Source organism: Mixophyes fleayi, chromosome 1 (assembly GCF_038048845.1).
Source record: "Mixophyes fleayi isolate aMixFle1 chromosome 1, aMixFle1.hap1, whole genome shotgun sequence".
Classification (NCBI taxonomy): domain Eukaryota; kingdom Metazoa; phylum Chordata; class Amphibia; order Anura; family Limnodynastidae; genus Mixophyes; species Mixophyes fleayi.
This window is the reverse complement of record NC_134402.1, coordinates 62,893,345-63,181,702: the sequence shown is the minus strand read 5'-3', so window position 1 is coordinate 63,181,702 and position 288,358 is coordinate 62,893,345. Positions and strand designations below refer to the sequence as shown.

The 288,358-nt window shown below is 40.9% G+C and overlaps 1 protein-coding gene and 1 long non-coding RNA gene across 11 annotated transcripts; one reads left to right on the top strand and one right to left on the bottom strand.

Annotated features, from left to right (window-relative positions):
* Positions 1 to 62,575: 62,575 nt before the first annotated feature.
* Positions 62,576 to 283,952, top strand: FRYL (FRY like transcription coactivator). Of its 10 annotated transcripts, XM_075195453.1 has the most exons (65): positions 62,576 to 62,796; positions 90,114 to 90,182; positions 101,232 to 101,359; positions 154,504 to 154,703; positions 190,616 to 190,669; positions 196,657 to 196,796; positions 197,626 to 197,722; positions 198,132 to 198,211; positions 201,692 to 201,772; positions 201,969 to 202,137; positions 202,635 to 202,727; positions 204,173 to 204,271; positions 205,095 to 205,196; positions 207,075 to 207,119; positions 208,678 to 208,781; positions 210,058 to 210,166; positions 212,291 to 212,377; positions 212,941 to 213,112; positions 214,130 to 214,262; positions 214,981 to 215,088; positions 215,645 to 215,882; positions 217,518 to 217,703; positions 218,040 to 218,126; positions 218,861 to 219,129; positions 219,350 to 219,545; positions 221,699 to 221,823; positions 222,355 to 222,412; positions 225,332 to 225,423; positions 226,491 to 226,663; positions 226,969 to 227,129; positions 229,446 to 229,556; positions 232,377 to 232,531; positions 232,629 to 232,728; positions 234,159 to 234,327; positions 235,233 to 235,492; positions 236,300 to 236,440; positions 237,367 to 237,535; positions 238,014 to 238,098; positions 239,116 to 239,228; positions 240,949 to 241,099; positions 241,263 to 241,366; positions 243,656 to 243,841; positions 244,785 to 244,986; positions 250,509 to 250,630; positions 251,543 to 251,730; positions 252,854 to 252,948; positions 253,127 to 253,734; positions 256,212 to 256,309; positions 257,271 to 257,441; positions 260,658 to 260,798; positions 262,018 to 262,212; positions 262,775 to 262,936; positions 264,916 to 264,990; positions 265,186 to 265,362; positions 267,029 to 267,229; positions 267,638 to 267,808; positions 272,135 to 272,388; positions 273,284 to 273,491; positions 273,605 to 273,754; positions 274,207 to 274,305; positions 277,147 to 277,215; positions 278,364 to 278,381; positions 279,560 to 279,670; positions 280,653 to 280,849; positions 281,840 to 283,952. In XM_075195453.1, exons 4-65 carry the CDS (start codon positions 154,584 to 154,586, stop codon positions 282,096 to 282,098), a joined length of 9,093 nt encoding a protein of 3,030 aa, XP_075051554.1. In that variant the 5' UTR covers positions 62,576 to 62,796; positions 90,114 to 90,182; positions 101,232 to 101,359; positions 154,504 to 154,583; the 3' UTR covers positions 282,099 to 283,952. The 10 variants fall into 10 exon arrangements, with proteins under 10 accessions (XP_075051554.1, XP_075051563.1, XP_075051570.1 ...); XM_075195462.1 differs by lacking the exon at positions 90,114 to 90,182; XM_075195469.1 differs by lacking the exon at positions 101,232 to 101,359.
* Positions 228,795 to 231,670, bottom strand: LOC142138649 (uncharacterized). The gene is made up of 3 exons (XR_012688076.1): positions 231,356 to 231,670; positions 229,421 to 229,535; positions 228,795 to 229,055 (listed from the first exon to the last, which is right to left on the bottom strand). It is a non-coding gene; the product is annotated as an uncharacterized LOC142138649 (long non-coding RNA).
* Positions 283,953 to 288,358: the final 4,406 nt, after the last annotated feature.

The window sequence follows — 288,358 nt, the reverse complement described above, 5'->3', positions numbered from 1 at the left end:
GCAAGTGTCAATGGTCTTTTGAAAGTAGCCAGGCCCAGAGACAGATAAACTCGGAGTAGTTCATGTATGCAGAGGAGTTAGACTTAGCCAGGCAGAGTTTAGAGGTGAGAGATTCTCTGAGGCGCCCAAACATATATCTTAGTGATAGATAATTTACTTCGGGGGAAAAGTCCATGTCATTTTGGGAATCTAATCTGATTTAATTGAAAGTGAAATCCCTAAGGTGGGGGGGTGGGGGTGAAGAGCCAACAAGAAATGGTTTAAAAATCCCTTGTATCAGTAGTACAGTGTTCATTTCTTTGAGGAGGTCTATCACGACTTGAATGTGCCATTCTTCTCAATTTGTACTTCTCACACGCCAATTCCTGAACTTTTGAGTAGGGATTCTGGTTTTTATTTCCTATTTTATTTTCTGAAACTCATTTGTGCAACATATTGTATGTCTTTGTTATTAATTTTTTTAAATAAGCCTTGGAAACATTTCTCAGATTAAATAAATTTAATCTAGTGTGTTCTCCGTGATTCTTTGTGAATTTACGAAGCACAGGGAGGCTCATGCTACATATGTATGTGATTTAAGTGTGAAACATTAATAAGTGGTTCTGGTGAACTTGAGGACACAATAATAATTCCTTTGTCGTGGCAGAAAAGGTGTATTCATTGCTAAGTGACAAAGGTGACGCTAGTCACGGCCAGCTGTTCAGATTGCTGTATCTGGGACAGTCTGGGCGTTCGTGACACTGTCGTTTACAGTTATTGAAATTCTTGTTATTTTAAAATAATCACACCAGTGACGTGCAAAAATCATTAACATGCATATGAAATATCAGTAGTTTTTACTTTGTGCCTTATTTTGCTATCCATTTACTATTTTGGTGTCAGCTGCCAACCGATCATGCGCACAAAATTAAGAGTCATTTTTGCCTGGAACTGCCAAACTCGACTCTAGCCAACCAGCAGACATTTTAAGGTACCATTAGAACTAAATCATGTGCATAGCAGGCATTAATTTAGCCCTTATGGCTTATTAATATTCTAATTGTGACGGTCAATCTTGGTGGATTACTTTGTTTATACTTATTTTACTCTTTGATAATTTAAATACGGTCATTTTAAAAATAAAATTAAATTTAAAAGATGAACAAAAGGATTTGTTCTGTAAAACTTGGATTCAGTCCTCACCCCTGCTCTAACCAAGGGAGCCAAATGCATTTTTAGACATGATGCTAAGCATGATGGGATGCACATTAATTAACTCAGTCATTACATCTGTGTATAGGAACCTGCTTTCAATATCCTTTGGATCTTCTGTTTATTCATTAATTTACTCTTTATATTTCGCTAGTTCCCCTTATTGTGACGATACTTACATCTTAAAATATATCTATATTTAGCCACTTTTTACACTGAGTTTCTAAAACAAGTCTTTTTTGCTTTAAGAATTCCTAATGTGATTTTTATCCCAAATGAAACATCTCCTTTCTGGACGGATGACTTTATTATATGGGACGTGGTTTATCTCTTACGGCCATGCCATATGCTGCAATCCAGCCATCTGATTAATTCTTACTGGCAGAAATGACTGAACATGGCAGCACTGAATTTATTACATTTAGGTTGGCTTTACTTCTTAGGCTTTAAAGTGTATCAGCCTTGTATAAGAGGAACTTACCAAGTTGCTTTGTGGAAAGTATCATCTAAAGTCTTTATAAAAGTAAATAATAATGTAACTCCCTGTCACCGTGTATGTGGTCCTGGGCTGCATAGGTGGGTAATGCACTTCCTCACTAGCACTTTACTGTGCCCTGACTAACTCTCTGTCAGGAATATAAATGACCAGACTGACCCTGCACATGTAGGTTTTCAGCATTGGCTCTTTAAATTATTGGGATTAGGTAACTTGTGTGGTAACTTGGGGTCCAGTACAAACAGATGTCGCAATGATTTGTGCGCTCTATAAAAATAAACTTTGTTTCCACTCTTCACTCTAGCACGATACTGGAGTTGCAAACACTAAAATTAATTTGTGCATCTCCTTTCTCACTCCAGCACAGTTAATCACCCCTTCTCTGTGGGGGCCTTATCGCTCGCGTTGTAACCCATGCTTGCTGTCCTCTCGACCTTGTCAGGCGCCGTACCGCTGCTTCTTCGGGACGGCCGCCTGCACTTTCTCCTTGGTTGCCTGCCAACCAGATGTGCAACTTCCGGATGGCCGCCACGGCCATCTGCGCATGCGCGTCCTGTTGCTGAGGTACAGCGCTGCCGCCCCCTGCACACCCATTGGCTCCTCAGCCTTTACAAGGAGCTTCCTGTTTGCACCCCAGTGCCAGAGTATCAGGTCCATTTACCTGCCTCCAGTGTTCCAGTTTCTTGTACCCTTGCTTGTATTGACTCTTCTGCCTGCCAGTGACCCTTTGACCTGGACCGTTTGACTACCCCTTTGGATCTCCCTATTGTACCGCGCTTCCTGAATGTTACCGACCCTGCTTGTCTCACCATCCCTCTGAATTCTCCTTGTGTACCTCTACTGCCAGCAACGTTACCAACCCGGCTGTCTGACCACTCTTCTCTTGCCTCGCTATCCGACTTGTGGAAGGACTGCGACCTGCGTGTCTCATGCGGCGGAGTCCATACCTCCTTGCGGGGGTCCCTGGTGAATACCAGGGGCGCGTTAGATTCCGCACCTTCCTCCGAATAGTGCCAACAATAGCAGGTACGCAACACTTAATTGTGTCAGACCTATCCTGAGATTCTCACACTCAATAGTGTTCTCTTGGCTTATAACACCCTCACTGGTGTCCCAACACTGCTCCCCTCTCCATAGGGTCTCAGCTATATCCTCACTCAAGAGATGCTTCTTTAATGCAGGTACTCTGCTACATGCAGTGATCCCCCTCTTTCTTGAGATTCTCTCTAAATGGGACTATTCCCTTATTCAGTAAGCCCCTAAAAACTAAAATAAACACCCATACAAAAATAAGAGACCAAATGCAAAGTGACCATAAGGGTCTTGCATTTAGTGTTAACACAGTCTAAACTGAATACTATGTAGACAGAGAGGAGCCAGCATAGATCACAAGTAGGGGCTCAATCAAAGCACAATATAATTGAGATACATACAAAGGTATGTGCCATTACATGTCCCTCCCAACTATCCCAAACGGCCACCCACACACATCTTTTCTACATAATAAACATCTTAATCTAAAATATAGAGGGATAAAATCAAAAAAGGAAGCTAGGCACCCAGAAGAATAAGTTGTTATTTCAATCCCACACACTAATCGCATATGGGTAAGCAAACCACATGTACCGCCGAATGGAGGAAATCTCGTTCCTTGGCAACTTCCTTCATTTCAAGCTCATCTTACAATTCTCCCCTCTCCTTCGCCTAACAATTACCATATTTCCCCATGTATAAGACGCACCTTTTTTCAAAAAAATTGTGGTCTAAAAACTGGGTGCGTCTTATACAGTGGCAGCAGGGGCAGGAGGGAAAGCGGTACAGGGGCAGGGGTGATTGCAGGTCCGTTTGGCAGAGACAGGCAGGGAGAGTGTGCTGGCCAGCTGCACTGAAACACAATCAGAGCAGCCGGCCAGCACACTCTCCCTGCCTGTCTCTGCCAAACGGACCTGCACATAGTGTGCAGCCGCCGGCAGCAAGCCCCCTACACATACATTTTTTTTTCTAATCTCGGGCTCCAAAATTAAGGTGCGTCTTATACATGGGAGCGTCTTGTACATGGGGAAATACGGTATTCTTCAAGTCTCTCTTCTCTTCACAGTACCCCAATCCCTGTCACCTTTTTGCCACTTTCAACACACTCATTTGCCCCCCCCCCTTACTGCTACTTTTTACCTTCAAAACCGAGGCTATCAGACACATCTCCTTTTTCCACCACTCTTCTGTCACCCCTACCAGGTCACCCTCCTTACCCTCCAGCTACCACCTCTTTTACTCCTTCCGTCCCACTACAGATGATGAAGTCCATTCTCTTATATTATCTTCTCCATCCTCAACCTGCCCCTATCTACTGGTGTAGAAATTAAGGATAGGATTCATTTACAAAAACATGGCTGGCAACGGTGCTGCTTCTGATTTAAAAAGACCAGTACAGATAATTATAAAAGTAGACAACTAGTTGAAATACTTACCTGTTTAGAATGATTCTCACCAGAAAAAGAAAGTTACAATGCATGGGAAGCTCAGAGGGAAGGAAATTTGACAATGACACTAGCAGTTTGAATAAGGTCTTTGGGGGCTAAATTTAAAGCGACATTGTGATTAAAGGCAAAACTTGTCTTTAATCACATTCCCACTTTAAATTTATCCCGCAATGTGAAATCCCACTTCAATACATTTACCCCCAGATGTTCCATAGAGGAATTTCTTCTTCTCCAAATTTTAATCGATTTCACATAGAAGTTTCAATTCTTTATTCACTATAATTTTAATACTTCGCTTGGGAGGATATAACACTTTAACACATTATTAGGATTGTTATTTTAGAACTTATAAATAAATCAAAAAATATTTTAACAATGACAGAAATCAGAATATGAAATTCTTATATCCCAATACTGGTAATAAATAGGTATAATACGCTTCCAACACTAGAACCCTTTTTTCATTTTGTATCATATATCATAATTATTCTAGGAGAGCACCCCTATTGATATTTAAATTTGTGTTATATGACCAGTAAAAAGTAAATTATACAAAGATAATTCTGGTGCGGATAATTCTTTATATGAATGTAACACATAACAATAACCAAGCACAGTGGAAGCTGGGAGGGCGGAACATTACATGTCTCACCGATCATGCCCAAGCTGCTGGTGGTATGTTAGTGCTGAAGTTCTTCTGAGCGTGCTCTACATGACTGAAGAGTTTTGAGAGAAGAGTACTGGGCATGCTCAGCCTGATAGAGTCAGATTCTTTTAGTGACCTGGATCCTGACAGGTATGTTCTTGAGGGTATGTTTGCCCACATATTACAGATATGGTATCAGACAATAAAAGCTTTAGGTTAATCGTCTCCTAGGGGCAGATTCATTTAGCCATGAGGTGACGCTGTGTGGTTCTGAAACAGTCCGCAGAGATACATAGCGTCAGAGTTTATACTAAAATCTCTGCTCATTTTCACATATCCCATAGAGATGTGAGGGAAAATGAGCGGAGATTTCTGTACTGAGGCGAGATCTGGCAACATCTCGCGGCTAATTGAATCTACCGCCTATTCTGCCCTTTGGTGTCCTGATAGAGACACTATGTTTAGATTAAGAGTAGGCAGTGTTCCTTCAGCACATTTAGTTGTATAGTGGGGGGGTCTCATGGTTCTTGTTTTCTGCTGGTGCTACAGTAGCCCCTTTTCCCATACTATACGGTCCTCATACCTTCCTTCCTGTTCTGTCTCAAGTTGGGGTTGTCTATATAGCCTATCTTAACTATGATCCAAAGCAGTGGTCAGAGTGGGGGTGCACACGGTGGTATGCCATACTGCCACTTCTCCTACTTTGATTGTAAAACTACAAAATTTCATTCACTTACATTCCCATTACATTTTTCATACGGCCACTTCATTAGTTTCCACTTTGACCACTGGCCCCAACTTATAGTCAGTTAGGACAGAGACATGTCACTGATTTACTGGGACAGGAGGTCATAAGAAATCCAACAAGGTCACTACAATGCTCCTCACTGGACAACTTGCTGAGCTTTGTTCTGGGTCAAAGCTCCCATGAAGCAACTGTTCTTGGATCTCAAGTCATTGCCTAAGAGAACCATGGCCTCCACCAAGAAGACTATTTCCACAGCCATAGTGCATGTGTGCAAAGATTTTTTTGTGATGTATTTCTGGTCTCTTCAAGCTCTGTCTGCATGTCAGGCCCAGAGCAGATGGCTTTTTTTCTTGCCACCACACGGTTAACAATGGGGAGGAGAGTTCCAGAGTCCCAAAATCCACTGACATGCCTTCCATCCAAGAGAACAACTGCCTGTCTAATTGCTGTTACTCCAGGGTACTCAGAGACATGACCTGAACTCTGTAGGCACTGTGCGAGGTAGGAGATGGGACCAAATTGGACTCTCATCTAACTTACACATAATGAATTGGGTGGGGCTATTTGGGCTCTCAGCAAGATGTCATTGACCCCACGTTTTACCCTTCTAGTATTGAGCAAATGTTAGAGTAGGGTCCAAGAGAGCAACAGTGAAAGAGTGGACACAGCAGTATAAACAGGCTTGTCCCCCCATTTTACTACTGATCTATCAGGCCCTGTATGTGGCTCCCTCCTGGACCTCTCAATGGAAGCCACAGAGAATTAAAAATAAATAATTAATTTCAGTTTATTTTTATCAGCACAGCATGCCTGGTGTACTGATTTCTAAGGCAGCAAGCCTACAGCATATTGTGTGACACTGAAACAGGAAGTAATATGTATATTGGCATGTTTCCTGAGACAGGTGTCTCCTGTCATATTTGAATTTATGGCCCTTCTAATACATTTACTAGCTGCCATAAGCTGTCTGACTCCATCAATTCCTACCATTATACACATCTTCCTTCCATCCCTCTTCTTCCTAACTTAAAGATTCAGGTGCCCCCAGCACCATACCATCAACATGGGCATCTCCAACACAACACCACCCAAGATGAAGATCTACAGGACAACAAGGGATCACCCACAGAGCTCCACGACAACAATCTATTAAGTACTTGGAGTGTGCATGCAAATGTGATTTTCTGCGGAATTGCAACTTGTATTAATATTAAAAGTATACTCCCAGGCCCACTACCTGGTACAGAGGTAGCAGAAATGACAAGCCAAGGAATGTCGCTGAAAGTGTACCCTCTCCATCCTGTTATCACATTACAGCAATATTGTTTGTTTCTGTACTGCTCCGCAAGTACTCTTTGTTCTTCACATTATTATTATTATCCTCTATTTATAGGGCACCACAAGGAGTCTGCATTGAAATACAGACAGCATATGATGAAACAGAAAATAGGATTACAGGACAAAACAATAAACACACTGTAGCTAAAATCTCAACACATCTATGAACAGACAGCGCAAAGGTTTGAGTGAATCCCAGAACACTTAGAAACTAGAAAAGGGAAAGAGGAGAGGTGGGGAATGAACTAGAGCAGGCTGGATCTGGACCAGGAGAGTGGGCGCAACTAACAGGATCAGAGCCAATGATAGCAGTGCGAAGACAAGGGAGATGTGCAGACCAAGCTCAGGAGCCTAATGGTGAGGTGCAAAATAAAGGCGGGATGCCGGTGGCAAAGGTAACAAGAGGAGAATGACATGAGGTAAGAGAGCCTACTCGCAGGAGCTTACAATCTAAAGGGAGGGGGCAAACAAACAGGAGACACAGTGTCGACTCAGTGTAAGGGAACTAGAAATCTGAAGGGAGGGAAAACCAAACAGTGGTTTATACAAGGAGCAGAGGATGAATGAAGGTGAGGAATACCCATCTTCCCATTTCCTCTGGTTAGTAAACCTTTTGTTGGTTAGCTACTATCGTCTTCAGCTGCTTCTGTTGCCTCTTCCCCAGTCCATGGAGGTCCTGCACATGCTTATCTGCAAAAGGAACTCCAGATGGGTATGGGAAGATGGGATTACCACCGGGTGGATCAGAGGAGACAGGATAGGCCAGTGTTCTTGGTGATAAAGTGCAGCTCTTCACATGCAACATTGTCCTGAAGATGCCTTAATTCATATTGGAAACTAAGTACATCAGTCCATGCTTCAAAGGGAAGATAAAATTGGTAGCATACAGGCTATGGTTACCATCTGCCAGTTGATCATTGACTCCCGCAGTAGATGATCTGCTCAACAAATTCTTCAGGCTGCATCCTACCAAGCTTGGGGAGTGTGGAGCCCATATCTCTACACAAAGCTTTATAAGAACTAACAAAAAACAAACATAAATCAGGATTTTTACACTAATACAATTAAAGAAAATATCTCGGTAAAAGTCGAAAAGAGCAAAAGATTAAAAATGGATGCAATGTTAGATTTACTATTCCATCTAATCAGACATAGCTTATTTGCTTGAAGTATCTAAAGCAGTTGCCATAAAAGTTGTGCTATTCATTTTTTCATTGATAAGGTTCTTTGTAGTATTTGATTCACTCAAAGGAATTATAATAATCACATTGACTTCAGAGGATTAGTATCTCAACATAAACATGAATGATAAGAATAAAGCACACAGGCTAAAATGAAGGGAACAGAAAATCTCAGAGGTGAAATACATGTCATACTGTAATGTTTGTATGTCGTGATACTATTTTCTACTGATATACACCGAGAGTGTATGCAGCCAGTTTTAAGAAAATGTATGACTGGTACTACTAATGCCGCTGCACAAGGGCCCAGAGACTAAAACATTATTGCAACATTATTTTTATTTAATTGTGCACAATTGGATGGCCGAATTTTCTTTGAGCTCTCCCAACATTTTAAAAAGCCTCCTTTAACCTCCCTTCTCTCTCCTCTTGGACAAACTAACTGGGGCTGTGTTGATGATATCTAAAACATTAAGGATTTAAAAAAAACATTAAAACAAAATAGTAACTCAATTATATCAAACCAATAAAATTGTTGCCTTTAAAACTGATCTTATAATTAATTCACAAAGGTTGTAAATTAGCATAAATTGAATTTGTAAGTAGTTGTTTTTGTATTTAAATCGTTATCTAAATAAGTTAAATTCCAGTCAACAAAATGAAATAACCAGTAATTCCAGGCCACACACACAATGAAATAAATTCTACTTACGGGCGTTACCATCCTAAATACATAGCCCCCCACCATAGAGTGCAGGCGGTATCATACAGAGTCGTGTTGCTGACTGGTGGAGTGCTGACATGCGGGGGCACAGTAAGTGGTGGCATAATATCATACTTGCCCACTCCGAATTCCAGATAGGACCCACGCAGACTCCCAGGACAGTAGGCCAACCTCCTTCCTCCTGTTCACTCACTAGCGAGGTGGGTAGGATAGGAACCTCAATGACACGATTTATGGTGAATCGAGACAATTTGTCCCCAGCAAACCCCCCACCCCGCAGCAAAATGCTTTCATGTCATTACAATGGGGGGCGGGGCCAAAATGATGCGATTCACCCCTGACCCATTCTGCCCTCCCACTTAGCCCCCACCCATAACATAATTATGGGCAGTGTTGTACATTTGTTAGTTTGGGGATTTGTAAGGAATTATCCATTGAAGCCAATGGGGAGAGCATTACAGTAGAGGGATCATCAGATTCCTCACCACAGCTTACCTGCTCTCTCCTCCGGTCACTATCGCAAGTATGTCTATGCTCATGCATGACCTATGGTTGCCATAATGACCGGAGAGAGCGGGAGGTTTAAGGCAAGTGAAATCACCACCGGCACAGCCTCCTATCGGCGGTGCTGTCCCAGGGTGATTTTTATTAAATGGGGACGAAAAATCATCTGTCATTGTTGCGATGACAGTTGATAATTAATGGGGCAAAACCCCCTTGATTAATAAATATACCCCCATGAGTGGTACCATGGGCCACTTACTTGTCAAGTTGCCAGACCTCCAGTGTCTGCCTCAAGCTGGTCGCCCACAAACAAAGTCGATCTAACATTAACCTGGTCCTCAGATGCCCGTCTGCACAATTATCTGTCAACCGCATTAAAAATCCGTAAGTGGCTGAATCTCGTCCAACTTGGCCACCCACGTGTGCCGGCAACTCTGAATGTGATCCTTAGTAGCAGGATCAGCTCTGCTTTATCTGCAGAAGTACCAAGCGCTGTTCTTAGTTTTGAATAAGAGCTACTTTTATTTGCCACCTATTGTCCATTGCAGCAGTACATCCTGGTGCTTTATGCAAGAAACTCCAACACTTACCTAGCCTATTGTTTATTGTATTTGCTCATCAACTGAGGAAAAAAGGAATCAATATTCTATGAATGTTGTCACTAACAATACTCTATTTTTGTTACCACTATAATAACCCCGGCAATGATGATGCTATTTACTTAGAATTTTCCAAAATTTGAATACATTTTATGTTTAACAAATTTAAATGAGATAAAATATTTTACTGTAGATTCCATAGTTCACAATCACCTCTTTTTAGCAATATTTTTTAAATCTCATAATATTTACATAACGTAAACATATTGAGCCATGCTGCCACTAGGTGGCATGATTGTCTGTATTGAAACTTTTTCTAGTCTCAGCTGCTCATGAGCATGCACGCAGATATAGGGCCGTAAATGCTGATACATATCTTATTTTGCTTATAATTGCACTGCGCATGACAAAAAAAGGACTATACACCAGTGAATACAAATACATATAATTAATTTTTTCGAAGGCAAACATGATTATCCGATAGGCTGACTAGGCTTCAGCCTAGGGCACAAATCTTTTGGATATGCAAGATATTTCATGGTGCAAAATTGTGACAGTTGCCTACTCTCCCGGAATGTCCAGGAGACTCCCGTATTTCTGGGAGACCTCCCGGGAGAGCAGGGCAACCTCCCAGTTGTCGCCCCCGCAATAGATAAGTGGTGGGGTCTAATTATGCAAATATCGCGCCATCTTAGCCCCGCCAAAATGATGCTATTTGTCAAGCTCCGTCCCCGCACGCCCACCTCCCCCGGGATCCCCTTGAAGCCAGCGAGGAAAAGTTGGCAAGTATGGACTATAGTATGGTTTTAATATTTTATGTATAATAGTAAAGACTGAAGACATACTCAGGTGGGCAATTAAGAATAAGCAAGTAGGAGAGACAAAGATGGCAAAAAGCGCAGGTGCACCAATGTTGACAGCATCATGTGTCACAGTAAATTAACTCTTTCATGCAGTGACTAAGATAGTCTCAAGTATTTAACGAGTTGGCAGTTCTATTATTGCACAAAAATATTCAGCAAATGCAAAACATTTCCATTTCTACAATGTTACTTGTTCTTACTGCATGAGAAACAGTACCACCCACTTTGAGATGGATAATTACAGCTCCACGTCTGCTGAGACTGACATTGCAAAACTGGTGTTATGTAAGTCAATATAAAACCACCTTCATATTGTATGAATAGGAAGCAGTGCTTTCATTTTTTCTAGTTTATTGCTACATAGGTATATTCATATCATATCTCATATAATTCCTTATTCATTAATGCAACCCACCAATGCACTATAACCATGCTTTAGTCTAATGCAAACAAAATTTAAACCAACCATACAAATGGTGTAAATGTAAAACTAATAGCTTGTTTTGCATATTCCAAAATAGATCCACTCTTTATTTTAATTTTATCTAATAAAAATAAGATTTCATATAGTCTTGAATTATTGGATTTCTACAAAAATACCCCACCTACATGGCTAAAATAAGAAGCATATGATTCTAACATTAGTGCTTGTTTTACTTTCAAGTTAGCAGTGAATAAAATAGGAATTTTTATGTCCATCATGTTAAAAAAATAATTACAAGACCTTAATATAAATCAAATGTAAGATATATAGATAGGACAAATAGGGGAAAGATATACAGTATGGGATTCATGCTGAGTTGGGTGTTTGTCGGTTAGTTTAGCATAAAATATGCAAATTTGTACTGTGCATGCTCACAAAAAAAAGAATACTTCTTCATCCAAATGCAGATTTGCTGACATCTGACACTTGCGCATGCTTACACAAGGAGAGGTGAAACAGGGGAGAGAAGGGAGGTCTGATAATAGTAAGGGCATGCCCATGTATTTGTGAACTGAGGAAGACTGCACAGAGCCACAGATATATGACTTGCAGGTGACTGATGACTGGTCAATACACACTGATGCTGATGAGCACCAGCACTACCTAGTGGCTTCTGATTGGCTGATTGGAAAGTCACCTCTGAAGCTGATTGCGCTTTCATCATTGATCGTGCCTGTATTACATGATTTTGTTGGTGTATTTTAGAATTATTTTTTGCTACTTTCAGTTGAATACGAGAAGAAAGATTTTACCTGTGGCATTGTAGAGGTTTTTTTATTTAAATAAAACCTAATAATGAATACGTTTTTCTCTATTACAAGAATTTAGGTGTATCTAAGGTACGTTTGACATAAACCTGGCGCATATGCAAGTGGTGGAGGGCTGAACGTGTCTTGAGAGCCACCGAAACATGTCAACATTTTGCTAAAGCTATACCCTGATCCTGATAGTCTACAAACTTTTAGGGGCGTATTCAATTGTTTGCCGTGACCGCCGAAAAACGAGCGCTCGAAAAATATTACCGTTTATACGGTAATATTGCGCGTAACGTATAAACGGTAATAGTTTTAACGCGCTCGTTTTTCGGCGGTCACGGCAAACAATTGAATACGCCCCTTAGTGTCAAAAAATCTTGACTGTCCTACCCATAATGGGACTGCTGGGAGGTATGACATCACTTTATTTTTAATAACTTCTCCAAAGAATTGAAAATAAGTATTTTACTATATTTTGTCAGAGATTTTGTTTTTAACAGTCAATTAACCTATTTTGTTTATCTTGATCAGGTTATGTCTTAGGGCAGTGACTTTAAAGACCAGGAAGACAGACTAGGTGTAGCTGCCAAGTTCAAATTCCTCTTTGACAAACTGCATGAAAAGAATGTGTCCACTCAAAGAGGTGAAGGTTGTTCAAAGGAAAAAAAATGCCATGTAGTGACAAGGCTTATTTAGCCTCTGGGTGATTGAGGTTTGTACAGAATGCCAGAGAAGGTCTGTGGTCTCCCAATGGTGATGTGACACCACTGGTTAATGTTGGAGCCAAGCCTAATTGGAGCATTTTATAATAATTCCCATTAAATCTGTCTGGTCCCAGGGATTCGTTAAGTGGTAATGATCTTATCATCAGAGAAGCATCCTGTTCCGTTATGTCTGCATTAAGAAATTCTCTTTGTTTGGGATTAAGTTTCAGGAGATTAGCGTCAGATAATAGGCATTGTCTGCAGGGGCCGTGTATAAATTCTTAGAGTATCAAAGTAGGATTCAATCTCTAATTGTGATATTGTTGTTATTATTATTATTATTATTGATATTATTATTATTATTATTATTATTATTAATAATATAATCCCTTTTTTGTTGTTGTTGTCTGACCACAAAGGTTAGTAATCTCCCTGCCTTGCCACTCCATCAGTCGTAGAAAAAGTCAACTTTTTTTTGTCCTTTCTGGAGGAGGAAGGTTTCCTTAATCTGTTTACATTTTGTATAGGTTTCTGTTAATGCTCCCAGTATGAATGCAGCGGGAAATATTTGTAGTTACTGCAAGCAGAGTGTCTTTATTTTGAACACAGGTCACACAGGTAATATCAAAATACAGTCAATGTTAAAATAGGTATCACAAATTCATAGGCACAGCAGGTAATGCTGATGAGATGTATTGCAGAACTCAGAAGCAGGCAGGCAGGGGTTAATGCTGAATAGTCTGGCACTAGTCTGATGGAGAGGGCAGCTCACAGTAGCATGTAGTGAGCAACGAGAATGTTTGGCAGAATCTGATCACGATACAAAGGCATATTGGATGCAGCCCAGGTATAAATTAGGATCAGAGTCCTAACCTTAAACAGCAGCAGCTCTGGTAGCATAGAGGTACTTCAGGCCAGATACAAATTAGGATCAGGACTCTGATCCTAATTTGTACAGTGTCTCGATTTGCGACATGTGAGCAACCAAGGTAGGAATCAAGATTTGTAAATTTCTCTTTCAAGTTCCAATTTTTTTTGCTAAATAATATATAATATGTCCACGCATCACTGCTTTTGATGCCTCCCAAAATAATACAGGAGTGTCCCAGTGTTCGATGTTATCTTCTACATACTCCAGCCAATGGTGTCTAAGGTATGCTTTAAAATCCTCATTGTGATAAAGGTAAGAAGGGAAACACCTTGAGCAGTGTTTGTGAGCGGGAGATCCTTTATGAAGTTCCATGTAGAGGAGAGCGTGATCAGAAATTATGATGTTATCTATATGGGTTTAAAATATTCTAGTAAATAGGTTTGATTTAGTGAGAATATAATCTATACTGCAGACGGAATGGTGGACACCAGAATAAAATTTGTAATCTTTACTTGCCAATATTAGAAGCATATAAATCTAGTAGTGTGAATTTCTCACCAAAAATTGTTATGTTGAGTAAAATGTATCTTCCCCCAGGGAAAGTCACTACGCAGTTATAACATACTGTATATTAGAGCTTAGTTGCATAGCCACTATTCTCTTTTTTGTGTAAAGGATGCAAAGATGCATTACTGTATCCAATGGGATTTAATTGTGTCATGTTAATTTTCCAGCCATTGCATTCCTTGTAATAGAACTATGTCCTGCTGAAATTTCATAAAATGGGACAGGACCCACTTTCTTTTAAAGGCACTGTTCAGACCAGTCACATTCCAAGATTCCCTGAATGAAAATCCTACTCTGTCTCAGCCAATGGGGTAGGTACAGATCATCAGAAAGAGCTGGTCTGAGATAGGATGGTCCTGAAATCCATTATTGTTTACAAAAATGGAAGGGGAAGACGGGAGGGGGAGGGAAAGAGGAAAGGGAAGAAAAAAGGAACAAACATGTGAAGAGTAATAACATTAGGTGCATGAACAACTGTAGATCAGATGAATAAATGATTGTGCCATTTAGGACAAATACGCACATATCTCAGACCCCAATGGGACAAGTGGTAAGTTATAATTAGACAATGAAAGACAGTAATATGTCAGGGGCTCTCACATCCAGTTTGGGATGATGATTTAAGAGATGGGGGTACCTTCTAGAGTATATTGAAGTGTAGTTTGGCCGCCTGAGGGTCATCAAAAAGAAGTATGGTTCTATCCAGTTTGACTGTTAGGCTAAGAATGTTATCTTTGTCTCGGTGGTCCAACAATTTCACTACTACAGATCTAGGGGTTTTAGGGTCCCCATAAGCGAATGTCTTTCTGGGCCCACATTATGTGTTTGTTCAATATGCCCCATTCCTGACGATGTAGGGACCTTCAGTGCATTAAGTCAACACTCAGCAAATCGATGAGGTCCGATCTCAGGAATGCCAATGAAGCTGAGATTATTTCTTCTGTGACGATTTTCAAGGTCGTTAAGTTTGTACCTTAGATTATGATTGGTCTGTTTTTGTCCATGCAATGATGCTTGCATAGAAATGATGACATCTTCGACTTCAATAAACTCTCCAGTTCTGTTATACGTTATGAAACTACAAATGGGCAATCAGCGACTTTATAGAAACATGTATACCATCCATTTTTTTCCTCAATAAGTAGCATGATGATTCTTTGTAGCCTCAGTAGCACTAGGTAGAGCAGTATTATATTGTGTCATGATTAATGGTGAGTCCTCTGAGGAGTCAGAGTGCAAGTCAGAGGAGCCTTTGTAAGGATGAGGCTTGGGAATGTTATGTTTTTGTTTCCCAAGATATTTGTCCATAGTATGTAGTTCAGGAAAGCCAGAAATGAGTCATCATCTGTTCATAAAATGTTATAATTACATGTTAATGATAAGGAATGTCTTTGGGGCATATGCAGCCACTAACAACTTGGTAGGAGATATTGGAGCACAGTGAACCTTCACTATAATCAGTGCGAGAATCCCTTTTGAGGTAATGTAGTATAAGCAATTGTAATGGTGTGAGCCAGGGAGCACAACAATGTTCTGCGCCACCCTGCAGTCAACAGACAAGAAACGGTAAGGTGTTTAGACAATAATAAAGGGTAATAGGTGTCGATATGCACAAAATCTCAGTGTGGGAACCTGACACACATCTCAAAGTGTTGCAAAGTTAATGAAACTGGTGCGAGCAGTGGGTAAATTGCATGCATGTATGCACAAATGGTTAACATAGTTGTTGAAGTGGTGGCACCAGGAAGGTTTTATCGGCGACCTTATGCAGGTGACGGATTCTCAGGTGTGTACCAATAAGGCTGTACAAAACTTCTATGGAGAGGAGACAGTAAAATGTCCAAGGGGTAAATGTATGAACCTCCGGATTCTTCAACTCCGGCGAGTTCAGCGTCTTCAGCGCTTAAATTTAAAGTGGTGCTGCCTTGTAAAGGGAAGTCTCCCTTTACAAGGCAGCACCATGATGAGCCAGCCAGGAAGCTCATTCATGATGAGCCAGCCAGGAAGCCTTGTCCCAAGGCATCAGCGTATGTGTAGCCTTGCAATGCCCTTGTGAGTGTCACAGGTCTCTCTCCAGTAAAGTAGATAGGGAAGGTGGGCATGAGATATCGGGTGCAGTACTGAGCCAGAAAGCCACTGTGTCATGGAGCCGTAGCCAATTCATGCTTTTCTGTCAGACAGTTATGTGCACTTCAAGTATGAGGACCTGACTCCCGGGGAATAAAGTGGCTCCAGTACAGCATAGATAACCCTAAGCTGTGCCAGACAATATTACCCACCAGGCATAGACAATGGTGAAACTGTGGTGCAGCAAGTGGCCAATGTATAAGGACAGATGCAGCAGTGAAAGGAGGAGCTGTTGTAAGATGTGGCCATTCTTGATGCCCCGTCCACTGAAAGTTCTCATACATTAATTTTAATAGCTATGATTCTACCCAGTCAATAAATAATCAAATTTTTTCAAGTATTTAGGTCTTTTAAGAGTCTAGCTAGAAGCAGGGGAGTGACGAGGGAAGCAGGAGTGACGAGGACCCCTTTATTTTGTTGCTGACATTTAAGGTTGAACACTGTAGAGACAAGTAACATGCCTCTGATTTAGTAAAGTTCATTTTATAGACATACAATTTACTATACACCTCTATAACTTTATATAAGTTAGGGAGTGTATTTAGGGGGGTTGGGTACGCTTCAACGATGACGAGAAATCCGACACAGTGAAGACCTCCAAAAAAAAACGATTTCAGGAAAAAATTACTGCAATATACACAGACTTGCCTGAAAACCGACTCTGCACATATCCGATGGCAGCAGAAGGCTGAAAGGACCTCCTTACGAATGGACAGGTCTCCAGCAGTAGTGTGTGACGTCAGTGCAACCTGAATGAATTTTAATTTAAAGCGGCAATGTCGGGACAAACAGTTTAAACAGTTAATCTGGGGGGTCCCGACATTTCTATTGTCTCTTGCCTGGTGTCCTGGGATGAGTCCCACCTGGTTATATAGGACTAATACAACATAAAGTTGGATGTCAATCTTCAAGAGGGAAATAACCCTGTAACTTGCACAGTTGTTCTTTCTTTCCTCTCTTTATGAATAACAACCATGCAGGCTTTGAGCATAGGTTTTGAAAAATGTTTGCCCTGTAGAGCTTCAATAAATAAATTTCAAGCACTTATCAAGCGTTGGAAAAGTCTGTTTCCACATGGGTGCTAAGCAAATGCTAGAGATGGTCAATGAGGCGCTATCTAAGGAAGGGCCGATTGGTTCGGGAAGACATATTATGTGTTGGAAATATGGTGCGTACGCAACGGCGTATTGCGACAAATGGGTCAAGATGACCAAGGATTGTGTGAGACCTTTTCCCAAGGTTGGTAATTTCGATTCAGAGGTGTTAAGTAATGTTAGAGATAAAATATGTTTGATCAAATCAATGAAAAAGAGAATTAAACACAATGACTGCGTAAAACTGTGGCAACAGGAAGGGCAAGGCAGCACGTGCATATCGTAAGGAAGGAAGCATTGCGAGGCGAGGAGAATGGAATGGAATGCATGCGCGCCCCCACCTCCATATGTGGTTGGGGGGGAAAGTACAGTCGATTTAAAAAATGTTAACAATAAACCAAGTTATTTATGTCCTGTATTAAGCCATTTTAACTGTAATGTTTCTGAAGAAGATGGTGAACCCACCGTTATTTCAGCCATTGCCCATGCTATTAACATGCAAGAGGTACCACGTAGATAAGGAAAGGGAGTGGTCCCACCAGCAGGGGCAGCGGCTGAAATTGGTGAGAGTAGCAGAGGAAGTGACAAGAAGGTAGCTTTTTCAGGTTTAATGGATGGCCTCAAGGAAAATTTGAAAATCAGGGTGCAAACTTCATTAACTAACTGGAAAGGGATCACAGTAGATGCTCTCAGGGAGTCAGCTAGAGAATATGATAGAAATATAAATAAATAGAGAGTGGCACAAAGTGATAGGTTAATGATGGTAAATGTCCAAGCACTAGATGGAATGCACACACGACCACAGTATAATAACACTTGTTATAAGGAAAGGAAACAACAAGAGTTGAGGAAGTGTTTTAGATGCACTAAAACAGGACACCTAGCAAAGGACTGTAAAGAAAGAACAAGAGCGGAAGCAAGGAGATGTGGGCCAGCTAATGGGGAATCGCATAGATAACCACAAAGAAGGCGCACACAAGTCTCAGAGGTTTCTCAACAGTTGCCTGCACACATCATAGCAGCAAATGCTTTGCGGAGAACAACAGCCAACACTAGGTTTCAGGTCATACCTGCAATTCTACAACCAGGTAGGTTAAATGTTAATCTGTGTTGAGTGTGACTGTTCAGACTTAAAAGATGAGTAATTTAAATGTATATTTTCTTTTTGTTGTTTGTTTTTGTAGTCTTGTGTTTACTTTCCTGGTCGATGATAAGGATTGAGAGTAAAGAAATGAAAATGTTTTTTTTTCTTTGTTATTTGATACTAACTTTGTGTTGTTCTTCTCTTCTGTAGATAAGGACAGACAAAGAAAATGATATATTTAATAATTAAGGAGATTGCAGGAGAAGTACAAAGTTTTCTCTTGAAAGACAAATTAACTATGGGTCATTGTAACACTCTTTCTTCTAATTGCAGTGGCTCATGATAATTTATTTGGCTGAGATTTATTATTTAAAATGAAGTATGTATATACCTTGCCTCTAATGTTGTTTTATGTATTCCAGGAACACACATGGGAGATACAGAGTATGTGTCACAAAGGATTAATTTTGCACTTCTCCATTATAGTCACGAGTCTATCGCAAGGTATATAGTTATTGTGATCAGAAGATACCGGGCTCCTTACGAGCTAACGATGGACGACACTGAATTGGATGGGTGATGTAACTCCCTATTAAATTTAATAAGAATGGGGGAGGGGTCATAGATTAGTTAAGTGTCACGGGGATTAGTAAAATAGTAGAGCCATTTTCCCATAGTGCCCAATCCAGCTGTCATTTTACTGTAAATCTCTTTCTCTGCTTTTCTGCTTTTCTATTGTTCTGCAAGTCACTTCAGTATTATTCTTCTTCTTGTCTTATCTTCCATTCTTTACATTTCTATCTGTCAGTATCTCATTCTCTTCTAAACAAAGAGATACAAAATACGTAGACACTGTCCCAAAGGGTTGTAGGCAACCTCAATATTTTAGGACACAAGTTTGGCGTGATTGTTTTCAAATTTTTTTCAACCAAATAAGGGGTGTTCATTCATTTGTTGGTAACAAGACATGAGGTTGCAAGAGGATGGATCACAGCCATGCCAGACAAAGGTCCAATATTTGAGATATTGTCTCACCCATGGGGCTAGGACGTTTTTGACATCGGACAAAATTAGGTGTACACACACTACACTGACATAGTCACGAAAGAAGCTAAGGGATTATTTTTATGTTTATAGAAGCTGCTGATTTTAAGCAGGAGTGTTGGTGTGGAAATATGATTCATTTTATAGATTGCATGTGGTATCTGCCCTCCTAAGTTCTGCCTAAACTACATATGTCTCCTGAACAAAGCGTACAAATTGTGCCTTTAGAAGCACAAATGGTGGAAGGAGACTTGCTGAAGATGAATTAGGTAGACATACAGATATGCATTTCTGTGTAGAACATTTGAGTAAGATTTGACCCTGCCCATGAGTGCTTACATTCTACAGGGAGGGGTGGTGAGAGACAGTAGGACCAACTGGAAGCAAATGAAGATGACAGGCGAAGGAAGATTAGGTGATGGATAAGATCAGGTTGTGGTATAGTAGGAGAACTTGAAAAGGTAAGTTTCGTGTGAGCATGTGAAGGATTGAAGGTTGGGGGAGAGTCAAGTGAGGCCGGGTAGGGAGTCCCAAAGATTGGTGGAGTAGGTATTGAGAGGTGAATTAAGGCAGAGGTGTCAGAGGCAGAGCGGAGTGGCCGGGTGAATATGTACCTCACGACAGGGTCAGAGATGTAAGTGGGAGAAGTGTTGATGAGGGCTTTGTAAATGAGGGTAAGGAACTTGATCTGAATAGTGAAATGGATAGGGAGTCAATGAAGGGATTTATGAGGAGTAGCGGATGACACAACAAGGATTTCTGTAACAAATGGTATCATAGTCGTAATCAGTGCTTTTTTGACCTGATGCTCTTGGTCAATGTGCAAGTTAAGGCAGATTTAGATATTGTGAGACAAGTGATTAAAACTCTCAAGACTGCTCATGTGGAGACATTGCTCACAGATTAGGACAATGACTAGGTACTGACACTAGCTGTCTAGCATGCATCTCTCTTCTGTTGATTATTGAGGTATGGCACAGCCATATTCCGCTCACTATCAATAATCTCAGTGAGGAGCAGAAGCTGAGTGAAGTGTTTCAACAATCGCAAAGCTGTGCAAGAAGACGAATGCTGTTCCTGTAAATGTAAGCACGCCGATGCGTCTTCGCGGATTGCCTAAATCCCTTAAGTAAAATGGCTGCTAAGCAAATATTCATATAAAAGATTATAGCAATTATTGCTGTACATGCACAAATGTCACACATTACAACACCATAATAAGTAAATAGTGCTGAAGTTTGGAACAAAAATATGCTTGCTAACAACGGTAAACATGTCTAATCATACAGTATGTCCCAGCCTGATGATGAGGCACTGGGCCAGAGCTACGTCACCACAAAGTGGCGGAAGCCAAATTTCAGGCCCAAATAAGTTGAGGTAATGCTGCCGCTTGTGCTAGACAAGCTGTACCACATCAACAGACAGCTTACTGCTATGGCCAAGCTCCGCTAATGTTAAGTCAATACACAACAGGTCAATGCTACCCCCCTATGCGCCACAGCATTGCTAATACCAAAAAGACCCAGCACCCAGCCTCCAGAAAAAAAAAAGTTATGAAACCAGAGAAAGAATAAGCCCACGCTCTGTATATCTCTGTCACTCACCGGACCGTGAGTGCCTCTTCCCGGACATTTAGGAACCGTGGCCGTCCACCATCCTGAGGGTCTGCGCATGCGCAGCCCTTTTCTATACTTCAGTGTATGTTCCTTTAACTTAATTGGCAGATCAGGCAACCTCCCTATATTAAGCACCTGTGGTCAACACCACGTGGCCTGATCTTGGAGTCTCATTCCTCATGAGTCTCTGAAGGTGTTCCTGTATTTCTCGTGTATTCAGCGCTGCTGATTCCTGTGGTTTCCAAACCACTTCTACTACTGTGGTTCCATACCACTTCTACCATCAACTGTATCATCATGACTGTTTGTTGATTCCTATCCGCTGCCTCCGTGCACTACAGTCTTCTAAACCACTTCTACGTTATTTTACATCTTTGTGACTGTTTGCTCATTGCTATCCGCTGCCTCCGTGCACTCCAGCTTTTACTTCACTCACCTGCTTCTCATCAAGTCTGTTTGCTGATTCCTATCCGCTGCCTCCGTGCACTACAGTCTCCTGCTGGCAACTCGCCTGTGTTCAACATCGTGACTGCCAGCTGATTACTATCCGCTGCCTCCGTGCACTACAGTCTCCTGCTTGCAACTCGCCTGTGTTCATCATCGTGACTGCCAGCTGAATACTATCCGCTGCCTCCGTGCACTACAGTCTCCTGCTTTCAACTCGCCTGTGTTCAACATCGTGACTGCCAGCTGATTACTATCCGCTGCCTCCGTGCACTACAGTCTCATCTCATCTTTGCTGTGACTTCCTCGAGCCTGCCGCTTTCATTACCATCTGCTACACTTCGTGATCAACAGCTCCTGCCCTGCGCTGCACTCCTGTTTCCCATCGCTGTTGGTTCCTGTGGTTGCTACTGGTTACCTCCGTGTGCCGCTGAGTCCTGCTGCTGTGGTCAGCGCTATCCTCCATCTCCTGCTGATCCACTCTCCACGCCTTCACGTGTTCCACTGGTCTCTACCCTCCTGTCAGCATTTGATTTGTATCTCATCTACTACCCTCTGCTGGATCATCTCCATTCTCCTGGGTCTCCTATGAGTCCAGTTCCACGTGTTGCTGACTCCTGTGAATTCGTGTCCCTGTTGGTCTACTCACCTGTGCGCTGCACCTGCTAGACCGCTGCCTCACCTATCCAGGGACTTCCTATCCAGGCGGCCTCCCGCCGCTCAGGTACCGCTGCTATCCCATCTGACTGCTACTGCTGAACCACGGTATGCATACTTCTCATTGACTGTGCTGTGTATTGCATATCTTGCTGGACTGTGTTTGGTTCTCTCTGGAGTCTGCTATCCGCTGAGTCTATTGCCATCATTGACTGTGTTATAATTGTGCTGGACTACTTCAAGAGACTTTCTAGATTGCAGACCTGCTCAGTCAGTTATATCTATATGTATATCTATATTGTGCATATTACTGTGGATCGTGTATAAGGTGCCGTGTATATCCTGTGTTGCAGTCTTCCCCTGTGCACCTCCTCACATATATATTCAGTGGTACAACTTGCTGATGTCAGACCACTGATCCCTGTTTCCGGTATCACCTGTTCCATCATCCTCTCACATAGCAGTGGTACAACTTGCTGCCGCAGACCACTGACTACCCGGATTCCTCCACTTGGATTCCATTCCTTCACTCAGACAGCAGTACAACTTGCTACCCGCAGACCGCTGACACTCATCACCTCCTTGTTTCTGTTGGACATTCCTCCTCTCTATAGCAGTGGTACAACTTGCTATCGCAGACCACTGACTATCTTCACGTGTCCTTGTCCATACAGTTCCTTGTGTATTATTACCTCATTATTACCAGTGTTGCTAGTCATAGACTTTCCTGAGCATCTCATCGGCCATCATTTCATGTTCCGTGATCACCTAGCTACCAGAGTACTCGATTACCATCTACATTGCTCTGGTAAGCCTACCATCTGGTGATCCCTGGGTAAAGACTCCTAGTGCCCGTGACAGTAAGATCAGGCCATGACAGACCCAGATACGGAACCTACAGCCAAAGAGATGCTGCGGCATCTGGTTACCCGTATTGAGCAACAGGAAGTTCGCCAACGGCATTTACTGCGGTGTTACCAGGCGTTAGCCTCCCAAAGACCGTCTGTGCAAGATGCCACAACTACTGTTGATGCTCCTGTGCCTTCCTCCGTTTCCCCAGTGCCATCCCAGGTGTTTACAGCTTCCACGCTTCACCTGCCTACTCCGTCAAAATACGATGGAGACCCCAAAACTTGTAGGGGTTTTCTTACTCAATGCTCAGTTCATTTCGAGCTCCAACCTCAAAATTTTTCTACCCATCGTTCCAGAGTGGCCTATCTTATTTCATTGTTTTCTGGACAAGCTCTCGCATGGGCTTCCCCTCTGTGGGAAAGAAACGATCCATTGTTACAGGATAGTGCCGAGTTTATTTCCACGTTCCGAAGTGTATTCGATGAACCAGGTCGTGTTATTTCCGCTGCATCTAGCATTCTCCGTCTTCGCCAAGGATCTCGCACTGTGGCTCAGTACGTCATTCGATTTAGGATCTTAGCCTCTGAACTTCAGTGGAACACTGAAGCACTAGTTGCCGCCTTCTGGCAGGGGCTTTCCGATAAAATTAAAAACGCACTGACTTCACAAGAACTACCCTCCTCTTTAGAAGATTTGATCTCTCTTTGCCATCGGGTAGACCTGAGGTTTCGTGAAAGAGAACCTGAGAAAACAACTTTGGTTAAAACACCTCTTCTCTCAAATCCTCAATTTCACCCAGCTTCATCTCCGGGGATACCCATGGAGATAGGTCGCTCCAAATTAACTTTAGAGGAGAGGGACCGAAGAATAAAGAATAGACTTTGTATCTATTGTGCCGATTCTACGCATATGCTCAATTCTTGTCCCAGGAAATGCCGGGCTCTAACCAATACTGGGGAGATAAGGTTAGGGTTCCTGGAGTCCTCTCCATCTTCTACGAAATTAAAAGCCTGCACTTTTGATGTTACGATTTCCTCTGCTACCAAAGCCTTTGAGTCACAGGCATTGATTGATTCCGGAGCAGCAGGAAATTTCATTTCCAAATCATTAGTGAATCAATGGTCCCTACCAGTGATTACTTTGAAAACACCGATTACTGTGACTGCTATGGATGGATCACGTCTCATCAATGGTCTCATCACCCAGAGTACGTCTCCAGTAACGCTTCAGATTGGTGGGTTACACCATGAAGAGATTTCGTTTTTAATTCTTCCTGTTACGACAAGTCCGATTGTCTTAGGCCTTCCATGGCTTCAGTGTCATTCTCCCCAGATTGACTGGCGCACTTCTCAAGTTATATCTTGGGGAGCTGAATGTCATCATCGTTGCCTCTCTCAAGTGGTTTCATTCAAAAGACAGCATTCGTCTATTCCACCAGGGCCTCCTCCACAGGATCCTTCATCTACGGATCTGTGTGATAAGGTTCAGTCTGAACGCCTTCCTCCTCATCGGGCGTTCGTGACGTCATCGGACGTTGAAGATGGATCTCAGGAGTCATCTTCAAAAAGTCAAGTGCTGGTGGTTCACGGTCACCATCCGTCTTTTCCGGAATTTCCTGCCCTCCCGCCCACCCAAGTTCCTGCGGTGGAGACTGCTTGTCAGACCTTTAAAAATATCTGGTCTCAGGTCAAAACCTGTTTGAAGAAAACATCTATCAAATATAAATCTTTCGCAGATAAGAAGAGGCGGGCTATTCCACCACTAAAAATTGGAGATCGTGTCTGGTTAGCTACTAAAAACATTCGTTTGAAGGTCCCATCTATGAAATTCGCCCCTCGTTTTATTGGTCCATATAGGATCATTCAAGTAATCAATCCAGTATGTGTGAAACTTCTTCTTCCTAAGAATCTTCGGATTTCCAATGCCTTCCATGTGTCTTTACTCAAACCTCTTATCATCAACCGTTTCTCAACTCCTCCCTCAGCTCCGCAGCCAGTTCAAGTTCATCAGGAGGAGGATTTCGAGATTACTGAGGTATTGGATGCAAAAATTGCGCGAGGAGTCCTCCGTTTCCTCGTTCATTGGAAGGGCTTTGGTCCTGAGGAGCGCTCTTGGATCAAAGCTGAAGATCTTAATGCTCCTGCCCTTTTGAAGAAGTTTTACTCCAAAAATCCGGACAAGCCCGGTTCCAGGCGTTCTGTGCCCACCTTTAAAAGGGGGGGTACTGTCACTCACCGGACCGTGAGTGCCTCTTCCCGGACATTTAGGAACCGTGGCCGTCCACCATCCTGAGGGTCTGCGCATGCGCAGCCCTTTTCTATACTTCAGTGTATGTTCCTTTAACTTAATTGGCAGATCAGGCAACCTCCCTATATTAAGCACCTGTGGTCAACACCACGTGGCCTGATCTTGGAGTCTCATTCCTCATGAGTCTCTGAAGGTGTTCCTGTATTTCTCGTGTATTCAGCGCTGCTGATTCCTGTGGTTTCCAAACCACTTCTACTACTGTGGTTCCATACCACTTCTACCATCAACTGTATCATCATGACTGTTTGTTGATTCCTATCCGCTGCCTCCGTGCACTACAGTCTTCTAAACCACTTCTACGTTATTTTACATCTTTGTGACTGTTTGCTCATTGCTATCCGCTGCCTCCGTGCACTCCAGCTTTTACTTCACTCACCTGCTTCTCATCAAGTCTGTTTGCTGATTCCTATCCGCTGCCTCCGTGCACTACAGTCTCCTGCTGGCAACTCGCCTGTGTTCAACATCGTGACTGCCAGCTGATTACTATCCGCTGCCTCCGTGCACTACAGTCTCCTGCTTGCAACTCGCCTGTGTTCATCATCGTGACTGCCAGCTGAATACTATCCGCTGCCTCCGTGCACTACAGTCTCCTGCTTTCAACTCGCCTGTGTTCAACATCGTGACTGCCAGCTGATTACTATCCGCTGCCTCCGTGCACTACAGTCTCATCTCATCTTTGCTGTGACTTCCTCGAGCCTGCCGCTTTCATTACCATCTGCTACACTTCGTGATCAACAGCTCCTGCCCTGCGCTGCACTCCTGTTTCCCATCGCTGTTGGTTCCTGTGGTTGCTACTGGTTACCTCCGTGTGCCGCTGAGTCCTGCTGCTGTGGTCAGCGCTATCCTCCATCTCCTGCTGATCCACTCTCCACGCCTTCACGTGTTCCACTGGTCTCTACCCTCCTGTCAGCATTTGATTTGTATCTCATCTACTACCCTCTGCTGGATCATCTCCATTCTCCTGGGTCTCCTATGAGTCCAGTTCCACGTGTTGCTGACTCCTGTGAATTCGTGTCCCTGTTGGTCTACTCACCTGTGCGCTGCACCTGCTAGACCGCTGCCTCACCTATCCAGGGACTTCCTATCCAGGCGGCCTCCCGCCGCTCAGGTACCGCTGCTATCCCATCTGACTGCTACTGCTGAACCACGGTATGCATACTTCTCATTGACTGTGCTGTGTATTGCATATCTTGCTGGACTGTGTTTGGTTCTCTCTGGAGTCTGCTATCCGCTGAGTCTATTGCCATCATTGACTGTGTTATAATTGTGCTGGACTACTTCAAGAGACTTTCTAGATTGCAGACCTGCTCAGTCAGTTATATCTATATGTATATCTATATTGTGCATATTACTGTGGATCGTGTATAAGGTGCCGTGTATATCCTGTGTTGCAGTCTTCCCCTGTGCACCTCCTCACATATATATTCAGTGGTACAACTTGCTGATGTCAGACCACTGATCCCTGTTTCCGGTATCACCTGTTCCATCATCCTCTCACATAGTAGTGGTACAACTTGCTGCCGCAGACCACTGACTACCCGGATTCCTCCACTTGGATTCCATTCCTTCACTCAGACAGCGGTACAACTTGCTACCCGCAGACCGCTGACACTCATCACCTCCTTGTTTCTGTTGGACATTCCTCCTCTCTATAGCAGTGGTACAACTTGCTATCGCAGACCACTGACTATCTTCACGTGTCCTTGTCCATACAGTTCCTTGTGTATTATTACCTCATTATTACCAGTGTTGCTAGTCATAGACTTTCCTGAGCATCTCATCGGCCATCATTTCATGTTCCGTGATCACCTAGCTACCAGAGTACTCGATTACCATCTACATTGCTCTGGTAAGCCTACCATCTGGTGATCCCTGGGTAAAGACTCCTAGTGCCCGTGACAATCTCATATTATATATGGTATCGGCTGCATGGTAATAAGCCAGTGCTCGGTATACCCCATATTGTATATGGTACCAGCTGCGTGGCAATACAAATGCCCATATGTGTATCCTTAACACTACATATCTATGTGTATCTAGCAAAATGAAAACATGAGATATTAGTTCATATTTTGATCAAAACATTTAAGCCTGCATCCCCCCGTCAAGGGCCCCTCATTACATGCAGTCCCTACATTTACCTATATGCTTTAAACAGCATTAAAATGCAGTTAAAATTAGATGCACTCACCTCCCAAGTATAGGGGCTGACATCTAGCAAGCTTGTGAGCCGCACCTAAATGTGCCTTAAATAAGCTTGATGAACAGCAGCAGCCCAATATCAGGCTCAAATAAGTTGAGGTACTGCTGCCTCTTGTGTTAGACAAGCTGGGGCCAAGCTCTGATTCCAAATGACCTTACTGTTCCTATGTAAGAGGTTTTGAAAGTTCTGATATGACTTTTTTCTCATGCTATATAATAATTTACACTTATCATTTGGGTTAGCTAGTAAAAGTTGCAATTATCTGCCCTTATAAATCAGATTTATAAGGGCAAATAATAGGTCGCCATCAGAGGGTACAGGGAGTACAGCAGTATGGGGCCCACCAGCCCTGGGTCCAAACAAATTTATAAGGGGAGGGGGCCTCCGCATTGAATTAGGGAAGGTAGTGGGTGCCATTTCTAGGCAGCAGCTGCTCCTGAGATGTGATGTGGGGAGAGACTTCTGAGCGTAATTAAGGATGTGTCAGCGGGCCCCCTTGTAGGCAGCATGTCAGCCTCCACTTCCAAGATGTCAGAGCCCCACAGCTGTCGCCCTTTGCGTCAGTCCCAGCACCATGGATGCCCGGCTCCCAGACAGAGAGCAGGGACAAGGCAGAGATGCACCCTGCAGCAATGCTGATGTCATGCAATAAATAACGTAACAGCTCTATCAATAGAGAGGAGCTGAAAGGAGACAGCAAGAAGATGCAGAGAGCTAAGTAAACTACTGCAGGGGTTAGATGAAACTGGGGATGACAGGTGACTGTAAATAATGTGGGAAGGCAAATGTTGGGTAAAAAAGTTTAAAAATGAGGGTAGGATGGGAGAAGGAAAGAAAAGGGCCTTGCCTGTTACACTTGAGTGATGAGTGCCACCCATCTTGGATAGTAGATACATTCACTATTATGAGACATTATACATCTGACAACATTCTATAAACAACTGCACAACCCGCAACAAAACTAAAAACATATACATAATGCCAAGTTCCTCTCCATCCCGTCATTGCTGCCCCTCTAATGGAAATTCTATTGACAATCTAATAATTTCCATCGGTCAAAGACCCGGAGCTGTTGGGTTCACTAATTTTATAAATCCATGCTACCTTCCTTGCCTCTCATTTCACAGAACTGTTTAATTCATGCTTATAAGCCTACCCTCCTTGTCAGGATTCCAAAGGCAAGACCACGAAGAGAAAATAGGTGAACAAAGTGGTTTATTAGAAACACAGGTAGTACAGGTTTAGGAAGCATTAACCGGTAAGGCAGTAATATAAACACAATTCTTAACATAGGCAATACTGTAAGGTGATGGAGAGATGCAGTAGTCAGCGGGTTGCAGGGTGGATACCTCTGGAAGAGTTGGTGAGATGATTAGCTTGCGGATTACAAGATTGGATACCTCTGGAAAAGGTGGTGAGATGAGTAGCCTGCGGATTGCAAGGTTGGATACCCCTGGAAGAGGTGGTGAGACGAGTAGCCTGTGGGCTTCAGGGTCGGATACCTCCGGAAGAGGTGGTGAGACGAGTAGCCTGCAAGTTCCAGGGTCAGATACCTCTGGAAGAGGTGGTGAGACGAGTAGCCTGTGGGTTGCAGAGTTGGATACCTCTTGAAGAGGTGGTGAGATTCAGAAGCCAGGTAATTGTCACACTCCGCTCCCCGGGTATCTCCACCCGAGCCTCAAAGCACCGATTCTCATTTTAAACCTCTCCTTTGTACAGGCTGTCAGCCATGCTTTACATCTGTGATTACTTCACCTGTGGTTTTAGTCAATTCTACTATTGGCTAGTCCTCCTTTATAAGGCTCCTCCTTTTCACCTATCCTTTGCTGGTTCTTCAAGTCTACACCTGGCCTGGTTCAGCTGCCTGTTCCCATTGTATCTATTCTGCTTATTTGTTCCGTTCATCTGTGGTATTGCTGTGATCAACGCCCGCGCTAAGCTACTCTGCATACACTGCTAACTGCTGCTAACTCTTTACACATCCCTGTGGTAAGCCGTGGGTCATCGCTTGCTACGTACTCGGAGTTCGCTGATCTCTGCTCACCTGTTTCACTCATCTGTGGTAATCGCTGTGATCAACGCCCGCTACCCTACTCTGCATACACCGCTGACTGCTGCTACTCTTTCCACATCCCTGTGGTAAGCCGTGGGTCATCGCTTTCTACGTACTCGAAGTTCGATGATCTCTGCTCACCTGTTCCACTCATCTGTGGTAATCTCTGTGATCAACGCCCGCTACCCTACTCTGCATACGCCGCTGACTGCTGCTACTCATTCCACATCCCTGTGGTAAGCCGTGGGTGATTGTTTGCTGCATACTCAGAGTTTGCTGATCTCTGTTCACCTGTTCCATTCATCTGTGGTATTGCTGGGGTCTACACCCGCTAGCTCTCCTGCATGTTCCGCTGTCTACTGCTGAGTTGGTCCACATTTGTCACACTGGGAACTTCCCTGGAGGGCCGCGACCTGCAGGGTGGGAGCCGCTAAGTCCAAATTCCCTTGCGGGATTCCCTGGTGAATACCTTCCACCCTGTTAGACTCCGCGCCTCTAGGGGAGTCTAGCCAATCCCAGTTAAGACAGCAGGATCTCACTCACTTCTTCGTGTGCAAACCTGACAGTAATGATGAAACACTTGAGAGCAGTCAGCAAGTAACGGTGGAAGTAAGCTGAACAGATTACACTGAGAAGTAATGCGCTGTAGAGAGCAGAAGCACAGAGATCCACACAGGTGTATAACTCAGGAGCCAGATAGATGATGAGCTGTGTCTGCAGCAGTGGAATGTACAGCAAAACCACAAGGTCAGGTACACAGGTAAGTATAACCAGGAACAGGAGTCAAAGGATTGCTTCCAATCGGGTTGAGTGACCGGATGATCTGGCCCAGGCTGCTGGGCAAGGCTGTCTTTTAAGGAGTAGTGGCAAGTGTAAATCATCCTGAGAAAACTAGCTTAGCTCAGCAAGAAGGGAAACAGTTCAAGTGCTACAGTGGCCCCTTTGGTGGCATGGTGGTACTGCAGGCTAAATATATCCAGAAAGACCAACATAGCTCCTGGCAAACAGGAGCTGCAGGAGGCAGACCGTAACACTCCTGAGATGCTAGAGGTCAAGATTGTAACAAGTCCCAAAACTATAAAAGACTTGGAACTATGCCAAAATTATAGATCCATACCCTTATTAATCTTATTAGTATCGATCTAAAGAATTAAGTCAAAGTGACTACTAATAGTCTTAACCCCCATCCTCCCTTCTCTAGTCCATATTGACCAGGAAGGATTCAATAGTCACAGAGGGGGCCCCTAACAACATCTTTAACCTGATATTACCTCTCCTAATGGCCAAAACTCTTACTCTCCCTGGATGCAGAGAAGGCATTTGACTGCCTCCAATGAGAGTACATGAGTGAGACTTTAATTAAACATGGACTACATCAGGTGTTCTTATCTTTTTTAGTCTCACACCTCCCCCGAAAGTAAACTTACAATTCACACCTCCCCTCCTTTCAGAAAGCAATTAATCATGAATAAATTACATAACTGACATGGAACTTTTATTTCAGCACCCTCATATACACAGAAATAGTAAAGAAAATTGTGTTCTTCAGGAACATCATTTTGTCTTTCAGTATAACTATGAAGTCCCTTAAGTGTCATTTAATCAGGTACTTGCTGCTTCTAAGCAATGAGACCAGAAAATTCAGGCGAGCAATCTTTGACAAAGCTAGCTACATGTCATTCTTGGAATCCAATCTCTTGCCTTTGCTTTCAGACACCAATGTTGAGAATCCTGACTCACAAAGGTACGTTGTTTGAAATGGAATCAAGATTGAAAGGGCATTTTTTGCCAAAAACTGGGTATACCTCTATTTGTGAGCACCAAAATTCACCAATATCTAGGCTGAAGTAATTTTGTTTCAGCAAAACCCTGCTCTGTAAATCAACTTTCCTTATGTCAGCAACATCCATTGAATTCAAATTAAAGGTGAATGGGTTGAAATCCACTGTACGTTTTACAATTTTTCCTGAATAAAGTATTTATAAAATGTGTCTATGATATTTCCCAAATGCCTTACCATATCGATTTGTATCCAACCTGGGACACTCTCCCGAAAGAACATTTTTCGAGTTCAAGAATTTGGATAATTGTCCTTCTCCACGCGTCTCTTCCAGAGAGCAAGCTTTTCTTGGAAAGCATTGATTTTCTCATTTGCATCCAGGACAGTTACTTCTGACCCTTGAAGTGAAATGCTGAGGTCATTCAAATGTGAAAATATATCTGCAGATAGGCCGCAGATGACGAAAATAAAATTTTGGGCTTTAAACTCTTCACACAAAAATTCAGATATTTCCTTTCAAAGATCCATAACCTGAGTGAAGACTCTTCCACGTGATAACCAGCGTACTTCTGTGTGGTACAGCAACACTTCCTGAGCAGCTCCAACTTCTTGACAGAGTATTTTGAAGAGTCTGTGGTTCAGACCTCGAGACAGTATGAAGTTCACTGCTTGAACAGTGGTATCCATGGCTGATTTAAGTTTTTGGAGTGAGTGTTTTTGATGCTAAGGAATGACGGAGGAGAAAACAATGGATTACCTTCATGTGTGGAGCCTCCCGCTACATCAAGGCACCAAATCCAGATTTCTTCCCCAACATTGAAGGGCCACCATCAGTAGTTATGAAACCCAATTTTACTTTCCAGTCCAACTAATTTTTTGAAAAGAACTCATCAATTAGTCAGTAAACATCAAATGCTTTTGTGGTACCCAACAGAGGTACACAGAACAAAAAGTCATCCTCAATGCATTTGTAGGTGGCATCTCTCACAAAGGCTAGTAGTCTTTTACTATACACTTCAATTATACAAATTTTTGATTATCAGGGTGCCTTTGACATTTTTTTTTATTCGGAAAATCGCGACTCAACTGTATTTAAACTAAAATAAAAAAATTAAAAAAAAGGAGGGACACCTCACAGGTTAAGATCTCTTGGTCTACATGGTCATATATTAAACTCTATTTTGGCCTTCTGCTCCAAACAATTTGCCAGGGTCTTAAATGTAGGGACTTCCTCAAAAATCTTTAATATATTATGCAGTACAAGACAGTACTTTCATTTTTGTCTTAGCTTTTGAGCCCCTAGTGGAGGCATAGACATTAGTTCTTCTGCTATTATCACTGTTCTCTCTGTGCATACCATTGGCCGCCCATTGTTGCCTAATCAATACTTGGAGTTTGTCAGAATTTGTGGATTTTTGTTTGTCCACCCGCCTCTTAAGGATTAACCATAGGTTCTCAATGGGATTAAGGTCTGGGGAGTTTCCTAGTCATTGACCCAACATTTCGCTGTTTTTATCACCGAGCCACTTTGTTATCACTTTTGCCTTATGGCAACCTGCTCCATCATGCTGGAAAAGGCATTGGTATCACCAAACTGTTCTTGGACGGTTGGGAAAAGTGCTCTTGGAGTACCATTCTTTATTCATGGCTGTGTTCTTAGGCAAAATTGTGAGTGAGCCCCCTCCCTTGGCTGAGAAGCAACCCCACACATGAATGGTCTCAGGATGCTTGTCACTCACCGGACTGTGAGTGCTTCTTCCCGGACTATTAGGAACCGTGGACGTCCTCTATCCTGAGGGACTGCGCATGCGCAGCCCTTTCCAAACCTTCAGTGTATGTTCCTTTAACTTAATTGGCAGATCAGGCAACCTCCCTATATTAAGCACCTGTGGTCAACACCACGTTGCCTGATCTTGGAGTCTCATTCCCCATGAGTCTCTGAAGGTGTTCCTGTGTTTCCTCGTTTATTCAGCCCAGCTGATTCCTGTGGTTTCCAAACCACTTCTACCTCTGTGGTTTCCAAACCACTTCTACTACTGTGGTTCCCATACCACTTCTACCATCTACGGTATCATTGGGACTGTTAGCTGATGCCTATCCGCTGCCTCCGTGCACTACAGTCTTTCATTCACATCCACTCACCTGTTCATGATTGTGACTGCCAGCTGATTCCTATCCGCTGCCTCCGTGCACTACAGTCTTCAACCTGCAACTCGTCTGTGTTTCATCATCGTGACTGTTTGGCTGATTCCTATCCGCTGCCTCCGTGCACTACAGTCTTCAACCTGCAACTCGTCTGTGTTTCATCATCGTGACTGCTAGCTGATTCCTATCCGCTGCCTCCGTGCACTACAGTCTTCAACCTGCAACCCGTCTGTGTTTCATCGTGACTGTTTAGCTGATTCCTATCCGCTGCCTCTGTGCGCTTCAGTCTTCAGTCCTTGTCAACTCTCCCGTGTTTCCTTGAGTCTGCTGCCACTATTGCTACCCGCTACTCTCCGTGATCAACTGTTCCAGTTCAACTCTGCTCTGGTGTCCCATCGTTACTGCACCTGCTGGTTGCTATTGGCTACCTCCGTGTTCCCGCAGAGACCCGCTGCTGTTACTTCTCAGCGCTACGCATCCATCTACTGCTGATCCGCTCTCCACGCCTTCCTGGGTTCCCTGCTGGTCTACCTACCTGTGCGCTGCACCTGCTAGACCACCGCTTCACCCATCCAGGGACTTTGCATCCTGCCGGCCTCCTGCCGTTCAGGTATCTCTGCACTTCTGTCTGACTGCCTTCTCCTGAACCACGGTATGCATACTTCCCATTGACTGTGCTGTGTATTGCATACCTTGCTGGACTGTGTTGGTTCTCCTCTGGAGTGTACTATCCGCTGAGTCTATTGCCATCATTGACTGTGTTATCTCATGCTGGATTACTTCAAGAGACTTTCTATATTGGCAGTGTTGTTCAGTCATTTATACATTTATATTGTGCATATTACTGTGGATCAAAGTCAAGGTGCCCGTGTATATATTGTGTTGCAGTCTCTCCCCGTGCACCTCCTCACATATATATTCAGTGGTACAACTTGCTAGTGGCAGACCACTGACCCCTGTTTCCAGTTTCACCTGCTCCAGTATCCTCTCACATAGCAGTGGTACAACTTGCTAACGCAGACCACTGACTCCCCGGATACCTCCATTTGGATTCCATTCCTTCACTCAGACAGCGGTACAACTTGCTATCCGCAGACCGCTGACTCTCATCACCTCCTCGTTTCTGTTGGACATTCCTCCTCACTATAGCAGTGGTACAACTTGCTACCGCAGACCACTGACTACCTTCACGTGTCCTTTGTCCATACAGTTCCTCGTGTATTACTACCTCCATATTGCCAGTGCTGCTAGTCATAGACTTTCCTGAGCATCTCATCATCTGCTATTTCCTGTTCCGTGATCACCCTGCTACCAGAGTACCATATTACCACCTATACTGCTCTGGTAAGCCTATCACCTGGTGATCCCTGGGTAAAGACTCCTAGTGCCCGTGACAGTAAGATCAGGCCATGACAGACCCAGATACGGAACCTACCGCTAAAGAGATGCTGCAGCATCTGGTCAGCCGTGTGGAGCAACAGGATGCTCGCCAACAGCTGTTACTTCAATGTTACCAATCATTAACCTCCCAAGGAACATCTGGACAGACTGTTACAGCTAATATTGAAGCTCCTGTGCTTTCCTCCGTTTCCCCAGTGCCATCCCAGGTGTCTACAGCTCCTACGCTTCACCTGCCTACTCCGTCAAAATATGACGGGGACCCCAAAACTTGTAGAGGTTTCCTTAACCAATGTTCAGTCCATTTTGAACTCCAACCTCAAAATTTTTCTACCCATCGTTCCAGAGTGGCCTATCTTATCTCATTGTTTTCGGGACAAGCCCTGGCTTGGGCCTCCCCCCTGTGGGAGAGAAACGATCCAATTCTACAAGATAGTGCCAAATTCATTTCCACGTTCCGAAGTGTGTTCGATGAACCAGGTCGTGTGACCTCCGCTGCTTCCAGCATTCTTCGTTTGCGACAAGGCTCCCATACAGTAGGACAGTATGTCATTCAATTTAGGATCTTAGCCTCTGAACTTCAGTGGAACACTGAAGCATTAGTTGCCGCCTTCTGGCAGGGGCTCTCCGATAAAATTAAAGATGCACTGACTACCCAAGAGCTTCCTTCGTCACTAGAAGATTTGATCTCTCTTTGCCATCGTGTAGATATGAGATTTCGTGAAAGAGAGTCTGAGAAAACAACAGCTGTCAAAGCACCTCTTCGTTTAAACCCTCAATTTCGTCCAGTTCCATCCTCTGTGATTCCCATGGAGATAGGACGTTCCAAATTATCTTCAGAGGAAAGGAAACGAAGAGTAAAGAATAGACTCTGTATCTATTGTGCTGATTCCACGCATATGCTCAGCTCTTGCCCTAAGAGATCGGGAAATGCCAGGCCCTAACTAGTTCTGGAGAGGTGAAGTTAGGGTCCCTGGAGTCCTCTCCATTGTCTATGAAATCTAAAGTCTGCGCTTTTGATGTTACGATTTCCTTTGCTACCAAATCCTTTGAGTCACAGGCATTGATTGATTCCGGAGCAGCAGGAAATTTCATTTCTAAATCACTAGTGAATCAATGGTCCCTACCAGTGATCACTTTAAAAACACCCATTACTGTGACGGCTATAGATGGATCACGCCTCATCAATGGTCTCATCACCCAGAGTACGTCTCCAGTAACCCTTCAGATTGGTGTACTACACCATGAAGAAATTTCGTTTTTAATTCTTCCAGTTACGACAAGTCCGATTGTCTTAGGCCTTCCATGGCTTCAGTGTCACTCTCCCCAGATTGACTGGCGCACTCCTCAAGTTACGTCTTGGGGGTCTGAATGTCACCATCGTTGTCTCTCTCAAGTCATTCCTCTTAAAGTACAGCGATCTTCCATCTCATCTTCCTCCCCGGGACTCCCTCCTCAGTATGCTTCATTTGCCGATGTGTTTGATAAAGCTCAGTCTGAACGTCTTCCTCCTCATCGTTCTTGGGATTGTCCGATCGACCTTCTACCTGGCAAGACTCCTCCCAGGGGTCGGGTCTATCCTCTCTCGTTACCTGAAACTCAAGCCACATCTGAGTACATACAGGAGAATCTCCAGCGTGGGTTCATTCGACCTTCCACCTCTCCCGCTGGAGCTGGGTTCTTCTTCGTCAAAAAGAAGGATGGATCATTACGCCCTTGTATAGATTTTCGTGGACTCAACGCCATTACTATCAAGAATCGGTATCCCATTCCGCTGATCACTGAGCTATTTGATCGCATCAAGGGAGCTCGGATATTTACTAAGTTGGATCTTCGTGGTGCTTACAATTTAATTAGAATCCGTTCCGGTGACGAATGGAAGACCGCGTTTAACACCAGAGATGGGCATTACGAATATTTAGTAATGCCCTTCGGGCTGTGTAATGCCCCCGCTGTTTTCCAGGGTTTCATCAATGAGATCTTTCGGGACTTATTATATGTATGTGTCGTTGTCTACCTAGACGACATATTGATCTTCTCACAGGACCTGCCTTCTCATCACCAACATGTGGCAGAGGTCCTCTCCAGACTACGGAAAAACTCGTTGTTCTGTAAATTGGAAAAATGTTCATTCGAGTTACCCCAGATTCCATTCTTGGGGTATATAGTTTCCGGAGTTGGCCTGAAGATGGATCCAGACAAAGTAAATGCTGTACTACATTGGCCTCAGCCAACTACTCTTCGTGCCATCCAGCGTTTTTTAGGTTTTGCCAATTACTATAGACGCTTCATTCAAGACTTTTCATCCATTGCATCTCCCATTGTGGCCCTAACTCGGAAAGGGGCTAATACTAAGCAATGGTCATCTGAGGCTCTCCAAGCCTTTCAAATCCTCAAAGAGGCCTTCTCATCTGCTCCCATTCTGCGACAGCCTGATGTGACACTCCCCTTCTTCCTAGAAGTAGATGCCTCTAATGTGGGCTTAGGAGCTATTCTCTCCCAACGCTCGGAGCAACAAAAATTACATCCTTGTGCCTTCTACTCTCGGGGTCTTCTGCCCGCAGAGAAAAATTATACTATCGGGGACAAGGAGTTGCTGGCCATCAAAGCTGCATTAGAGGAATGGAGATACTTGTTGGAAGGAGCTCGCCATCCGGTGACGATCTTCACGGATCATAAGAACTTGTCATATTTGCAATCTGCTCAATGCTTGAATCCTCGTCAAGCAAGATGGTCTCTTTTCTTTTCCCGTTTTGAATTAATTATAACCTTCAAACCAGCCGCTAAGAACAAGAAAGCTGACGCTCTATCTCGAGCTTTTGTGACGTCCTCTGATGTAGAAGAGGTTCCCAACCATGCTATTCTAGACCCCAAATGTATTTCTCTGGCTGCTTCATCCACCAAAATGCTACCATTTGGGAAGACCCTTGTGCCTCCTACTCTGAGGAGGAAAATCCTTTCGTGGTTCCATGCCTCTCGTTTTTCTGGACACGCCGGTGAACACAAGACCTTTGAGATTCTCTCTCGTAGTTACTGGTGGCCTTCAATGAGGAGAGACGTCAAAGAGTTTATTGCTTCCTGTGATTTATGTTCTCAGTTCAAATCCTCCCGCAGAACTCCAGCAGGGTTGCTGCGACCACTACCCATTCCGTCCAAGCCTTGGACCCATATTAGTATGGATTTCGTTACTGATTTGCCACCAAGTAAGAATCACAATACTATTTGGGTAGTGGTAGACAGATTTTCGAAGATGGCCCATTTCGTCCCTCTGTCCGGTTTACCTTCCTCGTCTACTCTGGCTGAACATTTCATTAAAGAAATCTTCCGCATCCATGGATGTCCGTCTGAGATTGTGTCGGATAGAGGAGTACAATTCGTTTCCAGATTCTGGCGGGCCCTTTGTAAAACCTTGGGCATACGATTAGCACTCTCATCGTCTTACCATCCGCAATCTAACGGACAAACGGAACGAGTCAATCAAGATCTTGAGACTTTTATTAGGATGTTCTCTTCAGCCAACCAAGACAACTGGGTAGAATTGCTCCCTTGGGCTGAATTCGCCCATAACAACATGTACCATGAGTCATCATCCAAAACTCCATTCTTTGTGGTCTACGGTCACCATCCGTCTTTTCCGGAATTTCCTGCCCTCCCGCCCACCCAAGTTCCTGCTGTGGAGACTGCTTGTCAAACCTTCAAAAATATCTGGTCTCAGGTCAAAACCTGTTTAAAGAAGACATCTAATAAATATAAGTCTTTCGCAGATAAGAAGAGGCGGGCTATTCCACCACTAAAAATTGGAGATCGTGTCTGGTTATCTACCAAAAATATTCGTTTGAAGGTTCCATCTATGAAATTCGCCCCTCGTTTTATTGGTCCATATAGGATCATTCAAGTTATCAATCCAGTATGTGTTAAACTTCTTCTTCCTAAGAATCTTCGGATTTCCAATGCCTTCCATGTGTCCTTGCTCAAACCTCTCATCATCAACCGTTTCTCGACTCCTCCCTCAGCACCGCAGCCAGTTCAAGTTCATCAGGAGGAGGATTTCGAGATTACTGAGGTATTGGATGCAAAAATTTCGCGAGGAGTCCTCCGTTTCCTCGTTCATTGGAAGGGCTTTGGTCCTGAAGAGCGTTCATGGATCAAAGCTGAAGATCTTAATGCTCCTGCCCTTCTGAAGAAGTTTTATTCCAAAAATCCGGACAAGCCCGGTTCCAGGCGTTCTGTGCCCACCTTTAAAAGGGGGGGTACTGTCACTCACCGGACTGTGAGTGCTTCTTCCCGGACTATTAGGAACCGTGGACGTCCTCTATCCTGAGGGACTGCGCATGCGCAGCCCTTTCCAAACCTTCAGTGTATGTTCCTTTAACTTAATTGGCAGATCAGGCAACCTCCCTATATTAAGCACCTGTGGTCAACACCACGTTGCCTGATCTTGGAGTCTCATTCCCCATGAGTCTCTGAAGGTGTTCCTGTGTTTCCTCGTTTATTCAGCCCAGCTGATTCCTGTGGTTTCCAAACCACTTCTACCTCTGTGGTTTCCAAACCACTTCTACTACTGTGGTTCCCATACCACTTCTACCATCTACGGTATCATTGGGACTGTTAGCTGATGCCTATCCGCTGCCTCCGTGCACTACAGTCTTTCATTCACATCCACTCACCTGTTCATGATTGTGACTGCCAGCTGATTCCTATCCGCTGCCTCCGTGCACTACAGTCTTCAACCTGCAACTCGTCTGTGTTTCATCATCGTGACTGTTTGGCTGATTCCTATCCGCTGCCTCCGTGCACTACAGTCTTCAACCTGCAACTCGTCTGTGTTTCATCATCGTGACTGCTAGCTGATTCCTATCCGCTGCCTCCGTGCACTACAGTCTTCAACCTGCAACCCGTCTGTGTTTCATCGTGACTGTTTAGCTGATTCCTATCCGCTGCCTCTGTGCGCTTCAGTCTTCAGTCCTTGTCAACTCTCCCGTGTTTCCTTGAGTCTGCTGCCACTATTGCTACCCGCTACTCTCCGTGATCAACTGTTCCAGTTCAACTCTGCTCTGGTGTCCCATCGTTACTGCACCTGCTGGTTGCTATTGGCTACCTCCGTGTTCCCGCAGAGACCCGCTGCTGTTACTTCTCAGCGCTACGCATCCATCTACTGCTGATCCGCTCTCCACGCCTTCCTGGGTTCCCTGCTGGTCTACCTACCTGTGCGCTGCACCTGCTAGACCACCGCTTCACCCATCCAGGGACTTTGCATCCTGCCGGCCTCCTGCCGTTCAGGTATCTCTGCACTTCTGTCTGACTGCCTTCTCCTGAACCACGGTATGCATACTTCCCATTGACTGTGCTGTGTATTGCATACCTTGCTGGACTGTGTTGGTTCTCCTCTGGAGTGTACTATCCGCTGAGTCTATTGCCATCATTGACTGTGTTATCTCATGCTGGATTACTTCAAGAGACTTTCTATATTGGCAGTGTTGTTCAGTCATTTATACATTTATATTGTGCATATTACTGTGGATCAAAGTCAAGGTGCCCGTGTATATATTGTGTTGCAGTCTCTCCCCGTGCACCTCCTCACATATATATTCAGTGGTACAACTTGCTAGTGGCAGACCACTGACCCCTGTTTCCAGTTTCACCTGCTCCAGTATCCTCTCACATAGCAGTGGTACAACTTGCTAACGCAGACCACTGACTCCCCGGATACCTCCATTTGGATTCCATTCCTTCACTCAGACAGCGGTACAACTTGCTATCCGCAGACCGCTGACTCTCATCACCTCCTCGTTTCTGTTGGACATTCCTCCTCACTATAGCAGTGGTACAACTTGCTACCGCAGACCACTGACTACCTTCACGTGTCCTTTGTCCATACAGTTCCTCGTGTATTACTACCTCCATATTGCCAGTGCTGCTAGTCATAGACTTTCCTGAGCATCTCATCATCTGCTATTTCCTGTTCCGTGATCACCCTGCTACCAGAGTACCATATTACCACCTATACTGCTCTGGTAAGCCTATCACCTGGTGATCCCTGGGTAAAGACTCCTAGTGCCCGTGACAATGCTTTACTGTTGGCATGACACATGACTGATGGTAGCACTCACCTTTCCTTCCCCGGACAAGCGTTTTTCCAGATGCGCAAACAATATGAAAGGGGATTCATCAGAAAAAATGACTTTACCCCAGTCATCAGCAGTCCAATCCCTGTACCTTTTGCAGAATATCAGTCTGTCCCTGAAATATTTCCTGGAGAGAAATGACTTCTTTACTGGCATTCTTGACACCAGGGCATCCTTCACCTCACTCTGCATGCAGATACACTGACACCTGCCTGCTGCCATTCCTGAGCAAGCTCTGCTCTGGTGGTGCTCTGATCCTGCAGCTGAATTAACTTTAAGAGATGGTGCTGGTGCTTACTGGAGGTCCTTGGGCACCCTGAAGTCTTCTTCGCAACTATTGAACCTCTCTCCTTGAAGTTCTTGATGATCAGATAAATGGTTGATTTAAGTGCAATCTTACTAGCAGCAATATCCTTGCCTGTGAAGCCCTTTTTGTGCAAAGCAATGATGAATGTGTTTCCCTGCATATGTTTAACCATGGTTAACAGAGGAAGAACAATGAATTTAAGCACCACCCTCCTTTAAAAGCTTCCAGTCTGTTATTCTAACTCAATCAGCATGACAGAGTGATCTCCAACCTTTTCCTCGTCAACACTCTCACCTGAGTTAACAAGAGAATCACTGACACTGCGGTCAGCTGGTCCTTTTGTAGCAGGTCTGAAATGCAGTGGAAATGTTGGTTTGGGATACAATTAATTATAATGGCAAAGAGGGACTTTTAAATGAATTGCAATTTATCTGATCACACTTCATGACATTCTGAAAACTTGATGGGCCCTCTTCTAAACCAGATTTAACTTTGTAATTACATATTGACCAAGATAAAATAAATGTCAAAGTTGATGCACTCTCTAAAAACTTCCTGCCATCTCATGAGGGCAGCGTCGGACTGGCCTGCCGGGCAGCCGGTCTAATCACCGGTTGGCCCGGCCTAGTTGAAGCTCCGCCCCCTCCGCTATTATGGCGGAGCTTACATGGAACACCTGACTGGCGATGGCGGCGGCAGTGTAAGTAACAAACACACTATTGCGCGGCTCTCTGCACCTGCGTGGTAGTGGGTTTCTGAATCTATTCAAGGCAGATACTGGGGATGTTGTGAGACCTCAGCGGAGCCGGGATAAAGAGCCCCCCTCCCCTCACACATCAATCACGAGACACCAGGATTCTTTCTGTCAGATCACTAGAAAATGACTAATGTCTGCCGCCCTCTGTGCCTGTCAATTAGTGGGGGCGACTTTCATGAAGAATCCTGGACGGACCCCTAGTAATGCAGCCAGGATCATATAGTTGTTGCTTTCACTAATACACCAGTGGCCCCTGCGAGACACCACATTACAGGACTGATTATATTTCAGGCATTGGTGTCCGGTAGCTGGACTGGGCTGCTCAGTGATGCAGATCTGATTCATCAACGTTTACCATGAAATAACTATTGTCATGAATGTGAAGTCTCAGGACATTAGTGTTTTTGGATCGAAACTTGTGTAAGTCCTGAATCCTTTACAAGTTGGAGTTTGGCGATTATGCCATGATCAGTATGAGTGAATGTTATAGCTGGACAGTTATTTTAAGTCTACATTATAAGTACTATTTGAAGTTGGGACACTGTTTTGTACAATTCCTGGTTATTCTGTAATAGGAATCTGTAATAAATGAGTGTCAGATTCAGAGCGGGTGATACACAATGTACCTGGGTGTGTCCTACATAAACCCTGGGGGGGGACCAACCAGATACTGACCTACAAACCATAGCCAAATATTCAGGAGACAATCCCTGCACCCGGTACATAATGTTACCTGGGCTGAATGTATAGATAATAATAATAACAATAATGATGATGATAACCAGGAATTGTTTTTCACTTCAGCAGGGGAGGAGGAGTTTCTACTGCGGCTGTCTTCCTGTTATCACTAGCCACGGGCGCTCAGAGGAGCAGGATGCTGGAGCTTTTCACAGTCACAGGTAAGTGACTCAGTGCGCTCCCAAGCCAGCCAGCCTGTTATTTTTTTAAACAGAAAAGAGCATGGCAGAGTGAAAGGGGGTTGAGGCAGCATGGCAGAGTGTGAAGGAGGGCCAGGTCAGCATGGCAGAGTGTGAAGGGGGGTCAAAGCAGCATGGCACAGTGTGATGCAAGGGGGCAAAGCAGCATGGCACAGTGTGATGAAAGGGGCCCAGGAGAAGGGGGGAGCAAAAGCAGCATGGTGGGCACAGTGTGATCATAAGGAGGCACAGCATGGTGATTAAGGGGCACAGTAGTGTGTGTGATGGCACAGCGGGCTTGTGGTAATGTAATGTGTGTGTGGTAGGTGGTGGCTAAGTATTAATTGTGGGTCCTATTGATTTAACGCCTGGGCTGGTTGGAATTTTCTAAATGTACCCATTATTTTTTTCAAATAGGGCCCCCAACATTCCAGGATCCAGACAAGCCGCAACTAAAGAAACCAGCAGCCACAGGTGGCAAAAGGGACAAGAACAGGTAGGACAGTCTGTCAAATGTTCTGAGTATGGTGCAGGCTTGACTAACCTGTGGCACTCCAGGTGTTGTGAAACTGCAAGTCCCAGGATACTCTTCCAGCAATAAGCTGCTATATATTGTCAAAGCATGCTGGGGCTTGTAGTTTCAGAACACCTGGAGTGCCACAGGTTAGCCAAGCCTGGTCTAGTGGGACAATCCTGATTTTTGGTGATTGGTTTGACCAATCTAAGGGGCAGGTCAAGACTGTGTACTCTTTATACACACACTGCATTCTTTATACTACACTATAGCGCTAGCTGTCCTTTGTGGGCTGACCACTCCCACTCTAGTGTCTGGTCACGCCTCTATGATGGCTGGCCACACCCCCTCTGGTGGGCCCCTAGTGTTGCAGTCCCCCGGTGGGCCCTTCATGCCCCAGTCCGACACTGCATGAGAGTGTTCCTGACAAAAATCCAATACTTCTATCTACAGTAATTCTGGCTACTCTGACTCCTGACCTGTCAGACATTAAACCAGAACCAAGGCATGGCTCCATCTGAAACTCCTGAGAATCCCATTTGTTGTGGAAAGTTTCCAACAACAAATCCTGTCAGAGTTCCATGATCATGTTATCTAGACACCCTGGTATCAGAAAGATGACTTCTACCATTTCCAGATCTGCATGATGGCCAACCTGGCTATAAGACTTTCGTGACTTTGTACTCTCCTTTAGAGTATGCTCCTGCAACAAGTTTCCCCTTGACATTGCGGTACCATAACTAAACATCCATGGTCACACATTTCCATAGATTTTGCTGGTAAACTTCCAGTTTTTAAGGGCTTTACTGTCATTTAGGTTGTCATTAATAGCTTTAGCAATATGACCCATTTTTTCTGCTCTTTTTTTTCTACTGCTGATATATCAGCCCCATTATTTGTTCAGCATATCCTGAGGCTCCATGGCACACCAGAAAATATTGTGTCTGGCATGGGTGTACAATTCACAGCTCGTTTTTGGAAAGCCATCTATAATCTGCTCGGATAGATCTCAGTTTCTCATCTGAATATTATCCACAGACAATTGGGCAGACGAAGAGTTAATCAAACCATGGATCAATATTTAAGATGTATTACCTCTCTTTTACAGCATGATTGGGCAGAACATCTATCATGGGCTAAAGTTGCTTATAATAACGCTCCACATTCTGCCTCTGGAATTCCACCTTATTACTTAATTTATGGGATTCATACTAAAATCAATTATTTTTCTACTCCTGATCACGCATACTCCTCTGACGTATGCTATACTACTAGAAATTTTAAATCAATATGGAGGATCGTTGTCCTGTAATCGCAGTGATTACAGGACTCTGCGTAAATCTGCACCAGTATTTCTGTGTTGCAAAAAAACACTGTTATACTACTGCATGATTGCTGCATTCCATTGTGACTAATTGTTACAGCTAGCATCCCAAATATGAACTCCTAGAACAGACAGTAGAGGTCTTCGCCTATAGCAGCCGCCTTTCCCGTAGAGCTGATATGGCTCACAGGTAGTCGGATGCCCGCAGGTCTTAACTCTAGTAGTAGTAGCTTATGTTTATAATCTATAACGACAGTGGTAGGAGGAGTACCAGGAGACAGAACTAATTTAGAATGATCCGAGTTAGAAGCCGAGTTCCGAGACAACCAGGTGAGGTCCGGTAATCAGGCAGAGGTCAGGGCCACAAGCGAATAAGCAAAATGTTACGCTGACAGTCAGTACACAAACTCACAGAACTAGTTTGCGGAGGTCTTCACCTTTATCAGCCGCCTTTCCCATAGAGCTTTATACGCTCACCGGTACTCAGATGACCCCAGGACTTATCTCCAGATGTAGTGTGAGGAGGCAGAGTAGATGGCAGAGGATGGTCAAACGAAATTCAGGGGTCACTTGCAAGCAGGAATAGTCGGGAAACACGCCAAAGGTCAGGGTCACGAGCAATATTGGGGGGGGTCCAAGGCACAGGCAAGATGAGTCAGGGTCACAGGCAAAGAGGCAAATCCAAGGTACAGGCAGGGGTCATACACGGCAAAGACAATCCAAAAAAGGTAGAAAACTGGAAAGCTATAACCGGCAGGGAGGCTAAGCCCTCCCTGCCTTAAATACTAAATGTCACCAATCAGAGCCTAGCTCTGAAATTGCCCTCAGCCTATGCCTAATTAAATAATTCCACAATTAGCCCACAGGCTGGTTCATATAGTTGCGCACGCGCCCGGCTGTTCTCCATTGCCGAGACGCGGTGCTATCTCAAATTTTTTAGAATGGAAAGAGGCCCGTACTAGTGCAGTGTGAACTTTTTTCCAAACAGATTTGAGGTATGAAGCCGTGGAACGTATCTCCGGAAGGCCAGAAAAGTTGAGCAAGGACAAGGAATTGGATCTTGGATGGAAGCCAAAATTACAGAAAAAAGGAGAGGTTTGGGTGGAGGAATGAGATGCGTTATTTTATGCGAACTCAGCCCACAGAAGCAGTGATGACCAATTGTCTTGAAACTCTGTGGTGTAGAAACGTAGAAATTGTTCCAACGACTGGTTCAGTCTTTCAATCTGTCCATTGCATTGAGGATGGTAGGCTGAGGAGAGACTGATGTTAATCCCCAGAAGGCTACAGAAGGGCTTCCAGAACTGGGCAACAAATTGGGAACCCCGGTCCGAAACAATATCAATGGGTAAGCCATGAAGACGAAAAACATGCTGTACAAATAGCACAGCCAGATCCTGAGCGCTAGGGAGCTTAGTCAGTGGAACAAAATGGAACATTGTACTGAAACGGTCCACTATCACACAAATAGTGTTGATTCCTGAAGAATATGGCAGATCTACAATAAAATCCATTGACAGATGTGTCCAGGGTTTCATAGGCATAGACAAAGGCATAAGTGGACCTAAAGGAGAGATTCTGGAGGTTTTGTTTTTTGCGCAATCTTCACAGGTGCGGACAAAGTTCTCAACATCCGAGAACAGGGAAGGCCACAATACAGAACGTGCAAGTATTTCAAGGGTTTTGGAGATACCCGGATGCCCGGCCGATTTGTTCTCATGGGCCTCAGAGAGGACAGCTCTACGTAGATGCACCGGAACAAAAAGGCGCCCCACAGGTGTTTCAGAAGGGGCTATCTTCTGAAATTGACGTACAGTGTTTCCTAAGTCTTGGGTCAACCCAGCGTGAATGATAGAAGCCGGAATAATAGGTGGTGGTCCACCAGTAAGTAGTTGATGAGGTAGAAAGCTCCTGGACAAAGCATCCCGTAGATTGTACGCTCCTCCGAGCAGGGCCTCCTCTCCTTCTGTTCTCCACCACCTTAACTCTGCTCTCCAGCTCCTTGTCTCCTCCGCGAGGTCCTCCGGCCCCTGTCTCTACCCCGCTGGGGGCTCTCACCTCTAATCTAGCTGTTCATTGAGCTTCTGAGTTACTGTGATTTCTGTTAACTGTACTGTGCTGTCTCACCCTGTATCGTGTTTCTGTCTGTCCCTGTACGGCGCTACGGATACCTAGTGGCGCCCTATAAATAAAAATTAATAATAATAATAATAATCCACCTTTGTATTCTTAGAACCAGGTCTGTAGGTTAGGACAAAGTTGAAATGGGTAAAGAATAACGCCCATCGAGCTTGTCTGGAGTTTAAGCGTTTGGCAGACTCAATATACAACAGGTTTTTATGGTCAGTGAAGACTGAAATTCTATGAACTGCTCCCTCAAGCCAGTGACGCCACTCTTTGAAAGCCCACTTGATTGCCAGGAGTTCCCGATTGCCCATATCGTAGTTGACTTCGGCAACAGAATACTTGCGTGAAAAGAAGGTACAAAGATGCACTTTATGATCACCGGGGTCCCTCTGGGCTAAGATAGCACCAGCGCCTACTTCCGAGGCATCCACCTCCAGAATAAATGGCAACTGCGGATTAGGATGCTTGAGGATCGGAGCAGTAGTGAATGCATTCTTAAGAGCTTCGAATGATGCAATGGCCTCCGGTGACCAATTACTGGGATCCGCCCTTTTGCGGGTAAGAGCAGTGATGGGAGCCACTAAATCAGAAAAGGCCTGAATGAATCTCTGATAGTAATTTGCGTAGCAGATATCTTTGGATTGCTTTCAGATTCGTGGGACTTACCCACTCCAGATGGCTTGGACTTTCCTAGGATCCATTGAAAATCCATCAGGGGAGATTACGTATCCGAGGAAGGACACTCTTTGGACATTGAATTCGCACTTTTCCAGTTTGGTGAAAAGATGATGCTCCCAGAGTTTAAGCAGAACTTGTTTGACATGATTACGATGTTGAGGGAGAGACTGAGAATATATCAGAATGTCATCCAGATATACTACCACGAAATGTCCCAGGAAGTCACGGAGAACCTTGTTAATGAGATCTTGGAAGACTGCAGGCGCATTACACAGGCCGAAGGGCATGACCAAGTACTCATAATGGCCAGATTGAGTGTTAAAGGCCGTCTTCCACTCATCGCCCTCCCTGATGCATATGAGATTGTAGGTGCCACGAAGATCAATCTTGGTGTATATGGTAGCATCCCTCAGCTGATCAAACAGGACAGAGATGAGCGGTGTCGGATATGTGTTTTTGATGGTGATTTTGTTCAGACCACGAAAGTCGATGCATGTGCGCTGACTACCGTCCTTTTTGTACAGAAAAAAACACCCTGCTCCTACTGGAGACTTTGAAGGTCTGATGAAACCTTTCTGCAAATTTTTCTCCACATAATCTTGCATTGCCTTACTCTCAGGACCAGAAAGGGAGTATAACCTTCCTTTGGGCAATTTGGATCCTGGAAGTAAATCAATGGCACAATCGAAGTCTCTGTGCAGAGGTCAGCCTTCTTGGAAAACACGTCCTGGAATTCACGATAAGCAGAAGGCAGTTGTTCCGATAGTGGCTGCAGAAGCTGAAGAGACATGGTCAAACAATTTTGAGCACAGTGGGTACTCCATCGAATAATTTCTGCAAGATTCCAGTCGATTACTGGGTTATGGAGGTGGAGCCAGGGATGACACAGAATTAGCGGGACGGATGGGCAATCAATGAGGAGAAGAGACAGGGTTTCGGAATGAAGAGACCCAACTGTAAGTTGTAATGACGGAGTCGTGAAGGAAATCCTGCCTCCGGGTAAGGGACCCCCATCCAAACCACAGACAGTGATAGCAGAATTAATTTTCATGAAAGGGATTCCAATGGACTTGGCAAAACTGATATCCAAAGAGTTCCCTGCGGCACCACTATCAATAAACGCTGAGATGACAGAAGAATGTGATCCACAGGAAAGGTGAGCGGGAACTAGTAATGCATTTTTGGAAGAAATGAACTGCAGACCTAAATGAATTTCTTCCACATTCTCTAGGGCTGATCTTTTCCCGACTTGTTGGGACAGGAACGCAGAAGGTGACCTTTGGTTCCACAATATAGGCAGAGGTCTAAGGTGCGTCTCCTAGTTCTCTCTTCCTGGGAGAGGCGACAGGCCCCTAGCTGCATAGGCTCTGTAGCTTCCATATTAGGAGGAGGAACAGAAAGAAATGTGCAGGGAGTAGGTGCTTCCCTCTCAGCTCTTCTCTCCTTGAGGCATCTATCAATTTTGATAGTGAGCTGTATAAGACCCTCCAGAGAGGTAGTTGAAGGGTACTGTACCAGGGAATCCTTAATTTGTTCCGGCAACCCCAAACGGAACTGGCTGCGTAAAGCTGGGTCATTCCACTCACTGTCAGTGGACCAGCACCGGAATTCGGCAGAGTATTCTTCTGCAGAGCGTCGGCCTTGTTTTAAGGATCTGAGGTGGGCCTCAGTGGAGGCTACCCGATGCAGGTCGTCATATAGGAGCCCTATGGCTTTGAAGAAGGAATCCACTGACCTCAGCGAAGGACTGTCAGAAGGCAAGCTGAAGGCCCAGGACTGCGGGTCCCCCTAAAGTAAGGAAATCACTATACCCACTCTCTGTTGTTCAGAGCCGAAGGAGCGGGGTCGAAGACAGAAGTAAAGTTTACAACTCTCCTTAAAGTTACAGAACAGGCTTCTGTCCCCAGAGTATCGGTCCAGTAAATTCAGCTTGGGCTCCACGGCAGGAGCTGACAGGTTTTGCTGGACTTGCGCGGCTCTGGTGGCCTCTTCCTGAGCAGACAAACATTGAACGAGGTTCTGGACCACTTGTGAGATGGACTGTATCTGACCTGCCAGAACTTGGGCTGGAGAAAGGTTCGCCCCGCTTTCATCCATGGAAGTGAATTCTCCAGAAGTTTATGGCCGGTTATAATGTTACGCTGACAGTCAGTACACAAACTCACAGAACTAGTTGGCGGAGGTCTTCACCTTTAGCAGCCGCCTTTCCCATAGAGCTTTATACGCTCACCGGTACTCAGATGCCTCCCGGACTTATCTCCAGATTTAGTGTGAGTTTGTGATACTAAACCGTAGCGGCAGGCCAGGAGGCAGAGTAGATGGCAGCGGATGGTCAGACGAAATCCAAGGTCAGGGGTCACTTGTAAGCAGGAATAGTTGGGAAACACGCCAAAGGTCGGGGTCATGAGCAATATTGTAGGGTCCAAGGCATAGGCAAGATGAGTCAGGGTCACAGGCAAAGAGGCAAATGCAAGGTACAGGCAGGGATCATACACGGCAAAGATTATCCAAAAAAAGTTTACACCAACAGCACAGGAGCAGATAGCAGGCAGAAAACTGGAAGCTATAACCGGCAGAGAGGCTAAGCCCTAAATACTAAATGTGACCAATCAGAGCCTAGCTCTCAAATTGCCCTCAGCCTATGCCTAATTAAATAATTCCACAATTAGCCCACAGGATGGTTCATATAGTTGCACACGCTCCCGTTTTTTCTCCGTTGCCGGGATGCGGCGCTATCCCCTTCAGCGTCCCGACCGTTCTCTAGGCAACGGCCAGGACGAGCCCCGGAAGGGACGTCTCGGTCGTCATAGCGATGGCCGGGATGCAGGTGAGAGATTTGCGGCCGCTGGGCACCGCTGCGGCTCGTATTACAAATTCCAGTATTTAGACAGAGGTTAGAGCAACACGCAAAGTCCAGTATTCAGGCAGAGGTCTGGGTAACAGGCAATGTCCAATGTTGAGGCAAGGGTCACAACAGGAGTCAGTCAAGGTGACCAGAATGTGCACAGACACAACCTGGAGCTGGTCAGCAAAGTGGTGAACTGAAACTGAAACCATCAGGGTGGCTAAGCCCTCTCTGCCTTAAATAATGCTGTCAACTGTCAGGAAGACACAGGTGTCCAACACTCTGCCCTGATGCTGGGATGTGGTGAGTCTAACAGAAGCGTCCCAGCTGTTGCCCAGGCAACTGAGACACCCTGGCCGGATGTGTCCAATGTACCAGAAAATTAATCTGCCCTTGGACTTCCTTGAGAGTCAAGAATTTTCTCCACCACAAATTTTATCCAACCACACCCGGATGTTTGTTTATATACCCAGCTTTACCTGGTCTGTGTTACCTTGTATTACCTGGAACGAGTTCTCGCTGCAATAAAATAGTTTTATGTTTTCATCATAGTCCTGGCTCCATGGCTGTCATTACAAGGAAGTCTCTATAAGGAAGAGGTAGCAGCTCAGGGCAGGCTTGTATGACACTGAGTGATAAAGTCAAACTAGAGGAATAACAGACGGCGCTCCACTGAACAATGTAGTTGAGTGAAAGCCAGAGGTGGCCCAGAATTAGTAGCACTGAAGGGCAGTGTATTTTTGAATGGAGGATGTGTGGTGCCCCAAAATCTGAGTACCCTGGGGTGTATCTATATGTTTTTAATTTGTTAATTTAATTTGTTATTTGTTAAAAGTGTTTATAAAGATTTAAAAAAAAAGAAAAAAAAAAGTGGTTGCCGGGAGTAACAGGAAGGAGGAGTGTGTGGCATAGCAACAAGTCCACTAACTTTGGTAATAACTGTGAACTCCCAGAAGGCAGTGGGGAGAGGAAAGTTCTAGACTTCTGAGGGAGAGAGATCCCTGTGTCTGCATAGACTGAGAGAGAAAAATAGGGACAGAATGAAAATCGGACAAAGTGATATATAAACAGATTAAAAGTGAAGTAAGTGTAATAAGAGAAGAAGATAAGAAGTGAGCCAAAGAGAGGTGTGAGTAAAAAGGAAAGTGCTGAAAACAAATAAGCAGTATAGAGATCTGTGACATCACACTAAACAGACTGAGCTATGTACTGAGAACAGTGTGAGAGGAGAGAAAATAAAGAGACTGTGTAATACAAAAGATCATCAGTTTATTTGGCGTGAAAAAGTAATTTATGGGCCCCAACCACGTGCACCAAATGTTTTAGATGATGTTAATGTTATGTGATTTACCTGAAAATTGATTTATTGTTATTATATGTTAAATGCTATTGTGCTCTATGTTGATCAAATTAATATTTTGTCATTACCATTGAGTTGAAGGGGTCAGTGGCGCAGTGGCTTACCAAAATTATCTTTACCGCATTATTAATAAACCCAAGTTATTTGACCAATCCTTGTCCCTTTCATTGAAGTATTTATCTCCTGACCACCGGATGTCCGAATAAAAAAAGAACCTTACTCGTGTCTGGAGGACAACGTAGGGGAAGGAAATTCCATCAATACTCGACCACCACAGATGCCCACCATGAGATGCAGTGGTGGTGTTCAGAGAACAATCTTGCTTCCCATCAGAGGATTTCCATCCAGACCATACATTGAAATGGCTGACTCTAGCTGGATGGGTTGGAGTCTTGGCTAGTCCTAGGTCCAAAAAATTTCCAGCAGCCCCACTGTCTAGGAAGGCGGAGACAGGGACAGTATATCCATTGACAGAAATCTGAGCTGGTACCAACAGCAAATTCTTGGAAGAGACTATCTGCAGGCCTAGGTGAACCTCTTCCTCTTTGACTAGACCTGATCTTTTCCGCCTTGTTGGGGCATGAGTGGAGGAGATACCCCTAAATATCACAGTATAAGCAGAGACACAGGGAGCCTTTTCAGGACCTTTCTACAGGGGAAAGTCGGTATGCCCCCAACTGCATAGGCTCAGCTGTGTCACCAGTAGCAAGGAAAGTATTAGATGGTACAAAGGAGGATGGAGATTCCTTCTCCGCTTTGCTCTCCTTAAACTGCATGAGATTTTCCAGAGAAGTCTGAGTGGGATATTGTACCAGGAAATCTAACTACTCAGAAAGGCCTAAGCAAAACTGACTGCAGAGAGCCGTATCGTTCCGTTCACTGACAGTGGCCCAGCGTCGGAATGCAGCGCAGTACTTTTCTGCTGTTCATCGTCTTGACCAGGTGTGCTTCAGTGGAAAACACCTGGTCAGGATCATCGTAAAGTAAGCTTTAACTTCGGTTCCACCACAGGTGCCAGGGTGGCTTGAGAAGACTTTGAGGTGTCACAACTATATTGCGAACCTGCTATTGTTGGCGCAACTCAGAGGAAGGTGCGGAGTCTAACGTGCCCCTGGTATTCACCAGCAACCCCTGCAAGGAAGTATGGACTCCGCTGCAGGGACACGCAGGTCGCGGTCCTTTCAAGAGTCAACAGCGAGATACAAAGAGGTGTCAGACAGGCCAGGTCGGTAACGTTCTGGTAGTAGAGGTACACAAGAATATCCAAAAGAATGGTGAGACAAGTCGGGTCGGTAACTTTCAGGTAGCGCAGTACAAAGGCAGAATCCAAATAGAGGTGGTCAAACGGTCCGGGTCAAAAGGTCACAGGCAGCACAAGGATGGTCAGGAACAATGCAGAAAACTGGCAATACACACAAACGCTGGAGGCAGGAAGACCTGATACTCTGGCACAGGGGTCATGACAGGAAGTGCCTATAAAGCCCAGGGGACCAATAAGATTGTAATGGGCAGCAGCGCTAATTAGCTGCCACGGCGCTACGCGCATGCACAGCCGGCCGCGCGGGACAATGACGTAGGCGGCTGTCCCGAGGAGACAGCGGGACGGCGCCTGACATGAGGCCTCTTCTTTTGCTGACAAGTGGTGCAAAAGCTCTTGAACCACCTGGGACAGGGTCTTGATCTGGCCAGCCAAAACCTGGGAAAGATTAGGACTAGGCTGGGATCCATGGAAACAAGTTCCTCCAGTAGTTTGGCCCCTCCAGTAGTTTGGCCAGTTATAATGTTATGGCTAGCATTCCAAACATGAACTCCTAGAACAGGCAGCAGAAGTCTTGGCTTATAGCAGCCGTCTTACCCATAGAGCCAATATTGATCACAGGTACTCAGATGTCCCCAGATCTTAACTCAAGTAGTAGTAGGAGCTTATGTTTGGAGACCGTAGCAAGAGTGGTAGGAGGAGTACCAGGAGACAGAACTAACTTGGAATGGTCCAAGGTGCAAGCCAAGGTCCGAGACAAATGGTAAACAGGTGAGGTCCGGTAGTCAGGCAGAGGTCAGGGCAACAGGCAAGGGTCACAACAGAAGTCAGTCAAGGTGACCAGAATGTGCACAGGAACACCCAATACAAAAACAGCCAGGGACCGCTTAGAACTTGCCACAGGCAGCAAACAATTAATTAACATGCCCCGCAGGCACGCACTCGTCCAGCAGTCTGGACGAGTGCGACAGAAGCGTCCCGGCCGTTGGCTGGACGTGATGCACCGGATGTCTGATGCGAACAGTAACAGCAGACGAGCTGCCACGAGTAGCACGGCAGCTCGTGGCATTAATTACTCATCCCTGTATTACCTCTTTCCCTGATACCTTCCTGTAATTTCCTAATACCACCACATTTAAAGTACAAATTTTGACTGGGAGATGTGAGATTTTAACCATGAAAAAAGGAAATTTGAATGTGAAAACACTGGTCACAGCTTCACTGGCTCATTTACTCCTCAAATGCCTAACAATGCTCAATTCTTTACCTGAGTACCAATGCACTACAATACTACATTTGCACTATTACAATTATACCAAATATATAGCAGTTGTATACAACTCTTGCTTTTATTTCAAGCTGTGGGGTCTATTAATGTTTAAATAACATAATTTGTAGAGCACTACATAAATATATAAAATCACAGTGGACATTTAAAACATATCCCATGAACAACACATTATATATATATATATATATATATATATATATATATATATATATATATATATATATATATATAGTTAGACATTCAAAGACTATAATCCCCATTAAGGTATGCTTTTTGAGTTTGCTTATAATGTCATATAATAACTAGGGATGAGCGCACTCGGATTTATGAAATCCGAGCCCACCCGAACGTTGCGGATCCGAGTCGGATCCGAGACAGATCCGGGTATTGGCGCCAAATTCAAAAGTGAAACTGAGGCTCTGACTCATAATCCCGTTGTCGGATCTCGCGATACTCGGATCCTATAAATTCCCCGCTAGTCGCCGCCATCTTCACTCGGGCATTGATCAGGGTAGAGGGAGGGTGTGTTAGGTGGTCCTCTGTGCTGTTTAGTTCTGTGCTGTTTAGTTCTGTGCTGTTTAGTTCTGTGCTGTTTAGTTCTGTGCTGTTTAGTTCTGTGCTGTTTAGTGCTGTGCAGTGCTGTGCTGTGCTGTGCTGTGCAGTGCTGTGCTGTGCTGTGCTGTGTTCTGCAGTATCAGTCCAGTGGTGCTGTGTGCTGTGCTCTGTCCTTCTGTGGTCAGTGGTGCTGCTGGGTCCTGTGCTGTGTCCTGTTCAGTCCAGTGGTGCTGTGTCCTGTGCTCTGTGCTTCTAAGGGCATAGTTATTTCCCCATTATTCCCAAGTTTTTAAAAAATAAAAGAAAAGTAAAAAAAAATAAAAAATTAGAAATTAAAAAAAATATATATAATTATAACCAAATGTGCAAAACCAATCCAGCAGTATAAGTCCATTGGTACTGCAATATTACCAAGTTCACACATTCTGCAGTATCAGTCCAGTGGTGCTGTGTCCTGTGCTCTGTCCTGCTGAGTTCCGTAGTGCTGCTGGGTCCTGTGCCGTGTCCTGTTCAGTCCAGTGGTGCTGTGTCCTGTGCTCTGTGCTTCTAAGGGCATAGTTATTTCCCCATTATTCCCAAGTTTTTAAAAAATAAAAAAAAAGTTAAAAAAAATAAAAAATTTAAAAAAAAAAAAAAATATATAATAATTATAACCAAATTTGCAAAACCAATCCAGCAGTATAAGTCCATTGGTACTGCAATATTACCAAGTTCACACATTCTGCAGTATCAGTCCAGTGGTGCTGTGTCCTGTGCTCTGTCCTGCTGAGTTCCGTAGTGCTGCTGGGTCCTGTGCCGTGTCCTGTTCAGTCCAGTGGTGCTGTGTCCTGTGCTCTGTGCTTCTAAGGGCATAGTTTTTTCCCCACTATTCCCAAGTTTTTTAAAAATTAAAAAAAAGTAAAAAAAAATAAAAAATTAAAAAAAAAAATAAATATATAATAATTATAACCAAATTTGCAAAACCAATCCAGCAGTATAAGTCCATTGGTACTGCAATATTACCAAGTTCACACATTCTGCAGTATCTTGTGCTACATATAATGGAGACCAAAAATTTGGAGGATAAAGTAGGGAAAGATCAAGACCCACTTCCTCCTAATGCTGAAGCTGCTGCCACTAGTCATGACATAGACGATGAAATGCCATCAACGTCGTCTTCCAAGCCCGATGCCCAATCTCGTAGTACCGGGCATGTAAAATCCAAAAAGCCCAAGTTAAGAAAAAGTAGCAAAAAGAGAAACTTTAAATCATCTGAGGAGAAACGTAAAGTTGCCAATATGCCATTTACGACACGGAGTGGCAAGGAACGGCTTAGGCCCTGGCCCGTGTTCATGACTAGTGGTTCAGCTTCACCCACGGATCTTAGCCCTCCTCCTCCTCCCCCCCCCCTACAAAAAATTGAAGAGAGTTATGCTGTCAGCAACAAAACAGCAAACAACTCTGCCTTCTAAAGAGAAATTATCACAAATCCCCAAGGCGAGTCCAAGGGTGTTGGTGGTTGTCAAGCCTGACCTTCCCATCACTGTACGGGAAGAGGTGGCTCGGGAGGAGGCTATTGATGATGTAGCTGGCGCTGTGGAGGAACTTGATGATGAGGATGGTGATGTGGTTATTGTAAATGAGGCACCAGGGGGGGAAAAAGCTGATGTCCATGGGATGAAAAAGCCCATCGTCATGCCTGGTCAGAAGACCAAAAAATGCACCTCTTCGGTCTGGAGTTATTTTTATCCAAATCCAGACAACCAATGTATGGCCATATGTAGCTTATGTAAAGCTCAAATAAGCAGGGGTAAGGATCTTGCCCACCTAGGAACATCCTCCCTTATACGTCACCTGAATAACCTTCATAGTTCAGTGGTTAGTTCAGGAACTAGGGCTAGGACCCTCATCGGTACAGGGACACCTAAATCCCGTGGTCCAGTTGGATACACACCAGCAACACCCTCCTCGTCAACTTCCTCCACAATCTCCATCAGATTCAGTCCTGCAGCCCAAGTCAGCAGCCAGACTGAGTCCTCCTCAATACGGGATTCATCCGAGGAATCCTGCAGCGGTACGCCTACTACTGCCACTGCTGCTGTTGCTGCTGTTAGTCGGTCATCTTCCCAGAGGGGAAGTCGTAAGACCGCTAAGTCTTTCACAAAACAATTGACCGTCCAACAGTCGTTTGCCATGACCACAAAATACGATAGTAGTCACCCTATTGCAAAGCGTATAACTGCGGCTGTAACTGCAATGTTGGTGTTAGACGTGCGCCCGGTGTCCGCCATCAGTGGAGTGGGATTTAGAGGGTTGATGGAGGTATTGTGTCCCCGGTACCAAATCCCCTCGAGATTCCACTTCACTAGGCAGGCGATACCAAAAATGTACAGAGAAGTACGATCAAGTGTCCTCAGTGCTCTTAAAAATGCGGTTGTACCCACTGTCCACTTAACCACGGACATGTGGACAAGTGGTTCTGGGCAAACGAAGGACTATATGACTGTGACAGCCCACTGGGTAGATGCATCCCCTTCCGCAGCAACAGCAACAGCTGCATCAGTAGCAGCATCTACAAAATGGCTGCTCATGCAAAGGCAGGCAACATTGTGCATTACAGGCTTTAATAAGAGGCACAACGCTGACAACATATTAGAGAAAATGAGGGAAATTATCTCCCAGTGGCTTACCCCACTTAGACTCTCATGGGGATTTGTGGTGTCAGACAATGCCAGTAACATTGTGCGGGCATTAAATATGGGCAATTTCCAGCACGTCCCATGTTTTGCCCACACCATTAATTTGGTGGTGCAGCATTACCTCAAGAGTGACAGGGGTGTGCAGGAGATGCTTGCGGTGGCGCGCAGAATTGCTGGACACTTTCGGCATTCAGCCAGTGCCTACCGCAGACTAGAGGCACATCAAAAAAGCATGAACCTGCCCTGCCATCACCTCAAACAAGAGGTTGTGACGCGCTGGAACTCCACCCTCTATATGCTGCAGAGGATGGAGGAGCAGCAAAAGGCCATTCAGGCCTACACAGCCACCTACGACATAGGCAAAGGAGTGGGGATGCGCCTCAGTCAAGCGCAGTGGAGACTGATTTCCGTGTTGTGCAAGGTTCTGCAGCCATTTGAACTTGCCACACGAGAAGTCAGTTCCGACACTGCCAGCTTGAGTCAGGTCATTCCCCTGATCAGGCTGTTGCAGAAGCAGCTGGAGAAAGTGAGGGAGGAGCTGGTAAGCCATTGCGATTACACCAAGCATGTAGCTCTTGTGGATGTAGCCCTTCGTACGCTTTGCCAGGATCCGAGGGTGGTCACTCTTTTAAAGTCAGAGGAATACATTCTGGCCACCGTGCTCGATCCTCGGTTTAAAGCGTATGTTGTGTCTCTGTTTCCGGCGGACACAAGTCTACAGCGGTGCAAAGACCTGCTGGTCAGGAGATTGTCCTCTGAAGAGGACCGTGACATGCCAACAGCTCCACCCTCATTTTCTTCCACATCTATGGCTGCGAGGAAAAAGCTCAGTTTTCCCAAAAGAGGCACTGGCGGGGATGCTGATAACATCTGGTCCGGACTGAAGGACCTGCCAACCATTGCAGACATGTCTACTCTCGCTGCATTGGATGCTGTCACAATAGAAAAAATTGTGGATGATTACTTTGCTGACACCATCCAAGTAGACATGTCAGACAGTCCATATTGTTACTGGCAGGAAAAAAAGGCAGTTTGGAAGCCCCTGTACAAACTGGCTCTATTTTACCTGAGTTGTCCCCCCTCCAGTGTGTACTCGGAAAGAGTTTTTAGTGCAGCGGGGAACCTGGTCAGTGAGCGGCGAAGGAGGTTGCTTCCTCACAACGTTGAAAAAATGATGTTTATAAAAATGAATAATCAATTCCTCAATGAAGTACAGCACTGCCCTCCAGATACTACAGAGGGACCTGTGGTTGTGGAGTCCAGCGGGGACGAATTGATAATGTGTGATGAGGAGGAAGTACACACTGTAGGGGGAGAGGAATCAGAGGTTGAGGATGAGGACGACATCTTGCCTCAGTAGAGCCTGTTTAGTCTGTACAGGGAGAGATGAATAGCTTTTTTGGTGTGGGGGCCCAAACAAACCAATCATTTCAGCCAAAGTTGTTTGGTAGGCCCTGTCGCTGAAATGATTGGTTTGTTAAAGTGTGCATGTCCTATTTCAACAACATAAGGGTGGGTGTGAGGGCCCAAGGACAATTCCATCTTGGAACTTTTTTTTTTGCATTATATGACCAATCAACAGTCGTTTGCCATGTTCAAAAAGTAAAACCAAATTTAAAAAAATTCAAGAAATTAAACCAAAAGTAAAATGCCGTGTCATAATTTAAAACAAGAGGTATTGACGTGCTCTAAAACTACTGTATTGTTGTTTATATTTTATAAACACTACACTTGAAAGTTTGAGTCTTTCAATAAAAAAGTAACTGTCCATTGCACGAATATTTGCAACAGGGACAATTTTAGGGTTAAGAAAGTCAACTAATAACACTTCGACGCTGTCTGTCTTTATAAACACTACACTTGGAAGTTGGAGGAGGTATTGTGGCCCCGGCACCAAATTTACTACCGGGGCCACTCCACTGTGCAGTCCATATTTAGGTGTATCAGATATTAAACAACGGTGACAGTTGATGCCCAATTTTTTAATTATATTGTGGCCTCGGTACCAAATTGTGTACCGGGGCCACCACACTACGCAGTCCAGATACTTGTTTGGTGAAATTCAGATCAGTTGAGGGTTTTATTATTATATTGTGTGGACCACTCTATCTATACCACACTACAACTCTATACCACTCTATTTCATACTTTAATTCTATTTCATACTTTAATTCTATTTCATACTTTAATTCTATTTCATACTTTAATTCTATTTCATACTTTAATTCTATTACTAATTACCATAAAGAGGAACAAAATAAACCAATTTTACCAAAAGTATAACATGACTTAGACTTACAAACACTACACTTGAAAGATCGTGCCTTTAAATGAAAAAGTCAGTCTTCATTGCACGACTATGTGCAACAGGGACAGTTTTTTGGGTTTACAAAGTCAAACAATAACACTTTGACCCTGTCTGTCTGGGATCTCAATGATGAATTGTCTGTACCATGTTTGGAGGAGGTATTGTGGCCCCGGTATAAAATTGGGTACCGGGGCCACCCCACTATGCAGTCCAGATACTTGTTTGGTGGAATTCTGACACGTGGAGGGTTTTTTAATTATATTGTGGCCTCGGTACCAAATTGTGTACCGGGGCCACCACACTACGCAGTCAAGATAGATAGATGCGTATTGCGTATCATAGATAAAGTACATTCAGTGGTGTGGGGCAAATTGAAAAATATTCAAAATGCACTGACATTATCAAAAACAAGAGGTTGTCACACGCTAAAACTCCAACATGTATATGATGGAGAGGATGGAGGAGCAGCCGTATGTGTAGTGTAATGCAGATCTGTTGAAGGTTTTTTATATATTTTATTGTGGTGCCCAGTGCCCACTCCTCTACGCAGTCCAGGTACATTTATTGGTGCGAATCATAAAAGTTCAGGGTTTTTAATATATATTGTGGTGACCCACTCCTCTACGCAGTCCAGGTACATTTATTGGTGCGAATCTTAAAAGTTCAGGGTTTTTAATATATTGTGGTGACCCACTCCTCTACGCAGTCCAGGTACATTTATTGGTGCGAATCATACAAGTTGATGGTTTTCTTATTATATATATTGTGGTGACCCACTCCTCTAGGCAGTCCAGGTACATTTATTGGTGCGAATCATAAAAGTTCAGGGTTTTTACTTTTTAATATATATTGTGGTGACCCACTCCTCTACGCAGTCCAGGTACATTTATTGGTGCGATTCATAAAAGTTCAGGGTTTTTAATATATATTGTGGTGACCCACTCCTCTACGCAGTCCAGGTACATTTATTGGTGCGATTCATAAAAGTTCAGGGTTTTTAATATATATTGTGGTGACCCACTCCTCTACGCAGTCCAGGTACATTTATTGGTGCGAATCATACAAGTTGATGGTTTTCTTATTATATATATTGTGGTGACCCACTCCTCTAGGCAGTCCAGGTACATTTATTGGTGCGAATCATAAAAGTTCAGGGTTTTTACTTTTTAATATATATTGTGGTGACCCACTCCTCTACGCAGTCCAGGTACATTTATTGGTGCGAATCATACAAGTTGATGGTTTTCTTATTATATATATTGTGGTGACCCACTCCTCTAGGCAGTCCAGGTACATTTATTGGTGCGAATCATAAAAGTTCAGGGTTTTTAATATATATTGTGGTGACCCACTCCTCTACGCAGTCCAGAAAGATACCTTGTTGCAACGTTTTGGACTAATAACTATATTGTGAGGTGTTCAGAATACACTGTAAATTAGTGGAAATGCTTGTTATTGAATGTTATTGAGGTTAATAATAGCCTAGGAGTGAAAATAAGCCCAAAAACTTGATTTTTAAACTTTTTATGTTTTTTTCAAAAAAAATCCGAATCCAAAACCTTAAATCCGAACCGAGACCTTTCGTCAAGTGTTTTGCGAGACAAATCCGAACCTCAAAAATAACGAAAATCCGGATCCAAAACACGAGACCTCAAAAGTCGCCGGTGCACATCCCTAATAATAACAGGGATTTTAGAAACAGTTCAAACGCTAGTCTTACCTCAACATACAAACATAGTACATTCAAACGTGGTGTGTACTTAAAGCAATGTGTGCTGAAATCTTGATTCACAAATTCATAAATCCAGCAGACAAGAGAAAAACAAAACATAGTGCAAAAAGCGTATAGGAAACTGGCAATACTATCTATATAGTATAGCTAGACATTCAATAATGACTATAATTCCCATTATGTTACGAGTTTTTTTGCGCTTGCTTATAATGTCATATATTTGCATCGAGCTCCTGTATAATAATAAATAGAACATTATAATGAACAATCTATCTACTAACAAATCTTTAAAACCTGGGACTGACCCTGGAAATTAGGGACACCTCTGATTTATATATGACACAACAGGATAGAGCACAGCTTATACTGGAAACACATAGCTCAGTAGTAAATGGTAGGAATGCTTGGGGGGCTCAAGCATTGCATCAACATGTGACAAACATGTCCGAGACAAGAGCTTTACTGACAGAGCTGCCAGCTAATCAGAAAAAGGGCGTGGACTTAAATTAATCCACTGAGCCAATCACGCCGTGGCCTCATTCTATGGGCGGCGACGTGTCCCACGCTCCTAAACCAATGAGCTTATTGCATCCCTCATTGACCAGGCGTTCTCTCAGGCAAGAGTTCCACCCAATCGGAGTAGACATTTCAGACATCGCACTTTGATTGACAGCTTCATGCTAATCCACAAGCTCAGCTTTGTATATCTAGTGGGCGGTGACACCTGACAAACAATACAGACAGTTTGCTTATCCAATCTCTTCCTTCCCTCTCTCAACGTCCGCACCCCGCTGACCAATGAGCGTAGAGCGGGGGCTGGCTTGTAACTAACGTTGGGTATCGAGGGGGAAGAGAAAGAACAGAGGGAGGCTGAGAGTGGGAAAGAAAGAATCGGGACGTTGCGGGAACAGATTGGAATTAGACTCGGATGGAAATACCGTTAGCTGTACAGGGCTTGAATCGGAGGCGGCAGCGGTTAAAGATTAGTGGACGTAGCGGTAACTGGGCACTGTAATCCGGGAGAGAGCTGGGGATCAGATCCGGAGCGCTGGGTTATCCGGCCCGGTGAGTACACACAGAGGGGACACCATGGACGTGTCTGTAGGTGGTGGATAGATGTCTCAGTATCCCCCCATACCTATCACAGTCTGCCCAGAGCAATGGTCAGTCACTGCCCCCTGTCCCCAAGAGCTTGCCATCTAATTGTACATTGCTGCCTTGACCAGGGAAGATGTTGCAGATCTCTGCCTATGTTTACTTGTCATACAATGCATCTACATCTGTAATAATTGCAATTATTTACTAATAAAATAATCTGCACTAATGGCATCACTTCTCTATTATATATATGCAATAATCATACCAGTAGAGGAAGTACATCAGGACAGTTGTTGTCATCAGAGGTACAATGGTGCAGGACTATAAATATACCTATTTTTGGCATTTAACTACTATTTCACCCAGTGTGTAGTGAAACACACTGTTTTGAGGAGTAGTTTGCAATATAGTTTAATGTAAAAGTGAAGCTGAAATGACTGCTTGCTGATACAGAGGTGTATTCTGCAGAAGTAATGTATGTGAGATATTCCTCAACTTGTCATGTAGATTGGTGAATGTATACGGAGGTGCAAGTGGTTGTAACTTGTTTGCCATTGTAAATCATTCACTTGGATTTACCTGGTATGTTTGTTTGTTTTGCATACCTCTAGTGAACACAATTATGTAGGTTAGGTCCTACAATGCATTTCACACCAGTTGGGAAGCCAGGCCTTGCTTTTTTTTTTTTTGGACTGAGAAACTTAAAGTTGTGGGATGGGACATGAAGTTTAGGAGTTTTACCTGTGCCCCCCCTCCCCTCAAGTTGTTTTGAAGCCACTTCTTAAAGGGTTATATCTAGATCTGGCACATACCTTATCACCTGTTGGTAAAGTACACATTATCTGCAGCTTGCCCTCTGGTATACTGAGACTATGACTGATCACACAACCCCTTGGTTTCCGTTCACACGGATTTAATGACTCATAAATATTCCCAACATTTAGGGTCAGTGGCTCTTTCTGGTGATGGGTCATTGAAACATCTTGTGATTACTGAGATTGCTATAACTGTTTTTATTGAACTTCATTTTTGTATCGCAGATACTAAAATTTATTTTAATAGTTTTTGTTGTAATGGAGCATTGTCTGTATTTCTATCAATAGGACTTGCAGAGTAGCTGTGTTTTCTTCTCTATCAACTCTGTCATAATATTTACATTATATTGGAAAATCAATGGAAATGTTATCATATATGTAGAATACGCGCAGAGTTGTAATCAGGTGCTAGACTTATTCACGTCTATTAATTTATTTTACTACAGTACACATTTGGCTACTACAAATACTTCTACACAAATAATATTATTTTTTCCCAAATAAAGGGGATTTAAAATGTTTGAATCCCCTATATTTTTATTTTTAAGAAAATGAAACACAATTAAATATGCAATGAAGTTCAGTTTATACATTTTTTTCCTAAGTAACCCTTTTGAACTTCCTGTTTGTTTGGATATAAAAGCATTTAATACATGTGAGAGAACCTTCTGCTATCCATCACCATGTGGTAAAACAAAGAACTGTTACATGAAAAAAGAAAAGACAAATCATTGTTGATGAAATATCTAGAAGAGGACACAAGTGTATCTTGTCCACCCTCAGGGAAGGAGGCAAAAAAAATCCAAGGGTCACGGTTGGAGAACTGCAGTGTCTGTTTACATCTTGGGGTCAACAAATCTCCGTAGCAACCATTAGTTGGTGCCAACATGCTATTTGCAAGGGTTGCCAGAATAATCCCTCACTGATGACCAAAAATATATTAAAGCAACTGAAGTTTAATGCCATTTGTACTTTGAATGGAATTGGGTGCTATGGCCAAATGAGATCAAAATTAAAAAAAAATTCTCTGCCTGTACCATCAAAACATTCGGCATCACAAGAGGGAAAGCTTGCAAAGAAAAGACCCACATTCCCACCATGGAATTTGACAGTTCATTGTTGATATTGTGGGGATTTTTTGATGTTATCATTGGCATAATAAACTATAAGAAGTATCAGTATATTCAGTCAAAAATATTGAACGTGGATGCAGGTGGGCCTTCCAGCCTGAAAATGGCCCCTAACCCCTTAAAAGCAGCAAAGAAATGGCTGGCAAATCGCTAAATCCGTGGGGAACTGTGCTTAGTGTCTCGACCCTGGCCTAAAAACAATGGCTGTGTGATAGTTTGTCACTCTCATCCACTCTCCAGTGAGAAGCCACAATCAAAGATAATTGCAGCTTCTCCTGCTCACACCTCCCTTCTGCAAACATATAAACGTGGGGAACATGCTCAACTTATGAGCATATGTGGAGACCTGCACATATGTAGAGAAGCTATGTATAGATGTTCAGTTCCTGAAAGCCAAAACGTGCTTCACTGCTCTTGCAGCGGCCCTTGCTCATACTCAAAAGTAGAGCGTGAGTCGTCATAGCGGATGGAGAAGTACTGCCAGGTCCCCATAGCTTGCTGCAGCTATAGTTCTGCCACGCCTCCATTGGGTGTAATTGACAGGTAGACTATACCACCTGTAGTGGCTATGTGCTGTGACATACGCAACACGTTGATTTTCTTGACATTTAATCCATTGTTTAAGCAAATGTGCCTTAATCACATGTATAAACATAGCCACATTGTTCTTCAGAATTGCCCTTTAATTTGCTGCTTCAGCAACTGGTGTCATGTGCATACTTGCCAGTGTAGCAAAGGGTGTGTATTGTAATCATGACATGTTGCAGGCAGCACAGTACTGCAGCAACATAATGCATATGCATTATGTAACATGGTACTGCTGCAGTTTTTATTTCCCTTCCTTCCCATTTCCAGTTTCTGTTAATAGCTCATCAATTTGCAATGAAGAAATAGTATGATATGATGCAATAGTCTCATTGGTAGCTTAGTGCATGGAATATTATGGCACATACTTTGTTTATTAACATTATATTACTAATTTCACGTACAGCAAATGTGGGTAATTGCGGGTAATTCAAAATCACAGCATTTTCTAAATCAGACCAGGACAACCTGTGAGTCTCCAGGTGTTGTGAAACTACAAGTCCCAGCATACCTTGCCAGCTATCAGCTGGTAAAGCATGCTGGGCCTTGTAGTGTCACAACACCTAGAGAGCTGTAGGACTTCCAGTCCTGATCTGTATCAAAGTTAGGTCACCTGTGGCTCTCCAGTATGCTGGGGCTTGTAGTTCCATGGTCTATTGTATAATATTTTATTTAAATACAATATTAGACAGCCGTAATGAGTGATCTAAGACGCTCAATGATAGGTAAAGTTTCCATCTGTTAATGGTATGCTAGCGTTTGGCTTTGTATACAGTGCAGCTCATGGATTAATTCCTAGTAAATTAACAGGCTGTTTGTTTGTTTGTGGTTAGTGATGCAGCCTGTAAAATGGCTGCCTCTACTGAGTGTTTGTGACTGGTGTTCTTTAAACTTTACAGATGTATGCACATAAATGTCTTAAGACTGCAACTTGTTTTGCCTTCTTGGCCATCTTATCTCTGTAAATATATCCGGATAGCATAGAAATCAGTGTGAAATGTTTATATAGCAGACGCTTCAAACCGCTGTTGGGCTCACACAGAGCAGCTCTCTGTGACATCTGTACTCTGTCAGAACTGAATTAGTACATAAAATGTTTAGCAGGATACAAGTCATACTGACATTTAAAGCTTATGTAGAAGCATCATTGAGAAAGTGCAGTGTAAAAGGATATCAATAAAATCACAAACTGTGATAGCTACTGTGACCGTCTTGTATAGACTATTTATTAAATAGAAAATCTTTTAAACTGTTATGATTTTATAAATGTGCAAATTTTGAAACATTTATGTATTTTACATTAAAATTTGCAGAAACGGGTCATAATCTTGCAATTGAAATTCCAAACAGAATTGGACTGAAATAGCAAGTAGAAAGTACCCACAAGGGTATGCAGGCTATGTAGCCAAGGTAGTTATGGGACAAATAAACATATAATTGTCGGCTGTTTTAATTTATGGACAAATATTCCTGTGAATGGAGCACAATCATTTTACCAGGAACCAGTGATATCACTGAGATATTTTGAATGGTGGTGAATTAATATGGGACATTCTCAAAATGGCTGCTCTCCTTACCAAAAGTACCATGTACAGGATTGTCACAGCAAACCACCAAATTACCAGGACATTTTTAGGTACTTTGGTCGTTTACCATTGTACCTTGTAAGCATCCACCATGTACAGGCAACAAGTGCACTTTAATTGTCACTGTGTGGCTTTTGGACGAGCCCAGCTGGTGTTTTCAGGAAGTTAATATATCTGAATTACGTAGCTTTATTGACTATGAGGAAAGTTGTTTTGACCATTCCTTGGTGTTACATTGCTACTTTTCTGGCGGGGCCTGTGATACTCTGTTGATTTATTTACAATTGCCTCTGGGCAGCCTCCGCTCATCAGTCATTCAGATCAAGGAGCAGTACATGTAGGTGCATAGTTAGTGATGGTGCTACCTCAGGCATTATGAATGAATACACTCTAAAGGATTAATTGTGAAGACTCTGTGCTTATACTCCTCTATCCAACAGCTCTTCTGCCATTATTTCTACTGGTAAAATAGGTAGATGGTAAAGACCAAGGGCTAGATTTACTAAGCTGCTGTTTAAAAAAGTGGGGATGTTGCCTATAGCAACCAATCAGATTCTAGGTTTCATTTTGTAGAATGCACTAAATAAATGAAAGCTAGAATCTGGTTGGTTGCTATTGGCAACATCTCCACTTTTTCAAACCCGCAGTTTAGTAAATATACCCCCAAGTAGCAACTCTGCTGTCGTCCTTAACAGCACGGCTCTAGGTAAATGGCTAATTTTCCTATATGTTAACTACAGCTCTGAATACACATAGCCTCCCTGAAACATACAAGCTGCACCTGTCAGAATTCCAGTCATCCATGTTTATTGTATGAGACCATATCTCCTGTGTCTTGTTTTCAATTTTTACTTAATCTGTAATTTTTTCTTTTTTTTTTTTCTTATTGAAGTCATAGGTGCGGTGCTACAAATCTACTAATTAACGCTCTCTCGGGCATTTAAGTTATCCCTAGGACCTCCAATGCCGTCCCCTAGGGGAGAATGGTAGCCCATAAGTGTCCAACTTTTCGTTTCCACAAAATGTGAAAAACACAGAAACACACGCACAAAAGTTGCAAAAAAAAAAAGTTTTGGTGCTAGTGCTGTAGGTGGGAGGTTTGCAGGGTACCTACATATGGTCATTCATAGCCCTGTTTGAGCTTCATTCTGATCACTCTGTGGAGAACTTGGTGCAAATGGAGCTTGAAATAGAGATTGTTTATCTTGATACTAAATCAGTGTTTTTCCCAAAAAATTTAGCCAAGCGGGGGCATTAAGCAGCAGCCAGGTGGAGGTAGTTGTAATAGTTTGCAATAATATTAAAAAAATGTTGCAGGTTATTGCCCACACTTGCCAGGACTGGTCAGACTGGTGGTCAGTGGTCTAGCACACACTGCTGGCTGTAGTGCTCACATAGTGCCTGTTATACTAGGAGAAACAATGGTTTATTCTATTATAATAGGACTCTGTTGGGCTCCAAGAGCCAGGTGACAAGTAAAAACAGCCGGGTGGATCACCTGGAAAATAGGTGCTGGGGAGAACACTGTGAATGGATAGTCCATACATGGTCATTTGGCTATTTAGCTGTACTTGTCTTTGAAGTGTACTTTATTGTGCGGAAGTGTATAAAACTTGCATAAAAGCTAAAGGTTATGTATATATTATATTATATATATTATAGGTTAAATTGTGCATGAACAAATGATATGAAAAAAATGTTACTACCCTTATAGCGAAATAACATGTTGGTTTTTAATAGGTATAAATAATAATGTATTATAGGATGAGTGCTTTTTATTACCTTTATGACTTTGCCAGCAATGACATCACTCAGACATGTTACTGAGCTAAGACACAAGATACACGTTAAGTTCACTGTAAAACTTCTGCCTCATTTCCAATGCATTATAGGTTACCTTTACATAACAAATAAATTAGTTTAATTAGCATTGTATAATAAAAATAGTAGTAGTAATAAGTGAGACAGCATTAGAGAGGTTTTAATTGACAGGCAGCTGAAGCCATGATCACATCTAGCTATTAAATGTACTTTAATTGTGTCTGTGTCTGCTAAACTGAAGCCACTAGAAAGACACCTAATAGGTAAAATGAGTATTGTGATTTAAGTATTTTAGGTATAGCATTAATAAAGGTGGATTTATTCTTTAATGGAAAACTCCTTCGAGCACACAGCTTCGTAATGAAATAAGCCCCCTGTATTACTTAAGGGGTATCATTCTTTTGGGTACTTCAGACATGTGGCAGAATACTCCAGGGGTGATAACGGGGCTCTAATGGGCCTGGACACCCCGTTTGGGTGATGTTACCGATCGTGCTGTACAACCACTTCCTTGAGCCACAAGAGGTAACGTGTATCATCCAAATACATCTTGTTGTTGAGGCCCCGTTTACTCCTAGTTCAGAAAAACCACAAGTGATATTTTAGCACTTGTTTCCTTCTCATGCTCTTCCTCTTTGTTTCCTGTGTAACATGCTTGAGTTCTTAACCCCTTGCTTCTAGCTTAGTTACAACACTGTGTGTTGAGGCATGTTACCACAGTCTTGGCTGTGGTTATGGTTTAGGAAAGACCAAATGATGTAGGTATTTCAGATGTCCTGTCACATTCGGTGACATTTACTGTGTGAAATATGTTCGGAGGCATTATACATACAGATAGGTGTAGCTGAGGGCATCGTGGTTTTGTGTGTTTTTTCCCCCCCATTTTTTTAGGGGGGGTCTGTCTTATGTGTAGATGTCTAACAACGTGGGTGAGTGTCTGAAGCTGTGAAAATGCTGCTGTCTGTGTGTTAGAATTTTTCCGCTATGTGTTGTCTCCTGCCTTGTGTTCCCTCTTAGTTGGACTCTTCAGTTTCTGAGAACCTGGCCTGAGCTGCTGCTGATCTGTGACAGGGTGACGAGTGACAGAGAAGGGGAGCTCCTAGGAGAGGAATTAATTGCAAAACCACCATATTGCGTCTAGAACTCTTCTTTCTTTCTGTTTAAAGTTATAACATGTTATATCGGTCTAAACAGCACTCCGCTGTAAGCTGCTTCTCATGGAAATTTTAAATGAGATGTGGTGTGACGTCATGCATAATACATTGTTCCTCAATGCTTGCCGCCATTGGAAAGCAATTTGTAGGGACTCTTTGTTGTGATAAGGCGGCACGGTTGTTAGCATTGCTTATAGGGCAGCACAGTGGCTTAGTAGTTAGCACTTCTGCCTTACAGCACTGGAGTCATGAGTTCAATTCCCGACCATGGCCTTATCGGTGTGGAGTTTGTATGTTCTCCTCTTGTTTGCATGGGTTTCCTCCGAGTGCTCCGGTTTCCTCCCACACTTCAAAAACATGCTGGTAGGTCAGGCCCAATGGGGCAGGGACTGATGTGAGGGAGTTCTCTGTACAGCACTGCAGAATTAGTGGCGCTATATAAATAAATGGTAATAATAATAATAATTACTGCTTCCCAGTACTGGGCCTTGGGTTCAGTTCCAAAGCATGGGATTTTAGCTTTCCTCCCACAGTGCAAATACATACTCAGAAGTTAATTGGCTTTGTAGTAAACTACCTCTGCTATATATATTTGTGTATCTGTGTTGAGGAAATTAGATTGTTAGCTTAATAGCGCTGTTGGCGCTATGGAAATAATGTATTGTAATAATGAATCTTAATACACGTCATGCATGTTGTGCAACTCCACAGTATGACACAGTTGTAATACAGTTCTATTACATGGAGGCGATATTGTGCAGTTAAGTTAGTAAATCTTAAAATGGGGTATTTATTTGAGGGGTGGGGGGATATGGAACAGTTGAATGCGACTGGTTAGAAAAAAAAAAAAAAGAATTGCTTACGTTGTGACTACACCAAATGACTGCTGTTCAGTCCTAATGAAAGCAGTAGTTTTGCATTGTCCTGATTAAACGCTTGCTGTATGATTTAGGACAGATTTCACAGAAGGAGAGTGTATACTGCATATCTATTAGGCCGCTTGCATTGTGAGTTCTTATCTGTAAGTTTTGCAGGGTATTAAGAATTTCATGGCAATGACTAACCAAATGGTTGTTGATTTATTTACGCTATGGTTGTGTTATGATAATGTGTGCCAACCTGCAGCTGGCTTCCTCCAGAATAGGGAACTCTGTGCTATCTGCATATGGATCATTGCTTTCAGTGAGTAACTCATTATTCTAAAACAATGGATTGGCCCCTGTCTAATCGGTGCATGTTAGTGTCCCATCAGGTGGCTCAGAGGTATGACAGATATCTTGCACAAGCGTTTTCCCATTAGTTTCCTGCTGTGAGAAGATTGAGTCCAGCATTAAAACAAAGAACACTGCTTTGTACATCTTTTGAAACTTACATCTACACACAGCTGCCGGCCATGGGGACTTGTGAAAATGTAGAATTTGTTACCATGACTCAACTGTGCTGCAGGCAGACACTTGTATCCTGTACTGTAGTTAAGGACATTAACTCTTTATTTGACCAGGCAGTACATGTATAGACCACTCTGTGTGTAATGCTCAGACTTCAGAGTGACAGCCTTACTTGACGTTTAGGGTGGACGTACTGCAATCCACACACATGTTAAAATAATGCTGAAATAAGTAGGAAAATTCTCCCATCACATGTCGCATGTCAGCCTTAAATGCAAATTTATACCATATTAAAAACTCATTGTGTAACATTTAGAATGTTCTACATTAAGTCCCCAGCCTTGTAGTTAGGGTTCATTTTTACAGACAATGAGTTCCAATCCCATAACAGCTTACATGCTTCTACTAATAAAACAATGTATTATGTTGCCAGTTTGTAAGGGCCCTAATACTTGATATTGTATATATTTTACCTACATCACAGTAAACCATTGCCCTCTTACTAGCCTTCTTAGTGTATATACATAGTTATAGAGCCTCTCATGTTACACTGCCCACTGCTACCCAGATGTAGTGCCCCCCAAAATCCTGATCTATTAGTAACTATGAAGATGGCACTGATTTCAGATACTGGGTGGACCCTAGATGCAGGTTTCATTTTCGGTCCATCTAGTATTTCAGTTGTGAGAAATTACTGTGGGTCCTCCGCAGCAATCAGTAGATCGGAATTTTGAAGATTGCTACCGCCATTTTCACAGTGCATTCAGTGCAGGTTCACATACTACAGATGGCTCTGTGTTGGTCCATGAGTACGTACCCTAAAGCTGTGACAGAACGTCTGCAGTGTCCTTCAATAACCTTATTGACGGGATGTTAAGTGTACAGGAAAAACCCACAATATCTAAAATATCTTTTGTTCTGATAAGCCTTTGATGCTTTTATGCAGGTTATTGGTGTTTGTTTTTTTACGCAAGTCCACGTACAATTCGGTGGTCCAGCAGTCTGCATTTTGTTTCTTACTAATCTAGCCCCCATGATTTTCCCAACAGTAGTGAATGCGGAATATGTAAATCACTGGATTCCCACTTAGCGGATGAACGATGACAGCCCTGCTGTGTGATGCAGTTGGGGAACACCAAAGGCCAAATTCTGCTTGCAAAACTTCACAACCAGATTGAAAATGAGCTGAAGTGAGATTGGAAACTTTGCTTATCTCCTGTATGGTAATTCAAAGTACAAAATGAAACAGGAGTTTCTCACTTTAAATAGTAATACTACTAAATCCTATCTCTTCTCAGTGATCGTGCTTAGGTGGGGGTCCCGCCACTGGCACTCCCACCAGTCACTGTGTTTAGCAGGTCCTGGCACTTGCTTACAGCCAAGACCTCTGCTGATCACCTTCTGAGCTTCTCTACTGGTACCATCACAGGGGAGATCCAACACAGCATTCCTCAGGGACCGTCCTAGAGCTGCCGTGTTGGAAATTCCAATTAATTTATGAGAAAATGACATGCTTTGCCCCAACTAGTGTGTACTCATTGGGTTCCACAGCGTTCCAGGATGTAAAATGGTCCTTTCCTAAGTCTTTGACAATTGTGGGTGGATTTTGTTTTTAAATTTTATTATGGAATTTCCCTCAGAATATATTCTACCTGACATTATTTGGAAATAGATAATATCAGCATTATCAACATTTCTTATAAACTCCTTAGTATTTATTTTGCACTTGCAATTTTGCTTCTCTTGCAAGAAGTATCATTTTATTAGGTCAGTTTTACAAAATGACCAAAAGCGAATTGTAATAGTGTCTTTCTTTAAATGGTGTCCATAGACCACATGTGACTTTGCAAATATTACTGTCGGTGGCCTTTTCAGACAGGGCCGATTCACTACTAAAAGATGTGCTGCGGAGCGCCTCTGGAATGGTCGTGTCGATGCTACATTGAAGATTAGGAAGATCTGCGATGTTGAGGGTACTGTAGCATTAGAAGTTTGCATTGCAGCACATCGCGGTGATATTCAGGGACACGTCACTTGGGGGCCAGATCAATTCGGCCACGTTAGTCTAGGATTAATGCAGCGTTAGTTAGTACTAATGGTAATACTGTGCACTTTTACTGTACGAACAATAATAGTGCGCAGGCCGCGTTATTCCTAGAATAACACGGCCAAATTGAATTGGCCCCTTAGGGGGGTATACAATTGTCGGCGGAAACGCCGAAAATCCCGCGGTCCCCGTATTATTACCGTTATTACGGTAATAGTGCGCGGAAAAAACGTTACTACGGTAATTTTCTCGCTGGATTTCAGCTCGCAGCTCCCTGAGCCGCTAGCTGAAATCCAGCTAACTACTACTAGTTTTTACACAGCGGGATTTCCTAACAATTGAATACCCCCCTTAGAGTTAAGTCTTCCCCCTTGAGGAGCTGTGATCCAGCTCTGTGCACACTGTTTCTATACACTTTCTTTACATGGATGTAACAACATTTTAAAGGCTCTGTACAGTGAAGAGACCTGAAACCGTCTAGCTGTTGCCAGACTATAACTCCCATGTTTCCCTGCCAACCAGCTAGATTTAACACTAGCATGTAGTGGAACTGCAGAGCTGATAAAATAAGAACAGCTCTGTGTTGAATGCTGTTCAAGTATTTAGGTTTTTTTATGAAGCAGTTGCACAGATATAAGGTTAAGGTGGAATTGACAGAGATCATTGCACCTTATCATACGCCAGATGTTAGCCAGTTGAATAGTGAATGAAAGAAAGGTCTTGAGAGCTGTAGTCTAGACAATATTAGTGCTCCTAATTGCACTGTAGACCACAGTCTAGACATATGAAGTGCATGTCTCTAGCATGTGGCTACGTGATGTTCTCGTCGTCCACAGAAAAGTCAAACAACCAACATTATTTGAAACGTAATTAAGGTTGCTCCCAAAGTGTTGTAGAACTACAGGCTAGCAGGGAGCTCTGGGTCTTGTAGTTCCATAAGTGCCTTTTAGCCACCGGCTCCCTCTGTCTGGGTTAGAATAAATAACTGAGTTGAAAGCTTCCTGCTCAGTATTTGTTACTATATTTTTCATTATCCCTTTTTGCATCTATAACAAGGCTCATTTGAGTGGTGTTCAAAGACATATTTGCAGTCTTTGATGTAAAATAAGAAATGATGACAAAACACAATACACACATTCTTTCTCCTCTCATTGACATTCCTCTCAAACCAGGAAGGAAACTAGATTATTTGGAATAATTGCAGATTGTGCCTGTTGCATATTTTATTTTAAGATTCCGGTGTGAATTGATTATTAAGAAATGGAAATCAATTGTAGCCTACTTCGTTGTGTTTCTTGAAATTGGAAATGGTAATTTTACAATTGTTAACGCAATGCAAAATGTGTATTTCTAGGTTAAGTACCGCTTATCTGTGGGAAAACAGTATTTTGTTATTTACATTTCTTTAGGACATTATATTGAAAATTACTGTATTTTGCAATGGTTTTCAAATGTATACGATTTTTATACATGCTTTTTGCGAAGTAAAATGAGATTATGGTTGATATTTATAAAGATGCAGAAAACGCTCAACGAAAGGAGCTACAAAACATTACATGGAAAAGCTACATTTTTAGGGAACAGAGAGGTGCCTATACGGTGTTGTCCTCTTGGTGTCTGTAGGGAACAGAGAGGTGCCTATACGGTGTTGTCCTCTTGGTGTCTGTAGGGAACAGAGAGGTGCCTATACGGTGTTGTCCTCTTGGTGTCTGTAGGGAACAGAGAGGTGCCTATATGGTGTTGTCCTCTTGGTGTCTGTGGGGAACAGAAAGGTGCCTATACAGTGTTGTCCTCTTGGTGTCTGTAGGGAACAGAGAAGTGCCTATACGGTGTTGTCCTCTTGGTGTCTGTAGGGAACAGAGAGGTGCCTGTACGGTGTTGTCCTCTTGGTGTCTGTAGGGAACAGAGAGGTGCCTGTACGGTGTTGTCCTCTTGGTGTCTGTAGGGAACAGAGAGGTGCCTATACGGTGTTGTCCTCTTGGTGTCTGTGGGGAACAGAAAGGTGCCTATACGGTGTTGTCCTCTTGGTGTCTGTAGGGAACAGAGAGGTGCCTGTACGGTGTTGTCCTCTTGGTGTCTGTGGGGAACAGAGAGGTGCCTGTACGGTGTTGTCCTCTTGGTGTCTGTGGGGAACAGAGAGGTGCCTATACGGTGTTGTCCTCTTGGTGTCTGTGGGGAACAGAGAGGTGCCTATACGGTGTTGTCCTCTTGGTGTCTGTAGGGAACAGAGAGGTGCCTATATGGTGTTGTCCTCTTGGTGTCTGTGGGGAACAGAGAGGTGCCTATACGGTGTTGTCCTCTTGGTGTCTGTGGAGAACAGAGAGGTGCCTATACGGTGTTGTCCTCTTGGTGTCTGTGGGGAACAGAGAGGTGCCTATATGGTGTTGTCCTCTTGGTGTCTGTAGGGAACAGAGAGGTGCCTATACGGTGTTGTCCTCTTGGTGTCTGTAGGGAACAGAGAGGTGCCTATACGGTGTTGTCCTCTTGGTGTCTGTAGGGAACAGAGAGGTGCCTATATGGTGTCCTCTTGGTGTCTGTAGGGAACAGAGAGGTGCCTATACGGTGTTGTCCTCTTGGTGTCTGTAGGGAACAGAGAGGTGCCTATGCGGTGTTGTCCTCTTGGTGTCTGTAGGGAACAGAGAGGTGCCTATATGGTGTTGTCCTCTTGGTGTCTGTAGGGAACAGAGAGGTGCCTATATGGTGTTGTCCTCTTGGTGTCTGTAGGGAACAGAGAGGTGCCTATATGGTGTTGTCCTCTTGCTGTCTGTAGGGAACAGAGAGGTGCCTATACGGTGTTGTCCTCTTGGTGTCTGTGGGGAACAGAGAGGTACCTATACGGTGTTGTCCTCTTGGTGTCTATGTGGATTGTATTACATGTAAAGAACACTTGCTGACTATATGGCAATGGCAGACATTTTTTGAGCTGTTCCACTGCTTATGAAAATCTAAATCTATAAACGGTGTGCTCCATTATCCGCATTGTTATCCATATACAAGCGTTTGTAAAATCAATGAACCTGTAACCTTGTAAACTTGTGTTAATGGACTAAAGGGGAAAGATACATGTAGTAATTTAAAGCATAGAAGAAAACAATGTATTATCATCATATAAGATGGATTTAAGGATTCTGTGCTCCGAGCAAACGCAGCATACAAGCAAACATAAACAAATGCTTAAACTATTTTTATTGGCTCTGCTGGTAAATCCAATAAACTGATGGTCACATTTGCATGGTGGCTTAGTATTAGGCACTTCTGCCTCACAGCACTGGTGTCATGAGTTCGATTCTCGACCATGGCCTTATCTGTGTGCAGTTTGTATGTTCTCCCTGTGTTTGCGTGGTTTTCTTCCGGGTGCTCCAGTTTCCTCCCACACTCCAAAAACATACTAGTAGGTTAATTGGCTGCTAATAAATTGACCCTAATCTCTTTCTATCTGTGTCTGTGTCTGTCTGTGTGTATGTTAGGGAATTCAGACTGTAACCTCCAATGTGGCAGGAACTAATGTGAGTTCTCTGTACAGCGCTGCAGAATTAGTGGCGCTTTGTAAATAGATGATAATGATTTGGGGGATTATCCAGTTATCGGGCTAGAATTTTATCATTTGGCTCATAATTAACCATTTTTTTGACAATCAAAGGCATCCATTTACAGGTTCATGTTATTTTCCAATTACGTTTCAGAATTGTTTACATTTTTTTAATTGTTTTTCAGGTTAAAATATGCACATAATACACCCTAAGGCCCTCAGGCAAACCTGTGTTATTCTTGTCAAACACTTAGTTTTTACTATTATGTCTGGATGTATTTACTCCCTGTTCTGGATATTGTGAAATAGGATAAAACCATATATATGTTACCCTACCATAACAATATTGTATTGGGGGGTGGATATGCATTAGTGTGTACCGGACTTACATTCAAGTAAACATCAGTAACCTCCATAGCACCTTGTGCTTTTCTCATTATTTTAGAACTCTGCCTGGAACCATAAACCCATTAAGTGTATTATCATAATGTCTGTGTTGTTGTGCATGGATGCAGCGCATCGGTTGGGAGATTAATGTCTCAATTTAATAAAGACTGAATTATGACATCCCCTCAACTGTGTCCATGCCAGATGGGGATCAATACTCAAATCAAAGTCACTGTTATACAATAAAATATGGAGACCTTCGGCTTAAATGGTTTTCAAACAGGGAGCAGAACGTGAAGTGCAGTGTTTCCAGCTATGTTCCAGATATGATATGGGAGTGTTTGTATGTGTGAGAGACAGCATGTGGTGTTGTTGTTGATTATAGGCAGTCAGACAGCTGATCTCTTTCTCCCCGAGAAATAATTACAAGAGCTACGCTCTGATACATGTCCCGTGGGACTGAAATGCTGTCTATTTTCTTTTGTGCAGTATGCTGTCCGGTATTATTGTATAACCCACTAGTGATACCATTCCCGCTATCTGTGTGGTTGTTACCCATTGCTTGTGTCTAGACTGAACCAATATTTAATTAAGTAAATTTTATAGATTTCTTCTTTTTGCTCATTCATTTTACCCTAGTTTTCTCCCCACCCCTCTCACTTGGCTCGAGCTGTAACTATGTAAGTAGTCTTTAGGAAAATCTAGATTTGCCTATAGCAGGTATAATTATATGATTGGAAGACAAAATAATGAAACATTCAGGAGCCAGTCAGTCAGGTCAATGAGCCGTCAGGATCTTTTATGATGCCAGACAAAATGTGCATCCATTGACGTAAAGAAGAGCAGCCCAAGAGTCACTATTTAGATGCATTGGCTAACTATGTCCTGCCTGTGCAGCCCTATAGTCCTCCGCAATTGTTTAAATGCCACAATTTTGACATCCAGTGAATGTCATCCAGTTCACTATAGCACAGGTTGCTTTAGAAACCAGCCATGAGCACAAGGCTTTAACGTGTGGCTATCCATGTCATTTGGGCATTCTGAGAGAAGCACGAAGCATCAATGTGCAAAACATTGTCTAAGCTCTCACGACTCATCTTCCTCCGATTTGTTTGTGTACCCTACTTGGCACAACACCTCTTGCTGGAGGAGGAACAGATTTGCTCCATTCCATAGACTAGTATCCATCTGGGATTGCCTGAAATAGAAATGAGGCCTAATCTCCCCTGAGGCGACCTTGCCTTGTAGCCCTCGCCATTTGTATCCAACTCTTTTTGTACAGACGTGCTGATTTCTCTTCTTAATCCTTCTTGTGCATACTTTATCTATTGTGTAGCACTGGCCTTGAAAAACTGGATCAAACTATTGGCTTGCGTTAAAACATCATTGCATTCTGCAAGGTCTTTTGTCTGTGGTAGAAGCATTTTACAGTGATCAAGTGCTTCTAGTCATAGTCCCTGTGTGTTTTCAGAGGTAAACTTAAATGTGATTTATCACAATCGCATTGTAATTTGAGCATTTGCATAGAGACACATTAACAACTTTATACTAAAAATGAAGTATTTAAGACTATAAATGGTGGATTTTGGAATATGTAAACAAAATGTAATAAACTAGCAATTTGTTAAATGAAAAATATATTGACAACATGATTTTCAGATTTTTATAAAATGAAACAAAATTAAACTTTGCAATTAATTTCACCAGGGAATTACATGTGCATCTTCTTTGTTACTCTGTTGGCTGGTGTATTGTTACAGCCTGTATGTATAGTTGTTTCTGGGGATATCCTTAGGCTAGATACACACTACAGGGTTTTCAGACGATTATCGGGCCAATCACCCAATAAACAACTGTTCTGCCTGATATCGCATTAGTGTGTACACTGCTACGATAAGCAACTGTTGTCTCAAAGCTCATCATATCGTTTCATTTGATTTTCAAATTGAAATGAAAATCTCATTTAGCAGTGGAACAATGTTGTTCCAATCCTGCAGTGTGTACGCACTCACCATCAGGATCTCCATTGGGTTTACAGAGTCACAATCTCTTTAACCGATGGCTATGACAGATGAGGAGCACAGATCTGACAGTACATCTTGTAAAACATGTATAGTGTGTACACAGAATCCGCATGCTGATCAGGATTTTTTTTTTTATAGATAACACATAGGGAAAAATTTTCTGTAGTGTGTACCCAGCCTTAATGTAGATCATACAACAAAGAGGATTATCATTCCAAAATACATTGTGAAATAAATGGCAGCATTGTTATTTTTTTTTATTTTGTTTTTGCACTACACATTTAATATTTTATAGATTTTCTAATTAACTATTGAAAGATTCTTTGTAAAAATATTGCTTATTAATGATTATTTTTTTTCCGCCAATATTTTATCATATATTTGCCTTTTGTTGGCTCTATTCTTTTTTTGTACCTTGTTTAATCTGACAAAATCACAGTTGTTGCTTTCTGAATAAAGATTGCAGGAGGATGCATCTATAAAGGACTGCTAAACATTAAATTAGTATTTATTAATGATGCCATCCTTGACCTCTCATCCTTGTTGTGCAGCTTTTCAATCAGAAACTGCTGTTGTAACATTCACCCCACAACATCAGGGATACATCTAGAAATCATATGCATGTGTCTATTAAGGGTACTTTTTCTAGCCAATAGACTGTAAATATAAAGATTACATGTTATGGTGTTACGATTGGTAAACAAGTGCTGGGCTGTCAAACCTTTATGATCCCCTTGAAAATCACCCTTGTTTTCTGTTGTACATAAACCAGTTGTAAAGTAGGACAGGCCAGGAAAGATGGGCTTGTGAAACCAGACGTTTTATCTTCGTGAGACGTCTACCCTGTGATATTGGGTGTGGGCAGAGAATCTGGAGTATGTTGAATGCTGGATGCCTGCTGCACAGACTTGGCATTATCACAGCTTTTGTTCATTGTGTGCATAATAAACTATTATGAACAATAAGCTATAGTTCACAGTGGCATGAGCTGCATTATCTATAGTATCACAATGATTAAGTATATTAAGTATAGAAGAAAGATTGGTGGAATAGAGTAAAGCTGGGTACACACTACAGAAAGTTTCTCTCTGTGCGATATCGTTAATGATTTCACAAACGACAAAGTCCCAATCAGCATGACGTTTCATGTGTACACATGTATCTGTGCTCTTCATCTGTCATAACCATCAGCTGAAAAGATTGTGACTGTAAACTCCACGGAGATCTGGTCGTTAGTGCATACACTTAAGAAGTTGCTTGACATCGTTCCATTCATCATCATCATCATCTATTTATTTAAATAGCGCCACTAATTCCACAGCGCTGTACAGAGAACTCGCATCAGTCCCTGCCCCATTGGAGCTTACAGTCTAAATTCCCTAACACACACACACAGACAGACCGAGAGAGACTAAGGACAATTTAATAGCAGCCAATTAACCTACCAGTATGTTTTTGGAGTGTGGGAGGAAACCGGAGCACCCGGAGGAAACCCACGCAAACACGGGGAGAACATACAAACTCAACACAGATAAGGCCATGGTCGGGAATCCCATTGTTTATAAAGATTTCTAGTCCGTTCATAAAATCAAATCAAACATTTCGTTGTACTTTGGACTAATAAAACATGACCGTTGGAGTGTACACACTAATGCTGTATAGGAAGCAATGGTCGTTTATAGTGTGATTGGTATGATAATCGAGTTAAAAACCAGCAGTGTGTACCCAGCCTGACAGGCATGTTCTTGTTAATCACATGCAAATCGAAATGAGGGTCTTGGCTATAAAATATCCCATTCTTCTCACAGAAGCATTGAGGATTGTTATAAATGCACACAACCATGTAAATACTTCTGTTGTTTGCAGTGATGTGTTTGCACATATACAATATATATGAATAAATCACCAGGAGAAACCAGGACATGGTTTGATGATCTACATATTGCTCTCTCGTGTGAACAATGGTCTTAATGAGCGATGGACAACCTGATGCACTTCAGGGGCCGCATTGGTGGCCCTCTAACCTTCAAAAGGGCCGCACATTACATATAATCTCAGTAAGAAGTTAAAACAATATATTTATTCAGAGAAAGAGGCTACTATCTGTAATAAAGCAGGAAGGAGTTGGGGAGCCGCAGGTAGCGGCTAGGAGGGCTGTATGTGGCCTAAGAGTCAACTGTTGCCCATCACTGGTCTAAGTATTTAAGTGTGTTCTAGTCACTGAAATCCTGTTTAAAAATGTTTATGCTTGTATTATGCTTCAACTAGACTAGCCAAAATGATGGAGTCTAAATGTATTTGTTTGATAATTGTTATCACAAATGAACAAAAAAAACCTTCTGTAATACAATATTTAAACCAGGATTTGCCCCGCTTGTTTTGAAACTTGGTAGAAGCAGTGTTAATTAATTGTTTAAAAAAAAAAAATAACTAAAAATAAATATATATATATATTTTAATTTAAGCCACTTTAAATGTGGATTTTACTGTATTCTTTAGGCATAAATGTTCTCCCAAATTCTTGGTCTCTTGCAGACTAAAGCAGGCTGTCCTCCATGACGTGTCTTTTATTTGATGTACTTGACCATGTTCAGTGGTAAGAATTACTAACTAAATCCAGTTTAAAAATAAAATGTGGAACACCTGGAAGAATACTTCTAATAGCCACTTTTACATATACATAATGTTGATATTCGCACCTTATTTATTTGGACCAAAATCTGTAACCGCATTGCTGAAGTTATCTGGTCAGGGCTTGATGGCGCACTGACCCAGGTGTCAGAGACGTGTGCATGGTGCGCTCTGGAATTTGCTGGCGCTATATAAATAAATGATGATGGTGGTTAGGATTTGTATTGCATGGAAGGGGAAGTATGTGGCTGCATAAATGTGAGAGGACTGTTTGCACTCTAGAAACATTAGCAGTTATTGATGTTCAACTATAAGTTCTTTTGTTTCAATATTGCAAATTTGGGGGCTCTTGGACGGTCAAGTCTCCCGGCATCGTCATTGGCTGTGACCTTGGTTCAATATATTATCAATAACCAGTGGCAAAACAATAGGAGGTGTGGCTTGTACAGTGTTTAGAGGTGATGGGGTATTGGGTGCACGTACCGGATTTCACATACTCACAAAAGCTCTCCCTGCTCTGTTCTTTGGAGGACCTGGAATCTAGTGGAGCATTCCCTGGTCCCTAGCCAGGCTATGTTGTCCGGTCATACACTCTTCCTCCCTTGTCAATACCTGTGAACTCTCATGATTGCATTTTAAAACCTCAGTGTTTACATTTTTAGCAAGAAATTTGCATTTTGAACTCTTGTTACACATCTCGACCTGCATTTAAAAGTCCATTGGTAGCATAATGGAGGAGTATTTATCATACGTATCTATGATATTGGCCACTACCTTCATGACTGTTTTATGTATGAGAACGTGTCTTCAGAACAAGAGAAGAGAGCCTGAAAAAAACAATTGCAAATAACTTTTGGAACGGACGTTATGGTCTATAGAAATTGCTTGCCAGCTTTCATTACTCAGCCAAACAATATTTGTCTTTTAAAAGCCCCCCCTAGTCACATTGTACATACTACCCATTTATTTATCTGCTGGGGTTCTCTATTGAATGGAAATTTCCACCTAGTCATATGAACGTTTTCAGTTAACTGAAATTCTCATCTTTTTACTTTTGGTTTCAATTTTTTTTTTTTATTTATAAGGTTGTGGTAGATTTTATCATCACCCTTCAGCCGTGCTGCGTTAATTAGGAAGTTGAATCAATTGTACATTAATTTATAATTGTTTTTACAGGGAGTGTTTCCTATACATGGTTTTCATTGTTTGCCAGTGAGAGGAAGTCAGTTACTTCTTGTAAGAACAGAATACAGATAAAGAAAGGCTGAGAGAGAGCTGTGCGGTGAAGGAGATTTGTATTGCCATGAAAGAATGTCTGTGGGAAGAGGAGTGGGCTGATGTAGGCTGCTGTTACATGTCTGAGCATGAGTCTCTGTGCTGCTTGCTGGAAATCTCTTCCTTTCAATGTTCTTTCTTTTTTTTTCTTTCTTTGCTGTTGAGAGATCAGTCACGTTAGAGTTAGAACAAGTTACAGCATGGATCCATGTAGTCTTTAAAGAACTTACCTTATGGAAAATTGGCTTATTTTTCTTTAAATGTTTGCTAAATTTTGGACATATGTTTTTCTGTATTGAAAACCTCCATACGTTCTGTACAAATCTGCTTTTATTGAAGGATGTGCATTTCAGTAATTTCTCTCCACTACGTGTCTTCTATACTTGGTGGTAATATATGGCTGGGGTGGGGGGTCTACCCTCAGGACTTTAGCATGTGTTCGCCCTGTGTAAGCAGCTGTTGGATTCAAGAGTCCCTGTAGAACTGAGAAAGGTGTCAATACTGTCATTGAAGCTTTAAGTTACCTACATTACTGATCCAAGCAAAGCTGCCTCCACTCCAGTGTAGTTCTGTCATCAGTGCACTCTCTAAGGAGATGTGTACAGGTAATGACAGTGGGCCAAGGACGTGGAGAGCAATGGGATTGTGCACATCCCGTTTATCTAGACAGAGTTGCTGTACTTCTTTCTTGTCCTTGTTAAAGTGAAATATTTTCAGTAAACCCAAATGTAATAGTGCCTCTAATAGGTAAATTAACATAGAAAGTGGCAAAGTAATCACTATTGAATGTTCCTTCTTTTTGATATCTGATTACTTTTGTTGTTTTTGTAATTGTGCAGAAAAGGGGAATATTGGCCAAGCAGCCAATCACCACCTGGCCCAGGGCCCCATGCGTTCTGCCAACCCTTCACCTGTGGCCCTCAGCTTCTTTCTGCTTTATGGCTTGTCGGTTCTTTCCTCTGCTTTATACCCCAGTGGCCCCTTTTCTTAATCTCTCTTTTATGTCCCACCAGACTTCACTCAAATCTCAGCTCTGATTGAATGAAATCTGGGGCCAAGGGTGAAGATTGGTGTTTTAAAGTGGAGTTCAGTGTCTTTTTTTGTTTAAGTGCATTACTATTACTGAACTTGATTTCATTATTTGCCCGGATCACATGACCTCCTCCACACAATGCGGGAGGACACATATACAGCACAACCAAATCAGAGGGGGGGGGGGGGGCAGCAGTCTGCACCACGTGCACCCAGCTCTGTGATTCCTGCGTACATCATTGAATCGAGATGAGTAACCAGTGTAATGAGATTTCACAGAGGTAATCTCGGGAGAGTTATCCTGCAAACTAGCATAAACTAGAACTGTGTTTACTAAGTAATTAATCTCATGAGATTGAATCGTAGAGACTAAAGATCGTCGGTGCAGTCCTTTGGTTATTCCCCTCTCCAGTGCACAATTCTTTACCTACACATTCACCAATATTCATAGGAAACCAATATAATTTTGTTAAATTGAGCAATCTAGAACTAATTAAACTGTTATATTAGCGAGGACTCCACCAAGAAGAGTCCCATGCTCACTATTTAGGATTGTTTCCTTTGAAGTTCAATTTTAACATTGTAATTTTACTAAATTTCCAGGAAACTGTGTTTCTGGCTGTGGATGGGCACCTAGGTGTAATGTAAATAGGACTGTAAAGGAAGTTTTGTTTTTCTTGTTCCAACTATGTAGATTAGTTTATATTATGTATTTGTTAAGATGACAGGTTGCTCATCTTGGTGAATGAATGATAATCCAATACTTTTTTATATGCAAAATCATGAAAATGAAGTTACCTGTATGTCTGCATGGGTTTCTGTGCAACGCAATATCCGTAAACTGCCATAAACCACATCTGCCTGCTTGTGCCAGGTCTTAATAACTCTGTTCTTTTCTGCATCAAAGCATTCAACTGAATTATTATGTGAAATAACAGACTCCTATTTTACATGTTCCAATCTCAAGCCCAGGTGTAATTCCACCACCACCACCACGATCCATCCATGGACAGATGCTAGATGGTGTCACAACTTTTTTTTATTATTTTATTTTAATAATAGATTTGGTCTTTTTCTCACTGCTATTTGGTCCCAGTTTACAGATGGTGCTGTATACTAATGCAGCCTTAATATATTTCTTTCAGGTAGTAGACAAGTCTTGCATGCTATAAGGGTGCCGTCACAATTTTGCCTTTGTTCATCAAAGGCAAAAACGCATAGGAAACTGAATAGATGTTGGAGCATCTACCCAGGTTGTAGTATGAATATGTGGTTTGATATGATTGCCATAGAAATCATATTTTCCTCTGACCGCCTACACTTTTGTATAGTATGTGTTAAATAAGAGGAACATAAAGTAGAGATGAGCGGGCTCGGATTCCGCTAATCCGAGCCCACCCGAACAGTGCGGATCCGAACGGGATCCGAGCACTGTTCGGATATTTCCGGCAGGCAAAAAATTGAAAACGAGGCTCTGTCGTCCAAGTCTCGCGTCGAATCTCGCGAGGGGTGGGAGGGAGGGCCCAGAACAATTCCATCTTGTACCTCTTTTTTTGGCATTATGTGCTCCAGCTACCTCGGTGCAACCTTTTGGCCTAAAAACAATATTGTGAGGTCCAATTATAGACTGGAAATTAGTGGAAATGATTGTTATTGAATGTTATTGAGGTTAATAATAGCGTAGAAGTGAAAAAAAAAACCCACAAAACTGGTTTTTAGCAATTTTTATGTTTTTTTCAAAATAAATCCGAACCAAAACCTTTCGTCAGGTGTTTTGCGAAACAAATCCGAACCCAAAACCTCAAGCAAATCCGAATCCAAAACACGAGACACCAAAAGTGTCCGGTGCACATCCCTAACATATAAAGTATTAACAATACTAAAACTACAATATATAATTGGTGTTCAAAATTCTAATAGATTTCCATTAACAATACTGTTTCCTATGATAGATTATACTTTCTTAAACTGTAAAAAAATGTGCATAGTATTTACATTTGTCTAGTTTTTACCAGATGTTTCAATATGCACTCTGCAATTGTAGTTATTCACTTTTCAGCAAAATGCGTTGAATTGAGTTTTGTTTTTCTGTAACAGAAATCTGCCATCTCAAGGCAACTTGTGTTTATTATCCTTGGCCTGGCCATTCTACAGTAGCTTGAGTAAAGCCTTGTTGATGCAGTTCAATGCAAATTTAGACTTCAAGAAAGTAACTGTTGTTTGGTTGCAGATTAAAAATGTAACCATTGTGTTATCTGTAAGCATTTGCTCTATTCTCAAATAAGTATACATTGGTTCGATCAGTTCAAATCAGTCCGCAGAATGAGGTCTGGACTTTGACTAGGACACTACACGTTTTCTGTGTCCTTTTTTTTTTTTTTTTTTTTTCCACAAGTGGTTTTCTTTGTGCCACCTTCCCATAAAGCACACATTTCTGATGTTTCCAGACTATTGTACCAAGGATAGTGTCCCTCATTTCTTCTATAGACAAGAACTATCTCAGAGCTGCCCTAAGCCCCCAGTGATCTCCCTTTTAAAGTAACCTTCTCTAATGGATGCTCTGGTTTGGAAAGCGGCCTATTCTGGACAAGGTCTTAAGTCTTTGAAATCTTGTAGTATTCTTTCCTTGATTGATGGTTTTCAATAACCTTGATTCTAATTTTGTTTTGAATGTTCTTTGATCTTCATGGGGAGCCTCTTTGGATATACACTGACCAGCTGGTGTCTCGGGTGTATTTATTTTTAAACCAATTGAAACACTTGATTCACAGATAGACAATCACTTGGGACCTCTGAAGACAACATATTGCACCAAGGTTTATTTAGGTGTATTTAAGGAATATTATATTATTATTTTATGTTTACCAGTGGTAAGAATTCACAAATAAATCCAACGGGCTGAATTATTTGTTTGCCCACTGTAGCACTTACTGTTTCTGTCGCATCATTGTATTCACATCATTGGTTCTGAATACAATAGTGTGAAGAACCCAATGACATTGGGTTAGTGAAGGGGGTCTGTGGTAAAAGGTGGATTTGGTGCACAGTTGCTATATACTAGGCAGTATATTGCATAGTGTATAAACAAACAGGTTAGAGGTTCTATTTTCACATAGAAACCCTTTTAAATGGAAAAAGTCCACAAAAGACAAATGCGATAGCTTTTTTGAAACTACAGTGTATAAACTTAGTGTGAATGTGAGATGTGTGTGTATATATAATCTTTTAGAAAATTAAATAAGATTGTTTTATTAGAGTGTGTACTCTTTTTAATGACTTCAGCTGCCCGCGGAGATTACAAGCACTTTATTATATAACCAGACCGTAATTTTTTTAAGTGTATAAATCCCAGTACTGTAAAGATGAGAATTAAGGGCTTGTCTGCCAACCCTCCAATATCCAAAATAGGGATACTTTGGTAATCAGTTTGTGCATTATTAGTGTGAATCTAACTTTTAACATGTTTATTTGCAGATCTCAATGTGTTTCGTAGCACACTTGCTTTGTCTTGGTATTGAGCAAATACAGCATAATCAGGTTTTTAAAAAGACACCATTATAGGATAAACCATATTGTCACTTATTTCTGTTAAGCAATTTAACACACATGTATTTGTGATGATGGATGAACAAATAAAGTTATAGCATATTGATACATTAAGTATAATAACATATGCTACCCATGTGTCTTATAAAAGGTTGCAAAGATATACATTCAATACATAGAGAAAAACATTGGGGTAATAGAACACAAATAAAAGAAAAACAGAAAAGCGCTGGTTGAAATGAAATTAAAATTGAATATAGCTTAAACTTTTAACATTTAATTATATAAAACATTTAAAATTATTTGAAGGATCAAATAATAATAGCCATACAATAAACTAATCACAATATTGTCAAGTGAAAAAACAATAATAAAAAGCTAAATGCTATGAATCCCTGATGGTAATTATCTAATGTCATTGGGTCATTCTTGTAAATACAAATAATTGGACCTCCAAATATCCAGAATCCTTTCGATGATTGATGGTATTATATCAATAGATATCCAGACTGAAAAGATGGTATTCATCTCTATAACAGAAAGCGTTATTCAGGAGTAATTCCATAAGTCCAAAGCATGCTGAGACTGATATAGCAGTCACTTAATTCAAAGGTTAAACTGCAAACCTCAATAGAATCTTTAGATTTGGATGAAAAAAGCACTATGTAAAGCACCTCTTGTTTCAAGTATAGAAGAGTCAAGAAATCAAAATCCAGCCATCTGTATTAGGGAATGATCCCATTAATATTTGAAGGTACACAAACAGCTATATTCAATTTTAATTTCATTTCAACCAGCGCTTTTCTGTTTTTTCTTTTATTTGAGTTTATTAGCAATCCAGTATTTGCTTATTGTTGCAGCTGCGGTTGATGACGCACCCTAGATTATTTACCCGTTAGCGCCCAATGGTGGTTGTTTTTCTTTTGGGTAATAGAACAGTGTGTCCACACAGCCACAGTACTGATTTAGGCTAGCTACACACTGGAGGTTTTTCAGTCAATCATCCAGTGTGTAGCTAGCCTAAATCAGTACTGTGGCTGTGAAAAGAGATTATCAAGCATGCCAACCAACCAAATGAAACAACAATCAGTACTTTGGGACGACCGTTTTGGTCAGATATAGTGTTAGAGTGTATACTTCCACGATGAACGGAAGTCGTCCCAAAGTACTGATTGTTGTTTCATTTGGTTGGTTGGCATGATTGATAATCTCTTTTCAATCACCTATTAATCATGTAGTGTGTATGCACTCATGGTCATGATCTCCATAGAGTTTATAGCAGGGGTAGGCAGCCTGCGGCTCTCCAGGTGTTGTAAAACTACAAATCCCAGCATGCCTTGCCACCTATCTGCTGTTATCTACTGGCAAAGCATGCTGGGACTTGGAGTTTCACAACACCTGGAGAGCCGCAGGTTGCCTACCCCTGGTTTATAGGGTCATGGTCTTTTCAGCCGATGCCGTGAACTCTCCTGAGAATGAAGGCTAGGAGAGAGGCATGTGGTTTCAATGCATGGGTTTGTGTGGGTATTGCAGCTAACCAATCATGTGTCTTCATCACCCAAGTCCTGCATGGCACTGAAGCTGAACAATGCTATTAAATGTTCTTAAAGGACACACATGTTGTACAAGCTTATAACAATCATACAACACACTCAATACCTTTTACCTTTGCATTCTGGCTGGACCAATGTGCAATATGATGTAGCACTTACCCTTGTGTATCAAACTCCCATTGTCCCATAGATTGCAAGCTTGCGGACAGGGACCTCTTACCTCTCTGTCTGTCTGTATTACCCAGTATTGTTTTATTAATGTGTGATCCCAATTGTAAAGCGCTATGGAATTTGCTGGTGCTATATAAATAAATGATGATGATGTTGATGAATGATGGAAAGAGTCATAAATCCTCCTACACCAGCTTGGTTGATGGACCAATTACTTTCTAGTCCTTCCAGGACACTCTGTGTGCAGTTTGTATGTGCTCACCGTGTTTGCACGCATTTCCTCCAGGTGCTCCTGTTTTCTCCCACAGTCCATACCGGTAGATTAATGTTTGTGTGGCAGATAATGCAGACTGCAACCTCCATTGAGGCAGGGACTGATGATTACACTTTCTCTGTAAAGTACTGCGTCATATGTTGCAGCTCTATAAATTAAGGTTAATAAATAAAGGGCTGTAGTCTATAATAACAGTAAAACCATCTGCCTTTATTAACATTGATTGATTGTGTGTACTTTTCTGTAAATAGGTTATGTATAGAATGGCATTAGAATATTTAATATTAACTAGTTGTACTGTGTTTTCTGAAAGACTTTCTTTCTTTTTTTTATTAGCATGGGAAAGGTTTGATCAATGTTGGATATTAAGCATTAGAGTGGATCATCTTCAACTGATATCTTGAGGTTAGTACATTTTTTGTTTGTGTTTTTTTGCTTACTTTTGGCCAAATTCAGTGTATAATGTTGTGTTGGGCATTGTTGAAATAAATGTAAAAAACACCTGTGAACGTGTGTCATCTATCCCAAGAAATGCATCTGTAGGCTGTGAGCCATTAATAGTTAACTTTCCAGTGAGTCTAGAAATAAACATTTGGAGGTTATGGGAAGTTAAAGGACCTCTAAGGTACTGGCGTCCTCTTAAGAAAGGTAGAGATGTCTAGTTGTGAGAATGTCAATGTTTGTAAATGTTTGAATATGTGTGAATATTTTTGGGCAGCACTGTTTTTCTTATAAAGGTTCATATGAATACTGTTCGGAGCTAGATTATACAATGTGAAGCTTCTCTTGTATGCTGTGGATAGCAATGTTTCATAGACCACATTTATTAATAAGGCAATGCTATATTTCACAAATATGAGAGCCATTTCCAGACGCTTCGAGCCAAGTGCGTCGGGAATACGATTATACAAATAATGGCTTTCATTTCCATATATTATACAGACTAAGTACTAACATTTGATCACCTACAATGATCTGTGTATAATTGTTCACAATGAGCGGTACATTCCACAGCCCAGTTATTACCCCATTGTCACTGCTCTTATTACCCTACCAGTATCTTGTGCACAGATTGGGGAATAAAGAATTCTAGGAATAACTGATGTATGACCGTTTTATGCTCTCTCTGGGTACTGCCCAGTAAAACTACACATGGTTTTGCAACCTGCTCTGGGTGTCATTGTTATGCCCCTGAACACCGTTCTCTGTAAAGCAGTGTGATCTTTAATTAATGTTGGGCTCCTCAATTTCTGGCTGACTTTTAATGTCAGCATCTTTCAATCTGACATTAAAGCAGAATTGTAACCTTCTTTGTTACTGTATAAGATGTGTCTAGGAGAATGAAGGATAGGAAAATGGAGCTACGCTGACCTTTTATGTGTCATTATATGTCCTGTACTGTCCTATTTGTATGAAACTACATTAATACCCCAACCTGTGCATGCAGGGTTAAGCTTCTCAGCAGATCTCCATTAAATTACATGTTTCTATGGAATTGAAATAGTCAGGGACATTTATGAGAATTGATGCAAAGGGAAAAGTTGATGATACTGTCATGTTCAGTTTGGGAAATTAAGTTTGCATGGTTGCTATAGGTAACCCCAACACTTCCCTTGCTCTAGAATTTTTTTTGTTACTCTTAGGAAGAACTGTGGGTGGTCATTGTGTTTTATATACCACTAACTACAATTCATAATGTTCGTGTAATGTTTTAAGAAAGTATGAGCGAGCTTAGAGAGCGATTAATGTTGCTTGACAATTAAGCCTGCGTGCTACAAATAAAGATATTACCTCTTTTACGAAGACAAACCTGTAAGTAATGAGAATTCACACTGCTTCCGAGGCGATTAGAGAGGCACATACTCTCGGAGATATCATTGTGTTTATAGTCATGTAGTATTTCATAAAATGTGTTCTTAATTTATCTGTGTGTTTTATTTTACTGTGCAATATAATTGCGTTTAACATAATATTCTCTGTGTCTTACTCATCAGAAGTTTATTTTAGTTTCCAGATATTTACTTAGTATACCTTCCTAGACTTAGCTTGTCACTTTGAGAAGCTATTGGGGGTGGGTGTATAAAGATTGGTGTCAGGTCATTCTGGGAAAAGGTGTTGTAACCCATATTGACCAATCAGACATTTGCTTTCATTTTCCAAACTACTAGAAACATGACAAAACATGGTTTTACAGTATCTTTTTTTTTAAGTTGGCTGTGCACCAGTATTATTGTTCCCATTTGTATGGTTTTTAGGGTACTGATATGTCCTCTTCAGAGAGGTGGGTGTCCTCTTTTTCTAATTAAGGTTGACTTTCAGAGTAGTCTTCTTGGTCCCCTTGCACAGATGGTTAGATTATATTCTATGAGTCTAATTAGGTCTTCTTCCATCATAAAAGATTTTATGACTATACAATTTTCCATAGGGATGCAGTCTGTCCTGCGTCATTGATTATACATATTTATCTACAGTTTAAAAGCAGCTTTTGTAGCTTAATCAGACCATGTCTCTCTTCAGCATATTCAGCATTTTCCCCCCATTGAACGTTTTGCTGGTTCAGCTCTGGTACCAGTGAATGGGCACACTCATCAAATACACTCAGGCCGAACTGCTGAAATGGACACTCCTCTACTAATGCTATCATCAAAATCTGTTTATTCGCATTCAGGAATCTATAATAACTGAACATAATGCGGTTTTGAAAGAATTGGAAGATTAGCTGGTCTGTCTTTACAGGACCTGGATCTGTTTTGTATTTGCTGTAAATACAGAAACTTTATACATTTATGACATTTAACTGTTCACATCACTAGTTACACTCTGGATCAGCATGTCTCTATAGTAGTGCTTTCAGTATCACCGTATGTTGTATATGAAGCATTCTATATAGCAGATATTTTACATATATTTTTCCAGTAGAACCTTTAACAGTTGAGCTTTTCTCTTGATGATAAGAGATGGCCCTTTGTTTTAATACCATTCAGCAAATGAATGCAGAAAGATCTATACTTTTGCATTGGCCCTGCAGATATTTTTGTATATTGACTCATTTAATTTTCCTATCATTCATTTTTTTCTATAACTGAAGTGTTGGTACACTTTCTTATGACATGATGGCAAAATAGCTTTGCAGTAATAGTCTGGTTTAGATTACTCTGCCATTGTGTTGTTGTTTTTTTGGTTACTATTGCATACAATGTGTGAGTGTGTGGATGATATAACGTGTGTGAGTGTGTGGATGATATAACGCGTGTGAGTGTGTGGATGATATAACGCGTGTGAGTGTGTGGATGATATAACGCGTGTGAGTGTGTGGATGATATAACGCGTGTGAGTGTGTGGATGATATAACGCGTGTGAGTGTGTGGATGATATAACGCGTGTGAGTGTGTGGATGATATAACGCGTGTGTGTGTGTGGATGATATAACGCGTGTGTGTGTGTGGATGATATAACGCGTGTGTGTGTGTGGATGATATAACGCGTGTGTGTGTGTGGATGATATAACGCGTGTGTGTGTGTGGATGATATAACGCGTGTGAGTGTGTGGATGATATAACGCGTGTGAGTGTGTGGATGATAATGGCTAGTAGAACCTAAGGGTTTCACATTTCACTCCAGGCATTTTGAATCCTATTCTCAGTCCCTTCCATTGTGCTGAAAGGTCAAACTGATGTGCTAAAGATAGACAGGGTTAGGAGGTGACAATGGTGGGATTGATTGTCCAAAAATAGGCAAACCTTAGAGCTCAGACAACTGAAATACACTTACTGGTATTGGTCATAAAATAGAGAGTGAATGGAAGGGAGGAGACAGTGTTGGAGATCATCCCCAATAAGGATGGTAATGGAAGGTGAGAACTAAAGATAAATAACAGAATTAGGGTCACACTGACCCAGCTGATAAAGTAAAAATCTACAAAGATGAAAATGTAGCATGACGGCAAGGGTAGGGCAGTGTTTGTTTGGCTAAAGGTTATGTTGTGAAAGTGACGGACATCTGTAGCAGTTACATCTATAATAATAATGAATGAAACCACTGACTCCAGCAGAAGAAAATGAAAGCGTTTGATAAGAATACTTTTGATGGAAGGCATCAAGTGAAGGTTCCAGCTGACCTAGAGAGATTGTGGTGTAGAACAGGTGAAAGGACAGTAGCACGTAGAAGGACGCCAATAGTTTGTTATGGAAGAAAGAATTGGGAAAAGCCAGAAGGATGGGGAATTAGAGCTGCAAATAAAGAGTAAGCCGTATATGATGGAAGGGGTCTGTTGAGTAAATAGTTTGATGTTGGGAGGCAAGAAGGGCTTCGTCTTTATCTTGAGTAACAGGGGAAAAGATCACCTGGTTGAATTGGTAATGTTTTAAGCTAGGTACACATTACACGGTTTTCGTCCAATAATCGGCTCAATCAGCCGACATACGACCGCTCGTTCAAAAGTCGGGTCAGTGTGTGCAGTGACACGATGGTCGAAAGTCTGCCCAAATGGACGATTGGTTGGTCGTACCGTTTAATATTTTCGTTCCAATCTCGTTTCCGCTGTGTGGTGTGTATAAACTTCCGACCGATCCACAACAGTGAGTATGAAATTACAGTCATTGCTCACGACAACATGGCTGTAAAAAGTCGCTAACGGGACGTCCGCTCTTCCCTTTATCGTCCTAAACAAGGCTAGTGTGTATGCAGTCCATGGACCAAGCGATCGTACCATCGGTCGCATGTAAAATCGTTCGGCATAAAAAGTTGGTCGAAATTTCTGTAGTGTGTACCCAGCTTTAGTATTGTGATGAGATTTTTTTTTTTTTTTTTTTTTAGATCAAAGAAACATAAAATATTTATGCTACATAAACCATATAGGTTTGTCTAGTCTGCACTTTTTTTGTTGTTTTCTTTCTTTTGTATGACTTATGCAGTAAAATAATTCAAGAATGTATGTCGCTGCATTTCCGAGGGTTCTGCCTAGGGAAAGGGGCCACCTAGGTGGGTAGTGCAGCTTTAATGCTGCCAACACCTGGGTAGATATCTTACATAACCTGAACTTTAAGCTACCTAATCTGTGTCTAGTTTGGCTTCACACAAATGTGAAGTTACACTGCACACACATTACACATTCAATCTTATCGATCTCTTTGAGATATTAATCAGATTCGCTGGTCTCGGTCTCTTTTGTTTTTTTTGTTTGGATCCTTGCTTCTTTTTTTTTGTTCTAAAAAGGCCGCATTGGCTGCATGAATCTCTGTGTATCGGCACCTTTATGATATAACAGAAATGATGTTTCCCCTGTCCTAGATATGTTCAGTTCCTCTTTATGCAAAAGTGCTGAAGCCAATAGTAGTGAAGATGATGATGATGATGATGCCATTGATGATGAAGAACCTGGCATGACTTTTTGTTGGACACTCTAGAACCTCATACATTGACACCCATATATTGATCCTAACTACCTAACTGTTTTGTCATGAGCCTGAGTATAAACAGTAAGAAAGTGATCAATATGTGTTGTAATAATATCTGTGTATAAAGCAGATGCAGCTTTTTCCATTACAATAATTTTCAGTTTTCTGACTTTTACCGTATGTGTGGCTTACATTTCCTGGATTGGCAGCTTTCTTGGCCTTTGCCAGACTCTTTCCACATCTTCATCACCACATGACACAACTTCCCAAGTTCAACAACTAGTTGTCATTTCCTGTGGGAGACATTGTCACTAGTATCTACAAACACCGATCCCTTTGTGTTGTGTACAAGTGACCAATGTTTGGGATTCTAAGTAAGTTAGAAGAGCATGCATCAGCTGCACATCTCTTTGCTTCATTACCATTAACACTGGCATTGCATCTTTTATTGTGCAATATTTTTAGCAGCATTTTCTCTATTGTGCCAATACCAAGGGGTCTATTTACTAAACTGCAGGTTTGAAATAGTGGAGATGTTGCCTACAGCAACCAATCAGTTTCTAGCTATCATTCATTTAGTACATTTTACAAAATGATGGCTAGAATCTGATTGGTTGCTATAGGCAACATCTCCACTTTTTCAAACCTGCAGTTTAGTAATTATACCCCCACATTTGCTTAATCACTTGGTAATTAATTGACATTCTCATTCCCATTAGGCATAAGGCAAGTGTTAATGTTCATCCTGTGTCATGACTTTTGCCATGGCTGTGTAGTGAATGCAGTGCTCACATATGTATAGACCGGGCCACTAATACTCAGACCTTTCCATTAGTGCAGTCCAAGAAGAATGAGTGTCCCAGGTGCTGTAAACTCCCTTTTCTATGGCTATATAGCCTTGTGACATTTTCCGATGCTTGCAGATTGTCTTCTTATTGAGCTGCATTGTCTTGGTTAAGGTTTAATTATATGGCCTTTTAAGGACGTGTTTTGTGCCTGGTTTCTCCAGTAAGTCTGCCACAGCAGCAGCACTACAGCACGCACATTTACATTCAACTCTAAACACAAATTTTTGCAAAGTGACAAATATGTTTACACATAATCTTAGCATATGTTTTCAGAGTGTTTACTCTGGGGGGAGAGCGTATGGAGGAATGTACCCATACTAAAAGCAGATTCGGTTATAATTACACCTTAGACTTAACTCATTTTTTGTTTTGTTTTCAGAGGAAGATGTGTTTCCATGTAAGGACAGTAGTAGAGGCAATGTACAGTGTTTAGTTTAGTAGCAATAAGTGAACAGTCTTGTTTGCATTTCAGTTGTGCAGTTCCCATGTCTAGAAAATAACTGATTATAAGTAATGTGCTTATTTTCCCTTCTATGCTGACGTTGCCAGTGGAAGATCTGTTCATTTTTATGTGAATGTTAGGAGTGCGTTACTGACTGTTTGGTGCATGTGAGATTCTGGTATTTAATATAAATAAGTAGCAAAACTATGTATTTGAATATATATATAGTCCTTATAATGGTTCTAAGATGATTTACTAAACCACTGTTAGTCATTGAGAAAATGTAGTAGTGGTTTGAGTCAGTAGTTTTATGAATGGTGCCTGAGAACTGGAGTTCTTCTGTAGTAGTGGCATAGTCAGACTTAGGCAGGGTTCACACTACAGGTTTTTTACCGGATTTTGTGCAAAATCACATGATAAATGACCGTTGGGTCAGATATCGCATTAGTGTATACGCTCCAACAATCATGTTTTATGGTTCCAAAGCACATTGTGTTTTGATTTTATATATGGACTAAAAATCTCTATAAACACTGGAAGATGTCTGACAAATTGACCAGCAGTGTCGAGATCTCCATAGAGTTTAGAGTCACGATCTTTTCAGCCGTTGGTTATGACAGATGAAGAGCACAAATCGGAAGGTAAGTCTTGTAAACGTGTATAGTGCGTACACATGAATCGGCTGCTGATCTGGACTTTCAGTCGTTGGTAAAATCATTAACGATATCACATCAGAAGAAGTTCCCTGTAGTGTGTACCCAGCCTTACACAGAAGGGTGATTTACAAACATACTAGTTACAAGTAAAACTTGCAGTAAAGGATAGCAACCAATGAGGCGTCTGATTAACTTGCACCAGAAGCCGAGTTCTGATTGTTGCTGTGGTTCGGCATATGCAGAATGATGTCCAGGAGGTCAGCGGGCAGTAAACCATCTATGGAGCAATCTCATATTGAAGTGTGTGGACCAAGTCTTGCTGGTTTTACAGACAGGTTGGTAATAATACGGTAGTTTAAAATGCGGCCATACTTCATCTGGTGTGCGTGCCATAAAATGCTAAGTACAGGTTGGTGGGAAGGTGGAAAACCTCCAGTTGAGGGCCAGCTAATGCCTAGTAGCAGTAGGGTCAAGCAGAGGCAACAAAGAGTGTTTGGGAGCAGATGACATTGATATGGGTTGTAGTTAAAAATACTTTTTTGATGTCACTTGCAAAAATTGGGATATTCTCACCAGAAATGCAAGAAAGCCAGGAGGACTGTCTCTCCAGTGTCTGATGCTGTGTGTAGGGTATAGTTTATGAAGCCTGGTGGAGACGTAGTAACGGCAGTAGAGGAGTTAATATGCATTCCCTTTCATTAGTGACTATGTTGGCCCTTATAGCTGTCCACTCATCCGCATCTGTGTACACACACACACACACACACACACACACACACACACACTTTTAATATTTCTATATTTTTTGGATGGAACTTAACATTTATATGTTTGCTCTCAACACAGTTTTTTTTGTTGTAAATATATAGAAAATATGAAAAGGAGGACAAATTGTATTTATTGTGCCTTTGTCCTTAGTTTCCTTAACTATATACTGTTGTATATGTTCTGTTTTGTCCACTTAGGAATGTTTGCTGCAAAAAATAAAATAAAAAAAATAGTTTGCACAGAGAATATACTTATTTTATATATTTTAATCCAGCATTTAGTGCTGAAGGAGAAGTTGCAAACTAGACTCTGATTATAATTTCAACAAGGTTGTATGTGAAATCGTATTTGCACATCCGCACATGTCCTGAAGGTGGAGCAGTTGACTTCATATACATCTTCAATCATTCTTAAAACTTTATTAGCTTAGTATAGCTTTATATTCTGTGAGTCCAGTCAAAAACAGAACAAAAACCTTATTAATACATTTTGCAAAAGTAGTTAGATACACCAGACTTTAAAAATGGTTGTGGGAAAGAAAAAATAAAATTACTTCTTATTTCTTCAACTTTGTAAAAATGTTACATATACATGTTTCACTAGATGTTTTGGGAAATATATCGCATTATACAGTCTATTGAGGTTCAAGGCCAATCTAGTGGGGAAGCTTTTTGTCAGACCTTGCTGTAAATAAATGGTAATGCTTCATTTGGTGAATGAAAACATATACAGACACAAGGAACACACAACCAGTCCAACCTGCCTTTTGTAATAGTGCAACAAAACCATCTCCGGCTGTTCTATTGTTCATCTATCTGCTCCAGAGTTGTCTCTTTCATATACGTTTTACCTTTTAAAGTACAAACGGCAGGTATCCACATTCCAGCATCAGGGCCACTGTAAGGTCTCTGCCTCACTGGGAATAACAGCTGCATCTGGATCTCTGAAAGATGCAGCTTGTTATAGGAAAATACATGGGAGTGTGCACTCACTACTAGAATGATATGGATGTCACAGAAGAGGTCTGTAACCAGCACAGGTTACAGAAATCCACAGTCATTTCTAATATCCATAATTTACAGGGCAGAGTGAATTATTCCTTTTATAATGCACAATTTTTAGGAATGAACACTGAAGTAATGACATCAGGTGTGATTTCTAGGTGTGTAATATAACATAATGAGGTAGTTATTTACTAACCTAATACTATACCTTACACCAGTGATGGACGACGGGCGGCCCCTCCCATACCTTACACCAGTGATGGGCAACAGGTGGCCCTCCCATACCTTACACCAGTGATGGGCAACAGGTGGCCCCCCCATACCTTACACCAGTGATGGGCAACGGGTGGCCCTCCCATACCTTACACCAGTGATGGGCCACAGGCGGCATTCCCGTACCTTACACCAGTGATGGCCAACGGGTGGCCCTCCCATACCTTACACCAGTGATGGGCCACAGCCGGCATTCCCGTACCTTACACCGGTGATGGGCCACAGGCGGCCCTCCCATACCTTACACCGGTGATGGGCGACGGACGGCCCTCCCAGTACCTTACACCGGTGATGGGCGACGGACGGCCCTCCCAGTACCTTACACCGGTGATGGGCGACGGACGGCCCTCCCGTACCTTACACCGGTGATGGGCGACGGACGGCCCTCCCGTACCTTACACCGGTGATGGGCGACGGACGGCCCTCCCGTACCTTACACCGTTGATGGGCGACGGTCGGCCCTCCCGTACCGCACACCGGTGATGGGTGACGGGTGGTACTCCCGGCCGTCACCTGCGGCCCTCAGCTCCTTCCTGCTTTATTGTCAGATTTGTTTGTTGTAGTTTGTGACACTTGTGTAAAATGCCTGCTGCTACGTTATTACAGATTGGCGTGTCTTTCTTTCATTAAATGTATTGTTTTATCTCATTACTGAGATGGAGGGTAGTCTGCGGCCCTTTTGAAGGTTAGAGAGCCTCACCATACGGCCCCTGAAGTGTATCAGGTTGCCTGTTACTGTCTTACACAAATAGACATAAACATTGTATTGATGCAGTGTTGTGTATACTATAACACTGACTACCAGTAAGGTAGAAAATCCAAACACTGTACGCCTCCACAAAACCTGTTTTCAGAGACGGCTGCCTTATTTTTCATTTTATCAGCACATCTCCATGTAGTTTAGTTTTGTTCATGCAGGGCAAATGCCTGTACAGCAACTAAAGTTAAAAATAGAAATATTATAATGTTCATAGCCTTTCTTCAGCCCTGTTACCATGGAAAACAGTGTCTCTATCTGTAGTATAGACCATACCTGCCTACTCTCCCGGAATTTCCAGGATGCTCCCGAATTTCGGGGAGTCCTCCTGGATTCTCAGAAGAATAGGCACTACTCCCGCATCCTTAAAAAAAATGCTGAGATTAATGGCATTGAATATCGGGGGCGGGGCTTAATCGCGTCATTTAACGGGACCAAAATGACATGTTTTTCAAGTTATGCCCCCACACGCCCACCTCTCCCCTCCCCCTCCCCCACAGCTCCCGGAAGCCAACTTCAACAGATTGGCCAGCTTCAACAGATTGGCATGTATGGTATGGACGGGTCGTGGTGCAGATGTGGAGTGTGGCTGTACTAACACACATAGTAGGTGAACAAGAACAGTGGTGGTGTTTCAGATGGACGGTTTAACTGCTTATTGCAGTCCCTGTTACAGAATGCACAGCAAACCTATGTGTCCAAATGTTTATATAAATGTATTTATTTGTTCCATTAAATAACATTATGAGTAAGCTTTACAATCAGGGTTAGCGTTCTTTTGTAATAAGAGCCTTCTTATAACAGAAACACTAGCTATGAAAATGCTAAGTCATACTTGCCTATGTTCTTGACCTCTCTGGTAGATCCAGAGGGACAAGTGCAGGAGGGGTGACATGATTTGCGTCATCACGGTCCCACCCTCCCATGCACAATGTTGTGGTCCTTGATGACACAATTCAAACCAAGTCACCATGGCAGGATACAGGAGACTGCCCTACTTTGCCGGGATACTAGTTGAACCTTACCTGCTACAGTTTGCCAACCGCATACCCAGAGCTGCTGGATTTCTAGCCTATTTCAATAAGTGTAACACGTGCATGGTATTCTTATTTTCTATTATCCATTGTACTAATTTGCATTAGAAATATATCAGAAACTGGAACTACAAATTAAAGACCGGAGAGAAGAAACATCTAGTATACAGGCCTCAATACATTTCTGTACAGTGTACGCGCTGGCTATGTCACAGCGTCGGCTGTTGGAATACGGCATATGTTCCCAATAATTGATGTATGTGTTCCTCTTTCTAGCTGCTGCAGCTCACTGAGTTCTGATGGTTCCACGCCTGCCGGTCTACTCTGCTCATCTGCTCTGGCTTCCCGATATTAAGATAGATGTACTGAATTTCAGCAGATCACCTAGACCCGACTGCAATCATGTAAGCAGATTGCTGGTACTGTTTGTGTTTAATCTCTGCAATCCTTGCAACCAAGCTGCTGTTTAACTTTTTATGGAACCTTGGTTTAATCACCCAGGCATTGTCCAACAGTTACAAGCAACATTTATGTTTGCAGCACATTAATTACTGTACTTACCCGTCCAAGCGTATAGTAAAGTTATATATTAACAGAAATACGTTGGAACACAACCCTAGCAGATTGGTTTAACTGGTCTTCTTCAAAACAGCTTGTGTCATGTCTGATTTAATGTCTATCCTACGAATTAACATGAAGCCGCCATCTCTAGTGTGTAACACTGCTGACAATGTAATTGTAGCAGTCTGAGTGCTAGTGCAGTTATTAACATCAAATTATCTAATCTTCACACAATCTTCGCTCCTGTTTTTTTTAAAAAAAATAATCAAATCTTCCTTGAACTGCATACTAATATGGTGTTAATTGGAATTGGACAAAAGATATTTTGCTTTGATTGTTCTGCAACACGCGCTTTTGTAAGAATTTAGGTTGAAATGAGAGTATAGCTTAATACTAGATAAGTGGAAATGTCTAATGGCACCAGTCCTTATGTATGTTTGTTAAACAAATTAGAAGGATTTTAAATAAAAAATGAGTTTAATTTCCTGCTGTGTGTGGTCCATTTTCTGTATTACTATGTCATATTACTGCAGGACCCTAATCATCAAGCTTTTTAATTGTGAGCCGTACTTTAGCTTACCAATTTATTGTGACTTGTTATGTGCTTATATGAAGCTGAATATGTTTCATTATTATTCTTACTGTATTATTTAAAATGTAATTGGTTTATTTTGCTAACTAGAAATAAAATGGTGCCATTAAAAAGGACCTTCTGCTGATCTATTACTCCATTTGAAAGTAATGACTGTCCTGTGGATTTATATTCACGGAGTGAGACAAGGGTTTCACTATTTGAGGGCACGTTAATCACAATTTTTAAAAATTGCATTTTGCATAGGTTGACATTTTTGCAGTTTGTGCAACCACTCCGCTTTTGTTGGGAGACCATCTTTGTTTCCACATAGGTATTTTATGCTTGTTGTTGTGGATACTGGAAAGCTGGGAAGGTGTTAATTAAATTGTGTTTTTTGTGTTTCTTTTGTAAAGAAAACCCGAATATACATGTGGTTAGGTTTTGTTTAAAATGTACTGTGTCCCAGTGTGAAAACTGTCTGCTTTCCCAGACATTGAAATGACAGCTCTTAAACAAGAGTAAGGTTTTTTTTTTTTATGTTGCTAATGAATGAAACAAAGGGGTATATTTTCTAAACTGCGGGTCTGAAAAAGTGGAGATGTTGCCTATAGCAGATTCTAGTTATCATTTATTTTGTACATTCTTCAAAATAACGGATAGAATCTGATTGGTTGCTATATGCAACATCTCCACTTTTTCAAACCCGCCGTTTAGTAAATATACCCCAAAGTCTTATTCCTCTGTCTGTGCTTGCTGTGGATCTCTATCACCATTTAGCACAGCTCTCTCTGGGTGAGGCATCACCGTATTCCCTTACCAGCGAGAAAGAGGGCATAGAGGGTGGCCGGTGAGCACTGGCTTTGATTTTCCAGGGGACAGACCCCGTTAGACAAAACTGTTTTCAAAAGGCTGGAGACGTTTACAAATATAGGAAGCTTTGCTGTAGGGATATTATATATTCAAAGCACCACTGGAAGATTCTGTGGGGTAATATTAAACATGGGATCAGCCTTTTTTTTTTTTTTCTTGAAAGTCGTTGCTTAGCTGAACGAAGGCAACATTATGTTATTTTTATGATACATGTGTGTTAGTAAATGCAAGTAAATAATATTTTGTTTGCAAGTTTAGATATTTATAATAGAATAAAAGAAAAGTAAGCCCAGCTTTTAGGTATAATACTGTTGTAAAGTGGAGTTTTAAATGGTTATGTTACTAAGAATGCAGGTTTGTAGTGGCAGTGTGCTTTGTGGTATGATGCAGCAGTTCATCGAACCAAAATGTGAGTCTGTGTAGAAGTATTTTTTCGTGTGCCTCTTCCTGCATTGTAAGGGCTTTTATTTAGTAAATACATTTGTAGTTACTGGCTGTTTCATTTTCAGTATAATCATCATCATCAGTTATTTATATAGCGCCACTAATTCCGCAGCGCTGTACAGAGAACTCACTCACATCAGTCCCTGCCCCATTGGAGCTTACAGTCTAAATTCCCTAACACACACACACACACACACACACACACACAGACACAGATAAGGCAATGGTCGGGAATCAAACTCATGACCCACTGTGCTGCCCTGTTATCTGGGTATCATTTCCTACCATACAGAACTGGAATCCATTTCATTTGGTTATAATAAAAGCCCCCTATTTTGTATACTAGAATCCTAGTGCTCCTCTATCGGGCAGATCCCTTGTTCTATACTTCCCCTCTGACCAAGTAATGCTCTCTGTCTCTTACACTGTGACACTGCTGCCTCTTTGTCTGGTTTTATTACAATTACTGATTTCAGTGATTTGATATGCCGTTGTTCCTTAGGGGAATGACCAACAGTTACATGTTACCTGTTGATGGTTTACAGTAGATCCTATGAGCTAAATCTTACCAGTCTCTTATACGTTTAGCTGTAAACATGATTAAACCCTCCTCATATTCTGCTTGGCCGTCTGCCATCGTTACAGTGTTTCAATTGCTTTTATTTCCCATATTTGCTTAACAGTCTGGTTAGTAGTATAGTAGCATCATGTAACCATTATGGTAATGTGCAAGAAAGAGAGTTCCATACAGGTTCCACCACATTAAAGTCTGCAGGTAATATTACACCAAGCGCTGAAGTGACATGGAATCGCCAATGTAGCTCTTGACACATCCCAGGATGCTTATAGTCAGTGCTCTCTGCCCCTTTGTAAAAACCACAGAGGGCAACAGCTGCAATGACCTCATCAACTATAAACCTGGCTCTCATATGGGAAAGCAGAAGTGAAATATATAGCAGATAATACTTCTCTTATTACCTCTTTACGGGTCTTCCGATCCTCTACTACTGTATACCAGGTCTGCAATGTCTATTATACTGTTTACTTGTAAGACACTCACATGATACCGATGTGTATCACTGAAAAACATGATTCTTTGATACATATCAAGGTTCTTATTTTCAAAGACGATTCATGTATGTAGGTATAGAAGTAAAATCTCTTAGAATGCCATTACTTGTAATTTCTAGGCATTTAAGAGCATAGAGGGTTCTGTGTGCCTGTTGATTTCATCAATGCTCTGCCCTATGGAGCAGTGTGTAAGTGATAAGGCTTATCTTCTGCAACAGACTATTACTCCTCCCTGCTTGATGTGTGTTCAGGGGTTATCATGCTGTAGTTAAAACCATTATATATGGTACATTACTCTATCTCAGTTTCTAATTTTGTAACTTAGTGCAATATACTGGCCATATGGGCAGTAATGAAGTCACAAAGTCTTGTAAAGCATATTGCAGTTATTTTATGAGGCTGTTACCTTGTGGTTTTATCAGTTTGTACAGTAAATACGGTTGACAATCTGCTTCATAACAGCTGGCTGTTGACCTGTTCATGTCTGGCACCACCCAGATTCAACGTGACATCACTATGCAAAGCAAAGCAGGCTAGTCCACCTTAATGTTATTTCAAGGAAGCTGCACATACACCTAGTTGTGTCTTGGCTGCTGGAGTCGGAGCTGTACACTAGTTTTCAGTGATATGATTGAAGATGGAGTTTTTAAAAAGGGTTGTACCCTCACCAGTTTCGGGTGTTGTGGTCTTGGATATTGGGGGCACATTGCGTGAAAGTTCCCCAAAACTCTTGAAGATGCGAAGAGTAAGTCTGCTCTCGCTAGGACAGACTATAGACGAAGACCATGAAACTCAGTACCAGGTGCAACAGCCGAGCAGGTACAAGAGGCGGCCTTTAGGTATGGTTTGAAACAGGAATTATGCAGGTTTTCCATTATTTATGTGTGTGTGTTTTTTATATAGATTTTTATGTGGGACTCAGAGGATGGGCAAAAAGTTTTTGTTTTTATTTGTTTGTTGTTTTTTTGTACTTTATTTAAATGATGTGCAGTTTTGTATCTAGTGCTGAAAATACATTGCACTGTTTGTAGCCATGTCATTAGTTGCACAGTTAAACCTGGTTGCGTGCAGAATAGTGAGAGCCGACCAGGTTTGAGCTCCTCGCATGTTAAACAAGTGAGGAAAAGTACACCTTTTGTAAGCTCATCAATCAGTTGTACTTAAACATGGCTTTGGGAGTGAAGTGTTTGCTCTAGGTGGCTTTTAAGATTGAAAATCAAATGAGCATTTTACACCCATGCTATCTATTTGTAACCTATGTCTTTAAATACTAAAAAAGGAAAGTTTATCAGAGCTGTTCCAATTTATGGTCTCAAGTGCATATGGACATCTTTGTATTGTCATGGAAACATATAACAAAGTGGAAAATAAGTGCAGGAAAAAAATAGTTATTATTGATCAGTCTTTATTGCGTTGTGTGTTATTGCATGTGGTCAAGATGCGGTATCTTGGTTTTTATTCTCGTGAAAACTTTGGCATACAAAAAGCCTGTTCTTAAGCACATGTTTTTCCTTTTCTTCCATTAAATCTAAATAAAGGACAGACTTCTACTCCAGGAAAATGCAGAATGTTGTGTTTTTGAGAGAGGCAGACTGACTGGCAGAGAGTCGCAGGCAGGCAGACTGACTGGCAGAGAGTCGCAGGCAGGCAGACTGACTGGCAGAGAGTCGCAGGCAGGCAGACTGACTGGCAGAGAGTCGCAGGCAGACTGGCAGAGAGGCGCAGGCAGGCAGACAGAAGGGCAGAGAGAGGAAGGCAGGCAGACGCTGGGGTTGCTCAGAAAGTGATCATGAAAGTAGTTTCCGTCCAGCATCCTCCTACCTAGTTACCCTAACAAATTGCTTTCCTGTATACAGTGCTGACCTGTGTATTTTGGGTGTGAATTCATATATATTGTGAGTCATTGGGGGTTTGTGGGCCAATAGCTGCTCAAATTCTGTGAATTACTGATTTCTTCCTGTTTTGCATATGCTCTTGTTTATAATATTACTTTAAAAATAGAGCGTTCTCACACAATCATAAGTTTTAGATGTGTGCACTCTGCATTATATTATTTGAGGGTTAATTGTGTGTTTTGTATTGAATTCCTGGTAACACACAGTTATTAGGAGATGTAGTACAGATAGTTCTTAGTATTTAGGGTAGGGCCAAACAGGTGTGTTATAACTCTGCCATTCCCTGGCCATCACACAAATTACCTCATTCAATGTTTGGGCATTAAACAGTATTTTCACATGATCCTCTTTTTCACCACGGACTGTATGGCATCTCACCACTACTTTTAAATTTTGTATTTGTTTGTGATCTACCACATATTACAAACTAGTTATTACTTGTCTTTACAAATGAAGCAAATCTTCTGCTACGTTAGCTTAGATCTGTCCTTTTACTGATCTAAAGTACAGTTCAAGTAAACCTTATGTTAATGCTGCCTCTAGCAAACACTTTCTTTGGCTCAGATGGTTTAAAGAATGAGGCTTTTGGGACACTCCTCCTACTTTAACTAGCTGAACACACGCAGTGAACTTCTTATTTAAGTAGGTCTGTCATTACTTAAATGATCACTTCTCTATATGTAGAATACAATAAGTATCGTCAGTGTATTACTGAAGGAAAAGTGTGGTAGTGCTTAAGGAGAAGGTCTGTGATGTTCCAGTTATTGGCGTTCTAGAGCACAAAATACAAAAGCACACTATGTCGCCTATCCCGCTCGGTTTAGCTCTGCAGTCATAGTGGTTAGCACTTCTGCCTCACAGCGCTGGGGTCATGAGTCGATTCCCGACCATGGCCTTATCTGTGTGCAGTTTGTATATTCTCCTTGTGTTTGCGTGGGTTTCCTCCCACACTCCAAAAACATAGTAGCTTAATAGGCTTTTGACAAAATGAACCCTAGTGTGTATGTGTCTGTCTGTCGTGTGTGTTGTAAGAAATTTAGACTGTAAGCTCCAATGCAGCTGGGACTGATGTGATTTGACAAATATTCACTGTACAACTCTATGGAATTGATGGCGCTATATAAGTTATGATGATGATAGGGGTCTCGTGAACCTTCTGAGTGCAGAGCTCGGCTTCACTCTGCAGTAATGCAGAAGGCGGTGTGATTAATATTGGGGAGAATAAATAGATTAAAAGATAGAAAGGAGTGATTAGAGAGGCATAAGGATAAGAGGAGGGAAAGGGCTTGAAATGGGGAGAGAAGGATGATGGGGAAAAGAGGGTGATGAAGATGCTTGAAGATGCATCAGATTAATGCTTTCACTTATAAGGCCCTCTCCAACTCAACTGTCCTTTATATCTCCAACTTCCTCTCCATTCACACATCATCCCGCTCCCTGGGCTCGACCAATGATAGTCGCCTCTCCTTCACTTCAATCACCTCTTCCCATTCCCGAATCCAAGAGTTATCCTGAGTGCCCCCCCTCCACTGAAACGACCTTCCATCCTCCATCTGACTGTCCCCTAATTTGTGCTCCTTCAAACTCATCTCTTCCTTAAAGCTTACCAATTATACACCTAACCCTCTCTCCATGCTCGTTCTTACCACCTCTCTCTTCTTCTTCTGAAACCCCTTTGTGCCTGCTGTGTGTTTGCCCTTCCTTTAGGATGTAAGCTCTTACGAGCAGGGCCCTCTTCCCTCCTGTCTCTATACCTATTCTTCTGGTCCAACTTCACTATAATTGCTGGAGTCTTTGTATTATTCATTTATTGTTCTGTACTGTTTCACCCTGTATGGTCAACTGTTGCACTGTGTGTGTACTGTGTACAGTGCTGCGGAAACCTGGTGGCACCTTTATAAATAAAGGATGTCGTGAACATAGAGCACTTAGTTACTTATAAGGGTTAACCCATTACATAATTGTGGGGAATAAGAGATAAACCATAACTGAAGTGTAAATATGTTATATCAAATGAATGCATTGATAAATTGAGCTATTAAAGTGTAAAATGTGAAGACCGAAAGTCTGATTTGATGGCTTTGCACACTCCAGTATGAGAAGATAGGAATGTCCCCTGTGGCAGCTTCAAAGAGCCATTGCTGTGAGATATAGCCTGGCCTAGGATGGAGTTTGACACCTGAATAGACTTTTAGGAGCCGCTCAGCATGGTATCTGGATCACAGAGCCCATCTGCTAACTTGGCTATACTTTATATAGACAAATAGAATTCAGTGTTAAAATATGCCACTTAAAATCAATAAAAGTAGTGATCAACCACATATTCCTCCATAGCATGAAGAAGGGCAGCTCATGTCAAATTCAGAATTCTGCCCCACAGAGAAGTTAAGGAAATGAGTATAAGCTCTACAATTACACTTATCTGGACGTGTTTGATATCAAAAGATGGACCAGTTCATAGGGGATTTATTAATGATAAAATTGGATCTGTGTGACGCTCCACAGAAAAGTTAGGTCACATAGTAGAATTGGTTAGTAAATCAGGCAACATGCAAATGGTGATTGAAAAAAGTGTCACAGGCCACAACCCCCTGGGGGTATGAAGAGGTGTAGAAGTGTCTTTACAAGGCTGACACCAGATACAGCAAATTGTCAGACTGGAAAATCAATTCACATTGATAAGCTGTCCATCTTCCCAGCCAATTTTCCTTGGCCAGTATATATGACTTCGATATATGTTCTAGTCTAAAATAAAAAGGATTCGATTCAAACTGTTTTGCTTGTGTATGTCAATATATTGTTTATTAATTATTTTTTATATCTGAATACCCTGTACTTTTGTATATTATATCTATAATTTAATATGTTGCGTCCTTGATACTCTAACGAATCCATTAGCCTGTTAAGAAGAAATAGCTCGACCAAGTTAACCCTTTGAATGCCAGTGTGTGATTTGTTGATACATTTGATTAACAAGCTTAGTGTGTGCTTGCATTTACATTTGTGTAACAGTCTGGAGGTGTGAAGAGTTAACCCTTTATTCGCTGGTGTTGGTCTTTCTAGTCTGTGAGCAGCTAAAAGCCTTGTGTGCCAGTGTGGGACAGTATATTGGGGTCTTATTGCCCGTATTCAATAGGTGGTGGCAAACCTGAAGCGTGTGGGGATGTGAGCGCTGTTTGGGGGCGATTCAGTAGGTCTATAATCTGCGTGATAGAGAGAGAGACTGCGGGCTGGAATCGTGTAACCTCCTACAGCAACCACCCCAAAGTCACGGCAGCTGGGAGCGTGTTCATAATAATAATGCTTTCATTTCCATTTTTTATATACATATTACAACGCATATATATATATATATATATATATATATATATATATATATATATATATAATGTGTGTGTATGTGCGCTCTCTGTCATGCTCTATTTGTCTCTCTCTTCTTTGCTTTCCCTCCCTCACACCTCTTTCACTCCCTTGTTTTCTCTTCTTTCTCTCTTTGTCTCTCTCCGTCGTTCAATCTCACTCCCTTCTTTTCTCTCTCTCTCGTTTTCTCTCCTTCGATTAAGGATGCCATAAGGTGACCTTATTGAACTGTTACTAAAAATGAGCTGTATCAGCAGGTTTAAGTGTTACTTAGATTTAAGGACAAGAGGTGAATGTAAATGATATGCTATATAGTGCTAACACAGTAACTAATTTATAAACTTTCTTATTCTTAGCACAATGTCAATAATTTAAGTGAGTTTAGAGAACAACTTCTAATATATTAGCGCTTATTTGCATAGGATGTATATCCTCCTTTTATCTTTAAGGCCAAAGCACTACCTAAACCAGAGATGGGGACATTACGTACCTTAGAGCATAACCTCTTGGTTCTGAAGACCTTAAAGCCATGAACTGTTGTGGGCTTCTTAAATTCATGAGAGAGGTTTTAGATAATTTGTCCTCTGAGATCTTTTGAATTTAATTGCAAAAATAAGCCCAGAGATATATCATCATAAATTCACTTTTTTTTTAATTGCAACGTTCAATTTTAAGATCTTATCTCATATTTTTAGAGGACCCTAACCCCCCATCTCCAACCTCGTACCTTTTTAATGACAAATACAACAGTTTCACAATATGTATAACAAAATTAAACTTTTTTGCTTGTATTTGTGGGTTGGATGTATTTGTGGCTATGACATCTTTTTTGTGGAACTGTGAGATTGGTAAAACGTATGTGGTAAAAATGGAGTAACTCTTGACTGCCAAATCATAGTGTAATCTGAGCATAAACAGTTGGTCGACCTTCTTCTTTTTTTTTTTTTTTTTTTAAATTGGTTGAATCAGTGAAGACCAAGAATCATCAGAATAAGGTATCTGTAAAATGCACTCTGCTAGAGATGTATCTAACCAAGGATTAGAGATAGGCTGGGAACTATACAGAATAAGGCAGCATAGAGGCCTAGTGGTTAGCATTTCTGCCTCACAGCACTGGGGTCATGACTTCGATTCCCGACCATGGCCTTATCTGTGTGGAGTTTGTATGTTCTCCCTGTGTTTGCGTGGGTTGCCTCCGGGTGCTCCGGTTTCCTCCCGCACTCCAAAAACATACTGGTAGGTTAATTGGCTGCTATCAAAATTGACCCTAATCTCTCTCTCTCTGTCTCCCTGTCTGTCTGTCTCCCTCTGTCTGTGTGTGAGTCTGTGTCTATATTAGGGAATTTAGACTGTAATCTCCAATGGGACAGGGACTGATGTGAATGAGTTCTCTGTACAGCGCTGTGGAATTAGTGGTGCTATATAAATAAATAAATGATGATTTTGTTTTTGTTTGTTTTTTTTAAAAAAAAAGAGGATTTATGTTCAATGTCTTTACACATGTTAAACAATTTCATTGGACAGTAAACAATATGATTATGTTATTATTAAATGCTCTCTGAAAATGCTCTAGAGCCTTCCCTAGTCCCACCCTCGCTACTGTCCCAATCTCCACCAATCACACTTGCTGCTCCTGTCTCAGATCTGCTCCTTTCTCAGTAGATTGTACAATCTCTCGTGAGTAGAGCTACCCTTTATTTATGTGCCTACATTAATTTTGTCTATATTATGTCCCTTTTTACTTTTCCTCACTATCTGGGACGGTGAAGCCCTGTGGTGTTTAGCAGTGCTCCTCGTGGTGCCTGAAGAAGGCAGCACTTGGTGTACCATGTCTGTATGATAGACATTATCAACAAGCAGAAACTGTTTTTCAGTACTCTCTAGATAATAAATGTGAGATATAGATATGTATATAGAGAGCAAGAGGTGTGTATAATATATAAGCTGTAAAACGTGTGTGTGTTAATATAATAGAATAATTTTATTTATATACATACAGTAGTATTTTATGCTGCAAGGAAACAAATCGCTGCCACTTTCGGAATTGGAAAAAGTGCAGACGCATATTCTTTAAAGAAATCAATATCAAAATGAGCAGTGCACTGAAATTGTATTTGTTTAAACGCTGTATCTGCAAAAAATAGGTTTTGTTTAAACTGTAGAAATCCATAGCATTGACTTCTTAATCTGTCACAATTAAATAAAAGAGAGGTGCAAATAAAACTAGAAATGCAGGTGAGCCAAGGTGGTGGTTTTGGTGAGAAATTATTGACAGGGTGATGGCATCAACAGATTAATTTCTGTATCTGCTGTATGCAATTTGCATTGTTCTTTCTGGTGTAGATTTAGTTACGATCTGTGTAAGATACAGTCGTCTGAAGGTTGAGGCTGGTATAGTGCAAGTATGACCTTGTTAGAGGTGAGCCGACAACTTACAGATTGTCCAATACATACGTCCTGTAGGAACATGGTGTAGTGGCCACTTATTACACATAAAGGTGACACCACACCACACCCCTTTACATCTTCCATTTATCTGTATGAGGACAAATGAGCAATGCATGGGAGTTGTACAGGTCATCAGTGTTTGGGCTTCCGGGATAGAGAAGAACTCTCTTATGCATACAGTCTGCTGTAGAAACAGCTTATTGCAGGCAGTAAAAGTGTTAACTACCAGTTTACTAGAAGACAAAAGCCAGAATTTATTGTCAACTGCTGTAATGTTACTGAATGTTCTTGTCTATCTTCTTAATATGTACCTAATCTGTGTCTGCTTGAAAATTAGGATGAATATGGAATAGGCTAGTCACATATGCCATTCTCGTTGTTATTTAGTGACAAATGTCTGGTGGCTTTACAAGGCAGGTCCCCCCCCCCCCAAATGTCTGGTGGCTTTACAGGGCAGGCCCCCCCAAATGTCTGGCGGCTTTACAGGGCAGCCCCCCCCCAAATGTCTGGCGGCTTTACAGGGCAGCCCCCCCCCCCCAAATGTCTGGCGGCTTTACAGGGCAGCCCCCCCCCCCAAATGTCTGGCGGCTTTACAGGGCAGCCCCCCCCCAAATGTTTGGCGGCTTTACAGGGCAGGCCCCCCCAAATGTCTGGCGGCTTTACAGGGCAGGCCCCCCAAATGTCTGGAGGATTTACAGGGCAGTCATCAAATTTCTGCACGTGGCAGTGCAAACACAAATGGGTACTTATCCCAAGGCTGTGCCAGGAAGAAGTCACATCCAACTCACTGCTCCCAGAATTTGATATGGAGAGCAAATGGACCCTTAAAAGTTGAGGCATACTTTAGAATAATTTCTTTATAAATCTAAAAAATAACATGATGGGGATCTATACAACTTGTAGGCCTTCTCTGAGTAGCACCACCTATTCCTAAGCTTTGTCACCTCAGGCTGAAGGTCAGGGAGGATATAAAGGAGTAGGGCTGTAGGGGGCTGCATCTCCCACACAGGTTGCACATATGGGGGGTAACCAACCTGAAAAGAGAAGACCATGCAACCTGTGTGGGAGATGCAGCCCCCTACAGCCCTACTCCTTTATATCCTCCCTGACCTTCAGCCTGAGGTGACAAAGCTTAGGAATAGGTGGTGCTACTCAGAGAAGGCCTACAAGTTGTATAGAGCCCCATCATGTTATTTTTTAGATTTATAAAGAAATTATTCTAAAGTATGCCTCAACTTTTAAGGGTCCATTTGCTCTCCATATCAAATTCTGGGAGCAGTGAGTTGGATGTGACTTCTTCCTGGCACAGCCTTGGGATAAGTACCCATTTGTGTTTGCACTGCCACGTGCAGAAATTTGATGACTGCCCTGTAAATCCTCCAGACATTTGGGGGGCCTGCCCTGTAAAGCCGCCAGACATTTGGGGGGGCCTGCCCTGTAAAGCCGCCAAACATTTGGGGGGGGGCTGCCCTGTAAAGCCGCCAGACATTTGGGGGGGGGGGCTGCCCTGTAAAGCCGCCAGACATTTGGGGGGGGGGGGCTGCCCTGTAAAGCCGCCAGACATTTGGGGGGGGGCTGCCCTGTAAAGCCGCCAGACATTTGGGGGGGCCTGCCCTGTAAAGCCACCAGACATTTGGGGGGGGGGGGGCCTGCCTTGTAAAGCCACCAGACATTTGGGGGGGGGGGCCTGCCCTGTAAAGCCGCCAGACATTTGGGGGGGGGGGCCTGCCCTGTAAAGCCGCCAGACATTTGGGGGGGCCTGCCCTGTAAAGCCGCCAGACATTTGGGGGGGGGGGCTGCCCTGTAAAGCCGCCAGACATTTGGGGGGGGCCTGCCCTGTAAAGCTGTCAGACATTTGGTGGGGCCTGCCCTGTAAAGCTGCCAGACATTTGGGGGGGACTGCACTGTAAAGCTGCCAGACATTTGGGGGGACTGCACTGTAAAGCTGCCAGACATTTGGGGGGACTGCATTGTGTATTCACTTTTAGTAGTAGTGATCACTTTTATGGACTGTATTGAAAACTAGTCAGATGGGGCAGTGTGGTATTTGATTCTACCTCATTAAATAACTATTTAATTGAATCTAAAACCATACCAACATTAACAAAAAACACATCTAACCATTTCCCCTTTTTCCATGGGGGGAGGGGGGATGATACAACAGCCTGTGACCTGTAACTGTGTCTGCTCCCTGGCTAGCCCTCACCTTCCTGAAATCTGCTATAGATAAACCAGAGGGGATCCTAATTAAAATATTAGAGCTACTGAAACACACAGAAGAGGGATGTTATGGAGCATGTAGGTTTTGCTGGATTTGAGATGAACGGAGCAACATCTAACACACACATAATTATATGACCAGTAAACCGACCCAATTGTTTTCTCATTATCAAGCCTCCACCATGCTCCTAAGCACCAGCAATTAGAGACGTAATTTTCCACCCATCTTACAGAAAACTTTATCCGCTGGGTACAGTGGATTATACAGAGAACACCTGGTTTGCTCCTTTACTTTAATTAAGATTTTATAACACTGGATGAGTTGTTTCTTGTTCCCTGGACTTGTACCAACCTAAAGTCTGAGTAAGCCTTTTTTTTTTTTTTTTTTTTTTTTTTAAAGTAATTATCTTGTCATGTCTCACAATAAAAAAGTCATACATCCATCGAATTGTAGAAACAGTCATTACAATGTATCATAAGGCGGTGTTAAGCACTAAGGGAAATTTAATGTTTGCCAATGAGACTTCTCATCCCATATGCTACATTATACTATGATTTTGAACCTCTTGTATGCATTGGTAAAAATGTTTTTGTCACCTGGACAACATATATAGCATAAGAGTAAGTATAACATGACCATAAGCCCCAGAAAGTAAGCGTTGGATATGAGCCATGATATATTTAGCCGAGACATTCTGCTACAGCTTTTACAAAGTATTAATCCCCACACTATTACAAAAGCTGAAGTAGTTTCCCACCTCTTTTAGTTGTGTCATAATGTCCCATCCCTGGTTGTGTCTAATACAGAAATCCACCACTCCACACTGTGTATATTGGCAGAGCAAGTCTGCAAACTGGTCATTCAGTCTCTGTCTGCTGGGCTAGAGAAGTTTCTTCCTGAGATGGCGACAAGTGAAATAACAAGATTGACATATTTAGCCAATACAAACACCTGGGTAATTACAAGTTTATTATTCAGCAGTAATACAGTATTTCATAGAGGCTATTTGAATTTTAAATAGTAAAATTAGTGACTTTGCATAGAAAATGTAATTACATGTCTTGCAAGCTAAGTTAATGAATGGAAATAATTGGTTCCTGTGGTTTGTCACTTTTTCTGAAGTTTCACTAAGTTAACAGATGTACACACTGTTTTTAACTCAGTTTTATTTTTAGCCAACGGTGCCTCAAAAAGACAGTTGTTGTCAGTGCTTATCCTTAGCACTGCATATCTGTGTGTATCTAGCAAAATGAAAACATGAGGTATTAGTTCATATTTTGATCAAAACTTTAAGCCTGCATCCCAGCGTCAAGGGCACCTCATTATATGCAGGTCCTACACTGACCTGTATGCTTGAAACACCATTAAAATGGAATTAAAATCAGATACAATTCCCCCCAAGGTATAGGGGATTACATCTAGTAAGGTCAGATATACTGAGCATGTACTTTTTTTTTATTTTTTTTATTTTATTTTGGTTTTGTCTCAAAATATTGCCTAATGTTGTCATAGCAGCTGTCCATCAAGCCTATTTAAGGCTCATTTGGGTGTGGCTTACAAGCCAGCCCTTACTAGATGTTAACCCCTATACCTGGGAGATGACTGCATCTGATTTTAACTGCATTTTAATGATGTTGAAAGCATATAGGTCAGTGTAGGACCTGCATATAATCAGGTGCCCTTGACATTGGTATGCAGGCTTAAATGTTTTGATCAAAATATGAACGGATACCTCATGTTTTAATTTTGCTAGATACACAGATATGCAGTGTGTGTGTGCGTATGTATATATGTATATGTGTGTGTATATGTATGTGTGTATATATATATATATATATATATATATATATATATATATATATATATATATATATATATATATATATATATATATATATATAATGGGCATTAATATTGCCATGCAGCTGGTGCCATATATAATATTGGAAATACCGAGCGCGAGCTTATTTTTTCTCTAACAGTTTCCTGCCTCAATAATATCTCCAGTCCCTAGTCAATTGTTGGTTTGTTTTCTGGTGAATGTTGGTTCATCTCTCAGAATTGCTGCCTTCTCTGTGTGCATGTATCACACATGTATGCTTTGATTACTCCACAACTTAAACAAGTATCTCTAACTGGAAGCTTGCATAGCGCCAAGATTCATGTTTGCCTTCAAGTTTTTAAAATAACTCTCAAATCCTAAAAATGTAAATGCTTTAGGCCTGTGGATTGCTAAACACAATTCACAGAATGTGGCATTTGTTTTATGCTAGACATTCACAATGGAAATAAAAATCTGTGTTGGCAAAATGTTTATTCTAAGCTTCCCTAGTTTTGGTAACCCTCATCTTGTCTATCTACCCCGTATCCACCATATCTTGCGCAATCCCAGTCAACTCCCAGCACATTGCTTTAAACTAGACTTGTATTATGTTGCCCGTGAGATTCCCTGTGTTGTGCTAGCACTCTCTGGGAACGGGACCTTGGCTGAATCATCCTGTCTGGCATTGCTTTTTATATTACTTTTTAAGTAACGGAGTGGAAAAGAACAGATGGCGGCAAGCATCAACATAGGAATTGTGAGTATTAAAATACAAAGACCGTCACCGTGGAGACATATTGAAGGATCCCAGCTCAACATATGCCAAGCAACAGGCTTGTTAGAAACATGTTTATTTAACCTGTTGCTGTAATACAGTTTGGTAGAATATTAAATAATCCATATCACGCACCTCAGAACACCATATTTTCTCGCTACAACATCAAGCATCCATCATTGTGTGTGCATTATGAAGGTGCCTACTCTCGTTAAAATGGTAAATGTTATTTAATCCTTGTAGCTTGACGAAAAGTTTTATTTATCTTGTGCAATTTGAAATTCATAGCCAGGTTATACAATAAATTTTATTTTGCCAAGTAATTTTATTTTGTAGATCCAAATTGGGTTCAGATTTCAGGGTTATTTTGAGAGCAATGATATTTTGTTTAGTATTTATTTCGTTTTACCTTTGTCCAGTCTTTGAATTTGGGATTGTTTTTCTTCTACAGTGTTTACTCAATGAAGTCTTGATGGTATTAGTCTAAAGCTGGGTACATACTAAGCAAAATGACTGCCGACGAGCATGCAGATTCATGTGTACACACCTACACAATTTACCTTGTCTTCCCGATCTCTGCTGAAAAGATCGTGGCCCTGCACACTCTAAAGAGATCTACCTACTCTGCTGGTTGAGTGCGTACACACTTCCATATTTGCCTGACATCGTTCCATCGTTGATTGTGATTTTTAGGAAGTTTAGAAAACCAAATCAAATGATACGATGTGCTTTGGTGCGATAAAACATGATCATTGGCGAGTACACACTAATGCAATATCTGACCAAATGGTCATTTATCGCGTGATCTGCACGATAATTGCATGAAATGACTGTAGTTTTATGGGCAGCACGGTGACTTAGTGGTTAGCACTTTTGCCTCACTGCACTCGGGTCATGAGTTAGATTCCCAACCATGGCCTTATCTGTGTATTTGTATGTTCTGCCCGTGTTTAATTGGCTGCTATGAAATTGACCTTAGTCTCTCATGGTGTGTGTGTATGCGTATGTTGGTGAATTTAGACTGTAAGCTTGAATGGGGGCAGGGACTGATGTGAGTTCTCTGTACAGTCGCTGCAGAATTAGTGGCGCTATATAAATAGCTGATTATATAGTGTGTCCCCAGCTTTAGACTATGGACTCTTCAGTGCGACCTGCATTTATACTGTGCCTTTTGAGCCTTGACACATATTATACCAGATTTCTATATTTTGGTTATCTATATATGCAAATAAATATATATTTATTCATTTTCATTTCTCTGTATAAATGCAAAACTGCAAAATTGACCAGACTTTTTACCACAAAACCTTTCTGTCATGGAGGCCATTATGCAAATTGTTTTAAAAGAACTCTTTCATTCAGTTAAGCATGAGAATACTTTGCGACTGATCCTTTACTAAGTGTCGGAATGGTCTGAATTCTGTGGCTCTTACTGCCTGGCACTGCAAGCTGTGCTTGGTAAATAGCAGCACATATCTTGTCCCATTGCCCTAGTAATGTGTGACTTGGCTGGCATAGTTTGTTTTCCCAGAATACCCCAGGGTAATCCTTGTTTATACGTTGCCTTTGGAAGAGAACATCTGAGAGCACCTCAGCAAACCATCAGGACTGCTTAACATCATCTTGGCCTTTTCATCTTTTTGGCCCATTTTCAACAACTGTGCGGACCGTCTGCATGAACATATATATGATGCATTCCTGATGCAAGTTATACAAAGAAATTTTGGAATATGGATAATTAAACACCAAGTTCTTGAGTGCTGGCTTGTATGGGATGTTTTGTTTTTGTTTTTTGTTTATTTTTTACTTTTTCTGCATATTTAAACTGAGTGCCAGGACTGGGAGATTATAATATAATATAATATAAAACTTCTCCCAGTGTCAGGATAAACTTCATGTATGCCAAGCATATTTTACATTGAAAGCTTGCACAAATGCAATGTTGCCGCAGGCTTTTTTGCAGTAATTCTGGTGATGCAATCTTAAAGTTGTGCTTTTGCTAGTCCCTATGTACAGTGATGAATAGTAAAAATGGACAGTGTCCTCCCCTGACATCCCCACTCCACCCCCTCAACCGGTCCCAGCGTGAGAGGCTGGTGTCTCTTTGCGGTTTTTGCAGATAACCGTATTTCCCCACCCTCTTACCAGCCACCCAAAAAACAGAAAAGCACTCTGGTTTTCCCTGACCTCTTGTCCTGTTAGGGTTGGGGTAATTAATGAAATTGAGACCACGGAGTGCTAACTTTGCTACGTTGGTCCTACATAATGCACATGCGGCTGGGACATCATGTGACTGATGTGTGTGATTACATATTCTCTGTAGAGCGCTGCAAATATGATTGGCGCTATGTAAAATACTATTCCCTAAAGTGGTCCATATTGGAAAACATTTGTGATTGACCTGAACACTTGGGGGTAAATTTATCAAGCTGCTGGTTTGAAAAAGTAGAAATGTTGCCTATAGGCAACCAATCAGACTCTAGTTATCAATTGCTAGAATCTGATTGGTTGCTATAGGCAACATCTCCACTTTTTCAAACCCTCAGCTTGATAGATTTACCCCCAGGACTCCACCCAACTCCTGCCTTTTGCTTGAGCAAAGTTTTGCTCCATGCAAATGACTCCATCTTGCTACTCCATACTTTTATTGCCCCCAGGGGAAATGTCTGTGCTTTTGCGACAATCAAGGTGCTCAGTGGGTTCAAAGCTGATCTTCATAAATTGCCTCTAATATAGAGAGTTTGGTCGACGACCATCGTTTCATTCTACTGTGGTGCGGTTGGGCTTGGAATGGGATTTCCAGATGGAACACTTAAAACCAAATTCTGTCGGTTTAATCTGTTAAACTCCACAGCAAACGTGGAATGAGTTAAGTATACTGTGAAGCACGTTTGTTTGCTGTCTAGTTGTTGCTTTAGTATATATAGCATCTGATGTTGTGACTGGAAGGGTATGTGTTGTCCACACATAGTGCTGGCAGCCAATTTATGGGCTGAACTAGTAATAATTAGAATGCAATAGCAGTATATCAAGTCCCTGAGGCATGAAATGACGGTGCCTCGTGGCTCAATGATGTCACTCATTCCCAGTGAAATGATGGCCTGGATTCTTTATGATTATTTCCTTACATTGCGAGCAGAGGTTTCATCATCTTGCATGGATTTTTCCATCCCACTCCACTTGTAGTTTGTATTAAAATACATGTACTATATGTACTACTAGCATAAGTTATTTACAGATGTGTGGGGCAGTGCCAAGATAACCACAGTCCTCAGAAAAACCCAATATTGTCTGTGCACCCACGCTTTTATATATAACCCTTCCAGTCTTTAAATAGTGTTTTCTGGCTGCTGTTATTCTTTCATACACTTGACAATGCGAGGAATTTTGTTCTTGGCAGAATGCTTCCAGGCATGAAATCTTGTTTGCGACCACGTGGTTTTATCCTTGGTTACACGATGTTACAGGCCAGGTTGGGAGATGATGTGAGATGTCAGCTGCGAGAGAGCAGGCCCTGGGATTTAGCTGGTGTTTAGTAGAGTGCAGTGTCTGTGTTACACTGTCATAATATTTGCCTTTATAAGCGATAGTGATGAAGTTTAGTCTCCAGTGGTTCCTCAGGAAATGGGTTGTCTGTTTAATAACGTGCTGAGGGATTAATGAGAGCTGGGCATCTGGGAGGTGGCTGGAATTTTGTGTGATACAGGATTTTCTGTTCTCATGCATTTAGATGTAACACTCCTGTGTATGCTTGGAAGGGCGTTTAGAAATTGAAAGCTGATGAATTTCAATTGTGTTGGGCTGTTCGGTACTTTTTGGTTAAACGCATGTTAAGGCATATTTAGTGATTTTTTTTTTTTTTTTTATTATATGCGTGTGTGTGTGTGTATATGTATATATATGTATATGTGTGTGTATATATATATATATATATATATATATATATATATATGTGTATGTGTGTATATATATATATATATATATATATATATATATATATATATATATATATATATATATATATATATATATACATACAGGGTGATTCAAAAGTCGCAGTACACCCTTTTATTTAAAAAACTCTACAGGAATTGGGCCGATTGGCCGGTTTCAAGATGGCGCCCATGTTTGGTACATACCGTAAAAGATAGACCACGTCACTCATACCTTACTGGAGTATTCAGGTTTCCCAATTTCCTGTAGAGTTTTTGAAATAAAAGGGTGTACTGCGACTTTTGAATCACCCTGTATATATCTGAAACCGGTGAATATTCATTTACACACTCATTCCCTTCTTCCTGTGTATATATAAACACGCTTTGAATCGTACACACCAGTGAGCTGCTTTTTGGTGTCCTGTTGGATGTTGGTGTATTGGTGGAGTGAGAGTAGAGGATCACTAGGAGACTGGATGATTGTAGTCTATGTGCTAGATTTACTAAACTGCAGGTTTGAAAGAGTGGAGATGTTGCCTATAGCAAGCAATCAGATTCTATTTTTCAGTTATTTAGCACATTCTACAAAATGACAGCTAGAATTTGATTGGTTGCTATCAGCAACATCTCCACTTTTTCAAACCTGCACTTTAGTAAATATACCCCTATATCTTGTACATGGTTTCAATTGCATATGGTGCCTTTACTGTCTTTGCTACACTTGTGGGTTAGCTCCTGTGTGGTTTGATGGTCCACTGAAATAGCCGCACAGTGACAAATACCTGTTGTAATTTAAAACCTACAAGTTGTATTGTCAGCATCTGTATTTGCAATTTATAGGAGTTTATGCTACACTGATTTTTAGGGGGATTTATGATATCATTGGTGCATGGCTATACAAGGATATACCTTTTAGATAAGGCTTGAGTTGTGCTGATCTTTGGAATTTCTCATATAGGTATTGTGGCAAAGAACAGTGCACCAGTCCACGGTTTTACTTTAAACATGAACACTTATATTTGTTCTTTTCTTCCAGCGTGTGTCTGTGTATAAACATGCGCATTATTCTTTCTTACATGGATTACTTACATCATTATTAAACGTGACTGTTCTATTCATAAGTGTACAAGGACTTTGAGTTATCCTTAAGCATTGTGTTTATGGCCTTCTATGAATGTATAATAACTGAACTAGGTCTTATTCTAAAACTTAATTGATTCATTTACTTCATCATCACCATTTATTTTATATAACGTCACTAATTCCGCAGCGCAGTATAGAGAACTCACTCACATCCGTCCCTGCCCCATTGGGCTTACAGTCTAAATTCCCTAACATACACAGACAGACACACAGACTAGGGTCAATTTGATATTTACTTGTAGCAGCTGTTGGGACTAGGGGCCTGATTCATTAAGGATCTTAACTTGAGAAACTTCTTATTTCAGTCTCCTGGACAAAACCATGTTACAATGCAAGGGGTGCAAATTAGTATTCTGTTTTGCACATAAGTTAAATACTGGCTGTTTTTTCATGTAGCACACAAATACTTGATAGCTTATTTGTACACTGAAATTTAAAGTTGATATTTGTGTGCTACATGAAAAAACAGCCAGTATTTAACTTATGTACAAAACCGAATACTAATTTGCACTCCTTGCAATGTAACATGGTTTTGTCCAGGAGACTGAAATAAGAAGTTTCTCAAGTTAAGATCCTTAATGAATCAGGCCCTAGGATCCTTTATAGCTTTCACTATATAGGCATTGAAATGCAACTACTGTATGTTTGCACTGGGCACAGATAGCTGTAATGTCATCACATGTAATGTAATATAAATACAAGTCACTCTTCTGACATTCCTATTGTACTCTGTGGTGGGTTTTCACTGTAGGTCCCTGGACATGGCTCTTTGTAGAGAAGAACACTTTGTAAACCATTTTGTTCTAACAGCAATTCCTAAGATTGTCAGAGTGTTCCATCCATCAGTAAATACATTCAGCACCTTCTATGGCTATGTGGTAATTATACTCCGCTGTACAGTGTGCCACGGAACATGTTGGTTACTTACATGAAATTGTGAAGAATAGAAAACGCTTTCACAAGAGCCTTACAGGACTCAAGGCTATTAGAGAAGGATTTGCATATTTTCCTTGCTGTAGAGTGCACTTTACTTCCACTGCTGTGCTTTTAGCTATTGTACAAAACCCGGCAAAGTAACAGTATTTTCGGCCTCTTTAAGAGCACGTAGATGGTCATTAAGATCGTCTTGATTCCCTATGGAAGATGATGACATTTTACTTTTTTTTTTTATTTTCATGCTTTGGTAAATCTCATGGGGCTAACAGATGAAAGGAGCAAGAGAGCGACCTTGTTCAGTTATCTCTGGATATTGCAATGAAAATAATGTATATAACAAATGTATATAACAATAGGAGGCACTTCAAAATGTTGCCAATGTCAGAAATAGTCTTGTTAAAAAATAAATTGACATGCCACGAAAACTAATAAATAACTGTTTTATACAAATGTATAAAATATGGAAGATATCATAACAAGATAAAAAGTCAAATAATGAAATTTTATAGATGTAAAAATAATAGAGATTTGACTAAATTAATCCAATTGGTATATAACAATAACAGTGTTTTAAAGTATTATAAGCAATGACTAGATTATCAATATAAAATACAAAATTATTATAGAACACTGTGTCCACTGACTTTATGTTAAAATGTTACAGTCCTTAATTATTCTCTAGAATATCTGACGTGCAGACTTCTTAAAGGCTGCTTCTTACCTTTTTCGAAGACCTCATACTTTGTGTAAAGAAGAGGTACCTTGACCAAGTAGGGTTTATCCCGGGACGCCAGGCGAGGGACAATACCAGACGTGCCATTGACATCATCCATATTACAAATTCAAGGAGATCCCCAACTATTATGCTCTCTCTGGATGCTGAAAAAGCATTTGACAGGATCTCTTGGGACTTTATGAAAGCGGCTCGAGTCGTTCGGCTTCGCTGGCGACTTCCTCACTGGCGTCCTAGCATTATACACCACCCCTACTGCTAAAGTCCTGATTAATGGCACTCCCTCAGAATCATTCTCCATTCGAAATGGAACACGACAGGATTGCCCCCTTTCCCCTCTGATATTTACTCTGATAATTGAACCTCTTGCTTCCCAAATTAGGTCTAATCCTAGCATACAGGGCGTCAAGGTGGGTAATACGAACTCCAAGATCTCACTCTTTGCAGACTATATCCTCCTATCACTTACCCAACCGGGGATCTCCTTGCCCAACCTATATGCCATCCTTCAGAACTACAGCGATGTTTCGGGCTATAAGATAAACTACACCAAGTCAGAGGCCATGCTGCTTCACGTTTCTCCTCGGGATACCGAGCTCCTCCGGGCTAACTTTAATTTCAAATGGCAGAACAGGAAGATCAAATACCTGGGGGTTTTCCTCACTTCTCGCTATGACCTCCTCTTTCGTGAGAATTTCCTACCCCTTTTCTCCAAGACGCAATCAGACCTGACTTCCTGGAACCGCCTTATTATTTCGTGGCTCGGCAGGATCATAGCTGTCAAAATGAACATACTCCCCAAATGGCGGTACCTCTTCCAAACCCTTCCGGTAGCTGTCCCTGCCTCTTTCCTTGCCATCCAGAAGGCACTCACCCGCTTTATTTGGAACCATAGACCTCCTAGAGTCTCATCCAATATCTTAAAACGACCAATCCCTGGAGGAGGAAGAGGCCTTCCCGACATCAAATTATACTATTTGGCATCCCACCTTTCGCAAATCGTTGCCTCCTACGCTCCCTCTGGCTCCACTGCATGGCTTGATATAGAATCGGCCCATCTAAGCCTGCTCGATTTCTCCTCTCTCTGGGGCGTATCTCCCGCCCGTCGCCCCCCCCTGCTGTTAGAGCACTGCCTTCTATCAAATTTGATGCTATGCTCTGGGATTCCAACTCCTTCAAACTAAAACTTTCAACTGCAATACCTCCTTTAACCCCCATCTGGCATAACCCGGTGTTCCCTCCCGGATCTGTCTCTACAATCCACCGTAACTGGTCTCGTGCAGGGCTTAAATTTCCAGTAGATTTTTCCAAACAGGGCCGCTGGCTTTCGCTAGCGGGTCTCCAACCCCAATCCCCGTCCCAAATCCTCAGCCCCTTTGAATTCTTCCAAATTAATCATTTCTTGCGATCCCTGCCACCAACCTATGTTCTTAGGGACCTTACTCCATTTGAATCTCTTTGTAGAAAACATCCCTTGGACAAGGGCATGATTTCTCAAATATATAGCATTCTTCTCACTTCTGCCCTTCCCTCTCCAAACCCTCATGAAGACGAGTGGGAAAAGGACCTTGGTCCTCCCCCGGATAAAGAGGCTTGGGAGGACATGAGACTGGGGATAGCTAAATGCTCTATATCAACTAAACTCAAGGAAACCTCTTACAAAATTTATTACCGTTGGTATTACACTCCCACAAGACTCCATAGAATGTTTCCCTCTTCCTCGCCCTGCTGTTGGCGGGACTGTGGCCAAAGGGGTACGATGTTTCATATTTGGTGGTCTTGCCCGATTATCACCACCTTCTGGGATTCAGTCCATAGTTTCATAAATACCCTTTTTGAAGCCCCTATCCCGAAAGATCCCTGGATATTTCTTTTATGTTACCCTCCCCAAGACCTGGACAAATTCTCCAAGAAATTAACTGCCCACATCCTGACAGCAGCCAAATCACTCATAGCCCTTAATTGGAAAAAGACCTCACCTTTTGGCTCTCAAGAAGCAGATTTGGCACGTGGCTGCTATGGAGGAGATTACGTACTACCTCCACGATAGAGGCCACGTCTTCAGTCAAGTATGGGCTCCATGGCTAGCCGTGGAACACACCTTCCGCCCTCAACGCTCCACGTCCTCCGACCTGACCCATGTGCGATGACCCTAACTCTTCCCGACACATATCTCCCCCTCTGCTATAGGCTCAAAACACCCTACTTATCCTCTAAATACTTACAGTGCTTATCTTTGTGGTCCTACCCCACAATAACTGTTGTGATTTTACTGTGCATGCTACACAGTGTTATCATTTTGCTGTCTGTATTTTCTTGATTGACCACTTAAAATAAAAAATTAGAAAAAAAAAAAAAGAAGAGGTACCTTGTTTGCACATTACATACGTGTACATCACAACATGGCTAGCCACAGAAGCCAAGTAGTTTTTTTTAATTATTTATTATTGCTAGAAATTCAGTATTCCATTAAATAGGAACTGGTCCTTTTGAGCCAATGCATTTTAGATAGAGCCTAGTGCACTAGATAAGTGTAAAACAACCCCCACCCCCCTGTTTTTCTGTGCTCAGTAACAGCGTGCCCTTTATGTAAATGCAGTGACTTGGCTAGAGAGTCGTCCTGCTTATTGTTCTATTCACATTTCTGGACGACGTCCTCCCTACGTCGCATCTCCCTTACCTTGTGAGTGCTCGTGAGGCCGGGAAGCTGAATGAAGGAAGCCACTGGGGAGGAAGGAGCAATATGCTATGCAGGACAACTGTCATGCTGAGTCACTGCATTTGCATATAGGCAATGCTTTTTCCCCCCTGTGCTGTATAGTCACGCTTGCACAGTGCACTAGGCAGTATGTTTGCTGCTCGGACACTGGAATCTAAACTTAAGTTTTATGGTTTGTCCTCCTTAGACTTTAACTATTTTATGGGGTTATTTTTTTGCTTTTACATTTAAAAGGTGAAAGACTTAAGCCTAAAAAAAACAAAAAAAAAACCAAGATGATGTTGGAATGCTGTGCAGCAGGAGGACCAAAACACATTTACTTTCTGCCCTAAAAGCTACATTTTATCCAAAATCACAGGGTGTGCGTCCGTTTCATGGTTGGGAATTTAGACTGTAAGCACCAGTGGGGCAGGAACTAATGTTAATGATTCTATATTTTCAAATAGTTTTATGAAATATATTTATTCAAGTTTATTAAATATTAAAACCGCGGTGTAATGGGTTATTGGGGGTGCAGGGTGCACTCTTTGGTAAAGTCAAGTTGAGTATGTACCACCAACCTGTGAACACAATGAACTTCCAGCAATTGGGATTTCAGCAGCATTGGGACACAATTGTTTGAGTCATTTTGTAACATTTCTGTAAACACTTTTGTTGAACTCTGTTACTGCACAAAATATTTGGCTTTTATTTTCTACCAACGCTTTCAGACAACATGTCCTTGACAGTAATTAGGAGGGAAATGTTTGCGGTTGCTTTCCGATGTGAATGGTCTTATGGAGAATACTTGGCGGCACTACACAAGTACAAGAACCATTGTTGTAGTACAGGACAGTTGGCTGACAGCAGTTGCTAATGAAGCAGTAGAAGTCATGGTGCTCAGTTATGAGCTCTTGAAATCATTTTACTATATGTCTGAGCATTCAACCCATCTGTGCTTAATGATTTCTGCTGCGTATCTTTACAAATTGCCTGAGCGAGGTACATGATTCTTTGTGTAATAAAAATGGAGATGATTTCTTTCCTCTTTAAATCTAGCATTAATAGTCTGGCACCCAGTGATTTGGTTCATGACATAGTCCAGTTTAATCTATGTCACATAACAAATACATATTAATACATATATATTACTTATGTCAGTGGTTCCGAAACTGTGTGCCACGGCTCCCTGGGGTACCACGGTGATCTCAGGGGTGCCAGGGCCGGTGGTAAGCAAGGCGGGTGACTACTTGGTAATTATTTTGGCTATGGGGTGCCTTGAAAAAATTGAGACCCTAATAGTGCCTCAAACTGAGAAAGTTTGGGATCCACTGACTTATGTGGTGTTTGGGGGAAATAGGGTTGATGACTGCCAGATGACAAGTGTCATCCTGAAAACCTTTGTTATAGATTTTGTTTAGATCCATTCTGTGCTTTACAGCCATGCATTTATATGAGAAGGGCAACCTGATACACTTGAAGTGGCCTCCGACCTTTAACTGGGCCGCGCGTTACTCTTCCTCTCTGTAATCTGGTAAAACATCTTTAACCACACTCGCCTCCTTCCTCTTACTCTGCACCATTCTTCTCCCTCTACCATATGTATATCTGCCCATGCCTAAAAATACAAATATTTCTCCCTGCAGTCTTCCCACGTTTCTCAAATCCCCTACATGCTCTTACCTTTCACTACTAATTCACTAGTGACCCTAATAAACAGCCAATGGCCATTAATTAACAATTAATAACAACCAATTCATACCAACCAGCCCTTAAAGAGCACTTACCAGTCCGGATCAGAGGAAGGCGATCATGTGGTGCACTGCACTCCCTCTTCTTGCGGTCACGTCATGTGGAATTGGTTGCTGCAATCACATGATGCTTAGTCTCGGTACTGTCTTGTTCGATAGCAGTCCGAACAGTAGGCATGGAACTGGAGTCCGCAGGTGAAAGTCTGCCTGCCCATTAATGCTCATCGTCACCAAGCAGAGCTGTTTACTTGTGTTGCCCTGGAATACTGTCTGCATTGGATACAGTCGTATCCAGACAGCAGCTTTGTGTTGTCCTAGAACAACAAAAATAAATACATTTTCCTGGTGCTGTAAATACATGGCTGAAAGGCACAGAAGGAATACAGAAAGAAAAGACTCAAGTAACAGGTGAAAGATAGTATGTGCAAGCAGTGATCTTAAAGTAATCTGCAGGTAGAAGGCAACTTAAATTCCTAGCTATGAGCAATATGAATTATCTTGGGTAGTCAATATGCAGTAAATTGAAAGGAAATGTTGGGGTTGCCTTGGTTTGCTGAACGCTTTAGAGTCCCATAAGTATTTGTTTTGTAATGTTTTCAAAGTGAAACAGACTTAAACTAGCCTGAAACATCATTCTACGTGCAAGTTGAAAAAAATTAACTTCTAGAATGTCTAAACGTTTCCTACTTGCACGTGTTAAAAGGAAAATACATTTCTGTAACCAATGTATCTGTTTGGTATATATGTAGTGGTTGATGTACTACTGAGTTAGAAATCGTACTTCATAGTGGCATGTCCACTTTATAGTGACACATTGTCATGCTTACTGCCTGTGGAACATTATTTTGCTAAATACAGTGTACAATTGTGGCAAAAATATATGTATATAAAAACAAACCCACCTTGCACGAGAGAGTTTCCTTTGTTTATTTATTAAAAATCAGATGAATTTTATTTTGTAGTGTTACGGAGAGGAGTTTTTATTATACAACTCCATTTGCTGACTTTGGCATTCAAGTCGTTCTCCCTACTTTAGGGATGGTGACCTAAATAGTGAATTATTTCCTATCACATGCACAGTGTGGAGTTATCTATTGCTAGATTCCAGGCATCGCCAGCAATTACTGTGGAAGGTGACAGATTTAAGGTGGTCTGCACCAAAAAATACACTTATAATCTATAATCTTTTGTGTTCCTAGTGCCTAAACAGTTTATATGCTAAAACAGTATTCATGGCATTGCCTGTTCATTTTCCAATGAAGTAGTGACATCACTGAGGCACAAAACACTGAAATATATTGAATTTATATGGCTTGTATTTCAGTTTAACGGTGCACCAGTTGAATACACAAACTAGAAGACTATGCCTATATATTTTCATAGGAACCAGTAACCTCATTGATGCATCACTTTGTGCCTGAGTGATGTCATTTTTCCTAGAAAAACGGATAGGTATTGTCGTGAATATTGCTTTAGCACATAAACTGTCTAGTGAACGGTTAGCCTGCATATTATTGGTTATTGGTTCAGTACAAAAAATGGCTTCCTCCAGAATTGCTTTAATAAGCCTGGGGCTGTGTTCAGGAGAATAGTAATAAGTGTGTGTGGTGGGCAAGGGGCTGTATGGGATTAGGCTGTACATGGTGGGCAGGGGGCTGTGTGAGATTAGGCTGTACATGGTGGGCAGGGGGCTGTGTGGGATTAGGCTGTACATGGTGGGCAGGGGGCTGTGTGAGATTAGGCTGTACATGGTGGGCAGGGGGCTGTGTGAGATTAGGCTGTACATGGTGGGCAGGGGGCTGTGTGAGATTAGGCTGTACATGGTGGGCAGGGGGCTGTGTGGGATTAGGCTGTACATGGTGGGCAGGGGGCTGTGTGGGATTAGGCTGTACATGGTGGGCAGGGGCCTGTGTGGGATTAGGCTGTACATGGTGGGCAGGGGGCTGTATGAGATTAGGCTGTACATGGTGGGCAGGGGGCTGTGTGGGATTAGCCTGTACATGGTCGGCAGGGGGCTCTGTGTTGGATTTAGGCTGTAAATGGTGGGCAGGGGGCAGTGTGGAATTTAGGCTGTGTGGGATTAAAGCTGTACATGGTGGACAGGGGGCTGTGTGGGATTAGGTTGTACATGGTGGGCAGGGGTCTGTGTGGGATTAAGGCTGTACATGGTGGACAGGGGGCTGTGTAGGATTAGGCTGTACATGGGGGGCAGGGGGCTCTGTGGGATTTAGGCTGTACATGGTGGGCAGGGGGCTGTGTGGGATTTAGGTTGTACATGGTGGGCAGGGGGCTGTGTGGGATATAGGCTGTACATGGTGGGCAGGGGGCTGTGTGGGATACAGGCTGTACATGGTGGGCAGGGGGCTGTGTGGGATTAGACTGTACTTGGTAGGCAGACAAAGGCTGTATAGGATGGACATGAATCTATTCTGCTGGGTGCAAGGCTGGATTCATTTTTTTTTTTGCTACGTCTGGAGCAAGCACTGTGGTTTTTCAATTGCTGTACTGTGCACAATATTTTATACAGATATGTGTCCCACCTTCCCTAAATCTATCACAGCATTGTTGTAAGTGGTTGATGAACCTGAATGGCAAAGAAGGAAAATGTTGCCCTTACTTTCAGACTTTATGTAAATGGCTTGGTGACTAAGAAATATGAGTTTGCCATCCTTCATATGTATGTGTACACTCCCACTTTGACTACTGCTACATAGATGGCTAAATATATATATGCTATAGGTGCCACTGTGTAATAGCATATGCTGTTTGTAAGTGCATTTCATTAGTAAGGAGGACAACATTGATTTGCTGTTGAGTATATAGACCCTCGAACACTTACCACCTTATTACATTACTCCAATTAGGAGACAAAGCATAGGACATCGGTGAGAATCCGGAAAGCCACTTTAGCAGAGCAGTCAGTGAGAGCCCCGTTCATTACATCACCCTCACAGCCCATTAGCCGGCAGCATCTCCAGGGTGTGTAGGGGGAATGCTCTGCTCGCAGCAAGGACTTCTGCAGAGATCACCACTGTTAGTGGTCAGCAGCTGGTAGCAAGGAGACGACATATGAGCCCCTGTGACATTTGTAAAACTAACGGGACACAGGATCTAATGGGATCTGCCTGTGGGATCTCTACGTCTGTTTACTAACAAGTTCTCTACACCGTGCAGATTCATGCTGTGGGTTGTTTCCATTCAGTGACGTGATGTTTCCACTGCAGAATAGGTGAGAATGTCCTTGAGACCCTCCTGACAGAAAACTTGAGAGGTTTTTTTTTTTCCTTTCCCCAACCTCCCCCCTCTCTGAGCCCTTCTGCATTGAGCAGCGATTTTCCCATATGTGTGCGTCACTGAGAGACTGCAAGGCAATGAGGCAGCGACACGGGGGGCCACAACTCTGAGACCCAGCAAGAGGAAACACACCGACAGCCCCAACTACCTGCTCACTCTGGCTGCCAGGAGCATAATGTTAACTTTACAGGATTCTGTGTTTTTCGAGATCAGCATAAAGTCTCTGCTGAAGTCCTGGAGCAGCAGCTGTAAGTATATATATCAGCCTCCATTCCGCATTACAAGTATTGTGTGTTGCATTCTAGCTGTTCTGATTTCTGGCCGTGTTTGCAGGAGCAGTAATCTTGTGAAATTCCTTTGCCTGGAGCAGAAAGCAGTGGGTTGATTCATCAGAGGGTGCAGATACCAGTATAGAGGTTTTTCCTTCTAAAGCTGTTCTTTGCCACGGACAAGCAATGGTCTCTGCAGTCATCTGATAGGAACATACTTTTACCAGCACAAAATGTTCTTTTGGAGCAAAATCTGTTGCCGGCACAGAAGTGGAGAATTGCCCATAAATAATGCTGTTCCTCCCTCCACTGTCCTCTTTTATACAAGTGACTGCACTGCTGTATATAGTGTCAAGTGTGAGATTAAATCAACAATGCAGAGCTTTAAAGTTGTTTAATAGTAGAGAGGCAGCTCTATGCATGGCACTTGTTCAGCCATATGGGGGAAGGGGGTGTGTAATGTGAGCTCCCCCAATTATTTTAAAAAGTTGGCTCCTATTGTATCCCCTATCAAATTCTTTTGGCTCCCTAGACCGCATGAGTACTTGATGTGCTGTATTCATAATGATGTAGAAAATATTGCAGCATCTCATTGCCTATATATAATGCTTGTTGTTTTTTGATTGCTCTGTCAACCATTGTATATGAAGAAAATCTTTGCTGCATCTGCATGACGCTGACCGCTGATAATGTTTTATTCTTTATTGGCATTTAAATGATAATTGATTTTTATTGGATTTCCCTGTTAATATGTTTCTGTTTACAAAACTTTGATAATATAACTTCTGAGGGGAACTTGAAGTCAGCTGAATTGATTGAATTTTTGGCAGTGGATGTTCTCTGCAACACAAAAAAAAACCTATGTGGACCTAGATTTACAGGCTTGCTTAGCCAACAATATTGGCTGCTGTGCTGGCCAGCAATTTGATTGCAGTTGAGCGTTTTTTCTTTGACTAGTAACAATGAAATGACATTCATATGGCCTATATACAGGATGCAGCATCAGTGCCAGCGTTTTTAGGTCTGGAGTTTTTTTTTTTTCTCTCCCTTTTTGAATTTATTTTAACTCATTAGGATCTGGTACAAACTCACAAACCATGTCCTTTTATAGTGGCGTATGAACGTTTAGCACAAAGTTTACATAAAGTGATATAGTATAATGTCAGTTTATTAGATGTTTGTACTTCTCTTTGTAGTACTTTTTCTTACTGTTTTGTTCCAGACAGCTTTTCATGTAGTTTCCAAAAATAGAACCCTTTCCCAGCTGTCACAAATGATTTTTTCATACAGGCAAATGTGAATTGTGCTCAAGACCAGGTATAAATTCACGTTTAAAATCAGTGGCAGTTTTATTTGTGTTCAATTTAGCATTTATAGGTAGATCTTATCCAGCCCATACATTGCTAGCAATATTTAAATGGAGCTAGTAAAAGAACTGTCTATAATTGTAACTAAATGATGAGTTATCACCCTGCTGGATAATTGTTTCCAGGATTTTTGCTCTATTGTTTGAATTGGTTTATAAGCACGCTTTGACTGAGGATGACTGAATCCGGCCATACATAGGTTGATCAGGCCGAGCCTTTGGCTAGGTCTGTCAGATTTTGACATACACATACAAGTGTGTGGTGACATTGAAAATATCCAGTAGGGCACCACTAATGCATTTGTCTGTCCTACAGACATCCAATGGACTCTGATTTAGGTATTGATTGGTTGAGCCTTTTGAGTCTATATATGCTGCGATTTGTGGCCACTGCCTAACTAGCAATTACATTTCTTGAACTATACTTATCTATGTGGAGCCAGATCCAAATATTAGGTGGCAGAGTTTGTATATTGCATGGGTGGTGATGGGCATGTCAAAACAGTGGGTGTTATACCACAATATTGCATAATTATTACATTGTTCTAATAACAAATACTGAAAAAATGAATTCATTTGGGTTGAAGCATACACTATATTAACAAACATTGACCAGGAACTTCAACATTTAATATAGTGTGATGACAAGTCTAGGGTGCAAAGCCCACCCAGCGTGTTGTTCCCCCCCCCCCCCCCCCCCCCAATTCTTGTGACTTGTTTGACAACGCCACTAGTAATTGTAAAAACAGAAATGCTATAAGCAGGAGCGAGGATTTCCTGTTTAGACTGTTAGAAGCATTGAAGTATCCTTTGAGGGAGAGCACAGATAAGTGGCTGTTTTTTATTTAACATATCTCTCCTAATACCACCTAAATATTTAGATTTGTGTGGAAGAATCCTTTAAGATATGTTGCATCTGTTATAATTATGCACATTTGTGTTGATATCTGCACTATGGTAAAAAATGAGGATAAAAGTTATGTAATCTCGTAGTTTAAATGTTTGCTAACAACAAAAGCAAGTTGCTGTGAATTTTGATCCTGTTTTGTGACACTAGTGTGTGTGTTTTTTCTTTTTTTTATGTCATTGGCCAAAAAAATAGTGCCAGGGGCTGTCCTGAGCTTTTTTTTTTTCCGAGCCTGTAGTTTTGTAGAAGAGTGAAGCAACAATTTTGTTTGCTGTATAGGATAATTGTAGTATTTAGTGAAAGTCTACAATTCTGACATAATCCCAGCTGCTGACGTTTTCGTTTGAATTGAACAACACATAAACTACTTTCTGGTTTCAGCTGTCATGCTGACCTAGTGAGATGACTATTTTCCTAACAAGAGTGGAAGAAAAGCCGGGTACGTAACTATATGCACAGTTACTTTCAGCCCATTAACTTAAGTTGTGGAAAGAAAATACAGCTTCACTGGACCTGACCCTCTGACTGCCCTCGGTGAATGGGACCAAGGAGTGCAGGGGACAAGAGAGAGACCCTGCAAGAAACATTGAATACAAATTTTGCATACAAATCCTGCTCCTTTATCTAGCAGGGTCCCCACAGATACAGACAGAGGGTGCTGAGGGAAAGGACTCCCTTTAACTGGGACTTTTGCTGAAGTGCAAATATACCTTAAAATAAAGGAATACACTGTCGCTCTAGGTTTGGTGAGAGGAATAAGAATGTAATTACAAAACCCTCTTAATGTAACCTTTTATTTATTAACCTTTATTCTTATAGCACCTACACATTACACAGTGCTTTACAGAGCATATTCATTCATTCACATCAGTCCCTGCCCCAGCTGGGCACAAACTGCAGAAAATTACCGCAGATGCGATTTCTGTAACAATTTTATCAACGACTTAAAGTCATAACCATCGGCTGAAAAGATTGCGATTCGGTAAACTCCATAGAGATCTGCTTACACACTTCCACATTTGTCCGACATCGTTCCCTCTGTGGTTGTGATTTTTGGAAGTTTATAAAACCAAAGAAAATTATACTATACAACATGAAGGTAGGAGTGTACACACTAATGCAATATCTGACCTAACTGTCGTTTACTGTGTGATGAAATAAACTTTCAGTCAGTGTATGTTGTGGGGATGATGGGCCTAGCTGCTAAGTTTTTGGTTTTTCTTCTTACGCACAGTGATGGGCTGTATCAGTACAGGATATATGTGCTACACATCTAGAGCACTGCAGGATCTTGGCCTATGCGGATTTACCGTTGACAGTATTATGTGCTGTTGTCCTGCTAGCATTTGGGGGCACTGTAAAAGCATTCTGCAAAATAAAATAATTTGCAATTCTGGTGTTCAGTCTATAGCCACATACCTTTCAAAGAAGGGTGCCTAATATATCAATTTCTAGTGCCCTGAGATCTTGGTGCAAGAAGTAGTTTGCCTTAGCTTGGCCTGCTTCTTGCAGGACATTTATGAAACGTAGTTAACACGTTTTAAAAGGTCAAACAAGCCCCAAGCAGAGTAGAATGGGAACTGCTAGTGTATTAATGTAGGGCATTTGCCTATTAATTTGCTGCTACTCCGTCTCTGCACAGATTTTCTGTGTGATCAAGTTTAGGACTCTAAAAAAGGGGTTATTGGTGATTAAAACTACCTTCATCTTTAGTGGTAGTTTTAATCATGTGGGATTTTATTTTGTTTTTTAACTTATTTTCCCTATCACTGTTCATGTGTTGCACTCTTACCAATACAATCTATAGTTCTGGTAGTGCATGTTAATTAGAGATGGTCACTGACCCCCGTGTTTTGGTTTTGGATTCGGTTTTGGATCTGGATTACCGTCGTGTTTTGGTTTTGGTTTTGGTTTTGGTTTTGCAAAACCGCCATTGCATGTTTTGGTTTTGGTTTTGGTTTTGTTTGGTTTTGTTTTGCTATTTTGTTGGAAAATCCATGTTTTTGGGCCTAAAATAACCCAATTTAGTGCTCCAACTGTTTTAGAGATAAGTAATCTAATTGTTGAGGTAATAAATCATCCAAAAAACAGTTTAATTCTTCGGTGGAAGGCCTTCATTTATTCTACACACAAAACAGATTGTCTTCCTCTCCATCTATGCATATTGGCAATGCAGCCATCGTCTTTGGATGTATATTACACCCTACACTTATAGTTAAATATGTAAAGAAATGGAAAAAGGCAGTTTGCTTTCTGTCTCTATAGGCCCCCCTCCACTTGTTTAAAAAACAAAAAATTCAGCCGTTATAGACTGTACAATATTAATTGAAATGGACAAAGCCAGTTTGGTTTCTGCCTCTATAGGCCCTCCTCCACTTGTCAAAAATACAAAAAAATTCAGCCGTTATATACTGTACAATATTAATTGACATGGAGAAAGCCAGTTTGGTTTCTGTCTCTCTAGGCCCTCCTCCACTTGTATAAAATACCAAAAAATTCAGCCGTTATAGACTGTACAATATTATGAGAAATGGACAAAGTCAGTTTGGGGTCACTCTGTCTATGACACCCTACCCTTAAGGAGAAATTGCTTGACCTGTCTCTGGGATGACGATTCACCCCCAGCAGCAGCAGTGGGATTAACGCTTTCTTCAGAGGAATCAATAATAGTGCAGGAGTCATCCAGCCTTAAGTGGGATGCCGGGCTAACTCCGAGCGCTACTGAGAATATTGATGAGGATGGTGTGGTGGGTGTATTTTGTAGCCGTCGGGTTGTCGGTGAGCGGAGGGTCTTAGCTGATGATGGAGTGCTTGTATTTTTTTGGGAAGAACTTTCAGCTTTTCCCAACACTTTGCCATGAACTCTCGTTAAATGGCGTAACATAGACGAGGTTCCAAGATGGTTAAGGTCCCTCCCTCGACTGACTGTGGCTTGACATACACTACAAATGACTATACAATTGTTGTCTGGATTTGGGTAGAAATAATTCCACACATAAGAAGTGGATTTTTTTGTTTTATGCCCAGGCATGACAATGGCCTTTTTCTTGTCACGTGCCAGAACTGCTGCCACTGGTGCAGGCCTTACACAAACAACCTCATCCTCATCAACATCCTCATTAGAGCCCTCGTCGCCTACACAAATCTCCCCCTCATCCTTTTCTAATTCCAAAGTGGCATCCTCAATTTGGGTATCACAGGCTACACTCGGGCTATTAAGGCACACATCAGCAGAATGCTCACGATTAGACATCCCACTGTTGGATGGACTTTCCACAGGGATTGTTGTCATTTGTGAATCAGAGCAAACATTCTCCTCTAATGCCTCACTGTTATCTTGCAGCTCGGCTTTGACGCGTAACAGTAGTTGTGCACCAATTGTAGGCTGGGTAACTTTTTGGGATCTGCCACTAATAGCCAAAGGTGAAGGCCTCATTCTCTCTTTGCCCCTGCGTGTGTAGAATGGTATGCTTGCAATTTTTTTTTTATCGTTACTTAACTTTTGCTCAGTTACACTTCTTTTTCGCTTCAATACAGTAAAAAAAAATTTGGTTTTTGTTTTTTGCACTAATTTGGAAACACTCTGTTGTTTGACATCGCCTTGGCCAGATGACGTACTGGGAACACTAACATCAGGACTGGTGACAGAACCTGGTTGCTCATTCTGATCATATGTGGTCATATCATGAGCGCAAACCACTGGAGAGTGCTAAAAATTATTTGGTAGATACTGCTGACAGATATGACTTTTGACAGCCAGAAATATTTATGCACAATTATGGGGGACACCCCAAAAGCACTGGGGCGTGCCAAATATTAACAAAAAATAATAAACCTCTATCCTCCTCTCTAGCGATTTTGGTTAGAGCAATTGCAAGAACAATATTGTATTCTCTGTCCCTGCTCTAATCAGCCTGTAACTACACCCTGCTCTCTCCCTCTGTCAAATGGCGATGGATTGCTGTGGAGGCGTGTATTTATAAAGTTGAAGTATCACGAGAACCGAGCCCCGAGATCCGACGACGTCACGATGACGTTCGGCCTCGATTTGGATTCGGAACGGGCGGGAGAGGACCGAGCTGCTCAGCTCGGTACTCGGATACCCAAAGTTCGGGTGGGTTCGGTTCTCGGGGAACCGGACCCGCCCATCTCTAATGTCAATGCATGAGGGGATGCTGTGTTCTACATTTCTCAATACAACATTACTATCGTTTGTAGAAGGCAATGGTGGAAGTGGAACCACTGACTCTTATTTGTCCTTTACCCAAGTGCTTTCCATGCATTTTATTAGAGTGTGAAAGCACAAAAACCGCAGACAGCTGTGGACAAACTCTTCTACAGGTCCCCCATTGTCTCCTATGCCCTCAGTGGAATGTTGTCTAATCTGTACTCATCCTTTCCTTACCCTACATCAGTGATGGGCAACTCTGTCTTCCTGTTTTCTTCCATCCTTCCCAAGGACCTCACTGAGTAAGTAGTGAGAGCACACTGCACTCCCTCTTCCTCCTTATGCAGCGAGACTCCCCCCCTCCCAACGTCACGTGGGGTCAGAAGTCGACTGCCCTCTATCTGCCTTATTCTCTTAGCAGACCAGGAGTAACTGGCTGGGCAGCCATAGGTGAAGATTCGACATGCAACCTGTTGCCCACCACTGCCCTTCATGCTTCATTTACTTGTAGACTAATGAATGCCCGCAAGTCAATGTAATCCTCGCTTCCTGGTGACAAAATCCTGAAGTATGGGATTATTTACTTCTGTTTAAAGGTATTCTCTATTTGTCTTGTGTAAATATTAAACAGAAAAAAGGTACAATGGTATAAAAATATTATTGTTATAGGACTTTATCTAGTTTATATAATGGTGCTTGGAAGACTGTTTGCAGAGCTCATTTAGTACAGTTCTACTGCCTGTTTTATTTTTCCCATAATCCCTTTGTAATACATAAGTGACTTCTGATGTTTTGCTTATCATCAGTGTTTTGAGGTCATCACTTCAGGGTTCATTAGGAAAATGTGTATTACGTGGAATAACCCACTCACTGTTGTCATTTTATTACATATATCTGTCAATCTATTTGAGGCTTGATAATCCCCTCACAATGGCTTGGGGGAGTGGTCTAACGGCAATGGATATTTGTGATATGATGAGGGGCAAAGTATAAACTGATTGAAGCATTTCAGTATGTCTGGAAAGGTCACAAATGACAGCAGACATTTAGATGTCAAACAAAACCCTTGGGGTTTCTCCTAGCCTGTATGGGCCAACATAAAACCATATCTAGTATATACGGTATATCTTCCTTTGCTAGGCACAGTACAGATCTTTTTTTGAGGTTAACTTCCATTTAAAATGACCTCTGGTAAGACACTGGAAAACTGTATACATTTTATTTACACAAAACTGTGGTTTACACAAATGCTTGGTGAATGGATTCCTTTCAACTATGTATGTTATAGAATTAACTTATGTTAAACTATCTTTTTTTTTGTTCTCCTTGTTTGTAAACTTAAACAAAGCTTTTGCTGTTGTATTTATACACAGTTTTTTGTTTATTTTGAATAAACAGATTGCAGTGAACTGAGCGTTTATTGTAGTGTAGTTCAATAGCACTTGCACTGTTTTCCTCATTACATTAACAATAAATATGTAACCTTAACAAAACAATATTTTACCTGCATTTCTTTATAAATATGTGTAATTCTTGCAGAGCTGCTTCATTTTGCTGACATTTCATACACACTGGAGGCAGCCATTGTCATCAACATCATCTATTTATTTATACAGCGTCACTAATTCCGCAGCGCTGCACACAGAACTCATTCACTTCAGTCCCTGCCCCCTTTGGAGCTTACAATCGAAATGCCCTAACATAAACACACACAGACCGAGAGAGACTAAGGCAATTTAATAGCAGCCAATTAACCTACTAGTATGTTTTTGGAGTGTAGGAGGAAACCGGAGTGCCTAGAGGAAACCCACGCAAACACGGGGAGAACATACAAACTCCACACAGATAAGGCCATGGTCGGGAATTGAACTCATGACACCAGTGCTGTGAGGTAGAAGTATTAACCACTAGGCCACCGTGCTGCGCACATTTTGTGGGCTGAACCAATATTTGAGTGGATGGGTGGGCTGCATTCTGATGGATATTTGCTGTAAATAACAGGTACACTATTATAAAGATTTTCCTTCATTGAACAGTCTGTTTTGTGTGCATCGGTGAACAACATGCTGTCAGCAAGGCCTTTTGATTTGTATCCTGCGGGAAGCAGGAAAGATACAGGGAGACTTGAGGCGCCATGACAGAAATACTTCAATACTTTTTCTGTTCCACTCTACCACTATCTGTATTGCGCTGGGTCCGTCCTGCACTGTGCCGCCTACCGCTGGTTTGCTCCACAAGTGACGTGACCACATTCACCAAGTACATGGTAACCCGTGCCTACACAGCAGCATTGCACACGATCCTATCCCCATGAGACTTTTTTTTTACAATTGTTGAGAGCTATGGTGTAACAGAGGTAAAACAACTGCAAATAAGCTTCTTCTTGCATTGTATTCTATGTGTTTTTATGTTTAAAGTGAAGTTTTATTGATGCCCCTTCAAACGAGTACTCCCAATGTTTTCCTCCTTCCAAAATAGGTTGAGCACCCCTGGTTTAGTAGTTTAGCCATTTTTGTTTGCAGTTTGTGTTTACTGCTAGATGTGAAGCATAAAGTTTGATAACGTTTTGCAGTTTGAATAAACTTTTGTATGTGTTTTAAAAAAATCAGTTGAATGTGCAATTGTATTATAGAGGCCGGTTTACTTTGTCATATTTATTTTTTGGTTATGCATGTATGCAATTCAGTTGGAAAACTTGACGTTTTGAAAGGTAACATTGATGATAAACCCAGGTATGTAGAGTTCTCCTATGTCATATACCAGCATTTGTCAACCTAGAAAGTGTAAATATAAAAATGTAAACATGATGTCACCTCCATAGAAAGCTGTTTATAGGTAAAAGATAATGTACAGAGCCTTTTACTATTCTCTGGTTATCAGAAAAGTTTTGATTTAGGTAAAGGAAAAAAAGCCAAAACATTTTTATCAAATAAAATGGGCATTTTGTCCATTCTCCTACATACGGGAATTTCAGGCCAGGTTGGTTGAAATGTGAGACAACAAAATTCCAATATTATTTTTGTTTCTTTGTTTACTAGTAAGTCTGTCCAATTGGCAGGAAATTAGGTAATTCTGTAGTTTCGTCATCCTATCTGGTGATGAAGTGTTTCACAATATAGAAATATTGTTCTCCCTTCTAAAGTGTAATTTCATTGTGACTAATAGTATAAATATTATAAGTCTTGTACTGAAGGGGAAATTGCAACACAGACACCTGCAGATGATTAAATTGCGTATCCAGTATTATAGACGATCACTTAACACAAAAGACGGCTTCTTTTATGCTAAAAGACTTGTACATATATTAAAATTGTATTTTGATGAGAGATTTGTAATATGATGTTTAAACTGAAAATGAATTGAATCCAATAGGGTCTGCAGTGCTCCGGTGCAAGTCCTGCAGAATTTTGAAAGTGGGAGTCATTATTTTTCAGAGCAGTGCGATTTGTAAAATAATACCTCAACGGAAGAACTACATTGTACTGGCAGTGACCATGCTAAAGTCTCTCTCCTTTTACACTAACCAATAAATCTGCTCTAGATCAGGGATTCCAGGGACCTCTGCTATGACCTGTGTGCTCTGATCTCCGCAGCTAGTAGGCACTGAGCACTGTCCGACAGTAATAGGACAGAAAGGAATGGAGGATATAGTAATTACTCATCCATTTATCAAATACACCTTAAATGTGGGATAATTGCTTAAAATAAATAAATAAATAAATCATCTTATCCACCTTATGTGCTCCACTTTCCCCTCTTTACACAATATGAATCCTTATGCTTAACCAAATTCCCACATAACACACATTAGTTCCACAGCATAAGTTTTCCCCTATCCGATGCTCCTGACAGATGGTCATCAGAGATGGAAGACCAGTCATAAGAGGACATATAACTAAAAGCTCCATGTCACTAAAAATTCAAAATGACTACAAAATCTACTTCCAATGGTTCCACCAAAACATCATGAAATGTTCCCCACCATTGCCAGTTGTTTGTTGGAGAGACTGTAACAGTGAAATCACATTTCTCCATATTTGTTGGATCTGCACCAAGCCTTCAGAGATAGGTACTACAATTGATAAATGGTTGGACGTCCATTTTCAAAAAGATCCCTGGTCATTCCTACTCTGTAAACCATTCAATTCTCTTAATACGTATATAGACAAACTGGACTCCCTTATATTCCCTGCGGCCAAGATGACCATAGCCCACCATTGTAAATAAATAACACGCCGTCCTCCCCTACAAGCAGTTACTGAACAACTTCGGTATGTTTGCAAAATGGAGCGAATTACATATTATTTGCATGATCAAAAACATGAAGTCCAGAAGATCTGGTTGCCTTGAATGAATATTATAAACACCCATCAACATTAGTAATAGAAACTACTCTGTGAATGCGCTCACACCCCCCAATCTATAAATACATCCCATGTGTCTCCTGGTGCACAGTGCTCGCTCCCAGGTCTAAAACACAAATGTATTGTTTACATGATGTGTCTCTACTGTTGCTTTCTGTGAGCTACTGACTCATGTATTTGCCACTCCTTGTTAACCCCCCATTAATATATATATATATATATAAGTGTGTGTGTGTATATATACATATACACAATTGCATTGATACAAAATTGTGCGTAATTCAATATTTGGAATAGATTATAAAGACCATATAGTCCATACACCTTTTTCACTTTCCGATGTGCAGGCGGCTGCCAATCCCCAAAACGCCAGATGGTGTCTCTGGAAATAGTCTATAAATACAAACAGAGGGGGCCCAATAGCGTAGTATGTAAGAGTATATTTAAAAATCTTAAGTGAAATATATATGCGTTCCAGACTTTTGAAGTTATTCAGGCACATCAGAACCTCATTCCAGATATTTCGAGGATATCGTGATGTAAACCCAAAAAGAGCAGAACAAGAACCAGACATAGTGTATTATTTTTTTGACAGGCAAATACAGTGCACACCACTCCCGATCCAATGTGTAAATGCATACCAGATAGAAGACAATTAAGACCGTATCTATATATGATCCAGTGGTCTGTAAATTGTCCGATGTTTCTTATATCCGCACAATGGCTGTGTACCTTCTGCAGGGTGAGGTGCATTTTATTGTGTGTGTGTGTATATATATATGTATATGTGTATATATATATATATATATATATATATATATATATATTTCATTATGTGTATATATCTCTCTACATGACATAAGTCTGCTCCTCTTTTCTCACGTACTTTCCATTTGCAATCATCTAGCTGGAATTAATGAACAGCATTGACATCAATTAAATCAACCTACCTAGATTGCTGCAGTTGCAACATGAGAACTGTCTGTTTTGAACTGTGTGAAACAGGTTTTGGGGAGTGCAGACGTTAACTCATACGTTCATAATGCAAGCTGTACGTCACACTTGTCACCAGCCCTTCTGATCTGCATTGGTAAATAAATCGTTTTGATGGGCTTGTTGTGACCTGTTGTTCTTCAACAGCTGGTGAACCATATGCTGCTTACCTATGGTGCAAACTATTCCAGCAAAGTTTAGGATATAGTTTTCCAATCACTGCTTGACTCAGACTAACTATAGTTGCAGGACGCACAATGCTTGAGAAACATACTTTCAAAGTTGCAAATTTGTCATATTATGTTGTAGGGTTCAATACATTTCAGTAAATAAAGGTATAATTAATCTTATTAATTGATATGTGAAATAATTCAGTGTCATATGTAGAACATCGTCATCATCATCACCATTTATTTATATAGCGCCACTAATTCCGCTGCGCTGTACAGAGAACTCGCTCACATCAGTCCCTGCCCCATTGGAGCTTACATTCTAGATCCCCTAACACACACACACAGACAGACTAGGGTCAATTTGTTAGCAGCCAATTAACCTACCAGTATATTTTTGGAGTGTGGGAGGAAACCGGAGCACCCGGAGGAAACCCACGCAAACACGGGGAGAACATACAAACTCCTCACAGATAAGGCCATGGTCGAGAATTGAACTCATGACCCCAGTGCATTGAATTATGGAAATATGATATGGTTACCCTACAGGCCTGTCCATCCTGGTTTCATTCTACTAACACACAAACTCAAAACCTAGATAAGACTGTGTGTAAGTTTGCAATAATATCCGTTTTTGTGTTTGCATTGCTTGCATTGAGAGCCACTATATATTTGGTAGGTTGCCTGGTAACCATATCTAGAATGTTTGGTACCTGCGACAGGATGTGATAAAGTGCTCTTAGAAAGCTGTATTGGTTACATTGTCAGGAGTATGTTTTCATAAAAGGATAATCAGGAAAACACCCACACTTATTAATACTGATTTGCTAAAGTGTAACATACATTAAATGCATTGCTTTGATCACCTAGGTTACTGATGAAAACATGACTTTATATTTGATGCATAGCGATAACATTTTCTAATGAACTGATATATGTGCAGGTAAATTAAATATACGTTCTTTATATTGCCTATAACTTTCAAAGTTAATTTCTCCAAATAGTGCACATTGGAATAGTTAGCAGTTTCTTCTTCTAAACCAACTACCATTGTCCCAAATAAATACTGAATTTGTTTTTTCTTTTAAAAACCACACTGGGTTTACATTTAAATTTGCTTTCAAATAGGACGTTGTAATAAAAGTATATTCTAACTCCGGATGCAGCAATTATAGTATTTGGAATGACAATATGCCACAATATGCCAAGTTAAGTTAATCTTCGGGTAAATGATAGGAGAAAAAATCTTTAAAATCTCAAGTGTATATTAATTTGATTTACCCCTCCTCTCTATTCACATAACCACTGTTGTGCACCATGTCTCTAAAACATTGAATGGACAGTGTTGCTATTCAAAAAACTCATTCAATAGACAAACTATTTATACCACTTTCACATTGCAGCCCCTGCAATTTCCTGGGTTTTTCAAGCCTCAAGGTTTTTGCCGTGTCGCAGTGCAATCCCAGCTCAGAGACCCCATTCATACTACCACTTGGACCCGGAAAATTCCCGGGTACACCGTGTTCACACTGAGCACGGTTCTGACTGGGTTTCCTTGGCAACATCACAAGAGGAGCTCTGATTGGCTCCTTTTGTGATTATTTTTTTTTTTTAACTTTTCAATGGTGTTCAGTGAGACCTAGGTGGAAAAACCTGGGTTGTACCATTCACACTGTAGGCGACCCTGGAGCTGACACGGGAGTAACCCTGTAAAAGTCCTGGGTCTTGACCCAGGACTTTGCGTTGACCCCGTTTCATACTGAGCCACGACCCGGGTTTTTTAGGCACTGTGAATGGAGTATTATTAACTATTAGCTGAGTTTTTGTTCACCTCGTGTTTATAGATACAATGTGGGACATTTAACAAACTGGTGCAAAGGAAAAAGGTCATGTTGTCCATAACAAGCAATCACATATCTGCTATCTGGGGAGAAGAATGCAGAGTTGGGGTAAGTCTAGTGATGGGTGTACAAGGCTAGGTTGTGTCTGGTAACAGGTGTACAAGGCTAGGTTGTGTCTGGTAACAGGTGTACAAGGCTAGGTTGTGTCTGGTAACAGGTGTACAAGGCTAGGTTGTGTCTGGTAACAGGTGTACAAGGCTAGGTTGTGTCTGGTAACAGGTGTACAAGGCTAGGTTGTGTCTGGTAACAGGTGTACAAGGCTAGGTTGTGTCTGGTAACAGGTGTACAAGGCTAGGTTGTGTCTGGTAACAGGTGTACAAGGCTAGGTTGTGTCTGGTAACAGGTGTACAAGGCTAGGTTGTGTCTGGTAACAGGTGTACAAGGCTAGGTTGTGTCTGGTAACAGGTGTACAAGGCTAGGTTGTGTCTGGTAACAGGTGTACAAGGCTAGGTTGTGTCTGGTAACAGGTGTACAAGGCTAGGTTGTGTCTGGTAACAGGTGTACAAGGCTAGGTTGTGTCTGGTAACAGGTGTACAAGGCTAGGTTGTGTCTGGTAACAGGTGTACAAGGCTAGGTTGTGTCTGGTAACAGGTGTACAAGGCTAGGTTGTGTGTCCTGTATTTCTGACTTCCCTGCATGTAATCACATTGGGAAGCCTACAGTAAGCTCCAAATTACTATTTTAAAAACACCAGTGGGTAATGAGACTTTAGAGAGCTCAAAGAGAACATTTTTAGGCCTTGCTAAATGAACTTTGTTTGAATTTCACACTTTAATATAAATACTTCACCTTCACTCATCATCCACTTTCATTCTTTAAACTGCTTTTACCTGACAAAAAGTACAAATGCTTCCAGTGGTGGTGAACTGCACCCAGTGCTGTTTGCCCTCTCGGGAGTGTCTTACAGGATTGTGGGGGAGCCCTAGCCCTGTCCACGTCAGACATGATGGTACAGAAGGCGTGTAGCCTAAGGACAGATATGAGACAATGGATGTGAATTTTTAGCATAGGCTGATGTAGATGGGTTCTCCTGTAACCTTTGGTAAATAATGCAGCTGTCAATGATCTATCTCATCAGTGCCACACCTAATCCAGATAGTAATCATGTCATGAGCTCTACTCCTTTCTATATGTTTCCTATACGAAACTATTACATAGCTTAACTCTGAAATCTAGACAAAGGGTTCTTCATTACTGTAACCAGCAGCAATGAGTGTTTATTTTAAAGTGAACATGTGTGTAGATCTGTACACACACCATCCTGATAAATGTGTGCTTTGTGTCCGTTTCATCTTTGCCTGCAGGCAGCGTTCAGAAGAGTTAGTGAAGTAAGAATACAATGGAGTTATACGGAATGTTCATTGAGTACATAGCACACTCTGCTGCTACATTGGTTTTGAACCGATGTTGGTGTGTCTCCATGTATTTTTTTGCTAGCCAGTGCTTTTGTAGTCTACAATCTATTTGTATACACTTTATCCTATTTGAAGAAAAGAATTCTACAAAATACAAATGTCGCATAGCAGATTATTTAATTTCTCTTGTAACATGTCAAAAACTAAGGCAACTGACAACACCTTGACCCCCACTGATATAGTGTCAAACTGCATGTTTATAAATGTATCTGTGTGGGGGAGCTTTCAGTATTAGAAACCATCTTGCCATAATACGTTATATATTGTGTGTGTAACATGTGGGCAGTAATGTATGTCATGTGTTTGGTTTTATTTATATTTAGTTTTTAAACAATATTTAATTCTTAGATCAATCCCATAATAAAATATTTAGTTTTCAGGAGGAAGCCTCCTAACATTCAGATATACATATAAGCATTTCAGAGCTTTATCAGATTTGAAAATACCTGATCAAGGTGGAAGATTGGTTTCCATACACCTATTACTACCTGTCGTCTTGTATGTAAACCTATTGAAGGGTGTTGCATATCCCAGTCTAAAGTGCTTAGAATTATTTTGATTTGTCCAAATACAAATGGCCAGTCAAATTCAACTGCTGATTGTTTTGTGAGCTATCACTTCCATCAGCATAGATTACAGATACAAGCCTTGGGAACCCTGTGTTCAATTTCTAGTATGCATATTAGGTTATTTAGTGTTCGGCAGAATCATTTGTCAAAGAAGGTGCTTATTTGGGCTAATCCTACAAGAAGAAATTGGTGTATGTCTCCTTCTTACTGGGACCAGCAGCATCCACTCTGCTGTCAGCCAAATGATTATACAATCTTTAAAGTTGTATCACTGTGTGGAAATATTAGACAGGATTATGGTCTACATTGGGTACATGTGCACTTCGGGGAAATAGCAGCTATCTTCAAGAAGCCGGTTATTGATCCAACTGATGCTATTGCCCAACATTGCTGCATATGTGGCCAGCAATTCGGTATAGTAGACCTCTGAAACAATGGAGGACTATGCTCAAAAGGAGTTCTGTCTGTTTTGTGGGGTAGAGTTAATCCCTAAAATTTAAAAATAAAAAACTAATCTTCAACAGTACCATGGTAGTAGGACACTGATAACAGCTGACTCATAGAATTTTCAATGCTTTTTTTAATAAGTTCCCATTCACCTGTCGAACGAATAATAATAATTCTTATTGATATTGTATGATGCATTTATAACTTGATGTTAATTGAGTGTGCATGTTTTATGGCCTATAGAAACCTCTTTCATTTCCGATGCATATTCAATTACATGCTGAAGTCTTTACCACGACAAAGGCCAGACTGATATTATTTCTTCAACTGTGTGGGTTTTGTCTCGTCACATGTGAGGTTGTCTACCAGTAAGATGGCAGCCTATGCGGTGGTCTCTGTGAGGTATAGGACATGTTTAAAGGGTGGCAAACTGCAATATTCACTGCCTTTCCCCCTAGCTTGTAGCCATATGAATCTGTACCTTTCAACTCATTTGTTTTAATATTGAACTTCACGTCATTTGGGAAATTGTCAGTGCAGGCGAGTAGTTATGGGAACACAACAAAACAACTTACTCTTCATAATTGAATGCAGGTGCGAGATGTCAAAAGAACTATTAGCGGGATCTGAGCTTCTGCATTTTTAATTCTTACATTGTTGGTTACTGGAAGCGTCATAAAGTTAAAAGAAAATTGAAGCCAGTAAAAAAATCTATTGCAACGGTGGTTAATGAACGTATATTAAGAGATGTTTTTAACAGTGTTCTGCAGCAATGTCTGTTCATCATTCAACCTAACAAATAAGAGCAATTTAAGGCAGCCTATATAAATGTGCAGGTCTAGGGCACTGCAGCTGGCATTGACCAGCTACTACCATGATGATCAGCCATCTAGATATATGGAGCATATCAGAAGTCTTGCAACCCCTTTGTATGCTGGAATATATTTGCTTGTTAAGCCCTAAAATGAAAGAGAATATCTATACACCGCATGAGCTTTAGATGCTTTTTATATGTGGTTTATTTCTATTTTGGCCTGAGAAGCAGCATATAGACTGAGATACAGCAGCTGCAAGAGTCATTCTGACACCTACACTTTGTGAAATCTGCGGTCCTTCTTGTATTCTTGTTTTGCACAATATTGAAGACCATCATAATTCCTGTCCCCACCCCCGTATACAAAATAAGAGTTAGTAATTGGATAAAAATTTGAGCATCTAAATGAATCTCACTGTGTAGTATAGTAAACATGACAATATTTTTCAGGTAATTGGGTCACTGGGTGGCACTGTAACAAGCATTGCGACTTTCAATGACTAGAATACCACTGAATACGGAAAAAGTGAATGTCTGCTTATACAGATTAGTTTAGCCTATTTATAAATAAATATATTTAATTTATAAGGATATCAATAGTCTCTTATGCGAGTCTCGGAAATCTGAGGTGACAACTAATAGCCATTTACATTACATAACATAACATTATTCCTTATAATACACACGTTTTCTGATGAACACTGATCATATCAGAACATAGAAGTCACAGAGGAGTTCTGTGACCATATACAAGTAAAAGGTTGTGACTTTGTGTGCTTTTGTATAGGTCACAGATATCCAGGGTGATTTCTAAAATCATTTACAGTAGATCCATAATTTAAATTTACAGTAGGGTTTAAATTATTCTTTATAATACACATATTTTCAAATGAACACTTAAGTGATGACATCAGCATTTATTACGATATTATTCATACTTGCCTACTCTCCTGGAAGTGTAGGCCTCCTCCTGGGTCTTGGTGGAGATGGGTCTTAATTCTGCGATATGCGCCATCAAGCCCCACTATGTAATGTCATGAATTTAGTTTTTTCCTAGCAGGGGGTGGGGCCACGGTCATGTGATGGGTCACCATACCCCCTTCCTATGATATTATTTACACCTTGCCCAGCGCCTATATTGTATTGTTCTGTTATGTCATGTAATATTTTACTGGGCTGTGTACCCTATGTGGCTAATTAGTAGATAAAAGATAATATAAATATACATGCAGCAAATGTTGAATTGCTTTTTAAATTGGTGATACTGGTTCAGTTATATCGCTTGCAAATATTTTAGATACACCAGATTCTGCCAACTGATTCCTGATTTTGTGATTTAAAAACCTATTTAAATCTTCAAGGGGCTAAAAATACAGATAAAATGAACATTTCATCTCTTGCTAAATTTTAATATGCTGGGTATTGATCTAAAGGGCAACCTTATACATTATTCCAGAAGTCCCTATTCCTTTTAGAAGAGAGGCTTATTTGAATTGATTTCCACATTTTGATTCTAGTAAAAATATCTGTAACACCACACTGACACCAAGTTCAAATTAGTACCTTTGCTATCACCCTAAACAGTTTGTTCCTTAATTCTCTACCAAGAACCTCATTATCATTTTAAAACCAATACTGTATAGCATATTTGTAAACCTTTTAATCAATATAAAATATATAATATATCGTCAGGTTCCTAGTGTCAATTTGTAAATCTAGAGGCAAAAGCAATTTAAAACCTGCTTTCAGTTATCCACAAACTAATTGTTTTGTTTACTGTAGGATTGTAAATATTAGCAACTATTTTTTGCACTTTATTACATTTGCCGCTTGGTGAACGCATTAGTCCTGTGTCCCTCGCTTACTATTGCAGTTCATGGAGAATTTCATACTTTTACATTATACACACAAAGTCCCTTTTGCATAGAAAGGATCATCTAGAACCTCCGTGAATGGCATGGGAACAAGCACTCTGTTTTCAAAACTTGATAAATCATCTGTGGCCTTACGAAGTCTCTTCCCCCAAATGGTCAGGTCAGGCATGTACAGCAATATGGGAATAGGCGTGTGTAGCAAGTCTCAAGAGTTAAAAATACTACATTTCTGGTGAATGAGGTCTTAGACTTGTAATTTGTACAGACAATAGCAAACCAAACAAAATAACACGTTCACAGCTCAATGCACACACTGCACATTATTCACAGAAAACAATGCTGTGTTTGTTTGTCCTCTGTTCATGTCTCAGCTATGTGGGAAATCTGTGATGGAGCCTCTGTGGTGTGAAAGGAAACCTCTCTAACGCTACATTGTTTTCCAGCTGACATGAACACTGTACATTATGTAGGTAATTCTTCAGATTAGATAAACAATGGAGAAAGGTGGAAATGTTCCTTTGACCCATCACATTTACACAACGTATGGGTTGTAGAATTAGCGGATGGCAAACACAAGCTTTACTTCTTTTTACATTGTATTTTGTGTGAAAATGTCTGTACAGGTAATAAGTAGAAAGGAAACGCCTGCGTAATTGAGGGACACCAAGCATATTGAAAGCGAGGCCTTTCATACAGGTGTCTCGTGAGCTCATTAAGCCCAGCATGGTTAGGGTCCTGTATACAAGTGATTACACAATTTTTCATGTTTTGGAGGTTTTTTTGTTTTCCTTTGGTGGCTGGTGATACCATTGAAGTCTTGAGAGGCGAGTAGAGATGTATAAAGGGTGTTGCTGAGGGCTTTCTAGGTGAAGGTAAGTAATTTCAACTGGATTATATATGATATGGGGGAGACTGTATAAAGATTGGCAGAGTGGTGCAGCGGATGCGGAGTAACAACAGAGGAAAATCCATCTTGTCGCAGTATTTAGGATGGATTGAAGTGGATAGATGGAGGAGGGTTAGGCCGGATAAGAGAAGGTTGCAGTACTTGACGCATGAGAAATAGACCGAGAAATACGTATAGAGAAATGGAGGGGATCCATTAGTATACATACCTTTTCCTTGAAAATGACCAAAATATAATACAGTACACATCCCAAGTAAAAGCAAACGTCCACTTATCTGTGCAGCTGAAAGTGATGGCGGTACTACCAGGAGGCTCCCGCTGTATCCGGATGTTCTACAGCTCCTGCCCCCGGAATGTACAGTATGTCTGATCATCACATCTAGACCTTGTTATGTTGAATGGCAGTGTATTGAGGTTGAACATGCACTCCAGACCACATGAAGACTTTTTCCCCACTTAAATTGTTTTAAACATTTAACACATAGGTTATATATTATATATAAGAAAAATGTAAAACATTTTAAGATATTCTGAGTACTGACCCAGTCCCTGCAAAATTGGGCTTCCTGGGGATGTGTTAAAGTTTTACGAGTTTCGTTGATAGTAGAAGGTGGGAATCATGGGCAGTACTTTCGTGAGATATTTATATTCTTCAGATACCAAGATTGTTTCTTTCATCTCGTTCCCCATAAGATCTTTCAGGTGGATAAAATAAAATCGTTAGGATCCACACTTTCATCAGATAGTAGTCTCATGGTCTATGCTGCATATAAGCTGTTTACTATTACCACTCTGTCTCCTATTGGCTGGTAGAATTATAATTGCTATTTTTCGTTGTTTCTCATGTTATGTAACATCCCAGCAGTTTCTAATGAAGATAGATATAAAGTATAGATAGGCAAACTTCTGTCTGTTTATCAACATTCCGCCTATGACTTTATTAAGAACTAGTGATATCACTGAAATTCCTCAGCTCCTAGGATATTGATCGGCTTTCTCAATAATACTCACAATGTGTGAAGGTGAAAGCTTCACTTTAAGTAAACATTTAAATGTTGATGATTATTCTAACACAATATATTTGTGTTATGTGGCTCTTGTAGGTTCACTAGTGCCCTTATGTTTTCCATTAGTGAACTCAATTAAAGCCCATGTCACTATGAAAAGAAGGAATGCTGGTATCTCTTATCTGACCAGTCCACATGTGATCTATTCCAAGAACAGAGCTGCAGCTGTTGTGTCACTCACTGTGGGTTTGTTTACATGGGAAGGCTTTCATGGAGAATTAGCTGTGGTTTTGTTGCAACTATTTTCATTTTTAACTTTCTCTCAACCCACTTCAGTATTGGGTCTACTCTGTGAATGATCAGTATTGTAGATTCAGGTCAGAGGAGTGAGAAAAGGAGCACATGGGAATTTAAGATCTGTGTCTAGTTATGTGCCTAGCAGCCATGTGGTGTGAGTGCTGGGGACATAACTAGACAGAGACCCAGCCTCAGGGTCTCAATGTTTTGTTTGTGGGTAAATACTAATCTCGTGAGTGAAATGTGTTACATATGTTGATGTTGGGTATTTATAGTTAGGAGGAAAAAATAAATAACGTCCCTTTTAATGAGTGTTTTAGTGAGACGCTACATCTACAGTTTACAAAATGCTCAAATATGTCATCAGAATTCAGCATCCATTTGTACATTGAAGTCTACAAACATGATTATTTATAACCAGGAGTCGTACGAGTCCATTTAAAAATATACTGTTCCATTCAGCACTTGTTACTCCCAAAAGCTGGAATGTTTTTCTTGAAGGACAACTAAAATTTAAATTTTAAGTTCGTTCATATAAAATGGATACTAATGTTCTTCACAAATATGCACAGAGTTTATCAGGATTGAAGGAAGTAAAATTAAAGTTGTGATTGTGAAGGAAGATATTTTCCAACACACAGCAGACTTCCTGTCCAATAATATCCTTGGAGGGCACTGCAGCATTCAGGCATTTCCCTATCAAAAGTGGCTGATAACTTACAACTCTGCGAGATAGCAAATATTTATACATTGGCAAATATCCAATAACTTTTGTGCTAGGCTGAGTGGCCCTTTAAAACATATTTTAACATGGCTACCGCACATGTTCCTGTGTTTGCGTGGGTTTCCTCCTGGTGCTCCGGTTTCCTCCCACACTCCAAAAACATACTGGTAGATTAATTGGCTGCTATCAAAATTGACCCTAGTCTCTGTCTGTCTGTCTGGCTCCCTCTCTGTGTGAGTGTGTGTCTATATTAGGGAATTTAGACTGTAAGCTCCAATGGGGCAGGGACAGATGTGAATGAGTTCTCTGTACAGCACTGCGGAATTAGTGGCGCTATATAAATAAATGATGATGATGTTTCATGCTTAGGAGATGATGGAAAACTGTTAACTGTTACCTTTGCAGTTACCCTAACACCTTTTGCTTAAATTAATCAGTATGTTTTATGCAGAAGATAAGAAATATGATTTTGTCCTTACTTGCCTACTCTCCCAGAATGTCTGAGGACTCCCGGAAGAGCATATACCCTCCTGGGACGAGGCGGGGCTTAATGACGCCATTAGCGTGATCAGGCCCCGCTCCATGAATCTTGGATTGAGTAATCACAATCACACAATGCACTTTAGACAAACAAGGCCGCCATTTTGAGTGCTTAACTACTATTGATGACACAAAGGTCTGTGGATTCTCTTGGTATCATTATCACTTTGTGACTATAACAGTTCTGTTGTTGTTTTGCTGGCAGAGGTTATGAGCGTGAACTAGCTGCAAGTACGTAATGACTGGACTGGTCTTCTGATGTTTGTATATTTGTTTTCTCTACAGCTTCTGTTCCAGCCAGCACTGTAAACAAGAAACGGGTCTCTCCCATCAACCCCTGCCCTTTGGAAAAGAGAGGTGTCACAATGTCAAACATTACTATTGACCCAGATGTCAAGCCCGGAGAATATGTCATCAAAAGCCTGTTTGCAGAATTCGCTGTACAAGCGGAGAAAAAAATAGAAGTTGTAATGGCTGAACCCTTGGTAAGTATTCATACTGCCTTCTTCCCACTTTAATTATGTAGCCCTTGCACACTTTAGCTCCAGAATAATAGCTCTGAGGTCAACTTCTCTATAACCCAGAGTTTTGTTTTCTGTGTTGCTAGCCAAATTATTATCATTGTTTATATAGTGGCAATCATATTATGTAGCGCTGTACAGAGAATCATTCCCATCAGCCCCTGGCCCTATTGGAGCTTACAGTTTAAATAGGTGAAGTGTGCGCAGCAACAGTGACGGAGACTGCAGGCAGCACGGTTATGTCTTACACTGAAGTTCTGCTTTATTTGTTGGCTTTTATTGATTACTGCTTTGACTTGGAGCGTGTGATAAATAACTCCATGCATGGAACAGTGATCGCACAGATAGTTGTCTGTACCTTGTGCTGTTTTCTTATTGGTCAGCAGTGTATAAAAAGGTTTATCTTTCCATATTATTATTTGTATTAGACATTTAAATTTAGCTTGTTCGCAATGACTCTTTATTTTATTGATCAGTATTAAGTCTGTTTGATTGTGGCCTTAAATTAAAAGGGGTAACACACACCCTCCTGTATAATTAAAATATATATATATATATATATATATATATAGGTGTGTGTATGTATATTAGAAGCCTTTACAAACCGCCACGTGTATTGACAGCCTTGTTACATATCACCTCTGTAACTTCCTAGATCCACTAAGGAGTACATTATTCCATGTATGAAATGTGCTTATTCAAGACCCAAAACAGCATTAGGAAAATGTCATAGAGAAGGTATTCTGAGGCTTCAGAACTAATACCGCTAATATCTGTTCATTGTCTGCTCAGTAGATGACTATTTTAAGTAGATGTTATCATATTCTTATCAAACTGTTGCCTTGTTTATATTTATTCCTTTCATCTCTGTTTTGACTATCTACAGTTTAGTATTTGAAGTGAGGACATATAATTGTATTCAGTTTTGGTACATTTATAATGTTATACATATTTTGCTGTTGTTAGTGTTATTTTACTGTACATCACAGGGATTCTACTGCACTATGACTAACCTGCTACAGTCATACTTACCAACTTTCACAAAGTTATTTCCTGGAGAGGGGCGTGACTGGAGGGAGGGGGTGGGGCGCAGCCAAACGCGTCATTTTAGCCCCGGGTGCAGGGGTCAAATAAATCTATTTTTCTATGCTTGTCTATGGTTGCCAGATGAGTTGAACAGAAATAGTGGCTATGGTGGGGCATTATCAATGAGCTATTTGTTCTGCAAAATGAATGGGTGTGGCTTTCTCTTGAGTGTGCTCTGACTTTTACTAGGAGTATTAAGTTAAATGACACATTTATGCCTTGGCTATCCCAGCACTGACTAGTAGGTCCAGTAATACAGCCCAGCACTGACTAGTGGGTCCAGTAGTACAGCCCAGCACTGACTAGTGGGTCCAATAGTACAGCCCAGCACTGACTAGTGGGTCCAGTAGTACAGCCCAGCACTGACTAGTAGGTCCAGTAGTACAGCCCAGCACTGACTAGTGGGTCCAGTAGCACAGCCCAGCACTGACTAGTGGGTCCAGTAGCACAGCCCAGCACTGACTAGTGGGTCCAGTAGCACAGCCCAGCACTGACTAGTGGGTCCAGTAGTACAGCCCAGCACTGACTAGTGGGTCCAGTAGTACAGCCCAGCACTGACTAGTGGGTCCAGTAGTACAGCCCAGCACTGACTAGTGGGTCCAGTAGTACAGCCCAGCACTGACTAGTGGGTCCAGTAGTACAGCCCAGCACTGACTAGTGGGTCCAGTAGTACAGCCCAGCACTGACTAGTGGGTCCAGTAGTACAGCCCAGCACTGACTAGTAGGTCCAGTAGTACAGCCCAGCACTGACTAGTAGGTCCAGTAGTACAGCCCAGCACTGACTAGTGGGTCCAGTAGTACAGCCCAGCAGTGACTAGTGGGTCCAGTAGCACAGCCCAGCAGTGACTAGTGGGTCCAGTAGCACAGCCCAGCACTGACTAGTGGGTCCAGTAGTACAGCCCAGCACTGACTAGTGGGTCCAGTAGTACAGCCCAGCACTGACTAGTGGGTCCAGTAGTACAGCCCAGCACTGACTAGTGGGTCCAGTAGTACAGCCCAGCACTGACTAGTGGGTCCAGTAGTACAGCCCAGCACTGACTAGTGGGTCCAGTAGCACAGCCCAGCACTGACTAGTGGGTCCAGTAGCACAGCCCAGCACTGACTAGTGGGTCCAGTAGCACAGCCCAGCAGTGACTAGTGGGTCCAGTAGTACAGGCCAGCAGTGACTAGTGGGTCCAGTAGTACAGGCCAGCAGTGACTAGTGGGTCCAGTAGTACAGGCCAGCAGTGACTAGTGGGTCCAGTAGTACAGGCCAGCAGTGACTAGTGGGTCCAGTAGTACAGCCCAGCAGTGACTAGTGGGTCCAGTAGTACAGCCCAGCACTGACTAGTGGGTCCAGTAGTACAGCCCAGCAGTGAATAGTAGGTCCAGTAGTACAGGCCAGCAGTGAATAGTAGGTCCAGTAGTACAGGCCAGCAGTGACTAGTAGGTCCAGTAGTACAGGCCAGCAGTGACTAGTAGGTCCAGTAGTACAGGCCAGCAGTGACTAGTAGGTCCAGTAGTACAGGCCAGCAGTGACTAGTAGGTCCAGTAGTACAGGCCAGCAGTGACTAGTAGGTCCAGTAGTACAGCCCAGCAGTGACTAGTAGGTCCAGTAGTACAGCCCAGCAGTGAATAGTAGGTCCAGTAGTACAGCCCAGCAGTGAATAGTAGGTCCAGTAGTACAGCCCAGCAGTGAATAGTAGGTCCAGTAGTACAGCCCAGCAGTGAATAGTTGGTCCAGTAGTACAGCCCAGCAGTGACTAGTAGGTCCAGTAGTACAGCCCAGCAGTGACTAGTGGGTCCAGTAGCACAGCCCAGCAGTGACTAGTGGGTCCAGTAGCACAGCCCAGCAGTGACTAGTGGGTCCAGTAGCACAGCCCAGCAGTGACTAGTGGGTCCAGTAGTACAGCCCAGCAGTGACTAGTGGGTCCAGTAGTACAGCCCAGCAGTGAATAGTGGGTCCAGTAGTACAGCCCAGCAGTGAATAGTGGGTCCAGTAGTACAGCCCAGCACTGACTAGTGGGTCCAGTAGTACAGGCCAGCAGTGACTAGTGGGTCCAGTAGTACAGCCCAGCAGTGACTAGTGGGTCCAGTAGCACAGCCCAGCAGTGACTAGTGGGTCCAGTAGCACAGCCCAGCACTGACTAGTGGGTCCAGTAGTACAGCCCAGCACTGACTAGTAGGTCCAGTAGTACAGCCCAGCAGTGAATAGTAGGTCCAGTAGTACAGCCCAGCAGTGAATAGTAGGTCCAGTAGTACAGCCCAGCAGTGACTAGTAGGTCCAGTAGTACAGCCCAGCAGTGACTAAGTAGGTCCAGTAGTACAGCCCAGCAGTGACTAAGTAGGTCCAGTAGTACAGCCCAGCACTGACTAGTAGGTCCAGTAGTACAGCCCAGCAGTGAATAGTAGGTCCAGTAGTACAGCCCAGCAGTGACTAGTAGGTCCAGTAGTACAGCCCAGCAGTGACTAAGTAGGTCCAGTAGTACAGCCCAGCACTGACTAGTGGGTCCAGTAGTACAGCCCAGCAGTGAATAGTGGGTCCAGTAGTACAGCCCAGCACTGACTAGTAGGTCCAGTAGTACAGGCCAACAGTGACTAGTAGGTCCAGTAGTACAGCCCAGCAGTGACTAGTAGGTTCAGTAGTACAGGCCAACAGTGACTAGAAGGTCCAGTAGTACAGCCCAGCAGTGACTAGTAGGTCCAGTAGTACAGCCCAGCAGTGACTAGTAGGTCCAGTAGTACAGCCCAGCAGTGACTAGTAGGTCCAGTAGTACAGCCCAGCACTGACTAGTAGGTCCAGTAGTACAGGCCAGAAATGGCTAGCAGCAAGGTGAATACATGCTTAAAAAAATTGTATGCATGTGCTTGGTACATTTTACTGTACAGTAGGATAATCCAGTGACATGCCAACACCATCAGTCTCTTTAGTATATTGCCTTCCTTAAAGGAACCTCCTTAACAAGGGAGTGTTATTTAATGACAAACAGTAACTAATCTATCACTAAAGACATAGTCAATTGTGGTAATAACTGTTTTATTCATTAAGTGACAATAGTTGTAATTAGTTCCTCACATTTATGTATATTTTATAATCATTGACTTCTCAACAAATTGAGAGACTGTATAACCTTAACCTTGATAATCATCTTTAAATGTAATTAGTTCTCTCTAAGTAGTGAGTTATAGCTACACAAGTAATATTATGAAATTTTAATGCAATTCATCAGCCTTTTTGGACACATAAGGTTGTCTAAGACTATAAGCACTATGACATGTGCATTTTGTCATTCGTGTCAGTGCTATGTTTCCCCAGTTTGTGGTAAACACTGTGATGAGGCAGAATGTAGTTTTCCAATGAACAGAGGTGGCCATGTCTACCTGGATGAGAAGGATTACTATTGTTGCAGATAGTTTCCAGGGACAATACCAGGTTTTGTGATTTGCTCCTGGGCATTTTTGTCCCTAGAATTGTCCTTACTGACAAATGCACAGTAACATTTAGATTTGTTACTTCCTCTTAGTGCTATTCTAACTCACTGCCTGGTTTATACAAGTTGATTTCTACTAATGAGGAGTATTCAGAATACAAAAAACATGTTGTTATCATATTGAGGAGACATGACATGGTGGAAATTGGAAAGTTCCAAGGTGCACAGATACCGTGTCACATGGAACGGGCTGAGATGGGCTGAGCTCAGACACAAGGTGCCCTAGAAACTATTCGAAGATGTTGGCAACTATTTATTATATGGGTTAGAAGAGGTAGCCCAGGACAGGCTGTGATAATACAGAAGACTACATACAAAGGCCTGCAGATCCACACTTGTTCAAGTGCACGAAATCTGAGATTTTGGCAACATGGAATGTGGCATGAAGCTTGATATTGTGATGTGGAGCCGCACATAGTCCTGGATTATAAATGTATAACCAATGTCATTATGAACAGGAAGTGTTGAGTTACTATATAGAAAGCATGAACTGGAGCAGTGTGAGTGCAATTAAGAGCCAATTGTAAAGCGCTACGGAATATGTTGGCGCTATATAAATAAATGATGATGATGATGATGAAGAGCTATGATAAGGTACACATCCATTTGAACATATGATTTTGGACGGATTGATGAGGGAGCATGTTTTACACCTAATACCTGAAATGCACAGCTCAGACATTGGTAGTTACTGAGGCTGTTGGATACCTTTATTCACCCTTTCAACCCCCTCCCTCACCGCCACCTCTAACCAAGCTTTCCCATCATGCATCCTGCTCCTCCTTGAGCCATTCTCTTGTTAACCTCTGCTGCTTGGCTGTCAATTACCCTTCAGTCAGACATAGCATTTAAAGATACTTCTGGTTACTAGCCCCACTAGCAACCCTGCCAGTACTTTGTTCAGAGTATGTAAATGCCAATACACATTGTTCCACTCCTTCAACCAAGACCTAGCTGTAACTGCAGGTGCTGGGTAGTGTGTGTCAGTGAGTGCCTGTAATGAAACTGTCGTTTTTGAAACTGTGCGACTGTCTCTGAATTTTAGTTTAAAAATAGAATTGTCTGGTTAAACCATACTTACCAACTTTACAATGTTGGTATCCGGGAGCCTGCGGGGGAGGTGGGCGTCATGGGGGGGCGGGCCTCCAAAATCCGTGTCATTTTGGACCCGCCCCCATGACGTCATGACGCAAAATGCGTCATTTGACAGAGGGGGCGGGGCCAAACGCCGCGATTCACCAGGAATCGCGGCGTTTGTGACCTAATTCTGCCCACTTCACTAGGAAGTGGGCAGATCCGGGATTTTGCCACACTCGCCCGGGAGTCCGGGAGACTCTCTCAAAATGCGGGAGTCTCCCGGACATTCCGGGAGAGTTGGCAAGTATGGGTTAAACACCACAGAGTTTTGTACTGAGACCAATGCTTCCTGCTTTTGTAATACTTCTTTAAAGTGCATCTTTAGAGACAAAAAAATGCATAAAATGGGCAAAAAAATGACCCTAATTCTCCATAATTTTACCCAATTAGTGCAACTCCAAATATTTACCCCATATTTTGTTTGACCAGTCCTCTTAATTATATCAGTAACAGATATGTTTTCTTTGACACAGTGGTATATTCTAGTATTTCTTGAATTCCCCTTTGCCAGTACTATTCAAGTATTCAAGAAACAGTATATTGATGTTGGTCACAGTATTGATCATTGTGGCGGAGTGGTTAGCATTGTTGTCTCACAGCATTGAGGCCGTGGGTTTGATTCCAACCAGGATTCTAGCTGTGGTTTAGTTTGTATATTCCCCCTGTGTATGTGTGGGTTTCCTCTGGGTGCTTCGGTTTCTTTCCATAGTCCAAAAACATATTGGTAGTATTTTATTGCTGTATGTTTCACAGCTGACTTTTTCACAAAAGAAAAAGGTTTAACTTTATGGTGTATGTTTACTAAACTGCGGCTGTGAAAAAGTGGAGGTGTTGCCTATAGCAACCAGTCAGATTCTAGCTGCAATTTATTTAGTACATTCTACAAAATGACAGCTAGAATCTGATTGGTTGCTATAGGCAACACCTCCACTTTTTCAAACCTGCAGTTTAGTAAATATACCCCTATTTGTTGATGTGACACTTTGGAGCTTAGTCACCCATAACACTTGTTTGCTTTTTTAATTATTCCTTTTATTCGTGTAGTAAAATGTAATGGATCTAGCTTCATAGTCTTATTTTATTACGTGTGTGTATGTATGTGTGTGTGTATATATATATATATATATATATATATATATATATATATATATATATATATATATGTGTGTGTATATATGTATATCTATAATATAAATGCTTAGTGGTGTGTGTGTGTGTGTAAAAAATAAAACCAAGCTGCAGCGCCACCTGCTGGGCGGAGTTATTCACTGACCTACTAAATTCTTAGTGTGTGTGGGAAAAAAAATTCAGAAAGGGCTGAAATTTGGTATACTGAGATTTTGTTAATTTAATTGTTAAAAGTGTTTATAAATATTTTAAAAAAATATATATATATTTCTTGAAGGAAAAGTGACAGTTGGGAGTGGTTGGTGGTTGCCGGGGGTGACAGTGGGGAGTGGTTGGTGGTTGAGGCCTGGGCTATGGCCCAAATGCATGACAAGAGCCTTTTTAACACCTTAAGTAGCTTGATTTGACTAGAATGCATGAGTATCATGCACGGGTTAACTTGTGTGTGTGTGTGTGTGTGTGTGTGTGTGTGTGTGTATGTGTGTGTATATATATATATATATATATATATATATATATATATATATATATATATATATATATATATATATATATATATATATATATATATATATATATATATATATTGTGTATGTATGTATATTATGAGAGAGAAAGAGATTTATTTTCATTCTTACCCTTACTCTTTCCTTCCCCTCCCTATATGTGCCCTTTTCCATGTGTTTCTTTATATTGGTAGGTTAATTGGCTTCTCACAGAAATGGATCCATGTGCGTGTGCGAGATAGGGAAATTAGACTGTAAGCTCCAATGGGCAGGGACTGATGTAATTTATTTATTGTTCTCTGGAAACCTCTGCATAATTTGGTGGTGTTATGCAAATAAATAATAATAAATTGCCTTTTTTATGTTGTAGATATTTCTTCTCTTGATCTTTCACTCTGTAGGAGACTGTTCTAATTTCTTCATTAATCTATTAACAGTGGTGGAAGATATAAATCCTCATGGATAAAAGTTTTGATCCTTTCAAAAACAATAGCTTTTTAATATCCTGATCAATTAACTCCTTTTTTGAAGTATAGATGTGGAGACTGTGACCTTTCACAGAGAAGTAGTTTATATTATTTGTATGGAGCACCTGCTTGGCTTTATTGCATAGTGACTCCACTTGTATAAAGAATACTTGTCAGTAATCTGGATATAAAAGAGCTTTTTATTTGACATCCAGGTGGCTTGTTAAGAAATCCTTTCATAAGTGCGAGGCAGGTGTCTGGTCTTATACACGAAAACCTCCATTGTTTGTTCTGTACAATGACACCACAACAAGATTAGTGATGTGGATAGAGACTGGCTAAAATTCGCTGCAGGGCTGATTTGTACAGAGCTGTATCTCCAGAAATGCTTTAATAGTCTGCATTTAACGTTGTAGGTAACGTTCGCATAAGAGGAGAATATATTCAAGGCACTGGTACCCGCACACCCTGCCTGGGATCCTAAGCTCTCTTACCGTTAGGGTAGCGTAGCCCTTACTTGCGTGCTATACCAATCCAGATTTCAGTTCCCTCTTCCATGTTCAACTTATTCTTGGAATGGAGCTAAGTTGCAGTGTCTCCCTGCTTTTGGCAGGCTTATTCCAGCAGTTCATCCAAGGTTTCTTTTTAGCTTTTGCTCCCAATGTCTGTAAACTTTCTATTGATGCTAAGGTGAAGTGGAGTGGGACTGTGGTTTTCATTTCTATCTCTCTCTCCTCCTCTTCCCCTCTGCCTCATTACTGGGTGCCCATTGGTTCCATGAGGCCACCTGTAGCTCCAGTGGTCCCTATACAGAGATGAGCCAGGATTTACTCCTGGGGGTAAATGTATCAATCTGTGCACTCTGAAAGTCGTCGATATTCGGCAGATTTAAAACGGCAATGTGTTCACAGGCAAATTTTGCCTGTAAAGACATATGTCTGGCTATAGACATACGCCTGGCTATATACATATGTCTGATTGACAGGTTGAAAAACTATGACAATATCAAGTTATATAATCAGTAGGTTTTCACCCCTTTATTTAAGACTAATAATTTAATTTCATGGATAGAATATCATGAAAAAGAAGTTTAAAGAAAGGTTGACTTGAGTTCTGTGGTGTCTACAAACCCACTGTTTTATAGTAGAAACAGTTTTGCACAAGTTAACTTTTGTGCAATGTGTGTGTGTGTATATATGTATGTGTGTGTGTGCGTATATATATATATATATATATATATATATATATATATATATATATATATATATATATATATATAGCGCCAATTAGAGCATACATATATTGCTGAGCTGCAGGACAGCAGTTCAGGGGTTAATCACCCATTTCTGTATAATGAATGCGGACTGCTGGAGAACAGGTGTAACGGACCCTGTTCAGCACAAGTATGTGCCCCCTTAAGATTCCCGCTGCTCCCACTGAGCCAGTTTATCAGAGGCGGTGACCTCGAGCTGCGGATGGCTCAAGTGTGAGGAGAACAGCTGACATGAGCATCAGACAGAGGCAGTACGAGGAGTGGGACAATGAAACCAGGCAAGAGCAAGAGGATGACAGACTAGTCTGAGAAGACATGACAATCAGACAACGGAAGCAAAGGGAAAGGTTATTGCGCTCTAGTAAAGAGTGGGCCTGTGTAAGTGGAGCTAATAGAAAGGAATACGGGATAAACAAAGAACAGAGTAACATTGAGAAGAACAGCACTAAGTGAATTAAAGAGTTAGTGTAGAAAAAAAGAGAGAGTGTAGAGTTGTCAATAATTAAAATGCATTCAGTCAGTAAGCCAATCGATAAATATTAGTCAGTAGAATACATTTATATAGTAAGTCGGTAAGATACATTTTATTGTATAGTTATAATGAGAATCGAACAGACCCAAGTAAGTGGTAAAGAAGGGTCAGATGGAAGAGAGATGGAAGATAGATAAGGCAAGCTAGAGAAGAGGACAGGGACAGATAGAAAAGAGTAAGGCTGGGTACAAACGACACATCCCGATCAGCTTGCCAATGTAAGTGTACACACTGTACACAATTTACCTACAGATCTGTGCTCTTCATCTGTCATAACCATTGACCCTTCACTTAACTTATAGGGGGGAATTCAGTGACAGCGTTACTCGTGAGAATAACGCAGCCTGCGCACTATTACCATTAGTACTGTAATTTTAAAGCAGATTTCTGCTCGCGGCTCTGTGCTGCAAGCAAAAATCAGCATTGAAATGACCATACTACTGGTAATAATGCGCACTATTCTCATGAGTAACGCTGTCCATTGAATTACCGTCATAGAGTGAGACCACTGAGCCAGGAGATGCACGCAGACGTAGAAGTAGTAATGAGTGACACTAATGGTTTCTGTAAAGTGTTCTTTTGCTGCTTTTCCAGGCACCGCCATGTGGTCCACAGCTCTACTCTGCACTGGGAGGTAATATAGGTTTAGTACGTAACAACATAATGTTCATTTATTACCAAGACTAATAACGCAGTAACAAAAGTATCATGATCTGCCTAATGTTACACATATACTGTACTTGTGTGCGGATGCTGGCGGGACCAGTGTATTTTTTAAGGGGGTAATCTATTAAATCACATATCTTTCGTTATATTTGGTGAATCTGTGTTTGCCGCCTCCTGTTAATTAGGTGTAACCATATTTGTTATTTTTACCTCCTGGGCATGGATGGACAGGATGCTGGCAAGCATAGATCCTCCGAGATAGCATAAATTATATGACTCCGACATTGGAGCTTGATAAAATGTTATCTGTCTGACAAAGTATATATGTATGATACATTGTATGTCAAGTTTACTTTTCGATTGAGACCTGTCATCTCCTGCCTACAAACCTAACATAATTAACCAGTTCTCTCCAAGCACCTGCATCCAAGTCATTGTAATTAAATGAGTTCACAAAGGTCTGGGTGTGTGCTAACATCAAATGGTTAATGGAGTAGAAATGACAGAGCGCTACTATGCTGTCAGCGGCAATCACCAGTAAAACTATTATAAGATGGGGAAATAGAGACTAACCTATCAATGTTACTGAATGAAATGTGTGGCAGTCTTTGAATAGATATTACAGTCCGTTCAGTTACAACTGTGTCGTCTGTATTACATAAAGTTTCTTTACTGGAATGCAAATGATGTCTTAAAATCAATTATTTGTCTAAATACACACATCCATTGATACCACGCGGCGGTCTGCGTAAATCTGCATGATAATCTGCAGCTTGGTAATTATACTGTTAGTGAGCAGACAAACATTGAGTCCAAACGGCAGTCTGTATAAACTGATAGGGCATCTTGCTGGGTCTGAAGGAGGATACACGAGAGGTGGTGACACGCACATGCACACACATGTTCATACAGTGACAGGTGAGTGCTGCTTCATAGCTTGTCTGATTGGCCTGATAATCTGCTGAAAACACTGTAGTGTGTACCCAGCCTAAGATCCAAACAGCAGGACTTGGAGGGAAAGGGTGATCCAGAGCAGCAGACATGTTTCAGAACCACTCCAGTTCAAGGCAGCAAGGCACACCTACAGACAGACACTACCTAACATAAAGTTTTTGTATACACACCGTCCAGGTGCATAGGAAGCTACTGACATTTAAGGCGTACTTTGCGACTTTTCAAAACTCTCTCTTGCGAGATCCTGGTGAAGAAGTCATGTGACATGAGGTAGCCCCACCCCTTGCTAGGAAATGGCAATAATATTGTAATTTCATAGCAGGGGGCGTGGCTTAACAACGTGCAATTGCATCATTGAGCCCCACCTCAGTCACGTCTGGGAGGAGGCCTACACTTCCGGGAGTCCAGGAGGGCTCTCAGAAAGTTCTGGAAGAGTAGGCAAGTATGAGTTGTTGTGTGACTGATCACACAGCTCACTAAGGGGCCTATTTATCAAACTATTCCCCCCTTGTAAAGTCCCGAAAACAAAGTTTTCGGGGCTTTACCGGTAAAATCATTATGTATGAAGCTATGATCGCAGCAGATATCGGAGATATCTGCTGCTTTGCACCTATTAGCGTTTATCTGAGCGCTCCCCATAACAATGTATGGGGAGCGCTCAGTACCGCTATGTATCAAAGTCTGCCAATTGAAATCTTTCTCATTTCATTCATGAAAATGTACGGCATCTGAAGCTGGCGCCATCTGAAGCTGGCGCCATCTGAAGCTGGCGCCATCTGAAGCTCACTTTTCATAAGTGAAAGTTTTCTTACCTGTCAGCTCAGCAGAGCTGGACGGAGTCTGTGTGGATAGGTTGAGGGATCACATGTGATCCTCACAGTCACATGTCAGAGGTCACAGGAGTTCACAGTTCTTATTACTGCTGCCGAGAGACACATTACCTCTGCTGTTACCATTGCTATTAACTGCAAGTATAGATAATGTAAGTAATTAAAGTATTCATTTAGTTATTTTTTTGTTATTGTTCCAGCCCTTTATTAATTTTTTTTTACCATAAAATATACCAATCTAGTAGTTTAATGTACATTTAATTAACCATAAATATTGTTTTTTATCAATTAAATAATGTGAGTCCTGTCTCATTTGTTTTTGGGTGCACTTTGCCGTTAACCACTGAAATGTGTAGTGATTGTTTTATCAATTAAGTCTGCGCATGGGCAGTAAACAAAACACACAGAAGAGAAGATCACCGCAGCTCTCCGGAAGGAGATAAGACTGCGATACCCTGGTGAGTCACTTCTCAGGGACAGCAGGTTATCGGCACTGCTGTCCCTGAGATTTTTTTTAATACATAGCCGTTACTTTTCAATCCTTATCAAGGAGATAAGGATTGAAAAGTTTCAACTGAAAAAAACGAAGGGTCATAAATAGACCCCTAAATACTTTAACCTTTGCATTCTAGCTGGATCAATATGCAATATGATGTAGCACTTACCCTTGTTTATCAAACCATTGTCCCATAGATTGTAAGCTTGCGAGCAGGGCTCTCTTACCTCTCTGTCTGTATGTATTACCCAGTATTGTTTTATTACTGTTTGTTCCCAATTGTAAAGCGCTACAGCAGGCCTGTCCAACCTGCGGCCCTCCAGCTGTTGTGAAACTATAAGTCCCAGCATGCTCTTCCAGCTATCAACAGGTTGTCTACTGGCAAAGCATGCTGGGGCTTGTAGTTTCACAACATCTGGAGGGCCACAGGTTGGACAGGCCTCCGCTACAGAATCTGCTGGCGTTATATAAATAAATGATGATGATGATGATGATTTAAGGACAGCAAGTTAGATAACATAGCAGATAAACTGTCCAAAGTCATTAACTAAGACAATGAAGATCAATTTGGCATCCACAAATGAAAAGCAGTAAAAAGTAGCAAAATAAGAATGGACATTCTAACCGCTAAGAAAGAAAAAGTACATTTTCAGTAAGACTATTAGAGAAGAACATATCAAGGTTATAAGTACCTATTTTATACTTTCTTTGTATCAAATCTATTAGATAATAGTATACAGTAGAAAAACTGAGTTGAAGTAACCAGTTAGCATTCGATGAATTGGCTAATAATCACTTATTTTCTACTTTAACTTTTTATATAGTAGTTATTGGGGAATGCTTACTGTTTTTAGTAAACATGCCTCTGTGTATTTTGCCTGCAAACTAACACTCCCTTGTGCACCAAACTACCCCCATCATTATTCATATGTCCCCTAATAAAAAGCATCCAAAAAGTACATTTTGTGTGGCCTCACCTCTCTCTCTGTTGGGATCAACGGTATTCCCCCTCTAAAGATATAAAGCCAGAGAGGCCCGCAGGCCAGCATCTGACCACAGAACTTGGAATTATCACACGTTACATAGCTCAGTGGTTTCAACTTTGCAACCCTTTTTTTTTTTTTTTATTGTACTTTGTCATGTACATATGCAGCATTGCAGTAGTGAGTGCAATGTGGTTTTTTTAAGACCCTAGGGGTGAGCTCTCACTACAGTCAGTTAAAGGCACTTTGGCACAAATGATGACTAATTTGAGGTTAAATACTTTTTTTTAGATGTCCTGATCTAGCCACACCCCCAAATATATCAGTCCTACTCCATTCAGTAGGCTATAATTTATGTATTATAGTTTGCATAACACCACCATATTATAAAGTGATATCCAGAGAATATTGAATCGGTCACATCCCCATTGGAGCTTACAGTCTAAATTCGCTACTCTACACACTCTAGGGTTCCTCTTGTGACACCCTGCTAGTATGTTATTGGACTACAAGCGGAAACTGGAGCACCCGAGGCAAACCCATGCAAATGTGGGGAGAACATACTAACTGCACGCAGTTAGTGTTCTGATTATAAGCAAACCCATGGTCCCAGCACTGTGAGACAGCAATACTAACCACTGTGCCACCACACCACTCATTTAGCTGTATTGTTATGGATTATTGCACATGAATAAAGTTGCGAGCAAGGTTTTGGGAGGAGAGAAGGGATTTTAATTGGCACATGCAAAAGCTTTTTCATTTACCTTACTGTGCAAGGTAACCTACCGACACGTTTATTGTAAGTTTAGTTACTGTGACATAAACGTATTTGCCAACATTTTTAAATATTTTCATGTTTGCACTTTACTGCTGAGCCCATGCATCCAGACAGGTTACGTCCCCCACCTCGGTTACATGCTGTATTGTCTCCGAGAAACTCTTAGGAAAAATTCATACTGAATTTGATGATGATATACATTATGTTCCACTATTACCTTATAAATCCTAGAGCAGGCCTGTCCAACCTGCGGCCCTCCAGATGTTGTGAAACTACAAGTCCCAGCATGCCCTTCCAGCTACCAACAGGTTGTCTACTGGCAAAGCATGCTGAGGCTTGTAGTTTCACAACACCTGGAGGGCCACAGGTTGGACAGGCCTGTCCTAGAGCAAATAGATGGGCCTAACATTCAGAAATAGAGCTATTTATTGCACAGTTGATAAGTACTGGAAAGTAGGGATATTTACAGGGACAAATCTTTGAAACCTGGGACTTTCCCTAGAAATTAGGGACAACTATGTATGAATGTTTAATTTACTATCATAGTTAAGTTGTAGAAATTCAATAAAAAAGGAAAAAGAAAATAGGGTTAGTGTGGCTATAAGACAATCTCTCCCAATAGCCTGATCACCTGACTCTAAATCGTTCCTGCTATTGAAGAAAAACTAAACAAACCAATATTTCTGCTGTCAGTTTATCTGCAGGTTCTCATAGGACTTTACTGTTTGCACTTCATCCATATCATTCTTTACTTTCATCTAGATTTACAAAGCTGCCTTTTATCTAGGAGTCTTGTTAAAAAAGAAATATATAACCTGCTGCTCTTATTGCTGTAATAAACATATTATTGGATCTAAAGTTTAATTTTTACTGTCTAGCTTGTAACACTATCTTTATGCACGTTTTAGTATTCTTTCCCTATCTCCTTACTAGATTTTAAGACTCTTAGGGGTAAATTTACTAAATGTCATGTTCGGTGCTTTGAGGCTGGATGCCTGGAGATGAGTGGCGGATTGAAAACCACTATGCCGCCAGGGGTTTAGTCAAATCTGCGTTAAAAAACACCATAAAAAGATAATTGTGATGTGCAGGCTCTGAGGTAATGTGCGCAGAGGGCCTTCCGAACAGTCCCCGAGGCACACTGTGGCGATAACGCCTCAATTTTACTTATACAGAATTCCCCTAAATAACATTTCTCCTTTACAGAACAGCCACACCACCACCTAGATGGTTATCCATGGCAGCCTATAACCCATGGGTGTCAACACCAAGAGATTCAAACACCCAATGGCAATCTCTTTACTCGCAGGCAGTTTGAGCTTCCCTACGCTGCCTCTACTAATGGGTTCAGTTTACCCGGTTCATATCCCTGATATTCAGTGGTAGTGATCAGCATTCATATAACTCTCTGTTGGTTGTCTGGTCATGTAAAAAGTAAAAGCTTTAGGAGGAGGGAAGGGTTATAAAAGAAGTGTTAGGACATAGGATATGCTGTTATACAAATTAGTTAGACTTTAAGAATAATTAACTGTTTTTCATCATCTACAATGTTATTGAAAATATACTGAATTATGCACAATCCTTTATGAGCCTTAAAACACAAGCATCCTGTAAGATTCACAAATACAAGTAGAAGATCACACCTGGTGACACCTTATGTCCGTAGGTAGTTACAAGTTATAAGCATTTTAGGCTATGAATGGCTCTCTTCAGTGCCAATCCAAACAAAGACTTTGTGTTGGACGTGTGTTGTACAAAGACGTTGCTTGTTCATTGAATCTTTATCTCGAATGTCTTCACTATTGATAAGCTTTTGAAATGTACAATATAATCTTTTATAAATAAATAAAAAAATATAGCATTGCATCTTATCAATAACCTAGAACAAATAAAAAAAAAAGTTATCTCAAAAGCTGCTGTAAAAGGAAATGACCAAACTAATACTCAAGACTTAAATACAGCACTAGGTAGATATTGATATCCGTATTAAAACAATCACACACAATCAACATAATTTTATAAATTAACCCCTAAAACCAAAACATTAAAAAATGGTAGTTGTTAATTATACTGGTGCTGCTGTACTCGAAACGTAGAAACTGCTCTGACTTGAGCTTCTCCCACCTGTCATTGCGGGATTTGGTCATGTGCTTCATGAGTGAGCGGGGAGACACTGGCGCAGGGCACAAGGCATTATCCACCACAGCTCATCCAAGTGTGCGGCACACATACATTAAATGCCTAAAACACACAATAAATGCTTTACAGCGTGCAATTATAAATCTGAAAAGAGCTTTCATACAGCAGATTCTAATCAATGAACAAAGTGCTAATATATCTTTGTAATAAAGGTCATTTTGCATATCCCCGCAATAAATAGATAACGTAATTGTAGATTTGCTTATACAATATGTAATAGACAAGACTGACAGCACTGGTTGACACACTGATGGTTTCAAAGGGTAAATGTTACCTATATCAGATCACAAAAGTAGCTTCATAGATCATGGCATTGAAAGCTGACTTTATGATGTTAAATGAACAAAGCCGCAAAACTGTTTATCAGAATGGCCTGCATTATTATGATGTACTATCAAAAGATAAGTTGTAGGCGTATCCTTAGTGAAAAGCCATAATCTAATGCTCCCTCAGTGCTCAATGTTTAGCAGCTTCTATTTCCTAGTAAAGCTGGGTACACACTACAGAAATTTCCACCAACTTTTTATGCCGATCGATTTTACATGCGATCGATGGTCTGATCGCTCGGTCAATGGACTGCATACACACTAGCCTTGTTTAGGACGATAAAGGGAAGAGCGGACGTCCCTTTAGCGACTTTTTACAGCCATGTTGTCGTGAGCAATGATTGCAATTTCGGAAGTATATGAGCAAGTATCGGAGGATTTTCGTTGATCGTTTGGAAGTTTATACACACTACACAATGGAAACGAGATTGGAACGAAAATATTTAACGGTACAACCAACCAAATGAGGCGACAATCGTCCATTTGGGCAGAATTTCGACCCTCGTGTCACTACACACACTGACCCGACTTTTGAACGAGCGGTCGTATGTCGGCTGATTGAGCCGATTATTGGACAAAAACCCTGTAGTGTGTACCTAGCTTTAGAGATTCATATTTGTACTCCATTCAGGCTGCCCTGTTACACAATGTGTCCCCTGTTTACTGGAAGCTCCTCAGCAGGACGTGTAAACTTGGACAACAATATAAAAATGTAAAGCATTGTTGTCAAAAATAACAATTTCAGCCAAATATAAATAGGAATTGTCTGTTTACGTTGACTGCAAAGATACCAAACATTTAGTGTAATTGCAAATACCACTGCAGAAATGTGTCAATAATATATATTATATATCTCATTATTTACCTAAGAGCTGTATTATGTTTTTTTTTTGTATCTTCTATAATTTAACTTTGTCTTTTGAAACACAAGCAATGTGTTTTTGAGGAGTGAAGTCGTGTTTACATAGCGCTGTCAGTTACAGCATGGTTGTAAAGTGACTTTAATGGTCTTGCATCATGTAATATTGTCTAATTGTGGAATCCAGTGGACTAAGTCTGACTGTTTATGGTCAATAGGCCGAGAAGCTTAGCGCGCTGGAGTGTAAATGTAAGGAGGGCTGCACGAGGTGTTCTGTTCTGTACATACAGCCCCAGTGATCGCGTTGTGAATCTGCCATGAAATCTGAGCACGCAGGCAGTTCATTTTTTGCTTTATCAGCTACTGGTTGCTCATTGCAGACTTGCATAAAATGCTCACGGGAGACCTCTATAATATGCATATACAGGTATAATATTACAGATTGTTGACAGATAGATGTGACATTCCGTACATGCTTAAATAATAAAAAGTCGAATCCAAACTTGGCTGGCAACATTTTGTTGAGAAGAGAAGTTGTATATTCATATTCTGAAGTAAATAACCCATTTTGCATTAAGTTAGTATGTATATTGATTCTACATCCAGGCATAGCCAGCCATGGCTGAGGCACACATTCCAAACAAATGACGTGTAGAGCATTAGACATGCATGTTGCAATAGTCTGCAGTAATTAGCTGGTGGTAACAGATGAGAGGCAGATAATCATGAAGGTTGTTTTAGACATCATCACGTAGATATCATCAAACTTGGAGTTTCCAACTTCTGCATCTAAGACCCTTTAATGATGTCATCATTTGTTATTTCTAGTATGAAAGGAAATCTAATGAGTTTTTCAGCATCTGGATTGGCTTTTCAACACACACACACACACACACACACACACACACACACACACACACACACACACACACACCTACTAAATCTGTGTACAGTGGTTAGTATTGTCTCACAGCACTGGGGTCATGGGTTTCATTCTGACAAGGGCACTTTCTGTGTGGAGTTTGTATGTTTCCCAGTATGCAATATATTATAATAATAATAAAAAAATGTAGGGTAACACTTTCACCTGCCCATCCATAGATACTCCCTAGTCATTATTATTCTTTGGGACAGATTCAGTTAGCTGCAATGTTCGCGCATTTTTACTGTTGCGCACACTTCTATAGCTCACAAGCAGAAATTAGTTATTTCTGTTAGGAAAAAAAATAATTATAATTTGCACGAGATGTCTCAAGAGTTTCCATGTTTTCCAGTTTTTCCAGAACAGTCTCAATTTTTCACCCACAATCCTAACTCCCAATAATTATTTTCCATAATTTAAACTCCCGATAAACCCATATTAACAAGACAAATGGGAATAGGTTCTGGGATGCCTTTAAAAGATATCCTATTATAAACGTAAAACTGAACAGTGGGTCCTTAAGCTGGGCTGAGGGCTCGTATGCACTAGCATTATTTGTGTTTTATTTAATTGTTCTCTTTACATTTGAATTGAATGTCGCTGCACTTTGCTGAAAAATATGTAGACATAATTGGGTAGTACACACAGGCACTTTCATATGCATTCCATATGCTTTGAGTAGTATAAGTGAGCATGTGTTATTCACTGCCGTCTAATGCATGTTTCAAAGAATCCCTGATAAAGAACCAGACAATATTGTTTTGTTAAAAAAATATGTGTATGGTAGAAGAAATAAATACGTTTTTAAGTATTTAACAATTGTATGGTTCCAAATGTTGTGAAGGCCAAGCTACATGCGATTGATTAGAGAAAGCATTTTCCTTACTTTTGTAGACATACAATGCAGTTTATTTTGTTCTCTGTTCAGTATAAGCAGAAATAAACATTTAGTATATGAGTGAATTTAGTTTGCAGGGCACATACACAAAATGTAAATAATGTTCACATCTAAAGTGTAATTAATACGGCATTATGAAAAGTGTTTTTTTTTCCCTCTGACGGTGTTAGATTACCTTAATGTGACAGTTTTTTTTTGTTGGAGTTTTATTTAACCTTTATTGTTACAATGGGGGAAAATAAAGAACATTTTGCAATAAAAGTAGGATAACATCTCATTGCTCATTACCTTGAAGGCCAGGGGAGTTATTCCTCTCTAATCTTTTTTTTATTTGTTTTCTTAAACATCTTCTGCATTCAAAATATATAATCCATTTTATGATGATACTTGGCCTTGAGCAGAGAGAGAGACTTATTATCTAGATCTGTGCTGTCAGCGGGCACACTCACGCCCACCCCCTACCTCTTCCCCTGGCCAGGACTGTTGTCAGCCTGGTCCTCTTTCTCGGGACCTACAGATCCGCCGTATCTGTCCCTCACCCCTCTGTCAGGGTGGGCAGCATGTAATACTGCAGGAAGTGGAAGACAAAAGAGTCTGCCAAATGAAAGAAGGTAAGTGAGGGCTTATTGCAATAAGGGTGGAGGCTGTTATATAATATTGGGGCAGTTTGGGGGAAAATAAGTTTAATTATTAAATGGGAATACTAATTATTTTATATTGGGGCTGTTTGAGGGGAAATGGGAGTATTTCCTAAATGTGAATATGCTTAATTTAATGTCATGGGCATTGTGGAGGGAAATAGGTCTACCTATTGTTTCTGAATTCTATTAACTTAATATCAGAGCTGGTAGGGTGGAAATAGGTCTATTTATTAAATGTGAATACTATTTAATGCAGGCGGGACTAATTATTAAATGTAAGTGTTATATGTAACATCTGGAGTAATTGGGGAAGGGAGGCCTAAATTGGCTTACTCGCTACTAGACTTTTTCCATATTTTATGTATCTCCCTTTTTACAAACAGGGCTCCAACATTCCAGGATCCAGACAACAGCAGCTGAGCTTAGGAGACAGCAGGTAGTGAAAGCTGCAAGAACAAGTAGGAGAGAGCAGCACAGTCTGCCTACTGTCCTGATTTTGTGTGACAACCCACTGCCTCAATAGTTGGGATAGATGTCTCGCTTCATACTGTCGTTAAGGGCAAGCTGCACGCACCATAGTTAGAAGCTCGCCCTTAATAAAAGCAGTACAGTGTGAAGCAGGACATCCATCCCAACTATCCTTGCAGTTGGAACAAAGTCCTGACGGAGCATTACAGTCACATAAAGTTGGGACTACTATTGTCCATGTATTTGAAGTGGATGGGATGAGATGGAGAGCAGCCTAGCAAGCACTGTGTCAAATGATAGTCACACAGTGTGACTATAAATCCTGCGTCACAATAGGGACAGTGTTATTCAGAACAGGGAAAGCCACACACAGGCACAGAGCTTCATTACAGTTCTATTCTAGTAGCTCTACCCAAGTGTTTCACCTTACTTACTTTCATGCAGAGTATCCCTTGTTACATAGTACTAAACATCGGCGTATTCACATCATGTCTTGAAAACACCCCTTTATTACATATCAATAAACTAATAGCACATGGTTACCCTTCACTAGAGTTCTGTGCAGAAACCCAATGCGAAGAGCTTAGGTGTCCTCATGTAAATTGCTTAACTCCTAAAATTGACTTTCAACAGACAAACCAGTATATCGTTATCTGTCTTTTGTTATCTGAGCTCAGTGTGGGTCCTAAAGACAGAACCAGTTTTTTACTTATAAAATAAAGAATATATAACCGTTGTCCAAAATGACAAGACCGTTCAAGATGGAGACCATCGACCTGTTGACTGACACGTAAGATTTTTTAATATCTTCCTACAGTCAGAGCACACAATCCTATGTAGACCCAATGATGCACTTACTTTATATTTGGTTTATGCATTCATATTGGTGTCAAGTAGATTAAGATGGTTATACTATTTTAAAGTGAGATTTAGTTTATAGTTGTTTGTTATAATTTCCATCTGTTATCCCATAAATGTCCCCGTGTCTCAATGGCTCACTTCCCCAGACAACCTAAGAGATAGTTTTGACCACTGTAGGATCTGGAAGAGTTAGGACTAGTGATTGTATAGATGTCCCATTAGCTATCCCAGGAACCATCCCTTTGTATTATTCATTTTGGGTTCTCACTGAGCATGAAAGGTATACTGAAGAAGATTTGCCAGTGGAGGAGGCATTTTATTCAGTCCATCAGGAGGTTGATGTTCTAGAAACATCAATATCCTCCAAGAAAGGTCTGTTCATGTAGGAAGCTGTCACTGAGGAGTTTGTTGTAAGAGATATTGACTTAGGAGTTTTTCATCAATGAATCAAAGCATTTGGGTGACCTCCAGGGATAACTGCACAGAGAGACAGGGAACGCATGGTAAAGATTGAATCAATGGGAGTAGTCAGAGAGGTAGACGATGTGTTTATGTTGGTACTGATGATTTATCTGCCACTGATATTAGTAGTGCAGAAAGATTTTTTTTGTACCCTTCTCAATTTTTTGACAGCAAAGTTTAGAAGGATAACACATTGTTCAAGATAAGCTACTTGCATCTTGGTGCTAGCGGAACAGAGGTTCTTAATGAGGAGCTCAGACCTTTCATTAGAGCGGCAGATATGGTGACAGTAATTTACAAAGTCTGCAATTTGTTAATGTCTCTATTTTTGCTTTTTATTTACTATTGAGTTTTAAATCTTACAAATTAATGAATCAGTCAAACGAATTGCAAGATCCAAAGCAGTATGGATTTGCGCTTGGTGTACCATATTGAACTCTATAACTAAAGTGATAACATGAATCAGTTGATGTAGCTTATTTAGGCATTTGCATCCCACCATAAATTAATTCGGAAACTAAAAACTATCAAAGATAGTTAATTGGACAAAGGTGAGGTTAAAGGACAGGAGACAGTTATAGAACTTCGTGCAGTCTCAGATGGAGCACGTCCGGTGTATGTCATAGGACCTGTTTTAATGTATTCTTTAGTGATAAACTTGTGGTCTACTAGAAAAGGTGTGTATATACAAGTTTGTGAGTGAATTAATACCCCAGAAGGGGTAAAAGTAGTGATTTAGAGAAAATTGAGGAGTGAATCAAAGTGTGAAACTTTCAATTTAATACATCAAAATGTAAAACAATGCATGTTGTACAGAAGGAATTCAGAAAACACAATGAATAGTGCTGTAATGTCAACTGCGGATAGGGACCTTGGAGTTATAGTTTCAGATGCTATAAAGATAAGCAAGTAGTGGTAAAAGTCAGTAGAATACTTGGTTGTATAGGGAGAGGTATTCATAGCAAGAAGAGGAAGTTATATTTACACTTTGTAGGTCACTGGTGAGACCTTGAGTACTATGTACAGTTCTGTAGGCCCTATCCCCAAAATGACATTAGTAAATTAGAAATAATTCTGAGAAGTGTACTAAAATGGTGCATGGGCTGCAACATTTACCAGGAAATACTGAAAATAACAATGTAGAATAGAGAAAGAACAGGTGACATAATAGAAATATTTTAATACATGTAATGCACCCCCCCCCCCCCCCCCAAACAACAAAACAACAAAAAATAAGCATCATTAGAAAAACAAAAACAGACACACAAAATGGGCAGGCTAGATGAAATTGTTCATAATTTTTTGGTTTCAAATTCTGTTTTTTCTCTTTCCTTCACTATGATCTGTTTATGGTCCAGTGTTGATATTACAATGATATCTTTCCTATAAAATGTGTTTCTAGGTTTGCTCTCACATTCCCATATTTATATACCAGACTTCAAAGCCGCAGGGATTTATGTCTGCATTGATTTTCCTAGGCCATTGACTCCCTACTGCCACTTTTTCCACGTCTTCTGCCTTACAGTCTACAGTCATGGGCAAAAGTTTTGAGAATGACACAAATATTATTTTTCACAAAGTCTGCTGCCTCAGTTTTTATGATGACAATTTGCATATACTCCAGAATGTCATGAGGAGTGATCAGATGAATTGCAATTACTTTCAATTCCCTCTTTTCCATGACAATGAACTTTATCCCAAAAAACACAATTTCCACTGCATTTCAGCCCTGCCTCAAAGGGACCAGCTGACATCAGGTCATTGATTCTCTCATTAACACCTGTGAGAGTGTTGACAAGGACAAGGCTGGAGATCACTCTGTCATGCTGATTGAGTTAGAATAACAGACTGGAAGCTTTAAAAGGAGGGTGGTGTTTGAAATCATTGTTCTTCCTCTGTTAACCATGGTTACCTGCAAGGAAACATGTACAGTCCTAATTGCTTTGCACAAAAAGGGCTTCACAGGATATTGCTATTGGTAAGATTACACCTAAATCAACCATTTACCGGATCATCAAGAACTTCAAGGAGAAGAGGTTCAATAGTTGTGAAGAAGGCTTCAGGGCGCCCAAGAACATCCAGCAAGCGTAGGACCGTCTCCTAAAGTTGATTAATTGCACCACCAGTGCAGAGCTTGCTCAGGAATGGCAGCAGGCAGGTGTGAGTGCATCTGCACGCACAATGAGGCGAATACTTTTGGAGGATGGCCTGGTGTCAAGAAGGCCAGCAAAGAAGCCACTTCTCTCCAGGAAAAACATCAGGCACAGACTGATATTCTGCAAAAGGTACAGGGATTGGACTGCTGAGGACTGGGGTAAAGTCATTTTCACTGATGAATTTCAGATTGCTTGTGGCATCTGGAAAAACACTTATCCGGAGAAGGAAAGGTGAGCGCTACCATGAGTCCGGTGTCATGCCAACAGTAAAACAACCTGTGTGGGGTTGCTTCTCAGCCAAGGGAGTGGACTCGCTCACAATTTTGCCTAAGAACACAGCCATGAATAAAGAATGGTACCAAAATATTGCCAGAGCAACTTCTCCCAACCATACAAGAACAGTTTGGTGACGAACAATACCTTTTCTAACACCTTGCCATAAGGCAAAAGTGATAACTAATTGGCTCGGGGATCAAAACATTTAAATTTTGGGTCCATGGCCAAGAGCTCCCCAGACCTTAATCCCATTAAGAACCTGTGGTCAATCATCAAGAGGCAGGTGGACAAACAAGAACCCACAAATTCTGACAAACTCCCAAGTATTGATTAGGCAAGAATGGGCGGCGATCAGTCAGTATGTGGCCCAGAAGTTGATTGCTAGCATGCCAGGGCGAATTGCAGAGGTCTTCAAAAAACAAGGTTCAAAACTGCAAATATTGACTCTTTGCTTAAACTTAATGTAATTGTCAATAAAATCCTTTGACACTTATGAACTTCTTGTAATATTACTTCAATATACCATAACAACATCTAACAAACAGTGACATAATTATGAATGGAGCTAGATTTGCATGATTTAATTGAAGTAATTTGTATTTGTATTTGAACTAAAGAGGTATTGAACGTGGGACTTTGTTGAGATAAATACATTTTAAGTTACCATCATCATAAGCTATTTATGTAGCGCCACTAGTTCCGCAGCGCTGCAGAGAGAACTCACATCAGTCCCTGCCCCATTGAAGCTTACGGTCTAAATTCTCTAACACACACAGAGACAGATATGTGCAAAAGTCTTTGGCCAAGGAAAATAATTATTAATAAAAGATAAAATATAGTGAAATAACAAAAATATTTATTAATAATAATGTTTCACATGATACTGTAACTAAACATTATCAAAATTATATAGAATTTTATAATATCACATAAATTTCAGATTAAATTTGGCTTACATCAGTGTGTCCTCCTTTTTTGCGTATCACTGCTTCTCATAATTTGGGTATTCGAGATGCCAATGTTTCTAAAGTTTTGTAAGTTGTCTTTCCATGCCTCGTTCAGACATTCTCATAAGTTTTTATAATTTGTCGGAGCCATTACACAAACTTTTCTATTTACTTCATCCCAGGGTTTCTCAATTGGATGATGAGCCCCTTTCCAATATTTCGAGTTCTTGCGTTATGTACTAGAATACTGTGGTATCGTTTCTTATCCATAGTTGATATTATTTGAACTAAATCACCAACTTTTTTTTCACCAAAACCACCCAAATCATGACATGACCACCACCATGTTTAAATGTATGACTTATACAATTATCTAACACACGTTCTTCGACCACTCATCGAACATACCAACGTCTTCTGTTACCAAAAAGTTTAAATTTAGACTCGTCGGTCCAAAGTACTTTTTTCCCCTGATACAGTGTCCAATACCGGTGTTCTATGGCCCATCAAAGGCGTTTTACTTTCTTTACAGACCTCAACAATGGTTTTCTGCAAGCTATGTGACCATTGAGGCCTACATTACGCAGACGTCTTTTAACTGTGTCAACTGATACTGGCGTTTGACTAATTTGAGTTCTTCGATTGCAGTTGATGGGAGTCTTCTGTTTGACTTACTCATTACGATAATGTATTTATCTTTCCTTTTTGATGTAACACTGTAAAAAAAGAATTAAGTCAGATAACATTTTTAATATAAAATATATTTTTATTAATTGAATATTTTATGAGTAAAATGAATCAACATACATACCAGATTTATTAATGACCAGCTCAATATTACGTACTTTTGCATATCAATAAACTCTTGGGACTGTGATGAAAATGAAAAATGCTTGTTTACAAATATTATGGTACATTAAGTATAATACATTTAAAGTAAAGTCCTAAAGTCTCGATTCTAATCATGATAATGATTTTAGGGAGCAATCAAAGTTGATATTCAGTAAGGTAAAGCAATATAAATAAAAAAGCTTTGGCCAAAGACTTTTGCATGCGAATGTATGTAATAGCTATATGTAGTTTCACCACTTCAATAACGTACTTGTGGCGGGACATTGCTCCAGAAGTCGTCTAATTCATTCAGATGCAACTTTGTAAACCTATGTGGCAGTGCATTATGGGCTTTCTCCTGTCTTCCCTTCCAGGAGAGCCGTACCCATCTGACTCTAGAATTATGGACTTAATAACATTTCCCAGACTGATAAGCAGTAAACATTACTTTATGGCAGTGTTTCCCAAACCCAGTCATCAGGGAACCCTAACAGTGCAGGTTTTCCATATCTCTTTGCTGGAGCACAGGTGTATTCATTACTGACTGATACATTGTAACAGATCCACAGGTGTTATAATTACAATGTGTCGGTCAGTAATGAATACACCTGTGCTCCAGCAAGGAGCTATGGAAAACATGCCCTGTTAGGGATCCCTGAGGACCGAGTTTGGGAAACACTGCTTTATGGCGATGTTTGTTTGTTTTTTTTGTTGTTTTTTTTACTCCTCTTGGCTTGGTGTTTGCACAAATATGAATCCTCCAAACCACACTGCCTAAAGGTTCTGCTTTTATACAGAGCTTGTAGGTTTTCCTGACCACATAATGAAATGCAGGTGATATAAATGCCCCTCTTTAATGATTGGCTTTTTTTCCCCGATATGGCTCCTTCTGTTTTCATAAATAATGTCCATATAAAATAAACTTGTCACGTGACCTTAAGAGTGATCACATTTTAGGACTTGGTGAGGACAAGATGAATGTTAATTATGTCCTTATGTAAAAACACAGATTTTGAAAGGAGGTGTACTTCCTTTTCCACCTATACCAGCTTGCAAAGCTAAATTAAACGGCTTTTACAAGTGACCTGTCTGCTTTCTAAAGGCCATGCCAGTTTCTAGAAGTAAACAGACAAGTACACGAAACAAGCAACAAGATCAATGCAAATGTCTGTAAATAAGATCATTCCTTTGGGTCTCATTACATACTTCCTGGCTTCTCTGGTCCTATTCCCAAGGGATTTGTTAAGTAGCAATATGTATAACAGAAATGTTTCTGCACGGATGTATACAGTATGCTCATGGGCCCTGTATTTTAGACTGTAAGCTCCAATGGGGCAGGGACTGATGTGAGTGAGTTCTCTGTACAGCGCTGCGGAATTAGTGGCGCTATATAAATAAATGATGAATAGGTGAGTGGTTCACTTTATAAATCAGAAAAGGAATTCTTGAATATGAATTGCCTTTCTTAAAACCCCCCCAAAAATCTCTTATAAACTGAGTTAAATTGAGAAGACAGAGTAATGTCACTCTACTAGCTGGTTACAGTATTCAGTTTTTGAATTTCATGTTATCATTGAGAACATAAAAATCTGTCTTGTGCATTACTAAAGAATGATGGTAAAATGCTAGTGAATTTTTCAGTAGCTGGGAATGGTGATTGATGCATCTGCCTACCATCTAGGTTGAAGGTTATGCTGCGAGCAGGCCATTAATAGTTCATTATATAGCTATGGCAGTATTTTTCATCAGCCTAACACTGCAAGGTTGATCTTGCTGTATAAACAATATCTAATAGATCCCCTGAGCTGTAGGTTGTGTTCAGCACACAGCACATTAGGCAAGTAATGCAGCATTTGTTTCCTCTGATGCAAGCACATTATCTCAACCCTTCCTTAAAGGCAACGCTAGGGAAATGTCAGCCTTCCTGTATTTCATTTTTTAACCTTATTTTTTTATTATTATATTTTTATAGGCCAGAGTCTATATATTTTGTCATTATCTTTTCTCTCACTGACAGTGTGTGCGATGTCAGGAAAAAGTGCAAAAGGATGTGACTAATTTACCCCAATTCTTCATCAAAATACCTATGTCTTTGCTGGCACCTTGTTGAATGGATAATCACATACTTGCCAACTTTAAGATTGCAGAGGGGAGGTCAAGTGGCAAGTGTTTAGGGAGCGTGGCACCAGAAATTGTATATTGGCCCCTCCCTCGCAGCGAAATGCCATGGCCATGTATTTTGCCGTGAGGCCAAAATTATGTGAATAGCGCCATTGAGGCACTTGTCCTGCCCATATCTTGGTGATACGGGAAAAAGGCCTACACTCCAAGAGAAGTACAGTGAGAATACTTATTCTTAAGATCACTGACCATATGCCAGTGACTTTTGGAGACTTTCTGGGAATCCCAGTCCAAAACCCATTAGTAATTCCTTGTGACCTTGAATAAGCTACTTTGTGTTCTCAGTTTTCTGGACACTAGGGAAATCAATTCTGTGTAGAGTGCAGCATAAAATTGTAAGATACATAGATTTATAAACAAAAAATGTATAATAGTAAAATGTGTACATTATATATGTGTGTGAGTGTTTATATGATAAAAATATAAATAACTGGTTTAAAGGCAAGGGGGCCTCAGTAATACTTTTGCTGATTCAAAGCCCTCCTCCTGAATTCCTTTCATTGATTGAAAAATCTCATTATACAAGTGGATTTAGACCATCCATTTTTTTCTGTGACACATTAAATGCTATTATTGCTTTGCTTGTCTCTCAGTGGTTTGAATCCACAGCTTACTGTTTGGTACATGACCTCACAACACTGTTGGGTGAACCCTTAGTGCATGTAGAGCCTTATGTGGAGCCATCATATTTGTGAAAACTCCTTTATTATGCTGTATTTCACAGACAGCTCTTTAAACATCCACATAAATGTGTTTTTATTTATTTTGGCTTACAACATTTATTTACTAACAGTACATGTGCTTTAGATAATACTGTTGTTTGACCTTTGGGGCTCGTTCATACGTATCCGCTCTTGTGTGCTACCAGCAGATCACATGTTAATAAAAGCATCAAAGTACATTAAAAATAGGACAAATAAGAGTCAGTGTTGTTCCCAACATTACATTCTAGAGTATTAATTCTGTAATATTTAGAAGGCAATGTGTTCTATTTCTTATGCTTTAACGCATACTTTCAGTACAGGAGATTGTATTGGTAAAGGTGTGATTTACGGAAAACGCATCACTTAAATGCGCCTAAAGTGTATGTTGCTTTTCATGCCATTTTACCCATTTAACCAGCACGTGTGTGTGTGTGTGAATTGAGCCCTTAAGGATTATATTAGAGCAGAGGTGCTCAAACTCAGTCCTCAAGAACTACAAACAGGTCATGTTTTCAGGATTTTTGTCTGTAGAAACAGTTAGGATAACTACGGACTCAGAAAAATAGATTAACTCGCTTGTGCATTTAATAAATGAATCCTGAAAACATGAACTGTTGGTAGCTCTTGAGGACTGAGTTTGAGCACCTCTGTGTTAGAGAATAATACATGCAGTTCTGATGCTAGATTCTGTAACGTAATCCTTGTTACTAGTGCACCATCTTCCAAATTGGGGTTCAAAACCATACTGACAAACAGATGGCTGAGTTTTTGTGAATAGACAAAACAAGCTTTTAATAAATGTCACTACAGTCATGGCCAAAGGTTTTGAGAATGACACAAGTATTGGTTTTCACAAAGTTTGCTGCTTCAGTGTTTTTAGACCTTTTTGTCAGATGTTGCTATGGTATACTGAAGTAAAATTACAAGCATTTCATAAGTGGTAAAGGCTTTTATTGACAATTACATTAAGTTTATGCAAAGACTCAATATTTGTATTGTTGACCCTTCTTTCTGAAGACCTCCGCAATTCACCCTGGCATGCTGTCAATCAACTTCTGGGCCACATACTGACTGGCCGCACATTCTTGCCTAATCAATGCTTTTGTTTCTCAGAATGTGTGGGTTTTTGTTTGTCCACCCGCCTTTTGAGGATTGACCAGAAATTCTCAATGGGATTAAGGTCTGGGGAGTTTACTGGCCATGGACCCAAATTTTCGATGTTTTGATCACTTTTTCCTTATGGCAAGGTGCTCCATCATGCTGAAAAAGGCATTGTTCATCACCAAACTGTTCTTGGATGGTTGGGAGAAGTTTCTTTTGGAGGATGTTTTGGTACCATTCTTTATTCATGGCTGTGTTCTTAGGTAAAATTGTGAGTGAGCCGACTCCCTTTGCTGAAAAGCAACCCCACACATGAATTGTCTCAGGATGCTTTACTGTTAGCATGACACAGGACTGATGGTAGCGCTCACCTTTTCTTCTTCAGACATGCCCCAAGCAATCTGAAAGGGGATTCATCAGATAAATGACTTTGCCCCAGTTTTCAGCAGTCCAATTCCTGTACCATTTGCAGATTATCAGTCTGTCCCTGATGTTTTTCCTGGAGAGAAGTGGCTTCTTTGCTGGCCTTCTTGACACCAGGCCATACTCCAAAAGTCTTCGCCTCACTATGTGTGCAGATGCAATCACACCAGCCTGCTGGCATTCCTGAGCAAGCTCTGCACTGGTGGTGTTCTGATCCCACAGCTGAATCAACTTTAGGAGACAATCCTGGCGCTTGCTGGACATTCTTGGGCTCCCTGAAGCCTTCTTCACAACTATTGAACCTCTCTCCTTGAAGTTCTTAATGATCCGATAAATGGTTGATTTAGGTGCAATCTTTACTAGCAGCAATATCCTTACCTATGAAGCCCTTTTTGTACAAAGCAATGATGACCGCACATGTTTCCTTGCAGGTGACCATGGTTAAGAGCGGAAAAACAATGATTTCAAGCACCACACTCTTTTTAAAGCTTCCAGTCTGTTGTTCTAACTCTGCATGACAGAGTGATCTCCAGCCTTGTCAACACTCTCACCTGTGTTAACAAGAGAATCACTGACCTGGTGTCAGCTGGTCCTTTTTGTGGCAGGGCTGAAATGCAGTGGAAATGTTGTTTTTGGGATAAAGTTCATTGTCATGGCAAAGAGGGACTTGAAATTTGTGAAAAATAATTTGTCATTCTCAAATCCTTTAGCCATGACTGTAGTAGATGTGACATTGAGTCCTGTTTGTGAGTACATTTTCCTAATTCCTTGTAACTTGTCTTTATTTGGCAGGTGAAATACAAGATATTGTGTAATAATAGTGTAAAATGATTAATAGTGGATCATGCTGTCACAGCAGGTGAATCCGTGTCACATTTTAACACCTTTTGGCTGTAAAATCTCTTAATAAAACACATTTTAACTGTCATTATCTGGTCTATAATAACCGGTTACCTCTCCCTCTTATAAATTATAATTCTTAGTCTCTGGAACCCTGTTGAGATGACGGATACCATGTACGTCAAGGCCAGTAATCTCTTCCCATTTTAAAATTTTTATGTTCACAGTGTCAAAAATCATTCCTGGTTGAAGCATGATGTTAGTGAAATCATTTGAAAAACTGAATTATCAGTTGACTTCTCAATGACCATTACATCCCATTATGGATAGGAGCCATCCTATGGGGAAGCTATTGCCTAATGCAGGGCTGTGTATTGTGTTATGTGCCCTAATTTGTACTGAACATGAATGAATGTGTCATTCATGAAATCATGCTGAGTCTTCATAGACTACACAATACTCTGGGTGCTGGTATCAAATACGTGTGTACAGCTTATATTATAATTATTATTTGCACACATAGTAGGTGATTCTCATGTAATGTTTCCACTGTTAGCATCCGTTAAACATTTCCCAAGTTATACGTCCCCTCAGTCTGATAATGCAAACGTAGTAATATAGCAATTTGCCTAACTGGACTAAAGTTCTAGAACATGTATTTCAACCTTCAGGCTGTGCAGACCTTGTATTCATGGACGTCACAAGGTGTAAGCAGAAAAATCCAATTTCTGTTTATTTTTAGTATTGTTTGCATTGCAGCTATATTGCTGGCTTAGTGAAATGATACGGATAGCAAACGGCAGTGCAGAGGCAGCAGAATACTCCAGTACTGCAGCGTTGACCTAGACAGTGACATATAATACTAGTAAGCTCCTTACCTTAGTGGTTCACGTAATCTCTACATTAGTTATGTATAATATATTGTCATATATTTCTAGCTTGCAACATTGTGGAATTAAAGTTTCATTTTCTGTTTTACATTTACCTCCCTGGAAGAAATAATGGCCATTCAGTGATCACTTTGTATGACAGAGATATGTCCGTTACTCCTCCCACCACCTCTCAGCACCTGGACATATTCTCTTACTACGCATTATGGGACAGTGATATAAGAACCATATATCCAAGTAATGCAAACTCAAAACAAAGCCTATTATTTCAAACAATGTCTCCTCACATATACATACAAGGATGTTTACATGAACTGCCCTTATTGCTTCAAGTGTCTGTTGCCTAATCACAGGTGGAAGCCATTTTGTGGGCTGAACCACTCAATGAGTGATATGATGTAATCTCAAAATGGCTGTGAAATAACCAGCAGAATGGTTAAGTGTGTATAGATAATTACTTTATTAATTATTACTGTTGGCGTGAATAAAAGAAACAGTGAGGAAAACTTGTGCACAGGAATATGGTTGCCCGCAGATGTTGATTTTCATTTCCTAAACTGCGCTTGAAGTATGGTTGCTATTGACAACACCACAGTTTTAATGTGTTCAAGCCTGGCCCATGAAAATGTTGTTATGCCATAAAATGTAAATGCTTTGGGTTGTCTGCAGAATATTTACATTTTCACATTGGAGATATTGCACAAAGGAATAACTTTCTTAGAATGGTAATTTACTTTGTATGCCTCTCCCAACTCTGACAATGATGGGAAACATGATATGTTTGTGGACCTTATTTCCTTACGTGGACAGCACTCTACATTTCCCACTATCCCACAGGTAAGGACAGCAGGGTCCCAGTAATTATATATTGCTCTTAATATTGAATTGGGACTTAAAGGGGAAATTCAGTTAGCCGCAAAATGTCTCTGAAACGTCCCTTAGACATTTTGCGGCGGAGATTTAACAGATATCGCCGCTCATTCTTCGGTGCAAGGAAAAATGAGCTGAGATTTTTACTGTAATTGCCGGTAATGTCCGCATGCCATGTCGACAGCAATTGCATTCCAGCCAAATTGGATAGTTAATTCTGGTTAATGTTGCTTACACCACCTCATTAGGGCTTCATGTTACCTTTAGCCTTCACATTACCAACCAATGGATTAGATTGATGTTGAAGCAGTACTAGTGGTTTTGGTATGATTATGTCCTTGCAAAGGTTATATTAACAATAGTATAGTTATTTTTTATTTAATCTTAAATCACTTATACGAATGAATGAATTGCATTTTGCATTTTTATTTGCATGCTAATATGTATTTTTTATGTTTTGATTTTTTCTAAGAAGCTGTTTTGTGCGACACTGTTAATTCCTGTAAATAGGTGGTTACTTCCCTAATAAGTTAAATGGACCTTAGTGTGTGTTTGTGTGGTGGAGCATTTAGATTGTAAGCTCAGTGATGAATGTGAATGATTACATATTCTCTGTAAAGTTGTGTGCGTAATATAATAATAGTAGGTAAGAATTTAAAGAAAAAATTGTTTTAATTGATGGATCAGTAAAATTCTATTTAGAATAACCTAGTTTGCCCTGCTTGTCATCCTTCTGTAGTTAACATGAGTGCTGATGTATGTTTACATCCCATTTCGAACACCAAATATCTGGAAGTGCCAGCTGCCTTCAGCATTACTCTGCAATTTCTTCGAGTTGGGGAAAATGTTGCATGTGCTATTGGTCTGGATAGGGTTATCATGTGCTCTCAGGACTAGATAACACTAATGTGGTCTTAGAATATCTGCCCGGAGGCCTGCGTTCAAATCCATAGTAAAATTGTCAATTGTTCAGTCGTCATATAGTAGAATACTTTTTCCTTGGTAACTTAAAACATTCCACAGTGTGAAATTGCACTTGTCTAATAAAAGGAACATCATATTGAAGAAACACTTCCTGATCAAATCAGTACTTTAGTGCCTGAAAGATGCCTTTATTAAATCATCTGGAATACACATATATATATATATATATATATATATATATATATATATATATATATATATTATATACAAGTTAACCTGTGCATTATACTCATGCGTTCTAGTCAAATCAAGCTACTTAAGGTGTTAAAAAGGTTCTTGTCATGCATTTGGGCCTAGCGCAGGCCTCCTCAGGGGAAGAGCGTTACTTCCCGACGCAAGCGCCCTTTTTTAACGTGGTTTTGTCCACATGTCACCACCTCATCATTCTTCTCCATCACCTCATCCTTCATCAAGGTACTTAAGGTGTTATAAACTCCCCACTGTCACCCCCGGCAACCACCAACCACTCCCAACTGTCACTTCTCCTTCAAGAAATATATAGGTCAGTGTATAACTCTGCCCAGCAGGTGGCGCTGCAGCTTGTTGGTTTTTTCTTTTACACACGCCACTAGGCATTTATATAGTAGATATATATATATATATACACACACATATACATAGAGAGAGAGACATGATTCTCGCATCAACCTGGCCCTGCCCCTTGCTTTAATAGGTTAGAAAATGTGATGCCATTTTAGGGGTGGTGCCAGAAGACACGATTTGCACCACCCCAACACTCTCACCTCACCCCCTGATTTTCTGGAGCACAACTTGCCAAAGTTGGCAAGTATGATCGATAGAAATGAGTAATATATATTTCTCTCTCTCTAAGATGTTATCCCTTCTTGTTTCTTCATTTGAATAGTACACTATAGAAAGTTTTTTCTTTTTTCTTCTTTATATAGGGGCATTACAGATACGTCAACAGTTTATTGAAACTTGTGTCCCAGTATAATTTAAACTGCACTTGCGTCAGTTTGTTTGCCCAATCCATTTAATCCATTACTGCAGTTATGCAATTTTTTTTATTAAACTTTAAAGACATCAATAACAATACAACAAATACAGACAAAATTGGTAAAACGCATCGTTGTTGCATGTGTTTGTGTCAAGCAATCAAAAAAAGCCAGTGTGCTTATTGTTTGTTTGCTGGGCGATTGGCAGATTGTTGCCTAACAACTTGATGACTGAATTTTTGATATGTGTTATTTGTGTGTTGTGCATATGTGGTGGTTTTGGTATTTAGATTGTTCACCAATGCAATGAATAAATCAATGTATTTATAAATGGCTTAAATTACCTTACATTGGTACAATTTACTAAAGGTGTTAATTTTAACCCCATTGTGGTGGTTTTGTGCCCGTTTCCAGCACACAAATTACAACAAAATTAAGAAATAGATAATGTTTTGCATGTTCTCCAAACCTGGCTGGGTTTTGGAATCAAACAGGGATCTGCCTATATGGATTAAAACATGTACCTTTAATAAATCATCCTTTTTACCACGTTACCTGCGTAATCTTGCCCATTGCGGTCTTGAAAGCTACAGATTTATGTTGTAAATTCTTTAACAAGGAAGGGATAAATATTTTTATTCGTATATCTACTTATTCTTCAACCAGTGGTAACATGGGGTAACGATTCTGCACAAACCATCCATGACAAGATGACGCTTTTGCATTCTTCTCAATCACTGCAGCTCTCAATAATCAATTATTTGTCTATTTACAGGAGAAGCTCTTGTCCAGATCTCTACAGAGAGGTGAAGATCTTCAGTTTGATCAGGTGAGAGCCACATCTTATATATCTTTTAGAAACAGCCCAATACAGACTCCCTGTTTTACATTGAAACACATAATATGATAGCGGGGGGAAAATGACTCCATCTTGTCTGTCCACTATAGTGTGTTGTTTTACTAAGTGTGTGTATATTGTGTGTGTAAGTGTGAGCATACATACATACATACATACATACATACATACCTTGTTACTTTATATAAACTTGTGTAGTGCTGAGGAATTCTCTGTATGCCATGTTTTGGACGTGACATTCTATGTGTTGCACTATGAAAATATCCAAAACACTTTGGGGTAGGAGGTCAAGCAATAGGTTTGTTAGCACTAAACAATGTATATAAACTATGTATATTTGTGTATGCCTCATTGAAACCTGAATAAAATCATACCTCTCAAACATCCGGGGACAATCTCCTAACTGTCATGTGATCAGGACAGAAGTCATGCTCAGCGAGATGGCGGGACAGTCCCCTTAGTTGACATTAAATCGGGACGGTTGAAAGGTGTGATAAAATTAATTAGTAATATCATCTTGCAGGACTTCTCTTCTAATGCAGTGAACTAGATGGAGCTCCGCTCCATTGTATCTTTAATTGACTGTATGCCTCCGTCCATCCCCTCTCCTTAGAAGACTACTATTCCTTTCAAAACATTTTGTTGTCTTGGATTAGTGGAACCAAATCCATGGGACTGTTTGTCTACCAGCCAGTTCCTCTCTGCACATGGAAAATAATGCACTTTTCAACCACTTTTTGTAACTATTAAACAACACATCTATAATTCACCTGTCGCTGAATGTTACCAGTGCAGAACTAACAGAGTGAAATTCAACTAGTGCTTATATTTCACATATTAAATATCAGTATAACATATAGCACATATCTTTTGTTATGCTATTCATTTCTATTTTAGTTGTGTTTAATGTGTTTTTAGCTTGCGTACTTACAAATGGGACCATACTTCTCTTACTTGTGGAGTTGCAGACACGTGCCGTCTGTCCATTAGCAAAGTCTGGAGGTGCCAATAATTGTTTGTTCATGAATTTCATTGCTTTTCCTTTTGAACAAAGCTGTTTGCGTTTTATTAATTAACCTCTCCGTCCAAACCTGCTGGATTTGTTTGGTATGGCTCTGTCAGTTGTGCGTTTGCCAAGCTGAGCCAGCAATAATGAGGATGGTTGTTAGACCAGACTCTCACAGCGAGCTCATTTTGTTAACTGTTTCTCCTAAACATTTTAAGTGCCAATAAAACATTTGCTTAGATTACTGCCAGCATCTTCTAGTAATAAAGAGCTTAACCAGATTACTTTTAATGCAATGAAGTAAAGGAAAAATATTAACACTTTATGACTGGAAAGAATCTGAAACGCATCACTCAGCAATGAGCTTTTCCGCTTCTCTGGTCCTAAATAGAGATTAAAAAAAGAATGTGGTCTAAAACATGACGTCTTGGCAGCTGGCAATGCACCAGGCTTTGTTTGTACTGTGCCTGTCACCCCCTTTATTGCTGTGTGGTGTTCTGTACATGTTAGAACTTCACAAGGTATTGTCACGTACAAGACATTTTAGATGCTCTATTGTGATGGGGAACTCGGGGCGGGGGGAGGGGGGGTTGGGGGCGGCGAAATGAAAGGCCCTCTAACCTTCGAAAGGGCCGCATATTACCTTTAATCTCAGTAATAAGTTAAACCAATACATTTAATACAAGAAATGGACACCTTACTGTAAGGCATTTTATACAAGAGTTACAAGCTATAACAAATCTGATAACAAAGCAGGGAGTAGCTGGGGGCCAGAGTTAGAGGCGCAGAGGGCCACATGCGGCCCTAGGGCCGACTCTTACATTTCTTGATTAGGAAATGAAAGCAAACACCTGAGTGATATTTTAGGCGGCATTAAAATCATGCATTTAAAACGCGCTTGTAATGTAAGTTAAATGCGTGTAATCGGCTGTGAAAATTAAAAATCATTGTACCCTATGAGACTGAACAGCGATTTCTGTGCGTTTATCTTGTATTGCGTTGAAGTGTATTTTTTGAATGCTTCTTGTTCCAGTGCATCAGTGGAAAACTCACATTAATCTCAATGGGAGTGCATTGTAAGTTGAATAAGATTTGATTAAGAAGAATTTACATACGTTTTCACATGTGTTTAGCCTGAACAAACATGTTTTGTCATAAATAGATGTTTAAAAAAAACAATAAAAAAAAAACAAGCCAAAAACATATTGTACACATGTGTAAACACTTACATAAATGCAAAGTGGTTCATGTACTTTTACTTTCGTTTTAAGCCGCAATAAAAAAAAAATACCCCAGTGTGTAAGTTTGTATAGAAATATCCATATTTTACTCACCAGTTCCTCCCAAAATGAATAAAATATTTTGGGTGTAATTAGGTGGCCTGAAATAAACAATGTAAAGTTGTATTTACCAGTGCCAGATGGATCCGGCTATTTGACAGGTCCGTCATGTTTCTAATGGTCTGAGCATAAGATCCTCCTTCCTGCTCTGGTGAACCATATTATTATTTTATGCAAAAAAAGTTCCTTTCCAGCAGGGGAGAGGGGCGTCGTGTCAGACTGTTAGATACATCAGAGAACCAACTACAGGTAAGTATCCTTGTATTTTATTTCAGGTCACCGAATTCCACCCTAAACTAAAAATGTACATTTAGCAGAAGTTTGCCTCTAAGTAAAGGGACATTATTAATGCCATTTTAATCTAACTCCACTAATGATATATGTAGAGGTGAACTCTTCTAACAGGTGTAACAGATTAGTTTGCTCACACTAACCTATCTAGATATGTTGGTATAAAAGTTGTCATATAGCAGTTTCTGTACTATTTATAGAATATTCAGTTTGAAGATTTTGTGCTGTATTTTGTTGTATCACAGAACAGTTGTGTTGTGTCTGAAGTGAAAAGTAGGTATTATAGCAGCTGTTTTGGTGTTGGCATATATTGTATCTTATGTTTTCTATGTTATTTTATTTAGCATTGTTTAATTTAAATTATATTTTTGTATGCTTCATTATCTTCTGCTCTGTCCAATCTTTCTCTGGTTACATATGTTTGTTTCGTCAAAAGCATATCTCTATTTTATAAACTACAAATAATAAAGTGTTAAGATATGGTTAACATTTAATTGTTTGTAATCATAATAATCCCTCTCTGTTTTATATTGACATGTAATCATAGTTGACCTGAAAGCCAGAACATATGTGTTTGATGGCCACACCTTGTTTTTGTTGTTTTCTGCTTATAGGCCTAACTTGTCCGTAGTATTGGTTTGTTCTGATTGACAAGTGTATGTCCTCACATAGTAGTTCCCACCAACCGTAATTATTGTGGAAGGCACAGACTAATTGGAGGGAAACACATCCATGTTAGAGCCAGCACAAATATAGGTTTTTATAATCTAGCATTAGCTTTATATGTTTTTATTATAGCAAATATTGCATTTTTGGCATATTACTTTAGGTACATTTATCTTCCAATGAGTTTTTGGAAGATCGAAATGCAGTTTAAGGAAATAAGTACTTTTAAAGTGTAAAAGTAATATATTTCCAAATAATGATTTGTGTGTACTATATATATATATATATATATATATATATATATATATATTTCCTCGGTGCAGAAATAAAATAAACTAAACTGGTTCATCCCTCAGCTCTCACGCTGGACCCTAGAACTGACGTGAGTAGGTCTATTTTGTGTATAATACGGAAGAGTAACCTCTTTGTTTAACACCATTTGAACGGTTGGTGGACAATGCCCTTTGCAGAGTTCCCGTCCAATCATCAATAGACAATATTGTTGTAGGTGTGAAGACATCTTCATAATGCTGATTTCTACACTTAAGCCATAGCAGTCGATTTTGTTGGTTTCACCTATTTAGCTTTTACTATAATCTTTTTGAAGTGCACCTAATATTAATAAAATAATTCCATGTCCTATAAAAACAGGACATGACAGTTTGCTGTTCCCCCATTAGCTTAAATTTGTAAGGGGTTGGTTTCAGCAAGGTGTTCAGAGTGTGACACAGAGACCATGTTGAACTCCATGTGTCCCACAGTTGTTAGACATTAAGCTGGTGGTAGCTCTGTGAGAAGTTGTAGTAAAAGTTAATTTGTGAAATCACCATGGAAATATCCGCAAATATTCTCCTTCAGCTAATTTCCTGGGCTCCGTCAGTCCTGTTATATAGACAGCAAATCAATTTGGTTTACTACTTCAAAATGGTGGAGGATGGTATGAGTGAGCGTGAGGACCAATCTGAAGGTACAATCTCTCACCCCGTCTACAGTGTTATACAGCCTCAGTTTCCAGCTCAATGATTGCCGTACCAGAAGCCTCGGTCTGCTCCGTGACATGTATGTACTACTATGTAGTAGGTGTCAGTGCATCTGTTAAGAAGCCTTGTCGGCAGCCGGGCTGCTGTCACATGTTGAGCAGTCAGATACATGGGGATGGAGGTGTACCTAACAATTAAACACTTAGAGGGAAAATGTACTAAACTGTGGTTTAGTATATGGGAGTGTGGTTTTAAACCTTGCAGTTAGTTCAAAACCATTTGTTTTCATGTTCAATTTGGTCTTTGGTAAATGGCTTAGTTTACAAATTGCAATGCTAAAGAAAACCTGCAGTTTAATCAAACCGCAAGTTACTAAATCTCCTGACTAGTGTATATTCTGCTTCGTTGTTGACATAAACCACATGTCAAGTTGTCTTTTTATTATTTTATGTCTAGTGTTTAGAAGGTTTGTGGATTGATTACTGGATATTTACAATTTGTAACACACTATGGATTTCTAAGTTAGTTACTTCGTAGGGCAGGGTACACTCTACAGGGTCTGCAGCCGATTACCGGCCAATCACACGAACAACCACCGTTTGGCCAGATATCGCATTAGTGTGTACGTTCCAACGATGAACAATTATCGTTCCAAGGCACATTGTATCGTTTCATTCGATTTTTAAATTGAACTAAAAATCTCGTTCAACGATGGAACAATGTTGTTCCAGTTCTGCAGTGTGTATGCACTCCCAACCGGCAGTGTCCATAGATCTCTATGGAGTGTGCAGAGTCACCTTCTTTTCAGCAGATGGTTATGAAAGATGAAGAGCACAGATCTAATGGTAAATCTTGTAAAGTGTGTTTCGTGTGTACACATGAATCGGCATGTTGACCCAGCCCCCCCCCCCCCCCCCCCCAAATCGGCATTTCGACCCATCCCCAGTCGTTGGTAAAATCGTTAACTATATTGCATCTGTAGTGTGTACCCAACCTAAGCCTTGCTTCCTATTTCTGTAGTATATTGCAATATGTTAGCGGTTTTGGGAATAAAGTACATTGAGTGAAAGATAAATATTAGCATGTATACTTAGTGATAAATGCTTATCACCTGATAAACTACAAGGTGTCGACAAAATTATTTGCTTACCTGAAATTAAATCTTACTTGCCAACCTTTAAGAAGTTAAATCCGGGAGATCCCAGGCAGGGGGCGTGGTTGGAGGGTGGGAGGGGAGGGGCGCGGTCAATCGCATCATTTTGGCCTCGCCCCACTGTGACAAAATGCCGTTTTTTTTTCGGGGGCGGGTCCAAAATGACGCGATTCACTGCAAATCGCGTCATTTTGACGAGCTAGTTGGAGTATGTGGGATACTTGTCTGCTCTCCTGGGAGTCCAGGAGACCTACCCGAATTTCGGGAGTCTCCCGGACATTCTGGGCGAGTTGGCAAGTATGAGTAAAGTATTTCTATGAAGAGTAATGTTTCTACTGTAATTGTGTGTGCCCGACCCCAACATATTCCACAACTGAGGTAATGCAAAGCAGTCATTTGGCTCTCCTGGTAGAGCACTCCCTTATAGCCGCATCCTTATAGTATTATATCTTGTTGTTCCCTCTGTCTTGCAATGTAGAGGTAGTTTGCGGGTCATGAATGCTGTGTCCTGCTTGTCTTCACAGGTGATAAGCTGTATGAGCTCTGTAGCAGAGCACTGTCTCCCCTCCTTACTCCGCACCTTGTTTGTCTGGTATAAACGCCAAAATGGAACTGAAGATGAATCCTACGAGTACAGACCTCGGTCTAGCACAAAATCAAAAGGGTAAGAAGCTCCATGTGTCATTTAACTCTGAAACTCCATTATAAATATGATCAGTTACACAAATTGTCAAACATGTTTTTTTTTCGGATTTTTGGGAATAAACTGAAGAGAACGCCAGTTGTTGGGGATTAATGTCTGTGACAGTATCACTTGTACAGCAGAGTTATGAAAGGGCAGTGTGCAGTGTTTCAGGGCTGGCTGAATATGATTTATAAGTGTGGGGGCACCGTGACCAGCCCGATGCATCACATCCGCCCCATTTTCATGCAGGCAAGTCCATACTGTCGTGGCCGTAATGGTGACTCCAGCGCTCGGCTCCCTTATCCCAGCCGGAATGACCGATTTGTCTGGTCTGTAGAGCCACATTTCTATCCAGCCCTTCTGGTCTCCCCCACACACTGTAATGTGCTATATGTGAGAGCACGTTATGTGGGAACCTAGTACTATAATATATTGTCATATATAACACATAGAATGGGAGGAAAGCTTTATTAATACAAAATTTAGTTCTTATTTTTCTCTGCTTTGCAAGGAGTCAGTATTAGAACTATATGGACCAAAGCAGTAATGCTCAGTACAATAGTTGTGTACTCAAATCGTATCCCTATGGAACGCTGCGTATGTCTGGGGTTTGTGATAATTAGAATATTTCTGTTTTTCTGGCCTATGTAAAGAGTGCATCTGTGGATTTTGGTCATTTCAGATGTAACCTAATCCCATGTTAGACTAGTGATCTATCCAATAATATCCTGCTTCCAGAGGTAATGTCATAGTGATGAAGGGTAACGTTAGTTGATGTTTTCTGAGTGTCCTTTTCTGTGTTCTGCAGAGACGAGCAGCAGCGAGAGAGAGACTACTTACTTGAAAGAAGAGACCTGGCTGTAGACTTTATTTTTTGTTTAGTTTTAGTAGAGGTCCTAAAACAGGTAAAACCCATATTCTATGCGATTCCTCTTTGATATGTGTGTTCCCTTATCATTGCTGTTTGTATGCGATTCGTGTTAGGATATGATGCACGACAGTTGTCTGTCTTTGTTTACTACATTTTATTATATATTTGATAACTAGGGATGGAATCTGCATGGTCATGCTTTTTGTATCTAAAATGTAGTTTGTTTGAAAGTTTCAACAATTTTAATAAGAGTTTAAGTACACCAAGACTTTGGATTCTGTGATTCTCCATGCTGTTCTTATTCTGCCCCATACGGCAAGGTCTATCAGTCAGTTCTCCTGCTGCTGTCACACTATTACATTTATGTGTGCTACGTGTACTATTGATAGAGAGGTAGCAGTTTGATGCTTTATTGCTGGTAACTTTTTAATCTTGCATTGCAGATTCCTGTTCACCCAGTTCCAGACCCCCTTATACAGGAAGTTCTCAACTTGGCTTTTAAGCACTTTAAACACAAAGAAGGGTAAGATGTTTTTTTTTCTCATTTAACTTTATTTTGGCTCACTGAAAATGTTGAAAGTACCAAGGCATAAGGCTGCACAGTAGGTGCTTTCATTTAAGGCACAGATCTCTGTGGTTGCTTCAAATCCACAGGGATGGGGGGGGTGTATGTTGTTCCCAGTAGTGTGTGTACCTTATTAATACTGAACAGAGAGCTTGCTGATTCTGGCTGATGATGTTAGAGCTCTCAGTTAGATATATTTATTTTCAAGGTGCCACAAAGTTCCGCAGCACTGTACAGTGGGGAAATAGAACATAGTACATATGGGGTCATGACTGATTCCTGATTATGGCCTTATCTGTGTGGAGTTTGTGTGTTCTCCCCGTGTTTGCGTGGGTTTCCTCCCACACGCCAAAAACATACTGGTAGGTTAATTGGCTGCTAACAAAATTGACCATAGTCTGTGTGTGTGTGTTTAGACTGTAAGCCCCAATGGGGCAGGGACTGATGTGAGTGAGTTCTCTGTACAGCGCTGCGGAATTAGTGGCGCTATATAAATAAATGGTGATGATGAAAGTACATAGTACATAAAACAATGAATAGGTGTGAGGATCAGGGACAAACATTAAGGTTAGTATTGGACATGTAAGAAGTATAATATCAGAAGACACAAGTGGATGGGGTAGGATTTGACAAGAAGACAGGAATCTAATGTGTTGGGGACGACACAAAGTAACCAGTGAGAATTGAATTAGGACTGAGCAAGGTAGGCTCTGATGAAAAGGGTGTTTAAAGAGCGTTTAAAACTTTGGTGCTGCTGGAGAGACTGAGTGTGGAAAGGTCTTTCATAGGTGGGGATTTGCACATGAGTAGTTGTGAAGGCGGGTGGTGGGATTTGGCTGTAAGTGGGGGGTTGAGGCTCTAGTCATTGGCAGAGTGTAGCTGTGATGGGAGACGAGGTCGGAGATGTAGTGGGGGGAAGGTGTAGTTGAGGGGCAGCAGTTGAATTTGCATTCTCTAGGTATTGGCAGGTTGGGGAAGCTGAAGTAGAACTGTATTACAGGAAAATCAGTCATACTGTGTCATAGAGGGTGAATTAAAGTGGGAAGAGCTGGGTAAGATGGAAGCCAGATGGGAGAAGGTTACTGTTATCTAGGAGGGAGATCATAAGAGTGGATGAGAGTTTTAGTAGTGTCCAGGATGAGGAAGGTTCGTGTTTTGAAGGTATAGGCTGTAGTCCTGTGAAATAGATTGCATATGGGGAATGAAGTAGAGGGTGGAGTCAAGGGTGACACCCAGGCAGCGGACATGAGGAACAGATTTGTTGCGAGATGGATAGGTCAGTGGTGGTGAAAGCAGCAGAGAGGTCCTGGTGCACGAGTATGGAGAAGTTTTGATGAGGACAGTATATGTGGAGTAAAGGGGATGGAAACCTGATGGCAGTGGTTCAAGGAGGGAGCGAGAGGAGAACGCTTGTGAGGCAGTTATAGACAAGTCACTCGAGTAGTTTGAAATTGGGTAATGACTGGTGACAGAGACAGGGTCTAGAGAAGGGTTTTTGAGGATAGGTGAGACAAGGGCTTGTTTAAAAGACAAGGAGAAGAACTTCCTGGTGGCGAGGGACAAGTTTAGAAGAGAGGGAGCAGACAAGGTGAGCCCCCCTCTCTGAAGTTCTCTCATCTCCCCCTCTACCCCTCCCACTGCCCTCTATGTGATTTGTGTTTTTAAAGAGATTTTCCCACATTAATTTTTGGGCTCGCTTTCTGTAGATGGAAAAAAAACACCATCTTTACTTATCTTGTTTGCTTGTGAAATTGGATGTGATTGAATGTATTTCTACAGTCTTATCAGTTTGTGTGCATAGCATATACATTTAGCTACTGATGACATATATGTTCATTAATGAAATCCAGGGCTGTAAAGTCATTTTATGTAGCTTTTTAACGTCACAATAATTGTAAACCTGTGCAATCTTCAATGTCAACTTTAAAAGTCCTGGAAATTCTTAACTATAAGTTTTCCCACACGTACTGTAATGCAGTAGGTTGTCATAAAACTTGATATATAAACTTACAAACATGATAATTATTATATAACAGAATTCTAGAAGAGGTTGATGTTTCTCATCTTTATGACCCTGTTGTTACCCTGAACACCAACAGTGAGAAAAGGTGAATGAAGCGTATAAACGAGAGGACTGTGTAACACATATTGGTTAAATAGCAGTGGATGAATACTACGCAGTAAGGGACACTTGTAAAGCAACAATAATGCGGCCAGCAATGCAGTCAGTTTTGTAGAGATGTGTTTATTTGTTCACTGTTCTTATACACCGATCTTTCCCTACATGTACATGCTTTGCTTGACCTTCTGCAGGATCGAGGGCCCTGATGGAAAAACAGCTGCCAGCCAGATTATAATGTCACTGGCTAATATCACTTATGGAACATACTTTCTATTACATTAGTAGTTATACAAGTAAAGATGTGTTTTCTTGTATAAAGTTAGATTGCATGATGTAAGAGGCATTCCATAGAAAGAATCTGATCTCCGCCATCTCCATGAGATATCAGGCTGGTGTGTGGTGTAAGAAGCTCTGTAGTCACACCCCAATCTCCACTACTTGAAGCATTCCTGCACCTAGTGTTCATCTAGCAAAAAATACCACAATCCTTCCTGTTCCTCCCAACAGAATCTATAAAATGCAACCAAAACACCTTTATGTGCTCATCCCTGTGAGTCTGTGCAAGTGCACAAAAACGTCACAGAAATGGGCTTTGTGCTGTGGTCCTGCTTTATAGCAGATTCGTTAATGACCCTCTGTTTATCAACAGTTTGACATTATCTGACTTAATTAATGCATTCTTTACAACTTTTCCCAGACCGCTAGGTTAAAGTTAGTTAAAGATCCTGATACTTGTATATTGTGGAAAGAGCAATTTTATGTCCTATTGGGCTTGCAGCGGTAATTATATAATAATATCATAGACACCTGTATTGTTGGGATTCAAGGTGTGGAGTCGTTAAATTATAGCTGTAACTTCATCTCTGTGCAGGCAGCTAATTTGTGATCTTATCCAGCACTTACGCAGCCGATAAATTCACAAGGTACAGTTGACATCACTGGGGTACAAATGTGCCAGTGTGGTACCTCTGAAGTCACTGCTTCCTAATGAATTAATGGGCCACATAGGGATGAAACTTTGGCCAGCAGAAACAAATGGCTGCTCCCACTATGTGTTGTTGGTTGGACACATTAAGGACAGACTTAGAATCGCTGCCTATTAACCTTTATTTGTTATATACACTAATAAAGCATAGATTTAATTTTTCCAGGGATATTGCATACTGCTTCATCAGTAATCAGTAATCCTTCAAAAGGTTCTCTTAATATTCCATGCTCAGCAAGTAACATTGCTGTGTATAGGCAGTTGGACAGGCAGTTAGTTCAGATGGTGGATATTTCTGTATTAATCCTTTCTGTTTATTTCACGTTTCTAGGTATTCAGGAACCAACACTGGGAATGTGCACATTATTGCAGATTTATATGCAGAAGTCATAGGCGTCCTTACACAGTCCAAGTAAGAATTTGTTTCTTAGTCTTCATGCAGCTTGTCAGGGGGATTTGTTTAGCTGTGTTTTATTACGTGTTCGGGGTTAGTAAATGGCTATGGATCCCCCATTGTCGTCCAGCGGGAGATAGGAGACAATGTCTAGCGGCGTGGCTCTTATGTTCGGATTATAAGGAACTCCTCCTGCTTTCTCTTCATCATTTAGATTTCAGGCTGTGAGGAAGAAGTTTGTCACGGAATTAAAAGAACTACGACAGAAGGAGCAAAGCCCCCACGTGGTGCAAAGCATCATCAGTCTGATCATGGGCATGAAGTTCTTCCGTGTTAAGATGTATCCCGTTGAAGATTTTGAAGCCTCTTTTCAGTTTATGCAGGTAATGGTCACATGTGATCTGTATGTGTGTTGTGTTCATTAGTGATATACCCTTTGATAATGACTTGCTAGCAATCAGCCATGTTGTCATGTAGTTTGTATTGTCCGATTGCTGTAACATAGACGTGATCGGGTTATCAGTGCAGAATAAATGATTCCCATTGTCCTTTACTGAACATTTATACTGGGAAAACATAAGGCTGATAAATGTATTCAAGGTACATCTGCCCCAATATATGCTGCATGTGTAGACATCATAAAGAGTAAAATTAGTGTTAATGGTTTCTTTGATTTGTCTGAGTATTGAACAATAGCCTTGAATATGTTCTAGACCTTAACTAATGATCATACACATACATAGGTTCTTTATTATTAGTTATATCTCCGTGCCTTGTGGATTACGTCTAGATTTGTAACCTTGCATTGTAGAAGTGAATATTCATGATATAGAAGGTTAATATGATTTTATGTTTGTGCTTGTTTTTACGTAACTGATAGGAATGTGCACAGTACTTCTTGGAAGTGAAAGACAAGGACATAAAACATGCACTTGCTGGTCTGTTTGTAGAAATTCTCATCCCTGTGGCAGCTGTAAGTAAATCCTGTGATTTCATATGTTTGATCAGTGCCCATCCATAGAACTCAAGCCCAGAGACAATTAATGTCCTTTAGAATTGTGTTTTTTTTTGTTTTTTTTCTTAAATCAAAATGTTATTTGTAATAAAGTAGAGCATAGACCTCTAACAAGGGAAGAAGCAGGAGAAGAGGGGATGGCAGGATAGAGTAGTGATGGACTGCAGCGGAGATCAGACGTAAAGTAAAACCAGAGGGCACTTGATGTGGACGTTTTAGCTGATATATCAAAATATACTTTGAACACAAATTCTTTCTGTTGTAAAATTGACGTAAGACTAGAGGAAGACACAAGTGTCTATAATGAGCTGTTATATGCAGTTTCCTGGTTCCTGGCTACGTGATAAGTATTCATTAAAATAAGTGACAAAAATCCTGTGTGTCTCAGTGATGGGGATGTAAACTTTCTGTGGAAATGCTCTTTTTACTACACGTCATCTTATGTGAGGCAGTGTGCACAACCAATGAGTGACAATCACAGAGCCACAGCTCGTGTCTTGCTATAGCTTGGATCTGTATGGATTATAATAGTCATTCTCTTTACACAGAGCTGGTCAGAGAATTACTGATATTTTCCATTGCATTAACCGATAGTGATTTGCTAAGTATACGCAGCATGTTTCCTTAGTGATTCTGCCACATGAATGGAACAACATCGTAGCAGTACAGGAAGGAGCGGAGCCTTCTAACTGGCCATTGCTGCTTTCACATATACGTCATCTGTATGGGACATAGGGTGCAGGGGGAGCTTAACTTACAGGGGGTTTATTTTATTCTAAGTTATGTTCATTTGTGCTTATAAATCTATAGCGAGCAGCCGTAAATGGTCCAATTTGTAATTTGTTTGCCTTTTGCAATAGATTTATATTATGTGTTTGGAAAAAGAAATAAGGATCCGTTTAAAAAATGTCAAGGAAAACAGAGATTGGGAATGTCAGTATATTACCTCCACCCGTCCCTTCCTTCACTCCATCCACCGCATGCACTCTAACTCCACCCGCCGATCTCCTAGTTGGAAGTATGACTCCGATATGTGCTTCTTTCTGCCATCAGCTTACACAATGACACAACGCCATTGTTATAGCCATGATAGTTACTGTCCATGTAGTTACACCCTGGTGGAGATACAGAGCTGATGATGGTTTACTTAGCATGGCATAAACCAACACTGCTGCTATTGGATATTACTTTATCCATTATCAGCACCTGACTTGATCCATATGTGACACCATATGTGTTGCTTCTTATAATGAAAGTGTAGTAGCTTAAATGTAATCAAAATATTGTGATCTGAGCAGTTGTGCAGTACAAGTGGCACAATGTAATATAATGGTACAGTTACATCTTCTTACAGACTGTAGAGATTAACTTCATTTATGTGATTGGATTTTATATATTTTCAGGCTGTAAAAAATGAAGTAAATGTGCCATGTTTAAAAACGTTTGTGGAGATGCTCTACCAGACCACATTCGACCTGAGCTTAAGAAAGAAGCATTCTCTGGTAAGACACTCAATGTGGACATATATATTCATGTAAATATGTGGTAGAGGGCTGGAGAGTTAGATAAGTCCATCAGGCGACAGGATGGTGTCAGGGGTAAGTAAAACGTGCCGGTATATGGGTTTGGTTCCACAATCTCTGGACTTTCCTGAAGTCTAAAGTGTTCATGCCGGAGGTATTGCTCCTCCATCGTATGTGTAGTATGAAGTTTGGGGCTTGGAGCCTGTTTCATATCCATCCTAATCTTTTGTGAGACTATTTAATATTCATTCAATTTCTAAAATATGGATTAGGTAGATCCCTAGTTTGCACAATCTGTTTTTAGTACTGTCCAGGTTATAGTTATACCACCCAACTGTCCTGATTAAGGTGTGACAGTCCTGAATACTGCTACGAATAAAAGGGCCTTTGTCCCAATTTGGGTGATATGTTGAAATAGGTGCTGCCTCGTACCAGAGGCAGGTGGCATGGACGGGGTGCTTTTAGGCGAGGGGGTAGTGGGCTGGGGGCAGCCCAGTTCTTGTGAAGTGCTGTACTGTGACGTAGCCATATCCCATGTAACATGACCACGGCGCACACATTCTGTCCTGAATCATGCATCACAAATGTTGGGCGTTATTGATGTATCCTATGGATACATGTGGTGCACCGGACGCACCACAGGACGACATGAATACTTGCATATATCATTTTTAATATGTGACCTTGTATACAGCTCAAGGCTCAACTTTCAGTGTGAACAAGTTTGAGCAAAGTGCACCTTCCAGTCCTTGTAATGTCCATAAGTCCCTTCTCTAACGGTCGTCATGTTATGTCTTCACAGGCTTTATATCCGCTGATTACCTGCTTGTTGTGTGTCAGCCAGAAACAGTTTTTCCTGAACAATTGGCACATTTTCTTGCAAAACTGTTTGTCACATTTAAAGGTAAGTGTCTCCCCCTCTTGTGTCTTTAATAAGGTACTGAAACCGCAGCAATTACTAAGGTACATGTTCTGTATGAAAAGAAAATCAATTTGTGTTTTTTAAGTAACTTAATGTTTCTGATTTGAATTTTAGAAAGTTGTGCGCGTGGGGTGTGAAATCTTTGGAACAAATCAAGTGATACAATCATTAGGCGCTATTGTCAGTGTTGATTTGTGCAGTAATTTACAGCTAATTTCCTGTTTGATTTGAACTTACTCAGTATTTTGTATGACTCTTTTTCTCCCTTTCCTGTGATTGACAGCTGTGTAGCTGAATATGGTATAATGACTCTTCTTACCTTGTCTCTTTCTGGTACTGTTCTGCATCATGTAAGGTGTAATGTCCATCTGCCTAGTAATATGGATTTAATGTACTTGGGGCAGCATCATGCATCAGATGATTAGCTGCATGTCTTTTGATTAATGACCTAAATCTTACATCTTGGTTCCAGCAGATTCCAATTTGTGTTCCATGTTCATGCCGTTCTGCTTATCATTTCCTTCACACCGCAATGATTTCACATTCTCATCTCTCACCCTTGTGTTTCATTTGCTCCAAATAACTTTGTTTTATTTATTTTCACATCCCTGCAACCCACACCCATATGTGCCCTAGTGCTATAACAAAAGCCAGTTAAACTAATGGCATGCTTTAATCCCCCCAAGCGTCTCTTGTCCGTGAATGTGCCGCCTGCTCGTATTACACTGAATTCTGAAAAATGAGTTTGCCAAGATCAAGGTGTACATCTATTTACCACACTTCATTCAGCTCTCTGAATAGAATTGCATAATCGTGCGGAGCTGCTCAATGAATTGCTTAAGCTATTAAGTAACACTCTGAAATCTGCAGTGTGTGCACGTTTCACAAACTTCTTACAGCTGAATATGTTTGAGATAAGATTGTGGTTGTGAGGGATTGTTCTGTCTGTCTACTGGCAGGCAGCGTTGGGAACCTTGCAGAGTCTAAACCTGAGACGTGGTCAGTAGCTTTGCAGTAATATATAACATGTGTCCTTGTTGCATTGTGCAAGGTGGTGTAGCAAAGGTTATACATACAACAAACGTTATTGTAGCTCCACCACTGCAGATTTCTTTGAGAAAGATAAAGTTGGAGATGCAGATGGATCTAGATTAAAAATAATATGAAAAAGTTAAATACAAAGTTGCCTTTTGCAGAAGCGTGAACAGTTGCTCCATTTTAGAGTGATGTTGGAAGCATTCATATGTATATAGAATTATAAATATTATTTGAACTTTTCTTATCTCTGGCCAAGGCCTACAATTCAGATAAAATTAATACCTGTCCAGTTATTCTTAAGTGCAGAGGAGTGGCTGCTGACCGCGGGTAAAGTAAGAGGTTAGAACGCCAAAGTAATTGTAAAGTAAATTGTTTCTCCAACCAAGTAAAACAGAGGAAACAGGGTTTAGCATATTTTGGTACTTTGCTAACTAACTTTAAAAGAGTCTATAAATGGGACTTTTCTGAGGAAGGAAATGAAATCTCCTCATATATGTTTGATCTGTAAATCAAATTATAATCTGCCATCTAATTAGAACCTCACACATGACGCCATTAAGTTAATAATGACGTTAATATACATATAATAACTATATATAAACAGGTCTGAGACCCGGCTGCCCGTCACGTGGGTTTTGGACTGGAGTAAATTTTCACTCAATAGAGATTCCAGAAATAAACGACACCAGTAGCACCAGGACCTTGCTCTGCTCCCGGCTTCTTTTAGTTATGTGCTGTTTGTTTTGTGCTTTTTCATCTAACATGCATGTGGCTCCATTCTCATGTTTGTTATGTTTTGCTGTCTCATGTTGCTTTATTTAGATGCCATCTAACAACAGTATCAGAAAGCAAATAGAAACCCTTCAGGTGAGTTCATGTGAGAAGCTGCAACGCGGGGCTTTCCCTCTAGTTAGATGATTAGAGCCATCCTATAGCTGTGAACCATTTATGGATGCCAGCCTCACACGATGCCAATGGACGGATATTGTGCCCATTACTTAAAATGATTCATTAAAAATGGATGTTCAAATCGGTAACACTGTGTACAGGTGGTGGTGGTGTCAATATAGAAAGTGTACATGACGGTTTGATTTGTGGGATGGCCAACGTGTGGCTCTAGAGATGTTGTGAAACTACAAATCCCAGCATACCCTGCCAGCTATCAGCTGGTTATCAACTGGCAGAGCATGATGGGACTTGTAGTTTCACAACAACCCAGAGAGCCACAAGTTGGCCAGGCCTGCACTAAATGGTGTATTTAATTATCTAAAGCAGCTACAAGTAAATGGGGTTATTTAAAAATATGAACTTTGGAATTACTCAAATGTATAAAGGTCTCAAAGGTGGATGTATCCTTTATATACATAAATGAGACTATATTACCTGCACTGAAATCTGACCAGTGTGATGTTGATCTTAGCTGAACTGTAAGCTTTGTTTTGTTGTGTTTTTGTGCTGTTGAGTACAGTATATTTCCTTTGGAAACACCTGGTTGACCATTCTCAGATTTGGCAACAAATAAGAACACAGCCTCCCACACTGGCATACATAATAGTCTTTATAAACATCTGTCTAAATCATTATCAGGGTAATGATTTGGTTCTATTATATATGTTGTACAATGGGTAGGAAACATGGAAGGTTATAGGAAAGACGACACAAAGAAAATAGAGGGACCACATGAGAGTATTATATAAGGGCTCATTCCCAGGATACAGTGGTACTGCAGTGTGTATGTGTATAGCTTGTAAAATAACTACAGGAATGCTTCCTGATGAAACATTACTTGTTACTGTTAGTTCTATATATGTGAGAGTAAGGCACACTGTACAGTCACTGCTAGGAGACTGACCTTTCTCTGTGATGTTGTTATACAGCAATTTACATCTTTACATAACACTGTTGGTTACATGGGTGTTTACTGATTAAAATGTCCACACACGCGATTGTCAGTGCAACATTCACACCAAACTGCAGCTTTCCCGCTGACAATACTGCAGAAAATGATTTAATGCCGTTATAAAGCGCCTCTGTATTTTGTATTATGTATATTCTGTACATTATTTAATCATTTATTGGCTCTTTAAAACAAAATGTTTTAATACCGTTTTGTCTGCTTGGTATATTAAAAAAAATAGGTTAAATCAAATGTCTGTTTTGGGGTTTGATTGACAAACCCCCTTTCTGATCAGGGAGGACCGCTCACCCCATTAGGCAGCAGTATTCATGGGTATTAAAACAAATTGGCAAACTTAATGTAATTTGTGGTTATACACTGGTTTGTATAAATTGTTAGCTGTATCTTGAAGAAGGTGTTACATGCTTGTAGATCTTCATAGCTGTGATCTGGACATGTGAATAACTGTCACTGACTATAGACTGACAACTTTTATTCTTTGTAATGTCATTTTTTTTTTTGTTTCAGAATAAGGACCCTAAAATGTCTCGAGTTGCACTGGAATCTCTGTATAGGTTATTGTGGGTTTATGTTATTAGGATAAAATGTGAAAGCAACACTGTAACACAAAGGTGAGTAATCGTTGTAAATTCATATATGTACTGCATACCAGATCTACACTAAGGCTGCTCTCCGGCCTGTATGAGTCTTTATGTAGTGTACGTACAGGTAGTAGATGGCGCAGTAACTGCTCAGGTTTTCTTTGTGTTACTAAAAACCAGAAGTTTGGATTAGTCATCCTGATATAGAAGAGCGCACGTTATCCTGTTACAATGTTCTTGTAACAAGGAAGGTTTATTGTGTTGGTTTATTGTGGGTAGTTATATAGGCAGCAGGTGGTTTTCAGGCTCGACTGGTCAAAGGTGTATAACCGGGCAATTTTATTTTTCTGTGTCTTATTTCCTCCTTTAGAAACGCTGGTGTACATCAATCATTTACTTACTAGAAAACCTCAGTAGCCAGGTTACAAATTGTATAGCTTTGATCTCTGGTTTCTTAGGAACTAATGGTTCTTCTTCGTGTTATGGGTATAATGATTTTTATGAGTATCCTTACGCCTTAGCCTTATGTCAATGTGTCCGCGGCGCTAATCTCTATTTTAGTACCATTTTTGTCTTGTAAGTATGTAATGAAGCCGTGTTTAAACCCCTATTGTAGTCAGAGCTCTTTATTGTGGCAACAAATTGTAAGTGCTACATTTACTGTATCCCAGGCAATTTTTTGCCCTTAAGTCATAGCGTTAAAATGTCATTGTGGTAATAAATAGCTGCTGGTGAGCATAATGGGCATCATTTAGAGTTGGGGGCAACCAACTGAGGAGTGTAAATTGCACCCAGGGAAAGCCACGTTGCCATGCAAAAGCCACTTTTATTTTTTGCATGTAGGTAAATTACGGTTTGATTTTGCCTGTAGCACATAAATATTGTCCAGTGCTAGGATACACTAAGTCAGTCTACATGAGGCCTAATGTGAAGAAGTCATTAACTACTAACTGGAGGGATTAGACCGGTTCATATATTGGAAAGGAGGGAGCTGAGAATTTTATACAGTTTATAAGTGTGGTAGTCCCCGGTTGGTTCATGCAGCACAATGAGGGCTGAGCAAATTGTAGGAAAATTATTTAAAAAATTCACAATTTAATGCTGCAGTTCCCTGAATTTATGATTGGCTGTCCATTATATACATGCAATTCCCCTCTCTCTCTCCTCTGCCTTTCGTGCCTCTCTAACAACCAATCCTGCCAAAAATTATTTGGGTGAACGCCTTTTTATTTCATTTTCTAATATGTGATATTGTTAAGAGGAAATCAAAAGTTTACCATATTTCATTATTTTCTTTTTTTTTTAGCCGCCTTATGAGCATTGTATCCGCACTTTTCCCCAAAGGCTCCCGTAGTGTAGTGCCCCGTGACACACCTCTTAATATATTTGTGAAGATCATTCAGTTCATTGCTCAGGTGAGTTGACTTAATTATTCTTCAATTCCAACTTGTGTGAGACATAGTTGTGTTAAATATCACACTACATTCCTGTGCATAACAAGTGATCCCCCACGTGCAGCACAAATTGACCGGCACATAAACCTTGCAGTGTGTACAATGACCAGGGAGCTGCAGGTAGCATGTGTTATAATTCATAGCACCCAGATTGTAACGTGCACTCCACTAATATAATATCTGCTGTGTGCCTGCTGATGGCTCCTCCTGGTGGCACGCTACTAGCAACTAGTACTTCATTTCCTCATTGATGTTGTGGGATCTCTATGTCCCTCTAGACACCACAGCATGTCTCATAGACTCTCAGGAAAAGTATGTCTTACTCATCGCTCCACTGCTGTAAGAACCTCTATTATACAAGCAAGATAAATCCCTGAAATGATTCATCCTGTGCTCCCCTATCCTGGCTCGGTGGATCAAACTACTTAACCCTACCTCGCCCTGCAAAAATTTCACTTCCATACACACAGGCTGCCCACTTATATTTTCAAAGATCTGGCTGTACTGTGCCGCAGGTCTGACACCAGAACTTTAATACCTTGCCTGTCATAGTCGCCTACACACCACATTACCTCTACCTTCTGGTACCCCTACATAACTCCTACCAGCCAAGCCTCCTTTCCCCCATTGTGTTCCATTAGCACAATTGCCATGCATTGTTTCTTTTCTTTCAATAAAACTGTTTGGGTTTAGCTACAAAAACTTTTAACTAAAAAAAAACATTTTACCTTTTGAAGTGGGGTGTGTCCAACACCTGAAATCACCGACCAGAATAAATGAATAAGCTGCCTTAACAGCTATGCTGCAGCACACATTATGTAACCTCCTTCTCTCTATTTACATACAACACGTCATTTAGAATGAAGTCAGTCTGAGCACAGTATTTCAATGATCACATACATTGTATGTTTCTACTATACGCAGCACTAATAACCATTAACTTCCATGTTGTGGCTATAGAACTCTAATGCAGTCCAGGAGAAGACACCAATGTATCACTTTCACATATATCTTTAGATGCCTTTTCAAATCAGTCCCTGTCGCATTTGAGTATAAATTTCCAAACACACAGACAGACACACAGACTAGGGTTAATTTTGTCAGCAGCCAATTAACCTACTAGTATGTTTTTGGAGTATGGGAGGAAACCGGAGCACCCGGAGGAAACCCACCCCAGCTTAGACTGTAAGCTCCAACGAGACAGAGACTGATTGATTTTAATATTCTCTGGACAGCATTATGTAATATGGTGCTATACAAATAAACGATAATACCCAATAATAGAGTAAAAACTCTCTATCCAACCAGAAAGTGAGGGCCCAGTGTCAGCCCCTCACCCCACAGCAGCCTCTTTAATGGTCTCCCTCAAAGTGAAGCAGGAGAATGTTGGTGCTGTGACATCACTTTACATATACACATTACCTCTACCTCCTGGTATGCTAATTAATGTACCCCCTACTGTTCTTGCTCCTTAAACTAATGCCAGCCAATTCATCTTTCCCCATGCTTTACCAGTGTGGTATTGTTCCTTATCGTTTATTAAAACGTTTTAATAATGCTTTTGTTGCTAATCCTAAGCAAAAAAATTTAAATGAGGTGTTGGGTGAAGTAACACTGACTGCATGGTTGCTGAAGCATGCACCTAATGCTCTCAGCACGTCAGTGCTCTGGGCTCCCAGGCACCAGTGCACTGGTCTATGTGGCGGGCAGCGATGGTCTAGTGCATCTGTTTGTTGCACAGCTGCTCCACCACCACAATGGCCTTAATATTCATTTTTTATTCCTTTTTTCTTTTTTATAAGATTAACAGGAATGCCCCCTGAGTTAATAGCATTAACATGGAAGCATTTATGGCTAATCGAAGTGTGTGATCTTGTTCATAAAGTGTTTGTTTTCCTATGTATACGGCACCTTTAGGTGTAGAGAAATGTCACACACAAGTTCTGTCATTATATTGATAAGTTCACATACCTAATGCTGTATTTCAAAATGATTTCCTGTTTAGTCATTTAGGGGTAACTGATGTTATTTAGCTGTTTAGTGCCTTATCTCCAACTAAACTTATTTTCTCTTTTTTTGTAATAGGAACGTTTAGATTTTGCAATGAAAGAAATAATATTTGATCTTCTGAGCGTTGGAAAATCTTCTAAAACATTTACTATCAACCCAGAGGTAAAACCATTACTACTAAATTCCAGATATACAGCTGGTGTCCGACATATAACTGCGATGTAATACAAACACATGTTCATATATTGCTTACTGAGCAGACCGACCGCAGCATTGTGGTTGCCTGATAACCCCACACACCATACACACACATGCGGTGTGGTTACCAGATGACCAGACTTTTGGACCTATCAGATCAAATTTATGTAAGATTGGATTTGGCATATTCAGGTGCCCGGCGATGTCAGGCTAATTTGGTTAACGGTATCAGCGTTTATACGTATGAGTAGTGTGTTAGGAAGACAGCACTTCTCTGCCTGTGAAGAGCTGGCACAACACTATACAATATAACATAGAGATTATCTGAGATTTGGTTTTAGCCTACATCACGGTGCTGGAAACGTCAACGAATACCAGGAAATAAATAGTCTGTCTGTCTTGCATGGTGTTTGAGTGACTCCGTATAATGATACATTATTAGAAATACATTTATTGAAGCTGCTGATATGCAGTGTAAATACAAGGCTATATTGAGACACTCATTGTCTGTGCTGTATGTCTTCCAGAGGATGAACATAGGTCTCAGAGTCTTCCTTGTTATAGCTGACAGCTTGCAGCAGAAAGATGGGGAGCCCCCCATGCCAACAACCGGAGTTGTTCTCCCCTCAGGGAATACCTTACGTGTAAAGAAAATCTTTCTGAATAAAACCCTCACAGATGAAGAAGCAAAATGCATAGGTTTGTCTACACTACGTCTTTTATCGACATGTAAATGATAATAAATGCAACAGTGCTGCCGTATCGTCTGCTCCATAATGTACATTATAAAAGATCCTCTGGTAGTCTGATTATTCTGCATCTGGAAGAATATGGTCACTTTTCTTCTGTCATAGAAACATTTGCTGTGTGTCTGTACATCTGCTGTACAGTATGGTGCATTCTGCTTAGCATGATGTATCTTGCTTGTGCCAAAATGTGATTTAGTTTATTTTTGTAATGGTGCCCCTGGTATCTGCTTATAGTCTCCATGTTGTCATTTTATTAAAGTAAGTAGATTGAAAGCATGAGAAGTGTTTTACCCTGAGCCCACCGTTTCAGTTGGCCAGTATTAAACGTCCTAATAATGAGAAGGTGAAGCCCCTAATGTGCTTCTCTCATAGTCTAGGAAGATTACACCCCCTCCCTCCAAGTGAGTCGCTTTGCCAAGATGATCCCAATATCTCCTTGGTGAAATACAGCAAACAACATTTCAACAATGTTAGAAAGTAAAACAAAATATTTTGACTTGTGCTGATCTCTTTATAAAATGTTCTACATTCTACTTTTGGGTCAGTTACCTCTCATATTTTATGGGAGTCTATTTGCGTGATCTTCGGCTGGGGCCCACTAATGGCCGATTCTGCAGAGACAGATATGTTGTAGTTAAGGGTGTATTGATCTGTCATACTTGCATATATGTATATTAGGAAAGGTCAGAGTACTCCGAACATATTTAAGTTAATCAGTACACGCTGCCATATTTCCGTGATTGTTTGTCCCATGTCACTAGTCACAGACTTGGAGCCATTGAAGTGTCTTATGAACAGCTATGAGCGCTAAATGTTACGTCCTTTATTACTGGGCTGTAAGAGCAGATTTTATATTACAAGTAATATCCCACTAGTGTCTTACTTCCATTGTTTGTCTCCATTTTATATTGATATTGTGTATTCACCACTGTGAGGTTTGTCATATGCTTTTGACCTTCCTCTGCAGGGATGTCCGTTTACTATCCACAAGTCCGCAAAGCATTGGACAGTATTCTGAGGCATCTAGACAAAGAGGTTGGCAGGCCAATGTGCATGACGAGCGTGCAGATGTCTAATAAAGAGCCCGAGGATATGATCACGTATGTATAGCAGGATAATGCGTCTAGTTGCATTGGAGAAGGTTTTTTTTAGCAGCAGTGAGCTATAATGTGTTTGATGTACTTAAACCCAGTGATCAATACTGATCCTAGCAGCTTATGTTTACCAGCAATTACTGTACTGCTTAAAGCTGCTCAGCGCTAATACTTAGCTTATAAGCATATGTACTGTGGAGTAGAGGATTAAGGTGCATAATTCTGGGGTGCAGATTGCCTGACCTCACCTATCTATGTGCAGTAATTAAATGGGACATAAGCAGTGGTTGGTAGCCTTATAGTACTATTCCCATACTGCTTGAAGTATGGTAATCTCCCTATCACAAAGCTGAAAATAGAATAGATTTGAAATGGGTTTTTTTTGTTTACCTCCACAGTCCTGTCTCATTGAGATGGATGTTTGCATCTGGCCAGTTGTGGATAATAGAGAATCCTACTGGTCTGCGAGGGTTGGGTGCAAAAAAAATAACTCATTGAAACAAGATAATAAAGATCATAATTATCTACTAGCTGCATTATTACTAATTACTGTTGTCTATAGCCCATAGTCTGAGAGTGAATAGAGCAAGAGGCATCACCAAGTCAGACCTAGATGCTGTACAAGAGACAGATTCCAAATCATTTACACAGAGGGCACTTCACAAAGTCTGCACTTTTTTATGTATTATCCTAGGTTGTTACTTATTTACTTTATTTTCAATAGGGGTGAAAGAAAACCCAAGATTGACTTGTTCAGAACATGTATTGCTGCTATCCCAAGGCTTATCCCTGATGGTATGAGCAGAGCTGACCTCATTGAATTGCTAGCAAGGTAAACGTGTGATATGAAGGCTCTCCCATCTAATGCATCATTTCCCTTCCTTCTCACAATATATTATATATTTAAAGTGCGTATTGTTATGCAATATATTTTTAAATTACACAGAATTTACTTATAAGGCTATAATAACTATTCAGTTATACTTATTATAGACATGATGGCTTTACCTTATAGTGAAACATGACTTATTTTAAGAATCCTTTCAATAGATGTCAGCAGAACAATGTAATCTGACTTTGCTCATAAGGAACGCAGAGTATTGACAGTTCTTCTAAATGTAATGGTAACTCAGTGTAGTGTGGCGTATGCACAGCAGGGGGCGATAGATCAGCCTCTTGTGCTCTATATGTATGTTGCTGCACATTACAGTACCAGAGTGCTGCTAGTTTGAGATCGGAGAGCGCACATATACACAGGGAACATTGAAATCATCATATTACTGGAGCTTGAAACACTTTAACAAGCTGTCCGCACGACCCCCCTGTGCTGAGATAAACAATGCTCAATGAAGCCCGCTGTGTTAAATATCTGCTCCTTCTCTCGCTAGGCTTACAATTCATATGGATGAAGAGCTGCGTGGGCTGGCTTTCAATACATTACAGGCTCTAATGCTCGATTTCCCCGACTGGCGGGAGGATGTTCTTTCAGGATTCGTTTACTTTATTGTGCGGGAGGTGACTGATGTGCACCCGACACTTCTAGACAATGCCGTGAAGATGCTGGTACAGCTGATAAATCAATGGAAGCAGGCAGTGCAGATGCACAATAAAAACACAGATGCACAGGTATTACAGCTACATCCCGCACCCACACGTCCTGCTACAGCTATATTGTTTTTATGGTTACGTTAGTATTATGTTTGTGGCTTCATTTTACAAGTGTAATTCGCCAATCAACAGAGCTAATGTTTTCATCTCAGTGCCTGTACTTTTCCAGCCTTATACATGGGGTATTAATGGCCAACAGCAAAGTAGTCATTGCTGGCAGGGGGAGGGAGATTAAGGAAATTGGAGGTCGCAAGATGTTGATTGGCACAAACTGGTTACTGCTTGGTCAGGAGCCTGGGCCATTTGTCTTATCCACTGGCCTTTGTCATGCTATAGAATCTGTGGATGTTGGGATATCTAAAATGATTTTTGTTTTCAAAGAGGGGTATTCCAAATGGCTTTACAGATATATACTTCACAGGGAATAATCATCATCATCATCACCATTTATTTATATAGCGCCACTGATTCCGCAGCACTGTACAGAGAACTCATTCACATCAGTCCCTGCCCCTTTGGAGCTTACAGTCTAAATCCGCTAACATACACACACACACACACACACACACACACAGACAGAGAGAGAGAGAGAGAGACTAGGGTAAAATTTTTTTTTTTTTTGATAGCAGCCAATTAACCTACTAGTATGTTTTTGGAGTGTGGGAGGAAACCGGAGCACCCGGAGGAAACCCACGCAAACACAGGGAGAACATACAAACTCCACACAGATAAGGCCATGGTCGGGAATTGAACTCATGACCCCAGCGCTGTGAGGCAGAAGTGCTAACCACTAAGCCACTGTGCTGCCCCTAATAATAGGCACATGTGCACACATTTCACCAAAGGCCAGTATACACGGAAATTTTACTCGTTGTGTGTGGCAGTGTGTCTTGTGCCCTTAGACTCCTGAACACAAAATCTAGAAATAACAAATTTCAATAGACAGTATTTCAGAATGTCAATTTAATATTATAAACAAGAAGAATACTCCCATCTCTGCTGTGTTCTCTGTACTACTACCTGCTTGAATAGCTAGTACGGGTTCAGTGTGCCATTGCTTGCAGCATTAGCACCGACCTCTGGGTATTACCCCCTCCCTCGGACGATGTACAGCGTGCCCAGTACATCCTTGTTGCTTAGAACATGTCAGTTTTAGCTGAAACCTAAGCACATGCAGCGACGCTTCACAGTCAGTGTTTGGCAGAAAACCAGATGGCAGTAAATAATACTTTATTTCATCTCACGGAGCATAGAGGAAGAGAATGGAGACAACTATTCATGCCCACACAGACCTTCATCAGAGGCTGCCCATGAAATGTGTAACGCTGTCTGTTTTACCTGTTCTCTGACACATGAGGTGAAATAGTTGTTTGCACTTTTCTTTGGTTTTCTGCCCCACACTGAGTGGGAGAGCACAAGCCGCTTTAATGCAGCCCAGTCTCAGGAGTTTTGTGCACAGTTCCTTCCTGCACATTTTATACTTATAATTAGCATTAAACCATTGGACTGACCCCATTACCCCTTACGTAACTTAAACCACGTCCTGTATTGGTGGTCTGAAGCTCTTCTTACATTGCTCTGTCACACAGAGCCTCTGTGTGTGTTTGTATATAATAAAATACCTATACATTTTAGCTTCTTTACTGTTTGCAGCGAGGCATGCACAATGGAGCAGCACATACTCTCCCTCTGGAAAGAGGTCCAATCTCCAGCGTGTTTCATGTTGTGGAAGGGTTTGCTCTGGTCATTCTGTGTAACAACCGATCGGCCACCAGGAGACTAGCTGTCAATGTCCTCCGAGAGATACGAGCTCTGTTAACCGTTCTGGAGCTGTCTAAGGTAAGGGGAGAGTTTTATCCACCAGGATGATCCCTTGAATGTCTATTAGTTCTGGTTCTTCTGTGTTTCTAATGCACCTTTTTTCTTAACAATATAATCTCTTGTGTGTCTAAATCAGGTGCAAAGTCTTCATAGAAAAGTCATACAGACATAGAAAGTGTTTTCTGCTGATGAGGTTCCTACATTTGCTGTGTCTCTATAATACTGTTGTAAATGAGAACTTGTTTATTTATTGTATGTGTACAATGCATAGGACACTCTGAGGCTGGTGGTAAGAGGGAGGGGTTGTATGATAACATGTCTACTCCAGTGTCCATATGATGTCCTTTCTCGTAGGGTGATGAAGAGTTGGCTATTGATGTAATGGACAGACTTAGTCCCTCTATTTTGGAGAGCTTCATACATCTCACGGGAGCAGATCAGGTAAAAGTGCTGACCGCACCTTCCTTAGTCTTATTTGTTGGAAGCTCCATTTATGGGCGACAGACCAGCATAAATCTGTATTGGGTTTGATGTGCTGTTGGCTATCATTAACAATGAGATGACCTTACTGCTGTAATTGTGCACCCTAATCATGTTGTTCAGAGCTTGCAATATATCCTAGTAGAAACAACTAGCCAAAAGTGCTACTCACTGGCGCTGCCTACCACCAATGTGTTGTGTCCATTGTCAGCAGATTCAGACAGCCAGTCTGCCCCCCCCCCCTCTATATCGTTCTTCACTCCTAACTACCAGAGCGATTAGAGATGCAAGTATCAGAAGATAGAGATGTTAGACTAGGTTCTTTGTCATTTAAACCTACAGTAATCTTCTTTCTTCCACTGTAAGTGAGTGTAATATAAAGTGACAGCAACCTCCTCCTGTCCTGCATCATCAACATTTATTTATATAGCGCCAGCAAATTCCGTAGCGCTTTACAATTGGGAACAAATATTAATAAACCAATACTGGGTAACCCTATATTATATTTTAATTATGTTTCAATATTTTAATGATTATTTTAGTAAGATACCTTCTTGTTGGATTATTTTATACATTGTTATATGATATTCCTTTCATGTCTCTGGTGACGAGAGCCAACTAACCCATTCATCCTTGAACCAGATGTTGTTTTTGTCACTGTATGGCGCTGGTCTGACTTGTCCCCTTTGTTGTAGACCACTCTGCTGTACTGTCCAAGCTCAATAGATCTACAGACCCTTGCAGAATGGAGCTCGTCCCCTATCAGCCATCAGTTTGATGTGGTCAGTCCATCCCACATCTGGATCTTTGCACACGTCACGCAGGGTCAGGATCCATGGATAATCAGCCTCTCCAGCTTCATGAAGCAGGAGAACCTGCCCAAGTACTGCCCCACAGCGGTCAGCTACGCCTGGATGTTTTCTTACGCCCGTCTGCAGCTTCTGTCGCCACAAGTTGATATAAAGTAAGTTATTCACTAGATCTAGTAAAGTGATCACTATTTCACATCACACTATTTAAAGATACTGCCTGTGGTACATGCAATACATATTCCACTGTGCCTGAAGAAATTGGATGTTTAATACATTTATATGTCTGGTTAGCAGTGCTCATTGTTCTGTCTAATTGTAACAACTGTGTTATCCTGGACTTTTAACCTTGTGGTGTTTTGATTTTTGTTACAGCAGTCCCATTAATGCAAAGAAAGTAACTGCGGTCACAGGCAGCGATTCCTACATCGGGCTCTGGAGAAACTACTTAATCCTTTGCTGCAGTGCAGCAACGTCCACAGCTTCTTCAGCATCTGCTGGTTCCGTGCGGTGTTCCCCTCCTGAGACGCTGGCGTCTACCCCAGACAGTGGATATAGTATAGATTCAAAGGTTCGTCACTTGTAGTGACTGACGTAATAGTAGAGGACATGTCCACCATTCATAGAGTTCTGCCCCCACCTTCCTTAGGCCTTAAATGGCAGTTTCTCTAATTGAAGTCTATACCTGTCTCCCTTGGTTTTCTTGGTACAGATACATCTCAGCAGGATGTGTATGTACCTAGCCGAGAGGCAGGCTTAACAAGAAAACTAAAGGAGACAGATTGGGATTCTATTAATAAAAGAAACCTGTGTACTGCATAATGAATGCCAGGACAGAGCTTTATTAAAAGCAGACATGTCAGAGTTACTGACAGTGTTTCTTGCTGCAGATGTTTAGCGTATCTGACTTTTAATTGCATCAACTGAAAACGAACTATGTGCATGTATGTAAAATCTATATGGGACACATTATATTGCATATCCTGCTTGCTGGTTTACTATAATTCTCTTACACTCTATACAGACATAGGACACAACTCCTAACCAGCATGACATGATAATAATCATCATAATACAGTTCTATTACACTATATATATATATATATATATATATATATATATATATATATATATATATATATACATATATATACACATATACATACACCCACCATGGCCTGACCAATGTACATGTTCATATTGTTATTCTATTAAACTCTATAGAGACTTATGACACTACGACTCACTACATGATTTGTGTACTGTACATGATTACAATGCATTTCTATTACACTCTGTACCAGTTATGGGCACCATGCATCTCTCCGAGGATTCACCGACGGCCCCCAGCTCCTTCCTGCATTATTGTCAGATTTGTTTGTTATAACTTGTGACTCTTGTTTAAAATGCCTGCTGACTTGTTGTTACAGATAGGCATCTCTTTCTTTGATTAAATGTATTGTTTTAACTTGTGTTATTGAGATGAAGGGCTCCTCTGAAAGTTAGAGGGCCGCCGATGCATGATGAAGTGGATCAGGTTGCCTATCACTGATCTTTACAGACATAGGATGCTACACCTAACCAACATGACACGATCATAATGCATTTCTATTATTACTTTATAGAACAATATATCTACCCACCATGGTCTGACCAATGTACATATTCATAATACTGTACAGACACTACACCTACCCAACATGATCTGAGTACTGGACAATAATCATAATACCATTTTATTACATAACCTAAGTAGTGGAGATGATCATAATACAATTCTGTTACATTTTCTGTATAACGTGCATTATATTCATGGCCAGTAGGTGGCGTGGCCTGTGTGTGTGTGTGTGTGTGTGTGTGTGTGTGTGTGTGTGTGTGTGTGTGTGTACATACATCCTGACCAGTGGACATAATCAGAGTACCTTGTTATTACTCAGATAGAGAACATTGTACCCACCATGATCTGACCACCAGATTTGATCACAGCACAATTTTGTTATTATACAACAACTTAAATTAGTATACTACTAGTACTATTATGATCCGGCTTTTGTATTTATTCCAAAATAAAGGAGGCTGTACAAGGAAATTTGCCAATATTAAAAATATCCAAAATCTGGGACAACTTCAGTATGATATCTACGTTTGTGTGTCCTCTTGTATCCATGCTTGTTTTGAATTAAAGGATATGTCCTGCCACAAATGATTTTAGTTCCCACAACAAACAGTGACATCCACAGTTCTGGAGTACTCAACCCTGCGGATGTTGCGTTGGATCCCCTCTCTGTGACGGCAACAGGGAGAAGTATAAGTGCAAACAGCTGTATCCATGTTACATACAGCACTGTTTGCTCTTTAAATCTCCCTCATTGTTGATTCTGGTGGAGGATCCAGTGCTGCTCCTGCAGGGAGCAAGTTCTCCAAAAGTGAGGAGTCCTCAGACCTGGGTCCGCCACAGTTTTGCTGGTACAGGGGAGGCAGATGATTAAAACGTTAACTTGTGGTTGGACATATAATTGGTATAAAGTGAAATATGCTTATAGTGGGAGCCTTCTTATAGACCTGTAATAATGTACTGCTTACAGGGAACACTCCATGTTCAGTTTAATCTCAAGCAGCAGTTGGTGAGTGTACAGATTGTTTTTATATAAATACACACAAATAGAAGAGCCCTTAGTGTGATTCCAGGATAAAGTGATTTGTAAAGCTGGTTTTATTTTCCAGATTATTGGCAATCCGTCCCCCTCCTCCCTGTTTAAGCACATAGTACCAATGATGCGTTCCGAGAGCATGGAAATCACAGAATCTCTTGTTCTGGGCCTTGGCAGGACCAATCCCGGAGCTTTTAGGTAAACTGGGGGATTTTCCTGTTGAATAAATTGTGACCTAAAATAGCTTAGTGAGTAAATATATTCTCAAGCAGCTTTTTGTTGGACTGTATATTCCCATATATGTCTGCTTAATGTGTTTGTTATTTAATGAAGCCATTACTGTACAATGCAGCCCTTTAGTGGTGTAATGGTTCTAAAGATAGAATCTACTTTAGCCAAGAAATGCACAAAACACGAGTCTGTTCTCCACTTTTATTTGGGATGTTTAGGTGAGGCCCAAAGTACTATTCCATTACCTCACTCAATGCGTTTAGCTTATTGCATACGTCTGGTTTATTTGTGCAGTGTGGCAGAAGGTTTTTGGTATTTTCTTCATGGGTGTTAGTCACAATGTAAAACTTGAAGTGGAACGTTACATTACACAGTCCTTTCACATCCTATAATTACAATGCTTACTTGTAAATATTTTATAAACACCGTAATGTTGTTTGTCTGAGCAGCTGTTTTCACTACAGGTGTCTAATTCTGCTATCTGTTGTTTGCATCCAGGGAATTAATAGAGGAGTTGCACCCCATAATTAAGGAAGCACTTGATAGAAGGCCAGAGGTAATTATATTACGTGTCATCGTTGTATTGTGTTACATGCTCTGCTTGTAGCTCCTTCTACAAACTGAAATACTGAACGATAAAAGGAGTAATCCTATACACTGTGACATCCTGGAGCGGCTGCATATTCCAGTGTAGAAAATGTGAACAGGATGGAACTTTCATTATACATACTGTGTAACCCGGCAATTACATAGCATGATTCCTTGGGATACACACTAACCATGTATTTTTATGGCAGCCTAGACTCAAAAAAAAATAAAAAATAAATTTAATTGTTCTTATTAAGGGGAAACATATGTGCTAACACAGTGATGAGCAACAGACGGCCGCCCGAACCTCCGCCTGCGGCCCCAGCTCCTTCCTGCTTTACTGTCAGATGTGTTTGTTATAGCTGGTAACACTTGTGTAAATTGTCTGCTGATATGTTATTACATATAGGTGTCTCTTTATTTGATTAAATGTATTGTTTTACTTTATTACTGAAATTAAGGGTGATGTGGGCCCTTTAGATGTTTAGTGGGCCACTCATGCAGCCTCCAGACTGGATCAGGTTGCCCATCACTGTAATAACATAAATGTAACATATGCATTAGTCTAATAGAAATAACGTTGTGCTTATAAGTACTGGATGGATTGTATAAAAAGAGCAGTGAGTCATGTCTGTTTCAGCTGCAGGTGGACACAGACATTATGTTTCACCCCTATAAGACACAGATCTTCTTAGATTCATTAAATTCCTTCTGTACCTGTAGACTGAGGAGCTGCAGTGACCGCAGCTCTCTGACAGCTCAATACATCTCTGGTTTATCAGAGGCGGCACAAAGCAGTCTTGTATAAAGTATTCACATCAGCTAGCCATGTCTATTATAACAGCTCTGATTTATTTAGGAAAGCTTCCCAGCTGTCAGTCTACACTGCAAACTATTTATCACTGTAACATAATTATATAGGTACAGGACAGCTGATTGCACCTATAAAATATAATGTATATTTATACATATATACATATGAAGGGATGGCTGTATAATAGATTCTTGTTCCCATATGTCTATAAAGGTGCTAGTAATGCAGCTTGCAGAGCTCACACTAGTGTCGGTGTGTGTGATTATGAACATAAAGGTCCAAAAACTGAGGGCAGGCAAAGTAATAGCTGCCGCGACATAGGAATAGAATATAACCTTGCCTAACATGCACATTTCCTTTGTGCTGGACACAATTAAATACAGGGCTTTATTAAGCACAGTTCCTGTCTGTTTTTAAAATGTGAATATTCATTATCCCCAAGGCACAGCAATAGTGCAGACATATCCCAGGTGCTGGAAACCACTCGGAGAGTTTTCTCCATTCCCTTCTCCAAGTCTATACAGATAGGGGGTATGACGAGGGTGTACTGCACTCACTGATGTTCTAGGGGGGTCTTACTCCTTTATCAGGTACTAATACACCTTTCACACAGAGACATGGACCTGGGAATATCCCAGGCCGTGTGTCTGCATCAAAGGGGCGCCCGGGGTCCATGACTATAGTCGTCAACCAGAGTTATTCCTGGGTTGGAGACAGGTCAGCTTCTGTGTGAAAGCTGTTCCTGGGTTATCGACCCGGGACGTGAGGACAAGGGGCTCTGTTTTTACGTGTGAATTTTTGTTTGTTTGAAGTTGGGTTTTTTTCATTGTTTTTTTTACATTGTGCGCTCGATACATAATCTTCACCAAGTCTGACTTGGTGCAAAATTATTTTTTGCAAAGTGAAAATGGCTGTACGCTGTTACGAACGCCCCTAAAAATGTGCTTTATCCACGGCTTTATTTCATTTTAATAGTCTGAGTGCACAAATTGAAATTTGTATTTCTCACTTCTCCACAAAATGGTATTTAACAAGGAATGTCCTGGCTTTGCTCAAATCCTCCTTTCGGCCAGTGCAAACGTGAGGTCATCTGCAGATGCCGTTCTCTTGTTCCCCAACCCATTGTGTTTCCAAGGAAATGTAGCGTATGTTTCACCAGAGGAGTTTGTGCTACACCTCTGCTTTCTTATTCTACATTCCCAACTTATTTTCACAAAAATGAATGTATTTAGTGTTCTGGATTTAGAATATGATGCATTATTGAATAACAAAAGCATAAAAACATTTTACAATATGTGACAAAGGGAGGTGTTTGCCACAGGCTTCTAAAAGAGGAGACCTGTATTTAGCTTGGCGCTGCACCTTTCAGATTCACAGGGGAACATAGACCAGATATTTTGCATTAAAATGCAGATGTGTTGTCACGGAAATTTTCGCTCCTCGCAAAGTCCGCATCTCTCTACTTGGTGACGCTAGGAGGATGGGTATGTGACAAATGGAAGTGTTTGCCATTGGCTTTTAAAAGAGGAGACCGGTATGTAGCTGGCAATCTGCAGAGAAAGGCTGCAAACAGTTACACATTTGTACAGTAGTTCACCTAAGTTAAAGAGATACAGGCGAAGGACATATGTGTGTCGAAATAATGAGTTTGATTTAACTTACATGTTTTGAAGTGGTTAAAAAAAACATATTTTCCACCACAAGCAGCAGCCTGACAAGGTGTGTCGTCAATCAAACAGAGCACATGCAACAAACTCTCTTTTAATGGCAAGGTGGGAGTGTCATCTGTCCATCAAGGTAGTGCTGTGGGAGGAGTGTAAGCTATTTAAACATGTCTGTTTCATTGCAAAGTTGTGACCGATGATAGATAGTGGCTAGGGGGGTAGTCTCTGTCTATCTAGCGTTAGGGTCACAAGAAAGCGTGTGGAGCTCTATGTTGTCAATTTACTTTACCATCCAGACAAAAGCAAAGTAAAAAGCAAGAAGGTATTCATGTGTCCATCACCTGAATTTGGAAAAGGTGGGAGACACATTCTTTTCACAAATGGTTACGTTCTTTTCTTTCTCATACAGAATATGAAGCGGCGCAGGCGTCGAGATATTTTACGAGTACAGCTGGTCCGTATATTTGAACTGCTGGCAGATGCTGGTGTCATAAGTCACAGGTAGGTCTCACTGAATATTACCTGGTGATCCATAGAGAAATAGTGTTTCACTACAGATTATTAAACCTCACTCCTTGCTATGTGGTAAAATTGCACACAAACTGACTTATATATAATGTCACTACTGACCCTCATTCTGAATGGATGGTCCAATCGCATAGGTAACTGTATACATATATGTATATATGAATATATATATATATATATTAGTGCAGGAGTACATCTCGGTGGGTTTTAGGCAATACATACATAGATTGACAAGCAATCCAGAAATTCAGTGGGTGAGGTCCTAATATGCAGGAAAATTGCCTACAAAACCCACCAAGATGTATATATATATTAGTGCAGGAGTACATCTTGGTGGGTTTTGTAGGCAATTTTCCTGCATATTAGGACCTCGCCCACTGAATTTCTGGATTGTTTGTCAATCTATGTATGTATTGCCTAAGCCAAATCTACCACTACATGATGTCCTGTACATAACTCCCTCCTTTCCCCCCAAAAAAACATTTAACATCATTATGAGATTCCCTATTCAATTGACGTCTTGAATGAGAGTTCTCTGCCTCTTTACTAATGAGAGAAAAGGATAAAATTGTGCTTAGGTCAAAAACATCAGGACTATTTCTGAGGTATAAGCTTAGGTGGCACCAACGTTTCAATCTATGGGACTGTGACATAGATAAAAATATTTTGACAGCAAATTCCTCTATAGATGATTGCAGCAGATAAGGAACTAAAAACACAAGAGTCATTAACCAAGTACAAAGCAGTCCCTTAAACAGAGCACAGATGAGCTTGTAAATGGTATTCTGTCATCTCTTGTTTAATGCATTGCAAACACTAGTGATCTATTTCTATTTTTGGGGGGGGGGGGGGGGGGGGCAGAAGTTGATTTTGAAAGTTAATGTTTTGCAGTGTGAATTATTAGATTAGTGCTTAAAATATATACTGACTACAATATAAAGTTGCCACACAGATGTTGTCCTATAGAGGAGTTGAGACGTGTGGGTGTAAGAGTATAGTATATTGCTGGTGTAATTATGTCTTACTGCTTCCTTCCCAAGTGCAAGTGGCGGCCTTGATAATGAAACCCATTCCCTGAACAATACTCTGCTAGAATATGTGGATTTTACCAGGCAGTTACTGGAAGCAGAGAACGAGAAGGACTCCGATACACTGAAAGATATCCGATGCCATTTTAGTGCCTTAGTGGCGAATATCATTCAAAATGTTCCAGGTACTGTCTTAGCCGGGTCTGATATTGAGCTACATTTACATCTGAGTTTGTTTTCTATGCTCACTGAATCACTGTGATATCTTTAATTTTCATGGGATTTTTTTTTTTATTATTGCCATTTAAATCCAAAATTTCCATGTACGTAATTGTGATCTGAAACTGTGCTGAAAGGTAACCTAGAAATCACAGGAATCCTCTTTGATAATATGTCTGGCGGCTCTCCTCTAGTGCTATAGCTCGCAGTATACACTGCCATGCAGACACTTCCTGTGGTAGGTGATGGAATATGGTTTGTTTCCTTGCAGTGCACCAGAGAAGAAGTATATTTCCTCAGCAGAGTCTGCGACATAGCCTCTTCATGTTATTCAGTCACTGGGCTGGACCATTCAGCATAATGTTCACTCCTTTGGACAGATACAGTGATCGGAATATGCAGATAAACAGACATCAGTACTGTGCATTAAAGGTATTCTGCTTTCTCTTATCATTGTCATGTCTCCAATAATTCCTATGTGTTTCTCTATGAAGATTTCTTATGCATGATGAATGTTCTCAGAGATGGGCTGTACGAGTCTGTATTGGTATAATTTCAGTATGAAGCTCCAGCTGTTTGACAGAAATGTACATTTGGGGCCTTTAGAGCAATGAATATTCCTGAATTATTGCAGACCTCGATATTACAATCCCCCTGTTGTTTTACTTTGAATGCTGAGACATGGTTACTTACAGTGATACATCTCCACTCCTGTACTCATTTTGTACCTGGTTCTTACTCATATTCCCTGTGCTGTAGCTGATCAGTACAGAATGTGTTTTTTCAGCAATTAGAGGATTAAATAGATGGGTTGGGTGGGCACATACGTTTCTAGGTCAGTATTGATAATAATCATAATACATGCCAGTCCAGCACATCTTGTTTGCTGCAGGACCCACTATTTATTTCTACAACTAAACACCTATATTTCCTCCGCTCTACATGATATTCGTCTCATTACATTCGTGCCTACAATGCCTTGCAGCACATTGTGTCACAGACTTTCTAGGGATGGAAAGTATCAGCATTGATCACTACAGTATATGGTGTATATGTATGTAAGTATGTATGTGTGTATATGTGTATATATGTATGTGTGTGTGTATATATATAATATATAATATATATATATATATATATATATATATATATATATATATATATATATATAAATATATATCATGCCGTACAAATACTAAACCATATACAATACATGGGTGAATCAATACAGAACAATAAACAAATAATACCTAAACTTCGGAAACTCTAGGCATTGCTATTGTAGTGACGCAGGAGATTAGGTGGATGGCTGATATATATACAAAATCACAGAGAGCTGGGTATCATCAGTAGGAATGTTTTGGCATTAAATAAAGCATATACCTAATATAAAATTAAGTTTTAGATCATCTTATCATTGACCTATAAACATAACACGTAGTCTAATATTTGATAGCTGAAAATACTATGAGTCCTTTTGGCTGAATAGGTAAAATGAAAAATATATTATATATTACCTGTTAGAAAATGTTTAACAATACATATATAATATAGAAACTATATTATTATGCAACAGACAAAAACAAACACATGGACATTGGTCTTGCTAATAGGATGCATTGCATTAAAAAGTTTTATAGTCAAGGACAGACTAATATGTTAGTCACCAGAAAGCAGTCATATGTTTATCTGAAGTAAAGAGCCAGAAAAAGAAGGTATATGTAGAGGCACTCCGGGGTATACCCCGGAGTGCCTCTACATATACCTTCTTTTTCTGGCTCTTTACTTTAACTTACTAGTATAAGGGAGCACTATCCAGTCAGCAAACAATCTGGAATATAGAATCAGTAAATTGAGGTTAAATATTAGTCAATCTTATTAACCCACTTAGTGCGGTCATCTCTAGCCATATGTTTATCTGAACCTATTGTTACCTTTTTTTCCCCTCCACATTCCCCTTATGGAACAAAATGTCACATTGTTAAATTAAAATAGGTATCTTTATAGTTTGTGATAAAGCTTATTTGGTACATAGAAGAAAAAATTACTACGTGTTATTCGTCATTACGTATAAAAAGAACCTGTCAGCAGGGCCTTTTAATATTATTTTTGGTTTTACTACATAGTACAATGTGCACAATGTATTTGTCCAAAAATTTTTTTTTACACCAATTGCGTTTATGCAAATTGCTGTCTCCCAGGCGAACTGTTTCCAGCCCCTGGAGAGGGCGTCTTCTCAGTGCGCTATTTCTAAGGCAGGAGAGTTATGGGGGATGGAGCAAGTCTTCCTGAGACAGCACAGTGAGCTGAACAAAATGCTTCCTCTCTATCAAATGGGGCTCCAGGGGGCACAAGGCACTATAGAAAAAAAATAAAATTAAAATACCTGATTGAATGATTTTAAAAGTTAGTTTACAAAATGTAGTGCTCCCTTAAAAGGCTTCTTTATAAAAGTGTTTTTTAGACTTTTAACACACTTTTGCCAACATTACAGTGTAGTGATAAAACAATATTAACTAGTTTATTTTGAGGTTTTAAGCACTTCTCTCCAATGATTGGCCGTAAGTGTACCATTATAAATAGCAATTGGCTTTGGGCAAAATCAGTAACTTATATTATATATTTATCAGTCATTATTGAATGCATAGTAGACTGGCCTAACCCAGCATACTCACTGTAGAGCAATGTATAAATCATACATACATACATACATACATACATACATGATGGTTTGCATTCCTCTTGCAGGCAATGTCTGCTGTACTGTGCTGCGGCCCTGTTGCAGATAACGTTGGTCTTTCATCTGATGGATACTTGTATAAATGGTTGGATAACATCCTGGATTCCCAAGACAAGAAGGTAATGAGCTATTTACAATGTCATTGTTATGCCACCAATTGGGCTGATCATCATTTTATTTTGGTAATATCCCAGACATACTGGAGGACAAACGGACAGAGCTTATGACACTTCATTAGCAAAATCATCAATAAATGCATTTTATATCAAGTAGTTTGTATGGAACAACAAATTAAATAGCGTTGTATGTTTGTATCTGTATGCAGTTTGCCTTACTTTGTAGTGTATATACACAGCACCTACACAGATTACTTAGAAGATGTCCATCCACTTAGTCTGTGAGTGGGCAATGTCATTAACACATCATTGATCCAATGCAGCGGTCCTGTATGCAAAGAGCATACTAGCTTTTAATTGCAGCTTAATCACCAGTCAGTGTTTGTTGAGGTCGATTGGTGCAAGTACTCTGTTAAATATACCCCTATTTCTTATCTGATTTTTCCTTATTTTTACCATGCTCTTAGAGAGACGTTTGCTCACTTAAGCACCTTTAGTTAATAGCATTTAAACTCTTGCTTTTTATCTCTGAAAAGTAAAAGGATCTTTTGACTTTTGCCGCAATGCTTGTTGGGCTACCTTTAGGCTGGGTACGCACTACAGAAATTTTCTCCCGATGTGTTCTCTATGAAGATTTTACAAACGATTGGTAAAAAGAAAAGTTCCAACCAGCATGCCTATTCATGTGTATACACTATGAACATTTTACACAATTTACCTTCAGATCTGTGCTCTTCATCTGTCATAACCATCTGCTGAAAAGATCATGACTCTGTAAATTCTATGGAGATCCTGATTGTGAGTGCATACACACTGCAGGATTGGAACGGCATTGTTCCATTGCTGAACGAGATTTTAAGTTCAGTTTAAAAATCAAATGAAACTATGCGATGAGCTTTGTAACGATAATAGCTCATCATTGTAGTCTACACAGTAATGCAATATTGGGCTGAACATTCGTTTATCGGGTGATTGGCACGATAATCGGGTGAGAACCCTGTAGTGTGTACCCAGCCTTATCCTGGGATTTGCTGGCGCTTCACCCAGGAGCTGCTGCATCTTCAGCTCCTCCAAAAGGCATGCCTCAGAGGGTTCAAGTACTTCACTACCCTTCTCTAGATCTTAAAGAAAGACTCACCAATGCCACTAAATGAGTGAGAAAAGAAAAGTGCAAGTGAGTATACTTGCCTACTCTCCCGGAATTTCTGGGAGACTCCCAAATTTCGGGGAGTCCTCCCGAAAGAGTAGGCAAACCTCCCAGACCCTGTAAAATGCCGAAATTAACGGCATTGAATAGTGCAGGGCGGGTCTTAATCACAACATTAAGCCCCTGCCCCAGCAATTCAATACCTTGAATTTCTGTATTTTATGGTGGGGCGGGGCTATAGTGGTGTAATGATGTCACCACGCCCCCTTCTATACTCTGTCCCAGAGTACAGATTTAAAAAGTAGGCAAGTATGACCTAGAGTGAAATGAAAAATCCACTTCATGCCTGTAGTTATCCATCCCTTTGGAGTGTTTATAAAGATTCTCTCTGTCTGCCCCTCAACATGGCCAGGGCAAAGAGAAGAGTGAAACTTCCTTTATATATTCTGTGTTAATGCTTGTGCTGATCTACCTTACAATTAGCTGTTTAAATGTTATTAGATCTCATCAGTGCAAGCACAATGAATCCACCTTGTGATTACCAATATAAGAATGGTATATGGGAAAGTGGATTAAAGAATAACTCCATCCAGACTTAAAGTTCAGCTTTGGGTGGAATATCATAAATAAAGCCTTATTCCAAAAGATTACTTACTTTGGGCCAGGCTTTGACGCAGTCCTGCAGGTCCTCCAAGTTATACACACACAGCATGCTCCGCTAGCTCCCGCTAGCAATGTGTTGTCGGTGGTGAACACGCTGTCTGAGTGAAATGTAAAAGCTGGGTTGGAAGGAGCAAGGAGAACAGGGTAGACGTCACATGACTCCTTGCTCCTCCTGCCAAGTCTCTTCTGCGAAAGCGCGATGTCCATCAAAGTTACACTGCTACTAGCGGGAGCGAATTGAGATCCCCACTGTGAACACCAGACCCCAGGTATGTATCTTCTTTGGGAAGTGGTTTCACTTATGATGTTTGACCCAAAACTGAATTCTCGGTTTCGCCCTAAATTATCTGTAAAATGCCCTTGAAAGCCCAGCTGAAGCTATTGTTCCATGTGTTGTAAGAATGAGAGTTATAGATATGGCTCTATACATCTGGCTGTATGCTAGAAAGTGTCCGTTCCAGATGCATAACTGCCTGAAGGTTCATATAGTGTGTAATTTGCATGTATCCACCCACAATTCTGTAAGTGGGGATGAAATTCCTAATTATTCTGGCTTTGTGAGGCAGGGATATTTTTATGTCTTCTGTTTAATAAAGACTTTCACTGTCCTGTAAAGATAAAACAGACTTATTATAGTTAAATAATTTTATTTTGAACAAAGAAATTCTGTTACATTGAAGTAACGTCCAGGAGTTAATACCACCTCTGTAAAGATATCACCTCTGTAAAGATATCACCTCTGCATTGTGTCTTTTTAAGGGCCCCACATGCAAAGTTCTGTGTTTCCCAGTTATTCCGTCTGAGCTGAAGCCCCATTTTGCTCTTAGGTGATTCGGTTTGGCATATAACACACGTCCTTTCATTTTGTCATAAAGGGAAGTTGTCTATGTAATGATGTATTTCTAGGGGTGTGTTTATAGTACGCACTCACACTTCAAGGTCTGACTTTATAACAGGCTGGCTGATAATCAGATCTGTTCATTGATAATATATTACTGCTTTCTCCTGATAAGGTTCATCAGCTTGGATGTGAAGCTGTCATGCTGTTGTTGGAGCTGAACCCAGACCAGAGCAACCTCATGTACTGGGCGGTGGATCGATGCTACACCGGCTCCAAGAGGGTGGCGTCCGGCTGCTTCAAGGCCATCGCCAGTGTTTTTCAGAACAGGTATCGCTGTTTTGCGCTCAGAATAGATCTCTGGCTAGTGAGCATAAAGTGTGTCTCTTGTGATGTTGTTATTTAGTGACATCTCTAATCTCTATAGGGATTACCAGTGTGACACAGTTACCCTCCTTAATCTGATCCTGTTTAAAGCGGCTGATTCTGCCAGGGACACCTATGAAGTTGCTATGCAATTATTACAGGTTTGTAAACATTGTAAATATACATTCTAATTATTGCTCTAAAGTTCAGTAACAATAAGCCCCATCACTGCACACACAAGAGTCTGCCTTCTACTGTATCTCTGTGTTTACATGGCATGTAGGGCTACATGTGTGGCGGTGACCTTGTCTTGTTATTGCCTGGGAAGGTGTTCTCCCTCATAAAAAGGCAATAAACCAAACACATATTAAAGGGAGGTCATGGCCAAACTAGAGCTCTTCTACATGAACAATACTTTGGTGACATATACAGATATGTTACTTTCACTTATGGCTGGTAACTTTATATTCAGCCATCCATGATGTAGGTCCATTTTACATATGACAGAAACTTCCACAACAGAAAATAGTGTTCCCAACAGTAGACAGCTGTTTAAACAACTTGTAAAAATGATTTCTACTGCATCAACTAGGGCAGTGGATCCCAAACTTTTTCAGTTCAAGGCACCCTTAGGGTCTCCATAATTTTTTCAAGGCATCCCTAAGCCAAAATAAGAAGTCGTCCTCCTTGCTTACCTCTGGCTATGGCCGAGGCACCCCAGGGAGCCTAGGCGCACAGTTTGGGAACCACTGAACTAGGGAATGGGGTACACACTGGGCCTAATTCATCTTCGAACGCAAGTCCATTTGCGTGCTGTAACTTGCGTGAAATTGCCAGAACACACGGCGATTCAAGTTTGACAAGTGCCGGCTGATGGTAATGACCAGAACATTTGTTTGTAAGTAAAAGTAAATATAAAATGTGTGTTATGTACAGTAGTCATTAAGAACATCTGATTTATGTATTTCATGTAAAAAGAAAAATGGTTTTGTTTTTTTTAACCTTGTATTTTTCTTAATGATTACAGTATTGAGTTGAAAAATAAGTTGTTTTGTTTTTTTTTGTTTTTTGCATGCGGTCTGATGGGACTCTAAATTGCACATATGCATGTGCCTATCCTGCACTGTGTTCGGTCTGTCTGCATGCCTATATGTGTAACCAGTTTATTGAGGTCCGCTTGTATTTGAATACAGGCGTACGAGTTATGTGCTATTTTTGTTAAGAGCAGTTGCGTTTACTTTGCATTGGAAGATGAATCAGGACCACAATCTCAAACGAACAAATGGACTTATAAAGTAAAATTTTAAACCTAAGTGCAATGATTTCACAGTATATGATGTGCTTTATTATGGCAGACTTTTTTGTGTGTGTATGTTTGTTTTTAGTATACACTAGTAATTGCACGAGCTGTGAAAATATCACTTTTGTAAAGTGGATCATTTTGGCAAAACATAAAAGAGCACAATAGTCACAAATCCCATTATTATCCTCAAAATTGTCTAAAGCTACAAGAACATATAAAAGTACTGATCTGGCAATATACAGATTTGTGCTGGTTAGTGTGTTTATCTCAGTACATTGGTTCCTGCAGATTCTGGAGCCGAAGATGTTTCGCTATGCTCACAAATTGGAAGTCCACAGGACAGATGGGGTGTTGAGCCACCCGTCCCCACTACCACACTTGTACTCCGTATCCTACTACCAGCTGTCTGAGGAATTGGCTCGCACCTACCCAGAGCTTACACTCGCTATATTTTCAGGTATCCTGTTTTCATTGTCTTAACTATTTAATGACCACAAAGGTTTCAGCCATGTATTACTAGGTCAGATTTCTGGTTACAGTTTTTATTTGTCAGTCTACCCAAACAAGTTTTACATAGGTTTTAGCAGGACACACAGGGTTTTCTTTTGGAAGTAAATTAAAACAAATGTATTTTTTAAAATTCTTTGAAGATTTCCATAGGGGGGATTTTTGCAAAAATAGGGGAAAATATACTTTTTCTATGATTTCTATCCATAGTTACTTTCATTAATACACAAAATAGATTCCGTTTATAAGATGCAGCAGGTGCTGAAAAGGAATGATCTATGGAAAAAAAAGCACAATTACAAAAGATTAAAGAAAACTGCCTTCTATTTATAACAAGTATTAGTTACACATTTGCAAATATATGATAAGCAGTTTTGCTAATAGGACGGTCTTAGCCATACTTGCCAGGTGTCCCGGACTCCCGGGAGAGCAGGCCATTTTCCTGTATCCTTCACCCCCTTCCACCCTCAGACCACACCCCCTGTCCGGCATCTCCTGCAACTCTGTATATCAAAGTTGGCAAGTATGGTCTTAGCCATAAACAGCAACATCACAGGGCAATCCTAATGCAGAAGCAATATTACTGCATTGAGGAACACACTGCTCAGATTGAGTACTATGTATTAATGATCATGTGACAGCCTGGATCCAGCACCAGTGTTATAACACACTACACTGAAATCCATGATTTTCGGCCATATAACTAAGCCCTACCTGTATACAGTTGATCTGACATGACGTGGATAGTTGACTTGCAGTTAGGACGGTAATTTAGTGTCACCTTTTGCTATGAATCAAATCCATTGTCTACTTTAAGAATCATCTTTGCCCCTCTTCATTACTGTTCTTTGCCAGAAATCAGCCAGAGAATACAAACAGCACGCCCTGCTGGCCGACAGGTGATGTTGCACTATTTACTACCCTGGATGAACAACATAGAACTGGTAGATTTGAAGCCTTTGCCTACAGTCCGCAGACATGAAGATGAAGTTGAGGAATCGCTGAGAGACCGCGACATGATGGTCAACAGCAGGCGCTGGCTGAGAGGAGAAGGGTGGGGATCGCCTCAAGCCACCGCAATGGTCTTAAATAACTTGCTGTACATGACTGCTAAGGTAAAGCATTTATCTGTTTACCGCAATACAAAGTGCTAGTTCTTTGCAGGTGAGCGCATTGTTGGCCATTGTCTGTTAATTCTTTGGGCAGTCTCAGATTATAAAGATTTATTAGAAATGTTGCCGTATAAAATACCCTTCATTTTATATGTTCACCAACTGCTCAGTGCAACTTCTCGTGTGTATGCCAAGTGCATTACCGTACATACTGTATTTGTGTATCGAATAGGTGTTTAAAGTGTAATAGAAGTATGTTCTGATCACATCCCGTGATCATGTTGGTCCACATAGAAGTAGATTGGACTCAGCAGTGATACTTGTACTGTTTCCACCATGCAGGTTTTCTGGAGCATCCACAGCTCTAACACTGAAGGCACATCCACGTTTCACAGGGGTGCTCCAGGCAGCGGGATCTGGGGTGCATCTTAAATGCCCTTGGCAGACAATTAGGCGCTCTAGTGTGATTTTTAAGTCTAAATCGCTTATTATTCCTCCATTGAACACTGATTGGCCATAACCAAGTTATTGGAATTTTCCATTAATTCATGCATTTGTCTTAGATTAAAAATGAACAACTTTAATATTAATAGTGGTATCCCTGCCAGTAACTTGTGCATCATTCTTTTTATGATGATGTATTTTTTTATAACTATCTGCATTATTATCCATTTTTAAACATCAGTTAAAAATAAACTTTTATCAAAATATCTGGAACACGTAAAAATACAGAAATAAATGTTTTTTTTATTCTTAAAATATCAGCATTTTGTGCACAGTTTATATTTCAATTGGATTCTCGTTTTCCAGTACGGTGACGAGGTGGCGTGGTCAGAAATTGAAAACGTGTGGACCACGCTTGCGGATGGCTGGCCGAAGAATTTGAAAATAATTTTGCACTTTCTAATAAGCATTTGTGGTGTGAATAGTGAACCCAGCCTCTTGCCTTATGTGAGTATTTAAAAATGAACCTGTCTCTCCAGTGATACCAATGTGCATCTGCTCCCCAGCAATATTGTCTCATGAAGGTTTTTCAGCCGATCTGTAACACAGTGAAGTAGCTGAATTTATTTGAATGAGTGAATGTTATTTTTCACATCTATTTTCCATTGCTTTCAAATGTTATTAAAAGTTTTAACTCCAGACATTTTGAGGTTTTACGAGCAACGAAAGAAAACTGATGCAAAGCGCCACTTAACGGCAGTATGCACCAGATCTTGTCAGGTACCAGTGATTTTAGTGGAGCTGTATTTCACAGCAGTGTTTTATCCATTGGGCTAAATTGCTGACATGTTGTAGGAAACATCCTCCAATAACATTAATGGAATATGGAAACCTATTTCAAGCATTTCTACTAACATAAACATTGTTGAAAATGACCAGTGTCACTACAGTTTCTGGCTGATTTGCAGCTATGATTTGGCAAGTATTACCCTTCCAAAGAGAATTATCATCCAGCAGCTTGGCCGAGGTGCTGTCATATGCAGGAAGATGATTGGCTAAGAACCCCTGCTGTGAAGTCACCAATCAGAAAACATTGGTACATACTGATCAGTGGATGTGAGGGACCTGAATTCAGACTGAGCAGTTCAGATGTGAATCTTGAAAAATTTGACTAACTGGAGACCCTAAGCCAGTGTTGGCTAACCTGTGGCACTCCAGGTGTTGTGAAACTACAGGTCCCAGCATACCCTTCCAGCAATAAGCTGCTTTATATTGATAAAGCATGATGGGACTTGTAGTTTCACAACACCTGGAGTGTCACAGGTTAGCTAAACTGCTCGAAGCAAAGGTTAACTTGCGGGTTTTTTTTAAGTGTACTTTCGAGTTACCTGACTTATTGTTTGGCCATATTTCACATTTTTGTTTACACCCAGGTAAAGAAGGTGATTGTGTATCTGGGCAGAGATAAGACCATGCAGCTTCTGGAGGAATTGGTTAGTGAACTGCAACTCACAGACCCAGTGAGTTCTGGAGTGACCCACATGGACAATCCTCCATATTACCGCATCACTTCCAGCTATAAGATACCCTCTGTCACCTCAGGTAAGAACACACAATGGGCCTCTATTTGCTCAGATGAGAATCCAGTATGCTAATTGTCTTATTTTATTTTGCAACAAGAACTAAAGTGATCTATTTTATGTCCGTCTAATCTTAAAAAGTCTCGCCAGGACATCTTGCAGAATATATAAATAGGGTTTCCCTTTTTTGGTTTTATGGATGGTGAGAAGGAATGACACAGATAAGTCAGATGGAGATAGAGACTGATAATGTAGGAGATAATGACAGACAAGCTGGAATATTGCAGTGTATATAGAGATTAATGTATTTTCGCCTCTCTTTTGGCACCCCATACACCTTTTCCCTAGGAATCCTATCTCCCTGGCCCTTATCCCCCTCTCTCCCCCGGACCCCTTTTTCCCAGGGGCCCCTATACTTCTCTCCAATTTATTGTTTATTGCATGAGGACATAGTCATCTTCATCTAGAGCGGTAGCATATTAAGGTCTGTTGTCTTACAGGAACCACATCCAGCAGCAATACAATGGTAGCTCCTACTGATGGCAGTCACGAGAACAAGCATACAAGGGACGGGACTGATGAGAAGTAAGTATCTTGTGCATGGGTTACTAGAACAACACATGTTGGTAATTATAAATGTAGTCATATGTGTTGTAATAAAAATGCAAATAATGGTAATGGTATTTTCTGTAAGGAAGACATTGCTATTTGTGTAACAGCGGGATGAGCGTGCCAGCTAAGTTCAGTTTGCTGTCCTTTACAGCATACCTGGCTCACTGACCACTTACATGCTTGGAATCAGGTCTGTAACTGAATCTACTGTTGTAGAGGGGTGGACAACCCCTTCAAATGAGATCTCCACCTATATTTAACTAATATAATCAGTTGATAAAATTATTTACGTAATACTTTTATACATGTCCATATCAGTATTTCTATACCCTAGCCCAGTGTATTCCAAACTTTTTCAGTTCAAGGCCTCCATAATTTTTTCAAGGCACCCCTAAGCCAAAATAATTACCAAGTAGTCCCCCGCCTTGCTTACCACTGGCCCTGGCCGAGTCACCCTTGTGAGATCGCTTAGGCACACAGTTTGGGAACCACTGCACCGATACCCTATTTCATATATATCTTTATTTCGTTATGAAAATCACCTTAAGGATAGCAGCAGGCAGGGAGACGAAATAGAAACATGGAAATATTGTATAAATTATGGATGTAGAGCATAAAGGTCGGTATAGAAACAACAAGAGGTCACGCTGTAAATCCGCTCTTAGATGGCAGATGGTAATGCAGTATGTGTATTACACAATTCTTAGAATTGGCATAAATGTATATTCAATAGAAAAGAGGATCAGACGTCACATAAGCGCTGCTGCTATAATCCATTTAGGAAAGCTGTAAACGGCTGGTATTGACTCTGAATGTGCATATAGTGTTGTAGCTGAAGGATGTGATGTCACTGTCTTTATTTCAGTTTTATCTCTGATTGCAATTTACTTCGCTTACATCCGTTTCAGCGTTTATCATGTCCTTGTGCTGGTTTACTAGAGATCAGTAAAATGAGATCAGAATATTAATGTTGCCCATTCATTTCTACAGCTATGCCCACCTTGATATCTACAGCGGTCAGAACAGTAACCTGAACCGCCAGCACCACAGACTGGAGTCTCGGTACAGCAGCAGTTCTGGAGGGTCCTACGAGGAGGAGAAAAGTAATCAGTCATGTTTTATATGTATTACATCTGCAGTCTTCACAGTCTTACCTGTATTTGTACAAGTACACGTGTACCAGGGATGGGGACATGAGCTTTTATAGCTCACCAATGGGCACCTGACATCCCTTTAGTACTTGGTGCTATTTGTCCCTCTTAAAAACCTGGCACCACCTTATAGTTTCCTGTGTCTCTATACTTACACCTTGTCTCTACTGTTGTATTATGAATGCTGTGCTGTGTCTACTGTTTGTATTACATTATAAATATGTGCACTTTACTATCTTTCACCATGCATGTTATTACTACAGTGTCTGACACAACCTCATGGGAAATGGGTTTTAAACTTCAAAATCAACCAATGAGGAAACACAATTATTCTACATGTATTTCTGTGTAGCCCCATTGGCACTACTGGCCTATACTTGTACCTCTTAGAGTTATGTGATGGACCCAGTACTGCCTACAAATTAAAAAGAAAACATTTAAAAAACATACAAAAATGTGTATAAACAAGTTAACCCGTGCATGATACTCATGCATTTTTTTGTCAAATAATGTCAGTATACCAAATTTCGGGTCATTCGGATGAGCCTTTTCTGAGAAAATAGTTTTTTCCACAGACACACACACACACACACGCCGCTACACATGCAGGGGCGGATCTAGAAAATGTTTGTTCCCCGGGGGGATGTTAGGGCGGGGCGATTTAGGCCCCGCCCCCTTTCCGACTTCTGAGGCTGCCGGGGGCTGCACAGTATGTGCAGGTCCGCTTGGCAGTGACAGGCAGGGACAGTGTGTTTAAAACACAATCAGAGCAGCCGGGCAGCACACTCACTGCCAAACGGACCTGCACATACTGTGCAGCCGTCGGCAGAAAACCCCTGCAGGGGGGATTGCCCCGATCGCACCGATCGCACCCCCCTGGATCCGCCACTGTACACATGTGTGTTCATGAGGTAAAATTACCTCACGAAAATGAGTTTGACCCCTCAACTCGTCAATAATGTCAGTATACCAAATTTCAGCCCTTTTTGAGGTTATTTTTCCACACACACACAGAATTTAGTAGGTCAGTTAACCCGTACATGATACTCATGCATTCTAGTCTAATCAAGCTACTTAAGGTGTTAAAAACTCCCCACTGTCACCCCCGGCAACCACCAACCACTCCCAACTGTTACTTCTCCTTCAAGAAATATATAGGTCAGTGTATAACTCTGCCCAGCAGGTGGCGCTGCAGCTTGTTTTTTTTTTTTCACACACACACAGACAGACTAACACACGCCACTAGACATTTATATTATAGGTAGAATTAATTAAAGGTTCACAGTAGCTCATGAAGCACCAGTTGTTTCCAGATCTGCCCCTAAATCACCTCCAGTTTCCTCATCACCAGACAGTACTGCAGCTGGAGCTTTGGGTAAATTGCATCTGGTTTGTCATCTAACCTGGGCTTAATGCAGATGGTAATATTCTAAATTGCCTTTGGCCTCCTTATCTGGTGTCTTGGGTGTAACGGGACTGGAGGGCATGTAAATTTCCTATGGCCTTGCAAACATCAGACTACGGTTTGCTTATTATATGTTTGCTTCACAGAATATATATGTCAATCTGTGGGTGGTCATATAAAGATAACGAAGTCTGGTAAAAATGTAACGGTGAAACAGATGCTGCACTATTTTCTTGCACCAATATCAGTGTCCTCATTGTGTTGTAGGCGACTCGATGCCGCTGTTCTCTAACTGGCGTCTGAAAGTGATGGAGCACAACCGAGGAGAGCCGCTACCGTTCCCACCCACAGGAGGCTGCTGGTCACCACTTGTGGATTATTTACCAGAAACAACATCTCCTGGCACATCTCTACACAGGTATTGCTCAGATACCTTAATATAGATATGTTCTGCAATTGTATCCTTGATTTTAATGCATACATCATTTGTGTCTGATGACGACGCTCTAGCTCAGATGATTAGTCAGCATTGACTAAGTCATTCTTGTGTATGTAACCAGCTATTTATGTTTCCTGTACAGGTGCAACATAGCAGTGATCCTTCTGACCGATCTGATCATTGATCACAGTGTGAAGGTTGAGTGGGGAGGATACCTGCACCTCTTGCTACATGCGATCTTCATAGGTAATTCTCTCATATCCACCTATACTATTCTTATGCTTTAAAGATAGAGCAGCTTATATAGTGTTGTAATGATGGAAATATTTGTAAAAACAGTATGTGTATAAACAGTGTTCATTAGGTAAAGCTGTGTATTCCAAGGATTAATGCATTTCCTGTAAGTTCTAAGTGTATCAGAGGTCACCTTGGAGATCTGTGACCTGTGGCCTCCTGCCGTTATATGGTCACAGTGCTCCTTGGTGACTTATGATATCCTTACTGTATGCAGTACATTATTCCATATATACCGCTGCTGTAAAAACTGCAGTAACCGGTACAATGTATCACACTGTAAGTAGAGTACGGAGACAGCATATGTAGAAATCGGAGGGTTCCTAGAACAAGGGGACGCACTTTGTAATTGGAGGGAGGAGAACTGAAAGGTAACATAAGACAGAACGTATGATAGAAGTCTCCCAGCATTTGTAGTAACAAATTAATGGAACAACACACTGCTATTAACAAGACTTACAAAATATTAATAAAAGAGAATAAAATTTAAACAAACTCACATCCTACACTCCACAAAAAGTAAACCATAAAAAACACACAAAATAAGTGCGCACAAAAAGGCTATATATCTCTGTGTGACTGACTGGATTCTCTTTATATTACCACACTATCCTTCTATAAAGGTGTTTGGTCACTAACAATAGCACCCTATAGAATACAAGAATATATTTAATAAACATGATTAATACAGCGAAGATTCTTGCCGCACATCACTTTTGTAATACCTTATACAACATTGGAGGGATTTATTTAATGCATACATAGCTTACCACATCTTTAATGATAATCCTTTAGATGAAAAAGCATTAAGTTCATTAGTTGACATTCATCATCATCATCAACATTTATTTATATAGCGCCAGCAAATTCCGTAGCGCTTCACAGTTGGGAACAGACATTCATAAAACAATACTGAGTAATTGTTAGGAATCCCTCCAGCCGGCACAACACAACCCGGAGTCTACTCTGCCAATCAGGTGTTCACTGGAGCCCCTGATGGTGGGGACAGACTGGGCTGCAGACTGACAGAGGGTCGTGAGGTGTGTACCGGCTGGGGAGAACCCAGGCAAGCGGAGTGAGGTTCACGCAGAGGTCAAGGGCCGGCAGCAGGTAGCAAGTCCAGTTTAACAGGCCGGGGTCAAGGGTCGCAGGCAAACACGAGAAACAGTAGACAGGCCAAAGGTCAGGGTCACGAGATACACAAGCAAAGTCCAAATCCAAAGCCAAGGGTCATACACGAGAGGTCAGCAGAATACTATAGACAGGAACAAGCAGGTCAGCAGACTGTGGGACAGAAGCTATAACCGGCAATGAGGCAGCAGACCTCATTGCCCTAAATACTGGAGCAGACCAATGAGAGCCCAGCTCTCTAATTACATTAAGTGGCCAAATTAGCCCGCAGGCTTGTCCCGCTGTTGCGCACGCGCCGGCTGCTATGCAATGCCGGGACGCGGCGCTGGAGAGAGGAGCGTCTATCCGTTGCCACGGCAACGGCAGGCAAGCCCCCGGAAGTGACGTCCCGGTCGCCATAGCGACGGCCGGGACGGAGGTAGGAGAGTCGCGGCAGCTGGGCACCGCCGCGGCTCGTAACAGTAATACAGAAAGGTAAGAGGGCCCTGCTCGCAAGCTTACAATCTATAGGACAATGGCAATTTGATACACAAGGGTAAGTGCTACATCATATTGCACATTTGTTCCAGCTAGAATGCAAAGGTAAAAAGTATTTAGTGGGCTGTATGCACAGTCACACATCATGTGTGTCTGAGTCTCAAATCATTGACAACCTTGGTCAGCGCAGTCTCTGTGGAGTGTTGAAAGCGAAAGCCTTACTCATTAAATTATAATTCCACCATTAGTAAAGTTTGTATATGTAATATAGCTATACACACAGACATTACCTGAATAAATGAACCTTGGCATCTATGTTAGTTTTTAAAATGTGGCTTTATCCTTTAATGTGAGAGATTCAGAATGTTTAAATAGTTATTATTATACAAAGCATCAACAATTTAGACAGTGTTGTGCACAGACATCACATACTGTTAAAAAATGTTAATGTGGGCCCTTGCTGTGAGAGCTTGCTATCTAAAGTTATATTGGAAACAATACAATTAACCATTAGTCTTGGCAAGGATTGTTTTTAATCCGATGCTGTGCATCTGGTATATGGCTCCACTTTTATGGTAAAAGTTACTAGTAAGAGCTAAGTTATTTTCTCACGTGGCTGTTTAATGTTTATAGGGTTTGACCACTACCACCCTGAGGTGTATGAACATTGTAAACGCCTCCTATTGCATTTGTTGATCGTGATGGGATCTAACAGCAATGTCCAGAGTATAGCTTCTATCCTACTCAGGAACAGGGAATGTAATGAACCACGGGTGCTGACCATCAAAAACAATGCACATCTGGAGTACTCCTTCACAGGTTAGAGACCGCTCTGCTGCAGTACGTTCCATGTGTATAGCTTCTCCTTACTTAAGCTGCTACTGATCTTTCTAGCCATCTCTCTCGCTCTCTTTCTCTCGCTCTCTTTCTCTCGCTCTCTTTCTCTCGCTCTCTTTCTCTCGCTCTCTCTCTCTCTCTCTCTCGCTCTCTCTCTCTCTCTCTCTCTCTCTCGCTCTCTCTCTCTCGCTCTCTCTCTCTCGCTCTCTCTCTCTCGCTCTCTCTCGCTCGCGCTCGCGCTCTCTCTCTCTCTCTCTCGCTCTCTCTCTCGCTCGCGCTCGCTCTCTCTCTCTCTCGCTCGCTCTCTCTCTCGCTCGCTCTCTCTCTCGCTCGCTCTCTCTCTCGCTCGCTCTCTTTCTCTCTCTCTCTTTCTCTCTCTCTCTCTCTCTCTCTCTCTTTCTCTCTCTCTCTCTCTCTTTCTCTCTCTCTCTGTCTCTTTCTCTCTCTGTCTCTGTCTCTTTCTCTCTCTGTCTCTCTCTCTGTCTCTCTCTGTCTCTCTCTGTCTCTCTCTCTCTGTCTCTCTCTCTCTCTTTCTCTCTCTCTCTCTCTCTCTGTGTCTCTCTCTCTCTCTCTCTCTTTCTCTCTCTCTCTTTCTCTCTCTCTCTTTCTCTCGCTCTCTTTCTCTCGCTCTCTTTCGCTCTCTTTCGCTCTCTTTTTCTCGCTCTCTCTTTTTCTCGCTCTCTCTTTTTCTCGCTCTCTCTTTTTCTCGCTCTCTCTTTTTCTCGCTCTCTCTTTTTCTCGCTCTCTCTTTTTCTCGCTCTCTCATAGCCATCTCTCCTCTATCTATATGTACACTAGTTTGTAACTGAAACCTTAAGTTTCATCTGCCAAAAAATAATCTTGGTGTTGACTGCTGTAAAGTATAAATGTACATTAAGTTGTGAATTACCTGTATATTCAGATTACGTTTGGTTTGTTTCTGTAGGTATTAATGACTTTATTCCTGAATACCAGCCTTCTCCCATGACGGACTCAGGGCTCAGCTCAAGTTCTACCTCTTCTAGCATCAGCTTAGGGAATACAAGCACTGCTGTTCCTCACTTACATGCAACCATCCTCAATGAGGTGGATCTCTCTGTAGAGCAGGATGAGAAGATCAAAACCCTCATGGAGTTCATTACATCCAGGTATGTTCGTAGCTCCCACTTACTGGCCTGCTGCTGGCCATGCTCCAGAATGAGTACGGGACTATCTGAAACGGTGCTCTGAAGAGTTGTTGTCTGAAATTGTTATTGTTGTGTGTTTAAAGCACTTTCTATATAAACTTCAGATGATTTTTTCAGAGCACAGCTATAAACATATACATACATATTAAATTATCATGTAAATGTTACCTGTTCATAATACAGATATGGGAACTTTTATCCGCAAACCCATTATACACCAAGTTTGGAAAACTTTAAATAATTGCTGCAGCTTGGTGACATTGTCCCATGTTACTGGACTGGTAAATGATATAGGCAAGGTGGTCCCAATTTTAGGAAAAAAAAAATCCTACCCTAATTGTTTTTTCAAGTCCCAGTTCCTGGTAAACAGTTAAATGCCTGGTATTTGTGTTCTGTCACTTGGGTCATAGGTCTAGGATAGGGGGAGCCTCTCTGGAAATGTGCAATACTGTGTTGACAGCAAAGATGTTTCCATAGCAGTTATTTGCTTGGTCCCCTAATAATAAGCATATTAAACTAAAGTACTGTAGCATGTACTGAAGATATTACCACAAGAGGACAGAAAGCTCTTCTGTTCAGGGGCACCCTGGGGCCAGCCTACTGTGCTTTGTCATAATGTGTCAATAAACTCTTTAAAACCTAGAATCAAATCGAGTCTGTATAATATGATGACCTGTTTGATTCTAATCTCATCAGTATCTTTTCAGTGTTAGCTGTTTCAGTTTGTGGACCGTTTAGAAAAACAATTTACTTTTCTGGGGATCAATATTCTCCAATTATTATTTATTCTTATATCATTGACAGATTTAGAATATGTTTATTGAAAAAAGTATATGTTCCCCAGGAGCCTTTTACCTATTAGGTTTGCAGAGGTTCTTGACACTTAATGTTATTATAGCTTATCACTTCATTGGTAGCCTTTCACTTTGTTCAGGTTTATGAATTGCCTCTATACAGTGCAGACATGCAGTCTCCCATTCCTTCATTACCAGAGTCTCTCTGCGGGAACTTTACTATTGTTCCAACCCTTGTGCTGTAATGCCTCTATCAGGGCTGCTTTTGTTGTATCATGTTCTCCTCATATGAGCAGACAACACAACAAGTTTGTTTATTACTATGCATTTAAGGTTACTGCCATGGCCCAACTTATCTGAACCATTTTCTAAATGTAACCCTCTATAACTGTATTATATTCCCATTTATAATTCACTTGCCACTATCCCTAAAGTATTGTCTTGTCGCATATATACTGATTCCCATCTAACTATGATATCCTACCACACTAAAAACACAAAACATTTGTTTCTGTATATTTTCGGAACATTAGTCTCTTTCTCTATATGACACTGTAGACTGAGGTAACTAGGGGCATCTGCCCGTGATTTCCTCCTGTTTTCTCCATGTTTGTTAGCTTTTCAAAAGGTTGAACCCCATTGGTGTTCAAAGTCTAATAAAGGGGACAATAACCAATGATCATTGTGGCAGACTTCTAGGCCAGTCTAAATGGAAGAGGACAAAATTGATTGGTTCCTAGTCGACAAACACCCAGGTTTGCTTATCCCCAATGAAATCAAATACCGGCATTTATTATTAGATTACTCTATATCATTGGGAAGAGAACCTGATTATACTTTAATATGCTTTATTTTATGAAATTTTAACAATATCTAGATTTTTTTAATGTTAGTCACTTTTTCATCCAATCAAAATTACTGTTCTGTTATCCCGATGCTTTTATTTTTCATTTATATATTTTATTACATAGCTTTCTATATATTTAACTTTTTAGTAACAGTAATCATGTATTGTAAGTGTGGATATTTATTCTTAAGTATTACGGTATATTGTGTACAGTATCTTCATCTATGCTCAGTTATTTACACAATATGTTTATTTACATTTATAATAGATTAATGTGCTCAAAAAAATTGTGTTCTGTTAACAATGCCAGTAATAATTATTTAGTTTGCTACTTAAATAGTAATATATACATTAATTTGTCGTGCATGTTATTGGATAAAAAGATAGTGCCATTTTCCTAACCTTTAAAAATTCTCAGTGTGGAGTATGTAGGACCCTGAATCAAACAGATATTGCATGGATATTATTTTATTTTTGGACTTTATATAGTAACCAGATAATGGACCATAAATAAAATACTATATAGTACTGTGACCATCATTAAATATAACACTACATGTGTTAATGTCATACCCCTACAAACTGTAGGTTTATCAATGTATTTATACTTGTTACTCCCTATCAAGTGATGAGTGCTAATGTGAGATTCCCCCAGTTCAGTCACATATAGTGAAGGAGCTAGTGGTTTCACAGTTTAGCCAGTCAGTAGCTAAAATGCAGATTTCCACTTTATTGAAGAACTGAAAACTGAAACCTGTCCCTTCCAAGAATCGTACTTTAGTAATGTTCCTTCCCCTTGGGCTCCCACTATTCACTCTGTATAGTAGGGTCCTGGCCCGCACATATAGCCAAATCCTCTGCCGATCACCTTCACTGCAGGTTGTACTCCCACTATTCACTCTGTAAAGTAGGGTCCTGGCCCGCACATATAGCCAAATCCTCTGCCGATCACCTTCACTGCAGGTTGGGTTCCCACTATTCACTCTGTATAGTAGGGTCCTGGCCCGCACATATAGCCAAATCCTCTGCCGATCACCTTCACTGCAGGTTGTACTCCCACTATTCACTCTGTAAAGTAGGGTCCTGGCCCGCACATATAGCCAAATCCTCTGCCGATCACCTTCACTGCAGGTTGGGTTCCCACTATTCACTCTGTATAGTAGGGTCCTGGCCCGCACATATAGCCAAATCCTCTGCCGATCACCTTCACTGCAGGTTGTACTCTCACTATTCACTCTGTATAGTAGGGTCCTGGCCCGCACATATAGCCAAATCCTCTGCCGATCACCTTCACTGCAGGTTGTACTCTCACTATTCACTCTGTATAGTAGGGTCCTGGCCCGCACATATAGCCAAATCCTCTGCCGATCACCTTCACTGCAGGTTGTACTCCCACTATTCACTCTGTATAGTAGGGTCCTGGCCCGCACATATAGCCAAATCCTCTGCCGATCACCTTCACTGCAGGTTGTACTCCCACTATTCACTCTGTATAGTAGGGTCCTGGCCCGCACATATAGCCAAATCCTCTGCCGATCACCTTCACTGCAGGTTGGGTTCCCACTATTCACTCTGTATAGTAGGGTCCTGGCCCGCACATATAGCCAAATCCTCTGCCGATCACCTTCACTGCAGGTTGTACTCTCACTATTCACTCTGTATAGTAGGGTCCTGGCCCGCACATATAGCCAAATCCTCTGCCGATCACCGTCACTGCAGGTTGTACTCTCACTATTCACTCTGTATAGTAGGGTCCTGGCCCGCACATATAGCCAAATCCTCTGCCGATCACCTTCACTGCAGGTTGTACTCCCACTATTCACTCTGTATAGTAGGGTCCTGGCCCGCACATATAGCCAAATCCTCTGCCGATCACCTTCACTGCAGGTTGTACTCCCACTATTCACTCTGTATAGTAGGGTCCTGGCCCGCACATATAGCCAAATCCTCTGCCGATCACCTTCAATGCAGGTTGGGCTCCCACTATTCACTCTGTATAGTAGGGTCCTGGCCCGCACATATAGCCAAATCCTCTGCCGATCACCTTCACTGCAGGTTGGGTTCCCACTATTCACTCTGTATAGTAGGGTCCTGGCCCGCACATATAGCCAAATCCTCTGCCGATCACCTTCACTGCAGGTTGTACTCTCACTATTCACTCTGTATAGTAGGGTCCTGGCCCGCACATATAGCCAAATCCTCTGCCGATCACCTTCACTGCAGGTTGTACTCCCACTATTCACTCTGTATAGTAGGGTCCTGGCCCGCACATATAGCCAAATCCTCTGCCGATCACCTTCACTGCAGGTTGTACTCCCACTATTCACTCTGTATAGTAGGGTCCTGGCCCGCACATATAGCCAAATCCTCTGCCGATCACCTTCACTGCAGGTTGGGTTCCCACTATTCACTCTGTATAGTAGGGTCCTGGCCCGCACATATAGCCAAATCCTCTGCCGATCACCTTCACTGCAGGTTGTACTCTCACTATTCACTCTGTATAGTAGGGTCCTGGCCCGCACATATAGCCAAATCCTCTGCCGATCACCGTCACTGCAGGTTGTACTCTCACTATTCACTCTGTATAGTAGGGTCCTGGCCCGCACATATAGCCAAATCCTCTGCCGATCACCTTCACTGCAGGTTGTACTCCCACTATTCACTCTGTATAGTAGGGTCCTGGCCCGCACATATAGCCAAATCCTCTGCCGATCACCTTCACTGCAGGTTGTACTCCCACTATTCACTCTGTATAGTAGGGTCCTGGCCCGCACATATAGCCAAATCCTCTGCCGATCACCTTCAATGCAGGTTGGGCTCCCACTATTCACTCTGTATAGTAGGGTCCTGGCCCGCACATATAGCCAAATCCTCTGCCGATCACCTTCACTGCAGGTTGGGTTCCCACTATTCACTCTGTATAGTAGGGTCCTGGCCCGCACATATAGCCAAATCCTCTGCCGATCACCTTCACTGCAGGTTGTACTCCCACTATTCACTATAGTAGGGCCCTGGCCCGCACATATACCCAAAACCATTGGGCTCTTAACTGAAAGCCTTCACTTGAGAAAACCAGGCAGTGCCAAAGTTGAATGGAAAAGGTCCTGGCTCTATGCAAGTGCCAAGACTCTGCTAAATTGAGCAATCAGTGGGGCTACCAAGGTAATGACCCCCACCAAGGTACTGTTTTTTGGAAAGGGAGTAGATTTTGTAACATTTTTAAATAAAGTGGCATTTCCCTTTAAAGGGCTCAACAACTGCAAAGGAAAATGCTGCGGTGAAGACACAAATTGCTCTGGATGTTGTCCTGCCTATATTATCCACATGGACCCCAGTGAAATACGTGGCTTACAGGACACACATGTTGACAGAATGTTCTTGCTGTTACATCCACGTATATAACAGCATGGCTGGCACGTCACAGTGAATCTTATTGCTGCGCTATTTTCTGTACTTGTGTGGTCTTGTTTTAGTTAAACATCCTTTTTCAGAGGGAGAAAGGTGGGGTTCCTTCCTTCTTTATTTATTGATAGGCCACCACAGATTGCGTAACGCCGGACAATCGTCCAAATATAGATAAGACAGAACTTATACAGCGCGCAAGATCAAATACATGAAAACAATTACACAATACAAAAGAAATGGCAAGGAACACTAGACAGACATGAGACAATAGGGAGAGAGGACCCTGCCCACAAGAGCTTACATTCTAGAGGGAGAGGAGTACAATGCCAGTACAGGTCTACTATTACATTGTTGTGTGTGTGTGTGTGTGTGTATGTATGTATGTATATATGTTTATATGTTCTAAAAGGTGACCCAATTTTGTGTTTGTTTTATAGAAAAAGAGGGCCACTTTGGAATCATGAAGATGTTTCAGCGAAAAATCCAAGTATTAAAAGTGCTGAGCAGCTAACAGCATTTTTAAAACATGTGGTCTCTGTCTTTAAGAACTGTAGATCAGGTATGTTTATATAAGTGGGGGTTACTCTTATTACTGCACTTTTATGTTTTCTGGTGCTCCTGTCACACAGGATCTCTGCTGTCCAATTATTGCTACAAACTGATTTTATTGACAGCTGGAATTGAGTGATTTCCATCATTTAAACAAATTGGGGTTTCTTACACACCCTATATTCCTTTTAAGCAACCTTTTCTGGGTGATTCCACAATTGCTGTAAACTGTAATTTCATGCTAGACCTGTGATTGCACAGTAAAACCTGTAGGTGGCAGCTTTTAGCAGCCATTAATCATTTTAGAATGAATTGTGTTGCTGCTATTTAGAATTAGAATGCTGACGTTTACTTTGTCAAGTGTGTACATTAATTTGTAATGGCAAAATATTGTATAAATGCTGTTGTTCTCCCAATTGTTTAGCCTAATGACCAGTAAATAGTCCTCGGACCAAAATGCAGAAATGGTAAACATAATATTAAGATGAGAGATTCTGATTCTGAAGACAATATAAATCACTTAACCATATCAAATGTAATAATGACTCTCGTTCCAAGTATAACTGCACATACAATTTACCTCTGCTGATCAAGACATTTAAATTATGTTGTGAGCAGGGACCTGGCCACTAGTCGGAGCAAGGTCCCCAATAACTCAAAGTACTTGTGATGGGAAGACTGTAGTCATCTCTATATGAAATAAAGTATATGCATCCAACTTGTATTCTGTGGCAGTGTCCTTTTTGCTTCATAATGTATTGCTAAAGGGGTGTAGTATGGATGGCCTTAGCTACTTTGACAGTACTTATAGACATACTTGGAAATATAGAAATCCCCATCGTTCTTTATAGACTTGTTGATAACATATATCTGCAGTAACTGACTGTTCACCTGGTGTAATTAATTTCCTGTTCTCTTCTAGGGTTCCAGCTGGAGCAAAATCTGAGTGAGGTAGCGCTGCAAACAGCACTCTCCTGCTCATCGCGCCATTATGCTGGGAGGTCGTTTCAGATTTTCCGAGCCCTCAAGCAGCCGCTCTCTGCACAAACACTTTCAGATGTTCTCTCCAGACTAGTAGAGACAGTGGGAGATGCAGGAGAAGAAGCTCAGGTAACACTGCCATGTAATACTCGTTATCCTGCCAACAGACTTGTCTCTCCAGCTGTTCTTCAGAAGGCTATACAGGGGGTCTAATCTGCTGCGCTGTGATGAACACAATTCATCAAACAAGTGTCTCCTTTAGCCACATGTTGCATTGATAACTTCCCTATAAAAGTTATCCACTGTGATTGAATTATTATCTTCTTTCATAGTTGTTATCGAGCAAACATGGCTGCGATATCAGACTGCCTGATTGTCATATAGCGCGTGTGTCAGAATTGTTTTCAGACTTATTAGGATAGTCACGTAGCTTCTGAGGAATATTATATCTCGTTATCAGAAAATTCCATCGTTTCCTTCAAACTATCAAATTTCCCAGATAGTACATATCATGACGCTTGGTTCAAAGATGCGAATGCAAAGTATGCCAGACATGGTGGTACTAACAGGTGATCAGGAGGGTGTATGTCTCCTATTATGGAGATACTGGTTAAATTAGCAGATGAGTTGGTTTATGAAATTTTTTCATGCAAAACTCAATGACAAATCTTCAGTATTCATTCTTATCTACTCTCCCATAAGGAGTGGCAGTGGCGGGTCTTAAAGACGATATTCACATCACCAGGCTCCGTCCCCAGCTATGAGATGCTGTGAATCTCGCCATTACGTAGCAAGGGGCACCCCCTGCTGTGCTTCCCATCTGACCCCCTTCATGGGATCTCCCAGAGGGGGAGCTTATGAAGACAGAGGGTTTGTTGCAGTAACACACATAGGTGGGCCGGTAACCTGTTACCAGCAAATATACTGTAACCAATCTAATATTTATATATTTGTATCACAGAGAATGTACATATAACAGAGACGTATAACTGTATCTATAAGACACTTACTGATCTAGTATAGTTATATACAGGACTTATAGTTGTCCTGTGGTCATAGTCAGTACATTTAAACTGAAATTTCCTATATTCTAACAGTTCAGTTTGCTTTCACATTGTGTCTTATTATATTTTATATTTTTTTATTTATTGAATATATTTAACAGAAAGAAAATTATAAACAAATAACAAAAAAAACTCTTCATATTGCAAAATTGTTGGTTTGTTTTATTTCCATTTTATTTCTTTTCCAGGGTTTTGTCATCGAGCTTCTTCTAACACTGGAGTCAGCCATAGACACACTGTCAGAAACCATGAAGCATTATGACCTCCTGTCTGCACTTGCTCAGTAAGTGGCCTCTGTCTAGTTTACTGGAGATGGTGAATTTATTTATAGTATTCTTTGTTAACGTTCTCCATTTATTTTATATTACATTCTGTAAAGTCAATTGTATTAAGTTTATTGTATGTTAAATACAAATTACCATTGTGATTAATTCATATCCCCTCCTTACATTGTGCTGTAGAACATCGTACCACGAGCCGATGATGGGGAATAAGAATGCAATGAACAGGAAGAGCACCGGACAGCTAAATCTAAGCACAAGTCCTTTGAGTAGCGGGACCTTTATGGGGTATTGTAACAACGCAAGAAGCAACTCTTTGCGGCTAAGCTTAATGGTGGACCGTAGAGGGGACAGGCGAAGAAGTAACACACTGGATATATTGGATGGCAGGATAAACCATGGGGGCAGCATAGCAAGGACTAGAAGCCTTTCCTCTCTTAGAGAGGGAGGAATGCATGATCTGCAGCCAACTACTGATCCAACCAATCTCATGGCCACCATCTTCTGGATAGCCGCATCCTTGCTGGAATCAGATTATGAATATGAGTACCTGCTTGCGTTGAAGTTACTCAACAAGCTGCTCACTCACTTGCCTCTCGATAAATCGGAAAGTCGAGAGAAGATTGAGAAGGTGCAGAGCAAACTGAAGTGGAATAACTTTCCTGGTCTTCAACAGCTCTTCCTGAAGGGATTTACCTCAGTGTCCACACAGGAAATGACTGTTCATCTGCTCAGCAAACTCATTGCTGTCTCCAAACATACGTTGGTGGATCCTCCACTGCTAGCTGGTAAGGGTTAATGTCATAATTTATTTATGCACCACTTCATAGAGTGACTGGAAATGGCAAATGTTTAAAACATGATCGCATACATTGGGTGACTAATAATTTGTTGAATAAACAGAGCTGACACTTAAGAGTGCCCCACATTTAGGGAATGATAAATGAACGCCTCACCTTAAGGGAAAGGTAAATGAATGCTTTACCTTAGGGAATAGTAAAGAAATGTTGTATCTTCAGGGAAATATAAGTGGATACTGTACCTTCAGGGAGCGGTAGACAAATGCCGTGCCTTCAGGGAGCGGTAGACAAATGCCGTGCCTTCAGGGAGCGGTAGCCAAATCCCGTGCCTTCAGGGAGCAGTAGCCAAATGCTGTGCCTTCAGGGAGTGGTAGCCAAATGCCGTGCCTTCAGGGAGCGGTAGACAGATGCCGTGCCTTCAGGGAGCGGTAGACAGATGCCGTGCCCTCCGGGAGCGGTAGACAGATGCCGTGCCCTCGGGGAGCGGTAGACAGATGCCGTGCCCTCGGGGTGGAGCGGTAGACAAATGCCGTGCCCCTGGGGTGGAGCGGTAGATAAATGCTGTGCCCTCGGGGTGGAGCGGTAGACAAATGCCGTGCCCTCGGGGGGCGGGGGGGGGGAGCGGTAGACAGATGCCGTGCCCTCGGGGGGGGGGGGGGGGGAGTGGTAGACAGATGCCCTGCCCTCTGGGGGGAGCGGTAGACAAATTTCCTGAATGCAGTACATTCCGGATAATGTAAAATATTAGAATTATTTATCATTTATTTTTTAAATCGCTTTAAGAGGAGCATTTTTATATTACTGTATGAATTGAGGTTTACTATTTTCTTTTTTTCTCTTTCATACATGAGCAAATTACAGCAATTTTAAAACACATGGTCTCTGTCTTTAAGAACTGTAATTCAGGTATGTCGCTTCGGCGTGTAGAGGCCGCACTGGCGCTAGGACACTGATGTACTGAAAAACATGTCTACCTTTTCTTGTGCAAAGAACATGGGAGACATCATCATCAGCTATTTATATAGCACCACTAATTCCCCTGCACTGTACAGAGAACTCGCTCATATCAGTCCCTTCCCCATTGAAGCTTACAGTCTAAATTCCCGAACATACAAACACACAGATCAAGAGGAATTACGGTCAGTTTAATAGCGGACAATTAGCCTACTAGTATGTTTTTGGAGTGTGGGAGGAAACCGGAGTAGCGGGAGAGGTGATGTGGCCACATTACGATGGATGCGTGATCACGCCCCCAGAGGGCTGTCTAGTGCTGTAATGCATTAGGTTGCCCATTAGAAATCGCCCCTTCCTCCAACGTTCACACCCATGGAACAAACATGTCCCCAGGCAGCACAGGGCGCTACAATTGTGACTGTCCCACTGATTTTGGGACAGTTGGGTGGTTTGCTGTTATACGCCACAAGATATGTTTTGCATCATACTGCACTTGGTATGATCCTTATTATTGGGATGTTTGAGTATTTACATATTTATTTTAATAAAAAAATTTTTTTATACTTTACCAGGCATAATTATTTGAAATGGGAAAACAAATATTGAAATAGATCTGGTGATTTGAAGGAAAATAAACATGTTGGTAACACCACTTGAAAGGGGACACCCAAAATACAATAACCACATATACAGGCTCTCTCAAACTTTACACATTTTGAATCATATTTAAACCAAAAAGTATAAACTAGTGACAGTATTATAGTTTAGTTCTATTTTTTATATAGAATTGTTTGAATATTCAGTCTGGATTACAAAATGGAGTCCAGTAGCCATTAATGTACTTAAATGATTCCTTTTTTTATGAAGTAGGTTTTGCAGGACATGAATACGTTTGTTTTCATGCTTCTTGGAATGTGCTTAGTACTTGTACTATGATTGTTTAGAAATTGATAAGAGAATTAGTGTCTCCAAACCTCAGAGATAGCGGTGGTGGATCCAGGTGGGGGGCGAACGAGGCAACCCCCACCCCCCAGCAACACAAGTCTCTTAAATTTTCCGCCGATCAAAACGTGTGAAGGGGGTGGGGCCAATCGCGGGTGGTGGGCGGGTTTTCTGGGCCAGACAATCAGAATGAAGGAGGGCATGGTTATGCAAATTCGACCCCCTAAAAATTACGTCTAGGTCCGCCCCTGAGAGATAGGACCTCATTTTAACATGTTGTGGTCAAGGAGGCACATTCTTTGAGTAGAGGTGCATGTAATTAATAGTGTAATAATTCAATCGTTGTAAATGCCAAGCTAAACTCCCTTCTACGTAAGGGTGCTAAGATTATTGCTTATGAAACATATGTGCAAATGTATTATTGTTACCTTCTGAGCTGTCTTAAATCAGATGGTTCGTGTACGCACCAGTTAATAAATGTCACTATTTTATTATCATATATTCAGACTCCTTTGATACAGCTATGACAGTTTCAAGGAGCCTTCAGCAACATATGATTTTACTTGCAGGATTTCCTCTCAACATTTTGTGCTTGTTGCCTCATCTGATTCAGCATTTTGACAACCCAACACCATTCTGTAAAGAAACCGCTGACAGGATAGCAAAGGTAGGTACATGCTTTGTAAATTGTAAATGAGGGCAGTTCCTATAAAAGTGACTCTGACAACACATAGAGAAAAGGCATTGGGCCGAACTCTCAAACATTTTACACGTCTCTTCCTGTCTGAATGACTGTATGCAAGGAAATTATCTAGGCTGAATTCCTTCTGCAGTCATTCTTTCCCGACATTGAGGTAACTTTAATGGGCAGTGCACAGACTAGTAATGTAAGGGTTAATGTCTTCACTCTACAGGGTAGGAAATCGGGGAGCACTTTTTAATAAATACCATTTTATTGTATGGCCACATGCCCATAGGCATGTCACGTTTCTTGGGAAGCAAATCAGAGATCCAGCAGAATGGCATCTTATGGGCATTGCATCACCCCGGGTCTGACGGGTCATTATGTCCTTAATTGTGGTTCCAAGTAATTTTACTGTAGAAAACACGAAGGGAGTTACACTCAGCCTAGTATCCTGGCAGGGTCTTCTCTTTCAAAAAGACAACTACTTGAGTTAAGGTCTTGTCATTTAAAGTAAAAATAAAATGCTAATATCAATCTTTTATTCTGAGTCTATGGCAGTAACCCTACTGAAATTTTAACATATCTCACAGTAGCCAAAGTTCTGACCCAATCTCTAAATCTGTACCTATACAAAGTTCTGATCACACCTCTAAAACTGCAGAGATGTCATTTATAAAGCAAGAGATGGCACCAAAGTGCATTGGGTTACTAAGCAAGACGGCAGCATTAGTAGAAGAACAGAAGTTTTCACAAGCCGAGTGGAGTGGTTGGGTGGAGGGAGGATGATCCTTGCTAAGTGCATAGTAGGTGCACCTACAGTATAAAAATGAAGTTTAAAATTGTGAAGCAAGATCACTGAATCGATATAGAGGTTGAGAGTGCAGTTTTAGTCGCCTTACAGACTGATACATGGCTATTGATGTTATGGTTTTGTCTTTGTTAGATTTGTGCAGAGGAGAAGACCGCCACATTAACAAACCTGGCCCATATGATGAGTCTGTACAGTACACACAGTTACTCCAGAGACTGCTCTAATTGGATCAATGTTGTGTGTCGTTATCTACATGACTCCTTTTCAGACATCACATTCAGTCTGGTCACCTATCTTGCTGAGGTAAGAGCTTGTGTTCTGTCTGTCTGAGAACCAGTGTGACTGTAACATACTGTCTTCTTTGGCCATTTCTAATCTACCCCCGCAAAGTGCAGGCAGTTACAATGTCCGAAAACTAAAATTGCAGTCTGTTGTTTCAGTTGTGTCATTTTGCTAGAAGAGAACAGTCTGTATACAAAGAAAGAATTGTAGTATTCTTCTTGTTAGTGTTTTGCTGCATCATGTTATATGATCCATTTATATCAAATACAAATGTGAGTGCACTATTAGTCTCTTTCCCTGTATCTGCTCACCATTATGCTGCTTGTCTCAATATATCATGTCAGCACAACTCCAAATATGTCTGGTCATTTCAGCTTCCATGTTCCAGTCCAGGTGGATGAATGGAGTTGTGATGTGGATCAATTAATTTATAGTTAAAGGAAATAAATATTTTTTGGTGTGTGTAATCTATCTTTATTGAGGTGATAACAAGCAAATGTAACCAGTACATCAAAACATTTAGGTGCAACAAATTTAGGAATCAACCTTAAAATGTTTTATCCTATATAAATGAAAAATTAAGAATAAAGAAGTCCGAGAGAAAGTGGGGAGACCAAGAAGGAAGAGAGAAGGGAAGGGAGTGGACATGGGGGTCACTGAGGCTTCAGAATGGACTTGGGAGATGGACCTTAATTAAGTACGTGTCATGACTGACCTGTAGGAAGGTTTCTCCTTAAATTCCAGCCAGTTGAGCCACATGACCGTGAACTCAGTAAATCGCTTTGGGCTTGAAATTGAGAGGTCATCTATAGCCATGTAAAGGTCAAGTTGTCTAAACTATTCTACAACACCTCGGGTGAATGGTTGGCCTCCAGTAGACTGGAATTACAGCCATTACTGCGTGGCTCCGATGCCTAATGATTTCTAATTATTTGAAATTAAAAATTGTAAGTTTCATTTTATGTAGGTTAATGTAGGGCCAGTGTGTCACTACATCATAAAGAGAGGATCGGTCACCTACATACAGCAAGCCATTTTTTGTGGGTAGAGCAAGCACATTTTAGGAACCAGTAGCATTGCTGAGACATTTGTGCTTCATTTTCCAGTTCATGACTAGTTCCTAGTGAATTGTTGGCCTACAGTCTGATGATTAGGCTTGGCCCAAAAGATAGCTTCCTCCACAGTGCATAGGTGACGGCTCCTGTTTAATAGAAGTATAAAATACCTAGTAGGTGCTATGAAGTATAACGTCTCTCTAATTCTGTAATTGTCCAAAAACATTTTAGTAATAACCCTGTACTAGATTCATAGTAGGGAAGACGGACAGTAGTTATATTGCAATATTCACAATACAAACAGATTTTAGAACAATATTTAGTCACTCTTCTTGGCATGGAAGATGAAGTTTAGATGACATTAAAACATCACTTATCATATTTAAAACACAAACGAGCCATATTATGCAATAATTATTAAGTTACAAAGATAACTTCCCCATTAGCAGTAGGGGGACACAGACCATGGGTCTAGCTCCAACCTCTAGGAGGCAGACACATAATAGGAAACTCCTTTCCACATAATGCTCCTTAGCCTTAACCTTCCCAGTTCTTCTAATATCTTTCATAGGAGGTGGAGCTTTATGCCCCTTTAATGAAATGTTAAAAGAAATATAGAGCATAATGGTAAGAAACGACTCCTAAATGAATAAAGAATATGATGAAGTCTTCAATAAGCTTCTGCATACACCTTCAGCATGACAGAAGGAAGATCTCCGGTCCTTTTCACCCTTCTCCTTCCACCGTGGGGCGCTCTTACTTCCATCTCTGTCCTGGGCCACCGCCTGGAACATGTGGGTAGTCAACACCAAGGGTGAGGAGGGGAGGTTTTGTATGCTGGGAGTCCCTGCAGCACTGTGATTCTCTCCGTCGCTTTAGCACCAGGTTGAGGAGTGCTTCTAGGCTGCCAGACTTCTCTCGTCCCATCAGCCTGGAACACCTGGGTATCTGGGATGGCTCGCTCCATGCCTTAAGATAGCAGTACTCCTATCTTAGTGATGATGGAGGGGTTGAAGGGAATAGTAAAGCACTAGTTGCTAGGGTGGTATTAAGCAATATACAGTAGTATATTTCAGCAGTGTCTCCAGTCTCCCTAAGTGTTGGCAGCCTCTTACAGTTCTCAAGGTTGCCAGTCATCCTTCAAGGTTACTAAACATGTAGGTTAGGGAACTGCTACATTTATTTCTGCAGAGTACTGTGGTACAAACAGGTGATTTCTAACTATAGGATAGCTGTTTGTTTCTGCTGGTTGCCAAACCTCAGAGTTTGGGGACTATTCATGTTATTGCTGAGGGTTTCTGACATTTTGGGAGCAGGAACAAAAAGTACTAAAAACCCTTTGTGTTAGTAATGACCTTTCTATGTTTGTGCCAAATGCCAGAATAAACTACCTTAAGGTCCATCAGGCGCATTTTGTAAACTTTGATCGGCCATGTAGTAGCAGGGACACATTGTGTTCATGTTATATCTGCCTTATGTGTCCGAAGACATGGGGTTGGCACCTAGTACCCCAGTAATAGATGTTTGAGGCCTCCTGGGCCAGGTTCCTCACACAGTCTATCTCTGATATGTGTAGGTGAGGTTTATAGTCATACCGAGCAGGGTTCTCTTAGGTAGTACATGGGAGTCCATGGCTGATGAGGAAGAAAGAAAAGTATTAGAGGGGGAATAATGGTGTAAATCTTCATATTGCTTTGGAGGGTGGCCAATGATCTTCCGGCTTCCTAGTTGGTGGACTCTGGTTAGGGAAGTACTGAAGGTTGAGGATTTGCTTTCTGAGGAACGTTCTGTGTGCTCCCAGGTTATGAAACCCAGTTTATTTTCTTTGAGCCGCATCTCCCGTTGTAGAAGACCCAGTGCTGCGTGTGTCAAAACGCACAACCACCCCTGTGCCTGATGCAGCTTCTTCTAGAGGCCCAACTTATAAACGGCCCCCTTATACGTGTTTATATGGCTACAGGGACTTCTCTTAGAATGCTATCGGTGGAAAGCCAGTGCCTGGGAACAAATAAGTAGAAAGCATGAGATGTTAATTAAAACAATATATTAATGTATATAATTTTGATTTTCTGGTTAACATAATTGGATAGCTATAATTGTAATTTCTCTTATTTATGAGGGAACTTAGGTTATTAAAATAAACTTATTGTGTAACATTGTTAATGGTGTATGTGTGTTCCAGCTCCTGGAGAAAGGCCTGACCAGCATGCAGCAGTCATTGCTGCAGATAATCTACAGCCTGCTCAGTCACATTGACCTCTCCACTGCACCCGTCAAGCAGTTTAATCTCGAAATCATAAAAATCATAGGAAAATATGTGCAGGTGGGTTTTATTTGTTTTTGTTTTATTTGTTTTTGTTTTATTTTGTTTTATCAAATACAGGCTCATAGGTTTTTTTGTTTTGTATGTAACTCCAATACGCTATACTGCAGTTTCAATGAAATGTTTATGGTTGAGGATTTGTGTGACGGTTGTTGGATAAATAGAACCTACTATTTCTTTAGCTAGTTGACGTGTGCAGTAGTGAGTGTATATATGGTATGTGTGGTACATACAGTATTACACAATATAGTCTGTTATTTTACCCTCGGCATAGTACCTGATATATATTCGGCCAAGTATTACTTTATACCAAAGCTAGACGCTTATTTACAGTCATTCATTTTTTTATTCTCTTTATTAAAGGGGAAATGTCCCTTGAGCAAGGAGCTGGCTTGTTTGAGTTTTCGATGTCATTTACTTAATGTACTACTTTAATTCCTTCATCCATAAACACCAGATGTTTTATGACTTATTCTTCTGTTCGGGCAGAATATTTCTCCATGTGCTGCAGCGTTCTATAATGTATGGGAATGCCCCCCAGCACTGAGTCAGCTTGCTAGAAACCGCTTTATTTATCAGAGTGGGGACTCTTTATTTAGGAGCAATGAAATGAAAACCAGGTCAGCATAGTAGTTCCAGCAATGCCATTTATCTTTGACACAGTGTAACCTGCTGTGTTGTGTGCAAGTAACCACTCTGCTTGTCCTCTGCTGTTTATGGATCTCAGGACAATCCACAAAATGTAAAGAGGGCTGGTACTATCTCTCCTCTGTGAATGGACAGAATGCTTAACCAAAGTTATAAATGATCCACAGCCGTTAAGTTGTCCTCGCCATGCGGAAGGCGCCGCTACCGGTTGTTGTAAAACGTTAATAATGTGAATTAAATTCTTTTAAATTGTGGACATATAAAAACGAATCATTATTTTCATTTTATTTTTCTATACATATAAGAAATATAGGATAATCTGTTTAAAATCTCTCCAGTCTCTCAGACTAATTGTACTTGTTACATATGTAGGCGCCACAATAATGGTTATCTAGTATGTGTAGAGGGAAATAACAGACAATAAATAATGTCTTTTATATGACTATTAAATATAAATATTACTTTTCATACAGTAAATCTGACGTTTCACAATGCTGTTTTAATGTTTTTATTACTTTATCAATAAGAATGTATTGTTATGTTAATTTGGTATGTCTATGTGCCCTAACAGAGTGCGTATTGGAAGGAAGCACTGAACATCCTTAAACTTGTGGTATCTCGCTCTGCCAGCCTGGTTGTCCCGAATGACGCTCCAAAGTCCTATGGAGATCTAGCTTCTCCTGATATCCCTTTTACAAAAATATTTAATTGCGCCTCAAAGGAGCTCCCTGGAAAAACATTAGATTTTCATTTTGACATATCAGAGGTGAGAGAATCTTGTTCTTCATGTGTGTTAGGTCACTGAGAGATTGTCAGTGACCAGGAATGTTTACAGGCAGCCAATAAGCGATCAGCAAGGAAGCGCCTTCCATTAGTTTTATGCAACATAAACCGTTCCTGCTGCTGCTACTGGGAACAATCCCTCCACTGCCACAGTAGTCTTAAGCAGTAATGTAGGTAGAGACAGAGAAGGAGAAAGGAAAATAATAGAACTCTAATAGATCAAGTGCATTCAATAACACTTTTTTTATTATAATAAAAGAATCACACTTACAATATCCATGTAAAATATAGGCATAAATGGGTTAACCCCGGCGTTCTCTGCTACGCGTTTCGGAAACCTTCCTTCATCTGGCAAAATGAAGAAGATTCCACTTGACCTGGGAAAGTCTAATTGTACACTACTAGTGAGCTCATATGTTTATGGTATCTGTCTTACCCTTGTTATAATCTGACAGTGTGCTTCCTGTGCCATGTTTGAAGTTCTTCATGTATTTTATTTTGGCCTGGGCTATGTTACACTGATACAGGCTTGTGTTTAAATCTAGACACCGATAATAGGACAGAAGTATGGGGACCAGCACAGCGCAGCTGGAAGAAACGGGAAGCCAAAAGCTATAGCAGTGACTCGGAGCACATCATCTACTTCTTCTGGATCCAACTCCAACGCACTTGTCCCTGTCAGCTGGAAGAGACCACAGCTCTCTCAGGTAGAGGAGAAACTCACAGGGCAGTGGCATCTTATAGGGTTTAACCTAAATATTCCTGGTTCCTGGCTGCACTTTGTTAGAGCTGTTGGGCTGCACAGGTTATTTTACATAGGACGTTTCCCAGTGTTGGACCCAAGAAGGAACATCGCTGTGTTCGCTGAATCTGGGTGGCAAAGACAGCGCAGCAACAGTTCTAATCAATGAGGGCAGCTGGGTACACAGAGGATACATAAGATGCTGGGGGGGGGGGGAAGACAGTGGGCAAGTACAATCCTTAGCCATGTATTCTAGACTGAAAGCTGTCATGAGCTGGGGCCTGTCTGCTCTCTCACATCTTCATCAGCCTTGTACCTTTTTCTACTATCTTATGTGTGTTATTTGTTGTTCTGCCTGTCCGGCGATGTGGAGATTTACAAATAATAATGATGATGGTGATGTCCACCCACACATTCCAATAAAATAATTGTAGGGAAAAGAAACTTTGGAATCTTAGTGACAAATAATTAGTATTACTTTAAAACAGCCCATTTTGTTGGGTTGATGTAAGGCAGTGTAGACTATACTATACTGGATTGTTTATCATTAGTGTGCAAGATGAGTCATGCACAGAGACTATGGGCTAGATTTACTAAACTGTGGGTTTGAAAAAGTGGATATGTTGCCTATAGCAACCAATCAGATTCTAGTTATTAATTGAATGCATTCTACAAAATGACAGCTAGAATCTGATTGGTTGCTATAGGCAACATCTCCACTTTTTCAAACCCGCAGTTTAGTAAATATGGGTGTACTCTACCTTTTAACACTTATATAATTCTTTTGGACTGAAAAATCTTGCAGCTTTTCAGCACCTGGTAACAGCTGTCTTTCCTACATAATATACACCCACGTATGGATTGAATTTACATTGCACCTAGTGTTTATATGGAAACATTAAGTGATGGGCTATTCTAGATATATAAGTAGTTCCTAGGACTAGGGAAACTGGAATGGAATTCACTATGAAATACAACCTTAGACAGTGTTGGCTAACCTGTAACACTCCAGGTGTTTGTGAAACTACAAGTCCCAGCATGCTTTGCCAATATATAGCAGCTTATTGCTGGAAGGGTGTGCTGGGACTTGTAGTTTCACAACACCTGGAGTGTCACAGGTTATCAAACACTGACCTAAGACAACCAGGTTTAGAAGTGGGGGAAGCAGTGAGACAGAGCAGCTACACCTGGTTGAGACTGAAGACTTTGCCTGCTGACAGTGAATTGTGAGAGGGCTTTATTGCAGTTCTTTATGTAATGATAGAGGACGAACAGTTCTCTATCATCATGTATCTATATATACATGATGGATAACTAACAAAAAGCATTAGTGTAATTTAGCTCACATGATTGGACTCCATGTAACGATTAGACACATGTTCCTGGCATGTTTCCAGTTGTCAATGTAAAGCATTTAGAAACATAATTTGTGTTTTTTTCCACTCATTTTTTTCTTTATAAAATTGTACTAATTGAAGTAGAACAAGTAATCAGATGCACTTGTGGTGATTATTTAATAACCAGGCGTGACTTGGCTGAAATCTTAACAGTTAATCTGTGTAGGTGACTCATCTCACAGGTCAGAGGGATTATACTAGCTTTACCCAGACAACTATCTGCGTACACAGACCACATGTACATTACATCATGCTCGGCTCACTTTAAATGGTATCGTCCTTTACTTAAATGTATTATTAACACCACTCATTCATACAGTCTACAGTGTTTCTTTCCATAGTGCTGATGAAAAGGATTAGGATGTTATAAGCATGCAGTATATATTTTTAGATGTGAGAGTTGGCATGAGACTGAATTTAATTTCTCTTTATGTAGTTTATTTATGTTGTGTATGCTCCTTTCTCATCTCAAGTGATTGGTTTATTTACAAGAACACACATTCGGTTTCTGCTAATTTTGTTCTCTCTTGTGACTATTCCGTTTCAGCGCCGGACACGAGAAAAGCTAATGAACGTCCTTTCTCTGTGTGGGCCGGAGTCTGGTCTTCCCAAAAATCCATCTGTAAGTATGGCTTGTTTAATTAAACTTGCTTTAATTGTGCTCCTTGTATTTTGCATAGCTCTCGCTTATTAAACACTTATTAAACACTTATTAAACACACAGCGCACTTCTACACCTGGTAATTGCCTCAAGCCGACCCCAGACTGACGCTGTGAGTGTTTATCAGGTTTCTATTCTAATCTGTTCTCCCGACAGGTGGTCTTCTCATCAAATGAAGATCTGGAAGTTGTAGATCAGCAAACCAGCCTCATTTCTAGCACAGAGGAGGCCATTCAAGAGGAGGAAGTCGCCCTGGAGGACACTGGCAGTGAACAGCAGTTTGGTGTCTTCAAGGACTTTGACTTTTTGGATGTTGAGTTGGAAGATGCTGAGGTAAGACCCCTGTGTCTAGTTCTAAATGTCGCCCATTCATCTCTCCACAGTGAATTAATTGCAAATGCTAGGATAATTGCCAGAACAGTTTTAATCTGTTAATAACAATAAGATAGAATAGAACTAGAGCTGAAAGTGAGAGAAAAGTAAATTAAAAGAAAAGCACATTATATAGGACGTTTATCAAATACTAGCTTTTATATAGAACAAAAGTGTAACGAGACTAAATCCTAAAATGGGTACTACATTCAAGAGATGGTACCACCCCCCTGAACTTAACAGCCAGTCTCTTTAGTTATTAGTATTAGTTGTGACTGTAGATACTGAAGATAACTGGATGTTTTGAGCCAAAGAGGGCAACATGAACTGTTCACATGACACCGTCACATGCAGCCCTCTCTGGCTGGGATAGCCCACTGCTTTCAGCCTTCGCAGTCTGTCATGCGTTCAGTACAGACATTGGCTGTTCAGTGCAGGGGTATGATACAAAACCCCTTCAGACATTGTATAGTTAGGACTTGCCTGGTAAGTGGTTTCCATTTGGAATTGGTGTAGAACAATGTAAAAGCTCCACCTTGCAGGTTGGTGCTGTCATGCTAGGCTCCACCAGCAGTCCATACATGTTTTATAGCTGCAAATAGGTGTAAAAGTACCTCATAGTTTTGAAGCTACAACTTTATTATGGATTGTGTCCTATAATTATGCAGATATATCATCCATGCAGGACCCCTTTGGTATCCCTTGGTGCTGGGGAAGATGGTCAATGCTTACCGTACATCGAGCAGGCCCCAGCATAATAATATCACGCTATGAATTATGGGTAGGATGCACAAAACAATAGTTTTAGAATGACCGCAGTGTTGGCCTTAGATCTCCATTGTACATGGGAAGCACTTGTCAGGAGCTTATTATAACTTAGAGACGTATAGTAACATTGGTCTGTGTTTTTGTACATACTCTTTTAAACACATTGCTTTACCTTGTTGGCTTTTTTTTCTGTGCTTTTTATCAATGTGTATATACCATCGGACAGAGGTTTATTGTTGTTCTATGGATACAATTGTATCAAATGCAGATTACACTGCAACATTGTATCCTAACCAAGGGAAACAAAAATGAACATACCTGTGATATAAAAGCAGAAAATAAAGTTGTAGAAGGATATATGTTAGTTATCTGGTGACTGACGACGTCCATAAATCCGCTGAGGCACAATGCAGGGAAATTAACAACTCTGAACCTATGGGACTACAGAAAGAGAGGGTTCTGTTTTGCATACCCCAAAATGTAATGTAAATATGATGTTATTAAATGTTTTCTCCTGGCTCTGTGTTTGTCCTTGTTACTTATGGTTATTTGTATTTTCCTTTTTTGCTAACCAGGAGCTGCAGGTAAGTTGCAGCCTGGTGGAGTGGCTTGTTTCAGTTCTGATCCCATGTGGTGTTTGTGTGTGCTGTACATAAAACATGTAAGATTTGCTGCTTGATTAATTGACAGTGCACACTGTCCTATGTTTCATTCCTGTGTCCAGTGAAACATGCTGCTCCCTCTAACTGTTTCCGAGCAATCCTCCTCTAGCTTGTATTGCCTTGCCTGTGATTTGTGACGTCCAGAGGAGGGTCCTACACATGTTGTCTAAGTCTGTTATTATATTGTTACTTCAAAGGGTGAAAGCGTCGATAACTTCAACTGGGGCGTGCGCAGGCGGTCGTTGGACAGCATTGACAAAGGCGACACCCCGTCTCTGCAGGAATGTCAGTACTCGGGGAGCACCCCCAGCTTGAATCTAACCAACCAGGAGGACACCGATGAGTCTTCAGAAGAAGAAGCGCTGACTGTCAGCCAGATTCTGTCTCGTTCACACTTGGTATGATAGTAACACACCCCTGGTGGTTTATATACATATGTGAAATATATGTTTTAATGACAGACAAGAACCAGATGGTTCACATTATAGTGCCTTGTTGTTGAATTGTTTTGCAATTGTTGTTGTTATTATTATTATTATTATTATTATTATTATTATTATTATTATTATTTTAGTTAATTCATGTAATAGGCTTACCGGGACTTTTTGACATTTGGGTTTGTATAATACTGCATTCTGCGGGTGCACATATTGTCATTTTTTTAAGAACAATTTATTCCCATGTGAGCTGCGCCAGAGACAAATGTTAGCAGTGGAGTAATTGTGTTTCCATGTACACTTATTAGTTGTGCACATGATGTTCCTGGTCTGTTTTGTTGACTGTTGCTTATCTCTTGCTTCCTGTAGCTTCATAATGACTCTACAGTGGAGGACAACATGGCCGACCACGTGGACCACTTCCTCCAGTCCCAAGACTCAGTTAGTAGTGCTCTGACAGAGGAAGTGCTTCATCCCAGAGCAGAGACCCCCAGTGTGGAGGTGACCCCTCCTGATAGTGCTAACAGTCAGCTGCCTGAGGTGGGGACAAATCTGGGCTGGTGCATGGCTGATCTGGGTTCTTTTTAGTTTTGTCTCATAGATTTGTCTTTTGATTTCAATGCAGCTGTCCTACACATCAGATTGAGATCTATTTTTTTTGTTTTACCTTTCAATATTTCTAACCTGTTTGGGGGTCTTACTAGCAGTATTATTTCTGTACATAATAGCACATACCCCAAAGGTTACAAATATTAATAAAAGCGGATACTGTTTTGGGTGAATTGGTTAATTTATTGTAGCATTTTGGGCATGGTTATGTTGATTGTAGAATGATTTGTTTTCTTTTTGGTGCTTCTTGTAGTTGGCTTTTCAGTGTTTGTGATTGGGCTGTAATTGGGGTTAGGGCCTCAGGTCAGCTCTGTTAATGACTCATAGTTAATAACCATGGTGAACACTCTAAAACCAAAATCTCAGGATCTCAGTGTTATGGCCTATGTGGATGAGAGGAGGCAGCTAATTGGAGACCAGTCACTTGTAAGTATTTCTGTTTCATAAATCATTTACTTTTTGCCTCTGAGGAAATAAGGAAACACAATAATATAGAAATCATACTGTGATCTATTATAACATACACCCGCCTGATTTAGGGGAATGACAAGAACAGATAACTGCACTCCCACAGATTCTTAATGGTAATAAACCCGCAATAAGAGATTTTAATGTTTTTAGGTATTGTTCCTCGTCCGTTTTCTTAATGGGGTTTTCCACTTTGTGGTGTCACCCTTTTTAGAGATAATACCCCTATACCCCCCACCATCAGGGGCACAAGCAGGATTTTTTAAAAAAATATAGAGAGCTTCTGCGCATGCGGCCGCAGCTCCATTTCGGCGGCACTTTACTGTACAGCAGCCGCGGCGCTGTCAAAGAAGTACAGCACCGCCGCGGCTGCTGTACAGTAAAGTGCCGCTATGTAGGGGCACTGTTTAGCCCCTGTTCTACGCTGAGGGGAGGGGTTTCTGGAGAACCAGAAGCCCCTCCTTCGTGCGCCTCTGACCATGTAGCTATCCCCTGAGTCATCCGGTGTGTACCTGATCATTAGCACTGGACGATGCCATTTGTAAGGTTGGACAACAGAGAGTTTTTCCAGATTATGGAAAGTCAGATAAGAGTATGTAGTCTCACACCCACATGTGGAGAGGTAGTCACTAAAAAGGGGGTTCCCATTGTCCCAGAATACACATAACCCTTAATGAAACTCAAGATGTATCACTTGAGGTCTGGTAAAATGAAACTTGCTCCTTGGAATCTTACATTGGTAACTGAGTGGCTAAGCTTAAAATAAAAGACAATTGCAGGCTCTAAAAGTCAGTGTATATGATTTAAAAGGGATCGTTTTGACTAATTACATGAAAAAATATTTTAATCACTTCCAAAATAATTATATTTAATCCCATTATCACTACTTATTTATTTTGAAACCAATTTGAGTTACCGGTAATACAATTTGAGGTGCCTCCATAGAACTACGATGCGATTTATTGTAAAACTCTATTTTATATTTAAAAGGCATCCAAGAATAATATATACATAAAGAAATTGTGAAGTTAAAAATGACCGTGGTATCGGTTAGGAGAGTAAACTGGGTTCCTTTCTGTACTTGATCAGTGCGTAGTCATCCTGAGTGTTCATTTTATAGCCATATGTATGTATATTTTAGTGTGATATACTGAGATTATTAGTTCCACAGAGAGCCACACTAAACCTTCCTTGGATAATGATACATCCAACTTTTAGTTGGCTGCTAAATAATCTGTAAATCAACAAACGGATATAATTCTGTTTATTCCAGGCATCTTTCTTTATGAAACTGTACAGCAAAGGATAATGCTTTCTATGCGTATGAAATATGAATGCCATTTTTATCCAATGCTATAAATGCATCTTTTTGAGGACTTGAGTGTATACATCCATGTAGATATCCACATACGTTGACTGCAAACAGTAATCAAATTCAAGTGCTTAAAGGGATGTTGTACACACAAAAAAAGATATGTCAGGAGGGAGGGAGGGGGGGGGGGGGGGGGTTGTGTCTTCAACAGCCCCCTTATCAATTTGGAAAAGCAGAAAGAGAATCTCCTGTTCGGGATAGTTAATGGCAGACATGGGAGTTGCCAAATTTGAAACCCGTGAAGCGCCCATTAGTGAGATTTGTGATTACAACTACTTCATATTGGAGATTACAGATTCTTAACTGCTTAATTCTTCCCAGCTGCTTTGAAGTGTGAATAAAATAGTGGTTATGGAATGAGCATGATTATTTATTGTTATAGACATGTACATGTTTTTTAAACACAATTTATTATATTGCACCTAGCAACTAGCTTTTCTTGTAATTGGTTTTAAGGCCCAACAGTCTGGACTTCTACTTTATAAACCTCATTGATTCTGTCGTTTGAGCCACCTAATAGTACAGCGGGTTTCTGTATTATATATGGTCTATTATATGGTTATACAGTCAGGTCCATAAATATTGGGATATCGACACAATTTCCATATTTTGGGCTCTATACACCACCACAATGGATTTGAAATGAAACAAACAAGATGTGATTTAACTGCAGACTTTCAGCTTTAATTGGAGGGTATTTACATCCAAATCAGGTGAACGGTGTAGGAATTCCAACAGTTTCTATATGTGCCTTCCACTTTTTAAGGGACCAAAAGTAATGGGACAAGCTAAACAATCCTACATCAAACTTTCACTTTTTAATACTTTGTTGCAAATCCTTTGCAGTCAATTAGAGCCTGAAGTCTGGAAGGCATAGACATCACCAGACGCTGGGTTTCATCCCTGGTGATGCTCTGCCAGGCCTCTACTGCAAATGTATTCAGTTCCTGCTTGTTCTTGGGGCATTTTCCCTTCAGTTTTGTCTTCATCAAGTGAAATGCATGCTCAATCGGATTTAGGTCAGGTGATTCACTTGGCCATTGCATAACATTCCACCGGTTAGCCTTAAAAACTCTTTGGTTGCTTTTGCAGTATGCTTCGGGTCATTGTCCATCTGCACTGTGAAGCGCCGTCCAGTGAGTTCTGAAGCATTTGACTGAATATGAGCAAATAATATTGCCTGAAACACTTCAGAATTCATCCTACTGCTTTTATCAGCAGTCACATCATCAATAAATACAAGGGAACCAGTTCCATTGGCAGCCATACATGCCCACGCCATGACACTACCACCACCGTGCTTCACTGATGAGGTGGTATGTTTTGGATCATGAGCAGTTCCTTTCCTTCTCCATACTCTTCTCTTCCCATCACTCTGGTACAAGTTGACCTTTGTCTCATCTGTCCATAGGATGTTGTTCCAGAACTGTAATGGCTTTTTTAGATGTTGTTTGTCAAACTCTAATCTGGTCTTCCTGTTTTTGTGGCTCACAAATGGTTTACATCTTGTGGTGAACCCTCTATATTCACTCTTGTGAAGTCTTCTCTTGATTGTTGACTTTGACACATATACACCTAACTCCTGGAGAGTGTTCTTGATTTGGCCAACTGTTGTGAAGGGGTTTTTCTTCACTAGGAAAAAAATTCTTCTGTCGTCCACCACAGTTGTTTTCCCTGGTCTTCCGGGTCTTTTGGTGTTGCTGAGCTTTCCGGTGTGTTCTTTCTTTTTAAGAGTGTTCAAAACAGTTGATTTGGCCACACCTAATGTTTTTGCTATCTCTCTGATGGGTTTGTTTTGATTTTTCAGCCTAATGATGGCTTGTTTCACTGATAGTGACAGCTCTTTGGATCTCATATTGAGAGTCGATAGCAACAGATTCCAAATGCAAATGTCAGACCTTTAACCTGCTTAATTGATGATGAAATAACGAGGGAATAGCCCACACATGTCCATGGAATATCTTTGGAGTCGATTGTCCCATTACTTTTGGGCCCTTAAAAAGTGGGAGGCACATATAGAAACCGTTGTAATTCCTACACCGTTCACCTGATTTGAATGTAAATACCCTCAAATTAAAGCTGAAAGTCTGCAGTTAAAGCACATCTTGTTTGTTTCATTTCCAATCCATTGTGGTGGTGTATAGAGCCCAAAATATGAGAATTGTGTAGATGTCCCAATATTTATGGACCTGACTGTATATGTTATTAAATTACATATATAATGGTATCGGGAATGCCCTTGTGAGAATTACAGCAGACCTTGCCTGCAAGGTTGCATTGTCTTGTCATTCCTCACACCCAGAGCCCTCCCGGCAGTACAGTAGGTTGTCATTATTTAACTTCTTGAATGGCCATCGTTTTAGAGCGTGTTCCTTTTGTACTGTTAGTTGAAATGTAATAAGCCCATTTGCTTTCAGGATGGCAGCGTAGCGGTAAAGGATGAGCAGCTGAGCACAGCCAGCGAGGACACTGGCTCATATGTCACTCAAGACCAACACGAAGCTCTGATTTGTCAGGAGCCTCTGGAAGGGGAAGAACCATGTGATGTCCCAGAACTTCCAGCTCCTGACACCCCCCCGGATTCTGTCTGTGAAGATGATGTCACACTGGCGTTAAAGGAGCTTGATGAGCGCTGTGAGGAGGAAGAGGCAGACTTCTCAGATTTTTCAAGGTTAGCTCATTGTGACTCCTCTCCTCTCCTACCAATGGAGGTGTCACTATCCTGTATTCTCTCTTTCTCAAACTATTAATAAAGTTCACACACCAACAGCTGTAGGGCTTCGTAGCTTGAGAACAGCAGATTTCTTACAGATTGTTTGTCTGTGATTGTAGTTAAACAATAGTGCTGGGTTCCCTAATGTACTGTTTAGATATCCATGTAGTGAGCTTCACATGTGTTATGCTTCCATTATATAAAAGGCCACAAATGAAAAGTGTTTAGTCTTTCTCTCTTGCAGCTGATCTGAATCCCTGATACTTTGCAGTGTACTTTATGGGAAACAAACGCTGCCGCTAGCATGTTAAAGGTCTCCTGCTGTAAATTGTTGAAGGCCTTAATTCATTTGTTTGCTGAGCAAGTGTATCACGTGTGGGGATCTTTGGCAGAAAGCACACTGTACAAGATCATTAAATTGATCGCCCTAGAAATGGATGCTCTGTAGTTGGATTTTTTTTCAACCCCATACACAGATATTACTTTAGATAATTAAAAAAGTGCATCTGCAGCAACCACCCTTGGCTGATCTCCAGCAAGTAATTGTGTATTCTGCTTGCACGTCCTGGAGATCAGCCTACCATCCAGATAGCATATAGATGGCAGTTAGCAGTGCTGTTTTACTTCCCCTATGGACATGTCGTCTTCCTTTTTGATAAGCAAGAAGGCTGTGAAATTTATCTATTCAGCCTGTGTCGTAAGGCTGTTTGGGAATCTGAGTCTGTAAGTAAGGCCTAGGACTAAACCCCATATTATGAAGACAATATTGGTTGTCTTATTGAAGGGTGCAGAGTTCCGTCTTTGGATTCACAACAGAGTATTTTACTATTAACACTTTGTGCTCTGTTTGTAGCCAAGATGACGGGGAACCGGACGGCTTTGCAGAAGTCCAGACGTCTCCTCCCCCTTCCCCTTTTATGTCTGCTATACTAGCTGCTTTCCAGCCAGTGGCCTATGAGGATGAGGAAGAAGCCTGGCGCTGCCACGTCAATCAGATGTTATCGGAGACTGACGGGTCCTGTGCTGTCTACACCTTCCATGTCTTCTCCAGGCTCTTTCAGGTCTGTCATCCTAGTATTATGAGTAAATCTAGAACCAATGCCAGTTGAGACAGTGGACAATGCATAGCGGCACATGTGGCAACTGCATTAACGCTCATCTGCTCTCTTTGTAGACTATTCAAAGAAAGTTTGGAGCTCTAACTAATGATTCCATTAGCTTTCTGGGAGAAAGCCTGCAAAGAATAGGCACAAAGTTTAAAAGTTCCTTGGAGTTGATGATGGCTTGTTCAGAGTGCCCAACAGTCTTTGTGGATGCAGAAACGGTAAGAGAGGAACAAAGATTTCAGTATTGATCATCATCGATGATGATGATCCAGAAGTAGTCAGTGATCTAATGAAAAAAATAGGCTCACTTGCTATACAAAAAATACAACAGTACTTCAGCTTAACTCCGCTGTTTCAATACTTGTTTAATTTTTCGCATCCATTCACATACTACAGTTCAGTTTGTGGGAAGTGTAGTCACTATAAATGGTATCCATTCAATTGCAAGTTTAGTTTTTCCTGTCAATTGTTCTTCTTCCCATATGCTCAAAAATATCTAATTATCACATTTATTGATATGTGCGTAAAAAAATAATTTAAGGTTAGAGGGATTTCAAAGGGCAACGCTCCTACAAACATACTTACAACAAAACAAAACTAAGAAAAAAAGTTTAGTTTCCCTATTAAGTTGCTGTTATTTGAAGATGTGATCTGTTGTCTTGTGTTACAGCTCATGTCATGTGGCTTGTTGGAGACACTGAAATTTAATGTACTAGAGCTCCAGGAACACCTGGACACATACAATGTGAAACGGGAGGCTGCAGAACAGGTACTGAATGCGTATCCTCCATGCCTCATTCTATATGTCTTACATTTCAGGGATCATAAAACCTTCTCTTTTGAAGTTGATATACTGTATGTTGTAGAACACTCCTAAATACAGACATTGCTGCCAAAATTACAGTTTATTAGTACACTTGTTTTCTTAAGATGAGTTCACTATTTTCTGTTGCACTAATGTTTACTTATTTACTCAAAATATCGTACAGTCAGTAAACTCCCAGCGTTAAAATGATCTGAAAGATGCTTTACTAGTTAAGTGATTCGTTATCAGTTTATATTTAATTGACTAATAAAGAATTCAGCTTTATTTATATATGATTAATACACAATTTCTGAACAATAAACAGAGACTGCCAATGCAGGGCCACATCCAGCATTAGCATCACATAATATGTATTGGATATAACAGCATAGTACAAAGTGTGTAACACAGATGTACACGTACGAGGGTAGGGCTGGGGCAGCAATTCTTTTTAGAACTAAAACACCCATCCTATTCACATTGTATTGTGCAAGTATGAGGATCAGGACCTGACTGACTACACATTGAGTCGTAGTTTCCAACAGCCTCCAGTGGGATCTTGCCTGTCAGACCACTGTGATGATCAAGATGGAAAAAGATCAAATTGAGCTTTCTACTAAAATGCCCATGGAAAGAGGGGTTCTGAGGTCTAATTTGCTTTACTCGCAGTCTTCAGATGTCTATTAACTGCACAATATGGTTTCTTTCCTCCAGATCCGCTCAGTGTAACATCCCAGTGGTTGTCCTTAGAAAACAGTCTGATACTACTTTCACCATCACTATGTCCTGCCAATCTCCATCACTGGGTGTGCAATATCCGACATTCATTGCTAAGCTCTTCCATTACTACCGTGTAACCTTGAGCATGATGCAAAAACGGCCCTCTGTGCTACAGTCTGTCATTATCTACACTGCCTTGGAGGTCCAACACAGCCATCACAATGCTTGACAACCAGACATTCCAGCGCACAGTGTAGCACAGGGCTATACCTACAGTTATGATTAACGTAACACGTGTTTCTTCTTTTGTCTGCTTCTCCCACCCCCTCGTTGGCAACCGGATGTCAGCTGAATCCACACAGCACCTGTTACCCACACTATAATTCATCCGCAAACAGAATAGACTCCATTTTAATTTCTCTTTGCCCCCTTTGTCTGTCTGAACTGTATACTTACTGTGTTATTTTTACCCAAGCTCCTATTTTAAGTAGACAGTAGTCCTATTAACAGTGTAACAGCCAGAGCCCTATTCTACTTAGGATTCCTGGGATGTCATTCTTACCCGATGTCTGTTCTTTGTTACTGATCAGTAACAATGACATCGCGAAAAATCATCCTTAGTGCATGGAATAATATACAGTTGGCTCATTGAGATAAAAGTGCAGAAACAGATAGCAGATCTCTTCTCCTTTTAACCTCTCAGTAAAAATGTAAGTTATAGTGCAGACATAGACTGTTTTGTTACTACTTCAAACAACTTATTCAACAATGGCTGTCAAGAGAAAATAAGATTTACAATGGACCTTGGATCCATGTCACTAATTGAATCTGGCACAGTATTCCTCAGAGAGTCTTCCCTCCTCCCTCACTAATGCAGACCTCCATAGTTAATTCACTAAGTGAGTAGCCTTTATTAAATTGAGCCGGCCAGGAAAACACATTCTTCTTTCCTCATTTGTTGCAATCTTTGAAGGTTAGCCAGAGGGTATAGTAATTACTACCCAGAGAAGTCTATAAATAGCTGGAAATGTGTATTCATAAGTAATTTTTTATAAAGAACTATTATACCCCCATGTAAAACATACACTGCTGGTTACTACAGTACATTGTAGCATGCTGTATACTGAAAGAGGTCAATCACTTCATCTTATTGCTTATAGGAGATGCTGCATTTATTCTGGACAGGATGGAAAATACACAATTTTAGACACACTTTGATCCTAAATTGCTGCATATTTAGCCCCACATGGCCAGCTCTGCAACGTCTGATTGGTGGAAGGGTCACAATCTGCTTTTTTTTGTGCAGTTTGCTGACCACACTAATATTGCCCATAGGATTCTGTCCTTCAGGCTGAACGGCTGGATGTCCAATATGGCTGCAGACATGAGTGGCCATAGTGAAGACTTGTTTGGTGCTAGGCCAATGTCCGGGCAGTTATTAGATGGCTCTTGGTATTTATAACTCTCATTCACCCTCATACAATGAGAAAGAGTCAGGGTTGTCAGAAAATATATCTTGGATAACGTTTTGTCTTATTTTTGTATTTATATTAAACTTCAGATACATTTTGCCATATATTGTAATGCTACTGATGACTTCATATGTTTGATGTAATGTTTGTTATTTAGCTGAGTGCTTCATATGTTTTTTTCCAAAATGTGGCTAAATGCCTCTGGCAGCAGTGATCAATAGGATTACTGGTATGATGGCTGCTGTGTTAATGTCGGACAATTGTCTCCGTATTGCTGTGTGGCCTCTAAAACTACCACCATGCCCATAATTGATCTTATCGAAGTTGATGGGCTCAGTGTGAGGCATATTGTTAAATACTGTCTGAAGATGACCACTGCCAGCCAGTAATCCTTCTCTACAGGAAGCTGTCACTACAACACACAAGTCACTGGCGTATTTCACGGTATGAAATGCTTAGTGCACCATAATCCTAAACATACGTGCTCCGTATATAGGGAATATCATCTTGTACCCATCTCCCATCTGTGTTACAGGCATGTACCACTGATAAAGGTTACAATAGAAAATGAGAGATGCAATGACGGTTACATGTATTGTGTTTTTATTTGTAGTGGTTGGAGGACTGCAAGAAAACCTTTAGTTCTGGAGATAGCCGTAATGTGCCTAATACAGAAGCACAGGTAAGTCCCTTAATACTTCTCTGCTGAACAGACTCCCCAGGTCCTTTTGTTTGGCGGGTGACTGGATTGTGCCAAGCTGTGGCTGATGATGTATTAGTGACTACTCTGATTATCAATAAGTATTGCAAGAAGATAGCACAGATAACTATACTTACCTGAATGTCTCACAGACAATCTGTTCATGTGAACGACACATATGTACACTGTGTAAGTCTCTGTGTTCTATGTAGTTGGTAAATGTTATTTATCTTTTATATTTCACTTTGGTAAATGCTTGGAGCATAAAGCATCTTATTTGCCAAGATAGCAGTTTTGCATATATATATATAGATTGTACCTTGTAAAGTTGGTTGTTAAACTCACTTGAACCAGCCAGAGCACTCCCTTCAAGCCTGCAGGACTGTGAGACATGATATCTCGGGGTCACACAGAGCTGCTACATGCTACCATAACACTACTAATGTCTGCCACGTTCAGGCAATCAATGATTCTGCTGCAATACACATTTACCAAAGGATATGTCCCCTGTAGATTATACCTCTGGGACCGTAGCGGAAGAATTTCCAGTTTAATCATTTCTCCGTTTCATTTTTATTTTTACTCCTGCCTCAGATAAAGAATTAACATAACTGATGTCAGTGGATTTATTTAACTCCATTTTTTATTAAATAGAAATTTAATATACACACAATTCCTTCATGTTGGTATTTAGATCTTTGAACCATGGCTAAGCCATTTTTTTTTTCATGTAACTTTTTGATTGTCTGGATCGCCCAAGTTACATTGATTGCTATTGCTGACTGGAGGACATGGAAAGACAGATGATGGTTAATTCCAGACAATGTTGCAACTTAGCAGTAATTACAATTACAAAGTTCCAAGTTCTGGTTTACATGGATAAGTCAAGTGGTGTCGATATAGGTTCTCCCTGCATACCTAGAGAGTGCCTATTATGGGGTCTCTTATATTAATCACTGTATTTCTGGACGTTCCATCTTTCAGTCTTTGCTCATTGCAGTTAGACCATTGAGCAGGAATATTTCGGGCATCGGTGACTGTTAGGGCTTTAGAGAAATTAGACTATTACTAACTTTCCGTCTTTTTCTTTCTTTCTCTGTGTTTTGTGACCTGCTCACCTTCTTGCTTAGCAAATGGAAGTTCTAGCAGTAAGTGATGGTTCTTGATTTATCAAATACTAAACATGTCAGATCAAAGCCTGACTTTCACCTGTCTTGTCCATTTGTTGAGCTACCAGCATCCTGCCATTGTAAGGTTACAGTGTGCTCTAGGTCTGCATAGTCTTTGTCCATGAACTGCTCATTAATATCTCGTAGCTGATACTGAGGTTTATACTTCATTCTGTTGTAACCTTCTCTTCTTATCACAAATAAGATATGAGGATAAACAGATTTTCATCTGGCAAGTAAGGGACTGATTTAGACTTTGGAACACATTCTTAGTTCTGCATGGGGGATATTAGAATGCACAGCTTTATTTAACTTGGAAGGGGCATGACCTAGCCCAGCTTTAAAATGCAGGGTAGAAGTAGATGTGGACAGTGTGTGATGTGTGCAGCATGCAGTATTTGCCGTGCAACATGAATTACTCTGCAAAATGTGCCCCTAGCTGTAAATCAGCGTGATAAACGTGCACACGTTTCTGCAGCACATCACTATACATATTTATATCATGCATACCAGCGTATAAAGTTCAGTAACAAGAATATTACTAAGGCACATAACAGGTGTTTCATTACAAGACTGGTTTTGGCTAACCAATCAGTCTTCAGTCACTAATTGACGATTACAAACATTGGCCAATGGAGACGGATTACATACATTTCAGAATGAATGATTACACCTGTCAGAACATTGTAATAAATTACTTGCATTTTTCCTGATTATATTTTTATGAATGTGAAATTGTGTTAGAATATTTTTCACATGTACCTTCTAGAATACATACAGATAGACATATAGTTTCTTTTTAAATACACCACAGACTTTTTTTCTCCCCTTGTACATATGTAATAAGGGCTGCCTTACACACATACTAGGAAGATGAGGCATTCTCACACAATATGACATCTTTAGGTTGATATATATATATTGTTGGCTTGCTACTAGTTCTCTTCATGAAATGAATCTAATGGGCTGCTACGTTCTCAGTAGCACGTGTGATTCGCTCAACAAGACTGTTTCATGTATTACTGTTTAACACGATTCTTGCTACTTTGTAGTTAATAGAAGCTTGATCTCCATTCTTTGTACTAAACCAGTAACAACATTGCATTGTAGAAATGGTGTATCTAACAGCATTGTGGTATTCACTCTGTTCTCTCCAGGAGCTAGAGTTGTGTCGGAGACTTTACAAGCTGCACTTCCAGCTTCTGCTGCTGTTTCAGGCCTACTGCAAACTCATCAATCAAGTGGACACAATTAAGAAAGAGACAGAGGTACAATAAGCATGGTGCTCGGGGGCAAAGCTATGGGTAATTTCCGTTCAAAAGCAGTGACAGCCCTGTCATCGCTAGTCCCACACCTCCACGTAGCCCACACCCCCGCGTAGCCCACACCCCCGCGTAGCCCACACCCCCGCGTAGCCCACACCCCCGCGTAGCCCACAGCCCCGCGTAGCCCACGCCTCCACGTAGCCCACGCCTCCACGTAGCCCACGCCTCCACGTAGCCCACGCCTCCACGTAGCCCACGCCTTCACGTAGCCCACACCTCCACAGCCATATTGTGAGCTTAACCAATATTCAGCCTTCCAATTCACTATGAAGTATGACCTTGCTGAGGCATGAGGCACCACAAAATGTTCCCAGTTCCTAGCGAATTCATCCCACACAATTACTAAGTGATATCACTGATTTCTATTGAATGGATAAGTTGAATATTGTCTCACGTAGCAAAATATCTGCCTCAATTATATGTAGGTAATGGCTCTTTGTACATTTGACTGATTACTTTATCCATTTTATAGTCAAAGGCTACTGTACTGCTGTCAGTAAAAGGGCCTACTACAGGTAGCTGAAGGCTGTTTTTTTAACATCCTTTTATTAGGTAAATGTATACATTATATTTGGCATAGAAGTTATTACATAACTTAAATAATTCCGTTCAGGAATTTGTCAGAATTATTTTGACTCCGTTTCATCAGAAAACTCTCAAGACAGAATCTGTAAACCGTAACAATGACAACAATGCTGCAATAACGGTTGTAATAATTATCTAGAAAAAGCGTGGCCCCACATGTGGCTCTCTTTGGTATTGTGAAACTACAAGTCCCAGCATACCCTGCTTTCTATCAGCTGGCAAAGAATGCTGGGGCTTGTAGTTTAACAACAACACCTGGAGAAGCACAGGTTGGCCAGGTCTGATCTAGAACAAAACTAAATAAAATAAAATTTAAAAAAACCTGTCCCCCACAATCCAGGTTATAAACATGTCCGAGGAGCTGTGCCAATTGGAGGCATGTCTGAAGGAAGCAGAGGCCACGTCCGATATTGGCATAGAGGACTGCGACTTCTCCGAGTTCTACCAAGCAAGCACAGAGGTTGCTGTCCACTCTCTCATAGAGACCCTGAGAGGAAAGGAATTTGTGTCGGCCATAGCGCAGGTCAAGGCGTTCAGGTACAAAGCAGGATTCACTTGCTCATCTCTAGTGTGTGCGTTTCTTGGTATTTAAGGATCCCTAACCAAAAATACAAGTTACTTTATATAAGAGAACCATTAATCCCTTTCTCTACATTTTTGAGAAGCTACTAAAATCTTTCAGTATCCTTTGTAAATGTTACTATCTCTTACATAATCAGGCGTGCCTTTTAGATGTATAAAGTCCTTTTATAGTCTTTAGAGCTTTGCATATTTTCTTATCATCTTGGTCAAATATAAAAGCTAACAATGGGATTATTTAGGTGAAGTTAAAGTTAGAATGCTACAAATGATTTAAAGGAATAATCCCATTATAAGGAAAAATAGAAGCAGTTGTTGATTATTAGTGATATTGTCACAGATTCACTTAAATTCATCTCATCATGATCTGCTGTTATTACATGTAGAGATGCTCCATAAATAAGTATAATATATATTAGTATTTAGCAAAGTACTGACGTGAATCTGAAACTTAATTTGCATATTAAAGCTAAAGTCGTATATGTAGTTTTAGCTCCTGTGTGACCTATTTGTGTTTATCACAGTAAAATCCCAGGGAATGCAGGTTTGGGGAGCACTTTGTAGCAATCTAAGGTTCAGTCAATCGTTATTTCTGCCAGAGCCAAATACAGAGCATGCTATGGTTGGGATTCCTCATCAATGATGTTTTAAACAGAAATTGCCATATTAGGCTTAGTATACATATAATACAAACCTATAAATAACAAACCATAACATATTAACAGTGTATATTCACCTTGCACTAAAATAGCGTACAAATCATTTTGTATCTGGACCTTTTTTCTTTTCAATCTCTCAATATTTCTAACAATTCCACTCTAAAGTCGCCAAAGACATTACATTTTAACTGTACTTGGTGTAGGTAATCAGTAGCGGACAGCCATATCCTGTCCATAATGCTTTACAATCCAGTTGTATTACATTGTACCCTCTGCTTTTGCTTTCTAGGACTATCTGGCCTAATGACATCTTTGGCAGCTCAGACGATGATCCGATCCAAACCCTGTTGCATATATATTTCCGACAACAAACTCTGGGCCAAACTGGCAGCTTTGCCATTGTTGGCTCCAAGCAGGATATGTCTAAAGCTAGCTCTAAGCTGATGGAGCTAAATCTAGAAATCCGAATGTCGCTGCGATTGGTTCAGTCATACCAGCTTTTATCTAAAGCCAAGCCTGTCACTAACATGGTGAGCACTGAATTTTGAGTCCTGCTACAGAGTAGGCCTTGAAATTGAAGCACTGGATGTCTAAGGATTGATTAATTAATTGAGCACCTTCCATATTTACTGTTTTTCTTTGCGTTGCATCCTTTTTATGACTATGCTGAACTACAGCCGGTGGCATATTCAAAGCCCAGATTAACCCATTTCCCAAAATGAGACGCTGGGAGTGACCGACCTTCTGTTTCTGTACAGCGAGTGTGAGAGTAGAAGCTGTTTTTCTCCCTTATGTGTTACATACGTACCATCCACAAGCTAAAGGGCTAACATGATGTACACAAGTGAACAGTTACAATATGGCCTCTCTGCTTTGGAGACAGTAAGACGTTGGGCTCCTGTGACCCGTCCAAAGACGGGCTTTGGTTTCTGGTCACACAAGAGTCAATTTGCCTAATAAAATGTACAGCACCATGAAGATTGTCCCATGCGACGTTGGCAGAAGATGACCTATAAAGACTTTGGAAACCTCTGAACTCTTTATTGTCTATGTTAATATTTTTGTTTTATGTTTTTGTTGGGGTGATAGAATGTGTGATTGTATTTCATGGGATGAATGGGTGTACAGAGTCTTCACGCATGCCTCAAAGAGTTCTGCTACATTATTTTTGGATAAATTTTTATTTTGTTAGCTCTAACAACTCATAGCGTGTAAATGTTAGGACGTTTAATTATTTTAAGCCGGGCTTACCCTGGTGTTTCTAAAAGAAATAATATCTTAATTTTATTAAAATGCTGCTCAGTTCTCTGACCAGTGCTTATGGTATAAATATTGATAACTAACCAAAAAGTAGCTGCCTGCAGAGACTTTAATAATGTATATTTAGATATATATGCTGCCCAACAGCAATTCTCATTAGAAGAAAAAAAAAACAGATAACTTATTTTATTCTGTATATATTCTAGAATCTGCGTATGGTGAAGAAATAGTATTTTTTGTTCTTGTAAATGTGTGCAATGCACTGTTCTAGGATGCTCGATGTACAGAGGCTAAGTAACCCCTTTTAATGGCGCTATTGAAAGGGCCCCCACTGGCGCACACAGTCTGAGGTAGAATTTGTATTATATGACCAAGAGACAGGGCAGGTCCGGTATATTAACGATTCCTTGTTATTTTTCATAACTTCTCTGACTTGTTGTAAAAATAAACAGGAAAAGCTACCAAAAATATACAGCACTGGTAGTACAAGTTCACTTTAAAATAAAATAAAAAAAATAAAATTCTGCAGCACAAACATAAGCCTGTCTGTATACGCCAGGAGCATTTTTTTTGTAAAATAAATGAATGTAGCCCCATGATTCCTGTCATAAAAAGGAATATCCTGCATTTTTATACACCTTTTACCCACTGTGATGAAAAAAAGAAAAGTATATATTTATTTCTGTACACAAGGCTAGGTATTCTTAGCAGTCTCTTCTCATGGGGCCAGCGGTCCCATGACAAACATGAATTATGTTATGTATGTACTAACTGTTTAACACTTGGAACCGGCAGACCTATGTACAGTAGGTGCCATGGCTTTGAAAAGGTTAAATGTTAGGCACTGTGCACACTAAAGGACTGCAGGGCATGAACCTGTAAGTAGAATCCATATGTCCTCTGAAGGAGCCACAACACCCTAAAGGGAAACCGTCTCATACCAGTCATCATGGCACATTGAGTAATCACTGTATTTTTTTTTTTTTTTTAAGCCGAAAAGATATGTTGATGGGTATGTGGTACTTTAGATGGTATTCTTCAGTACTTACTGGGGACAGGTAGTTTTATTTAGCAGTGCATTACACTTATGTCATCCTACCAGCCATTTTTGTTTTGTTAAAATAAAAACATTGTATATGTTACAGCGTCTCTGTTTTTGTGACTGTATATACGCTGCCAGCAGGAGTGTTGTTCTTCATCCGCACAGCAAATGTTTCAGGCCTACATAATGTGTCACCGTACATCTGAACAAAGGATTGTGGGAGTTTTATCATTACAGTGGCCGGAATAATCACTCGTGTGAAGAACGTGGATCCTGCAATCATGTCCGTGTTCACCCACTACTTCCATGCACAAGGTCTTGGGACAAATCTGTATATTATAAGTAGCCATTCAAAGTCAAAAGTGATGCTCAGATTATGCCTGTTACCGTGACTTATCATTCTGACCGTTTATAATACCTTTGAGTTCATGAATCTTCTCATGTTATTTAACACACTATTCTGTACAATATAATTCCTGTTTGATGACAACAGTATTGTTATACAAAGAAAGATGCACCTGGCTATGAGTTGGACATGATCAATCTTTATACCAACATAACTAGTTGTTTGTGTGCTATAAAAGATGATATTACCTATTACATTAGCAGCAGGGTAGAAGACCCTCCTTTACAAGAACAAATGTATTTTGCCAACTTGCTGAAGGACCAGGCTTGCTCTCCTTTTATCTCATGGTGAAAATAGGTTACTCATTTAGACACAGCCTTATTCAAAGTCCCAGATCCATTTAATGCTTTATTATAGCATACAGTTTACCTGTAGAAGTACAAATTATCCTTCAACGTAGCCTGGACGTGCAGTTGGCCGTGTTCCCCATCCACACTAGTGACCTGATGAGCAGAGTAGAAGGTGGGGTGTTAACTCCTTAGTGACCGGAGATGTTTTGTATCACAGGAACCATATCTGTTTTCACATTGGAATGAGTCAAAATCAGAAATAACTTATATGCAAATTTTTTTTTTTTTTATAATAGGTTTCTTTTTTAGGACACTTTCAGTAGCAAGTGAAAGATTTACTTTATTAGATCTACAGCCAAACATAACACTTAGACTGTACTGAAGGTTACATCCACACAGATCTGCCAGCTCCATAGTTTACCCAAACAGAAACATACAAAACATGTAGGTCTTTATAGCATATCTGGTATTGTAATAGAGCAGACACTGGGAGGTAAATGTATCATACCCCGGTTTTGTCAACTCCCGCGAGTTTGGCGTCTTCGCAGCTTAAATTTAAAGCGGCAGTGCCTTGTGAAGGGAAGTTTCCCTTTACAAGGCAGCTGGGGGGGGTGGGGTGTGTGTGTCTGTGATGAAATGTTTGGCAGAGTGCAGCTGCCATCTTTGATATGGGATCTCCAGAACAGATATTTATGAATGGCCCAACTCAAAAGCTTACACAGGTTTTCCTGATCTTGTAACACATTCATAGGTAAAATAAGCATCTTTCAGAAGAACTGTAATAGTATTTATATAGCATAAGCAAGTTGCATAGTTCTTTACAATTATGAACACAGTACTAAACTATTAATCACATGATTAGAATAATACAGTATCTGTATAGTGTAGACAAGAGACTGTTAAGACTTCTAGAGGATAGTGTTTAATCTGACTGATGACTAGTTCCTATATATCAATTGAAGACATGAGTTTGTTTTAGAATTTAACTAGTTTAGGACACTGAAGTTATTGAATGCATCATGTGACTCCGTTCTACTTAGAATAAGAGTTCTGTACCTGTGAGGATCATATCCATAGTTTGATTTTAGGTCATGCTGAATTCAACTTTGTAAACAATACATATTCACTTATTTGTAACAATGCCTCCCTGAGAGAGAAAATATTACTTTCCCAAGAAAGGTTTTATTACCCATTAAAAACCAGAATAAAATAAGAGGCTGTAATGAATGTTTAGGTATGCAAGAAATAAAAATAAGTTACCCTTCACAACCAAGTACATGCTTTAGTCAGATCACCCCCAGTGCTCTAACCTCTCTACTGTCCAACTCTACCAAGCCTCCTCATACCCACAGAAATCTTAATTCTATTAATCTTCAACAATTTTCCACCTCTCTCCAACACCTTCTCATCCTTATCGCTACATTTGCCTCCCCTAAGATGGTAGTACCCAATTTTCATCAAACCTTAACAGCCCTTGATCAAGTGGCTCCAGCGACACTACATACTACGCGTGGACTTCGATGTCAGCCGTGGCACACTACAGCAACGCGAAATCTTCAAAAACTTTCCCGTTAAGCAGAACATTACTGGCATAAATCTCGCACCTCTAATGACTTCCTCACATATACTTCTATCTACCGCTCCTATTGAAATGCTCTGGACACTGCAAAACAAACATACTTCCAATCTCTTATCGATGCTCAGGCTTCTAACCCCAAACATCTTTGTAACAGATTTAAATCTCTTCTCAATCCTCCCACCCCGAACCCTCCATCTACTATCAGTGCTAAGGATCTTGCTTCCTACTTCAAGGACAAGATTGATAAGATCAGACTAGAAATGGTATCCTCTTCCTCGACAAGCAATCAGCTCAATTCCTTCCCACTACCCTCTTGACACCCTCTCTTCATTTGATCCCACAAATGAAGAGGAAATTTCTACTCTCTTCTTATCTTCCTACTCTACCTCCTGTCCTCTTGATCCTATTCCCTCGCAAATGGTTAGATCCTGTGTCCTGTGCTCATTTCACCTCTAATTAAAATCTGTAATCTCTCACTCTCTACTGGCATTTTTCCATCACTATACAAGCATGCAGTGATTACTCCTATTCAAAGAAAAAACAAGATTCCGACCCAAAGACTCTCAAATTACCGTCCCATCTCTCAGCTCCTGTGCCCCTCCAAACTTCTAAAGAGACTAGCCTACACTTGCCTCACATGCTTCCTCTTCAGTCTGGCTTTCGCTCTCAACACTCCACAGAGACTGCGTTGACCAAGGTTGTCAATGATCTGATCACTGCTAAAAACTAAACACCATTACTCTCTGCTAATTCTCCTGGATCTCTCTGCTGCATTTGACACCACTGACCACTCCCTTCTCATACAAACACTGCAATCCCTAGGGCACTGTTCTAGCCTGGTTCTTATCCTACCTTTCTAATCGCTCTTTCACTGTTAATTTCTCTGAGGCAACCTCTGCTCCGCTTCCTATATCAGTTGGAGTGCCGCAAGGCTCAGTGCTAGGTCCTCTGCTGTTCTCTATACCGCTTCTCTTGGAAATCTAATAAGTTCCTTTGGCTTTCAGTATCATCTCTATGCAGATGATACCCAAATCTATTTATCCTCTCCTGATCTCTCGACATCTGTGTCGTCCCGTGTAGCTGACTGTCTTTCTGCCATTTCATCTTGGATGTCCTCTCGCCAACTCAAACTTAATCTTTCTAAAACAGAGTTAATAATACTCCCACCCACCAACAAGAGTATACCTGACATTTCTTTGTCTGTTGATAACATGACCATAAATCTCACCCCACAAGCTCGCTGCCTAGGTGTAATCCTTGACTCACAGCTATCCTTTGTTCCCCACATTGACTATCAATCATGTTACATACATCTAAAGAACATTTATAGAATTCGCACATCTCTCACGCAAGACACTGCAAAAACATTATTTCATGCACTTGTCTCCCGCATTGACTATTGCAATTCCCTCCTTACTGGTCTTCCCAAAAACAGACTCAAACCCCTACAATCTATTTTGCATACTGCGGAAAGATTGATTTTCCTTGCAAATCGTTATTCCTCTGTTGAATCACTCTGTCTCTACACTGGTTGCCTGTTTTCTACCAATCCAATATAAAATACTTTTACTAACCTACAAGGCCATCAACAAAGCTGCACCAACAAACATCTCCTCTCGTCTCAAAATACCTCCCAACTCGGCAACCCCGCGTCTCTCACCCACCCTCATTACATCCTCCCATTCCCAGTTACAGGACTTTTTTCGGGCTGCACCCACTCTATGGAATGCTCTCCCTCACACAATAAGCAGCACGGTGGCTGTGTGGTTAGCACTTCTGCCTCACAGCACTGGGGTCATGAGTTCAATTCCCGACCATGGCTTTATCTGTGTGGAGTTTGTATGTTCTCCCCGTGTTTGCGTGGGTTTTCTCCCACACTCCAGAAACATACTAGTAGGTTAAATTGGCTGCTATCAAAATTGACCCTAGTCTCTATCTGTGTGTGTATGTTAGGGAATTTAGACTAAACTCCAATGGGGCAGGGACTGAAGTGAATGAGTTCTCTGTACAGCACTGCGGAATCAGTGGCGCTATAAAGAAAAAAAAAAAAAAATTATGAATAAGCCTCTCCTCTGGTCTACAAACTTTTAAGCGTTCTCTGAAAACCCACCTCTTCCGCAAAGCTTATAATATTCCTCAACCACCCTTTTAACCTCACTACATTACCCTATTCCACCAGTTACACAACTTCACACAAGACAACTACCCCTTTACCAACATTGTTGTGTGAC

What these genes read in the sequence shown, in the direction of transcription:
- FRYL (XM_075195403.1), top strand. Translation starts at nt 105,113, where the DNA reads ATGGAGTTTTTAAAAAGGGTTGTACCCTCACCAGTTTCGGGTGTTGTG. An exon ending in GGCGTCCTTACACAGTCCAA is followed by an intron (nt 201,773 to 201,968) that starts GTAAGAATTTGT and finishes TTCATCATTTAG; the next exon opens with ATTTCAGGCTGTGAGGAAGA. An exon ending in CCTCTTTTCAGTTTATGCAG is followed by an intron (nt 202,138 to 202,634) that starts GTAATGGTCACA and finishes CGTAACTGATAG; the next exon opens with GAATGTGCACAGTACTTCTT.